Source organism: Pungitius pungitius, chromosome 4 (assembly GCF_949316345.1).
Source record: "Pungitius pungitius chromosome 4, fPunPun2.1, whole genome shotgun sequence".
Taxonomy (NCBI): domain Eukaryota; kingdom Metazoa; phylum Chordata; class Actinopteri; order Perciformes; family Gasterosteidae; genus Pungitius; species Pungitius pungitius.
In genome coordinates this window covers 30,803-319,160 of record NC_084903.1, presented here as the reverse complement: position 1 = coordinate 319,160, position 288,358 = coordinate 30,803, and the positions used below count along the sequence as shown (strand labels likewise).

At 44.4% G+C, this 288,358-nt stretch overlaps 11 protein-coding genes across 16 annotated transcripts; 7 read left to right on the top strand and 4 right to left on the bottom strand.

Annotated features, from left to right (window-relative positions):
• Positions 1-51,192: 51,192 nt before the first annotated feature.
• On the bottom strand, positions 51,193-124,152 carry LOC119224583 (A-kinase anchor protein 13). Of its 4 annotated transcripts, XM_037481767.2 has the most exons (39): positions 123,921-124,147; positions 113,070-113,113; positions 107,132-107,285; positions 105,036-105,199; positions 104,459-104,630; positions 100,948-101,131; positions 99,612-99,795; positions 97,475-99,326; positions 96,335-96,420; positions 88,712-88,766; positions 83,199-83,326; positions 80,873-81,213; positions 79,508-79,555; positions 75,908-76,085; positions 75,344-75,446; positions 72,533-72,575; positions 72,163-72,274; positions 69,922-70,081; positions 67,885-67,952; positions 67,715-67,781; positions 67,163-67,307; positions 66,303-66,415; positions 65,710-65,859; positions 65,065-65,321; positions 64,237-64,362; positions 63,723-63,840; positions 62,427-62,675; positions 62,268-62,344; positions 61,013-61,194; positions 60,196-60,278; positions 59,935-60,123; positions 58,766-58,912; positions 58,329-58,402; positions 57,643-57,687; positions 56,569-56,616; positions 56,205-56,477; positions 55,174-55,338; positions 54,133-54,448; positions 51,193-53,521 (listed from the first exon to the last, which is right to left on the bottom strand). In XM_037481767.2, exons 2-39 carry the CDS (start codon positions 113,100-113,102, stop codon positions 53,469-53,471), a joined length of 6,942 nt encoding a protein of 2,313 aa, XP_037337664.2. In that variant the 5' UTR covers positions 113,103-113,113; positions 123,921-124,147; the 3' UTR covers positions 51,193-53,468. The 4 variants fall into 4 exon arrangements, with proteins under 4 accessions (XP_037337664.2, XP_062418042.1, XP_062418041.1 ...); XM_062562058.1 differs by having other exon boundaries at positions 54,123-54,448; positions 55,174-55,342; positions 56,206-56,477; ... (1 more) ...; positions 59,935-60,278; positions 123,921-124,152; XM_062562057.1 differs by having other exon boundaries at positions 55,174-55,342; positions 56,206-56,477; positions 56,569-56,619; positions 59,935-60,278; positions 123,921-124,150.
• Positions 124,153-130,756: 6,604 nt separating this feature from the next.
• sv2ba (synaptic vesicle glycoprotein 2Ba) lies at positions 130,757-146,021 on the top strand. The gene is made up of 13 exons (XM_037456961.2): positions 130,757-130,887; positions 134,160-134,873; positions 139,507-139,687; positions 140,794-140,945; positions 141,229-141,362; positions 141,852-141,941; positions 142,401-142,514; positions 142,610-142,698; positions 142,928-143,092; positions 143,176-143,309; positions 143,511-143,711; positions 143,805-143,964; positions 144,666-146,021. The coding sequence occupies exons 2-13, from the start codon at positions 134,396-134,398 to the stop codon at positions 144,847-144,849; spliced, it is 2,082 nt and encodes a 693-aa protein (XP_037312858.1). The 5' UTR covers positions 130,757-130,887; positions 134,160-134,395; the 3' UTR covers positions 144,850-146,021.
• A 3,834-nt stretch (positions 146,022-149,855) lies between these two features.
• LOC119195454 (mesogenin-1-like) lies at positions 149,856-150,772 on the top strand. Its single transcript, XM_037450379.2, has 2 exons — positions 149,856-150,626; positions 150,728-150,772. Exons 1-2 carry the CDS (start codon positions 149,856-149,858, stop codon positions 150,770-150,772), a joined length of 816 nt encoding a protein of 271 aa, XP_037306276.2.
• A 3,926-nt stretch (positions 150,773-154,698) lies between these two features.
• LOC119197530 (mesoderm posterior protein 1-like) lies at positions 154,699-155,643 on the top strand. Its single transcript, XM_037453920.2, has 2 exons — positions 154,699-155,416; positions 155,531-155,643. The coding sequence occupies exons 1-2, from the start codon at positions 154,745-154,747 to the stop codon at positions 155,618-155,620; spliced, it is 762 nt and encodes a 253-aa protein (XP_037309817.1). The 5' UTR covers positions 154,699-154,744; the 3' UTR covers positions 155,621-155,643.
• A 711-nt stretch (positions 155,644-156,354) lies between these two features.
• On the bottom strand, positions 156,355-165,880 carry LOC119197525 (aminopeptidase N-like). The gene is made up of 20 exons (XM_037453906.2): positions 165,239-165,880; positions 164,162-164,304; positions 163,872-164,011; positions 163,081-163,207; positions 162,838-162,992; positions 162,612-162,725; positions 162,301-162,444; positions 162,071-162,136; positions 161,865-161,930; positions 161,025-161,197; positions 160,846-160,922; positions 160,623-160,756; positions 160,449-160,504; positions 160,206-160,353; positions 159,346-159,437; positions 158,216-158,326; positions 157,917-158,084; positions 157,655-157,795; positions 157,156-157,237; positions 156,355-156,929 (listed from the first exon to the last, which is right to left on the bottom strand). Exons 1-20 carry the CDS (start codon positions 165,847-165,849, stop codon positions 156,771-156,773), a joined length of 2,907 nt encoding a protein of 968 aa, XP_037309803.2. The 5' UTR covers positions 165,850-165,880; the 3' UTR covers positions 156,355-156,770.
• A 3,246-nt stretch (positions 165,881-169,126) lies between these two features.
• LOC119198410 (aminopeptidase N-like) lies at positions 169,127-180,981 on the bottom strand. 2 transcript variants are annotated; one of them, XM_062562056.1, is made up of 21 exons: positions 180,649-180,981; positions 176,876-177,554; positions 176,064-176,206; positions 175,667-175,806; positions 175,414-175,540; positions 174,753-174,907; positions 174,282-174,395; positions 174,033-174,176; positions 173,775-173,840; positions 173,566-173,631; positions 173,299-173,474; positions 172,828-172,904; positions 172,569-172,698; positions 172,325-172,384; positions 172,100-172,247; positions 171,456-171,547; positions 171,155-171,265; positions 170,752-170,919; positions 170,059-170,199; positions 169,472-169,553; positions 169,127-169,349 (listed from the first exon to the last, which is right to left on the bottom strand). In XM_062562056.1, the coding sequence occupies exons 2-21, from the start codon at positions 177,478-177,480 to the stop codon at positions 169,197-169,199; spliced, it is 2,898 nt and encodes a 965-aa protein (XP_062418040.1). In that variant the 5' UTR covers positions 177,481-177,554; positions 180,649-180,981; the 3' UTR covers positions 169,127-169,196. The 2 variants fall into 2 exon arrangements, with proteins under 2 accessions (XP_062418040.1, XP_062418039.1); XM_062562055.1 differs by having other exon boundaries at positions 176,876-177,588; positions 180,649-180,980.
• A 68-nt stretch (positions 180,982-181,049) lies between these two features.
• ap3s2 (adaptor related protein complex 3 subunit sigma 2) lies at positions 181,050-186,953 on the bottom strand. The gene is made up of 6 exons (XM_037455590.2): positions 186,695-186,953; positions 185,107-185,198; positions 184,573-184,684; positions 183,887-183,958; positions 182,444-182,551; positions 181,050-181,917 (listed from the first exon to the last, which is right to left on the bottom strand). The coding sequence occupies exons 1-6, from the start codon at positions 186,761-186,763 to the stop codon at positions 181,792-181,794; spliced, it is 579 nt and encodes a 192-aa protein (XP_037311487.1). The 5' UTR covers positions 186,764-186,953; the 3' UTR covers positions 181,050-181,791.
• Positions 186,954-189,061: 2,108 nt separating this feature from the next.
• igf1rb (insulin-like growth factor 1b receptor) lies at positions 189,062-224,740 on the top strand. Of its 2 annotated transcripts, none has more exons than XM_037455535.2 (21): positions 189,062-191,420; positions 196,113-196,679; positions 211,083-211,386; positions 211,727-211,863; positions 212,288-212,432; positions 213,525-213,733; positions 213,929-214,055; positions 214,652-214,887; positions 215,448-215,615; positions 215,704-215,911; positions 216,430-216,737; positions 216,859-216,992; positions 217,541-217,700; positions 217,812-217,911; positions 218,462-218,532; positions 218,615-218,844; positions 218,912-219,019; positions 219,116-219,278; positions 219,703-219,832; positions 219,947-220,081; positions 221,324-224,740. In XM_037455535.2, the coding sequence occupies exons 1-21, from the start codon at positions 191,330-191,332 to the stop codon at positions 221,802-221,804; spliced, it is 4,212 nt and encodes a 1,403-aa protein (XP_037311432.2). In that variant the 5' UTR covers positions 189,062-191,329; the 3' UTR covers positions 221,805-224,740. The 2 variants fall into 2 exon arrangements, with proteins under 2 accessions (XP_037311432.2, XP_037311422.2); XM_037455525.2 differs by lacking the exon at positions 189,062-191,420 and adding an exon at positions 193,342-194,231.
• A 1,320-nt stretch (positions 224,741-226,060) lies between these two features.
• On the top strand, positions 226,061-234,491 carry lrrc28 (leucine rich repeat containing 28). Its single transcript, XM_037481494.2, has 10 exons — positions 226,061-226,205; positions 226,679-226,886; positions 226,991-227,031; positions 228,581-228,618; positions 228,696-228,833; positions 229,734-229,940; positions 230,040-230,142; positions 230,292-230,476; positions 230,748-230,907; positions 231,013-234,491. The coding sequence occupies exons 2-10, from the start codon at positions 226,719-226,721 to the stop codon at positions 231,080-231,082; spliced, it is 1,110 nt and encodes a 369-aa protein (XP_037337391.1). The 5' UTR covers positions 226,061-226,205; positions 226,679-226,718; the 3' UTR covers positions 231,083-234,491.
• A 113-nt stretch (positions 234,492-234,604) lies between these two features.
• On the top strand, positions 234,605-265,269 carry LOC119224506 (synaptosomal-associated protein 25-A-like). Its single transcript, XM_037481516.2, has 8 exons — positions 234,605-234,746; positions 247,902-248,008; positions 249,288-249,329; positions 253,977-254,025; positions 258,932-259,049; positions 262,099-262,218; positions 263,049-263,193; positions 263,856-265,269. Exons 2-8 carry the CDS (start codon positions 247,937-247,939, stop codon positions 263,922-263,924), a joined length of 615 nt encoding a protein of 204 aa, XP_037337413.1. The 5' UTR covers positions 234,605-234,746; positions 247,902-247,936; the 3' UTR covers positions 263,925-265,269.
• Positions 265,270-266,975: 1,706 nt separating this feature from the next.
• On the top strand, positions 266,976-271,499 carry LOC119198478 (cytochrome c oxidase subunit 5A, mitochondrial-like). The gene is made up of 5 exons (XM_037455700.2): positions 266,976-267,136; positions 269,244-269,360; positions 270,469-270,590; positions 270,775-270,897; positions 271,364-271,499. The coding sequence occupies exons 1-4, from the start codon at positions 267,064-267,066 to the stop codon at positions 270,886-270,888; spliced, it is 426 nt and encodes a 141-aa protein (XP_037311597.1). The 5' UTR covers positions 266,976-267,063; the 3' UTR covers positions 270,889-270,897; positions 271,364-271,499.
• Positions 271,500-288,358: the final 16,859 nt, after the last annotated feature.

Below are 288,358 nucleotides of genomic sequence, written 5' to 3'. Positions count from 1 at the left end.
CACACAGAGCGAGCTTCTACTGGACCCTTGGCTGAACAAAGAGGTCTGATGTGGAGGGTTAGGATCTGAGGCTAAGCTGTAATTGAATACCAACAGGAGTGGTGTTTTTAGTCAGGCCTCTGAAGGAGGACCTGACCTTGAGACGCTGCCACTGATAGACAGGCAACACAAAGACCCAGCTGGCTAATTGGATTAAAAAACACGGATCCCAAGGGATGGAGATGTGACAAGCACATTGATTCACTGCATTGCCTCCATTTTCATCTCTCCCCTCTGCCCCCCCCCACATGCCGTCCTCTCACCACATGCCTCGTCTCATACACCTCACTGTGCTGTGCAGCTTGGCCTCTTCCCTTCTCAAAAAGCATAATGCCATTGCAGTATGTATGTCTGAATTATATATATATTGCATATGTCAAGTCCTCACTGGTCCTAACAACATTGGACGTTATTTTGGCTTTAGTTTATTACTTTTGTGAATCCATTTTTTACAATAGTAACAAGAGCTTCTCAGAATCTGGCTCTTGCTGAACTTTGACTGTTCACCTTCTATTATCGGAGCAGTGAGGTCAAAGGGTACTCCGGATGTTGCCAGTACACCACCCAAACCACACCTTACAGTGATGTCTGTCTTTGTAAAGACTAATAATAATGGTTTTGCAATGCCAATGGATTTCTATATTTTTAAGCACGCAATATTTGTATCAGTTTCAACAAATGCCAGAAATGAACCCTAATACCCGATGAATACCCCATCCTACCCTAAGCCCGTTGGTTGCTGCTGAAGACAAACACTACATCTCAATAAAAAACACAGCGGCTTTAAGCAAATGTCACACAATGAGGGGTAAAGAACGCATGTGTTGAAGACTACTTTGAGTTGTGCATTGATACACAGATGGTGTAGCATTTAGCAACAGGATGGTGGATTTGGAACCGTGACAAAATCAACCCATGATAATGGCAGCAGCTAGTTAGATAATGCACAATCGTCTCTGCTGCATGAGTCTAAAGAGTCTTTCCCTGCCGCCCGGCACAAACTGATGCTGTTGACACAAGGAGAGAATTCATTACTAAGCACCACCTCCTGTCTTTGATGTAGTGTAATAATGAAATCCTACAATCCAGCCTCGCTAGCCAGCTGGCTATAGCAGCCTTATTATCTAAAAAAATCAACAAAAAAAAGTGACATTATATAATAATGGGTCATCAGGGCAAATATCTTCAGCTGCATTTCATACTAATGAGTTGATTTTATCCATTTCCTTCGTTATTTCACAATGAATTGGTTCATTTCACACAATTGACTCATGAGTTCCTTCGTTGCTTGTTAACATGTTATTAAAAAAGGAAAATGAAAAAGAATTTGGAAGTTACAACGATGCTTCATTGTTTGATTCGCCCTTTATATGGGATATTATTCATGCAAAGAAAAAAATGTAGAATGCATTATCATAAAAGTAGTTTGCATCAGACACCCAAATAACACATCTAGTTCCTACAAAGTTGAAACCAGAAGGGAGCAGGGAAAGTTGAATAGACCCACGTACGTATGTAGAGGAGTAAAGTTTAGGCTCCAGTGCAGCCATGTTGGAAAGGGCAGAAGCATCAATTACAGATCCGGGTGGGGGGGATTATTCTTCATTGAAAACTGAGGGAGAGGTAGCTGAGAGGCATAATCCGCCCACTCCCTAATTCAGCCGTCTCTGCCTAACAAGGCTCTAGGCCCCCGCTCTCTTTGGAGTGATCGACTAAAAAGGACGCCATGCAAATGGCTGACAGCTAATCACTCGTTTGCATCGATCACAAACCCAACAAACTTGTCAAATGAAGCAAACGTGCTGCACATGCTTGCTCTCCAGGTTGCATTGAGATGCCACAAGAAGATTCATTTCAGAATTCTATGAAAACATTGACATATGAATATTTTAGTTCAGAAATAGCTACATGGAACAAAAACGTGTATATGTTTTCCACGAGGAGTAATTCATGACTAAACATTCCCATTCTTTGATCCAATTTAATAGAGTGAGAGGACTTTAATCCTCTCATCAGCTTAGTGCACGCAGCATTCCTATCCATACACAAGAGGAGACTTTCATCCGCCTGGTTAACAACTTCATTCATTGTCTCCTTTAATTACAAGATAGTCAATAGCTCCATTACTTCCCTTGCTATCTATGTTTCATCCCTGCGCTCTCTGAGGACTGTGATGGTGTAACCAAACAGAGGAGGCCTTAGTCTCATCTGCAGGCTGGAGGCTCTGCTCCCCTACTGGAATGTAATCAGCATTCAGAGGCAGACAAGGAATCGACTCGTCCAACCAGAACATGTATCCGTGGCTACTGATGGTAATTAAGGCTTCCTATGCCAATTGGGCCTGCTCTCTACCGGGGCGACCGCTGCTCTCCCTGAATTGGATTTGCTCTGCATCCAGCGTGCAAGTTAGCCAGCGGCCCCCCACTGAAACAAAGCAGTCAGTTGGTGAGTGAGTAGCTCACCCATCCAGTAAGTCAGCGAGAAGAGCATCCGCCCGACAGTCCTCCGCTACGCCCTGAACAAGTAGTTCAGGAACAAGTAGTTCAGGGAGTTAGTCAAGCAAATAATGCGAGTCAGTCGGACGGACAGATTTCCATCGAGGCATCCACATGTCAGTGAGTCGGTCCGCCGGTCAGATGGCGATTTGTCAAAGATGTATCAGTCAGTCACCTCCTTGCATTATGATACAATGGCTATACTCACGCTGGGATAGCCTCCACTAAAGCTGTGTGTGATTGATGATATGATGATATGATCTAGCTCAATCAGCGCGCCTTCAAAGCAGCACAATGAGAGCTACAGCTCATCATTAATGCCTGTAGCGTTTAACAACAGATAGAGAGGACAGAGATCATTTTGGTCATTTACCTTTGATTATCTCCCAGCAGAGGAGAATTTTGGACATTATTTTTTATCTAAATTGGGGCAGCTGTGGGATAGACGGGCTTATTATAAGAGGGTCCAAGGTTTGAAAAAGCAATACCAGATGAGTAGATTTGGGCGAGGAAAGTCAATGAGGAGCTCTCTCACATCATCCAATCAGAATAGCTTTCAGTAAGAGCCATAAGCCATGCAGTTATCTCCAAGGAGCTCATGTGGAAGACTGTCTCAACAAGATTCAGGCCCATGAATACCTGCAGTAACCAAACCGCTAACGTTGCAAATTCTCTCAAGGTACTATATATATATTACAATAACAGAGCGGACTGGAGGTCCTGGTTCTAGCCTTTTAACCCCTATTAAGTTCATCCTTGAATCCAGATGAATAATTGTGCAAAATTCCCAAGGTTGCGGCCATAGGAATTAAAAACTAGGGACAACTCTCCAACTAGATGGGCCTCAATCATGTGCACTTTGTACAACAGATCTGTGTGGATCAGACACTCATATGCTACTTATATAAGACCACACAAATAACATAAAATGTAGCAAGAAAGGTGCTCAGTCCAGAGTCTGATTCATAACCATTGATTAGGCACAAAACGGGGTTTCAAAGAGGCGTCTCTCATGGGTACAAACATTCTGAAGACAAAGGGAAAACGCCACCGTAGATGACGAGGTTCTGAATTGAAACCGAATCGTAGAAATGACACGTGAGAGACATGACTACGGGTGAGTATACAATACTTTGTCGTTATCATTAACTTTCAAACCAGCAGTGTTTTTTGTGATTGTTCCACTGAGCCATAAGAATAAGCCTTTCTCAATTGTTAAAGATATGAAGCAACTGAAACTTGAAACTACGCTGGAACAAAAGTTCTCAGAACAGCGTTCTAGAATGTAGGGAAACAGCATTTAGAGAAATTGGGAATATTGTTTGACATAATGTTTTTTCTTCAAGATTTTGATGTAAACTTTGTCCCAAAAATACTTTGAAATCAGCATTTGAATGTTTTTTAGAACAAAAGACTCGATAAAAACAAAGGTTCATGTTTATTAAGTAAACAGTGTTTTTAAATGACCTGAGGAAAAGAACAAATCCCTGGTTGTAGGTGCAGAAGTCATTTGTGACATTTGCTCATTTAACAATGTCTAATTAGATTTAGAATGCAAAGTGGAAAGGCTAAACCAAATTGGAAGATGACATCGCGATTCAAAGCCCTCTAGTGTGATACATTTAATGAACTCCGTGTGATAAGCAGATGAACAATGTTGTGCAACACTGAAACACTGCGTGTGTTTCAACTCATGGCAAGTAAACAACTTCTCCACAAACATGTTTCTTACTGGCAGTAATATGAGCTTTTGGAATAATTTAGGAAAAGGGTTCAAACTATTCATCATCTGAAAACCGTTTTAAGGGTGATTAAACACTCAAATTCTGTCAGAACTCTTTCACCCAGCATATTTTAGAACTGCAAGGGGAGCGAGGGAGCAACCGGCGTGTGAAACGGGGCCATGGGGCTGCAATGCGTGTGGAACGGAGGGGCAGGGGACCCGGGGCAGACCCACGGGATTTACAGGTGGTGGTCCAAACCCACCGGCCAAGAGAAGCTACTGTCGGACTCCCTGATGAACACGGGCTGTCTGGTGAGGCTGTGACCCTCACTAGAAGCCCTTGGAAAGCCCTTTTTTGTGCATGGTTAGCGTTGTGAAAGGGTTGCAGTTTGGCTTGAAACAGAGTCGGCTCGTTATGCAACTCACTGAATGCTGCTGACACGATAGCTGAGTCACTGTAATGTAGCATCACGTCCTGAGGTCATCAGTGACAAGCAGCTCAACTTTCACTTTCACACAGTTATTACAATTATAATTAAACACCTCCCGCCCGGACCGGACATTCTCACGCTTAATACTACTGCTCTGTTGCTTTGAGAGTTTAAAAATGAGGTGGATGGGTTAACATTGGGGTTCAAAGACTGGTTGACTTTATACATCTACTGGAAGCCGCTTCGTGGGTCCATTGAGCTGCTAAAGGCTCCTGTCCCACTGCCGGGAGTGAGACAAGCAGGTCTACCTTGGAGTTTGAATAAAATATCTAAATAATAAAAACTACAAGTGTGATATGATTTTTAAAATAATCCATCCATTGCCTCTTTGTTCCCTTCTTAATTCTTCCCACTAAGCGTTGAACAAAGTGAACTATTGAATCAGCAACTTCAGAAAGGGAAATAAACTGTAATGGGAAATGAAATGGGAACCTGAGAACCAACAGTTCTCTATTCCCTGTGTTAACATGGATTATGTGTCCCTTCGCTACCTGAGTTTTTGTGTGAGTCAGCTCTCTGGTCCCATTCTCAAGTTTTCTACGGCAGTGAGAGCACATCACATTTATTAATGAGCAGTGCTTTACATAGAGCAGGAAGCACATTATCTCAACCCCCCCCCCCCTGCCCGGATCAAACCCAAATACCTGAACCAACATTACACATCCTCCCGGCCCTATTTCTCATTGGCACGGATTCTATGTGCCCAATGAACCGAGCCTCAATTATCCACATTTCCTTGGGCTTGTGACACAGCTGGTCATTCATCCGTTAACGTCTGTTTTGGAGATTTGAAGGAAAGTATTTTGTTTCTAACCAAAAATAAAGTTGAAGTTTGCAACATGGTGACGGAATGGACAATATTCTGATGGAGAGAATAAAGGCGTATTTAATCTTTGGGGCTTATTTCAGATGAGCATCTGATTTTAATATAAAAGCTTCATGCAAACTGGCGCCAGCACTGGTGTCAGTGATTATTCATTGGAAATATCCCAGACAACTGGTTGTTAATGTGGTTCTGACATGGTGATGGAACCACGATGATGATGAAGTAGTTCCTGAATGGAGCATCTATGTGTTATGTCACAGCTTATAAGTATCCATAGTTGTTGATGTGTGCTATGTTATGTCATGCTACATTAGGTTATAATGTATTATGCAGATCCCAAAACATGCTGATCCGTTTCAACCACATCCGTTGTGGGGAGAGTGCACGTCGTCTCACAATGTCAATGTAGCTTGTGAAGATAGAATGTAATGTACAGTGGTGGTTTGCATTGATACTGGATCAGCATTATTTTCATTACAAACTACTGAACATTCCATGTGCATGTAGATCTAGAGCATATAGAGATGTAGAACACTTTCACCTGCTGTATTAACTAAGTCTATATCTATCATGGTCAAACAAACAAGTGCTTTATTAACATCCAAACATCATAATAAGGTAATTGTGTTCTCATCCGTCCCAAGGCGTAGAAGGCGTTCATCGCAAACAAAACTGATGGAGATTTGCGCTGCGGAGAAGGAAGGAGATCCTTGCATTGTCTGGCTAGGAACTTCCTACAGTATGAGATTATGATTTACAACCATCAAAAGTCTACTTTAGAAATCCGGACCTTTATTGGTGTTATTAAATGTTTGAACCTTTTGATTTATTAGAAAGTTTCATATGCCTTCCAGCATGGTGATTGCTAGCCTCTGTTTATCCAAAGTCAGTGTTTTCTTTTGTTTTACTTTCTTATTAAATGGATTAATAAGCCACTTTGCTCTACAAATCTATTCAGGGCGGCCAAACACTTCAGACATCACAATCTTACAGACATTTATGTTTGAGTGGCTGTTGGGGATCCAAGGCAATGGTTTCAAACTCGTTCACCTTGATGTCATCAAGTCATCTGAAAAGGCCATGAGGGTTTCAGTACAGCGTGCAGCCAGGTGCAGGAGAGACCAAACTGTACATCTGTTTTCATGTGTCAGTAAGGAGAGCTTTGATGAGCATCTAGTTTTCACATTCTTTATTTATTCATAAATCCACCTGCTTTGACGCATATTTAAATAAAGGAACATTTTTTAAAAGATCCTTGTTCCGGGTGAATGTCTCTCTACCTTCAGGTGATGTTTGAGCAGATGGCTCTGGACCACATGCTCTGGGAAGGAACGTTTGCCAACAGCCTCAGAGACATCAGTTTGTACGAGTCTAGTTTCACGTAGGGTTATTTTAGCCGAGTATTTAAGCAAGGGCAAATTAAAACCCGGAATGCATTTTTAATGGTGTAACTGAAGAAAACGACTGGTATGCTAGATAGGGATGGGACTACAAATAAAAGGTGCAGTGAATCAAGTCCAAATACGGATTGAGAGTTTACATATTTGGCTGAGAGAGTGCGGTGCAATAGGCCTCAATAATGTTATCACCAAGGACGAGTCAACATGCAGCAGGCTGTCTTTAGAGAGGAACAAGTCAACGCAAATGTTCCAGCTCCCGTGTTAAGCACTTGCATGACCTCATTATCCGTGGGGGACAAACAGCACATTAGATACGGACAAATATTTTGATTTCGGTCAAAATCGATTTCTCACTGCGTATAATAAGTCTTACTAAATAGTTTGTATATTCAGACAATGTAATATCATTTTCACTGGTTGGCCGCCATCCCGCTGGTGAAGCATGCTTTGTTCATCTTTGCACATTTGACATTCTCTATCTTAAGCCTGACATGTCATGTTTCTTTCATTTGAAATTAGGCTTTGATGAATATTGTATGAAAAAGAGCCGCCTTGCAAAGAGACTGACCTTCACAGCTGCTTTGCTGCTGCGTTTGAAGTGTTGTCAAGTCCTGCGGGTTTACGAAGGCACTCAGCCTAATAGAAGTCGAAAGACAGGGGCTGCAAAAATATTTAACTAACATCACCTTAATTTGAAAAGGCTAGCCTAGAAGCTCAACAGGCGGGGGGCCTAATCACCGAGATGGTGGTATTTGGAACGGCACTTTAAATGCCCTTTCCCCCGCGTCCTGTATTGGGGAGCTGTCCCAAGGTTTGCCCATTCAGCTGCATTGCCGTGATAAAGGTTAATCTGTGCATGTCAGATATCGCAGAGTGATGGCTGTGTTTGGATTAAAATAACAAACCCAGGTAACACACACACATTATTTAGATAAATATAGATATTTAGATAAGGACTTGACTTCATATTCTACCCTTTTACAGCCCAATGGTCTACTGCACTGCAACCATCGAAAGAGTTTGGAATAAATAACTAGTGACTTTTTAATCAAAGACGTGGAGGCTTATGGCTCCACCCTAACACGAACGCCTCAAACATCTGGGTGGCCAGCTGCTTCCTCCGCTAATCCTATCGACTCCTTAATGTTCGCAGAGAACACCTGGCAGTGCCTCAGCTCTTTGATTCATCCCATCTTACAGAACCTTGCTATATGGCCGATACCTTGCTGGGTAAAAAAAAAAACACACCTCCAAAAACGCTGGAAATGCTGGAATCCATCAACGGAAAATTGGAGACACCCACACATATCTACACACACGAAAATGAAAAATGGCCTCCGGTTATCAAATCTGTGAGGCGCTACTGTGTTTTCTCCCCGGGGTGTTTGTGCTTACACCCCAGCCTCGGGTGACTCCGATGGTTGGCCCATTTGCTCTTTTTAACGTCTGCCTGACAGTCCATAGCCTGGGTTATTGGTAGCGGCCGACCTGTTGATATCTGCAGCTCTAATGCACCGGCAGGAAGGCTGGGGGCTGCACAGCGCTCCCCTCCCTTCAGAGCAGAAAAATGACACAGCCGGGATTGTGGAAGGTGACCAGGATGATTGCCCCTGTAGATCTAAATCAAACGTCCGCACACGATTACCTCTCAAAAAAGGATGTATGAGGAACGTCTGGAACGTCTTGAGGAATAAATGATACTTCTGGAAAATGCTGCGCCACTATTAGTGAGGATATTACAACCAAAGAGGTAGGGGGGGGGGGTAATGTGATTACAAGCCATTGTCCTTCATCAATGTTGATTGCAGTATCATGACTGGTGACATTTGGAGTATCCAATAGTACTTTGTGTAATCCAATAAAGTATTCTATTTAGAGTGCAACTCCAAAACATCACAAGTTCAAAGGATACAGACTGAAGCTCTAGAGCCACAAAGTAAACAATAAATGTGCTAAATATCAGGACAGACGTCCATATGTGGAGAATTTTGTTCTCTACAGGGAAGCCCGCGCGGTGCCTGGCCCGCTTCCTGCTCACCAACCTGGGCTGCAGAGCGTCTGTCAGGGCAGCTGTCCAAACTACAGCCCAATCAGGCCCCGCGCCATGTATCCTGTGAACTCACCCCCAAGCTGTCAACCTCAAGAAAGCGCTGGCACACTCGTTGGCAACGGGAGGGGCCACCTACTGAGCACGGAAACGCCATCTACGTAAACCATACGACCCGCTCGATGCATGGGGCGGGCTGTCGGTCAGAGCAGCCTCTGACCATGATGGAGGTCGCAGCAGTTGCACGGCTCGGCCTGTGCATGTCCGCAGCGCTGCTCTCAAGCTCATCTCATCCTTGCTTCACTGCTGAATGCCGCTGGCCTAAATAAAGTCTGTCACAAATAGTGTGTCGTGCTCTCTGAATGCTTCTATTTTTGGAACGCGCATTGGATGAGGTGCTGGTTTCACCCTGGACCCTGTGGCTCCATCTCTGTACCCATAAATCTGTCAACCGCAATCATTTTACTCCCTTGAATGCAGGTTCTTGTGATCTCAACCTTGACTAATCCACACAGCCAGGCTCCATCCTTGTGGAGATAATATTATTGGATACTGTGTGATAAATCCTGATCGTTATCACCCTGCTCTGGAGAGGAAGGAGGGGTGGGAAGCCTTAATCAATAAAGCGAGTGGCCTGATCACCCCTAGGGGGCTGTACGATTGCTGTGTGGTGTCACTTTTCAATTCAATAAGCCCACACAGCCTATCGCTTCCCCCTGTAGAGCTCTTGTCTCTCTGTTTCTGTATCTGTTGTATAAAGGCACAAGTCCCTGTGTAACCAAACATCTGGCTCCTCCAGACAGTCAGAGACCACAATTACATCCTTTTATTAAATAGCTCTGTATCCATATCTGTCCAAAATGTCATCACTTTTCTTATTTTATCACATCAATTGAGTTATGGCCAAAATGTATTTTAAAAATCTTTGACCACCAAATTCTAGTGTGTTCAACCTTGAGTTCAGAGTTGATTTTTGTGCAAAACACAAAGAAGACTGAACAGAATTTTCACTTGAAGGGACCAGTAGGACAATGTGGCTGAATTTGAATTGTTTACCCTCGATACAAGGCATCATAATGTGGAGTTGGTACCAATGAACCTGGGTGTTGAAGCCCAAACACTCTTCATCGACACATTTAGGAAAAAAGTTAGAGCATTTACACTTGAGTCCCCACATCAAAAACCCCACAGAGCTCCTTTGGGATCCGGTGGAACAGGATGTTCAGCAGCATGAATGTACTGCTGGAAAAAGGGTTAAAACCCACAGCAACTGTGTCATACAAATGAGTCAAAACGGACATTCAGCCCATGCATTTACTCAACGCGTTGTGGCACGTCATGTTTTGCTTGGTACATAACCAACTCAGCTGTGCTCTGTTGTGGAATATTTCAATAAGCTCGGTAAAAGAGAATGATTTGTCTAATAAAACAGAGTCTTGATGAATGATCAAAGTTGCAGGAAGTCCATTTATTGCTTGCAAGCAGGAGGTCGACTACACAGGCACGTATCACGGAGCTCTGTGGAGCAGTGAAAACGCTGAGTTCTTATACACACATATGAAGGTCATTTCTAGTGGTAGGTGGCCACGAGAGGGACCGAAACCTGAAACTCTAAACCACCTGTGAGATAACAAATGAAAAGTTCTAAATCAAGCGGGAAACGGATCAAAGTAAAGATGGGAGTAACATGGTTCCTTTGTTCGAGCATTCGGGTGAAGGCCAGTTTGACTGTTCTCCTTCACAGCTGCAAAAGACAACTTTCCCTTTTCTTCTCACATTGCTTCAACACAGACAATAATCACTCTTTTAGCATAAGATTATGTTATAACATATTTTACCATTACAGCTCAACAGAAACAAAATTAGCCATGCATGAAAGGAGAGAGGAGGAATCAAAACGCATTGACACAACGACTGCACAAACTACTGTTGATTTCCCTGCTATGCTGTCTACCGTGTTGGATGGAATCAGAGTTTACACTATACAACCAGTGGCGCTCTATTCCTAAATCACAACAGTCCAAAAGATGTTCTATTGGACTTGAACGGCGACTTGATCAAATGGTGAGCAATACTCAAGAGCGGCTTGTCTTTAAAGGGAAAATAGCTGGACCACATTAAAAGTCAGCACACCTTGTGTTTGCCGGGGCCCCCTTAAATCAGGCAGCAGGTGGTTGGCAAGAAAGACTGGACAGCTTGTTCCACCACCCACTTCACCCACAGCACCCCTGCAAGAGAAGCACCGTCGGTTAGCCGTTAATAATCACTATTTAAGTTAACATCCCGACACACTCTGCATGCAACAAACAAAGCAAAGTAATAGAATGTCACTTTTGCCAGATACAATATATTTTGCAACAGTGGTGTAACCCTGATATTACTACAACTAAACAGCCAGTGTGATGTAATCCTGTGCAATAATCAGCTAATTTAATACAAGGACAATGCTGTTTTGCATGGATCCTTTAAATAACGAGGATGCTGATACCGTTAGATTCCAGGCAAAGTCATGCACAGACGCACTGGTTACGGAGAGAGCACATTTTTATTTTTTTTGTGCCATCTATACAGATGGATCTACACATATTTAGTATTTGGTTATGTAAAGATGGATACAAATTCTGAACACTAGTTGGCGCTGTTCGGCATCTGAAGGTAAGAGAGTAGGGTGGGGGGAGAAGAAGAGTAACGAGAACTTGAATATTACTGTTAGAACTTGACTAAAGTTATGAGAAAAACCCACGTAGTGAAGACAGTTATATTATTATATATCACCCATAAATACTCCACACTTGGATCTTAAACAGGTAGAGGGCTTCCGACACTTAACGTCTGTAAAGCAAAGCACTAATACTAAACATGTTGTCCATGTATGGGGAAAAACAAACATGGGAAACAGGCAGATGTGCCAATCTTTTCCTTTTTTCCTGCCAACTTTATATTCATCTTACAGCCGTAGATACTGTCAGAGGGCTATTTGGTGCCCCGGGTCACGCTCAATCTTTCATCTCATTGTAAAGAAACAAGAAATCCATCAGTGAACGTCAGCCCAAGCCACCTCCTGTGACATCTCAAACCGGGCCTGAACAGCTGCTGTATCTCTCGCAGATCACAGGTGATCTGTCTTAGCGGGCAGGTATTTGTATGCTGTTCAGGGTTCCCCCACAAGCGCAGCTGCTCCCTCTGCGTCCTCCCCATCGCCCGCACACGTAAGCAGGGCCGATGCTAGTCATTCTGTGTATCTCTTTGCACCCCGTGCCCTCTCCAGTCTCTTTATCTACACTTTGCCCAACAAAATCCATGTCAACACCGAGGCGACAGAGTTGTACGAAGCCGGCAAAGGAGCCGAGTTCAGCCTCTCGGCTCGCCAGCTTTGCTGTAAAGCCTCCTGAATGTGCAGGGAAAAACATCCCAGCGCCCGGATGAGCACGCTAACAATTAGTTGGAGTGGGGGACACAGTGAGAGAGAGAGAGGCGGTCACTAGGACTTAATAAACCACGCTCGACTCAACAATGAGCACTTTACAAGAAGTCGAAACCAGGCAAGGTCTCCCAACTGGGTGCGTCTCTTGGGTCGTCCAACCCCTCCAACGCGCTCCGCTGGTCTTTCTGGCACATGTGCATCTGAAGCGATACAGGAAGGCCCCCCCCCCGCCCAATCTCCTTCGCCAATGGACTGGATCAATGCCAGTGGAACTCACTGACATGGCGTGTCTTCCCTCTATCTGCAGCGGGCCTCAGATAAGGACCACAGCAGCCCAAATTCCTGCCGTGTCAGCCTGGAGGCCTCAGACCCACCAAGTCGTCACGGATGACTAAACAGGCTCAAACAGCCGCGCAGGTGGCAGCTCTTGATAATCGTGCACACTGCAGAGGCAGATAACATCAAAGACTTTGAACTTTGATACAAGATGGAATGTAGTTTAAATTAAGGCGAGACACCTCAGGCAAAAACAATTTTTCATGCACAGATCAATTTTGAGATTTCTGGTTATGGTCTTCTTTTAAACTAGTGGAACGAAAACATTCAAAAGATTTTTTGTGTTTATTTCACTACAAGGTCTATTTGAGTCTGAAGATTGCTCCTAAAATCACCAAAATGTAGAATTAGATCATTAGCATTCTTGAACAATACATTTCGGGAAAACTAAAAATAATGTGTCTTAATGTTTGATCAACCTGAAAGGTTTCATGCTGATAACGATTTAATAAATGATTTAACTCATTCACCCACATCTTCCCCCCTATGACTCCTAGCCCAGTTTTGGCCTCTGCTCCAAAGATCCCGTGATAAAAAGTGTAATATCAGACAAATAAAATCGTCTGATCCTATTGGATCTGACTAAAACCACGCGGAAAAGAGGGACAGCTTCCCATACTTAAAAGCCAAAATGGGTAATGTAAAATGATGCTTGAGAGTGACGATTGGCTTTGAAAGAAAAGAAAAAAAACATCCCCCTAAACCTGCGCCCAAGGCGCTGAAATTGCTTGTGAAGCTGCACATAACGGCCGTATCTCACTGAAAGAAAAGAAAGGATTTCATTTCAGGTTTTAAGCGTCAAAAGGGGCATTTATAATTCATGACGTTATTTCACCCTGGCTTCGGAAAGGTTTGTTTGAGAGAAATATCACTCGATTCAGCGCCGTGTGGGCCAGCATTCTGGTTCCTGTTTTTTGTTGTTAGCTTCTAGCTTCGATGAAAAAAGTGCACAACTGTGTGCACATATTCTGGACTAATTTTCCAACGAATAAGTGGAGATTGTAGCCCAAACTAAATGTTTCAAACGGTGTGAGGCCTTCATACATTTGTTCGTGATGAGGATGTTCCTGTTGGAAGTTGTCACTGGCTCGGTTTTGTGCCCTTAGCGGATAAATGGCTGTTTCATCAATTACATTTTTTCCGAACACTGGTAGCAAGAAATCTCTCCTTGATTAGTACAATGCAACCGACCTTCCAGTTCCATCTGTATGCTGATGTTTTCTGAAGAAGGGTTTGTTCATATATCATTCATAGAGTGATTTGTATCACATGGTCTACCCCAAAACATGGCAAAAAGTTTTCTTAAATGGGTACTGAGCGTATTTTCTGATTAACTTTTGGTTAAAACCTGTAATACAATGTTTAGAGTTCTGTCCTGGGAATGTGTGCAGATATGCAATGAAAAAAAATATTGTCTTAATGTAATGTAATCAACTTGGGACGCATGGATAAATGTTTTCCCTGTTCACCTGTCCCCTGATTTACCTTTCAAGGTTTGGGATATTTTGCTGGATTATAGGAAAAGGTAAGTATGAGCTGGTATGAAAACAGGGGGAGGCTCCTCCAGACAGGGACCTCACTAACTGAGCTCTGTGGCCAGGGTCCCAATTAGTTACATTGACGCACTCCTCTGTTCTGGAGCCCGATTTGCTTCATACCAGTTACCAATACCAACACCAACCAACACACAAGACATGGCAGAGGGCAAGTGAAAGTGAAGGGACCTAAATAGTGAGGGACTAATGAGGGAATGGGCTGCAGGTGAGAAGGCACGAGGACCAGGTGAAGGGAATCAGAGATGATCTGGTGTGGAGGACCTGATCTGGAATGACAGGAGAGTTAATTAAACAAACAGGCAGGAAGACAGAGAAGAAAGAAATGATGAATCTAGTTCAGCTCTTAAATTGCATGAAGGGAATTTTAATTGGGAAATCAACATGTTTCAAGAAGTTCTTGTCTTTCTGATGTTTTTTTTTGATAAATGCTTATCTGTCACGTAACGTTACAAGAAGAAATGTGACTTGACATTTAAAAGATCTCTTGGATTTCAATATGTTTGTATGCCAAATCTAATTTAATAAGCTAAACACATGATCAGATTACTTTGAAATACAAATATACCCTATTAAGGGTTTCTCTAATGCTGTAATAAAGCTTTGATTAATCTTCACTCGTATTAAGAAGCTAAAACTTGAGATGCTAAGAAAACTACTTCTCGGGCCCTTTAAAACAACATGAAAATCTGTAAGTGTGTGAAATTTAGACAGTGTGTGTTTTCACGAGGCTGATTCATCCTTCCTCCACTCCGTCCACATGTATTAAGGGCAGTAGTGACCCGTCTGTGTGCCGGCTAATATCTGCCTCCTTTTGCTATTCATTCAGCGCCATCATTGCAGTCCTGAAGGAGGGACACATCATTTCTCCCGGACTATATGTATTCAACAGCAGAAGAAAGCCTTCACTTGATATTCAAAAAACAGCCATGTTAGTCTGTCAGCGAACACCGTCCGATTCCCCGGGTCTTTGTAATACTCTGGTCCTCTCGCTCTCTCCTCTGGTCCTCTCCGGCACATTTCTTTTTACTTTGTTGAGGAAGAAGGTTTCATTATTCCAATACGTCCTCTACGTCGCTAATTAGTAGGAGAGTGAAACGCAGAGCGATGCCCTCGCCGACCCGAGGCGGCCGTTTTCTAATTATGGCGCCTAACTTTTTTGGGGGGGGTCACACCTGGTGTCACAGCGCCACACTCCAGCAATGTTAAGTGGTGCCTTTAATGGGTTTCCTGCCGGAGGTTCAAGTCGAAAAATAAAGACAAGAGTAGACCGTTCAGTATCAGGGATCAGAATTAACTGCAGAACCATTTAAGAAGGAAAGCGGTGAGATGAAAAGTGAAATTGGATTTATTCCTCTTTCCATCAAAAAATGTTATGTTATTGTAAAGTAATCTGCTGTGATTATTTTGTTGAAATGTTCACTAAAAACCTGAGAAGGATAAGGAATCCCTTTTCTTCTAGCCTAATTAGCTGTATGGCTCATGGAATGATCATCCCTCAAGGTGACAAAGACGGTTGGGGTACAACCTAAAATGTTGGGTATTGATTAATGTATTGGTATTATACACTGAGGTATTTAACATTCTGTCAGACCGGTCACATGAAGCCACTTCTTCTTCCTCCGGGTGATTTGCGGATTAATATACTTTTATTTGTCTAATTCCATGGATGTTTGATGTAAAGACTGTCAGAACAAAGAGGTTCAAAGCCCCATCCTGCAAACGAAAAGGTGAGTAAACTCAGTTTGGATGGTTTTATCCATTTCTATATCCCTTCTGCAAAGTGAATTTCATTCCAGCTCCCCTGACACTGAGGCTTTGCTTAACAGGAGTTGTTGAGACAGAAAGCCCAAGGCGCTATGAATGAAGGACTGTTAAATAATTTTCGTCAGAAGAGGTGTTAGACTTGGATTCTGGTAGACAAGGCTTCAGGCAAACACAATTGGATGGCACTGTGGGGGTAAGCGTGTGCCATGCTCAATCCCTTCACAACCCATTCTGATCAAGCTCCTTCACCACACACACCCGTATGGCTACGCTCACATTATTATTTTTTTATACGTTTAAACCCACGTTCCTAAAACATTCAACACACTTGACTTGTAGGCCTGTCGGCTTGTTGCTTCAAAACAACAACGACTACAGGGTAAAGACGACAGAGGACACTTGTGCTCCTTGTAGGCAAAGACCTGGGATCAACATCTCATGAAATGATCCTTCAATTGCTCTGTAAGTTATGGAACCAATGCACTGAGGAACTAGAGCTTCTATGCTTCTATAAGCAAGCCAAGCAGAAGATATCAGAGGAACAACAAGTGAAGTGGAGAAAGAATTTCTGATTAGTGCAAAAAGTGTAAGTTCATAACACTGTATAAACTTTGAAATCTAGTTAAAAGTTGCATTCACTCATTGAAAATGTAATCTCTATTGAACAGAGGAAATGCTGAATGTATAATATGTTGTATTAGGACATTGTTGAATGAGGAAGAATATTGCTTGCAGAGTGTAAACGGTTACATGTACAGTGTGTAATATATATATATATATATATATATATATATATATATCTGCTACGTGTGTGGAAAGCAAATGGATGTGTTTGAGTCTTGGCATTTTTCTGCTAATGGCCTTTACTTTGTATGCTGGTCACAACTCTGCTTCCTTGGCCAGGTCTCCCCGGAAAAGTGCTTTATTCTCAACAGGCTTACTCAAGTGTTAAACAAGGTTAAATAAAGTCAATATAAGATAAATATGAGGTCAAGTCAAATCATAAAGGCGGGGCAATACTATTTCTTCTGCAGTCACTGTTGATCTTTTTACGGCTTAGCAGGACAGATCACCGTGAGATTTAAGTTTTGAAATCAGAATTATAATGCTACTGTGCCTAATATTACCCTAAAAATATGACTCTTACTTCGTTCATTTACTTCATTTCTTTTGTACATGTTACGACTTCCATGAATATTGGTCCCGCTCGGTCAGGAGCTTTTTGCAGTGTAGCCCAGCGGCGTCCAACGAGGACACTCAACCACATTCTGCTTTCATGGTTGAATCTTGGGGACCAGATTTTTAGGGGCTCTGCAGCGTTCTGGTTTCAGCTGGTTAGTGGTCCGGTGCCGTCTCTCAACCCAAACCGCAGTCCTGCGTTCAACAGTCCGCTGGCCACAGAAGCTTTTTATTTGGGTTTAGCTGAAAGCAATGTTTGAGTTAATATTTATTTGTAAAGTCAAAAGAGGAAAATAAACACAAACAATGGTCTCTGAGGTGGGGGTCCTTTGTTATGGATTTTCCGTGTAAAACAAATAGCATTCATTCGGAAAGATTATAACAAAAGTGTTTTTGAATGACTTACGTCACCCTGTTCCTCTGTGTCGGACCCTTTGTGCAAACCAAGTCATCTTACTGAACCCTTTTATTGTGCACAGTGGACACAAACAGGCAGGTATAGGCGCATTAGAAAAAACATGTATATTTATATTGAATCGCTGAACACAATGCTAGAGGTATTGATTTTGTTTCATCCGTATGCATTTAGTTGCAGTGTTACGGGAGGAGAAAAACCATCTCAGCTGTGTTTTAACAGACGAGATACGTTTTAATCATGTGGAAAAAAGATGTTACGTTTGTTACGTCCTGTGTGGCTTCATCACACGCAAAACATAACGCCGATGCTGCTTCGCTGCAGATGATGCTGCGGTTCTGCCTCACAGTGTTGATCTAACTAGTCGTGTCGTTACCACATCATTAACGAGTCAACGAGGCAGAAAACTGCAGTAGCCTTGAACAGACTGAGGCATTGAGCCCAGCACGGAGCAGAAAATAAAAAAAGAGAAATATTTGTGCTTTTTTTTTCCTGCCCTGGCCCTTTTCTCTCCAAAAGAGGGTCTGACTTTCTCTTTTGGAGGCATTGCTACAGCGACCGCTCTGACACCTCTGTGATGCTTTCAAAGGGTCCGGTTTGTTTTTGCACCTTTGTTTTTTTTCACTAACCTTTAGCCACCAAAAGGTGATCCTCTGTTTTGGGGAAAAGGTCTCTTTCTACTGTCGGTACCTGAAACCTCAATTTCACTTGTGCAAATAGTAAAAGCCACATGGCCTGATGATGAGAGGCCTAATACGATACGTTTCTCTGTTCAAAATACACTCTGTCATTTAGTTTTCATATTATAAATACAGAACACATCATGCAAATGAAAACATCATTTTAAATGGATGTTTGGTATGTAGATTAATTCACATTAGTCTACTTAGTTTAATTTCCAATGTAAATGCAGTACTGTGTGTGTGTAATGGGAGTTTGTTTTAGGCCAAAACTCAGCAGGATCATAAAAAGCACATTCTGAGTCAAGACGTCAGCGCAGGAATCTCGAGCAGCGCGGCGGATTCCAAATGCCGCGGCGTCCCACTGACAATATCTGTTCAGAAAAGTGGCACGTTTTAAAAATGCTGTCATCGGGGAACCTTGGACTATACTAACCATGGGCCAATAGTAGAGTCCTAACTCAAACCTCATGCTCATCATCCTCGTCATCCTCAGAGCTGCAGATGGTTATTTTTACCTTTTACTGCCGATGCTGCTGTACGCATCACACTGCAGTTATGCTGGAATAAAGAGCCATTTACTGTTCTTGAAACTAATTTGGAGTATTTCCTGAAGCCTTTAATGAACTATGAAGCCAGAGAAGGTGTGAACTTGCCTGGTTAATTGTGGGAAGATTTTATGTTCAAGTCCATGTTCTAAGTGACCAGTTTAAGTCAAATGACTTAAACTGGTCACTTAGAACGTGGAACATGTGGAACAATGTGCCAAAACATCACAAAGCAAAATAAAATGGGCAGGCTTTGTAAAGCTAACTTAATGGTAAAGAACAGTCGTCATGGGGAACTATGAGACACCACTTGAAACTCATATGAGGGGAACCCTTCCTGATGGATGAGACGTTCTTCTCGTTTAAACCCACAATTTTAAAGCTTAATGCAGCTTCAAGCAGAACGGACATCATTTGGGAACTGCTGCTTTCGGGCTCCTCAACGACAGCAGCCCGTGCTGTGTGTTTAACCTCTGTGGTAAGTATGCAGCAATGTGCAGCATTGTGCCTGTGAGAGGGTGATCCATGAAGGGGAGAGCATAATAAAACCATCAGAAATGAAAAGAGGCTGCAGATAAGTCCCTAAACATGGCTGCTCCTCTCCTTCTATAATCGCCAAAAGAACCGGTGCATTACCGAGCGTCCAAACACGCCGCCATTTCACCTTGACTTAACAGCTAATTCCACCGACAGAGGACAAATATTAGCTGTGAGAGAATGCATAATCAGGATTTTTTTTGGGGGAGAAAACTGAACTGAACTTGAAATAAAACCACAAGCTGGCACCATTGTTTTTTATCAATTATGCACATATTTTGCACCCATTTCTAATTTGTACGCTTGTTTTGCTAATTTCAAGTGCTAGAATGGACTCTTCATCTTCAGATTTGTATAATGTCTTAGATTTCCATTTTCTCCTCCTCGCTAAGTTGAACTGCTGCTATTTTGTACACCAAAGTAATGGTGCAATCATTTCTCATCCATTTATATTCTGCATTAGACAGCTCATTTGAGCACTTGAGTAATTAGGGCATCTCTACAGAGTCTCAAAGGCCAGATGGAACGCTTTGCTTTAGAATTTAGACGGATGGTTGAGATGTCAAATGTAAACCATAACATTCAGTTTACTTATATACTTTCAGGACATATTGTGTTTTTCTTTCAATTGGATCATTTTCTGGTTCAACAACCCATGTTTCCTCTCTGATAGTATTCAAGATTCTTTCTATCCATTTGGAGTGCTGGCCAGATGCTCCCACAGCTTCATCACTGACACAAGCTCTCACCCTCTCAGCTCTATTCATGTGACCAAACTAACCACTAGTCATTCAAATGGATGCATTCAAACTTAAATGGTGATACAAATGCACTCTAACAAAGTTGTGCTTGTTAAACTGCTGTAAGCCAAGCATTGAGTAGAGTGTACCCTACAGTGTGATTATATATACTCGTTATCCTGTACGTTAATGGATACTGTGACGAGTACTAGTGACGGATTTGCATCTGGTTTGGTCTTCAGTACGTTTCTCATTTCTCACGCTGTCTTCCACAGTTTGAGGCTGCGTTAGCACTCAAGAGCACAGACTGACACCCGAGACAAGATTTAAGATGAAAAAACATGGCTCTTTTCTGCCCCCCAAAAGTAATGAACAAAAAGAACTCAAAGCGACTCCAACTGGGAGCGGGCAAAAATCAAGAGAAGGCAAAGTCATAAGTCATAAGAGAGCCATGAGAGACTCGCACAGGGGGAAGGACAATGACAATCTGACATCTGCAGCAGGGGACCCTGGGAGTACAAATACGAGTGGGGGGGTGAGGCTATTGGAGGCAGCTGGGGGGACGGGGCAGGTGAGTAGTGCAATCCATTGAGAAAGCTGTTGTATGTAAATATTATGTGGCCAATAGCCAGTTGGAAAATGAACAGACTATTAAAAAATAATTAAAATCAAAAGGAATTTGTGTATTTGGGCAATAAAAACTATTTGTATTAAAAACATAGCATGCAAATGTTCAAAAACCTGATATTTATTTAGATTAGATTCACTTTGATGAACAAGTCTCTGGAGGGAAGAGTTGTTTTAATGGTATAATTATATCTGCGTGAAGCTAGTAATACACATTTTTTCTCTTTAATTCATTCTATTTAACTATTTTAACTCCTTCAATTAACAGTATTTAATCCCATTCAAATAACACATTTCAAAGGGTTATGTTTGAATGAGTCAAAATCATGTTGTATTTACCTTCACCCAACATAATAAATATTTCATTGTTTGAGCAGGCGAGCAAAGGATAGTTGAGCCTTGCATTGGTATATTTAACCCTTAAAATAACCGGAGCATCAACACATTAATTAAAGGTTTTTAGATTGACGTCGGGCAGTACCACCCACCAAGACCAAAAACTCTAACATATTTTAAAGTGAACATCACTCTCGTATTTACTGACACCCTTTTCACTCCAACCGATTCAACTCAAGCCACCAAGAAGGAGTCATTCTTTAAACACCGGTTGCAGCAGTGCGACCACGTGAAGGGTTGGCTGTGATTGAGGCTGAAGGAGCTCTGATAACGCTGTTTGCTCGTCCCATTGGCTGTAATTGTGTGACTGAGCTGTGGGAGGCTGGCATTAAAGGGCAGCAGTCTGCGTGGCGCCGCCCGGGCAGCAGCAGTGTGGGCTGCAGACGAACAACAGATGTTGGCTGGCAGGCAGGACCATTTGTCATTTAACTGTCTAAGCAAAACAGGCTGGGGGGTGTCACCATAAGTCACTGTCACTGTCTTGGATGGCGAGGAAGGGATCCAAACATTTCGATGCCATTTAACCCCTCCCTGCTTTGTACCATCATGCCATCTTGGGTTTTTTGCAATCAGTGGAGGTGATTCTGTTTACGCCGTAGAGATGCTGTGTACTGCTGCGCTAGAGATAACTAACCCTACCTCGAGGTATTTTACTTTAAATGACTCATCATTTACTAAATAAACAGCACGCTGTCTTGGAAAAGACTTGAAATCATAGATTGAGACCAGGAAAATAGAGAAAAGTATGATTATTTTTTTCATAGACCTCTATAGATCTTTAGTCACTCCCCAAGGGCCATCAGAGAGAGGGCATCCACATCTGGATGGGGCCGTCTGTAGTGGACAGGTGACCTGCCAGTCCACCTACCTGTGCACTCTCTGCTCGTCACAGCCCGTTTTTGTTTCTTTACAAATCAGCATTAGCATTTTTTGGACTGCTTATTACTGTCTCTAATCATTATTTTTTATACACAGATTTTATTTTAACAAGTTTCCAAGAGATTGCTTTCACGACAGATTGACCTCGGCCGTGTGACTAGTTAAACTGTAAATTGTGATATTTTACTGGCGTGAAATGCATATGCACTTAAATGAAGCGCCTTTAATGAACGGCCGAAGGTAGTTCAGAGCAAAGGTAAAAGATGACTCCACAGTTAACTTGTCCATCACTTGTCTCGTGATGGACCGCGGGTCGCTCTTTCCACTGGCTTTTTTTTAAGAAAGGAGAACAACAAGATGGCTGTGAAATGCAACCTTTGAGCAGTTCATTTCTCCGGGCTCGGTGGCAGCGTTTCTTTTGATGCTCTCAGGAGAATGATCGCTTCTTTCATTACGAGACAACAGCACGACAACATTCCTCATCTTTGACAGGACTCCACATTCACCTCAGCGCTTTGGGACACTCGCTTCGCGCCATTTCTTCCAGAGCTTGGCTCAAGGTCACCGTCTCCTCTCGCACAAACACCTCCGCCCAGTTGTTGTTGTTTGTGCACATGAGCCAGATGCGCTTAACTACATTTGGGACATTTCCTTCCCTCCCTCCTCGCAGGGCGATTGCATGTTATTTCATGTCGCTGTCTTAAGAATAACTGCGACAAAATCCGCCCGGGGGGAAGCGATGAGAAAAAAAAAAAAAGCTACCAGACATCACGCCAAAGGAACCGTGATGCAAACAGATCCCTGCAAGACAGTCGGCCCTGCAGCCACGCGAGCCATCAGTCAAAGGCCTCCGACAGCTAGATGTAGGCTCGTATCCATACCCATGAAACCCAACCCTCGGTACAACAAAGGAACATTATCACAGCTCCTCACAGACAGCTGCCAACAGGATATTAATAGAATTCCATTGCAGAAGAGATTGGACACAGAGACCCCGTTGTGTGCGGCTCCGTCCAGAAGGCCGGCTCTGCTGCGCTGTTACAAAAGGGGGGGGGATGTACAGTAGAAACAGTGGGGAGAACAGCATGCACCTTTTGGGCATTGATGTGACACAGCGTGACCAAGGCTGGACTGGGACAAAAAAAGGGCCCTGGCATTTTTGCTCAGCCCACCACAATCGGTCGTACACTATCCTTGCGGTCCCTGTAGATCTGCATATCTACTGTTCCGTTCCCAAAAACCCACACAAAGCTGAGAACTACTGTAAGTGCCATGGACCAGTTTACAATTGGAAGTATAGGTTACTTTCTTTTAAAGAGATAGTTCACCCAAAAATGAAAATTGTGTCATCGTTTACTCACCATCACGTTGTTCCAAACCTGTATGATTTTTTTATTCTGCTAAGCACAAAGAAAGATATTTTAAAGAATGGCGGTAATTGACAGTTACCCCAGTGACTTCAATAGTAGGAAAACAAATACTATGGAAGTCAATGGGGTCCACGGGTTCACTTGCCGTAATATTGCATATTGATGATATTGGAAATTCAGCATAAATTTCCTTTCTGTAAAACGGTTTCAAATGTTTGAGGACCCATCTGGCACTCGACAGCAATACAAAAGAAAATCTACTGGTCATTTAGACTCCCTCTTAGGTAGAAATGTCTGTTGGGCTAAATTTTCCTTCCAAGGACACTTTGCAAGGTTTCAACCGGCTCCCTGTCACCACAGAACATGCAGAACATCTCCCCCAACGACCCTCTGATCCAACAACGGCTGATCGGTCCTCTGGCTAATCAAACGCACGGGGTTGGATTTAAATCCCTCTGGTGACTTCACTCCGCTACGGAATGCCAGGTCACCATTAAATATGTCACAGGTAACTCACTGGGATATTCATCCAGAGGCCCCTCTGCATCGACAAGGACACACACACACACACACACACACACACACACACTGTTGTGGTCAAAGGTTTACCATAATGTCATGGCTCCCTTGAGTTTCCCCTTACTTCGACAAGTCAGATTTTTCTCTGATTGGGTTATTATGGGTTAACAGGAAAAAGTGATCAAATCAGTTGGGTCAAAAATATACATACAGCAATGCTAATATTTGGCTACATGGCCCATTGCCATTTTCACTTCAATTAGGCGCTTTTGGTAGCCGTCCACAAGCTTCTCATTGAATCTTTGACCACTTCTCTTGACAGAATTGGTGCAATTCAGTTAAATGGACTCGTTTCTTCAGCAATGTCCACATGTTCTCAATGGGATTTAAATCAGGACATTGGGAAGGCCATTCTAAAACCCTAATTCAGCCATTCTATTACCACTTTTGATTAGGGTCGTTGTCCTGTTTGAACACCCAACTGTGCCCAAGACTCAACCTTTGGGCCGATGATTTTAAGTTATCTTGAAGAATTTGAAGGTAATCCTCCTCCTTCATGATCCAATTTACTCTGTAAAGCACCAGTTCAGCAAAACAGCCCAATACTACAACCACCTGCTTGACGGTAGGCACGGTGTTCTTCACCGTTTCTCCTCCAAACATATTGCTGGGTATTTCTGTTTCGTCCTACCACAGAACGTTCCTCCAGAAGATCTTATCTTTGTCCATTTGATCAGCAGCAAACTTCAGTCGAGCATTAAGGTGCCGCTTTTGGTCAATGATTCGCTTTTTCAGATCCATGCTGAGCTCTTTTGACTTTCCCATTGTAGCGTTTGTATCTAATGAGCCACATTTAAATGGCCTCAGGTCACCAGCTGTAGTCACTCATAATCACAAGAAGTTAGGAGGCCATGCCATGAAGCTCATTTCATTGACACAACTTTCTAAGTCATGTTGCTGTATGTATATTTTTGATCGAGCAGTTTTGATGTGCTATTTTAGGAAATAGGGAGACAAAATTCTAACTCCAACCAAAATAAAGGTTTGCTAGAGAGCTAGAGTTCTTTAGGAGACTGTGATCTATATGAGTGAACTGCAGCAGCAATCACCATGTGAATGAAACCAACACACACCTATCAAATCCTACAAACATCACAGATTGAAAACATCTGAGTGTGAGCACAAGGGACGTCTAACCTTGCAGTTAAATTAAACCGGGAATTTGTATCATCTTAGTTCTCAATTGTAAGCTTACCTCAGAGTTAATGGAGTAATTGCAGGCGGATGGCATTTCTGAGCGGGATATTTCTAGGCGTGCACAGGATAATGTGCATGGGGAGGATAAAAATACACATCTGTGAAATTGCTTCAACTCATTATAGTCATGATTTTTTATTTTTATAATTGTTATGTTATTAGATAGTCAAGTGAGTAACACAGTGCAGTATGACTCATCTTATGAACCTATTTGATCATTCTGGGTGTCACAAACCATTCAGGGCCAATGCCACCTCCAACTTGACTTATTGCTGCTAAATACTGTATCAGCATCGAATAATAAGGTCAATAAATTATATCATTTTGGACAAAAGTCCATATCTTTTTTAGTTTAAATATTTTGACAATACATAGAACAATGAAGAAGCGTGTATATGATCATTTATACTATAACACAAAGAGTATGATAATGAGGTACTTGTTATCTATCTACATGACTTTTTAATATCCAAGCAAACCAGTGGCTTGTTTATGTTGTTGCATAAACGCTTCCTTCCCACAATCAGCTGTGTGTACAACAAATCAGCCTCAAACAGACTAGCTCCTCCTATTTCCAAAGTCCCCCCCCCCCTCATCATTATGTATCACTTAGCTCAGCTGTGCATTGTGTTGAAGCAGATCGCCACCTTCCTTTACTCTGACAGCCCCATAGCTAGCTAGCGCCGAAGCTAAGCTAATGGTGGCACCTTCCAAATCAAAAGTGCCATTTCCAGACCAATGCTATATCAAACTCAATGTAATCTCATTATTGCATGTCACATGATGAGAATATATCAACATGTCCATTATTTAAGTCAGGGGAGATCTGCATTGTTACACATTGGCTCACAGTTGTGTGCATAATTTAATTTCACATTTCACTCTAGCAATGATAATAATGATTTAAAGATATCAAATAAAAATCAATTCTCCTGCAGCGGTCTGGGGGCAAGAACAGATGTTTTACCCTCCTGGCGGGAAAGTAATGAAAAATGTGATGTCTTACAGATGCTTCCATTATGTGAGACATCACATTTTTCGCCTCCATATCCCAGGTGTCAGTAAGAGGTTTTCAGGCGTATGGGAGCTCTCCTCCGCTCTCATTAGAAACCCTGTTGTGACCCCGTCTAAGACATGTCTTCTGGAGCCGTGCATTAGTTAAAGGACTCATTGATTGGCAGTAGAATCACTTGGCCTCTGACAGTCAGCCGGGCTGAGTCCGGAGGGCCGTGGACATGCGCCGACACCCCCCGCCTCCAGCTGTCCAATCCCTTCAGCATCAGCGCGCCGCTCAATGCGGCTCCCCATCGATAAGGACACTGAGGAGAGAAGAATTAGGTTTTCATCCGCTCAACTACCTACTTGTAATGGCACCGGTCAGCGTCTGCAAAAGATGAAGAAAAAAAAAATAGAAGTAACAGAGAAATAAACATCGACCCCCCCCCCCCCAAAAAAGAAAACAGACATCAGCCCATAAATTAGCTGGAGGTGTAATTACTCGCAGGCGATTGCCCGAGGGCGAGGATCGAATCTGCAATTGACCATCGGCGGTCGTGAGCAGACTCCCAGCGCAGGAGTGTCTCTCTTAACGAGATGAGCAACTGTTTACGTGACTCCAACTGACTGAACCAATTAGGGCCGAGACGTCTTCGCCTCCAGTCAACAATTAGCTCACCCCTTTTTGGAGGAATTCCAGAAAACATCTTGTTTTGCAGAGTCTCTCTCTCTCTCTCTCTCTCTCTCTCTCTCTCTCTCCCCCCCCCCCCCTTGCGAGCCGCTGTGGTTTGGAGGAGAAGCGCCGTGATTGCTGTGTTGTGCTTCACCTTACATTTGTCTTTGGTCTAAGGTGCATCAATTAAATTAAATAAAAAAACTTGGTGCACACACACACACACACAGTGCGACTGAGAATGCCACTGATGGAAAATGTGTAACTGCTGAGGGAAGAAAGCAGCAGATAGATTGGGAGGGATGAATATCCCATCAGCTCTGGGCAGGGGATTTCATTTTCCTCTATGAGTGTTTCTACCTTAGCTTGGGAAATTGTTCATTTATATTCCCACACCAGGTGGGAAAGTGAAAGGGCCCGCGTGCACACCGCGTCTGTGAGTGAGTGAGTGAGTGAGTGAGTGAGTGAGTGAGAGAGAGGCAGAGAACCTCAAGTGCAAAGTAACCCCACTGAGGTCGGTTGTTCCTCAGCTAAACGATTCAGCAGCAACGTGATGAACATAAATACAAAACAGGGGTCAGAGTCGTAGAAAAGAGCCGGCCCACGTGGCCGTTTAGCTCGGGGAGAAAAGGCCCATCACACTAACCACGGCTGTAGATTGATCGGCGCTGTCCCGGTGGACATCTGCACCTCGCGCTGCGCCCACTGTGCTGGGCTTCATGCGCCGTTTGCCCTGTTGGTGCAGCTTCTGCACACAAACCTCCTGGTCAGCTCGTCGCTCACCAACAGACGCCAGGTCTTGGTGGGCCGTGTCTGCGCAGTAGGAAGCAATCTCTTCAGCCCCGTGCGAGGTCGTTAAGATCACTTGGCGACACACAAACACCCCCCCGAGGCTGCACTGCTCCCATGTGGTACCTTTGAAAGCTTTAGTGCACAGCTGGAGGCAGAAGGGCCCAGCGTAGGTTTGAGAGAACCACTTTGTTAATACTACAGTTTTAATAATAAATAATACAAAATAAAGGAGGTGTGATTATACCTGTCCGTGCAACACGAATATTTGTTCTTATACAAGTCGAAGATCATCATTCTAAAAAATGAAGCATAGAGCAACGATTGGAATGGGGTTTGTATTACCTCAGCAGTCAATAAAAGGACACATACGGCTGGGCAATATATCAATATTACTGTAAATACAAATCAGGGCAGAACAGATTTTGAATATTCTAACAATGTTGTCTTTTCTTGGTATTGAATGTTGGATTAAAGTTATGCAATTTTGATGGTTCTAGCTGTTCTAGTATTTGCATCGACCCGTTTTGACATCATATCCTCATTACTGAAGATCATCAATAAGAAACAATATATTGTATAACTATTGGATATGAGTACCAGTTGTAAAACAAACAATATTGTTCCAATATCAAGATAATTAAATCTTCATATTCCTCATATCGCCGGTCCTACCAATACCAAGACTCTCCTTGATACTTGATGCACAATATAATAACACAATATCATAAGAAATAAGGTCCCTTTCCTCAGGGACCACATTAAAAGACTACTACCTGTATTGCTGTTTCTGTGTGACTAAATCTATGATAGATAACACAGCCATTTTGAAGAAACACACGTTTGATAAATTAGTTTAAAATATGGGTTCTTGAAAAAATGCACTTATATACAAAAAGTACCTTTATAAATGATAACTAATAAATAAACTTCGGCGGAGTTAACAGAATATACAGAAAAAGCAGAAGATATACTGGACTTTCATAAATGAACTGTTACAAACAGAAGCTTTAATGGCATGAAAACTCAAGTGAAGAACTATCAATGCAGGTTGAACATGTGGATATGATGTATGAAGATTACACCAATCATCACAAAAGTCATGGCTATAGTCCACGTGTTCTTATCTCATATTAATGGGGGATGGAAGGAAATGATCACATGAAATGTCTCTTTGAGCAGCCGTGTGTCAGAGTGGAGGAAGAAAAAAGAGGTTGTATGAACATCTCCCTTTTTCCAAGACGTGTAATTGGTCTCTGCATCCCCCGAATTCCGATTCAAGTGATGCCCTCGGCGGCGGCTCCCGACAGAGCGACCTCCGGGGAGTCGGCCTAATCACATCGCTTCATTCTAAATTAGACCTCCAGAGAAAAGAAAGGCCCAAACAAACGGAAACATGAAGTGTGTTTCTTCCAACCCCCCCCCCCCCCCCCCCCCCCCCGAAGTGCTGCCGCTGTTGGACGGCATCGTCTGCAGCTCCCCTCTCTCTTATCTCCTCCTGGTGCTGGTCCTTTCCGACCTTCTTAGAACTGGGCCCCTCCTCGGCGGCTCCGGGGGGCCCATCAGCTGTCTGTCACTCAGGGGCCGCCGGGTCCTTGAGAAGCCTTTCAACAACGCTGATATCCAGCCCTCCCCACTCATGAAAGGTGTAATCAACTGTTACAGATTGCAAGGTGCTGTTTCTAATTAAAGATGAATATTTGCCAAAAAAAGGAGGGGGGGTTACGTATTAAAGAGGGAAGTTGTATTTAGTTAGAAAATAATGCATTTATTAATGATGTCCAAAAGTGGCTCATCAGATTGTGTCTTTGTTAAATCACAAGGGATTTCCTGACAACATCTGAATGAGACGTAATAATTAGAGGGGGGGGGGGCCTGCACCAAGAAGCACATTCAAAGATGGATTCAAGTAACTAGAAAGCTCGGCATTATCTGATGTGGATAAATTATATATTGTCACGGTTTGGGTTCTTGTTTTATTTTGTAGTTTCATGTCTCTTGTGTTCCTGGGTAACTTCACTTCCTGCCTTGTCCTGTTTCCCCTGTGATTGTCTGCCTGATCGTTTCCACCTGGGTTCAATCACCTGCACCCCCACCCCCCCTGTGTATTTAAACCCTGTGAGTCTCTTGTCTTGTGGGGCGTCATTACATGTCGACTGTTCATGTGTCAAGTCAAGTCTGTGGTGTCAAGTCCCTGGTTTTTTGTCTGTTTTGTTTTCGCCTCCTTCCTCCCCTTTTTGGTTGGAGTGATTTTGAGTTTTTGACTATCAAAGTCCTTTTATTTTTTTATTTACTCCGCGTCTGAGTCCTCCCTCCTTGCCTTCGCACCCTGCGTTCTGACATATAACCTAATATATAGATATATGTCTATATTTAATGGTCTGTCAATCTTTATGTTTGTACAGAACTGCAGTCATTCCTCTGCAGGATTATCAAAGTACAGCATTGTGGTTCAAGCCCTTCATGAACTTCTTCATCAGCATTGTCATTTCATTTTATGGAACATTCGACCTTTATCCGCCGTGACTAACAGTCGAAGAGTGTAGTCACCAGGAGGTCACATGGGAAATGTTTGACTCGTACACATGCTCTCTCTGATGATGTGGCATCAGTGTCCAAACCTCTTTAAGGCCAAAGAGGCCAACGTGCTCCATGGATCTCATGGATTGAGAGATCTTTGAATGTAAAACACAGTCACCTGGAATGAGATACTTATTGAGTCTCTTCAATCACTTTGTCACTTGGAAAGGTTTTGTCTGCTTGGTCAGGGCAAAAAAAGGAGTCACACAAGTCTGACGCAGCAACACCTGATTAAATTCATGCCAAAAACCATGAAGCACATGTCCAATATTTACTCTCCTTTTGCATCTGATCCGGTCTCTGACCCCAATACAATCACATTTCACATATTGTTACATAGTGAATCCTGGCCTCCTAAATGATGTGGTAGTATGTGTACGGGATCAACTTCTTTCTGCCTCAATCATAGGTGCAGAATGAAAGCCGATCAAAGATGAAAAAGGGAGGGGGGGGGGCGCCTCCTGTATTGGTCTCTCTAACCGCTGGCCATCACTTCCTACAAATCTCCTCGGAGGTTACACGCTTAAATATCGGGGAAATTGGCCTTGCTACTCCCTGCATAATGTACATGATGACTGGGCCGAGGACAGATGTGGGGAAAAGATGAAAAGGTACAGAAGCGTCTCAAAGAAAGAGTCCCGTAATCTCAAAGATAACAGTGATGGTCAGAGACGGTTTGAGCACCTTGATCTTCATAATTCTCTCTCTCTCTCTCTCTCTCTCTTCCCCCCGAGTGTTTGAGGGAAACCAGGTTTGATGTGATAATTCTGCGGCTGAGCTCCCCACTCTGCCATATGCCTGACCTCTCTGTGGGGAGAGGAATGCAGCTGGCTCTTCTCACTATTAATCAGCCTGATGGGGGGGGGGGGGGGTGGCGTCGATGGGATGGGACAGGATGGAGAGGCCCTGGCTGGAGCAGGGTGCTGGCCAACATCGCATTACACACACACAACCGACTTTCTACATGCAAGAAGAAGGAAACCCCCCCCCCCACAAAAACAGCTGGCTCAGCATCGTTCCGTTCCCCTTCCTCGGTGCCTCTTCTGCCTGCTGCTCTCCTGCCGCCGCCTCCCCCCCTCTTCCTTTTAAAAGCCTCCAACATCCATCACCCCCCAGCCCAAATACACTCAGCAGGGAGAGCAGCGGTGAAGGCTCAGCAGGGCGAGTCCACAAAATGGACGAAATATGAGGATATCAGGTGCAGCTAGTGTCTCCATCAATCAGCCTGCTCAGGTGAATCCAGGTGAGAGCTCTGATCCCGGATTGATTCAGCTGCTGGAACCACGTCTGTCATGGCGGAGACATGGAGATGAAGGGACTAGACAGCCCGAAGAGAGCGGAATACGCCTTGAGGATATGGATTGATCAGAGATATGAGGCAATATATCTCCAAGAACCAAGAACAAAGGTGTTGTGCACAGTAGGAAATAATCACACAAAACAGAGTAACGTATTCATTGAATAAAAGACTCAAGGCTCATTTGAATATTGACTCATTTGTACAGGTTGGTGATTCCTAGTTCGACACTTCTTAAGGAAGCTGTACGATGAGGATTGTCAAAGAGTTCTGTAAACAGGTCGTACAGATGCTCAGGGGGCCGGTCCCAACAGATAACAGTAGATTGTACTGAAGAATACGAGATGACCAACTCAAACGGATATTATTTGGATTAAATAAGCTGATTCAAATGAGTTAAATATTAAGGTGTTTATTCATTGGTTTGTTTGATAAACATCAAATTAATTATTTAGGACACGAAAAGGGGTTGGACCATGCAGGTGTTTAGTTCTGCTTTGTCCTTTATGCGTTTAGTTTATTTGCTCTATATATTAATGGTTTATCTTTTGGTTATTCTCACTTAGGTCTCCATATCTCTAATTAGCGCTGTCATGGTTAAGCAGCGCAAAGTGGTACTAATTCATCCTAATTTTGGTGATATGTAAATAGGCTTTGTCACTAATAAGATATATTGTTGGCTCTTAAAACGAGAGAAATACAGTTTCAAAAAACAAATGGAATACTTGTTTGCGTTAGAAAGCAGAACACAGTGAGGCGATGCAGCACAGCAGGGTTTTCTCAGCTGACTCTGTGGTTGCTATGATACAGAATATGAGCATGTACACATTTCAGCATGAGGTAGTGAACTTAGTATTAGTCATTATAACCCATGCAAATTGTGTAGTGTATTAGTCAGCAAACAAATGTCTATATATGGGTAACTTCCACCTACACTACCTACTTTTCAACAGCAACAACTGCAGCCTGATAAAATAATACAATCTACCCAAAGATGATTAGTCTGTAGTACACCGTTTTGGGAGGGTGGTAATTATAACCCATGAAAATCGTTTCAATTTTACATAAAGTGTATTAGTCAGCAAACAAATGTATAATTATGGGTACCTTCAATACCTTTCATTGGGTGAAATCTACCCAAACAAACAGAGTGAAAATCCTTACCTCACATGAATGGAGTAGATTCTTGTTTTTCATAACCGGTGACCACGAGGAGGCCAACCACAGTCTGAGTAGAACGTCTTTAGCAGCGCGCAAGCAAATTGAGTTTTTCCTCCTCCATTGTGCCGTTGTGGTGTGAACGCAGTCATCCACTCAATGCGCCGCTGTCCACAGGTAAGCTGCTGGATCTCTTTCTGATGTCATTTCCAAGTTCAGGTCCATAAAAGCTGGTTTAACATCTCTCACGCGGCTCCTCTGAGCACCATCAGCTCCATCAGCGTTGCCATTTGCCACGAGCCAGTCATCTCGTTCGGTCTAAATATCTGCACAATGCACCAGAGGACGGCCTCGGATGGGCAGGACGGCTATGAAGCCGCTGCCAACGCCCCTCAATGGATGAAAGAGAAGTGCAGGACAGGCTGAGCAGCCCTGTTTCAAAATGGTGATTGAAATTTACATTTAGAGTCCCCCCCCCTTCTGTTTTCATTTAATCGAGCTCACGAGAGCCGGCGCTGCGTCGGACGCCATCAAAAAGTGATGGAGCTTCAGGACCACATCGCTGAGGAAGGGACGTGTCCCTCTGGGCTTTTTCAAAAGCTCCCCTGTGCTTCCGTTCTGGAAATATTTGCTTTGGACGGGGAGGACATCAGCCTGCGGGCACCATGACAAACAGGTGGTCTGCCGCCTTCCGTGTCCCTCTGGTCGCCGCAGATTGGTTCCAGATAGCAGCTGATGTCAGTCGGCTCCGGTTTACCGGGTTCGGTTTAAGCTCCGCACGCGTTTTTCACGCTGGGATTGTATTCGAACACCGATTTCCTCCAACCCTTTCGGTCATTTCACATCTCATCCGGCGCGTGGTCCTTCTGCCTCGGCTGTTTGTTTGCGTCACGCTCAATCAAAGCCAAATCGCCTTCCAGGAATGTCATCTTCTCCTCAAAAGGCGGCACGCGGCCTCGGAGGGACGCACGCGTCGCACAGGCGCCGCGGTTCGGATTCCTCTCAGGGAACGGACATGAAATATTAACCGCGCTGTTCCGTGCTAATTGGCCAAAGCTCGGGAGGAGGTGAGAGGTGAGGTTGAGAAAGCACTTTGAAGGCGGCGAGGAGGAAAATAGCCGGCGCCATTCCTCGTTAGCTCGGAGGCTTCCGCTAGCGGCAGGACGCTGTCGCCTGCCAATACCAGAGGTCACATTTAATGACGTTTTGTTGCGGGTGTTTTTTTTTCCCTTGCAGTTCCCGCTCTTTATGTATGAGGTCGCTGGCGATAGGTCAGCATCAGTACCTGCACACACGACACATACGCCGCGACGCGTAAGGACGCTCGGCGGTGGCTTTTTGTTCCGTTGAGATTCAGTGTTTGGAATCCTTTCTCAACTTTATGGGTGAATATTTATTCATAAAGCGCTTTCTACGTGCACACAAACCCACACGCGCACAAAGGTTGATGGTAAACACGCCGCCCACTCACACACAGTCCATTCATTGGATTCTTCAGCCTGCATCCAGATGCACTTTTTTGTACTCTTCTCTTTTGGTGCGTCATCTTCAGTTTGATTCCGCCCGTGTTTATCTGCTCCTCACGTGGAGGTTTTTTTTGTCTAACTGTGGAGTTTGAACACTTCTAAAGGGTTTCTTGTCATTTTGAAAATCAAGAGAAGAGAGAGAATAGCTGTCTTAATTCATATTTCACTTTAAATATAAAGATGCCCTGTTCAGAATGGCATGATTTTGCCACCCGGGCTTTAAGACACAGTTTAATTGACATCGATTTAAGAACTGTAGGTAAATAGGCTCAAACCGTGTAATTGAATCCCTCCTCCTTCACCTCGGCAGCACATCTTTTTTTTATTGTCCTTCACAGTTAATTATTACAGCGGGGAGGTGGCGAGGGGGGGGCATTAATTAAGAGCGGCATGTGAGATGTTTCAAAGCCAGCCATTTGTCTTGCAGAGGAAAGCATTTTCCCTCTGACTTGTGGCTTTGGTTAAGCCAGTGTGACCTCTGACCTTTTGGTTAACAAAAACTCTGTTACAGTGACCACAAAGCGAGCGCATCCTTGTGCTGGCGTTGAGCATTGATTCAGGTGAAATATAAACCCTTTTGAGTAGCAATATCTGCTGAAGATCCACTTGGAAAACCACTGACTTTTAAATAAGAAACACTGCCGGACTTTATTTCAACCAATTACAATATGGAAATGCAACATGTAATGATGAGAATTTTGATGTCAGATTGTCCTCCTCCAGAGCAGCATATTATTTTGAAATTACAATTGTTGTGGCTTTATGCGTTCACAGGAGAAGAGCGTCGTATCGAGTTAAGTAAATTCCTCTGTTTTCATATGTTTGACAGGAATGACTGGATTTTGAAATAGGAAGCAAACTCCTGTGTACAAACACCCTGAAATCCTGGGAAGTCCTTGAAGTTACATTTTTCAACCAGAAATTATTATGTTTTGTTCTTGAGTCCGTGTCTCCACGTTTGTGTGTTCATGAATAAACGCTCTGCTTTGCTGGAATGGGCTTTTCAGCCATGATTAGCGCCCAGGCAGCGCTACGGAGCCGGGACCGACCCCCGGCCTCTCACACAGCGCGATGTGTAGCACACAATGAGGCTGAGGAGCCTTGCCTCATGTGCTGGATATTCACGATTCCTGCCCAGGTGAGTGTACAGTACAATTTATTTTAACTCACACATCACAGATTCACTAATGCATGATCACCTGGCCCTCTATGTCCATGTCGGCCTCTACCTGGGTTCTTTTTGCGTCTCCCTCTGACTGGTTGCTGTATTGCCATCAGCACCAAGTTAGAAATGTTCCCGTTATTGATGCACACCAATGCACAGCCTCTGACAGGAGCAGACAGCATGAAAAGAGGAGCTGCTGAAATAAATACATATGTAATGAGGGGAAAAGGGGGCTGCCAAATGACTTGCCAATTTGTGTTTGTCAAAGGCTGAGCTGGGGTCGCATTGACTTACAGATCTATAATGGAGCCACTTCTTATGTCGTTTAGAGGGGTCTATACGGGGCGTCGCACGCTCCCCACCGCCGCAGTCTCTTCGGAGAGGTACTACATTAGAGGGGGGCCCAGTTTTCTTCATTATAGAAAATTGTTTTGTCCAAAGGAGACTTGAAGTCACTCCGGCTGTCTGCGTGGGGAGAAATTGCATGCCATCGCCGCCGGCTTTGCAAAGTAAACGACACGCGCAGGAGCTGCCATGTCGAGCATCTCAGCGGCAATTTATACTTTGCGAAAAAGTAGAGAAGCTGCATCACACCGAGCCATTAAAGTCTCCTGTGCCTTTCGAGTGCATTTGCAGTGCATTAAAGCCACAGATGTCCAGAAGTATTGGTCCATTGTACATTTATCCTGTGTACTATAGGGCCACAGTGGATCAGAAGATAGAGAAGATTCCACTCCTAACGTTAATGTGGCTGTCTGGCATGTCTACTGCCTGAGTGACTCAAATCAATGTGTGGTTCAAATCAAGTCATTTTACATTTATTTTGTTTAGGTGTAAACAAAGTGTTCTCTCCCATCGTTCTAATCATGAAGGACAATGCTATATTTCCCTGGTGTGGAGGTGACCAATATAGAGCTGGTCAAGTCAACCATCTCCTTCCATCATGGACAACAATGCTCTCTCTCTCTCTCTCTCTGAAGCTGATTCAGCACATTCAGCACAGATTGTGACACCTCAGACTGTATTAATCGAAGCCAAAGGAAGAACCCTTTGTGTAGGTTTGATGCATGATCTGTATGTGTTTTGCTTCTGCTCCATACTTGCAATTATTTTTAATAAATGTCCCGTTAATGATGTCATACCGGTGTCTAGTCAAATTTTTCAAACGTCTACCAAGCCCCAAACGCTGGGGGAAAACCACTTGCATGTTTTTAATTCTAATTGAAACAACATGTTTGGAGGTTCAGAGTTTGCTGGACGTCCCCCCCCCCCAACACGCTGAAGCACTCACCCCTCAAAACGCGCTGTAGTCGGGTACATTACCACGCAGGGAGATTCACACAGACAAGACGAGAAACATAATATGCTTTTTTGAAACATCAAAGCATGTGAACGTGTTAAGTCTTGAAATGAGGATGATGCGTCTCCTTTAATCAGAGATCAGTGGTGAGATGCAAGTGTTGTCCATCACAATGTGTCCATTTAAACCCAACTCGCTGCTGATGTTTGTGCCCTTGGGGTGTGAATGGGTAGGAATGGTTAGATAGGCCCGGTGGGCAGATGACACATTCCACAAAGCTTACGTCTCAGTGAAGATACAAGGAGCTGGAATCGTGATTAACGCCAAGCTGAACTCAGCTGTACACACTGATTCCACGTTATCATTGAGAGGTTGTCGCCCCCTTTCAAATCTTTATATTCCAGGCAAGTCTTACAAATCTTTAGATCTCAATGTGAGATATTAAGCCAAAATGTGGCCTTTGTAAAAAGACGATGTAAGTATGACAATTGCAACATCATCATCATCATCTTGTGTTGACGCCTACATTTATTAGAAAGGACATCGATAGACACGTTGAGCCTTGAAACTAGAGATTTCCCATTAACTTCCTCCACCAGAATAATCAACAGCATATTTCACAGTTGTTTCTTATTCCCTGAATTCATTCATTATCGCTGAGCCAAGACGAGTAAGCAAATTACCAACAGCGCCAGAGGAAAAGAACATAAAGCCGTAAATCGTCTAATTTCCCTTTGAAACTAAAATAAGAGTAAATGAAATGCAAAAATATATTTCTTTTATAATGATAAATTATCCAAAGAAAAACGCTTTTAGCATTTGTGCTATTGTTTTAGTCATATCACAACTGAAACAGATGTGGAACGAGAGCTTAAATTACCTGAAAGGTCCTGAAAGACTAAAAGTGTGTGTTTGTTGTTAGTCTGCTTGTAATACATTTGACAGCTAACATTAGCAGTCTAGCTAACTAGCTTCCAGTAAAGAAGTGAGTGTACTCATTAAGGGTCATTAAGTCTTTTGTGTAGTTTGATCCCATTGTGTGGAAGCTGCTCCTTGGATGCTACAATATCAGCGTTTAAACGTTTAAACGTGAGCAAATCTGTTTTGCTTTTCTTCTCTTCCAGGTGTTAACCAGGGACTAGTAGGACTATCCACCTTAAAAGCCCTTACTTGACGAACCATTTGAATAACACGATTGATCCAACCTGTGTTGCTTTTCAGTGAGTTATAATCAGACCTTTTAGTACAAGTGGTAACAAAGCAGACTGCTGTGACCTGCGAGGTAGCCTCATATTGGGCAGATGGGTTTGGAGGTATGTCACCCTTTGCCACACAGTCGTACGGCTAATTGCAAAGTTTATCTGCAGCAGCACTGCAAAGTGTCATCAAGTACTAAGTAAAGTAACTTTCCTGCGTTAAATCTGCGGGATTAACTGATGGCAGTGAGCTGTAACTGAGAAGCTGCTTTCCTTTGTCTGATATCACAGATCTACTGTAAAAGTTACTAAGGAAGTGGTAAATATGGCAGTAATGTTGACAGGCGTAGTGACAGTAACTCCTTCGCTGACTGAGCTGCGTCACTTTGGGTGAAACAGGCCCATATTTGGGCCTTCCTCCTGTGTCGTCAGGCTGGTATTTGCGTCAAGAAGGTTTTTTTTTTATTTATTTAGTGCAACTGTGACCTACTCATTCCCTCTCAAGGCCTATTTTTATTCAACCTGCCAATATTCACAGCTGATGGAAAGTGCCTCTCACGCACTCGCTACAAATGAGCCCGCGGCGGTGGAGTTGCCAGGGCAACAGGCACTATGATCCCCGATTGGCAACCCAAACATCAGGAAGTAGCTGTTGCCGCATGCACACGACAGCGAATCCACGCGCCCCCCCCTCATCTGCCCACGCTGCACATCCCCAGCGTCCAGATTACATGGTGTTTTTGGAGAGAATGGTAATTTCTCAGTAAAGTAAATACAGTGAGCGACGGTGGGTATTTTTAGCTCGGAGATAATCAGTCAGTCAGAGGCACATTACAGTTTTACACTGCAGCACAGTGCGTCTGGAGATTTGAATGTGCGTGGTTTACAAACAGCCTACACTTTGCTTCAGTGGAGAGCACATCGGATCCCTGTGGGCCGAGCGAAAGAAGAATCGCACACATCCAAGTTCCTATTTTAGATGGTACGAGTGTACCTGACATGATGGGGTTTTAGCTGTGAGGCAAGAAAAATAGAAAAAGCCCAGCAACATTTCCTGCTGATGGTATTACTCCCCCCCCCCCCAGTCTTTCTCTGTCTTTCTCCCTACAGCTGTCTGATTATCTCTCACTTTGTGCCTCAGTCTCCTGTGACATCATAGAAGCGATAATGTGAGCAGGACTGCATCTCACGCCCGTGCCCCCCCTACCGCTGCAAGAGACCTTGTCAACACACACACACACACACACATGAGGACACACAGTGCCTGACACGTGCACAACCCGTTCAATGGCGCCTTCCTTTGTACCTTAGCTTTGTCATGCTAACCAGATCTTGTACAGCAGCACATGGAGTGCAGCAGTCCCCGCTTTCCTCTTTGAATGTTTGCCTCCTCGTCTATCGCTGTCTTCCACATCTATTCCTCCCTCCGCGGCATCGCGGGATCATCGCCGTGACTCTGCCCTAAAGAACGGGAGGCAGCAGAGGCCTTTATCTGGCACGGGATGTCACACACACACACACACACACACACACGCATTAAGCCTCACCAATACACGCAAAGAGGAAGAGAGAAATAAATTGAAGTCTAAAGTAGCTTTGCAGAGAGACAAGAAGGGGAGGGTCTGTTTGTTTTTCTTTCCCTGTCTTGTTATGCAGCACCTTGGATATCAAACTATGTAGGGAAACATGCTTTGCAATACAATGGTCATATAGAGCAAAACAACAAAATAAGTTAATTGATCATGAGCAGAGACACAAGCCAGCGTCGGCGTGTACAACTCGCAGCAATGTGTCACGAGTTCCATTCAGATTTAGACATGCGGGGCTAAAATGATTGGCTCTTTAATTAATTGCATTATCATCAGCAAACACAGTGATTTTCTCCCAGCCGTGAAAGCTCCTGAGAGAAGGCAGATATAATGCAGCCCAGGCTGCTGCAGGAGGAAACCAACAGGCGCGGGGCTGCCACACAGTCACAGTGCCCCCTGCTGGCCCACCCTGGAAGAGCGTTTCCCTCGGCACGCCATCCAGCAGCAAGGCGCGGGGGGCATTTGTGCGTGGAGCCATGGGACACTCACAGCATCCTTTCACAAAGAGGATCTTCTGCCAAGTGTTCGGCCGCCCGTGCAGAGCTCATGCATACTCAATTTCAGGGTTGCATTTGATATAAAACAGCTTTGCATGATAGTGGGATGCGATGTATACCATTGAGATGGAAAATAGTCAGGCTGCCATGTAAAGCATTTGTGGGCTGCCAGGGGGGGGCTGAACCACGGAGGTTCAGGGGTTTGCAGGACACAGACAGGGATGGGCATTGTTCCAGTGTTGGGCAAGACTAATTCTACAGATTAGGGCTTTTCCCGGTATCTCAATTTGAACAATAGGATTTTTTTGCTTGCCAAGAACCAAATTATTATTATAAATCATAATAAAGCTTAAAGCTACTGCCAAACAAAACTAGGTTGGATGTCTTATAGAATTTCACCAGCTAAATGACATAAAACAAACTATTTAATAGATGTGGACAAAATAAACAATGAGATGGATATTACATTACAACTTGGGGGTTACTTTTGATTGCAGCATGAAATTTGACAAGCAGATCAGTAATGTTGTTTAAATGAGCTTTTAGCCAATCCTGGCTAAAGATAAGCCTTTCCTGAACAGGCCTGATCTAGAAAAGGCTCTTATCAGGTTGGATTACTGTAATGTCTTTACGTTGGTCTGAATCAGACCTCCATCTCACGTCTTCCACCGCGAGCTTTTTAACAAATACATCTAAACGTGCACATATTTGCCCCCTGTGCGTTTTAGAATAGATTTTAAGATTTTATTGTTTGTTTTTAAGGCCTGGCCCCGGAGTACTTGTCCGAGATCTTAACCCTGCGTGAGGGTCTCTGTGGTCTTCTTACCAACTGGTTTTGGTGCTAAGGTCGCTAAGGTCAAGGTATCTAAGGATCAGGCTTTTGCAGCTGCTGCCCCAAGACTCTGGAACAAGTCACCTCGTGATGCTCGTACTATCACAGATGAAGATCCTTTTAGGTCCAAACTTAAAACGGATCTGTCTCATCTATGGTCGCTCTTATTTATTGTACGACATGTGTTCTGATGATGGATACCTGCTGGTTTTGTAAAGTGCTATATGAATACATTTGATTGATTGATTGATTACATGGACTCAAGTCTAAAGGTGGGGCGTGGGTACAGGTAGATGACTGACTTGTGACCCTTATGTCTTCATGCCATGATCTCCAAAACAAATATAATGTCCGGGCGGGTCATGCTTAAACTGTTGTAAGCATGTAAATTAGGATTTAAAGTGAATTTTCCTTTGACCTCTGCCTCAAAGCCTGCGCTTCAGATTGGGGCGACTGTCCACATCAATGCTACTCGGACCAGACATGCCAGACACACTTGTTCTACAAAAACGAAGCCGTTTGGTCCGGAAACAGCAGCGGCACAACGGCCATATGGTCAAACTGGGCAGAGCATATGTGCGTAGTATTCATGCTCAGGTCTATGATGCCACAAACGCCACAGAGCCAGGCCAACAGAGCCGGGCGAAGGGTCTGCGCCTTGCTTCTTTCAAACATCTGTGCTCTCCGTGTGCGCTGTGAGAATAATACATCGCAGACACGCTACAATCACAAAGCTGAAACGCAACATTAACAATCATGACCACATTGTGGATAAAGTGCACGCAACGTTGCACACCACAATAGCTTCAGGGCTGTTTTACTCTGCTGACAATACCATCTGAATAATAACTCTCTCCGTATGGAATATATTTAGAGTTTCCGTTATGGATACGTTAAGCTCTACAGGCGAAGAGTCATTTCTGGAAAGTGTCCACTTATGAGGGATTGGCTCATTTCACCATCTGTTCTCTGCTGGCGACTAGAAGCATATGCAACAATATGAAGATAAAGTAGAAAGATGTGGCTGCACAATATATGCTACATAATACCTTTGTGATCATAGAAAGTTGTCTTGTGTTCATTTATTATGTCCTCACTACACTAAGCTTGAAGAAAAGACATGGACCTCGTCTCTCTGCACATACGTGACATACTCATTTAGAACGATGTAACCAGCTTGATCATTTAAATAAAAAAAATGAAAAGTTGATTAAATGAGGCACCATAGGAGGCTGTAGCTGCATGACTCAAAAACAAGTAATGATGTGCAAAAGCAGACGTATGACCAGCAGCCAGCATGCAATACCAGTTAAAGACGTTCTAAAACACACAGCCACTGTGAGAAGAGTCCAATCACTGTGAGGTGGCTTGACGCTGTACAGAATGAAGTGTAGAACACCTGGGTCCTTGCAGCAGTCTGAGTGTGCTGCTGTGCTTAACTCTCCAGAGGGGACTGTGCCATTAATGATGATTTATTGGCATTTCAGGGTTCAGTAAACATTGTGGAACATTCATTGTTTCATCAAGTTGCCTTATTTTGACAGGACAGATTGAAGTACAACTGATCTGTGTTGTGCGATGCTTGTGGATGTGGAGGGTAAATCAAAAGCTGTAACGGCTCTAGTTGGGAACCCTGAGGAACTCCCAAAGTCAAAGAGACCTTTGACAATGTCACGGTTTGGGTCTGCTTGTCTTATTTTGTAGCTTTCTTGTGTCTCGTGTCTCTGGGTGAGCATCACTTCCTGTCCTGTGATTGCCTGATTGTTTCCACCTGTGTCCAATCACCTGCACCTCCCTTGTGTATTTAAGCCCTGTGTGCCTGTTGTCCCTTGTCGCGTCATTGTCTATTGTTAGTTCCCGTTGGTGCACGTTCCGTTCCTAATAAAGAGCACTTCTGGAAGAATCCTGCACCTGAGTCCTCCCTTCCGCCTGCACCAGCATCCCATTCTGACAGACAAACTACAATTACAGAAGAATGTTGCAGTTCACCAGTTAAAATGGCACACTGTAGTAAATAGTACAATCATTGAAAATGGAGAATCTGGCGATCTGTTGTTCATTTGGTTGCTCTTCTGTGACGGTGTGATTGTTTTTCCAGTTTCAATCAGTTACATTTTTTTAAAAAGGTGGGGTTGAAATGTTGTAAAACACAGATATCCGTGTAGTTGAAAGGAAATATACAATATAATTCAAATCTGTATCTTTCTGCCGTGAAAGACCTTAAATTACAAAAAAACAGCTACTAATAAAGCGTTTTACTTTGTAAAGGTCAGCTCATTGGATGCCCCTCTGCTGACTTTAAAGTAGCTTCATGCAATACTGAAATAGAATTATTTTTAGACAATACATTATACAAAGGAGTTTGATTTCATTTTTTTGACATATGTTGTGCTAAAAAGTTCTCTCTAATCTCTAATTTATTGTTGATTTTTTTTCCTTTTCACTGTTTTATTTCAGTTTTTATTTGGATCATTTTTAGTTAGGAATTCTTTCACGTATATTATGCTGTGAAACCAAACCAAGCGGTGAGACCTTTGCTGTTTACTTAGTCATTGCTGTCATTGTCTATTCATCATACTTTACAATGAGGTTCAGGATGCCACGTCCTCATTGTGCTCTTTACACGTTTTCTGTGAAACCAACAAAGCGACTTCTCTGGACGTTTGTTCCAGTCAGCAGGTTCACATGGACACCTTCCAACTTCCCTGCAGGGGGGGGAACAGTAGCTCTGTGCAGCAGTCTGTTACCACTTCCCTTACAATCCAGCAATTAGCTTCACCCGGTGACACAACAAAAGATTTTTCTCAATATAATCTAATTAGGAAGTGATTTTTATTTAGTTAAAACAGACCCCCAAGGTGATCGAATTGATATGTAATTGAAGTTTAATGGGTCTCGGTGAAAATAAAGAGCAGCAGTGAATATTGATGTTTTAATAAGACAATAGCCATCTGTATGGGTTTAAAAGTGATGCTACAGTTTAACACAGAAAAAGTTTAAAAAAGGAAGAAGAAGAAAAGGCTTCCGCAAGCAGCAGTGTGATGACTGAGTGGGAGCAGAAGCACACGAGCTTTATTCAAACTCAGTGTCACAGTTCAGCCGAGCTCAATGCAAGAACAGATGGTGCACTTAGGAGAAGAGGCGACTGCAGCCACATCGTTATTACACCGAGAGTCAGCTGAGCTGCATTCTGTCTGTCAGCAGCGCCTCGCGTTAACGTTCATGCACCTGCAGACGTTTAGGTGCCAATGAACCACAACTGGGCTTTTACCGCCACTGACTGGAGAACGTTGTGATCAAGAGCCTTCAGAGGTGTTAAGTTCTCACAAATACCCACAGTTCCTTCTCCAATTTTGTGATTGCAGATTCCAAAACAGCTGGCTTTTACTCCACGGGATACTTCTAGAGTCCCTAATATTGTGTTGTTGTATAAAATTGAATGGTATAACCAGATATCTAACTAAAGGTAATGGATAAATGGTTTAAATCCAATTTATGCTATATAGTGACACTTAGTCTATTCAAATGATGACATTTTAAGAGTGTGGAGATGTGATGTTGAGCTAATCTGACCAAATGTTGGGGACCCAGTGCTCCAGCGGGCTTTATTCTGCCCAGCATGAACTACAAGCGAACCCAGGACCACTTGAATACTCAACTGTAGTTTCAAAGGGGCCTTTTTCACATTTTCCTGCCACCTTCTGCCTGGCAGCAGCACTCTTACATGCACTGAACTCAATTTACATGCCACTGACCCATTTCCCTGGCAATGAGCTCGGGGAAGTATCTGACAGACGCATGTCTGGATGTGCCGGGAGGATTGTGGCTTCAAGGAACCCAACAAGATCACAGCTCTGACGGAAGCCAAATCGCATGCAAATGTCTGACTACTGTCTGCGAGGAGCTCAAAGCGATGGAGAGAGGACGAAGTACAAGGTTCTATAATATACTAAAGTCAAAAGTACAGCCTAATCACTACTTAAATCAAAGACTCTGCACGCATACCGATTACCGAGACAATAACTTGCAGAACTTCTCCTTGCAGAGGAAAAATCGGGCTTCAAAGAGAATCTGTTAGCAGACGAAGTGGTAAAGACTTTACGCCGCGAGTCCATTAAAAGACATTTCCTTTCAAGAGGCGAAGAGAGGATGCTCACGGGTCTACAGAGTCCAGTTCAGCTCTTATCAGCGCCACGGTGGATAAACAAGAGCACGGAGCCACTGGCACATTCCTACGAGCATCACCAACCCTCCTTAACTATTCTAAGCTGACATCATTTTCTGTGCCGGCTTGATCCCAGCGGACCTTGTTAGTTCTATTTAACGATAGAAAACGAGCCAACTCCTAAGTCCTGCTTGGGCCCGGGGAGCTGGGAGAGCTGGCTGCACCATTTTGTTCCACAGTCAACGTAAAAAGATATCACACTAATTACTGAAGAGAGACACAGGTTTGGGTTTGGCTAAACATTTGTACGTTTGCTCGCACATGGAGCCGGTTTGTCTTGGCAGTCACAAAAAGATATTTCCATAAATATGCTGCGGCTGATGCATTAATGCAGGATGGGCATCCGATGCCGTTTGAACATTTCTGTGTGTGTTGCTAACATCACTTGTACGAGGTGGTCAAGGAGCTACTATAATATCCTATTCAAGGCTCTAATGAGACGATGGTGCTGGAACCAAATGCGTCCTTCACAAAAAGAAAAATACATAAATATATTTCCCAGGATTCGGTGGTTCTGGTCATCGTTGTGACCGTTGCTCCAGTAGAGCGGTGACATGAAGGCATCAAAGCGTCTCTCTGCACACTGCTGGTCCTACTGGACCATCACATCATTTAGTCATCATCTCTTTCTAGAGTTACATAATACAGCGAAAACAAGAGATTCTTCATAAATCTGCTACAGGTGCAAAACATTTCAAGGAATGTTTGGAGATTTGTGAAGACGACCAATTTCCTGGATCCTGTTGAGCCGAGCAGCGTTGTTGTACTGCTTAAGCCGTAAGCCGCCTTATTAATCACTAATCACGTAATATTGGTACTAGAATCTGTAAAGAAAAGCAGCAGTTAAAAATAATTATGCAAATCACTGCATGAAAAAAACCCTTTTCCATCTGTGTGTAAAAACCTATTTGGTCTGAAATTGTTCAGTAGACCTGGTCCTATAACTATAACTATGATGCACATTGTACACACCAGTAAATGTCTCTGCTTAGGTTTTTGTGTCTTTTGTCATATTTGTCATACTTGTTGTTTATTGTATGTCGATGTACGATGGAGAGCGACGTGGAACCGGAGACAAATTCCACGTATGTGTAAACATACGCGGCCAATAAAGCCAATAAAGCCAATAAAGCCAGTCCTTTTGGGTGGTGACCAGTCTATTGCCCTCACAGGGTGAAGGTGCACCACAACCCTCGGCTACCAAACATCTCATTCTTCTCCATGAGCCGGGCAGCGTGTGTGCAGAACCAGAAGGATTAACAGGTTGATATGCCAGAGGTCAAGTTCTTCAAGACCCTGAGTTCTATACAGCTGTTACTATCCTCCCCGGGTAGGTTGAGAATGAAGTGAACTCGTAGTTGCCTTTGCTTTGAGAGAGAGGTGGAGACCCCTTTAGCCAATAAGATCAGCAGAAATGCTCCTCTGGTTGGAGGCTTCTGGGCTTTAGTCTCCATTAGTTTGAAGGATGCAGAACCCGACCAGATGCTGCTTTCCTAAACGTGTTTGTGTTCACAAAGCAGGAGTTTGGACCAATCAGGGCCTCTAATAAGCGGATGGTCACTTCTGATTGAGATGGTCCACAGGAAGGTTTTTGTAAAACTCGACAGCTGATAAGGCCACAGAAGAACAACGATTATTATTAACAGAAACAACAGGTTTAACTGCCTGCATATTCATTGAAGAAGCCTCTCTTCTGACTATCTTTTGAGATCAAATTATGAAAGTTAATGAGTTTGATAGTCTTTCCTCAAGCCCGATGCTACGACCTCATGTGCAAGAATCGTTTGCACAAGACTACTTCTACTTGGGTACTTAAAGGGATTTATGATAATGGTGGGCTTTTTTTTTTTACTCCTTTCAGCCTCATCTGTAAAGAAACAGCAGAAAGATATGAGGCTACTTTGCAGCGAAGCCTTGATGACGCTATTTCCACTACAGCGTGGTCCTTAAGTACGGTGGTGGCTGCCTGAACACTGCGTGAGCCTGCTAGGCACTGGGAACAGTGTGTGTGTGTGTGTGTGTGTGTGCGCATTAAGGCAGGGTCATGGAGGAGTAATAGGATTGCTCAGGCCGGATCTCTCTCTCTCTCGACACCCGGCCAAAGACAGGCCTCCTAAATCATCCTCACATCTCTGAGCAAGATGGAGGACCTCGCATGTCCCCCCCCACCCCCCCCTTCCTCCCCCCGATCTCCACTGTTCCCCGACCAGGGCACAGAGACCGCTCACGGACGCGATTTCCCTCAAAACTCCAGAAGGACTAGAATTATATCTACTCAGCATTCTGTAAATATCCAGTGGGAGAAGGTCCTGGAGATCATGGCGCCGGTGCCACGGTTACTTTGTTCGGGCCTCATCTTCTGCTTCTGTGTTCGACAACTTTTCATCTCGTGACTCGCGGGGGGGGGGGCACTCGGCTGCTATTATACATTATTCGTGATCTGAACCCTTTTGTTCCTGTTCCTACGGTCCGCTGTCACTACTTTAGAAGTTAACCAAGGAGATCTCTGGGTGGAAGAAACACAGGTCTCTCTGTCTCTCACACACACACACACACACACACACACACACACACCCTTCAGCTCAGTGCAGCGTGAGACACTCATCATGGCGGAGAGAAGGAAAAGATCCAAAGCGCGGCTACATTTTACTCTCGCTGTCACAGATGCAATAAAAGCCTGACGAGGAGGGAAGGAAACGGCAGCAGAGCATCACAACACGTCAGCAACACAAATGTGTGACATTAAGAGTGGACTCAACAACCGAAGCTAATTCTTTAGCTGTCTCTGCATTCTCAATCTAGAAACGCATTATTTCCCAGTGAGATGGTTAGGGTTGTTTCTGGTTGTTTAATGAAGCCACGTTGATTCCTTTTCAATGAAAAGGAATCTAAGGATCGATGCGTAACAGCAGCGATGCACCCGCCCTCCTCGTTGCCATTCATGGGATGGAGGTCCTAGTGGACGTGTCATGATGGAGTGCACGTTTTGAACGCCTGGTTTCGGCCTCGTGGTTAACAGTTCAGATTTATGGTCTTGTCACACGTCATCGTGACCAGAATAGATGTCTCTCCACTGATTGAGCCTGACTGACTGCTGAGCACAGCAGGCAGAAACTGCACACCTGATTACATCAAACCGGGCCCAGAACTCGCCACAAGAAGTGGATCCGCTGAAAGGATGTGTCATTTTATCAATATTGACGTCCTTCTGCCAGAAACCAGTGCGTTCACTAGACTGCGGTCCGGTCTCTTGGCACCGTTGTTCATGCACACGTCATTGTGGCTCTTTACCAACCGGCTGATGGAAACCAAGCGGGCCGTTACTATGAAGGGAAAGCAGCACAAAGCAGGAACATGTTGGCATTCAAGTATTGCACCAATTCTTACTACAATATTTTAAAAATTATAGGATACATTTTCTACATGCAAAGGTCAGTCAGATCTAAAATCTTGCTGTAGAAGCATGCATCACATAAAGTTAATCAACCTCGCGATATCAGTTATCTATGTAAAGTAATATACAAGTCAGTTGTATTTGCTAAAATGGACACAAAGCCATTATATTGGGTCTGTCTTATGAGCATGTTACTGAATACAAGTGAAACAAAACAGTGACTTATCTCAATAGCAATTCAATTACTTTACTAATTACGGCAGCCAAAGACAAGAGAATAAATCAATACTCTTAGAGATATTCTAATTAAATTAAAATAGTTTTACAGTTTCCTTAGAACAATAAAAATAACACAATGGTACCCAAAGAGCCAATTTGATGTCTCTAATAAGTCTTCTCCAACCTTGCTGGGCTTCACTTCATTAGCATCAGTCCGGTACTGAGGGGAAATGTTTGCATTGCTTTGGCTGCAACCTCATCAATCCAAAGATATATTCACTCCAGAAGTGTTTGGAAGAAAGGAACTACTTTATGTGGGCTGTCCTTAATTTACTGTGACTCAGTAACATGTACACCTGCAGGAATCTCAAAGGGTCAAAAATAAACATAAAATAAGTACTACGTAGTAAGCAATAATACATTTCTCTAACAGTTATAGCATTATTTATTTTTTTAGAATTAGTCACATAACTAGTTGCCTTGCAAAGTAACAGAACGCATTATTTCCAAAACTGCTTAGGATTCATTTAGATTTTTTGTCAGAGCCAGCGATGTGCAGGTCGATGTCTGACAGGGGAAATAACATAGAAATACATGCAAATACATGAATACATAAACTCTTGCAGCTGCATTCATGAGATCATACAAAGAGGGTGAAGAGAATCTGAAGCATGTGGCAAAGAGAAAGGGAGGTTACAGCTTACTTGGCGTTTTATTATGTATTTTTTTATGGATTCAGAATTTCTGTTCAGTGTTCCCACTTGGGTTCACCTGCATTCTAGATAACATGTGCATGATTGCACAATTTCAAATGAATTAAATGTGTGCAAGAGAGACGTAATGAAGCTGTCGAAGCTCGCCGCACTTCACCCTTGTGTCGTTAATCTCGCAGTAACATGTGATATTTGACAACTCATAAATTATGCAGCTAAACCCACAACTATAGTGTTCACCCTAAAACTGATTTTCTCAGTTTAATATCCACAAAGGAAAAGCACAAACATTGTATGTGTCTTCATGGCTGTTATTATTCTACGATGGTGGGATGCATTTGATGGTTTTGTGTTTCTATTTCAGTGAATGACAAATGCAAAAGCAACAGATTAACATATATTTAACTTATCAGAATAACAGCGTGGAAGAAAAGGCTTCCGATGACCACTAAAGAAGGCACTCATTTGGTTACTCTAGTTACCTTAGAGATGTCGCATGCCGTAAAATGCGATGCATTCGCTTAAACTACCAAATCATATATGAAGTAGCAGCCCCACAAAAAAGCAATATATTAGGATTTAATAAGTAGGACCTTTGCACGAAGCAGCAGGAAGCAGCATGTAACAATGGGTACAATCCCTAATGTGAACGGGAGCATCCAGCAGCAGAGACATGAATGTCCCTGAAGAGTCGGTGGCGCCCAAAAGCGGAGCGTTAAAACACTAGGCTAAAGTTCTGCTAACACCACGCTGTTCTGTGTACAGCTTGTTTTTCGGCTGCCCCCAAGTGGCCATTTTCACTAAATGCAGCAGAAAGAACACATCAAAAGCAGCTCTTTGGTTGATTCTTCATTGTTGACTTCACTCGCTTCATGTCAGAGACCAAATGACTAAGCGTGGATAGGAAAGTGCTTTTAGGATTATGTTGCTCTACCCCTCCTCATCAATTCAAAGCTGCTTTAAAAGCTATAAATTAAACGGATTTAGTCATGATGTGAGAATAATTAGTTGAACATGTTGAATTATTCTTATCTATAAAAGATAATCAATATCAGAGTTTAAGAACTGATCGTCATTCAAGCTGCACGCACTTGTTTGCAAACGTTTTATTCTTCAAGGACATGATGGGATTTTTAATTCAGAAAATAATTGTGCAGTCCTGATTTTACTTTACCCTCCCTCTCTGTCTCCTAGTCTTACCATCTCATTTTTCAACAGCAAATCCCCGCCAGCCTCATCACCATGACAACCAGAAGCCGAGGAGACTATCTAGCTTTGTGCCATCGTAGCTTGCTTCTGAACAACTGATTGGGTGGGAATGATCTCCATGGAGATCCAAACCCAGCTGTAGTGACTCTGTTTGCTCTCATCAGCTGATGTTTTGTCTCAAGGGTTTATACACGTTGAACCAGCCGATGGAGAGTGATGGAGATAGCGGCTGAGAAGAGATCACAAGGTTCGATCGATCATTTGTAGCCCAGGGAGAAATGGGACGGGGTGGACTTGTGTATTTAAGAGTGGAAAAGAAGAAGAAGAAGTAGAGGGTTTGAAGAGGCAAAACGCTGTCTGCAGCACGGAGAGATAGAAGCAGCTGGAGCTTCATTTATCAGCCGCTGTGTGTCAATCCATCAAGACGGATGTCAGCTTTCTTGCGTGTCTTTTTTTTTGCTGCTGCAGCGCTGGAGGAAACAGGAAATCAAGCCATTACCAGGATTTACTGCACTGATCCAAATGTAAAAAACCTGATGCACTTTCAGTGTGTCGAGACAAATGATATAAAGCAATACTCAAAATGTCCATTATGATTTTTTTTCTTTATTGTGAGAGAAATGTGACTTGACATGAAACATAAATAAAACACTTACAAAATGCTGCAATAGATCGCAAAAGACTGATCATCCTTTTTTGTACATTTGATCTGTTTTATACATACATCATATTTACATGTTGTGTTTTGCCCTTTGTCTTTTCTTTTTTACATTGTTGGGAACAAAACAAATCCGCACCAATTTGACGGTGCAAAACTCTTCCTTCAAAGCTTCAAAGCAGAGTCCAAACGATGTCTCTCTCTCCTGAGGACGCTCAGCTCTACTTTAGTGCATTTATTGTCTAAGATTTAAGGCTACGCAGGGTGACCTGATGGACACACTCATCTCATGGACAGCCCCATCATCATCATCATCATCATCACCATGATTGTCTTTTACAGAGAGGGGTCTGTGGTTCTGCCCGGCCGCTTCCCCCCCCCACATTAAAGCTGCTGCTGACTGCTCTCTCCGAGTAACCAATTACAATCTCTGACAACTTATTTGTTTCGGCACTCAATTACAAATGCGGCAAGGAAAATGTCACAGAGCGAGAGAGCCCACTCTCATCACATTATCTCCGTACCCGCTGAGAAAAATATCTCAATGTCTCACGGCAGGCAGGATAGGTAAAAAAGTTTAAACGTTGTTGTGGTGTGAGTGGGAGGAAGGGGGGACTCATCTTGTCATAGGTGCAGTGCCCCCTAGTGGTCGAAACACACGAAGCCGGCCAGGAACAAAACAAGAGGCCCCATTCTTCTCCGTTTCTTTGACTGGATTACTCCAAAAAGCCATAAACAAAAGACATGAAGCAACTAATTGGCTGTCCCCGTAAGCCTCTTAGAAGACACACTATAATAAAACCAGGCAGGGAACACAAAGTCAAATCCTCAGCACAGCTAATAGACGAGCACTTAAACGCCAGACAAAAGAGGCGCTCTCAGAGCAGGTCGGTGCTGCTCCGTAAGTCAATGGGAAATAGAAGCTTTCTATTATTTATCTTTTAGAGCTTTTACTTCCTACCTGTCCAGCAGGTAACGTTTGTGTGTGGCTCACAAGCCGGGCTTAGTGGGGATAAAACACAGGTCACCGTGGAAACATTACTTTGGATCAGTGAGCATCGGTTAAAACAAAAAAACATTTTGAATTCCCCAGTTAGCAAAGATCTCCTCAGTCGGTATCTCACACAGGGAACACAAGCAAAGAAACCATGAACGTATTTGGACCAAAGTGCTTCCTGACAGCGTGGGTTCTTTAGAAGCCGAACAGAGCCTCATGCGGCGTGTTTCTATCCTCTAACCAGCTGCTTTGTCCCCAGATTAACAGCCTCCTTCACTGTGAAGGAACGCTGCGACACACCGGAGCCGATAGTTTGCTGCCTGCAGAGTTACGCACAATTAGAAAAGCAAAAATAAAGCAAAGGGAAGGTAAAGCTCCGCTGGAGAGATGAGGGCCGTGTAAAAAGATGGAGCTAATATCCATCCACGGCTCCAGAACACACTAAAGGATATGAATTGATCCATTAGACGCGGGAAGATATGTCTCGTCCTTTCATCACTGTTTCACTGGCAAATGGAGGAATCCATTATTCAAATAAATTAAAACCCGGCAGCAAGATAGATGGCATAAAGTCTTTATAGAAGATTACCGGAGGTGTTTGAATTTGAATTTAAGCACCAACAGAAGGCAGAATTAGTGGACCAGATATGCTTTTTTGAGTAGCAAATAAAGGAATGTTTTCTCTCAGTGTGAATCCTCTTTTGAGTGGGAGGGGTCATGCTGCCATGTCACTGCATGATGCAGATTTTCCTCTGTGGCTTTTTTGATGTTGTAAAGTAGTCAGGAGATACATCTCCAGTGTTGTCATTCACTTGTGTCTGTGGGTAGAAAAGGCTAAAACAGAATCCCCAAAACCTGGAAAGGCAATGGAGCGACCTGCTTTCCATTTGATGCTCCCAAATTCAGAATTCTTCCAATTAAAAAAATCTTCTTTGGAAAAGGGAACTGAATACTCTAAAAGTATGTATGTCTACTTGAAGAATTCCTAAAACATTTAACTGAAAGCAGTTCATTATATTATACAAAAAAATGTATTTCTCTCTTGCATGTAAAGTTAAAATGCCTGACTGCATAATGTGGAGATATTTTCAAGGATGATGTTAAAGGTGCAAAAAAGCCTGCATTATTACGTATGGAGATGCATTTATTACTACTTGGCAGTAACACATTCCCCATGAATAGCTGTGATGGATGCAGAACCTCGCCTTCAGCAGAAGAAGATCTCTCCATCCCGAGGAGTCTCCGGGAGGTGGGAGGGGTCTGAAAGGGAGGAGGGGAGAGTTCATGCTGCACACTGTCAGCACGCAGCACGTACATATGAGACGACGCGGCCTATTGTAGGGATGTAAACGTAGCTGGCGCTAGGACCCAGCGGAGGCGGGTGCACATGGTCAGATGAGGAAGGCTCTGCACGGTGAGATAAAGAGGAAGCCTGATGCAAGCTGACACTTAAAAGCTCAATTTCTCTAAAAAGGCATCACCAGAGTCTACAGCCATGACAGGCTGTGCTGCACGGTGCTTTTTATGGAATTGTTAAAGATGAGGGTCAGTTTCACCGGCTAACCAATGTCTATGTATCTCACACTCTAACTTAATCCAGAGGGTTTATTGATGATGTTTTCATGAGTTTTGTCAGTTATTCAGAACTATAACAATGGAGAATGTATAGTGCAGTGGGTGTCCTACGTCCTTTCTCCTATACAAGTAGACTTATTGAACATATGATCCACTGGTCTTCTGAACTTTTATCGGCGATGTTTAGAACGACGAATGTTTACATTTCTAGTTCCAGGAAAAAAGGCTTAAAAAAGGCACTTAATAATGAACCTGAATGTAAATCCATCCACTTCCTCATATTCACCATTCTCTACCTGCTTCTGGCGTGCTCCCCCCTTTGCTTTTCTTCTTCTTCTTCTTCTCCTTCTCCTTCTCTTCTTTGCTCTTGTTCTTGGCCAGCTGCAGCAGGCTCTTTGAGATCTGGTGGTTGGCTTCTCCTCCTCTGAGGTTGCTGGAGGACGAGGTGAAGGGATTCAGGCCTTTCCCTTTGGGCTTCGACCGCTGGGGCTGCAGCCTGAGCAGGGAGGAAGAGGAGGACGAGGAGGACGAGGAGAGCTTCGGCGGGTCCAGCTGCAGGGACTGGGGGCTGCTGGAGATCAGGGACTCCTCCGACGTCGTAGAGGTACTTCTCTGGGGGGGAAGGTACAGAAGGTGCATCAGGGTGTGCATGTGTGGGAAAGATACTCATTTCAGGCTTTAATAAAAGATGAGTGTGACTCTTTAGCAAATAGAGGTTTAATGGCAGCAAAAGGGCAACATTTCTAACCACATTAATGCATTATGAGACCTTTGAAGCATTTGAATTGGTTGTAATCACTCATCAATATTTGTAATGCTTTATGACCATAATGACGTGCGGTTAAATATCAATTATATCAAAAACTACTGGTGTGACTGACTTCTTTTATAGCGAGAATCATAATGTAGATACGTAAAGTATTAATTACTCTTTGAATGTTTTGAGTCTTCATTTTAACGTGATGATTTCACTGCACTCAAAGCACACAATGGCCACTTACAGTAACTTGTGAACATACATTGCACTGAATTATACAGTACATGGCTGTAAGCAGGTTTTTAGGCATAATGTGGGTTTGTAATGAATTATAGACATGGGCTTCAAAGAAAGTGATGCCAAAAAAACACTTAGGCATAAAAGCCTGGAAATATAGCTTCTGTTGTGACTTGTTTACCAGTCCTCCCCCTCCGAGAGCTGTTTTGCTGTTTGGAGTCAGGCTCAAGCCTCAAACGCGAGTAAAACACCCCCCAAAGAGTGTCTGAGCAAATCACAGCGTCCCACAAAGCAAACGGAGACATGGCCGTCACATTTAAAATGTAAATAAGAGTCCACTCACCTCCTCCATCTTGTCGAGCTCTCGCTGCACAGCCTCCCGGTCCCTCTCCAGCTTCCTCTGGGCGTCCCTCAGTCGCTCCAGGTCTCTCTGGTACTCCTCCTTCCTGCTCTGCAGGCCGTGCTTCTCCTCCTCCAGCTGACCCTGCATCTTCAGGACCTCCTCCTCCTGCAGTGGTTGGAGAGGCACGTTGATGGATTTATTGAAACGGCACCGTGGGATGTGAGAAACTGAAAAGGATGTCACTTCATCGTGGAGCACACCGATGTCTGGGGACTCCATCACCTGAGACTGTCCATGCACCTGTTCACTCAATCTAAAGGTTTTATCATAATGGCTACATTTACTCCGCTGATTAACATACTGATGCCACTTCACAATGAAATCCTTTCTTCACCCTGAGAAATGGAATCTTTTGCAATTGCTGAGTTTTCTTTTCTCTTTGCATTTGCTAAACGTGCCACATTGTGAGCATTGAATGAATCACAATGCGTTTCAATCATTCTCAAACTCTCTTTACCACCGTCAGATAGATGCAAACAGCAATGAGGATGTAGAGAGAGAGAGACTTCCTCACTGACTGATCTGTATTGGTTTTTTATACCAATCAAATTCAGAAGGTCTCCAAACTGGCTTTGCACACATCTGTATAAAGTCAACTGTGATCGGCATCGGTTCACTCTTTTCTGTAGTGTGAGAACAATACAAGGGGCTGAACCTTATTGTAACTCAGAGTGCTCCATCGAACCACAATTCACACTTCTGTAACTGTTAGTATTTGTATAAGTCATCAAAAGGGAAGAAAGTGCTTTTCTATCGAGTCACTTCCATTTACGTCCATAAATGTTGCAGCTTCTTCCTGCCGTTGTTGATTGACAGACCTAAAGCGAGTCATGTGACTAAGTCGGCAGAGCAGGCGAGCTTTGAGCTCATCTTAAACCACTGCGATGAAGCTGCAACGTTTAGTCACCAGAATGCAGCAAATATGGTTACATTTGGAATCCACCTTTAATGAATACATCAATGCGAGTTACCTGGGTGTGCACCTGCCCCTCCCTCTCCGTCAGCCGCTGCTCCCTCGTCTCCCACTCCTTTTCCCGCTTCCTCTTCTCCTCGGCGTGAGCCGCCTGCTGCCGCTGCAGGGACGCCAGCTCCTGCCGCTGCTTCTCCAGGCTGCGCTGCTTCTCCTGCTCGATCAGCGAGCTGGGCCGCGAGGACGCCCGCGACAGCGAGGTGAGGGAGGAGGAGCGCTCGCTCAGGGCCTGCCGCTGGTCCTCGATGAAGCTGTCCTGCTGTACCACCACCGCCTGGGACGGAGGGATCAGGGTCACAATGCACATCACGACCGCCGGGGGTCTGAGGCGCGGGTTGTGTAGGTTTTTACAGGAGGCTTCTTACCTGCAGGGTGCTGAGCAGGTAATGCAGATTGGAGACACTGTTGAGGAACTGCTGGGGGAGAAGAGAGATCACTGAGCACAACTGAAAACATCCCACTTATCCTTCCTAAGAAAAAAGCTCCAGTGGAGGATTTGGTAGAAGGGGGCTTCAGCAGGTGGACTCGGAGGCAAAGCCAGCATTAAACCCCAACTGATGTGAGCTTTTCTTCATTTAAAATGCACAACAAAGACACGACGGAGTCGAGTATGCAGAGTGTGTACTCAGACACCAACTTTATAAAGATCTGCTAAAAGTCTCGTGCATCAAATATAAATGCAGCGTCTGTGTGAGAAGTAGAGGGGGGGGGGGATGATAAGAGATCAAAATGTACAGGAACAGCATCCTATGATAGAAAAACATCTTTTTCTGTAGGAATAGTTGAACCTGTCTATAGCCTGTTAAGTATTAAACATATAGCAGCTTCTCAGGACCTTTTTATTAATGTACATTATCGTCTTTTCTAATTAGAAATCCTAATATTTAGAGAAATATCTTTACATCTTGCAGATGGATTGGATAGAGATCTCATGCTTGTATAACGTTGGCATACAGTGAGGTACACACATTCTCAAGAAGCTGATTTACAATAACTGATGACCAGGAAGCGCCGTCACTGGTAAAGTTTTACAAATGATTTGGGTTATGACTAATTAAAAGGATTTAATTCTAATAAACAAATGTTAGCATGAAAACACACACTAAACCGACCATAAAAAAGGTGAACTTTGTGCGTGCTAATCATGCAAAACTCAAAACAAGGCTTCACAGCAGCCTCACGGCTCTGTAGTTCTCCATTCGCATCAGAATTTCATTATAAATGTGTCTGCTAGCTCATAGAAACATTTACAGTTTACTTTGCCTGCCACAGGGTTGGTTGCTTAAAATTGTGCTTCACAGTAATACCACAAACACAAAGAGTACAACTCTACCACTTGCGCGGCTTCAGGTGATACATTCATGATGATGAAGTTTGGACGGCTCCCGTGGATTAGAGCAGCAGCTCTAATTAAGTTAGAAAGAGGAAGTCGGTGTTACCTCACTGTTCCTCTTTAGCAGCTGCAGCGTGTTGCCGTTTCCTCCCTGCAAGCAAAAACACGCCCTTAAGCACAGCCAGAACACACACACACACACACACACATCATGCAGTGTGTGCGGTGCATACTGTCCAGTGTGTAGGACTGAATGGAATTACAGTTGCACATGTGGCTGTACTGTATAAATCTGCGTAGAAGCAGTCTTTCACTTACTAGGATTTCATCAGGCAGAGCATTACCAGCTCGAAGAATTCATTTTACATTTACAAACTATGGAGAAAACAGCTTTTTTACTGCTGAACCTCCTCTGAACTTTGGCTCCGCGCCCGGGACAGAACGGAAATAAAAATCACGCTCTTTTCTGCGGCTCCACTAAAACATTTAAGACACAATCATGTGCAGTCCAGCTGCTGTGTCTCTGCAGGATAAACAACTACAGAGGCTAGCGGCAGCCCTAAAGGCCGTGCATTCGTTTTCCTCCATTATTGAATTTGCATGCAACTGATGGTCGCCATTAGCAACAGGCTCTTTGCAGGAGGAGTCAAGAGGCTAATTCACTGGTGGGAGAGAAGTGGCTAAATTCATCTCAATGGCGTTGTTAATGTGGGCGCATAAATGCACCCCCACACACGGCCTCTGGGTTCTCATTGAGGGGCTTTAAGGGCAATTGGCAGCTGAGATGCTGACCTTCTTCAAAACGCTGTCGGACTCCGTCCTGCGCAGATCAGCCGCTGTATCCTCGCTCTCGTCGACGTCTCCACCTGACAGGAAGGGAAACCACAGGAGATGGAGATGAACCCAGCGGCTCAGGTCCACTGATCCGCAAAGACAGCCACAACTACTATATGGAAAGTCTATGTACTAATGTATGTTTTTGAAAGCTGTTTGGATGCTCTGCAGGTGCTGCTACTGACATAATAGTCTAGGCCTTTTATGGCTCAATATCTGCCTCGGTGCCACTGGAGTCCCACTCACCAGTGGTGAGGCTCTGCTAACCATGTCCTGACCTAACACTGCACTGAACAGGGGCGTTGTGGGAAACTTGCAGTGAGCCCTTGCCGCTCTGGGTCACCGAGTCGATGCGGTTCAGTGTCTTCACACCGCTCTTCTGCACCGAGGCTTACTTTTGCTGCTGTGCATCTGATGGCTGTCGAAGCCTCCGAAGGTCTCGGCCCGACGGGGCAAACACACCGGCCCCGCTCCCCCTCCCTCCTGGACGCCGGCCATGGCCCCTCCCAGGCTGCCGTTCACCAGCCCCTGCAGGGTCTCCACTGTCACACACACAGAGAGAGAGGGGGGGGGGGGCAAAATCAATGTCAGTAAGTGAATTAGCGCGGCTAACAGCGTTACGGTTCAGCTCTGCGCTGAATCCTTCGAGGCACTTCTGCTTTCAACCAGCAATTGGCTTCTGTTGCTTAGCAACTATTCACCACCTGTTTGAAGCACAGAGCTATTTTGCTGAAAGCTAAAACATCCCGACCCCTATAAAAATGACACCAACTTGGGCTACACAGAGTATGACAATAAAAAAACAACATGTTGCTGGTTGAGGTGAAACAATGAGCTAAGACAACCTCAGCAGGGGACATGACATTACATATAGCTCAAGGATTATTATTGCCCCAGGTGATACGAGGGGGGCGGGGGGGGGTAGCTCACCTTTGCTGCTGGTTTCAAAAGTGGAGAAGATTACATTACATTACATCTTTTTAGAGCTGCAAACATCCTAAAGCTGAATGTTTACTTGTGATCAGATACTGCTGCTTTTTCACGGAGACACTTTGCCTGCAGCAGTACTTTATTCTTCATTAAGGACGAGCTGCATAGCGTTTGTACAACTTCAGTACATCTAATATAAAAATAAACAATGCTTTGTCATTGCACAATACCACAGCAAAACACAACAAATGTAACATATTTCTTTGTTAATTATGTTTTCCAACATTTCTGTTGTGACTAATTAAACATATTTAACAAGTATATACATATATAACAAGTCATGTTCTCAAGGATTTTGCTCCAGCTCCATTTTTCACTCATGCCAAACATCTCCAAAACCGGATTGTTTAAATTTACATCAACTTTATTCTCTCTGTCAAAATGTACTATCAAATAAACACTGCTTCCTCCTCCATAAACATTTGATGAACAGTGCGTAGGAACAAATGACTCTGAGACTAAATAAGATTGGAGATACTAAAATAAAGGAAGTGTCCAGCTACACGGATGGAAAGTGAGATGAGGTCTGTGTTATTGTTGGTAACCCATAAACAGCACAAACACAGCGTCTTACCCTCCTGCAGGGCGTTCAACATGATGGACGCCCCCCCGGGCGGCTCCAGGCTGCAGGCCGACCGGAAGAGAGGCTGGACCTGCCGGTAGACCTCCTCCCCTGGGTTCAGAGGCTCCCACATCCCCCTGAAGAGCTGCACCTTCTCCTCCAGCAGAGACATGATCTCTGTGTCCTTCTGCCTCAACAGATCTGACCGGCAGAGACGGACGGTGAGGAGAACAGTTTTGTGGCTTTGTGGCACTATAGAAGTGTTCCCCTCACCTCGCATCTCCTTGGCTTTAGTCTCCAGTTGTCTCTTGTCATCTTCCGTTTCACTGGGAATCCCTTCGTCCTCATCCTTCTCCCTGTCCAACCAAAATCTACATCACTTCCAATATCTATGTATACGTCTACAAGCTGAGATCAAACAATTCAAGTTGGAAATGAATGCCCAAAGATTTTGATGACTATTTTTTATTACATTTTATAGGCAGTTCTTTCTGAGGATTTTTTGCAAAACAATCATTCCCTTTAGTGTATATAACACTAACAGCTTTGAACAAGAACATGATGTTGTTGGAAAGAGAAATAAAGGAGCATCATTTGAAGACTTTTAGTCTACTTCTGCCAATATATTGATTGATGTATTTGAACAGAAGACTGACTGGAGAGGGAGATCTCTCTCCTTCCGCTGGCTGCAGTGGAATAATCCTCTGCTTATAGAGAGCTGCCCTTGAAGCCAATCCAGTATTAGACGGTCCCTGAGTGCGTCCCATCCCCAGGTAGAGCGGCGCTAATCCTCCTGACCGCAAAGTGCTTTGTCGCAGCTTCCCGTTTATTACTATCTGGAGAACTGGGCTGGGTCTAACTCTTGGGTTACAACACAGAAAAGCTGTGGATGAGCCATGAGCAGCCAATAGGGGATGTGAAGCATGTTTTGTCCAGTTGAGTTAATGAGCTTAAGTTAGAAGTAAAGGGAGCCAGTGTATTCTGTGTAAAACAATTGTTCTTGGATACAAAAGCATTTAGTGGTATTTGCAAAATCCCTTAACGCTCTTGTGATTCAAATCACCTAAACGCATAAATAAATCCTACTTACATGGACTGCATGGCCTCCTGGATGAGCTGCATCCAGGTGTTGCGCTCGTCCTTAGAGCTGGCCAGGACCTCCATCATCTCCGGCTTCTCGATGCCCGCCGTGATGAGGAAGAGGCCGCGCTCTTCGTTGGCCACCTCCCTCACGATCAGCTTCTGGAGGGAGATGACCGTGCAGCGCTGGTCCTGCAGGGAGGGAAGGGCGAGGGAAGAAGGGGAGGGGTTGAGGGAGGAGGAGAATGAACAGAAGAAGAAAAGATGAAGAGGAGGAGGGAAAACACATGTTGTTGGAGGTTGGCGAAGGCAGGAAGAAGGGTGGGTGGAAGCAGAGGTGAGTGAAAGGATGGCGAGGACGGGAATAGAGGACAGAGAGAGGTTAAAGACATGTGTGTGGGGGGGAAGGAGAAAGAAGGAGAGAATACATGTAGATTCTGGTTAATGTTGTTATCATCAACACAGGAGTCAGCTGATCAGCAGTCTTTGCATCCTCAAGGTTGAAAAAAAAAAAAGGCACAGTTAAATAAACTAACACCACAAACCGCTGTTTCATTTCTTCTCGATTCAGTGAAACTCAGTCGCAGAAAACCACATCCCAAAGTTTTTTTAGCAATCTCATCTGAGGTTTAAGGAAAGGTTCCTTTTAAAGTAACTGCTGTGGAATAATGGGAATACAATCCACCGCTGGTGCATTTATGGGTTCAATCAAGTGAAATCAAGTGTGCATTTTTGGTCTTTAGCTTTGTCTTTTTTTTAAGCTTCAACTGCACCTCAACAAAGGAAACAAGTCTAAAAATACTAACAATCTCTGGATGAAACCACCTTGTGCAGCTAACATTGTATTTTCCGCCCAGGTGATTGAGGCTTGTTCACATTCAAAGCCACATGTTTGTCCTCCAATGGCAATTTTTATGCCATAGGCCCGCTTTGGTTTTCATTCTGCCCAGTGTGTGTGTGTGTGTGTGTGTGTGTGTGTGTGTGTGTGTGTGAGTGAGGCCAGTAAACATGGAAAAAGACGTCAACAATGATATACTTCATTCATTATAACACTTCATCACAGTTGGTTTGGATGCCGAGAGCGGCTTCATCAGCTCCTACGTACAGGCAAAGGGGGGCGGGTAAAGCTAACAGCTAACAGTATGATAGGAAAATATGAGAGCAACGTTTCTGGCGGTGATCTTGATTCCCGGAGAGATGGGTAAAAAAAGTGCTTGTGAACAGTGGAGGAAGGAGAGCAGGAAGGCTTAAAGCGGGGATCCTACCAGCATGGCGAAGGCATATTTCTGGTCTTTCTCTTGGAGGAAGACGAAGACGTCCGACAGCAGCAGAGCGTGGACGTCTGGAGAAGAGCCGGAGGAAAGGGGTTGGGTAAGTACAAGGTGGGAACACACGTTTTAAGGGAGAGTTTGCGGCCTCCTCACCCTTCGGCCGCCCCTGGCAGTTCTTGAGCTGCAACACTCCATCGTGGATCAGCCTCCGCCTCAGCAGGTCCTCCTTGGCGAAGATCTGGCCGCTCTTCGTCATCATGATGGACTTGCTGTCCATGCGGCCGTGAAAGTCTTTGAGGCGGCGCCTCTTCTCGTGCTCGTTCACCTTGTTGTCGACTGCGGCGATCACCTCCTTCACCAGCCGGACGGCGTGCGTCAGGTCCTCGTGGTCCTCCTCGCTCTCTGCGCCGACATGTGACCAGAGAGAGACGGAGGTGAGGCAGGCGAGCGCTCCGGCATTGATACCTGTCTCTGGATAGACTACCCGTGAACCAATACCTAAGCCCGCTCTTTTTTTATCCGAGGAAGTATGATTTTAAGAAATCTTGTATTTTGTTGAGACACAAAATGTAGGCAAAATTATGGCTGATCAGGTCCATTTGGTAATTTGAACTTTGGCCATGAAATATGCACCGTGATTAAGCCCAAGAGTCCTTATGTCTCTGAGACACAGGCCTGGTTTATAGTGGGCACTTGAGTTCCATCAGTAAGTAACAGTTTCCCCCCAAAGTTGAATATTTTCCTCCTATGGTTGTGAGTACCTGAGTGCTCCCAAGTACCATAATCCTATCTGTAAATGTGAGCGTGCCATGTTATTCTCACACAGTAAATATCAGCATTGGCAGGAGAGAGTCCTTTTAAAGCACCTTGGGGATTAAGGTAGAGCCCCCCCCCCGCCCCACATAGAACTATAAACAGCCTTTAAGAGGGATTAGATTAAATGTACACAGTGGGAGGCCAAACCATGAGATGCAAATAACGTGTGAAATATTTGACGTGCACAGTGTATTTATCCTAAATGTGTGATACACACACACACACACACACACACACACACAAAATCATTAATTCAGTTAACCCCAAGTGATTCAAGCTTCTACAATGCTTTTTGATAGCTCAACGTTTACACTTTTCTAAGATTTCAGAAACACATTCTAGGCTGTGCAAAGATATGCTTCACAAAAGGTCTGTAAACTTCACTAAATGAAAATGTTGTATTGCATATTTTATGCAAAGTGATGACAGGTTAGATGAGGATGATTAAAGACTTCAATGTCTCCAGCGAACAATACGAAGCTATTTACGGAACCAAAGAAACAATTGAACAAGTAAAATCTCTATTTTTGTCATCTCATTATCTATCTGTAGTCGCCACTATAGTCCTAAATAAAACCCACTTTCCCCAATCCATAGGGTCAAGTCCACCGTAGAGGCCGGCAGGAAGCTAACCTTTAGTGTGCTGCAGAATTCTCTGAATTAGCACTGGGTACTTTGTTATTCTCTGGGTCACCAGCAAGATGCATTCTGGGATACCAAGCCTCCGCACAATGCTGCTACTCATCTTTTTCTGGGAAAAAAACAACAACAAGTGCTTTAGTGAAACATGTCAACGTAGCAGGTGGCTCTAAACGATAAACGGAAATCACACTCTCTGTAGAACAATACAGTCATATTACTTAAGATGTGTTTGCTGTGATTATGAATACAACAACAATAAAAGACAATGGAAGAACTAACACATTTCAAATGAAGCAAACAGCCTCAAGGGTTTTATGGCCTACATGCACTGACAGAACGAGAACAAGCCTTTCTGACTAACACAATGAGTGGCACAGAACCCAGTGTGTCTGACACATCTATTCAGCAACGGCTACTGGAAGACCAGACATCTCTCTTCAGCGAAAAGAATCACTCATGCGGGATACATTTGTGACTGAAATAGGACTGGCTGAAAGATGCTTACTTTGATAAAGGCCTTGAAGCGTTTGTCTTTGGTCAGGAGGTCTTTGTAGAAGTTCACGGCCTCGTTGTGGCGGCTGCAGAATCTTCCGTAAACCCTCTTCATGCTTTCGCCGTTGCACCCTGAGAACTGCAGCACAATTTCACAGACGTGTTACACAAAACAAATATCGCTACAGACCACAAAAGAATAAAAATAAAAAAAGCTAAGCCAGGAGGCTAAGGTTGTAGGAGAACGTCTACTGGGAGCTAGGACTCAGTGTTTTAGTTTCAGATCTCGAAAGTTAAGCCGGGAGAACCATATTTAAAGAACCAACTCCTACGGCACACTAAAACAGAGCTAAGGACTGCTATCTGTTTCTGAAACATGGAAACAGGAGACTATAGCCAGGTTGTGTGCTTAGAGCTCATTGCCCAGAAGGATCACGCTGATGTTGAGCAGCTGTGTTGTTCCACATCTCTTACTAGAACTAAACACATCTCAGCTGAGGCTGATGGGAATGTTGTTCCCTTCCAAGGTATTCTGTAATAAACTATAATGAAATGTCAAACGGAAGGAAAAGTTATGGAATCTAGAGCATTGATCCTGTGGGGACCATCCTTGTCTGTACAAATGTCATGGCAATCATTCCACTAATAGTTTGATCATTTAAAAAAAACTCATAATTATGTTTAAGTCTGGTCCAAAGTAGTGAACTAACCTACCAGCCTGACATTGAATAGTTTATGGGAGTTGTGGTTTAAATCCTCTTTCTACATTACATAGTGGATATTTGCAGCAAACAATTTGGGGACCTGAATCTACGTCGCACCAGCCCCTCCCTCCTCTAACCTGGCTGACCAGGATGTCCCCTATCCTGTTGATGATGAAGCCTCCATCCGTGCTCCCCCCATGCAGCTGGCTCTCCTTCTTCCTCTCCAGGAGGCGGAGGAGGTGCTGCGTGTGGAGCTCCAGCAGCTCGTCGATGGCGGGGAACAGCTTCTCCAACATCTGCAGCTCCAGCTGCACCTCCTTCTGGAGGCCTTTGCTATAGACCTCGGACATGATGCGCAACGTCCGGATGTGGTGCATCTCCGTCTGCATCAGCTCTGAAGGGGACGCAGGGAGGAAACGCCTGGTCAAAACATGACATCAGCGGCACTTTGTACCCGACCGACCGTCGGGTCTCTGCATAATTCTACCTCCGAGGTCGCCAGGCAGCGTGTGTCACTGAATACCTTTGTGTAAGCATAGGAAATATGATATTTGAGGAGCCTCAAATAGATTGTAACCAAAGGCTTGAGACGTCTCGACGCAGTAACTCAATGAATATATCTATCTTAACAGACTTCACCATATACAGTAGTTTCTACTGAAAAAACAGCTACAATGGAGACTACTTTGCAATAACACTTAACTGTGCTTCTTAAGTTGCTTAACATTGTCCTGTATTTCCAATGAACTTGTTAAAAGCGTGTTCAGGGTAATGAAATGCACCATATATGACGTCCTGCTTCTTGGCGAGCTCTTTGTCCAGCTGCTGCAGGTACTGCTGCTGCTCCGCACATAAACTCCAAGAGTCTGCTTCCAGCTCCTTGGCCTCGGCCTCGAACTCCCCCATCAGCTGGCCGTCCATCATCTCCGTCCCTGCGCCGACGACACAACTTGTACTTCCAATTTCAAGCTAAAAGTTACATTTTATGATTTTTTATAATAAATCATCATTTTGATTAGGTCTTTTGAAAGAATCGTGCAAGTAAAGCTACTTCACCATTTGCTATATCCCGTTCCTTTATGGACTGGAATCATTATTTTGTTTCACTCAATGCTGACGTTGCAGTGTTGTGATTACATTGCATGTCATTTACATGGTTTAATTCCTTCACATTAGAAATATTCTAATGAGTGTTAGGAAGAACACAGAACACACATTTGTTATCTTAAATATCATATTTTGTTTAAACTTTGAGTTATTCATTCAGTCTATGGTGTGTGTGTGTGTGTGTGTGTGTGTGTGTGTGTGTGTGTGTGTGTGTGTGTGTGTGTGTGTGTGTGTGTGTGTGTGTGTGTGTGTGTGTGTGTGTGTTAACCTTCATCAGTGAGTGATTCCATGGACTCTGTGACCTGGTTGGTTCTGTTGAGGGAGTCGGTAGACTGCGAGAGATACCGCAGGCCTTTAATGGGCATGTCATCAAACACCGGACTGGAGATAACAATAAAAAACACTAAATTAAAACCACAACCTGCCAATAAGATGAATAAACACACAAGGTGAAAATAAGATGCAGTCAAATAGAATGTCAACAAATAAAAGAAGGCAAAAGAAGCAGAAATACATTGAATTTAAATAGAAATGTTATTATCCAAGTGTCCTTACATCCATCCCTATGTAACGGAGTCAGAAATACAAGTTATCATTTTCAATGTATCATCTCTTATTTTTGGTTATTAGTCAACAATCCTGTTGAGTGTGAATTTTATTTTGACGAGTTAAATCTGTTATAAGCGGATATTGCGTCTCATCTTTTCTGCGCCTCCTAGGCTTCCGTAGTTTTTCCTTCACAGAAGGGTTACGCTGTTGAAGGTATGTTGTGTTTTTTAAAAATGTAATTGTTTGTATCAGCGACCATTATCGTGAGTAACATTATTATCACGGCATCCAGCTGATGAAGTGTCATCATTTTAGAAGGTAAAATATACGTTTGGTGGTCGCTGAATTTGGCGATATTTGTCTTAGCATTAACAGTATTAACATCCGCTTGCCCTGACTTATATCTTCCCCTTTATAGGGAGCTGATGTGCAGATAGAGACCAGAAGGCACTATTTGTGTCTTATTGTCTTCTGCAGGACCAAATAAATTCTGGAAAGATCAGTATCTGAGTCGACTTCTTCTATTCACAAAACGCATCCGTTACACATGCACCGAGGAACACACACATAGCAGCTCACCCTGCGATGTTGCTTATAGAGAGACTCTTGGAGAGGTTGTTGCCATGGAAAGTCATGATGCTGGTGTGTCTCCTTGATGAGATTAAGGAAGGATGATCTTCGGGGCACAAGATGGCAGACCAGGGTCGCTCCCTTGTTCCACCAGCTGGACCAGAGACGGGTACATTACAGGAAATGCATATTGTGTCATCACTGTGCACTACACAGGCAACAAGTTAAGTCTAGCACCAATGTCCTTAAACCTGCATTCTTTCTAAAGTCATTTAACTGATCTAAAACATTGCGACACATACTACATGCAGTAATACTGCTGGGGTTACATGATGTTTCTCTAAGCAGGAAGTGCATGAAGAATGTCCGTAGCTGCTAGCACTGCACTCTTAAGATTTGAGTGAGTGGTTTTCAGTGATTCCCTCTACAGCCCATAACCGTGCTGTGAGCAAACACAGAGTAGGAGTAGAGTGCAGATGCTTGGTTTATTGAAGCTATCTTTAGTCCAAATGGCTGGAGAGCTGGAAATGACAATTTGTGCCAGTTTTGTTTTACACTCACCTTTGTTCCTCATGGTGACCGTAGGAAACGGGCTTGAATCTGGTACTGAAAACTGTTGTTTGGGCAGCTGGCCAGAAACGCAGAGAACAGAAGCATTAATGAGGAGTTGGCTGCAGGAGACAAAGAGCCGTCTGGAATCAGTGGTGCTGTTACTCTCGGGGAACTTTTACCTTCATCTTCACCTTGGCACAAACAGGCAGGCTGTCCCTGCAGCTCTTGTGGACAGAGGCGTTACAGTCTGGAAAGAAAAGCATCAGAGCGCTCAGTGAATGCTGTGAGCGCGGCGGTGGGGGCGTCCAGGGTGTGTGGAAAAGGTGGGGGCAAGAAATTCTGACTCTGACTTTTTTCATAGCCGGCCAGGAAACTCCACCAACCCGCTAATGAAAGCCAGACTGGAGCAGAGCATGTGATGCAATGAAGGCGTAATACTGCTCATGCCCGAGAGGAAAAAGAAGAAAAGAATGACTTTTGGCTGTCAGAGGCACACACACACACACACACACACACACGCACACGCACACACACACACACAGTACATGGGAAAATGTCAATTATATAAACATTTCCAAAGCCCCATTCTTAAAGTCATCATTTCGATTGCTAAAATAAGATCATCCTGTAAAGTCAATGGGAGAATTCCATACAAACCAGTTCCTACTTTGTAACAGACGGAGGATCTACCGCTTCTGGTTGTGTCAAAATAAGTAACCACATGGACGTGGTTTAACCTTCATCCTACCGACATTCTGAGCACGAGAGGTCACCCGCTGAACCACTGAATGAGAGCAACCAGCAGAGCAAAATATAAACATCCCATCATTTGGAGTGTCAAATTGCTATTTAAGAAATGTCCAGAATTCTACATGTGGGGACTCAGTTAGTGGGATGAGGGTGACAGAGTGAAACCCTACAGACACGCTGACACAGCTCGTCACAGATGCAACTGGCCAACAACATTTCCGCTCTTTAGGAGGACATCCATGCACTCTCTTGGTCAGGGGGGGGAGATATAGTCTTGTGTGAGCAGCATGTGGTGAGGCAGATATGTCACTTTACCGCGTGTTTTACATGCTAACGTCTAGTTAACCACATTTTCTCCACTGGAACGACACCCCACAGTGCACAGCATCACGTTTTCCCCACTAGAAGGGCCCACTCTAGGGCATTTGATCTCATTTTCTCCATTACCAATGGTGGCTAAAGCAGCTTGAATTCTTGCCCATTTATTCTCCACTTAAATGCTTTTACAGAGCATTTTAATGCTTTTTGTGGACGTTTCAACCGATTCCAGCTAATCTCAGACAAAGGGCAACTGTCTGTTGGCCCGACATCTGCAGCAACAAACCTCCCGAAAACACCCCCGCAACAATCTGTGGCTCCAGAAATCCCATCCGGAGCGGTTCCTGCCGGTTTGAGGCACATTGTGACCATTGACAGAACCGTCTGATCCATCAGAGCTGGTCTCTCCTTATTAGGCGGTTTCTGGCTTGCACAGAAGACTTGTGCAATAAACTAGATCCTCTTTATTGCTGCTGCTGTTTCAGAAACAATTCAAGAAAAGCTTCACTACTTCAAACAAGTCATGGAGCTGGTTGGTATTATTTGAGTTTCAGACACTTTTAAGAAAAGTAGAAAAAGTGGATGAAGTAAATAAACTGGCTCCTTTTCCATTGTGCTTCACTGAAATTCTTTTAACTCAAACATGAAACAGGATCCGTCTACACGTGATCCATTCATTATGCTGTCATCATCATCTGCAAACACCATTGAGATTGTAGATTTTGGTTTGGTTTTATGGTTTTGTTTGTTGTCTGACTTGTCTTTTACCAGAGGTGTTATCTAATGTGTGTAGATGATGTCTTTTCTAAAGTGTTCTGTATGTTTCCGTTTCTCCTTTGGGGAGTAATACAAATCCTTTTATCGGATTTCCACAGTATTTTTCCCAAACTAAACTCTTAAACTATATATGTATATATATATACGTGTATACCTCCTATGATTCTTGACAGAGCTTTGACTGTAGGTTGATGCCACATAGCATTAAGGCTTGAATATTGCCACTTCCTTTTTCCTTACAGTATACTCAGTGTTGTGTGCATTAGCATGGCTCCTTATTCAACCAGATAAATGATTCTAATAATGATAAAGACCTTAAGCAGCAGGGGTTCTGACCTGGGGAGGGAGAACACAGGGACAGCAGGACTTACATGTGCACTGGAACGCCTCCTTGCTGTTAAAAGCCTTGTTGCACTGGAAGCACTGGAGGGCCTGGCACGGGCTCACTGGTGTGAAAAGATGGCTGTTGATTGTCTTCTTGTCCTTTTCCTTGACCTCCTTGTCTTTCTCCCTTTTATCGCGGTCCTTTTCCTTCACAGGGGGAAGCGTCATAGTTTAGAAGACAAGCCAACCAAGACAGGGCAGTAATTACTTTACCTTTAAATACAGCCTATTACAAGAAAAACAACAAAACACAATGCTGGGTCACTTTTGGCCAGTCGCTTGAGTTAAATTACAATCTCGATCCAGCAGAGCAGCATTAAACCTCAATGTAGTACGCAGCAGGGGGCTTTGCATATTAAGGGTTGCATTATTTATGCTGACCTCATTAGGAGACTATTTGAAAGCAGTGTTTCCTTGTCTGAGGGAAGCTTTGACTTAAAAAATAATGTTAAAAGCTGGAATTTGATGTATTTTTAACAGGATTACTAGACGGTTTAAAATAAGGAACAGTTCCCCACTACGGTCACCCTATTGATATAATAATGTCTCTTCTCAGCTACTGCCGTGCTCCTTTTGTAAGGAGGCTGCTGACGGAGACTCGCTGTCTAGGAATCGGATCTCCGACCTTTGCACAACAGGTCGTCCTCAGCTGATGGTCATCTCCATACACCAATCCCCATAAAGCGGTGGAGAGAAGAACAGGGCTCTTATTCTCGTGTTGCATCACGGAGCCTCCACCCTAACCCAGAGGAAACGGGTGGGGGGGGGGAGGAGGGGGCGGGAAATTGAGTTTCCAGCTCGTTTTAATAGGCGGCCCCTGGGCCTCTCGGTCTGAGGGCACCACAAAGCTGCACACACTGCAGCGCTCTCTTCTTCTCTCTTTCTCTTCAAGACGGCGACTGGATGGAACATCACGCATTCATTGTCACTTCCTGCAACAGCTGTCTAACCAAACTCCACATGAGCATTCTGCACCCCAGGGACTTTTCTAAGAATTGCTTTCTTTTTTGACACTCAATGATATTTTATTTTTTTCCTTTTTTTTAACACTAAAACTTTATGGGGAAAAAAGCCAATTCAAAGATTTAAACATAGTTCTGGTTGCTGAAGTGATTCATTATGATAAAAAGTGGTAATGACTGAATCAGGTAATGACTTGACTGGAAAGAGACATCAGCCCCAGGAGGGAACACAGCGATCCATTCTCACATGATACCCTACAGTTTCAAATGGAAATCAAAAGGTAAATAAAAAAGAGCAGTCCTTTCGCCTACCTCCAGCCAACCTTTCCATCTGGTTGAGAAGTGTCTCCCCGTGAAGCGCCTGCATAACATCACTGGCTGTGGCTGAGGCTACTGGCAGCACTGAGGCTGCAACGAGGAAGTGACTGGCTCGCCACGGGAGGATACGGATGCTATTTCAAAATGTGCCTCACTACCTCCTCTCTGAACAGGACATGCAACTGTGTGAAGCCTAACACAAAACTAAATCCCTTAAAACCAAAGTTATTAACAGACAACCTATTAAAATGCCTGGTTGAATTCAATGAAGACTAAAGGTTGTAGTGTTGGTCCTTGACCACAAACACGGATTCAATTCAACAACCAGGCGCCTCCTTGAACAACAAAGCTTTGTTAATAGTTTGCTAAAAAACAAAAACATGGTCAATAAGGTTTGGCCTGTTCCTTTAAAAGCAAAGTAGGGACTGAGGTCAGATGAGATCATAAAACCACCTTCATCTTCGTCTTCCTGTTTTACTTCCTGTTCACACTTCTGTGTGTCTCTCTTAGACGACTGCGCAATAACGGATTGCAAACAAAAGTTGAAGTTGCTCCAAATAGTACTTCTTTCCCCAAATTAGCGTAATTACTGGATATCAAAGTACAGTGCGTCACTCTTGCGGTTTTGTGCTTTCATTTAGTATTCATTCATCATGCTGAGAAGGGGAGTGTTTCTCCCACAAAAGGAATTTGAACTATTGCTTATAATGTAATAAGAAGATATTTTCACTTGAAAAAGACTTTTGGCCGTTAAATAACTTTCTTTTAATCTAGAGATTCATGTCTGTGACAAAGAAAATGTCGTAAGACAAAATGCTCTGTGGGCAAATCTGAGACACCAAGTTGTCCTGAAGAGAAGCCCAGGGACAAAAAGACGATGACTGGAGCTGTTCAGAAGCAGAAGGATCCCAGCGTGGCTCAAAGGAAGAAATATCCACGTTCCCTCACCCTGGTCTTTTTGTACATCTTGTTCTTGAGGTAGCTGAAAGTCCGGCTGACTTTCGTCACGCTCTTGCCCTCGGTGTCGCTCCGCAGAGGGCCCGGTTCCTCCTCAGATATACTGTTACACACACACACACACACACACACACACACACACACACACACACACACACACACACACATTTTATCTTCAAGGAGCTGCATTCCCAAGGCTTACCTGTTTGCACATTCCAAACATTGTTTTTAACAGCACTGTAAAGCTGTAAAGCTTCAGGAACTATTTTCCGTTAAGGTGTGTGCATTCGTGTGTGTGTGTGTGTGTGTGTGTGTGTGTGTGTGTGTGTGTGTGTGTGTGTGCGTGCAGAGTTTAACTGACCTGTACGCTAGGGAGCCGGAGGCGCTGGAAAACGACCTCATACCTAGAAAAACAGGAACACAAGAGAAGGACAAAGAGAGTCAGGAGTTTATTTTTTAATTGTTGTATTTCTCTAAGGTGGAAATTCTCCTCACTATCTCAATTTAAAAATGGTGAAAAAATCAGTTTTTTTGACAAAGCTAACCACCAGCAAATGAGCTGACTGAGCTTAATCCGCGCCTATAAACACACACACACACACACACACGCACACACACGAATGCACGCGCACAAACAAAAGGGCAACATTTTGATCCAGTGCCATTAATGACTGCTCAAATATGGCTCCAAATTAAATTAAATCCCTGAACTCTCAGAGTCTTGTTCTATATTCACAAGAAATGATGGATAAAATTCAACTTGATCAGATATTAAATAAAAGGCGATGGTGGCGCACGGAGTCATGTGATGCGCTGGAAGCCGCAAGGTTGGCAGTTTGAATCCCGGCTGCCCCATGTGGAAGTGTCCCTGAGCAAGACACCTGACCCCTAACTGCTCCCCAGGCAGAATGTAACGCATGGGTTATGATGCAATGTAAGTGGCTTTGGATAAAAGCGACAGCTAAAAGACATGTGATGTAATATTGGTCACACAAAGTCCCTCTTTAATTGCTACCTAACGGCATGCATAATTACCCCCTGATGGACGTGGGCCTCCGTCAACCACCACAAGTTGCAGTTTACAGTTGTGTGAAATTATCCTTATTAGCATATTAATGAATGGCCAGTCATTTTATTTGAAAAGGTCGCAGCGACCTTCGACCAACAAATCCAGTTCACCTTTGAGTGAAGGTGGACAGATTTGAAACTGAGCGATTGAAGCTATCGCCGAACCGGAGGCATAAATAAAAACAATTAAACAATGCCATTAAAGCATATTCAGCACACGCAGCCTTAGTTAAATCATCACCAGAGAATCTGCTACCCTCGAGGGATCATTTCTCCTTAAATATTCTCTAGCGCAAGTATGCAAAGCATTGCTCCCAAAGCAGGTCAATGAGGACAAAGCTCACTGATCAGGAAAGGGAAGGCTCGATTGTCTCTGACTAAAGTTGACACACATTTATCTGAGAAGGCCATTTTCCAGCAGTGTTTGTGATGATAACATGTTGTCTTTCTTCGGTGATTGCATGTAAAAAAAAGGGACGTATCTAATGGTAGGTCAGCTGAATCCTAGACCCTGAACCGGACAATGCTTTTCCAATTGTTGTCAACAGGTTATTATTATTTGTATTCTAACTGCCATCCCAAGGGTTAGGGGTAAGTACTGGTTTCCTTCAAAGTGTTTGTTGCAGCTGACCTTCGGGTTCAAAAGGGTGAACAACTGCAGGGAGCGCTGCAAAAAGTGAGAGGTGGCAGCTGTTTAGGCTATATGTTTATGAAACGTTAATCGGGATATTCAACTTAACATATTTTTGGGTTTAAATACTAGGAGTTATTTTTGTTGTGTGCTCAGACATGGCCTACAGTAATTGAATGCTAGTTTCTAGTTTATGTGTATTTCAGGTCCCACTTTGGCGACAATCCGGGTACTTTGCTAACTGCTAGTTCTCAAAGATTGTTCACGTGTACCTTGATCAAAGCACAACATATTTTCTTTTGTAAAGCTCATCTCAATGAAAAGTGACAGAATGTTTGACTGTGGGTTGGTTTTTGAGGGAGAGCCAGGGCTCTAACAGCAACAACTACCGGTCTGGGTCCAACGTCACAGCTACTTGCTACTGCAGCAGTTCATAGGGCTTTACTTACTCCAGTTATCATCATCATCATCATCATCGCTAGATGAGGAGTCCCCGAAAACAAACTGAGACTTAGATTTGGTGAGGATGGGGGAAAGGCTGAAAGAGAAGGAAATTCGCCTCTTACGTCTTAGGTGTCCCACTGCTGGGGAGGAAGGCAGGAAGGAAAGAGCCACAGCAAGAACTTATTAAGATGGAATGAATTAAAACAGAAACTTCAACAGGCTGCTGCAGGAACGAGTCCTAAAACCCAGATGGCATCTATGTGCGTCATTATTATCGTCTATAAGTCCATCAGACTTTTAGTTAGCTGCCAGAAATAGGGTCTGTGGTTCAGACAGATAAAAAAGAGATTATAATGTTCCATAACATAAAATACACGTTCTTAAGTGTCAATGTGTGTAATGAAAATACCAAAGTAATCCCAGGGGGTTTTCTGTCGCTAACTGTGCTAACTTTTGAGTTGACCAACAGAAAAACGCCATCCCTGCAGCACTGACTTCCCACGTGGTGTGATTTATTAGACCGGGGCTCGGTTTGAAGGGAGGAGCTGTGCTACAACTGCACCGCTGCATTTACAAAACCACTGAGCGGGACAGAGGGGAGATCTTTGGGTGTAACAGGCGTTTAAATACTTTGCACAGTGGCTTTTTAGTTGTATTTATTAAAGCTCCTGAACGTTCTTGCCTCGCCTCACTAGATCATTTCCCTCTCCACAGCTGAAACCTTTTTCAGTCTTCGATTAAAGAATGTAACCAGGATAAAGTTCTAAACTTCATTACATTTCTCATTTCGACATAAAGCATCGGAGGTTCACTTAGAAATTCACCACTTTATTGACTGATCTAGCATGGCCCACTTTTAATATATAAGACATAGATACCCAAGATATCTTTTAAATCTTTTATTAAAGTACACATGGTTAAAGAAGTATGATGAAAAGCGGATTTGTTAAATAATATAATGGTGAAATCTGTAAACCTGTGATGGCTAAGGGTGAAAAACAGATAAACAGCCTCATGATTGATACTCACCATCAGTGTCTCTCTGGCTGATGGCGAGCATGGATACAGACTTGGTGAGGGGGAGGGTCATGGGAGGACAACTGTTTCGCAGAGGCCGATACCGCCTTGATTTCTGGGGGGGGGGGGATACAAGCTTGAGTGAAACACAATGCATTATGAGGCAACAAATATAGGAAGAAAGGACACGAAACCCAGCGGAGATAATGTGGAACAAACCATTACCAGTCACTGAACTGGAAACAGGAACCATGAACTCATGGGGGGAACTACACAAAAGGTTAGCGATGTTGTGCTCGAATGTTGCTTTAAATCCAGCAATGAGAGCGGTGAGACGGCCCCAGAGGAAAGCAATGTTCATTCATTCTTGCTAATCCCCAAACTGACAAAGTTCCCCTGACTGTTTACGTGGAAGCATTTTGCAAATCCATTTCCCTCTCATGTGTATTAGGCTGAGGATGTTTGTGAGCATCCCTTTGGGGGCCGACTGTGCAACAGTGTGAAGATATGACATCTAAAAGGAGTAATGTTATTATGTGTGTGTGAGGGGGGAAGGGGGGGGGTGGGTAAGCTAACCAGGTCATGCAGTTGGCCATGCTGCCCCAGCTCCTCCTGCTCCTCTGTCAAAGACACCAGGGAGCCCCTGTCGTCGCCATCACGTCGGGGCATCCTGGAAGCCTCCAGGATCCGGGGCCTTTGAGTGGTGGGGCCCCTGACCTCGTCCTGGACTGCACTGAGCCCCTCCAGGCTGTAGCTGTGAGGACAGACAGAGAGCAGAGGTGACCTCAGAGAAGGAGGGGGTGACTTTCTCCACTAGTCTGCCGCTGTAGTCACACTCGAGCACGCCAGCAACAAGCATTCGGGGACGTGCACACATGCACTTGTTGGCAGACACACAGAGCTGGTCCTGCACAGTGTTGAGCCTGCAAAGTTATCGCAGAGCCCTGGAATAGATTTGCAGCCAAAGTGTCAGGAAAATGTCTTCTGACATGAGCATTGGCATAGAGACAAACCCAATTACATCGATCTATGACTGGAAATAAGGAGGCCTTCAAAAAACAAAACAATGACTGTGGAGTAGAAAACGACAGCCACATTTCAAGCTGAGCTGAAATGTCCGCTGCTCTATTCGCTTTGGGACGGACTCTGTAAATCTCTCCTATCTCGGCCGCTGGGTTTTGTGAGGCACTCCATTATCCGGCAAATCATCGGTCCGGGCACATTCCGATACCTCCAACCTATATCAAAATAATCACAACGTAAAGCACTATATTGTCCATATTAAGGCCTCCTTCTTGCCTGCATCGTTGCACAGGTCCTCGGTAATGGAACCATGAATAACAGCAGCAGCGTCCATAAAAAACGGCATATGCAAATGGGGCAGTAGGTCAAACACATCCTATTCAAAGAGGGAGAATGTGAGCATACATTTGAGCAAAATAAAACGACACAAAAAGATAACTCACGCACACAAACACACCTGAGGGAACTAACTACTTCCAACTTCCCCACCGCCGCTGTGGGGAGCATCAAGAGGGCAGCAGCTAAGGTGTGAGTGGGGGCTGGAGGGGTTACTTAAGAGAATCAAGGTGGTGGTGGGACGCTAGTGTGTCAGATAATTTTATGGGGTGGATGTGAGCTGCTGCTCCAATCATTCCTTTATAAAAATATGTATGCATATATAAAACTGAAAACTGAACCTCTGAATCCCATTTCATCTCTGCAAACATCTCCAAACTCCGTCCCATTCTCTCCTTCTCAGATGCTGAGAAGCTCGCCCATGCCTTGGTCTCCTACAGACTGGACTATTGCAATGCACTTCTCAGAGGGATCCTTAGAAAAAGCCTGCAGAGGGTCCAACTGATCCAAAACGCTGCAGCTAGGATCCTGATGAGAGTGCGCAAATATGAGCACATCACCCCCATCCTCCACTTACTTCACTGGCTTCCTGTCTCCATCAGGATTGAGTACAGGGTTTCCCTCTTTACACACCAATGCCTCTATGGAAATGCCCCCACGCTACCTCTAAGAACTCCTCCATCTACAAAAAACCCTGAAGAGAGAATGCATGGCATTTAAGTTCCAGAGTAGGCAAGAAGTGTCTCATGTGAAGGCGGTGGCTTTAGGGGCACTGGTTTCCAGTGCTTTCAGACCAATCGAGTGTCGAGTTACCAGTTGTGGTATCAAAGCCTGACTTCAGCTCAACTTTCAAAAGGACACGTGTCTTTGGTTGGAATTAACGAGGGTGCATTTGATTCATCTGTTCTAGGGTCTGCTTTGCCGCTTTCTAAAGGAAACGAATACTTGCACTCTTGTACTTGTATTTTTCATGTTCCTGTACATACATTTGTGTTCCATTCCAGTGGTTTGAGGGAGATGTTAAAATGGGAGTGCTCCTGCTTTGCCCATAGACGGTGTCACCGTATTTCTGGGAAATGATGTGGCACGAGCACGTGTTTGGGGAAGTAGCCCGGTACATCCAGCGGTGGTCCCAGCAACGGCCCAGATGAGAATGAAAAGGTTTCCTGAAGTGGTCACGGCCTGCGCTGTGACGCACACCATGAAGCGGGCCTCTGATGATGCAGATTGTGAGACATCAGAGTCATTTCTAATGACTTTGTCTAACACTCCCACAGTGAATTGGCTCGTGAGCAAAGAGCCGATGTAACGCTGAAGGAGCTGTGTCGCTCTATTCTGCGGGTGGATGAGGTGAAAGTTTGGGCAGATAGTTACTTTGTACAAAATGAGGTACTGGTTCGGAAGTGGGACCAACATTGTGAGGGTTTAGTTGGAGATCCTGTGTATCAGATTGTTGTTTTGTGATTTGGTTTTGCGTGTTGCCCATGATGAGTCATGATGAGTCATGATGAGACGGCACATGGGGGTAAAACGTGTGATCGTGTCCTCACACATTTGTCCGCAGGTTAAGAAAAGTGTTGCGAGCTACATCAACACCACATTTGAACAGCTGATTATTGATAGTGTAGGCCCTGTGCCTTGTATTTGTTAACGGTTATGTGCAGTAGCACCACATACCCAGCAGCATATCACGCACGCTAACAGCTAAATCAGTGGTGCGTGCTCTAGGTCAGTTCATATCCATCTTCGGCATACCTAGAGCCATTCACAGTGATCAAGGGTCACATTTCTCCTCTCACTTGTTCATGCAGGTATTGAAACTATTGCATGTGCAGCACAACCAGTCTTCTGCGTACCATGTGCAAAGCCAAGGAGCGTTTCCACCAGACTTTAAAGCCAAGGATAAGGGCGTACTGTGTGCAGACGAATGCTGATTGGGAGGACGTGTTACTGTGGTTACTGCTGTCTTCTTCAAGAGTGATGCTTTTCAATTTGAGAGCATTTAGATTTTTAATGGGACTTGAATTGGGATGGGGTTACAGCCCAAATAGATCCATGTGTAAAGTAGTTATCTAAGTGCAGACGTTTCAGCAGCACACCGGGGCAGATTGAGCGTAAGTGAAGGGCTGAAGTTGGAGGACTGGTTGTCTTTTCTGTACATGCAACAATATATCCAGCACACAGCTTGAAAGGAAGCAGCACAAATCCAAGCGCCGGAAAGTGCTATTTTACAAAATGTAAATGTCATGCTGTCATGCCATTAAATTGAAAGGCCTAACTCCTGAAAATTGACAGGAGAAGAATAAGTCCCATTCAAGTAATCTGCATTACACCCGTGACTGCTATCCTCAACCCTGAACAGGACATGCCCTAAAAAGAAGTACACGTGATGATGAAATGTGTGATTCTTTACATCCGACTCCCCCCCCTCAAAGGCAACACTATTCTGTCTCCTTTACGCTCCCTGCAGGAAGTTATTACACACATCCAAAAAATATCTCTGTTCTCAATCTCTAACCAGTGCAGTCCTCTGAGCCTCCAGATTTAAAGTTTCTCTGGAACTGCTTGTTACTAACACTGCAGACACCACTGTCTCCACCACCAACAGTATTTCTTGCACATTCCGACGAGTGAAAAGAAAGCAACATTTTTCAGTCTACTTTCCTGCAGCGATGGAGCACAATGCAGCAGTAGTTCAGCAAGCATACATAAAAAAAGTGATCCACAAAAAGCTGCACCTACATGAATGTGTCAAACCCGCCAAGCAACAAGTCAATCTTGACATCAGATGAGCTAATGAACGGGATATATTAGTACCTTCTCCTGTGAAAGGTCGGCTTCCCCTCACCAGGGCCACGGATGGAGCTGGAGGTGATGGATGAGAAGGAGATACGGGGAATGGTGCATGGTGGGTGAGGTGGTGGAACGGCAAGTCAAAAAGAACATAATGAATGGATGAATAAAAGGTACTTGCTGATAGAACCATCATCTCCACCATTTAGTGGGTTGGATATCTATGGCCACTGTGTGTGTGTGTGTGTGTGTGTGTGTGTGTGTGTGTGTGTGTGTGTGTGTGTGTGTGTGTGTGTGTGTGTGTGTGTGTGTGCGTGTGTGTGAATAAAGCTCTGAGGAACACAGCGTGGGAGGAATAATGTCAATGGAATTTTGTCAGAATAAATAAAGGGAATGATAAGTATATCTGTACATGATATATGAGGCTAGCTGGTTAGCTTAGCTTAGCACAAAAACTGGAACACTGTCTGGTGTTCCTCGACCTGGAGCATTGAGCAAAACTCAAGGACCTTACTGCCTCTGGTCAATAAACGAGGCCCCAATAAAACTATTATGAGATACAAGGTATTACCTACTTTCTAGTGAGCAACTGGAGTGCTGATATTTCAATGTCTTATCTCTGCATAACCCAGCTACATGTGTCCCTGTGTGTCCTTTCATTATGCCAAACATAAGTCGTTTCCTGTAGCTTCACACTCATCATACAGACACCATCAGCAAGTATTCTTTCAAAATGTCAAACTATTCCAGTCTAATGCCAGTAAAACAGTGAAAATTGAGCTGGAAGTGGATATAACATTTGTTACTTTAACTTTTCGCTAAAGTACTGCAGTCATTTGTTCTCTCACTATTCTGAGAGCCACAAAAATGTCACTACAGAACTTGACGCAGCATGTGGGTTTAGGAGGACCAAGAGCTTTCCTCTGTGCTTCCCTGTTGATCTACAAAGGGCATTATTCTTTCTGTCATTAGTGACAAAGTAAAGAAAGACGACAGAACACGTGTCGGCGCAGGCTGCTCACACCCGGCCCGGCTTTAATAAAAAAGTCTCAAGCAGTTGTTTTTGCCGTTTTCCAGGCCTTTCATAGCCTGTAGACGGGCTGGGACAAGCTGCCGTTCTAGCTCACAAGACAAAAGGTCACCATGTTCATAAATTCTCGATACGTGTTGTTTGAGTGGGAAGCAGCATGTGTTTACGCGCACACACACGTCGCTGTGAGTGTGTGTCTTTGTGTGTACGCATCTCGCGTGCCTACAACCCTACACAATTGCAACACAGCTGCTGGCCGCAGGAGGAGAAAATGCTCAACACAGCACAGTGGGAGAGACGTGGACTGCACGCTGCAGGTCCACTGACCTCTGCTGGTTAGCACCTAGCTAACAGCTCACCTCCTCTGGTTCATCTCAGAGTCTGCTCCGTTGTTCTTTCCAGGACCCCAGCTGTGGCGGCGAAGAGGCGACAGGGAGCGGAGGCTGTTGCGGAGGATGCTGGAGCGTCGCGGCACCTCCGTCACTCTGTCCTTGGCTTCTTCTTCAGCTTCAGCTGCTGCTCCACCACCACCACCTGCAGCGATCGGAGCCCCGGCCTCCTCTGGGCTCCAGCTGCATTCCAGGCCCTGGCTGCCCTCGGGGCTGGAGCTGGACGGGCCGACGCTGGCGGTGTCGTCCGTGGAGGAGCAGGAAACGGAGACCTCGCTGGCACTGTCTCCTCCCGTCACTGGTTCATTGCTCTGCACACATTCAAGACATATAAATATACATATTATTGTCACTGAAAAGGGAGGACCTGCCAAAGAAAAGGAGCATCACCTGAGCCAGAAGAATGGCTGCATCAAATTAGAACATTTGAGAACTCAATGTTAATTGACTTATGATTTGAGGAAGCAAACATGTTAAAAATAGCTGCTTTCACTTCCACATCGGAGAGCCCAATGATCAGCAGCGATCAGAGCCACACAGGAAGTGGAACCACCAACCTTTAACTGACCAACCTGAAGTGAATTGAATAATACACAACACAAGTGAAGAAAATAGAACTCAATAGGATACAATAAAACAGAACAAAAACAGGAAAACAAAAAAGGATCTGAACAGAATGGAATGAAGATTAGAATAAAGCAGAATACAATAGAATGTAGAAATATAGCATAACACAACAGAGTGGAAAAAATAGAAGAACAGAACAGCTGTCCTTATTATTGCAATTAGCTAGCATATCACATGGCATCTCTATCAGTATTTCTTCACTGAAGCATGCAATGCACTTAGAACAGGCAGGAGAGCTATTTACTACAGTTATATATATAATGAGGACCAAATACCGAAGCTTAGGGATAACGAGCATGAGCCGCTTTATAGCAACACTGACGTTAAAACAAATGCCAATAAAGGACCACCTTGTGAAAACAGGCCTTGCAGAGGGAAATATATATACTGTATATATATAAAAGTATTGTTCTGTCCTTAGATTATAGCCTAATATGTAATACAATTTGACTACTTTAATGAAGCAATGAAAACAAGGGAAATGTTCTTCGGGCTGGGAAAGCGCTCCTGGGTGTGCGTGCACACACACACACACAGGTATGGTCCATTTAAGAGCTCATTTGTAGGTGTGACCTTTAACTGGGGCTATTGTGCTGCCAGCTGCAGCGAGCGAGCCGAGCATAGAGCCGCCTCTGTTGGAGAGCTTGGAATGAAAGATCCGCTTCATACTGCGGACAAAACTTCCTGTGGGAGCGAGAGGACGTGTTTGTGTGTGTGTGTGTGTGTGTGTGTGTGTGTGTGTGTGCGCATTCAGTGTCATGTTACTGCAGCGTATATTTGTGAGTCACATAACTTCAGCTTTAGTGTTTTGGAAAGCATTTAGATGGGTCCATGTAGGCTTGTAGATGAAGTTCAAAACCTTACAATTAGTAAGCAGAAAGAGGAAACACTGTCTTGCTTAAACGCACATGGACGTGACTGATGTTGGGCTGACCCTTTAGAGAGATCAAAAGAGTCCCTTAGAGTCATGAAACGGTGTGTTTCCCCATCAGAGTGCATCGAGGACATTAATCCTTGCTTTACTGATTAAGGTCCTAACCGTCAGCACCACATGTTTTCTGCCGTCTACAGCCAACCGGACCCAACCGGAAGCATGTTTCAGAATAAGAGACAATTATTTGAACCGCATGGCTTCAAACAGCCATCCAGCGACAGCAGGGACCACAGCTCACACTTCTGTAGAGCTGCCGGATCAAAAATAAATAAATAAATAAATAAATAAATAAATAAGCAAGATGCCTAGTAGATGTTTGGCATCCCAGCCTGAGGGCGCTGATAGATGAAAAGCCAAGCACAGGCCGACAGCATGGCTCCATGCAATCCCCAAACGGCCAGTTGCAGGGGCGAACATGCTGTCTGGATCACAGGCGCTGGAGGATCTGATGAAAGGCGTTGAACCCGGGTTCATCATTTATTAACCATTTAAGGATCGTTTTGCAGGTCCGGTAAGCCGGGTAACACTCGCATGGAACCACAAAGAACAGACATGTTTTTTTCTGCACTGTAAATATAGGATTTCATTGTTTTGGGCAAAGTCAACGTGGCTTTTCAATAAGTGGAATGGGAAGCAGAAAACCCTCCAGTTGTGGGTCCGGTTTGTCCGTGCCAAGCAACCCTTTCCTACCGACACCCCCCCCGACATACATTAAGAAGGAACTGCGAGCCTGACCTTTGTGAAGACGCTGTCATACTCCGGCTCGGCGATCAGGAGGCTTTCTACGTCACTGCCACAGTCTCTGTGAGCCGAGGAGACACACTGGGAGAGACTGGGAACCCTGGGGAGGGAATGTGAGGAACCTGCAAGACGTTAACAGAGAAAAACAGCAATCATAACTCTGAAAACGGTTTCACTAATGGAAACACGAAGCATTGTATGAAAAAAAAAAAAATACAAAAAAAGCTGCTAGGATGTGATTGAAGTGAGATTCCATCAGCTGGATATTTTCTCAACGAGAGCGTTTCTGCAGAGAAATAATGTGTTTTCATTCCCTCCTCTGAGACATAAGCAGGTCTGTTAGACATCAATGAAAAGACTTCTGGGAACCTGAGAAGGTGTGAAAAGGTCTGGCGGATCAATGGCCGACTGTCCCGACTCCAGCGGCTGTTCTATGCATTTAAAAGGTCTGGGAGCAGAGCTGAAGTTAGAATGGCATGGACCAATGTATTGATTCGCCTGCCCAACTGGACACTGATGCTTACTTCTGTAGCCTTAAAGTTTGTCTCTTCAGTTCCCAGCTGTTTGATCATAGATCAGCGCGTAGACAGATTCCAGCCCACTGTGTGCAAACATCCTCCCCAAACTGATGTGTGTGTGTGATGGAGTGAGTTCCCACTGCACCTGAATCAAACACATTCAATATCTTCCACAAAAACAGCCCACTGCACTCACTGTAAGATTCCTGTACTACTCTTCAAGTCTTAGCACTCCTTAACCAGAATGTATCCCACAGCAACCCACCACGAGCCTTTTGGGGGTTTGAACACACAAAATGCCTCTTTTTTCTTTCTTTTTTAAATTCTTTGAATAACAAGCAATCCACCCAGAAGTCTGCACAATATTTTCTGAGGGGTCAGAAGTGGATTTATTGGACATGTAAGGACATGCAGTGATAAGGTCCCGGGCAAAGCTTAAATAGTACCATTACCAAGGCATCGCTTGCTTTAGCCAGACGCCAAAATCAACTGGATGAAATCATTCGGCGTGTTTGTTATTTTGTGCGTCACTCGGGTCTATTTTCAGCCAGGGACAAAGGGGAAGTTATTCTTTGTCCCACAGGAACATTTTCCCTCTGCTCATATGAGAATATGAGAAAGAGGAAGTTCCTAGTGGGTACTGCAAGAACCCTGAGGATGAGAAGCCGCCTGCTCAGGGGGCTGCTGGGGGGGGGGGGGGGGGGGATGTGACACTTCATTTTAACATAATAAACCAGCAATAAGGGCAGTGGGGTGGGGGGGCTTTACAGCCACTGGGCTGGCTACTAAAGACACGTGCAAATGCATGTAAACCTAGGTGGGCTGAGGGGGGGTCAAACCCTCCTCTAAATAAGAAGCCCACACACTGAATCTAGGACAGTTGAGCCCAAAGAGGAGGGATGGAGGTGATACCAGCTGCTACAGCAGCCTGACTTCTGCATCATTTCCACCCGTTTGCTCAGGTGTTGACAGTTGATTTTCCTCATTAACACAATCTGAACCTGAACCTAGTGAACTAAACAGCAATCCTTTGTTTACTAATGAAAGTTTGCTTCTCAGTGTTTTCACAGATCAGAGAACTGGTGCCATAAATTAACCATTGTTTAGAACTACGGGGGAACTGAGTATTAATCAAGTCTGAATTCATCCATCAGAGGTGTCAGCGGTCTAAAGCCTATCTAGGAAATTAATGTCTCTTAATGTTTACATGAGACACCTTCAAACTGTTTGAATCAGAGAGACTTAAAAATAAAAAGCTCCTGTGGTTGATTTCTGGAAGGAGAGCTGCACTCGTCACTGCTCCCAGAGCGAATGCCTGAGCAGGGTGACGCCACACATACGGCCGCTTTACAGCATCATCAAAGGCAGCTTAGTTTAAAACAAAGTGCAATCCAAATGACCAAAATACACACTGACCTTTGACCCCTGTGACGTGGCAGAGCCCAGCGTCAGTAGATGCGGGTTTTTTGAAAGTTGATGTAAATCATTCTACTCCATGTTCTTCAGGATTCTAACTCCCCGTGCCCACCATGAAGTGGAGGAGATGTCAATGCCACAGTGTGTGTGTGTGTGTGTGTGTTTTGTGGGAGGGATCTGTGGCTGTGACAGAAGTGGGTGATGGGTGTTTTTTTCTGAGACTCCACACCCGTCGCACCTGTGCACAAGAACTAGCAGGGGCCTGTGAGCTCTGACAGCTGTCTGCCTCCTTCTGTCACAAACACACACACATAACAGGTGTAAGGACCTGTGAGGAGCTGGTGGCTGCTTGAGTTTGGATAGAACTTTTGCTCACCCCCCCCCTGTGGATTACTCTGACTAATATGCAACAAATATTCATTCCAACAACAACTCTCATTCTTATTAGCTGCTGTTTTTCAGGGTTTTTAATCCGCTGAAATAAATCAACGACAAGAAAAAAGGAAACCCAAGCTAACCTTGGGAGAAGAAAAGGTTTGTTGTCTGAAGAAAGAAAGCTCAGAGGGAGATATGATCCAAACAAATCATCCAGCCCAAAGAAATAACCAACAAGATGGAGCATCCATCGGGCCTCCGTGCCACAAAAACACCTCTCTACACACTTGGTACTATCAGTAGAGATAAGTCGCCCAGAGGCTTCAAAAGATTTCATCAGCCCTACAGATAAAAGCTTATTTTTCTTCATTCTCCTATAGCTCGTAGTGCGGTATTTTCTAAGCCGATGACTCGTGTGTACATTCTTTTTACAGCTCTTCGTTAGTCGGGGCCAGGTGGGTGTACTTTGAGGGGAGACCAGTGTTGAAGCCACCAGTAGAAGTAGAGCACCACTGGTCTAGTTTGAGCAACACACAATCAAACAACTACTCCTTAAAAAATGATGTCATTAGATCTGCCCTCTGTCTCCTCCAGTGTAAATGCAGGATTGCTGAGTCGAGTTGAGCGAAGCAGGTCGCGGCGGCGCCCCTTGATGAATGTAACATCCCGGCGCCTTACCAACAGCACTTTAAAACAGCAGCAGGGTGGGCTGCAGAACCGCAGGCGGCCGGGCTCACTACTGAACTGTGGCCTTCCCAAAGCACATTAGCCGGCTACATCATTGGCTGCAGCTGCAGGGCCATCATCCACCACGAGCAGCACACAGCAGGCTCAGAGGCTGAGGCTGTGCATCAAGTGCTCATGGGTCCCCTCCATGTGGCCCCTGCTGCTGTGTCGAAACTTTGGGAACTTTGTACGATATATCACTTAATGTGCTAAAACACATTTTATATTAACGTGCCAGACGGAGCTGACCACCCAGCGTGGTTAGACACAGCGGGATGTCACTTGCAGTCTCTACCCTGACCGTGACCTGGCTAGCCGTGTAACTTCAATTATTCTGGGTCAACCCATATGACCTTTGACCCTGACAAAAAGAAAGGGCAAGTCCCCCCCCGGCAAACGTTCTACCCAACTCCAGTGGTTACCTGACAGGAATAACACCCACGCGAGTAGCTCCCTGATAAGGGAATCAGCTCTATTTTAAAATCACTGCAAAATATTCAAGGAAATCAATCAGTTGTTGATGGATGAACGTTGTGGACTTATTTGAATTATACATTTGAATTGTATACGTAGACACACTTAGGCTTCTGGCCTGACCAACTAAACCAGAGACTGAAGGAGTTGGATCCGTTTAGTGAAGGAGAGATGATTTCACCAAAAGGAAGTGATGTCAACTTCTACTGCAGAGGAAATCCCACGTCACCCCCCCCCTCTATATCATCTCAGTTTGACCCTGCGGTTTTTTCTCTTTCACTTTCCATATTTGGCTTTGTCTTTCTTCACTTTGTTTGTCCCCTAGCTGACAGAATGGAGTTCTTTGCTCTGCAGGTTACAGACATGGATCTGATGCTCGTGTCCTATGGAGGTCTCAGTCCCGCTGTGGCTTATAGCCAGTCATACGTACACATCAACCTCTCATTTATTCACATTTCTTTTGGTCACTCCCCATGAACTGACTGATCAATATTCACAGCTGAGCTAATGCTGTTTATAGCCATAGTTGATTTGATATTATTTGGGGATATAAGAGGACAACGGATGCCCAACAACATACCCAGAGGTAATTATAATATAATATAATTATAAAAATATATCATGGACATAAGATGCATGTTAACATTTTCATTGTAAACATGTTAGCAATTAGCACCACTTCACAAACTTTTTAAAGGATGTTACATATCGGGGGCAAACAACCAATCAACAATAAAAGGTAAAGATACTTACAAATATTTTGTATCAAAACTATTTGTTCCAAATGTGTGACTTTTTTTAAATAAAAGGTAAGAGTAATAATTAAGTCCCTATTTGGATTGTAAAGTCTCAGCATTGTTGAGCACTAAAAAAACGAGAAAAACAAATGACAATAAACTGAAACTTAAATGAAACTGGAGTGAAGACAGACTGCTTGTGAATCCTACTTAACAAAGACAAAGACCTGCTGTTACTCTGCTTCCTGAGCTAACGTCACTACTCTGAACAGCAGGCTGCTGCTACTGTCCTTCCTGCTGTTCTGACACACCTCTGCCACTGATACAAATCAGCTGTGTCACACCCACAGGGTCCCTGCCAACGACGCCATGAGGTCAAATGGAAAAACAATGAGGGTCAACGGGAATGACTGTTACCACCCTGCGAAGTTGGCACATCATCTCGTTTGAGCGTGAGATAAAGAACCAAGTGCTCTGCTCGTCCAGTAAGGAAGCCCGCAGAGGACATTTTAGTCATTGTCTGCCCTTGTCTTAAAAGTACCTTCTTTCATCTATTTAAAGAGTTTCCATCATAATAATGGAACCCGGACTGCGCAGTCACACATTTATCTGCAGATTTACAACCCAACCCACAACTCTGGACCCCATGTTGGTCAATAAAAAGGCCTCCAAATTATACAGGAAGAACGAGAATCACTTAACATTAGTTCGCACTCGCATCACGTCCAGTGTGTGTCTGTGTTGTCAAGCGTGGCTTAAGAAACGCTCCTCTGGGATAAAACCAATACATTTAATGCTGGGAAAAATATTGGACATTCAAAATACTTTGGCATAAAACTGGCCAAACAATAACAGATATTAAATATAGACACAAAAATGCCATCGGAGTCAGAGTTCACAAAAATACCAGTCTGTTACTTCAAATTGCTCAGTCCTGTCGTTTCAGACCAACTTCTCACGGTCTCAGTTTCTCAGTTTCCTCTTTTGAGGTGAAAGAAGTATGGCAGACTTTACTTTACTTAAATCCAAGAGAAAACAAATCAGTTGCCAAACGCTGAGGCTCAACATAGAGTCTTTGGAAACTGGACCGTTTTGGCAAGACAAACTTCACAGGCCAGCTTAAAGGCAGGAAGACATAAATGACCCATATTGTCACTGCTGCAGTGTGGCTTCCAGCGCTGCACAAAACCTGTTGAATCCTCCTCCCCCTAATTAAAAAAAAGTCTGGAAACAGTGGGAAAAGTCAAGCATGAACTCTTACCTGAGTGCTGAGTGTTGCAGGGCTGATGGAACGACGCCTCTCTGTCTCGGTGGATCTACAGAGGAACAGGAAGACACTGAATAAGCCTCAGCACCATGTGACCGTCCCCCCACAGAGAGAGAGTGATGCACAGCAGCGTGGCCGTTAGGAAGTGCTGCTCAGCGCTCAGGACGGGAGGCCATCTTTGAGTATTCAACCGGACTCTAGAAGGTGAGCCTGAATGAATCCGGTCTGTTCTCTTGCCCTCTGGAAGCCACACTTACACTGACAGGAACTCAAAAACACACACGCAAGCAGACACACACTCATGTCACAGATAGGCTCTTGACAGACAGGGAGGGGGATCCGCTTCCTCTGTGGTCTGAGTGTCTATACAACAGCTGTGTGTGTGTGTGTGTGTGTGTGTGTGTGTGTGTGAGAGAGAGAGAGAGAGAGAGAGAGAGGGAGAACTAGTTTTTTTTTTTTAAACCCATGGGCAACGACCCACAACCCCCCCCCTGCTCGTCGACAAGCATCACAAAAGCTTTGACAGTTGGGCCGGTGCTGTACAGATGTGACGGGCAGCGAGCAGAGGCCCAGAGGAAGCTCGCTGTGCCATAAGAACCCAGACAACCACCCCAAGATTGAGTTGGACGAGCTTTGATTTTGGAATGTGTCTGACGTGGCTGATGAGAGGGGCATCCGCGAGCCCAGAAACAAGCAGAGCAGTGGAAGAGCGAGACGGGATCGGCAGGAGACAAACTCTACAGCTGAGACCCTGGAAACGAGTCGCCGATTAAAAGGGTCAATGAGATTAAACGGATGTTCATGTCCTCCTTCAATGGGTTTGTTCCTTCTGTTCCATCCTACGGTAGCTTGTTTCCTCCCCTGCTTAATTCTTCCCTGTTAACTCCCAACCCCAGTTAACCCAGGTTAAGCCTGGCTCACATCAACGGCCCCTAGCAGGGCCCTTTAAACATGGCTGCAGTAGAGGAGCCTGCAGGTGCCCAATTCAGTCTGAGGGAGACAAGAAGAGATGCTTTCTGTTTCACCACCACTCGGATGATAGATGCTCTCCTTGAAGCCATTGTACGGATCCTGAAGCTTTTACTGGATCGGTTATAGTGAAAAGTCCTTTGGGTCCTGGTTCCGGTGGGGGAGTCAGACTAAGAAATGGATCTATATTCAGTGTTTATAGCAAAGACTGGGAGACAGCGAGCCTCGCTCTGTTTCTGCTAGTCCGCATGTCCACGTTTCTAGAACACAAAACAGTGCAGCTCGGATGGCTTGAACTAGATCTTTGGCATGTTGCATCTTTAATGGTGCAGTATACTGGTTTCAGGGCCTCAATATAGCAGCAGGCAACTGTCATGTGTAAAGATACTGGACTGATCTTCCTGGGCAGGGCTTTTCCCTGCTTTATGCACTTTGTTAATTGATCTTCTTGTTTTTTACAAAGCCGTGCCGGCCCTCATGGTTTTGAAGACGCGTAGCGACCACCTTCCATTACAGAACGGGAGCTCATACACTGCGGTCATTGGGTGCAATGGGAAACGGACGCATAACATAACAAGGCTAAAAAACAAATTAAGAATCTTGACAGAGAAGGATGAGAGAGTCCAACCAGCAAGCAAGGTCATCCCTCCCAGAAAGCTCAGGGACAGGGAGGGGGACGGAGCTCAATTTCTAAACAACTAACCCTCAACTGTCCCAGAGCACATTGAGAAGCCTGCTGGGACCAAGAGGAACACTGAGCTCTGTTGTCCAGGCCTGGGAGTGGCATGAGAGAGTGTGTGTGTGTGTGTGTGTGTGTCACCCACTGTGAGCATTACGCTTTGGCATTCCTACCAACACAGACAGGCACTTACATACCAGCTGGCATTGTCGACTTGCACCTCCATCAGCCAACAGGGGTGCATGCATGGACACTTATTGCAAACGCTTTTGTTTCATTCCTTAAATTTAACAGACCACGTGCGCACACACACACACACACACTCACAGCTGTGTTCAAATATCAAACAGAGCCCGCTGGGAGTGAACAAACCCGCTGACGAGGAAAGATTAGTTGGTCACAGAGGGCGCGCACACACACACACACACACATGAACGTGCGCAGAGGTTCCGCTCAGATGTGAAATGATTGCCAGTGATTGTAACAAATTACAAAGGGCTACATGGCTTGACCTCCTAGCAGAGCGGTGGCAGCACAACTTTAAAACAATTAGAAGGGTCTGGATTAAAAAACAGGGGTTAAAGCCAAAGTAAAAGGAAACGGCAGCTTTGAGTGTTTTACTAGACAGTGAAGCGCAGTGAGCCAGGCCTCAGTGGGTTTGGCACTGATCACAGAAAGAACTGAACGATTAGGAAACAATGCAGTGTGAAGCACATGCATCTCAGAGAGCGTGCTTATGGCCTCAGGGAAAATGGCATAGTTAATATACATGCATTTCCTTTATTCTGGAGACCTGAAAAAGAAAAAGGATTGTCCAAATTCAATCATGGGATCTTTTTTTCTGTGCCTCCGTGCTCTCTTCAATGCACACGCCGGAGAGGCTCTTCTCTGTGCCACCTTGGAACTTCAAAAGGAGAAGATGAGCTAATTCTCACCATCTGTCTGATGATAAACGCAGCTGTGACACGGGATTAGTGTCGAGGGTTTATTTAATATTCTAGGACCAATTGAAATCCTACCGTCTAACCTCCCTTCACAGAGAGGTCAGAGGTCAGGTCGGGGACAGTACCTCGAACAAGTGGAGCCGAGGGTTTTTCAAAGCATCCCCAATATTACAAGCCGACGGGTCACGAGTCGGGAACGTAGCCCTTTGACGACAGCGCATCATAACGTCATGTGGAATGCTGCGTGTACCACGCTGCTCAGTATAAACGGCCCATTGACAGCGAGTGCACCGACGATGTGTTCGGTGACTCCGGGCCAGCGGAGATGCTAAGATGGGAAACGCTGGCCCGTATGAGGTCATTTGGCCAGATGCCTGTTTCCATCTGAGGCCAGAGGAAAGGGTTAGCCTGCCGCCGGCTGCTTTCCCACCATCGTATCGCCCGCTCCCTTTCACACGCACACACACACATGCACACACACGCACACACACGCACACACACGCACACGCACACACACGCGCACACACACACACACGCCGGTGAAGAGAAGCTGACATCAGGTACAAGTTTAGAAAGTGACAACGGACTAAACACGGGTGTTGCACACACCAGAGCAATCCCATCACAGACATTTTCCCTTGTGGTTCAGGGTCATAATGTAGTTCATGCATTGGACTTCAGGCAGTGGCTGTTGGTTTAACACTCATCAAGCAACAGGAAATAGCTTTGCTTTGAGTTGTCAGCTTCCTGTGAATTGGACTAAAAAGGGAAGGAGCCCGATAAGGACAAACTCACTTTGGATTGAATGTGGATGTGGGTTAAAGTCAAGCAGCTTCAGTGGGAGAGGTACCGGTAAACACCAACGGGCCTGAACCTTAACCAATCGTTTCAGTTTAGACCAGTTACACAGGGCTGGTCTCCATTAAGGTTTCATAACAACTCTTATTTGACTAAATTCATTGCAGTTTAGTTTCCTCACAGTCCAGATATCAAATGGCCATTTCCACCTGTATCTATCGACTAATAAGGGAGAGGACGGGGATGGGATGAACAGGAGAGCGGACCAACACCGCCAGATAACAACATCAGACAAAAAGGGATGAAATCAGATATGTAACCTCTACCCCACTGTTTGGATTACAGGAGCAGGGCCAAATGCTTCACATGTGGAGACCATACCAACCACACAGTTGTGTCACACACACCTAATACTCACAATACGCCCAGTACACACTCTGGTTCCTGGTGGAAAAAAACAGCTAATTTTACTGGTATAAACGTCAGTTAGAGGTTCCAACTACAAAAGGTCCTTATGATGTCCAGATAAAAAGCTTGTTTTATGTTCCTATTCTCACTCGTTATACCCTGGAACCACAAACTAAAGGCCCCAAAGTGCCACAGCTCTCACTCATCTCTACATTAGACCTGTTACTTTCAGATTCAGATTCACCAAAGGAGAAAAAAACGTTAAAACAAAAGTAATGCTGCTCTTTCACTCTTCAGTTCAAGTCATTTGAACAAAGTCAATTAAATAACAATAACAATAGTTCTACTGTTCAGTCAGTAGTTCTACTACTAACAGTTAAAAGTTGTCAGGCAGGACAGTGTTGGCTTGGACACCCAAAGTCCCTAAATCCAGCCCATAAAACTCAGATGCAGGACAAGAGTCCACTAAGTGGTACTCTGCTGACTCGCAAAATAATCTCTTCATTTTCCAAACATCATACGTGTAATTCATGCCACAACTCAAACATGAGTCGCTAACCACCCAACATAAATGTTTTTTTCTCAAATCACTTCCTGTGGGGAAACAGCAAAGGGGAGGGACTGTGCTTCTGCCTTAAGGTCACTTTGTATGATGAAAACCACAAACTCGTTTACCAACAGCCAATGGGAGCGGCCGCTGTCTGACCTCATGTGGGGCGCCTGGTGGGGAAAACGTCCTGAAGGGTTCTATGCGCCTTTAAGTAACACCTCAGGGTGCCCTAGAGATCCTGTTTACAAAGATTTCAAAGTAGATCCAGCTCTACTGGATTGACAGCTGACCTTTGTAGTACAGGAGCAGCACCTTAGGGGCTATAGACGTCCCCGCTGTGGACTTTCTGTTCTGCATTTGGGGGTTTACAGTTGTTCCAGCACCGGACTGACCCACAACCCCAAGCGGAAGGAGAGACCTTAAACAGTCCGAGGCTCATCACGCTTCACGCGGTCATTTGTCAGACAGAGCGACACATCTGCATTCAGAAGAACCGCACTCCGCCCGAGATAATCAGCACTGTGTGTCTGCAGGGCCGTGTAATCATCAGACCAACATACCGTCAGAACATCTCTGGTCGGACGAGTACAGGTTCGGAAAAAACTAAAAAAAACAAATGTTGGGGCCCTCCCCCCCAGGCAGCATTTAAGAATAAGTGAGATCAGGCCTTCAAAATGCAAACCGTGGATCTAATTATCACTGACCCTTTTTTATGAGCTACTTTTATGATTTCAGTCCTGCTTTTATTGGTTCACCATTAGCAGTAATTATCTTTTTCCAGCACTCAACAAATGGTCCGTTATTACTCACGCAGTCAGAGAGCAACTTTTTCCAGAGTGTGGACGGGTGGCCTACCTTGATCAGAACCACGTCCACGGCTCGCTCCCCTTTGGTCCGGAGGCTGTACCTCCGCTTGTGGCGCTCGTACATTTCCCTTAATATGGATCCAGAGCAGACTGAGGAGAAAGGACTAAACATCCAGCAGGAGCTGTGTGTCGAGGAGAGACGAAGCCGTCTGCTGTGGAGCTTCACATCTGGCCACAGCCCTCCACCTCCAGCTCAACTCCACTCCCCCCTTCTCCTCTTCCCTCCCTCTTCTCTCTCTCTCTCTCTCTCCCCCCACAGCCAAAGCAGTACATTGTTAAGAGTGCGACAGACAACAATGGGGCATTATTACTTATCACTTAATGCGATGGAGACATTGGATTTCACGCTGCTGAGATTCAAACCCTCCCTCCCCCCACCGTGTTGGGGGTGGATTAGAAGGAGGCCAGCCCCCCGTGAGGCGCCCCTCTGGGTGTGATTTGCACCTCTCTCAGATGATAGATATGCTTCCCGCATGTACCCACCACGGGCCGAGCCCGAATGGGCCAGTGACTCAACAGCGCCGATTGCACTAAGGCTGATGTATTCAAACACGGACACAGCAAGTTGGGGAATTAAGGTTGCTTTTAACCTTTGTTTTAGTGCGTACATTCATCAAAATGTGATTATTATGATTCATGATTCAAGACTGGACTGGCATATAATATATAGTCTAAAAGGAATAATAAGCCTGGAGGATATGGACTGAGACGTTAACAGCGTGCCGTGTTCCCCACAGCAGCACAGAAGGAGTGAATCCTGTGACTCTGTCTCGCCCTCCAGGAGCACCGGGTCACTTGAGGACTAAACGGACCACAGCACGGACAATATCAACGTTGGTTATAAACAGCACACAACACGTTAAGTCTTCCCCTGGGGAGCAACATTTCTGTATATAAAATAATTATACTGCTAATAGTAAGCTCTAGAAAACTCCTGACCAGGACTGTCCTGAAAGGTTTCGCCATTAATCCGACATGTTTGCATCTTATCCATTTTCGCTGGGAGGTGCAAAGGAACTGAAGGTAGGAAGTACAGGGAAGCAAGCACACAAATCTTTAAAACATTAGCATGTGACTCACAACAGATTTGTCAGAATTAGGGAGGTGCCTTTGTATTGTGATCTGTTGCTTTTGTCTGCTACAGTAGGTGCTGCTATGACATCACTGAGCTGATGCAGGCCATGCTGTGAGAGCACCGGGAACAGGGATTAGGTGCTTATGCGGGATCACTAACAACAGGTGGTGTTTCTAAAGCACACATGCTGCATTAAATCACCTGAGATACAACCAGCTCACATGTGATCAAAAAGCTCAACACGCCTCTTTGCGGGTTTAAAATCAAGTCGTCATTTACATTCTGTTATTCAGTCTGCCTTTTGCTCTGCTGTTGCCTGTAGTGGAACCCTTTCTCTCTCTATTTACTCTGCGTCTCAAGTGAGTGAGCCGGCCACTTATTAACTGCAGTTTGTTCAACACCCGCCAGACTCCAAAGTGCCTGCTCATCACAGAAGCAAGACTTTTCAACAGGAATCAAATGGCAGGTCGTTAACTTGTCTCTCTGGCCAAAGCCATTGAGGCTACATCGCCCTCTGCTGGCGACCCCCGCGTCCTGCACAGCGGGTGTCGCAGTAAAAACATCTGGCACTCAAAACGAGCTCGCCAACCCAAACCGCGACCCAGGAATAAGCGGAGCCCATCCAGTCTATGGCTGCCGAGGAATCCGTCAGTCAGCAACATTTCAGAGTAAAGCCTCGTGGAGAGAACGCAGCGTTCGGGTCCTCAGCGGATGGAGGGACACAAAGTGAGCTGCGGAACATGGCTGAATGAGGTCCGGTTGGACCGCCTTTATATCCACTCTGACATGTGATGTATTTCTGGACGAGTGACAGGACGAACCAAACAAAACACAAAACAACGTGTTCACCCTCTATCAAATGGTACTTCTGGAGAGGTTTTCGCGGTTCTGGCTATTCTTGCCAAATATTTAGTGGTTGTAATGTTAATTCTAACTAAGCAGGAAAACAATGACCTGAGCGTACTGTTGAGAATGATGCATTGATACTCCTTTCTGTCGTCATACAATTCTGAAGCTGAAAGGTGCAGGTTGGACTTAAACCGTCTGTTAAATCACAAAGGCATGGCTTTTACAGACTGGAGAGTTATCCATTACATCTATATAGACAAACACACACACACTTATGTAGAGACATACATACACGCACGCACAAGTAATGTGTTACGTAAAAAGTGTTGCCACTTCAATGTTGTGAATAAACTGGCAACAAAGCTCCGTTCCAAAGGTTGCTTAGGGTGTTTCAAAAAGTTATGCAAATAATGACTCGTCCTGATCAAACCAACCCAGAGGCAGAGCAAAGATATCAGAGCACAACAATGGAGACTTACCATGGAGACGTCCGTTTCCTCTGGGGGGGCATTTTCGTCCTCCGGGACGCCTATTACTGTTCCTCCAGACATGATGGCTTCCAACTCTGGTAAAACGCACACAACGACCAAATGCAGGGATCAATAAACGAGCAGAGAGTGAAAGGAAGTGAGACATCCTCACTGAGGAGTCTTTCTATGTTCTATGCATTATTTAAAAAATATATTTATTTTGCAAAATAGCCTTTTCACCTTTTTCCTGTATATTATCAGGTGTGTGGAAGGGAATATGTGCTTGTTTTTTTAAATTAATCATTCTTTGATTATAAAAGCATAAGCCAAAAACCCTATTGATGGAACTGTTTATCTTTGAAGGCTTGTGGAAGTGAACACAACTCTTTTCACAACACCTTTCTTGTGGTTTTGAGTATTGAATATTCCCTTGTTTTTGTCATAACTACGATGCCGCCGTTGTTCTGTAAACCTATAACCCCCCCATCGTAATGACACCCCCAGTTCCTGTGTGCACCACCAACCTTGCCCCTGACCTCTCTCTATTGGACTTTACTCCAGGACCAATTATGCCTGCTGAGAGAGAATCGCCGACAGAGTGGTGCTGGAAGCTCACTTCCTGCTTTTTGAAAAGAGAAGCCGGCCTCCTGAGTGCGTCTGAGCCTCGGCTCACGTGCCTCAGCAATGTGACTGAGTTTACTGACATACGGTGTGTCTGTGTGCACGAGACAGCTAACGGGGAACATATGAATATGAAAAGGGAAATGTCGTGGCCCGAGGTATCAAAGATATAAACCAGCTTCCTGTCACGTGACATCTCGTCATTCGCCCCGACCGTTTTCTGCTTTTGCAACAACATTTTTTCTTTAATTAAAAAACTGAAACCCGTGAGTATTACCCAGCTTAATCCCCATTAGAAATACAATTAGTGCTCAAACTGTAGAAAAGCCTCAGCAAAGCATGTGTTCACGGCAGCAATGTATCGCAACAGGATGTCGGACAAAAAGCTGCATTCAGCCATCGCCATTAATCATCGGATCAGGACTGGGTTTGATTAAGTATATTTGTTTAAGAATACGACTTTGACAAACATATTGTGATGAATGCGAGAGGGTGCGACTAGAACAAACCGGAACTGCGTTAGCTCACCTTGAACAGCACCGGCCCGGCCTTGCAATGCTCCGTCCACGGCGTCGGGAGTCTCCCGGCCGTCCTTCTCCTCGCCCTCAGAGCGAGGACTCAGCGCTTCGCCTTCCGAGGCGGTCCGATCGTCACAGCGTGACCTCTCGTCCGCTTTCATCTCAGAATCGCGCTGCCCGGGTCGCTGGTCGACACTCTCTTCAGCCGAGCCCACTGCTGATTGATCACAGGTTTCTGTTGACTGACGGCCTTCTTCAACTTCACTTCCTGCCCCGTCTGGTGAACCGGGTTCCGGTAAAATCCCGGCGGGGACCTCTGGTGCCGAGCCCTCTGTCTCCGTGTCCCAGCTCTCAGGAGACAGATGCCCTTCGGGAGGTTCTGGGTATAGTTCCTCCCCGGTGCCCTCTGGATTCAAAGCCTCCGTGGTGTCCTGGCTAGGCGGGGGCTGGGATACGGGCTCTGACTCCGTCACTGTGGGTGCAGTGGCGGCGGGGTGGCTTTCGCCGCTCTCCCTACGCGGTGAATCAATGGGTTCCTCGGCAGGTAACCCCGTCGAGGACAGATCTGCTGTCGCGGTTCGAGGCATGTTCTGATCTTTCGTACTACAGTCGTCCAGAGTTGGGTGAAACAAATCCGCCGTGGAACTTCCGCCTGAGCGGAAACTGCCATTGTTGTCGCTGGAGAGGCTGTGGGTCATCGCTGGATCGGGATCAGCGGAGCAGTGCGCCAGTCCCGGTGCCGGATCCCCCGTGGAGGAGCCGGCAGTCGGGCTGTCGGCCGCGGCGTCGGGTTCCTCCATGGGCAAAGCAGCGCTTTGGATGCAGTGTGTGGATCCGGGTTCAGGTTCAGGATCAGGTTGGGCAGCGTCTCCAGCGTCTAGCTCCTTGACGCTCGCTGGTCCCGGGCTGCTCTCTGCAGCGTAATCCCCGCCAGCTGTTTCCTGGTTTTGTTCCAGGCTGTTTATGTCTGGCGGAGGTTCCCTCTCGTGGGGGCGGTCTACCAGGAGACGTGGAACAGCAGAATCGGGCTCCGTGGTTACATCACGGCAGTCAATCGGAGGCGAGTCAGGGAGGCCCCGCGGGTCTGTGACAGGCTCTGTTAACCCCTCCCTCTCGGCCTCCCCCTCTTGGAAAGAGAACCCCTCACACTGTGCTTGACTAAGTCCCCCACGAGTTCCTCCTTCCTGGGGGCACTCCTTCATTTCACAATCTGAGGTGTCTGATGACGGCGACTGGCCCATGGTCGACGCCTTTGTGTCCCCACAGAGCTTTATTGGATCGGTTGAGTCAGAGCTAGTCGTCTCCTCCCTCCTTGTAGCTGTGCTGTCCTCCTCTGCTTCCTGCTCTGCTGCGTCCTCTCCTTCAGCGGCCTCCTGTCCTTCCCGGATCACCGCCTCTCTATCGCTTTCCTCTGCGCGCTTATCAGCGCCTGACGGCGGCGGGATCCCGACGGCGGGGCGGGCCCCTTCCTCCCCGCTCTGCGCTCCCTCAGCCTCGTCACACGGACTCACAGCGGGCTGCTCCCTTCTCTCCGGCTCCGTCTGGAAGCAATCTCTCCCAGTGTTTGTGCCGGGGAACTCACAGTCCGCTGGGGGGCCGAGGCCATGCTCCCGGAGCCGCACTTCTGACCCCGGAGCGCTCACAGACAAACTCCAGTCCCTCGTCGCCCCCGCAGTCCCACCATGTCCACAGTCCACGGAGCAGTTCTCCACCCAGCTCCCCCCTCTCGTTGTATCCAAGCAGTCTGAGGCCGTGGCAGGCAGCTGTGGCCGCTCCAGACGCGTTATCTCCGTTTCTGCCCCATCACAGCATTCAGCCGCTGTGTGCAGAGACTCAAACTTCAGCTCCAGTGCAGAAACCCCCTGCAGAAAATACAGGAGGAAGAGAAGGTCGATCAACGTGAGCTTCTTTTCCCCAAGAGAGAAAACCAACAGAGCTGCTCTGTGGTTTCTTATCAATGGCCAACTCTGTGATTGCACAAGGTGTTCCATCGGTTATACAAACTAAGCTTCAAGGTTAGTAAAAAAAAAAAAAAGGAGGGCAGTGAAAAGACAAACAATCCAGCAATGTTTAGTGGTTGAGCAGAGCTCCGGGACAGAGCCAACGCCAGTGAAGCCAGTTAAAAGGGGCTACGTGGCGTGACTCACCTTGGCATGGAGGTGGCAGATCAGGTGCAGCAGCTGCTCCACGCTCTCCCGCAGGGTCGGGGGGTCGTGGCCCGGCCGGTTGCTCAGCGTCAGGGTGTGCGTGTTCAGCGCCGGGAGGTGGCAGACGAGCCGGGCGTCCGTGGACACCAGCTGGGCGGGCTCGGCCCCTTTGTCCGTCTCGGCCCTGCACCAAACAAACACTCAGATGACCCAGAGCGGTATCGACCTTTGGGACAGCCCCCCGCTCGGTGTCACTCTAGCGAGCAATGGACCTACGAGCTGAAGACGCTGCGTGCTTTGAGTCCAGTCAAAGGAAAACTGTTACTTTCCTTCCTGGTAGTGAAATACGCCCTGCACTGCCCAACGTGAGGACCACCCCTACTCCACGAGCTTTCCGAGAACAAAAAAACAAAACACTCCCCTTGCTGCATTAGCTCCGAGGGTTCGATGGTTAGAGTATGTGCAGTGTGTGTGTGTGTGTGTGTGTTTTTCTCCATAAAGGCCATGTTGTAAAAGGGAGACACCTCCCAGTCGGGCAGATCTGTTTGCGTAATCCTAGGTGGGTTGCATGAGCTGAGGTCACCAGCCGGGCTGTCAGTGACTTCACTTCTCAGGAGGAAAGTATTTACTGAAACATTGAAAGAGGGAGCTGGGCGCCGTGAAGCACCTTAAAGGCACGGCCGCGCCCGCTTGGTGGTGGTCGCCTTTCAGCTTGTGACGTCTTCATTTTGACTTAAGTGAAAACTATTTTGCAGCAGATAAGTGCTTTAAGGAGGTGGGGGGGGGGGGGGATCCATTTCCACTTTAAGCTGCGTCTCAGTCCATTTACTAAGAAGTTGTATGTTCTTCTCTCTCCCTCAGCCCGCGGTTTAATGTGTCACTAGAAAGGGATGAGATCTGACCTCGCAAGTCACTCCGAAAAACGCGATACACCGCGGCTTGAAGTAACATTACAAGGAGCAGCTACCATCAGCGCTCAGTAGGTTCACTGAGATCCTTTTTCTTTAAGCCGTGCTTCCGTGTGGAGAAACAGATCTGTCGATTAATGAACAACTCATCCGTCAGTTTGTCCTCAGCTTGGTGGCTGCAGCTGAGAGGGCTGGGCAAGGCTGGGTTGCAACAAACATGGTTCCTCTTAGAGGGTCTGGAGGAACATCTGCCGTGTGATTTATATTGACATAGACATGAGTTTGGGAGGCACAGATTAAGGATCACAACATTGTCTTTTATTCATTCTGCGCCTTGTTGCTCTTATTGCTTTAGAATGCTGAAACTGGAAAGCTCTTTTTTAAACGTTGCTTCCACCTGTCATAAAGAAACAAACAACAGTCCTTACTGGGCGAGGAGCTCGTGCAGGCGCTCGTGTCCTCGCAGGGTTGCGATGGTGGAGGGGGTGTGGCCTTGTCTGTTGGCCAATCGCAGTGCTTCCCCTGCTCCGGCCTGCTGCAGTAAGAAGCGCGTCACCCGAAGGAGACCTCGACGCGCTGAAAAGTGCAGCAGAGTCTCCTGAGGATTCAGGTCTGGGGAGGAGAAGGAGGTCAGAGATGAGCACATGAATAGAAACGTTCAGAGGCACAGTAAATCAAAACACGCAAACAAAAGAGGAGGAAACCGCAGAGTCCACCAGCAACCTTTACTCATTTACAGACTGATGAAACCACAGCTCGTCCTTTCTGTCGAAAACAGTTGATCGACGCCCATATTTGGGTTTTAAAGCCAACGCGCTGATTGATCTCTGATCTTTTGTGCTTCAGTAATAAAGCACGTGTATTACAGCCGGGGTTGGAGAAGGTCAATAAAAAGGACCACAGCCTTCCAGATGAGGTGAGCAACACTAACTGCGTCCCACTCCTGTTTTTAATCCAAGTCGATTACTGGACCCAATCATCAATTGAACTCCCACAATCAAACACCCTGTATGTCACCTCCCCAATGAATAATGGATGCACACACACACACACACACACCTTTCTACAAATACAACAGGAAATCAGGTTCCCTTGGGCATTAAAGCCAGGGGAAGTGGTTTTTAGTTATTCCAGAGAACTATCTCAAATTGAATCTGTGTAATTAAAACTCTGTGTTACTGGGAGATATTGAGTCCGGAGCCCGAATCTACTGTCAAATTAAAAGGGCATCCTGAGATAAGAGAGTAAGCTTGTTTAAAGAGTCCTGTTCAATAGCATGCAACACACAAATAAAAAACGTAGCATGTTCGAGGGATGCCAACTGACAGCGTCACTGGGGATGCTAAGCACAAATGTTTGTATCATATTTCCAGTCAAATTATTATTTATTTTTTTGTTGACAATCCATAATCCATAAAAAAAAGTCAACAAACCCAATTAGAGGGATAGTTCATGACCTTATGGTACACAGCAAAGAGTTGACTGGTAATAAAAGGGTCAGTGGGTCTCAAAGAGACGTTTTTGAGATGTATTTGCTTTTTGGGTGCTTTGAGCTCCTCAACCAGAGGACCATGAAGTCCCATTATACGGTAGAGAAGTAAATCTTCTTCTACATCTCTACGCAAATCACCAGGTCGTCTCCTCTCATGGCATTGATTGACAAACCAAAGGCGACAGATCATTTGATGCTACATGTTGCCAGCAAAATCCAGTGATCTTGAACGTGCGGCTGCGGGGAGATCATTGAGTGTCCACAGTGCGCAGCACCACAGAGATAAACCAACACCCCCCTCCACCTGCAGTCCGCCGCAATCCATCACCTGACAGGTCGGATTAATGGAGAGCAGAGTGAGCTCCTCTTAGCGCAACAGTTCAACGCGGCCGGGCGGTGACACGTTGGGAAGCGCAGCCCATTAGAGCACACATCACTCACGCAGCAGGCAGCCGCCTTCCACATCAACAACATGACAGCTGACTTCAATGCAAAGAAGCCACATCGTGTGTGTGTCCACACACAAAGCTGTGAGGCTGCTCACAACAGTAATAAACAGATCTAACCCAATCGGAAGCCCTACTGAAGATTTGTTTTCAGGACTTTTCTGGTTTAGGCCCAAAACTAACAAGGAGTAAATTGTTTTGATCCAGGGGAGCTTCAATCTCTTACTGAATAGACATTATTTTTTCAGAAATCCGTCTGGTTCTGCTGGTATCGATCTGACATCCAGGCCGAGGTTTAAGCCCCAAGCTGTCGTCTTTACTGCATCGAGCTTTCCCAAAAGTCGTTTATGTGGCTTCACAGAGAGCCATTACCTCGCAGTGTATCATCCTCATCAGCTCCACTTGCAACCGACTGAAGTCTTCAGAGTCAATGGCTGGAGAAAATTGCCACTTTAATTTTAATACAAAATGTACGTTTGTTCTCAGCGACAGTGCGCTTTGGGCTCCGTTTGATCACACTAACACTGGCGCCAGATGACAGCCACGTGTTTCGTGTTCATGTCTGTCAGTTAATAGGAGCTGCCAGCTGAAAGCGGTGCTTCAAAAAACATTACAAGAGAATATTTGTCACTCATTTATCAGGTGAAAAAAGACTCTGGTTTCAGCTTTACAGACCACATGGTGTGATCCGAGAGGCTTGCTTTCTGGCTACTATCACAACAGTACTTTTATAACCGGAGTAACATTACATACAGGTAGCTTTCACATCCCAGATAAAGTTACCACTAGAGTGCAATCACCTCAATCTGTTAAGGCCTTGGGGAGGGGTGGGGGGCATAACAAATACAATTTCAAAGAAGTTGAAAAGAAAGGGCACTGTATCATATGGATGCACCTAAGAAGTAGAAAGAAATCGAGCCAACATGACCTGCACAGTCTTCCAACCACAACCCAGAGACTGTGGTCAACTCAGCAGACACTCGGTCTTTAGTGAACCTATACGCTGGCAATTATGGAAAACGCATCCAAACGACCCCCATCAGCAAGCACACAAAGATTAATGTATATAAACGTTAGCTGAATTTCGTGAGTTACAGTAGCAAGGAAGTACAACTTGAATGTGGCATGAGAACACAATTAACTAAACCTACATCATGTTCCTGTATCATCATAAGGGGCCTCGATGGAAAAAAAGTTTGCTATGGTTTTAAAAAGCACCAAAGCCAACATTACTGCACTTGGAAACCTTTGCCTCCAACTCATAATTACCAAAAATAATGTGTGTAAAACATTCATGGTAAATGGCCTCCTTCCGTGGTTGAACATATAGTCATCAAATGTCATTTAAAGAAAAGATTATGATCAAGGAAATGTAAAGAACATAATTATAGTCCAGTCCAAGAAAATGGCGAGACGTCATTTCCTGATTGTCATCAGCTGCAAACTCAAAAGCAAGCAGCAAAAATGTAAACACCCCCACTTCAACAAATCCTCATGTGTTCATTTGAAGCAACAACCAAACAGAACTAACATGAACCGAGCAATGTGTGCACGAGGGCCCGCTGCAGAGCCACTCTGAGCGCATCGTGTGCTACCTGGTGCTCTGTGAGCTGTCAAAGGATGTTTTGTTCAGGTAAAAAACCCAGGAAGGTTTAAGAATTGAAATTATAATTCCTTAATGGTTTCATTCAATGAGTTTTCTCCACACTTTCACTTCCGCATCTGTGGAGGCCAGACAGAAAACACGTTCAGCTCCACTTGGTTGAGAGTGTGTCACATACATCAGCTGCCAGATTATCTACATCAAAGAGTAGAAGCTAAACAGGAGGCACTTCTGAAGATTAGCAATGGAACACACACACACACACACACACACACACACAAAAACAAAGCAGAGGAGCCGTGTGTGCCATTATGTGTAAAGCTATAATGTGTCATCATGTTTGTGCAGCGCTGCACACACGCTCTGAAATGACATGTTTGAGACCCATTGGGCCTCACCAGTGCCGTTGGTCAGCTGGTTCCCCAGTAAGCTCCATCCCGGAGGCAGCGTCAGGTGGTGGAGGGCCAGCGCCAGCTTCTCGTCCAGGCGCTCGCACTCCTGCGAGGGAATCCGACACTCGTCCAGCAGCAAGGCCCCTTCCAGGCCGTCGACTCGGCCCGCGGTGCTCACCTGCGTGGTGGGGGCGATTATGGAGATGGGTTAAGATTGTTAAAGAGCTTAGTCGCTTTAAGGCGCTTGCCTAAGAGCATAAACCCGATGCCCAAAAATGCAACATGTAAATTCAGGAAGACGCAACTCTTAGTGCCAAGCTCAATTTGGGGCAGAGCTGTGCCAAAAACAGTTAAGACAGTTAAGACAGTTAAATTGTGATAAATTGTGCAGAAAAGAATTCATTAATTGAATGGCGAGGTCTGGGGGACATCAATATCTGTCGGTGAAGAATAACTTCTGTCTTACTGTCACTTTGCCCACACAGCTGCAGCACTCGTTGCCAGCGGATACCACTCTGCTCTCAACTCCGCAGCAAGCCTTTAGTCTGTGTGGTTATGTTAGGGCTCACTTGGAAATGCTCACCAGGAACTGGGCCAGGTCAAAAGCCAAATCCTGGACAAAGCCGAATGGATGCTCGGCCAATGGAGCCACGCGACCCAGACAGGGCGTTAGGTCCTCGGGGGACTCGGGTACGCCTCGGCTGGCTGAACACAAGGTGACCCGCACCACCTCGCAACAGTCATGAGCTACAGCAAGGAAGGCAGAAGGTAGGGTGAGAGGGCAGGAGAAACAGCAGGAGTTAGTTTAATAATATCTAATGATCAAAATCAATGTTTTTCTTCTATAAGGTCATTAGCATGTCTATATATGTCGAAGCCCCATGTGTGTGTTTAAAACTTGCCTTTTACAATCATTCTATTGACTATGTTTTGACTTTGTAATGTTGCTATGAAAAAGGCATGCTGATTAATGCAATTTCAAAAAGGGGAAGCTGGTGGAGTATTATGTTTAAAAGCCATATTTGGATCGTCTACAGGAAACTGTAGACAACAAGAAAAGTGTCCAACTCGACATTAACCATCAATTAAAACTAGATTGCATGTAGAAAGTTGTGTGAAAATCACTTTAAAAATATTAGAAATAAAAAGATGTTCTGTTTGGTTCACAGGCCGTGCTGAGCAGCAACAATGCCGTACAATTAGCAACAACATCATTGACATCGTAAAAATGGTATATTGATTACCTGTCATTAACAATAATACAGTGCACATTTGCTTCACTGGCCTCATTCATACAGTAACTAACTGCAAGAAATATGATTGTTTGCCTAATGCAATGTGCTTCAATAATCACGCTCATTCCCCTTCGGCAGTCGCAAATCAAACTGGAACTACCAACAGACTGATGACATGACATGTTATCAGCTAAATGAAAATGTGCCCACACAGGAAATAAAGGCTCTGATTGACGCCTTACCTGCAGTGCTAACATCCCACCCTCTAATTGAAACTGCACATGGATAATCTGCATCAAATCATTCCTTCCCAAAATGCCAATCACCTCAATCCGTTCTCTGCATCTAGATCTACCGGCTGAGACCCACCTAGCCCGTCATAGTGCAGTATGAGAACTTAGACCATACACAGTCTCAGCACACTGGAGGACCTCCTGCTTGGTCACAGGACGTGTTTCCTTATGGACGGAGCAGTGGAGCGGCACTAATCTGTTAGTAGAGAGCAACACCTCCTCCTGCCCCCCCTTGGACGGCTCCAATTCTTCCGAAGCTCTTAATGAGATAATGCAGTTTAACGTGTGCCGCCTTCTTGTTCTTTCCTGTCGGGAGCGCGGACACTTGAGGAAAACAACAAGTTCCAACATATCATAATTATTTGTCCCTTGGGCTTATGTTTGATGTATTTCCCTACATTTCGTCGCCACCCACGTACCCGTTTTATGTGCACGGTGACCCTTGACCTTGACCCGTGATTTACGTTCATCATTGCTCTTCCGGCCTCACAGGAAGTTTTCACTGACTTCAGTTTTGCTAAATGTGTTTAATTTTGCAAGGGGAATAAACGGAATGTGCTCTGGGAGCAGTGATGAATGTCTCCGGTCTCTAGAAAAAGTCAAACGAGGTGATTTCTCCCCCTCGAACATAGTGCAGTAGTTTAAAAACAACATGGATGAATGATCCTCTATTACGTGGAGTATCTTAAACTGCTCTAATAAAACCCTTACTGTGTGTGATGTGAGGGAACAATAGTAGCATCCCCTTCTTAAAGATCATTTTTTGTTATCAAAGATTTTGCAGCGCTTTATTTTCTCCTTGGCTACAGCACATAATGGCCACACAGACCCATTTGGGAGACAGAGTTTTACTTATGTTGATCTTATGTTTAGTTATGATCATACATTTGATTATATTTCCATTCTCTTGGAGGGCTTTGACTGTATGTTAGTGGCCTGAAAACACTGGATTACCCCTGATGTGACTTTCACATAAGCTACAGGTCAATTTGTTGTTATTTAGCAACATCATTTAAAAGATATCTGCGACAAGGCCCTATGTCATCAATTGACACAGAAAATAGATTTAACATGTATCAAGATCCTTTAGGTGGAGCTGCCTCCCCCCATGGGACCATTAGAGGATGTCATGTGGGGGCGGGGGGGCTTACCGGGACACAGCGCCTGCAAGGTGTCATGACTGCTCCTCAGGGTGCTGGTCAGGTGCCTCTGTGTGCTGCCAGAAAACAGCAGGAAGTAGTCAAGGCTCTCGTCGTCTGCAGCCAGCTCTCCATCAGCGAGCTGCACCGTGATCACACACAGCCCCTGCACAGAGGAAGAGACAAAAATAAAAATCTGCATGAATTATAAAATCATTTTTAGTTCACAGGTTTTCATCACTTCATTTCAGATTATGTGACACTTTTTGAGAATTGAACATCTGTGTGATGCGTGCGAGAAGAACGCCGATCCTTCGCCACACGGGTAAAGAGCGCATGTGTGGATGCCAAAAACAGAACAGGGCCGTGGTGTAAAAACTCTTTCTAAGCAGCACCCAACTACACAAATGCCTCAAAAAGTGAATATGATAATGACTTATTGATCTAACGCCGTGCTCCTCACATCATTCAAGAAACTGGAAGGCGGCTGGAACGACTCGCCTAGCGAGCACCGTCAGGTTCTGACTATGCAGGAGGAGGATGAGGAGGAGGAGGAGGATGAGACCGCTTTACAAACGGAGGAGGCCACATGATTAACAGCTTCTGTATTAGCGCTGTTTATCAACTCGCTCAGCTCTCACCCTTGTGCACCTTTGGCACATAAAACAAGGTCAACACTCTTTTCGACGTGTTCACTGGCAACTCAACAGCTGTTATTGCGTTTGCACGTTGACTTTCCACAGCTGTGTGTTGCAGCGTGGCACAAAAGGCCCAAACCAGCGACCTGAATGCGGCTCGGGGAGGAGCCACATATATATTGGATGTGATTGTTTGGGGTTTTATCAAAACACACAAAATAAAAACAGAAAAGAAATGGATTTAGAGCCTGCCTTAGTCATGTGATATCTCATGAAAACAAAAGAAGAGGGTTGACACAAAAGACACAGAGGGCTGCAGTGTGTGTGTGTGTGTGTGTGTCTCTCTCGCTTTGTGTGTCACACACACACCCCTCTGAAACCACTGGATTAAGAAGTGCCTTTAGTCTTTCTTAAGTAACACCAGCATTCAGTTGGATCCCGTTTGTAGGATGAGAGGACGTTGTGCGATCGACCAGAGGGTGTCAGCCCTAGAGAATAAAATGTGTCTTTTCACTGCTTTGCAGACATCAAATGTATATTTGGGATCCCTTTTAAAACAAAACGTATAACACAAAAATGTCTGCCACAGTTTCCATGTCATCCAGTATAATAAATACAAAAATTAATAGCGCATGAAAGACCAAGAGCAAGAGTGGTAAATGTGGAAATTGTCTTGGCGGTTGGTGCATGACGGAAGACAGAACAATAATAACAACATAGTGCAGCAATAAGATAAAAATAAAAGTATAATAAAATATACGATATGGGTTAGTGCGCTAAAGCTAAAGCTATGGGTTAGTAAGTAAGAGGAGATAAGATAAAAATAGAAATAAAAATAAAGATAAAGTGCACCAGCTAAACAAAGTGACAAGTGAAAGTGACAAAGTGAATGAACATGGGAGTGAGAGTCAGTCAGGGGGGGGGGACCCGGCTCTGTTGATGAGCCCGACTGCCGAAGGGAAGAAACTGTTGATGTGGATGGAGGAGGCTGGATGGAAGGGGGCACAAACAGTTCATGTCCAGGGTCAGAGGGGTCGGCTTCAATCTTTCTGGCTGCTTCAAAGTCCTGGAAGCGAACAAGTCCTGGAGAGACGGCAGATTGCAGCCAATCACCCTCTCTGCAGAGTGGATGACACGCTGCAACCTGTCCTTGTCCTTGGCTGTGGCTGCAGCGTACCACACGGTGATGGAGGAGCAGAGGATGGACTCCATGATGGCCGTGTAGAAGTCATCATCGTCTGAGGCAGGTTGAGTTTCTGATGGAGCCGATGTTCAGCTCCCATTTGAGGTCCTGGGTGATGATGGAGCCCAGGAAACAGAAGGAGTCCACAGTGGTGACGGGGGAGTCACACAAGGTGCGTTCTTCCTGAAGTCCACGACCATCTCCACTGTCTTCAGGGCGTTGAGCTCCATGTTGTTCTGGCTGCACCACGTAGGCGGACTCGTCCCCACCAGAGATCAGTCCAATGAGTCACAATGGAGGGCGTGGGGTTTTGCAAAAAAAGTCCCAAAATACAACCTCATCTCAGCTGTATTGGGTCTACTATATATTGTGTCTCCTCGATAATATGATGTGACCAGTGGAGACAGCCACAACAGGCCACTTGTCCACAGAGACAGTTGGCCTGTTGTGGCTGCATCATTATGGGCCGATGTCATCTGAGGACTGACTGAGGAGGAGGAGGACGTGGAGGACTACGAGGAGAAGAAGCAGCAAAGAAATAGGGATATTGTTCCAAAACGGTGCTGTTTTCTTTCCACTGGGGGACTGCAGCTTGGAGACAGGGCAGGCGGGGCGGGGAGGGAGGAACAATGGGACAGTTCATCCCACTTGACCAGAGCAGTTTTCTTATTTTCACCGGGCTCCTTCTTTCTCTAATGAAGAGGTGGCCTCGGGCCTTAGTTCCACTGAGGGGAGGGGTAGCCAGCAGATGGGAATTGGCAAATTTAGGTTTGGTAAGCCATTGCTGCTGCTGGGCAATAAGAGAGGGGGGGTGCAGCCACGTAGCACAGGAAGAGAAACAGCCTGCAGGGACCTTTAGGGAGCGGGACTAAATACATGGACTTTCAGTGGGGATGCGCAGTGTAGGGGCTGCATGAAATAAATTGAGTTGTAGATGCGCGGTGAAGCCGGCAGGTATGAGACGCTCTCCATTAAAATCTCATTTGCTATCGGATCGCACGGAGAGGAGCAGCAGCTCGTGGGATTTTGCACCTTTGCGCTCCACATGCTCATAAATATGTTCACGTTCCAGTCGTTTCTTTCAGTCCACGTGGTTGAGCATGTTAGCCAGTACATCTACGAGGGCGCCACAGCGACTCATCCAGTCTAAACTGGTCCGTCCGCTGCTGATGTTTTACATCCAGAGTCGTGAAGTCTTTGTGATTCATACACAATCCTTTCACTCTGGGCCTGCCTGTGCTAAATCTACCAACCTGAGAGTCAGAACGGAGATTTGAAACATCTGCCTTAGTCTGCAGGAAGCACAACTGCACACAGAAAAAACTAAAAACACACTCACATACAAGACACACAAGCAAAAATTAAAACTACCGCCAATAAGTCTCACAATAACATCATTAGAATGCAAAAACAATAATCCTTGAGTGTCTGCTTTTAGCCGTGTGACTGTGCTCTCCGCTGGAAAGCAGCACTTAAAGTGACCTGCTGGGGCATCGACCTGCTAATCGAAGCCCCCCTGCCAACGCCTCTCAAAGATGCCCATGTGAGTCCTGCAACTGGCATCAGCTCTGCAGGTCAAAAGCAGCGTTGGAATTTGAGTGCTCACTGAAGCTGATTTTAAGGTTTCATAAAAAAAATACGTTTTTATTCCGTCCAAATGAATGTTTATCCTTCTGGCCAGCTTTCTGACTCAACATGGTGTCTCTCCACTTCAGCACTTAATGTTGAAGACGTCCCTTTGAGGTTTTCCTCTTAGCGTTAATCATTGTAGACCTTTGGAGCTTTTAGTCAACTTTCTGCAACGTTTCTGCACGGTTTACCAGGAGAAGTCGCTGCTGCTGGACTATCAGAGATAATTAACAGAAATCTCAGCGAATACCAGGTCCATTTCACACGTAACAAAAACTCCAGAGCGTTTAATGATCGAGGCACAGCTAGCAGGGAGGACACAGGTAACATCAGCACTGCGGCGCGTTGCGTTCAGGGACCCGACTTGCTCGTAAAAGCCGCTGTGGAAATGCTGCCTGCGAGTCGTCCTCGGCTGCCTCACTTCCAGCACCTCATCATTAAAAGTATTGGTTTGGTCAAAGTAATGTTGCAAGAGACTAGAAAGATCGAGATGTACGGACCGGGCCGTGGTTTTCCCTCGCTGCAGAGTGGTGTTTTTGAAGAGCGACAATTACAGTGCGACTACTTAACTCTTAGGAGCTTTCTCACTGTCAGCGGCAGGTGTGGACGACCCGAGGTCTAATGAGGCCTAACTGAACGCCCGGTTCCACCCAGCGGTCTGGCTGTAAATCACAGATACGGTTGTCTGGGCGGTTAATGTGTGTGTGTTTTCTGTGATAGACCTGGCCCTGCATGGAAATATCAAACATGACTGGTACTGTAACTTTTTATCTATGTCATTTTTATTGTATATCGATGTAGTAGATTTCACACTGAGGGACATTTAAGCATGGAAGGTAACTTGTAGGAGTAAACTTTTGCCTCCTGTTGTCCGGCTCTCGGCTGTGTTTGTAATAAATTATTATTTTCACACTCATTAATGATGCATTAACTCACACAGCCGCAACCCATTCCCCATTAATCAGGTGGATCAATTGGACCCCCAACCCACCTGATCTTACTAATAAACACTCCTAATGAGAATAATGACTGTTGCACCCTATATTGTTAGAATGTCCTGCCAATGCAATGACGTTAGCACCAACAATATTGAAAATGTAAAACCAAATAATGACCGACAACGTGATATTTTATGACTATGTCTTTAGATATGTCACTGGGAGTGATTAAAAACATTAGTCTGTGCAAACTCACTGCTGCAAAACGTGGATTGAAAATCCATTAAATGTCCTTTTTCATAAGCATAACAATTAACCTCATCCTTTAACAAACACTCGAGGAACCTGAGGAAGCACATGACAATATCGGTCAACTTATTAAATTATTGGATCAGGTTAGGTGAAAATTTGATTGCATTTTTTTAAGGACATTATTACATCAAAAAGAAAGAAAAAAGAAATTGCCCGAGGCCTTGCTTTATTCCTGGAAGAAGAAAAAAGGAGGATATTCTGTCCTGCTGAATAGGAAATCAGGCATCTGGAGCTTTATTCACAACTTAGTGGGGAGAGGAGCCCTCGCCTGTAGTAACAAGACCACTGAGACAAGCTTTCATCCAGGTAGGGGTCACAACATGGAAAGACTGATACACGCTTGATGGGACCGCCCCCAGAAAACTCCACATGACCGGATACTACAAAAAGTTTTTTTAAACACACAAGCACTCTGCATTTAACATGTCCGGGTAAACTAGGCCTCACCTTTTTTAGAGTAATAATCTAAGAGGGCCACTACCATTGCTGTTTTATCCCAAATCGGATAATCAGTTTTTTGTCACTTCCCAATACATTTTCTCGTTTTATTTTGTAATCTCGACGGTCCACCGAGTGGTTCCCATGTCGTTCAACTGATAACGTGTGAAAGACAATGACCCATGACCCTGTACAGGATAATAAACTGTTAGGAAAGTTTGCCAATCAGTAAGATATTAAACAGCCAGTTGATATGCGTGCAGTCGGACGTTGTGTTCTCCGTTACCCTGCACACGCACACACAATGACCTTTTCTGTCATTCCACATAATTACACCTGTTCTAAGGCTGGCGGTGAAATTTCATGGAATTAGGTGAGGTCATCACACTGCGTAACAAAGCACTAATAAGGAAGATAAAGGCGTGCCGCGTACCGCCCCAACAGGTGCAACAAAGGAACCTTGAGGAACACGCCTACAGGTAGAAACAGCTGTGTGGGTGGACGAACAAACTACGGTCCTCCGCAAAATAGCTTCTATGACAAGTGTGAATGCTTCCAAAATAAGCCATGGGGGTGAAACATTAAAACATTAAAGCAGTTAGAACTGACCTAGTAATAACAGGGATCTACTGCACTGAAGATAAACAGCTAATGCTAACAGGTCACAAGGCTATCATGATGTTTTCAAATGTGATCCTATAAAAGCTTCAAACATTTTGATGGAATGGCAATATAAAGTCGATACAAGAGGGAATTACACAATGTTAAACAACAAGAAAAATATACCATTATAGATGAAAAGAAAAACTTACATAGAGTGGAGCTTGCTGTGGGTTGAGTTTCATGTCCGTGGACACTGTGAAGACAAGAAGACATCAGGAGGTTAGAGGTCAAAATGCTGAGGTGACGTGTTGAGGTTCACAGATACAGAACTGAATAAAGCAGATGCTCATATAGCAGAAGACACGGAGCTACATTCAGTTGCTTGCTGATAAGTGTCTCTCTCTCTCTTTTTTGGGGGGGCAGGGGCTCCCCGTTCCTAATAAGGACACACTCTGTATGACACGTGGGAAAGAAAACACACACACATCATCCAACCAAATCTGCCAAGGCTCCATTTGTGCTTGTTTAGTCAAAGGCAGGCTGCGTCAACAAGGACCAACTGTTTGTGCGTGTTCTTCAGAAGGTTTGAGGATGACGCTCACCCCGCTTTGCCTCCTCTACATGGGATCATTGCAGAAGGATCATTGCAGAAGGACCAGCGAGCACGATATCCATTTTTGGGGCGTAAAAGGTCAAAGGCAATTACATCCCCAAACAAGCACCATATTACAGCTATTGACTTGAGAACAAAACGCTTCAGAAAAATCCCTCTTTCTGTTCAGGCCCCGGTTTTTAAAAGAGAAATCGAGGCCTGGTCGCATTCATCAACGGGTCAGGGTGGGGGAGGTGGTGGGGGGGGGGGGGGGACCGGTCGGGGACAATTTGCGTTTGTCCACCGTTCCCTGGCACTAAAACAAGTCATCACTGCCGGCCTCAGTGGTAAGCGGCAGTGCATTAATCACATGAACGGCGCGGGTGAGGGGGGGGGGGGCTGACAAAAGGCCAGGACCTAATGAGTTCAGCAGAAAAAAGAAAAAGAAAACAGAGAGAGGAGCTGCGCAGAGCGACCTCCCCCCCGATCCAAACCGTTTTTCTTGCTTTCTGCTAAATAAAGGGCTCGGGTAGGAATTAGGCGCATCAGGTAAGGGGATAATCAGCTCTAATAATACTCTGGAGTCTAATCCTCTTGCCTTAAGTGCAATGGGCCAGGGACTAGCTTACTCACCACATGCATGACTTTGACTGATAAGACTCCACCATCAGGTCCCCATCGGGCTCACCGGCTCAATTACATTTGCATATTTTCGGATCTATCAGGGCTCCGTTTTTTCTCCTCTGTCTTCACTCAAAAAGGTGCTTTGAATCCTGTCTGACATTTTACGTGACATCTTATTGACCGGCGGAACGTATTCTCTAGTCAGTGGGTGTGCTGCTAAAGTCCCACCGCTGAGGACAGGGATGATAGCTTCTATTGATCCCCTGTGACCCTGTTCAGCTCAGACACTTCTTCACAGTGGGCGTTTTGATCACGTTTATATTGCAGCTTCAAAGAAAACAAGACAACTACTTTAACGTTTCCTGCTACTGTTCTTTTTGAGATATATAGTTAGCTTTAAGTATTTAATATATCTAAAAACCTTGAAAAGCTAGCTTGCTCATGGATTGTCTGCACCTGATGTTTAACCGTCGTTTAACTTTGACTTTGTAATTAAGCTTCCCTAGATTATCAAGTTTAGCTTCCAACTCTGTTACTTCTACATTTCAACTAGACAGGTTTTCAGCAGTGCAGTTTAATGCTTTGGGGTTTTATCTGGTTGTTTCCCATTTCCGTATTTTCAGATATTTCAGTTTCATTTCAGCTTTTGGCATCCTAGTGCATTTTCTAGTTCCCTTGTGTTCCTCACTACAAGAGACTTCACAGGATGAGGAGTCACTTGATACACCGATGACATCAGAAATATCCCTCAGTGCAGGTTGGATATTTGTTCCCCCGGCCACATTGAATCGGTTTCTGTCGTTGACCCCACCATCGTACACTTTGGTGGGTGTAATCCAGACTCTCTCTTTGACAGCAGCAGTCTTTCACAAAAGGACACGCCGGGGGATTTCTAAATTAAAGGTCATTTTAGACAGCAAATCCTACAAAGCACAGAAAAGTCACTGGTTTTTGGATCATTAAAAAGGTGCAGTATTTTCTCAACGGGACACGAGTTTCAAGCAAGTAGTGGAAAAAGGTGCTTTGATGCTGCGTGTGGAAAATACCTGGCCTTAAAGAGGAACTTAATGCAGTTTTTAAAAATGAAAAAATCCTTTTAGTTTTACTAAACTATAACTTTGATTATCCTCAGCCAATAATTTGGTCAACATCTGCACCAAAAATATATCCTTCGTATCTGCAATCTGTTTAATTAAAAGTATAAACATAAACCTGCTTGACGGCCATGTAAGTCAGCAAAAAGAACACAAACACAAAAAAACTGGTAACATAAGAACCTTGAGAAATGACATCCCCCTAAGCTCAGCCTACAGCCACCCGACACCTGCTTATAGAGATTACACAACCCATTAACTCCAGCTACAACACTGGGGGCCGCTCTCAGCACAGCTCCGTAACAGTCTCCATTATGGACCAAATTGCCTTGGAACGGCCGCTGGAACCGAATTTTCTTCTTTTACGGAAGGAAGGCCACGAGACAGGCATCCGCCTTCAAGTGCGCAGGCGTCAGGAGTGAACCGATTCATCAAGAGAAAAGCCCCCCCGGGGCCGGGATGGGGGCGCTGACGCTCCGAGTCGGGCTTTTTTAAAGCCCCACATTATGGCTTCCACGGGGGCCCGTAATAGCCATGTGACTTGAGCTTGACAACTCATTAATCGCACTACGCTCTCCGCAATCAACAGCTGACGATCACCCCCCCACACCACTCCCACCACAATGCAAGGGGCAGACCACCAAGGCAGTGTATGACCGGACGGTCAGCGCTGCAGTGACAAGGAACCCTTCCTGGATGGAAGGTGCATCCGGTGTTGAAGTCAAACTAAAGTTGTGTTGACATTCAGTGTCACTCTACAACGGCCATATGTTGTTTCTTGAAGGCTGAAAACCAATTGCTGGTAGATTAAAATGTTGTAGCTCGGATGGAGCATTGTTTGCATTCCTAACCCTGCAGTCATCCTCATTCCTGTCTTTGCTGGCAGATTGGTGTATATTTCTGCGTGTTATTGCCAAATGTGGATCAGTGGGAAAATGTCAAACCATTGGTGGAAATATGTGTAGCATCAAAAGCAAAAACAAACAGGGACCTACTCAAATAAAAATGTCAAGTCGATACCTCCCCAGGGAAACTTCAGGATGGGGATTTTCAGCTTTGAAAATTGGAATTACATTAGAGTTTATATTTTTCAAGTTTAACACACACACACGCTTAGAATTTTAAAAAAAAAATCTGCATTCCGGTTGTACTACGTGCTCCCAATCCCCTTCGTCATTGTCCTGTAAAGACATGTAATCTTCTTGTACTTTTTCCAAATCCTTCAGATCAAAGACAATCTACAAGAGATGCCATTAAAACATGGCAGCGAGCTCATTCATTGACGGTACAAACGGTAAACAGCGGGGAGGTCAGAGGTGACCGGGGCCCGTGACGCCATCAACATAATCTTTTTCTTGTCTCCTCTATGAGCCCCCTGTCCAAAGGACAGTCTCTATGATCCAGTAAAACAAGAGCAGGTCAGTGTTCCTCTGTTGCCAGGAGACCACTTAGTGTTAGAAAACCCAAACACTTCAGGATGCATAAGCCACGTGGTTTCATGCATAATTCAGGTGCTGCCCTTTCAACACCATCCCCATGCCCCCATGCAGCATAGCGTTATCCTTTGAGTCATTTAGGAATGATTATCACACCTGTGGCTTATCAAGGACTAATGCAACTCATTGTACTCATTTGAAACTAACATTGTGTGAATAACAGACATTCTCAAACAACCCAGCTAGTAATTCAGAGAAAGAGACAAACCTCTTAATGATATTCATGTTTTTCTAAAACTGGCATTAAGCCATGCGCATTAAGTGATTTTATAAAATACACTGCTCAACTTAAATCTCGACATTTTACAAAAAAAAAAAAAAAAAAAGCACAGGAAGTGGAATCTAGTAGCTCACAATCCTGAGCAACTACTTGTAATATAAACAGGTGACATTGATCAGTTTGACACAGTTGAATCAGAGCTGCACCTAAACCTGCAGTCTTTTGGGGTCAAAAACCTCCCATTGGCCATTAATTAACTTGGAGAATACCAATACAGATTAGGGATACTATATCATTCATTTTCCCTTTCTGACCGACAGCGGACCCTCATTAGCCGATCATTGACTGCCATCCGAACCAGGTTCAGGGGTCCGAGGAGCCACTTGGCCAGCATGCTCAGAATGTGAGGTACAGTAAGCAGCTTTGGATAGAAAAGCCTCTGCTAAATGGCAGATGAAGAGGGTCGGGGTGAGCTTCCAAGCCGATTTAAGCCTGGGGAGAGTTCATGGTTAACTCCTCTTAACTTCCCCTTATTCTCGTACTATCAACATTCAGTTGATCTGGTGTTCATTTCTATAGAGTACACTTTGTATTCGATCTGGAAGGGCTGGGGTTTGTGATGGATATCAAACAGAGCCCCTAGTACTGGGGTAAAGACTGGCTTGTTTTCCCTCTACCAGGATAAAAGTCTCATGGTAAACATGAGCCAGCGTCTGACTCACAGCAACGAGACACTGAGCGACCAAACCCCTGAAGTGACAAATTCTTGGTTACATTTTTGCCAAACACTAGCAGTGTGTCATGCTGAGGGTGAATAGCAGGCTCTAAACTCGAGTTCAATGTTTAACTCGTTTGTTTAACCTCCCCCGGGTTAACCACTAGGTGTTGGCTGATCACTGCAACACCGACCGCACGAAACATCGGAGAGGGAGCAAAGTGCATCCGTATCCCTTGGTACTTTTCTCTCTTTTTAAGTATACCATCAGCCCCCTGCTCCTCTGGGGCCCAGCTAAATTAGTCCAGCCTACGTCACTCACCTCCACAACAAGCAGAGCACCAGGACGCACGATGTTGACTGCCGCTTAGATAGTCACGGCTGTTTGATTTAATCAAACCTCGCTACCGTCCCCGCGATAGATATGAGGCATTCGAGACCCCCCCTGCACACAAAAGCTACCTTTGTGCGTGGGACTGCACACAAATGCTGGCCAACAACCCGAGGACGGGGGATGAAAGGTCTCCTTAGTGTTTGGTGACAGTTATTACCCTCTCCACTGAAACCAAATACCTGTGGGCCCCGATAGCATTATCTTATTGGGAGGCGCACCGAGGCCGGCCTGTAATCAGGGCCCGGCCTTGATCAGTGCTCCTTCCAAGGCTTGACACCCCCGCGCCCCTTTCAATCAAGAGCTCAGGAGACTTCTTTAAAAAAAGGTGTTGGACTAATACCTCTGTCACATCTGAATGGTAAGTATGATGCCAGCTAGCAATAGCTCTGTTAATTGTTGGAAGAGTAAAAAACCATCTATAGTTGCATGGGGGATTATTTGCCAAAGGACTTCCTGGCCAGGACCAGTTGCCAAGCAACCAGAGCATCCAGGACGTTAATCTGTTACATTAACCCCCTTACAAAAAACAAAGTTAATGTTCCCATGTTGTAAAGACATTAAAACATGAGATAGAAAGGTTAACCGTTTCCTGCTTCTTGTCTTTATGCTAAGCTAGCAAGGTATCAATCTTCATGTCAAAGAGAGCAACGTACGTTTTAGGAGTGACAACCTATTTGGAAAGAACAAGCTCGGGCTAACGTTTATTGGAAGGTCTAAAGGCTGTTCTGACGAAATGTTTGCACCGGTAAATCCAGGACCTGACACCTAGGGATGGATAAATATGTTGAAAACATTGCCCAATCAACAGGGCAATTCCTGCTACTTGAACTCAGCTGCACTTGGCAATCCAATTTCTCACACAATACTGACGGGCAATAGCCGGGTGAGCCTTGTGGAGTTAAACACATTTACAGGAGCAGAAAAAATCTCTCAAAATGATCAATATGACATTTCACCGGCAAATTACTTAGCTTACTCATTCCAACCGCGGCGAGTGGAAAAACAAACTGCCTGTGAAAAGAAGAGCAGACAGGGCGGGAAAGAAAACACACACGGAAAGACGAAGAGAAAGGAAAGGAGATGTAGGTCTCCTGTGAGCGCTAAGAGGTTTAGGAGGAGAATCCGGATCTATGCAAACCTTACAGTCTCACAGCAGGCCTGATCAGATTAACTTTACCCCACTGCAGCAGTAGTGAATATGTAGTTTCAATGAAACAACCAGCCAACGCGTGCTATTAGAGTATGAACGACACTTTGCCTTATGACGTCATGTCTTTCGTTGGTTCTATTTTCTCCATCTGATTCTTAGCTCCAAGTTTGGTCAATCACAAACTCCAAATTGCCCACAAATATGTATGTGTGTGTGTGTGTGTGTGTGTGTGTGTGTGTGTGTGTGTGTGTGTGCGTGCGCGCGTCCACTTTTCCGGGGTCTTTCCAACAGACGGCACATTTGTGATCTTATGAGTCGCTCTTCCTTGAGAAACTGTTCATAAACAGCGAGATGATGAGTGTGAAACTAAAAGCGGTGGTTTGGGAAAGTGGATGGAACGCGAGGAGGCACACTTCCCCCTCTGGCGCCGCAACAGACTATTTCAGAAGGCCCGGTTTCTGGACTTCTAACTTTTCATTTATCGTTTAAAGACATCAACATACGTAAAAGTAAAAGGTCCTGTATTATAACTTAGGCACTACAGACATGTGCTTAACTTAATCTTAAAAAAAGGGGGCACTACACTTATTTCACCAGTGTAGATTGGTTTACTCGTCATTTTACATTTGTACACAGTTTGACAACATTTAAAAAGCCCAAATTCTGTTCCTGAATTCAGGTTAATTTACTATGCAGAAGTCAAACCTGTTGTATGTGAACAACCAGTCTTTGAATGCCCCATGTGACCAGAAAATAAATTAGGGTGTAGAAGCAAACTAAGGAAAAAGGCTCAATACTTCAGAGAAAGATTTATTGACAGAATTGAGGTTATCTTTTGTCAGAATGGACTTATTTGCACCTGATGTGAGTTTACACGTAGCAGAACTACGAGGAAATGTGTGCCCATGAATAAAACATGTAATTTCCCTTAAGCAGAGGCCCAATCCTGCATGTCCTTATCAAGAGCACTTAGCGTTACCTCAGACCTTTCTAAGTCCTGAGGGTGAATCACAGTCAAACTTTGCCCTGCATGGGGAACAAAAATCACTTGGTTACTTCCTACATTCGGACGCTTTTGATAAGTTGACCACTTACGATATTACATGCACACCTGCTTAAATTTCCACTGTGACCTCAAACTGCAGAGCTGATTAAATTCATATTTTTAGCGTGACACAAAGGGCACTGACGGAGGCCTTACCCCGAGTCGGCTTGGTGGAAATGGATGCGCGCTGACTCCTTCAGGTGCACATTAAAGTCAATTGAAGTCCACCAGGGAGAGCAGGTGTGTTTACACTACGCAGGCATCGCTGAGCAGCGGACATGCGAGCTCTGGCCGCGCTGATTACACTGAGCTAAATATGGCTTTGTGCGAACACAGGCAGCAGGCTGATCAAAGCGTTGATGTCAGAGCGGAGAGGCGGAGCCTGCAGGTCAGGTGTCTGCAGCCACCCCGCCCTGTGCGCTCCACGCGTTAGTGTTCTTGTTCTCTCTCATCTCTTCAGCAATGAACCCACTCAAAACAATGGTGTGATGAGAGCGAGGAGAACACACAGAGAGGGGGGGGGGGTCCTGGATGGTTTAGTGTCAATAAAAAATGTGTTTTTGTTCATAGAAAGATGTGGGTCTCACAGAATGAATGTCATTATTTGTTTTGAAATATGGACTGTACCCAGTAATATTTGTAAAATACAATATCTACACAAAATAGGGGCAATGGAGAAGGCAGATCTAACAAGCACTTTAGCCAATTGCTAATTAAATAAAAAACCCAATCAGCATCCTTAAATAGACACAGCCTGGGGCAACATTGGTTTTGTCCCAAGCAAGTTGTAAAGACGACTGACATATAGAGATATATATATATATTATGCTAAATTGTCTGTGAGGTTAACAAAAACCCTTTTTAAGGAGTGAGCCAATGTGAGGGTTTCAGGACAGAGGATGTTGCATGTGAACAGACTCTAAAGCACTCTGAGGCAAATTGGTAATTTGTGGTTTGGGGCTACACAAAATAAAAATGAAATTAATTGTTGTTTACTGCTTCTTTTCATGTTGGAATAAAAAGTAAAATTTGTGTTATTTTTTCTATGCCTTAAATATTTGGCATTGAATCAACTCGGGATGTTTTCTGACATTGATTCGACGGCCCCAAGTAGAACATTTTCCACCAGCCGCCTCCAGTAACAATTAACAGCAGCGTCTTCCTGGGACCAATAAGCCCCAGGAAGAGGGAGGGAGACTGCTGTGGGAACAGAGAGTGCCGATTGGCGTGCTGAGAGGAATCCTGCAATCACGGTCGTCACAAAACAAAAAATAAGTCAAAGTGAGTCAAGGCCTCATTGTGGATATCAGCTGGGATTTTTCAGAAGTGTTCCTCCCAGCCGTACACAAACACATACCGTGTCGCCAACTGGTACCGGTAAGGGTTTCATGCTGTAGTAAATACGCTGTAATTACAAGGCTGACACCGTGCGCATCCTCCGTCATCATTGAATTAGGGGGTTTGTGAGGACGAGAAATTTGGCCGGGTTCAGCTCGGAGCCGGCACAATCCTCCTGGTAATTTACGGTGCTCTCGATGGGAAGGCAGGCTCCTCCTCCGGGTGTCTGACTGGAGCCGAATCCTGGGAACAGCCTCGCGGTGATCGAGGATACAGTCATTTGCGTTGCTGTTCTGTGGAACCTCTGTGTCGTCTTTTGCTGATGCTCATTGAACTGTAGCCTCGTCTGCTGCTGCTACATCGTGAGGCTTTTTAATCTTTAAGATTGTGTTGAAATCTAAAAAAAAGTTGACATTCTTTCTTTTGGATACGAGGATTGTCACTACAGTTTTATATCTACACTGATTACCTACATGACAACACGGTGGCTAAGTTATTCCAGACATTTCACACTATTTGGATTGTTTTAAAGAATACAGAACTTTTGCAGAACATATTTGCCATTTTATAACTATACTGAAAAGCTGAGAAACCTGTGCGTTGGAAATGGTAAACGCCATAACACCCCAGATTATGGGCGTACACATATGTACGTCACTACGTTGTCAAAAGTGATAGACGGAAGGTTTATGATATCCAAGTACTAAGTGGACGTTCTTCCCTTTACAACGTGCTAATGAGCAAGGCACAAAAAAGCAAAGAATCCCGGCAGTGGAACCACGCGTGGGACACTGCACTAATGCCCAACATTACTGTAAAGCTACAGCTTATTCCCTTGAAACAGGTGGAAAAAATAAAATAGAAATTAGCAAGGTACCACAAGGGATGCTGCAAGTTGGACACAACTTCTAGAGTCGAAGAGAAAGAACGACGGTGGTGAACTTCAAATAAAGGAATACACTCAGATTTGCGGGCCAGCCCCAAAATAAAAGCCTCCAGATGGAGAGAGACCCAAGAAAGGCGGATGACTCGCCCGCCCACCTGACTACAGAGAGATGAAATGCATCAACGCCAACTGTGGCAGCCAGTGGAACACAAGCTCTGAACGGTGTTCCTAATTCATCCTCTCAGGCAGGGAGTGAGAACACATTTGAGTGAAGTAATAAAACCGGTTTTAGATGAAATCCTTTCAGCTCCTCCTCTCCGTTCTGTTAGTCCTCCTCAGGCTACTAAACTGATGGCAACTTAAGACAAGTTCAGTATTGCTGGTTGCTAAGACAGCGCAAAGGAGAGTAATCACTTGATACATCCGTTTAAATTTCTGAGCTGTTTTTGAAGAACTTTGTTTTGGACGTTTACATCAAGAACTTGTTTTCCCTACTTGCACTTCTGTTTTTTTCCATGACTATCTTCACGATTCAGATGCTCGAGAGGGATCAGAAGGCCCGAGTGCATCCAGGAAGTGTAGAAGATGTGTTTGACCCTGTGTGTGCACTACAACATGGCAGACCAGGGGGCGGCCATGTTTGCACATTAAGTGGGTGAGGTCAAGCGAGTGTAAATTAATTAGTAGGCTACTTTTTTGTTTTTTCCGTTTACGTGGGTGCAGTCCTTCCCAATAGCATTCGGACACTACTTCCTTGATGGGTATAATAGTCCCAGATGAGGAGAGTCTGTGGTGTCACACTTTATGATGGTTTTATTGTGATGGTGGAATTGTTTATTGCAGATATGATCATTACAATGTGGGCAGTTAAAGCTGGGTTTTTATCAGCATATATCATTTATCCAATCATATAATAGGGTTTTTTCATGTCATTCAGGAGTCGTGGCTGTGGATTTTTAAATGAATCAAGCAAATCACTTGATTGAGTCTAATTTCTCACAGTTACGCTTCCGGTTTGCCAACACACAGACGGACTGGTTACTTCCCCTACTGTGTACTGTAGAGAAATATCAATGTGCTTCCAATGTATTCACACTACTGGTTTTATCATATCTTATTCCATCATGCCAAGTGCTTTCTTAAATGCCCCTTAATGGCCGTGCCGTCTTTGGTGCTAACGGGGGTCCAACTGAACGCTAGTAACACGGGTTCCGTTATAACTGCAGCACTTTGAATATTCCTTCATGTCCTACTTCGCTCTTTGGCCGCTTTACTTCCCGTCGTGGAGCGTTTCTGTGGGACAGCCGGGGCTCGTCTTCCCGAGTTCACACAACCGTGAGCGGGGGGGGGGGCACTCAACGAGGATGTCGTGGCTGCCAAGCAACAAGTCAAAGAGCCCAGCGGCCATTGAATAACGTTACTTGAGCCAAAGATAGCTACCGGGCGACTCCATTCCTGTCAGTCAAACAGTTACCGACGGGCTCCTTGGTGAACGAGTCTTCTTACCTGGAGCAGATGAGGCTCAGCGTGAAGGAGGAGGAGAAGCGGCGGCTTTCGGACGCATAATACTCCTCCGGAAGGACAAAAACACTGTCTACTGTAAGTCCTCGTCCACAAAACGGGAGGCTCGAGTGCACTTTCTTCCAGTTGTTAGTGTTTCCCAGGACAACTCGGTGGGAGGAGTCAGCGCGCGGGGCTGCGCGAGCCCTGCTCTCAGTCTGCAGGGGGCACGTGTTCAGCTCTCATTCTGCAGGGTCACGTGTCCAGTCGCGAGGAAAGCAGAGCGGTGGAGAGTCATTCAAAAAGAGATGCACAGACAACTGTGGTGTCATTAGCGTGACTGTGCTTGATAAGTCTCGTGGTTGACCCTCCTTGGCAGGGAAAAGCTAGCAAAGTTGTGTTATCGCGTCGTCCGTAGGCTTTTCACAATAAAAGAGATTTTACTTTTACATTGCTTTAATAAATTATTTTAAAAAAGTTTTCTCCTTCTTCGCTCTGACTTGTGGACTTTTTTATTTTCCAGAACTTAACGTTTGTTTTGGAGTATGTTTGCTTGCTTGTCTTTTTGTGTGTGTGTGTGAGGGAGTATGCTGAAAACGACATATTACACAAGCAGGTCCAGAGTAGTCTAGCTAGCGAACTAGCACTCCCACTATCTCTAGCTAAACGTCGTTTATTTTATTTTGAAGGGAAGCCTACAAGCCCAAAATAATCGAGCCATCAGCTACCGAAGGATTGACTGAGACCACTGTTTCTAATGATGAATGAATAAGAACGACAGCACCATGGCTACACTGTTTATCCCCAATATATTTGGATTGTATTTTTAATGAACAATGATCATAAGACACGGCTCTTGGATCACTTTGATGATGTGATAGAACAGTTTCCATCAGCTCTGTTTTCTCAACCACTGTAACTACCATGTACTACTCAGAAAGAGCAACTACATCCTTACATCATATTCTGTCAAAGATACAGTAAGACAAAGATTAAAATGCAATCACTTGCAAAGTCAAATTCAGTAGAGATACTGTGTCTGACAATCACATACAAATGCCTTAGAGATCACTGCCTTGCATTCTTCCTTTATTCATTTTAATGTGGTCAAACTGTAACCAAAAGTGGGAACCACACATACTTGGATGTCTTACGGTGCAAACATTAGGTGTTTACATGGGGTCTGTCAAGGTGAGTGCATAACCTTTGAGGCAGACCTCTTGTGGTTAGAAGTGCCCTCTGCTGGTTCAGAAGGCCTTCTGCAATGATCTCTGACAACAAGGACACACGGCGTGCCGATCCGGGGATGTGGTTTGCGGTAAAGAGAAGCCCGCTCCTCTGGATGTTTGCCTTTTTAGAAAAACTATTGTGTGCACTTTTATGGTTTCCTTACATCCAGAGCAGATTTCCTGCCTGCTAAATTAAGCATTCAAACTCATCACTAGACAAAGTGAGCTTATTGTTCACAAACCTAGAATAATATTTATATCAGGATCCAGCACATAATTGTACACATAGAACCTCACAAAATCTGACTGCCATCTCAATTGATTGACATGAATTGAACAGATATTGTATTGTTTTTCATGAAAAACGCTGAGCTTGTAGCTGGCCATGTGAGTTTACACTGAAATCATTGTTTGCAAAGTCAGAATGGCCCCTGAAGCAGAGGGAGTCCTGATGACTGCACTTCCCGAACGGCTATGATTGCCATATTTCGATATTATACTGAGTCGACGTTGAAGGCGGTTGTTTTCAGGAAAGAATACACAAAAGAACACGCAATAAATGTCCTTTTTTCTCCTTTATACAACGAAAAGTAGATTTCTTTCCACATTCATGCAAAATATTTCTTAATATATGTTGCTTACACAAACCTGGACAAATATTTAAAGCCAAACTCCAGGTGAGTTTTTGGTGAGTGATAAGATGGCTTGAAAGTTGCATTGCCGTGCTGTGGCTGCTCGAGCTACAAAGACAGACAAACTGCATATCTTTGTGAACCTCAACTTTTCTGCCTTCTCTGTTTCAAGCACCTCATCAAACACGGCACGCAGCTTCCATCCCCCCTGTGAAATTCAACCTCAGGTAGGCTGCTTCAGGCGCCCGAGGCCTTCTGTCCGAGCTCATAGCTCCGGGCCTTCTCCTCCACCTGCCGAGGCTGCCGAGGGTTAGATAAATGGCAGGTGGTATTGAAAAGAGTCCCCATTCAGCAGCGTGCTGAGCTGCACTTAGAGACATTACTGCGGGTCCGGGAGGAGGAGCGCAGGGACGTGGGGGGAATGTGGAAGCAGAACACAAGCGAGACGGGCAAAACAAGCGTGACACAAAGAAGTACATAGCTGCCTTTGTGAGCCGGTAAAAAGGAGTTTTTTGTAAGTTGGAGGACTCGGATGAAAGAGATAGTGCTGAAAAAGAAGAAATACCCCGGCCAGAGTAAACACTTGGAAGGACAGACAAAAACCCCTCTAGTTGCCAGAGGAAGGGAGGAGGGGGAAGGAGCGAGAGGCATATCGTCTGGCTGAAGTGCCTGCAGAGCACTATTCACGCTTCTTACACTCGGAAGCACTGGCCACATTTCCTTTCCAGGCCATGAGGATTTTGTTGTTACTCCCAAGCTTAAGTGCATTGGCAGCGTATTGTGTGCATTGTGACGTTTGTATCCAGACAGCGAGCATGCAACAGGTTTCACATCATAATCGATGATTGTCAGTTCAGAAGTCTTCTAAACCACTGCTAATAATAATACTAATGGTGTCCAGAATCAGTGTGCATCTGGTGACTAATGTTATTTCAACTTCTCAAACATGTTGGCTTTAAAGAAGAAGTTCACTGTGTTGTTTTTTGACCTTCGTTGAGTAAAATCATCCCAAAAACGCTTTTAATCATATCGCGTGGGTTCATCGGATCTCTAAAGAATTCCCTTTGAGAGTGAAGAACCGAAGCGATAAACAGAGAAACACTGCATGTTGAATCTCGCTTTGTACGAGAAGGAAGTCATCGTCAAACAGCAGCAGGTGTCCATTTATTTTCAATCCATCGTGACACGGTGAAAATAATGGATTATCTTTAGTCTTATCATCATTTTGGGCTATTTTGAAGGCAAACCAGAACGTCTACAGGTCCTTTTCTGCAGCTGCCTTTTCCTCATACCTGTTCAGATGGAGAGAGAAGTGTTATTTTACCCGTAGCAGCTTGTTTTATGGAACAACTCTCTATTGAGCTAAAGGGAAATTGAAAAGTTGGGTGTTATTTAAGCCCATTGATCCACTGTGCACATAAAAATGACTATATGAGAAATGTATGGGTGTAAATGTTTGAGTTGTATCTAAAATAAATAAATAACAGATAACAGCACAAGATAACCGGACTGTATCGCTTTAAAAGATTCTCATCATCATCATTTTGGCGAAGTTGACACGGTGTAAAAAGTTCTGACAGCACAAAAACCAAACAGATGTGTGAGAAGCTTCCTCTGGGTTAAAGCAGCATGTTGTCATGGCAACGCAGTTCACTCAACTGACACCCGGCGTTGTTTTAGCGGGCCTTTCTACATGCTTACCCGAGACGAGGAAACAATTCTCAGGGCATTTCACACGAATCCTCTCTAACTGTCAGATTTAAATCAACTCTGGACGTGTGGTTTTCCAGAAGCGCCTCACTTTATTTTCCTCTGCAGCTCAGCTTGTGAGAACAGACCATCAAAAGCCACCTCAGAATGATACTGATGGTGCGCGGTGTAATTGCACAGATAACAGCGTAGCCGTCATGCTGCTGTCATCTCTTCCATCGAGTCATTTCCAACATCTCACAGCCACCGTGTGTTCTCCTGTAAAAGGGGATCAAATAGTCCATGTGCTCACCACCGCTTCCATATGTGGTTTATTCCTCTCTGTTCTCAGATGAAATAACATGATTAATTAAACACATGAAATGTTATCGTGAACTTCTTGCGCTTGTTGCAGCGATTGACAGTTTACGGGTTGAAAATAACAATATTGAAAGCAAAATGTGATTTATCAAATTTTCACATTTTGTTATTTAATTAGTTATTTTAGGAATTAAACATTAACATTTTCCTGTGGTAGGGCTGGGCAATAAAACAAAAATCCTCTCTCCTAACGTAGGTCGTTCCATATCCCGTTGATGAAATGTTTCCTATTATCTGCAATTGAAAACCAATTCTAGTGGAAAGCAATAAACTAATCGTCTTAAATGATCTCCCAGCCCCACTCTGAAGACCCCCATTAGAGAGACTTTGGAATTACTGCCTGTTTATTTTCAACCAAACCTTCTCACGAGGGCTAGTGTGTGTCCCAGGTAACACACAAACAAATGCAGCTCGCTGTGATTACGGACCTGGCTGAGCATGAGAATCACACTGTGATAGAAAAACACTGTAGTTGGAGCTAATGTATGTATGAAGGTCAGGATTTAAGCTTTTATCATCTAGTCCACAAGATGTCAGTGTGTATGAGGGCTGCTGGTCAGTAAATCCAACTGATCCCATCAGCTGGGATTTAGTGTTGTTGTGCAGTCTAAACACCACACACTAAAAGTCACTGTCGCAAAAACTGTGCATGTGTGTGTGTGTGTGTGTGTGTGTGTGTGTGTGTGTGTGTGTGTGTGTGATAGGGTTAGGTGCCTTAATTCAAGCCTGGCGTGTCCGACCTAGTGGGATCCACGCTGCCCTCCCGCCCACCTCCACCCCAAGACTGGCCCAGACCCGCGATCCTCCAGCAGCTCTTTTAGAGATGTTTGAAACATCTCTATTAAGGCCCAGTCAGCGGAGGGAAAACTCTGTCGCAGTAATTGCAGCAGCAGGGTTTTGTTTTCTGCGTCTCTCCTCTGCCTTGTTATCTTAAATTGATTGGGCGCCCACGCACTGAGGACGAGGCACTTAAAAACAGAGCTGAAGCATAAGTAGGTGGCACAGAAACCCTGAGGGGCTTTGAAACAATATCTTCAGGATGTCTGACAGAAAACAACCAACATCTGCGTTCCAGTGATCGTGTAAGAAGAGACACTAAATCTTTGTATTGTACTGTAATAAAATGCAGCGGTGTAGAAGCGCTATTGAGCAACATAATGAAGTAGCAGTGGTTTTAAACTTCGAGCAGCCATAAGTGACACAGTGATCAGGCCTCATCACCACTCTCCAGAATTCATTTCCAGCACGTTTGCATGAGACGCCTCTGCAATCCTGCTCGCTCGCCATGGCAGGGCTTGTGTGGGCGAGGCCCCTCCTCTCAAAGGCCGCCGTCCGCCATAATCCCGCCGCGTCCCACAGAGGGCGAAGCTCTGCAGACGAATGGCACCAGGCATGGCGGGCGGGGCGGGGCGGGGGGCATTAGCGTGCCGGTGGCTCTCTCACCTGTCACGGTGACTGTGTGGTCGCGCCGCGTTGTGGGTTTGCCCCTTTAGCACGAAGACAAACGTGATTCGGGGCCTGGGTGATGGATCATTCAGATGGAGAAACGGTGTCACTCTGACCCGCGGCGTGGGATTGGTGGAGCGGGCGTCTGGGCGGGTGGGGGGAGTGGAGTAGAGGGCGCGGCTTGGAGGAGGGGTTTAAATGGAGGCCCAGAGTACGGGGGCTAAATTTAGCCAATGGCTCTGCTGGGGTGGAGCTAATCCTCTTTGCACTCGAATTATCTGGCCTTGGGATTAGAGGCTTTGCCTCTATGCAAGACATCCACTCTCTATAATGATGTCCCATAGCGGGACGTACCATCTACACTGCTGGGGCAGTACTGCAATATACAAATGTTGCAGTACTTTTATGTGTGTCACCCCATACGACTAAAGTTTATGTAAATTCAAGGTTGACGCTTTAAATTGAAGTAACCTCACTTATTACAAAACAATAAGAAACTACCTGTGCCTTCAGTGTCAAAAGTAAAAGTATGAATTAGGACAACTATGCATCAGAACAACCCTTACCCGGGAAATATAGTGCAATGCATCATATATTATTTTTATAATATATTTAACTATACATTTTCCGGCTTTTCTTTGTGTCATGACAGTAAACTGAATATCTGAGGGGCTTTTGTATGTTTATCAGACAAAAAACCCCAATAAAAATACAAAACTGTAGGAAATTGACAGTATTTGAATAAATGCACATGATTGCATGTCATGTCCACAACACACAGGCGCTTTGGGGAGCCAAACCCATTTGGATGCAACGAGCCTTTCACATTACAGGAGGACAGTGTAAACACAAACTATATATTTTGACAGAATGCAATTTTTCAAAAGATTTTTATGTCATGTAATATCGTCTCTCATCTACAGCCAATAAAACCTCAACGCTGGCTCCCAGGGACGAGCTGTACTTCAGCCTTTTTTATTCTGTGCTTTTTGGGGATGGAGAAGCAGCTGCAGAGAAGCGACACACTGACATGCAGCCAGTGCAGGGACGTGACCTCATGAGAAAAGGAGTCGTCCTCAGTATTAAAACAGTCCACTCCGGCGATGACACTACACCTGGGGGGGCGTTTAAATGGGACCTGAAAGGAGCACTCTGGGAGATCACTTGACAGTGAATGCAAGCCGCTGGAGGTCCAGGGCTGCTTGTTCTGCCAGATGACAGTGACCTCTGACCTTTACGCGGAGGAGTGACTGCAGGGATCAAGAGTATCTTTAAAAGCCGTATGGCGAGTATCCAGAATTTACTGTCTCTATCTTTAGAGCCTGTTGCATTTACACTTGAAGGACTGTACCACTGAGCCCTAGAGGTGGGGGGGAAGTTCCTGTAGGGATGAGCCCTGGTGAGGGAGGGGTTGGCCCTGGAGGGGGATCGTGAGGCTGGATCCTAATCCCTCAGCCTTGGCTGTAGCTCGGCCTTAGGATAAACCGACATGTAGGCTTTGGACATTTGTAAAATGCTACTTGGACGTTTGCACATTTGTATTTATGTTTGTTTTGTTGGAAAGTCATTTTTACATCACGGAAATAACCAACTCTGGTAAGACAACAGCTTTATTTTTCTTCAATGCTGCTCTTCAGATGCATTGTGCTATCTAATTTGACAGTTTGCTGAAGTGAGGAATATTGTAGGTTGCAAAGGTACTTGCGCTGTTCATCATTTATATTTATGTGTTGCAATGACATCAAAATGAAACAGCTGCACTTCAGCCATCAATGTGTGGGTTTTTTATTTTATTACAAATGTTCTATCTCATGAATAAATTGTTATTTTGCCCATCTGTCACCTTGATAAACCTAAGAAAGGCTAAATCATCTTTGTTTGAAGCTTATGTGTAGAGATTTATAGAAAAGAATAAAGTGAATGTAGGAACGTACTGTCTCTATCTTTCCCCCGTAGAAAAGGTATTGAAAGAAAATATCAGTGACATGGTTAGTTAGGCCCAAAATGGCAACTCTTGCCCCTGAACTGACCTGATGACATTATGTGAATCAGAAACATGTGGTTATTAAACATAACCTGACAGGTTGGTGGACAGGTGGTCCCCACAAATGGAGAAGGATCTTACTTTTGACCTCTGGAGGTCACACCGGAGCCGGGATTAAAAAATGAACTCAGGGCTTTGACAGTTGAGTTCTACTTTCGACAGACAGAAAACAAGCAGTCGATAGATTATAGATCTTTACTTTGGTTGTTTTTAAAGAAACAGCTCATGTGGGTGTAATATATCTGACCCAAAGGCATTGACCCCCCCACCTCGTTGTTTAGTGGAACCCTGATGGTGCAAACTGAAAGAAAAGTCTCAGACATTTCTGGTACCGGGACAAAATCGACTTGCTTACAATATACAATATATATACAATTTATGCAATTTACACACACATTTAAATAGCCAATAACATCCACTCTTAATGATGCATTACATTATTGTATAAGCAGTGGGATATTTTGTATTTTAAATTAGTAAAGATAAAAAGAAGGCAATGGAAGCAGTTCGAAGAGAAACAACTAATGCATACTGTGCATGTGTGATGCTGATTAAAACATCTCATGCAAAGAAAATATAAAAGAAAGACAGAAAAAAAGGATGGAGATGACAAAATGCAAAGTGCATACATGACAAGCAACATAACGAGGATTTAAAATCGCATTACAACCCAGACCATGACAGACAACCCTGGATGGGCAAGTATGGGTGAAGGAAGGGAATAAATAAGCACTTCCCCTGATGTGTGTAACCCCTGATGGGAAAACGCATGGCCAGAAACAGCAGGGAAAAAACAGCTTTACCTACTGCCTGTTGATACATCTATCCTTACAACGTCTGTTACTGTAGCCTTAATGTGCTACTTGGCCTAAATGTAGGGCTCCGGTGTTCTCTAGTGAATAAAACACTGAATAAACAATGGCAAATAAGTTTGGCTTAGGGAAACTAATAAATGATGTCAACTGTAGGAGGTCACTTGTGAAAATGACACAGTGACGTATCTGCTTCCTGTGGAAGCTCAGATTCACATTGATTGTCATCATTCAAAGGAGCTCTTTGACGTTTCCTCCCTATTCAGTCGGCTGGTTGAAAGATGCTGATTTGACATCTGAATGAATGTGCACGAGTTGAGTGAGGGCGGTCGACTCGACCCGTTCATAAACTCCAACACAGATCGATGGGGTAAAAGAGAAGGGTGAGGGAGGGAGACAGAGAGGGTGGGGGGGGCACAGGCAGCTGTACTGTGTTATGTAAGTGACAGCTGTGAGAGTGAAGGCGCTGCAGCAGCAGGATGATGAAAGCAACACCGCTTCCCCCTCGACCAGAGTGAGCATCCCCCCCCCTCTCACTTTCTCCCCCGGACCGTTCATGTATTATTCACACGACCAGAGGAAACAACAAACAAACAAACAAACAAACAAACAATGGCATTACGCGCTCAGGTGAACAACAAGGCTCATTGCTCCCATTGACAGCGTCATCAAAAATGATCAGTGCATGAAAGGCAGACTTCTCACTAACTACAGAGCCAACAGAAGCAGATAGATGTCAGTGCGTCAAACCAGACCCCATAATCCACCTCTTTGACTTTGGCAATGAAACAATGATGTCAGGCAACGGGCGCAAAATGAAAAAAAAAAATAAATCTGCCGACTTAATCTGGATTACATCTCAGCGTTGGTCATGGTGGCCCCAAACCAGGACAGAAAAACACACCGGCCATCCGCCAAGACCTCAATTGTTTTATACAGCAAGTTATAACCATTGAATAAGTGATGCAATGCTACAAGTGTAACCCAACAAGTAGCAACCCTGTGATGAGTAAGGATAAAGCCATGAAGCAAGTAAAACTTATTACTTAAAACTTATTCATACCCATAAAACCAATATAGTAGCACCAATATAACAAGGTATACAAATATAACACAGTAAACATAGTGTAGAGGTCACAGAGGTTAAGATATAGATGTGTAACAGGCCTTGGTGAGTTGCCTCTTCCCTTGTTGTGCTTATGTTGCTATTACTATGTTCTAGCATTTCTTATTTTTAGCAATACGTTATTTTTCAGTTCTAGTATAACTTCCACCGTAAAAAAAAGTATTGTACGTGCAAGGAACGGTTGTGTAACTTCATAAGTTAACAAAATGACTTTATTACTTATCGATTGTGTGCTAAAAACCCAAACCTAAAAGTACAGAGAACCAGCATCAGGCGACAGATGTCCTGAGTGTGCAAGTCACTTAATCGTGACAATAAATAATGTGACAGCCAACTTTCCTAAATTGATAAATAATGTGCGTTGCTGTCATCCTATTGGTGCCCCCGGCATCTGTCACTATGGAAATCCAGACGGATCTGAACGTGCCATCGGTGCAGCAGCGCTACGTGATGGATCAAAATGGCGTCAAAGCATCTGAGGGTAGAGGGACAATGAGATTATCTGGTTGTGGGGAAGGACAAGCAGCCTGCAGGGGAGACAGGGAGTGACTCTTTATATTTCTGAGTAGACCAAGAGTCCGTATTAAACGGATTGTTGTCTTTTACAAGAATAAAACACGTAACATGGATTAGATTTACAAAATAGGGAAGTGACAAAAACCTGAACCAAACAGCATTCGCTTTGTGAGTGAAATGTCTCCTATGATTGATGACATATAGAAAGTCAAAGCTCACTGTACAATGTTGATGTTGTTTGTGTAAGTCGACGTGGCGGGTCCCAAGCCCTCCCAGAGGGGGCTGCTGCATGGAAATGTCTCTCCCCCCAAAATACATTCTCTGCTTTGCCGTCCCACAGTTCATCTGCATGGTGTGCATTGTGTTTTAGGTCCAGCATGCGGCCCTGTGCACGTCAAGGAAGGTAAAAGACAAGCCAGCAATTTAGGCCTTAGGTTTGAGGAAGGAAACTCTGGAGAAGATCGCACAGAGCTCCTGATCTAACGCCCAGAGCAACTCCCAACTCCTGGGGAGGGTTATGCCATCAGAGCCGACCACTTGAGCCTCCTCAGAGTACGACGGCGACAAGGCAAAGTCTCTCCTGCTCCGCTCGCACCAGCAGGAATCATGGATGACCCCTATCGCAACAACGTGAGCCAGCAGGGCACAGAAGGCGGGGAATACACCTACACCCAGGATGGCGGGGGCCAAGACGGCTACCCCTACCAGGCCGACTACCCTGCACAGGACGAGGACGCTCGCAGCGACGCCACCGAAGGCGCGGACGAGGACGAGCAGATGTACGAGGGGGAGTACCAGGGCGTCCCCCACCCCGACGAGATCAAGGAGGCGCGGCGGGCGGCTCGGATGGAGGCCCGGAGGAAAGCTCGTCAGGCTGCGCAGCAGGAGGACGAGGAGGAGAACCTGCCAGAGCAGTACGAGACCATCATGGAGGACTGCGGCCACGGGCGCTTCCAGTGGATGCTGTTCTTCGTGCTGGGCCTGGCGCTGATGGCCGACGGAGTGGACGGCTTCGTGGTGGGCTTCGTCCTGCCCAGTGCGGAGAAGGACATGTGCATATCCAACTCCGACAAAGGGCTGCTGGGTAAGTGGCCGCCAGAAACTTGGCCTCAGATTTTCCTTTAAAATTAAAATAACCATCTTTGAAAAAAATGTGGTTAAATGATTTCATTTGGTTTCAATTTGACTTCTTTGGACGGATAGAAAGCTTTGAGTTTGGTGTTCAATGAGCACGCTGTCATGTTAACGATGAACATTGCTAACATGCTGATGTTTAGCAGGTGCAATGTTTACTGTATTCAGCATGTTAATATTTGCTGGACTTAACAAAAAGCACACCTCAAATGGATGGGAATGTCATTAATTATGTGGGTATTTTGTCATAAACCCAAATATTGGAGCAATTACACTGTGTGCGTAGTGATCTTTGAGATTATAGTTCAGGCAATACATTTCAACTCTCTGATTGCGTAACAGGAAGTGCCATAAATGACTGTTCACAGATTCACAGCACATAACTGAGTCTGGACCAATAGGGGGAACTGAGTATTTAGCCATGCAGCTAGCTAGCTTGGCTAAATACCAATTTAGCAAAGGCATTTTCTCCAAACCAGCTAATTACACATCTTGCTAATGATAACGATCTGCTGAAGGGTCCCAAAATGTACCGAGGAGGAGGAACCCCATCAGTGAAATGATCTGCTGTTGTGCTTGGCTGCAGATGTTGGCTCTTGATGGCACATGGACCACAGACAGAAATGTCCCCCTTGCGCTCGCAGTGATTATGGAAGAATAAAAAGGCTTTAAGCTGATTCAGAAATACAGGAATGAAGCAACATGATCGATCCTTATAGATATGTATGAACATATAGAGTGTCAGACTGAGTCATCGGATGACCCTTCTGAAAGTAGACTTCAGCTTGACCTCAGATACCGGACCGTGTACTGAGAATAGTTCCCTTTGTTTCAGTAGCCTGCCCGCCTCATTTGTTCCCAAATATTGTTGCCCTACAGCATACATGCCAAATATAATCACACAGACATTTGTATGCAGCACAGACCCGACTTACTGGGAAATGTACCTTGAAAGCGTCTGTTCCTCACTTTCTGTGCAGACATCCAAACCGCAAATTAAAGCCCCTCACCCTGTTTCCCAGGCCCCGCGTGCATCCAGCCAATGTGGCAGATTGCTCATAGCTCATTTCGCCTTAACAACAGGCTCCTGGGATGAGAGATTGATGAGGAACCCGGAGGTGATTGTATTCAGTGTGTGTTCCCAGGCTAACATGGAGCATGTTGCAGCACTCAGAGAACCTGGCGGCCTGCAGCGCACCGTGCAGAGCTGTCAGATACGCTCCTGGCCTCTGACAGGCTGCTGGTTGCAGGAGGAGGGCCGCGGCGAAAATGAAATCGCAGCGTCTGTTTGGGCAGAGTGGGGGGGGGGGCGATCATCAGCTGAGAATAAGAAGTGGACCCGCAGGATGATTCTATTCTCTTCAGCAGGCTCACTGGAGCAGAAATGCACTTCATCTTAAGCGTAATCTTGAATAGCAGATAAGACTCCGAACCTTTAGCTGACGAGAGGAATGTCGATGGAGCACTCGCCCGGAATGCTGGTTTTATTGTTTAATCCATAGTGTAAACACAGGAGGCTAATAGCGGGAGACCAGATAAGGGAAAGTTTTTAAACTCTGACTTGTTGTGTTTGCAGATATTTAACCAGGAAATTGTCAAACTTGCAATGCAGCTATTGCGTATATGAAATAGAAGTGACACTGCAATTTAATTGATCTTTAATGATGCTTCCCAGGTGTAATTCAAAGGATAATGTGGAATTGGGTGATTTGCATTAATTTATTTATTTACATCTGAAACAAACATGATGTCAATTTGTTGAGATTGCGAGTAGAAATGCTTCTTTAGTTCTTTGTTTCAACCAGCAAACTTAAAAGGGATTATTTCACTGGGTTGTACAATTGACATCTAAAGAAAGTGTGAATAATTTGCTATAAAATCTTGTTTGCTCACCAGGAAGAACTTAATAATCCTGAGATGTAACTTAACACACAAACAGGTAGAGCTCAGTTATCATTTATGTCATTTAGAGTGAGTGGGTAATATTATGTTAACATAACCAACGTTATTTGAGATGTATTGTTAGCAGCATGCAATTTTTTATATAGATTAAATTGAAATACTAAAATACTTTTGATTAATTGGGTTATCAACCAAACTCAGCAAGTTATTTAGTTTACATTATCAAGCTGGCGCGGTGTAGTGCAAACACTATCGTAGACTGTATATAAGAAGTTTGTTTGAACTGAAGACAAACTATGAAAGGATCAAACGTGTTACGCAGAGAGTAGAAGTCCACAAAGTGCAGCTGGGCCAGCAAAGCAAATCCACAAAGGTCGTCACTAGAAATAAACTTAACGCTCACAAAGGGAAAAAACTGCAGCTGAAGCACTACGGTGGAGAGACAATGAAGCAGAAAAAAACAAGGAGAGCAGAATTGCAAAGGCGGTAAAAACATACACATGAAGTCAAACCAGACATGACACAAAAGGTGAATATATCAAAAGAAAGCACAAAATCCCCATGAGAGACGGTGAATATTTCCACTAACAACACTCAAGATGAGAAGACCTGGTATCGGCTAAATCTGAATTTGCAAACAGATCATTCCAGAAATGTTAACTTCTATTCACTGCATACAAATTCTATAAATTGTGTTACTACTTAATCTGAGAAAAGCAGAAGGGAAAATTTTAGATAAAGTGCAGCAGATTATCACTGTGGTTTTCCCTGCTGGGTTAGGGTTCCTAAAACTCATGGTTGCTTCCCACAATACGCTGTGGGTAGAGCCGTTATTCCTTCATTTAAAGCATGAAAGGTTCATTCTCTGGTTCTGCGTGTCTAAGTGTCCTTGAGTACACGTATGGTATGGTGAAAATAAACTTTTTAATGTTAGAAATGGAGCGCATGCTGCAACATCAGTAATTGCATACTAAAAATCCACATCTGTAGAATTATGTTGACAGGGTTTTCGTCGCTTTAGTCGGAACATATTGTACTCTCGGAAAATGCCTGCCGCGCAGCTGTCTGCTGCTGTTGTTGTTTTTCTTTCAGAGTAAAGGTTAATAGTTTCTTCATCTAGATGTGCAAAGGTTCTTTTTATACTCCAGGAAAAAGGGGAAATTGTTCTTTGCCCTCCAGCGATTCGGTGTCTCCGCTGTGCTCAAGGACACTTAAACGGATAGAAAGAAGTTTGTTGCTTCCCGGGTCGATTGTGGGCCTCCACCTGAAGAACGAACGTCTAATGACAAGGCCGCCACTGCCACCTGGTCCAGGTGCGCACGAGGTGACATAAGCAACAACTTGACCAAGATATAGGGAGACGCTTTAGCCATGACTCTCCGTCTCACGGAACCCTCAGCCAGGGCAGATTCAAATGGTCAAATTTGCTTATTGAGTTTCCCCAGTGAACTATTTAAATAGTTGTGAATCATTAGGCCATTGACTACAAATGATGATCATGACCAAGAAACGTAAGTAAGTGAGTAAACGTTAGCATAACTAATTCATGCTGGAACCTTGTTAATAAAGTAACACTTTGAACCTGGTCGATTTTGTCATTTGCACGTCTCAGTACTGAAAAAACACAAGATGGCATCTAAGATGCTTCTTTGTAGTCCGTCTTGAGAGAAATTGTAGTTTCCCGCGCTCCAGACTGACGTCACCAACGTGCGCCTCCCGTCGCATCGTAGCTACGTGGCTTAAGCTAGTTAGTGAAAGTGGAGTCCGTTCCCCTAAACACGGCGGTTTTCTTTCCTTAAATCCTCCTAACCATCTCCCCTGACCCTATGACGTTTTCCTCAGAGGTCAATAGTGGTCGGGAATAGACGTTGGGGGTCGTTTCTTTGACAATTCACTCAACTGGAAACTCAATTCCCGAGTTTCCAGTTGAAAGGCTGCAGGGAGGCGCGGTGCCGCCCGCAGACGCGTCTACGCGGAAGGAGCACACTACGGCTCTATTTTCCGTTAAGCTGCTTAGTCCCACTGTAATTAGGGCTGTGCGTAGTAAAAACACGCAGCAGCTCTGGGTCTGCAGGGTTAAACAGCGCGGCTACAGAATAATACCAGAAATAAAGGAAGCAATCATCTGTACCTCTAATGGGCGCCGAAGTCGGTAACTGCTGGGAGAAATGGAAGACCTCCTGCCTGGTGCATGCTGGGATGTGGTCCAGGTCACTTTGACCAAGAAGTGAAATGAAATAAAATGCCACCGTATGAATTTTGCGTTAAAGCGTGCCATCAGTGGAAAATAAAATGTCAGACTTTAAAATGGGGAAAAGAAACGTTATCTGAAAGGTGAATATTGTAGAAGTGATGCACTCAAAAATCATTATGACCTTTATTACTCAGTCAAAATCTTTGGAAGGTCATTATCAGTCTAGGTGCGTTTTCTGTGCTCTTCGGTGCGTGCGTGCGTGCGTGAGGAGGCTTCGTCCTGCATCATGGTGCAAAGTGGGGATTTCTCTCTGCTCTGTTCATACGAGGATGAAGAGAGCCCCCTTGTGGAGATGATCGTAATGTAACATCTACCACAGTTATTCCTCCCGGTGATGCTGCTGAGTTTACACATGTATGTGAGTACATAAAGTAACAATGCAGAGCCAGCTGTGTGTGTTTCAATGACATCGAGTGTGTGTTCGCAGGTCTGCTGGTGTACGTGGCCATGATGGTGGGGGCTCTGGTGTGGGGGGGTCTCTCTGACAAGATGGGGCGGAGGAAGTGTCTGATCTACGTCCTGACCATCGACCTGGTCTTCTCCTTCCTGTCCTGCTTTGCGCAGAGCTACGGCTTCTTCCTCTTCTTCCGGTTCTGCTCCGGCTTTGGGTGAGAAACATTTACTTCTGTGTGGAAAGACCAATGTAGATGACAATGTCGTCCAATAATCTTCATTTTTAGTCAGCAAATGCCCAGGTTTCTATATGATGATGCTGTGTAATGGACTGTCAAATCAGACACCTGAGATTTAAGGGAGACGAGAGATGGTAAATTCCATCAAACCAGACCTTTGAGAACAGCTTGAGTTGGAGAGAGGACATAAATCAGGAACACCAGTTGATATATCCATCTGTTTATTCTCTTTATTAATAAGACACATTTACACTGCACACAGGGATATGTCAGTTAATTTATTTTACACCAATTATATGGTATATTATAATATTTTTATGCAAGCACCATGGGGTGCAGCTTCTTTCCTTTTTTATTGACACATTTTTATTGATAACGACTGCAGCTGTGTTCTCTAGACCTGTAATATTCATTTTTAAACTGTCTGCAAAGCTAATGTCCCCAAAAAGGTGACAATGAGCCCCGTGTTAGTTGAGCCACGAGGAGTAGGCAGACTCAACAGAAGCTGATGGTTGATTTGATGTTTTGTAACAGCGTTGAGTCCTTTATCTCTTTTCTCTACTGAATGTATTTTAAGTCACAGCATAGTAACTCTTCAGAATTCATTCATATTAAAATGATTCTTTGATTGCGTAACATTAAATGTGTATTAACCTGACAAAAAAGCAAACAACATTCGCATCATACATTGTTTTTATGAACATTTAATCTCAAGTTATAAAGCTTAACCATTGGTTATTTGGTTTGCAGACATAGAATCTGTTGACCCAATTAGTAGGAAGCACCTTTCCAGCAGAAAGTCGTCTTAAAGGAAACTTCTTCCACATTCCTGTTTCGTCTTTCAAATGTAATATTTATCATAATCATTTACATTTTAATTCACTTAATTTAATACAATATGTGTGGGATTGGAGACAAATGTCAAAAAATTGGACAAAGCAAGAACAAAAGTAGTGATAACTGTGTTTTGTGTCATTTGAGTAATCCGCCCTTAGTTATTTGCTGTAAGGTCATTAGAACACATTAGCTCTCAATCACTAACACAAATGACAGAAACTACAGACGTCGATTCCTCCCCCCAGAATCGGCGGCTCCATCCCGATAGTGTACACCTACTACACCGAGTTCCTGCAGATGGATAAACGCGGGGAGCATCTGAGCTGGCTCTGCATGTTCTGGATGCTGGGAGGCCTGTACGCCTCCTTCACCGCCTGGGGAATCATCCCCCACTATGGTAACACACATACACACACACACACACACACACACACACACACGCACACACACACCTATGAGAATCACGTTCACAGGGAGCTTCTTCTTGTCAGTCTCCAACAAAAAGAATAAACACAAATAACTCATGTTAAAGGAACTCAAACTTGTTGCTATCATTGTGAAATTAAAATAGTTCTACCAGACATTTTTTAAATCCATTCAATGTATCAAATGCAAACAACTTTCAATGCAAAGGAAGGCTGTGTGGAACACTACACGCCCTTCACTGCCTTGTTTTCCAGGCTGGGGCTTTGCCATCGGCTCTGAGCTTCAGATCCACAGCTGGAGGTTGTTCATCCTGGTGTGCCTCTTCCCCGCGCTGGCTGCACTTGTCGGAGTCGTCTTCATGCCCGAGAGCCCCCGTTTCCTCCTGGAGGTCAGATCCGACACAAGTTTTACAATATCGCTTGTCTGCAAAACACAAGTCCACATATTGTATCTGCACTCCTAATAGGGGATGGATTAAGATTATTCATTGTAGTCATTATGTCAGGGTCCAGAATTAAACATAAAGTTGCGATCGGCTAAGAATGTCATCACCAGGCACCGGTGCAACATCCCACTGCTGTGCAAAGGTAGCGCGAGGCTGCTAAGGCGCCACCAGAACACCCCCCTCCCTCTTGCTTTCTCACCCGGCTTCATTGTCAGCCTTCTAGCCACATGTGGTATTGTATTTGTATGTTACAGCGGAGCCGCTCCAACATATCACACACCCGCCAAATTATCATGCACCTCGGCACCCGCCTGTCTGATAAGAAGCCTCTGGGGAATAAACGTGCCTTAAGCCCTGAGGGGTGTCTAAGTAACGCAGTCCAGATGTGGACATTCGTTGATGCGTGTGTGTGTGTGTGTGTCTTTTCCCCAGAGTGCCCGACACGATGAGGCGTGGATGATCCTTCGACGAGTTCACGACACTAACTGGAAGGCCAAGGGGGAGCCGGAGAGAGTGTTCACTGTGAGCGCCGTTTTTCCCCATCTCTGAGCATTCAGTAATCGAACCGAGTCGTTCGTATATGAATGTCTTGTGTTAGAGAAAGATGATTCTTTACAAGCTGATCCTATAAGGAGTCAACCCACGGTGAAAGCAGTATTAAAAATGAATAAGTGCTGAATCCCACCACTTATTCATTTTTATATTTACCTCTGGATTAAGGGACAGACAGTGTGAATTGTGTACAGACACACACACACATTCTACATTGCAATGCGCTCCGGCCTATTACAAGGTGGCCTACACATGGCCACAGTCATGACATTTAAATGATTCAAGAAAATCCAATGAGTTTACTTTCCTGTTAGTATATAAGTATATTTTTTGTAGGTTTTTGTCAAATCCTCGTTTCAAAATCTTTAATTGAAATGATCTAAAATGTTATTGTGTTTGACATTTCCAAACTCCTCTCTCTTCTCAAAGGCAACCAACATCAAGACACCCCAAACCGAGGAGGACGAGTTCATAGAGATCCAGAGCGACACCGGGACGGCCTTCCAGCGCTGGACCGTCAGACACATGACCATGCTGCAACAGGTCTGCAGACCATGGCGACAACAACTAAACAAAAAATGGTGTTGTTTGTTGTCCAACCTCACCGCGCATATCTCACTGATCTGTCCCTCTTTCAGGTGATGGCGAACATCATGTCGCTATCAGCCCCGGAGTTCAGACTGCAAGGCCTCTTCCTGGTTATTGTCTGGTTCTGCTTGGCCTTCAGGTAGCGACACTTCTATTTAGCCACTGTTAAGATTATGGGATCAAGCGCTGTAGCACAATATTTCATATGTTGGATTTGCATCAAAATCATGCCTTTTTATGAATATTTGGATGTCCATAAACTTCTTCAAGCCAGAGCTATCTTAATAAAGAAGAAATGTTTATTTAACGGTGTTGATAATATATAGAGAGTGTTTATGCGGTACCGTTTGTATGTTTCTGTGAATCAGCTACCATGGGCTGGGAGTGTGGTTTCCGGACATGATCAAATACATGCAGTATGAGGAGTACGAGTCCAAGGTCAGAGTGTTCCACCGAGAACGGGTCGAACGCTTCCACTTCAACTTCTCCCTGGTCAACCAGATCCACCGCGAGGGAGAGTACATCCATGACAAGTGGGTTTCTTTGACTCCAGCCCCAGACACACTGTGTGTGTATACGTATTTCTGTTTAATGAGATACTTGTCCTTTCATTCAGGTTCGCTAACATTGAGATAAAGTCTGTCAAGTTCGAGGATTCTCTGTTTGAAAACTGCTACTTTGAGGACGTCAGGTCAACCAACACCTTCTTTGAGAATTGCACCATCAAAAACACTGTCTTCTATAACACAGGTATCATACAAAAATGACTAGGTTTAATGCATGATTATAAAAAAACAATTGAAATAACTTTCACTTGAAGGGCTCAATAAGCTTAACTAACTAGTGGTGTAAAGTATTAAACGATGAATGTCATCACGGTCAAAGCGTTACCAATTGGCACCGAGAGGAGGGAACCTTCACATCCTGATGCAGTCCTTCTGTTCACTGCAGACCTCTGGCAGGAAAAGTTCAAAGACTGTCGAATGGAAAACACCACCTTCCTCCACCCGAAAAAGGGCTGCCATTTGAACTTCCAGGAGGAGAACGACATCGTCATCTACATGGTCAGCTTCCTGGGCAGTTTGGCTGTGTTGCCTGGCAACATCCTCTCTGCACTGTTCATGGACAAGATCGGAAGAATCCGAATCATAGGTGAGCGCAGAGCGTAACAGAACCGGGACGTGGTGTCCGGATGGTTCTGAGCCACCCTGATCCGTCGTCACCTTTGCTTCCTCTTCTTTCTAGGTGGTTCCATGCTGGCTTCGTCTGCCTGCACCTTCCTGCTGCTGCTGAGTTTTAGTCAAGGAGCAGTAATATGTTGGCAGTGTCTCTTCTATGGCACCAGCGTCGCCGCCTGGAATGGATTAGAGGTCATTTCTGTGGAACTCTACCCATCCTCTAAAAGGTACAGTCCACCTATCAAACCACTTTTCATCGCTGCCCTTTTTCTCTAAAGTTTGTCCCTCACCCACAGAAGCAAATAGGAGTAAAAAGGACATGGAACTCCTTTCCATGGTCGTATATTATCTAGCATTCTGTTATGGTGACCACACTCATCCGTGGAACCGTAAAGTGTTCCTCCCCAGGAGGAGATGGGTCTGATGGCCTGTCTTGTTTGCTGGGTGAATCTTTGGAGTACGACCCGCTCACTTTTTGTAGCCATTGAAACACTAAAGTGTGGCGGAATTATGTTGCAAATACCACTATGCTTTAACACCAGTGTTGTACGAACTAAACTTGTTTTCTAAAGAATTGGCTATCAACACAAAAAAATGTATTTCCATTCAACACGACAAATCTGAATGTCACCTTGTTCGTATTATAATAAGCAAACAGGACTATGTTAAAATATGTCAAAACAAAAAGGTCAGATGGAGGTGACTTTCATCCAGAACTAATAAGGAAATACGTGCCGATTGAACTGCTGCCCTAAAAGTATAATCCAACAAAGCATCCAAAGGATCAGGATGACCCAGCCTCCCCGGCTGGACCCTCATATTTCAGATAGCAATTCATTCACCAAAACAGAAAAGGTTCTTACACTGCCAACACGATTCGGTTTCACCAGCGGTCACGTGACCTTCGTGTCTCTTTGTCACTCTGCAGAGGGACAGCGTTTGGTATCCTGAATGGCATCTGTAAGCTTGCTGCCATACTCGCCAGCTCCATTTTTGCAGCCTTCATCGGCATCACTAAAATCGTCCCCATCTTCCTGGCCTTCATCGCCCTCGTCTGCGGAGGTCTGGTAGCCCTCAAGCTGCCCGAAACCCGGGAGAAGATCCTCTCCTGAACAGCCAAACTCCTGCAGACCTCCGGACCTCCATCACTGTGTAGCTGTGTTGGAAGCTGAGTATCAGCTTCATCTTAAATGGAAAGACAAGGAAGAGCGTCCATGCTGCGCAAACTCTGTTCCTAAGTTGTTATTAAAATGTTGTGAAAAGCGGTCTGGTTGCCTCTGTGAACCTGTGGTTGCTTTCTATCCCCTCTGAGCTCCTCAGACTGCCCACCACTTCAGTCACTTCATATACAACTAGTGTATGTCATTTTGTTTCTGTCATTTACTGAACCACACACACACACACACACACACACTGTATATCATTGTTTGTGTTATTTGAGGTTTGTGTAAAAGAAAAATGAATATGTAATGAAAATCTATCTGTTATTGAAAGGGGATGTAGTTCATGTTACCATGTTTGTGGTGCTTTGATTTCATTCCCCTCTGCAGAAAAGAGAGAGAGGACTTGTAGTCATGACTTGAAATGGATTTGAGTCCCGGTGTGTTGATGCAGAGGCTCAGCAGCATTATTACTGCTGCTGCTGTTGGGAGAAATCACCTATTTCATTCACCTAGTCTTTATTTATTCTGCACATCGCCGCTGTGTATCGTCTTCTTTAGTGCACATGTAGTTGCTTGGTTTAATCTCTCTAGACATAAACCTGAAATGGCATTAATTATGTAGTATTTTTTAATTGTTGAATCCAAACCAACCAGCCGAGCGGGTTCTCCTCCTGTTTGCCGTCCTGTCTGAGGCGTTGTGTCTGTTCTTAAGTGTAGCGCTGTGTTCTGTAGCTGGTGATAATACGTAGAATCAGAAACTTGATCTGTTGCATCTTGCCATGACAACGTGTACGGAACTACGGAACAACTTTCTGTTCGTTTGTTGACCTCTTTTTTCGTTGTTTTTCTTAAAACTGAGAATGATACAAAACTGAGTTTTGAAATATGCTCTCATTTCCATGTTCTGATGAAGAACAGTTTTGCTGCATTTCTGACAACATGTGTCAACATTTCTAAAGAGCTTGGATGACTGTGCTGTGTGTGTGTGTGTGTGTGTGGTTGTTATCCACATGTCTGTGAATTAACACACTAGTCAGATTATAATATGTTTGTTGTTGTACATACTGTAGGCCTGTGTATATTTGTTGTAAAATAGTAGCTCTATAACGACTTGAATAAAGCTGGGGGCTTATGTTTGAGTTTTCTGCTTAATAATTGAAACACGTGACACACATTGAAGTTGTTGAGCTTTGAGTTCCTTCAGAGACGCAACGAGTCCGTCCTCCACGCTGTGAGGCTGCTGCTAGCTAGCAAGCTAATTCTGTCATGGAGACGTGTTGTCTTCTGTCCAAAGACTACACATTCTCGCTCCTGTCTCATCAAATAACAACGCCGACTCTTTGGGAAATAGCAGTGACATTAAATGAGTAGCATCTGTTCAGAATACACTTGCAGCACGTTAGCTTCAGGCAACACAACCACTGTGTCGTGTTTAGAAAAAGCCTGGCGGACCAACGCCTCACGTGGCGGCGAGCAAGTCTCATTCAAAATGTCAACGGTTACTTTTCATTTTGCACAGAGCATAAACCGTTTCCTGTCTTTGTTTGAACAATTCACCGACCCACAAACTAACTGGGACAACTGGGTGGTGTTAAAGGCACATTGTGTTGCTTACAGATGCCAAAAATAAAAATGTGTTCATCTTGAGATATAAAATATCAAACAGAGAATACTCTGTTTCTGATCAGAGAAAGGTAGGTTTTTTTCTGAAATATAGTTGTTTTTATTAGTTAGACACAAGGAAAACATTACTGTTCCCATGTCGGCAGCAGCTGTGTGTGGCTGGGGGGGGGGGGGGGGGGGGGCAAGGAGAATTTGTAAAAACATGGCAGCACAGAAGTGTGAGCAAGTGCCGGTAGTCGGAGGATGTGTTTACTCTGCTGAGGTGTGAAGGACACGCTGCTGATCTGTCCTCCAGCTCTACATGGATGTCAAAATAGAAGAACGTGTACAGAAGGAACAGCTTAAATGTGCTTAATGACTTCCAGCTAATATTATGAGATGGGAAAGATTCGACTGATACTATATCTTATATTTGTTAGCATTCAAAGTGGTCTGGATGTAAGTCCTTAACTTCCTGCTCCCTGTAAGCTTTCTGTTTTACTAATTTAGTTTATTTTAGAACATTATCTTAAGTTGTTTCGAATTTTTAAACGTTCTGCCAATGTCACTCTCTGACGATTAGAGGAAATTTACTGTCCACCTCTGGCTGACCCCTCTATCTCCAGCTATGTTTCACACCTAGGGTGCAAAATGTATCCCCCTCACCTGCCACCTCAATCACTCAACCACACACACACACACACACACACACACACACACAATGAACATTTCAACAAACCAAATATGACCACACCAGTATAAGATGAAACTTAATTTACTTTAATTTGTGTGAAATGTGATGCAGTCCCCATACATTCACAATTATATTCACTGTCTTGATTATATTCATTCATTTTTATCATTCTTATTAGGCACGAAAAAGATTCACTTGTGTGATTTCTTTGGAATATTTATGTCCATGATGCCAAATCCTTGTTCAATGTGGCAGAAATATACTCCCTCATCTTTGGGTTGAGATGGAAGCATTAGATTCAGAACGACCCATCCAGTACATTACATTACATGTCATTTAGCAGTAAGCTAATGTATCATTTATGGAAGCATTTGCATTCATTCATTTTAATTTCAAGTCACCTCATTATTGAATCTGGACCCCTCCTGCAGACAGCGACAGCTTGTTCCTCTGTGTTGCGGGTGTGTTCTGGTTGTCTCTGCCGTCCCGCTGTTTGCCGTGGCGCCGACTCGATGCTCCAGGAATCATCCAAATCATGTTTCATTTGACTTTATTCCAAGCCGAGCCAGCGCACTGGAGGTCGTGTTGGGGTAGACTCAGGAGGCCCAGACAGGTGGCAGCCAGCCCAGCCTCAGAGCCTACTGTGGGTGTGCGTCCACCCAAAGGTGCCAAACTTCCAGCCAGGCTCCCACAGCCTCGCCTCGGGTCAGGGGAAGGGAGCGGGGGGGGGAGGGGGGGTGGCAGGGTCGCAGCGTGGGTTCATCAGTGGTTCACGGTGCGCTGAGTCCAACCGAGCTTTCGTACAACCACCAACGATTTTCTCTGGATGGGAGACGATTTCTCTTGAGTCATATCGCACACCTCACATTGCACCGGTTCAACCTAATTTCCACATTTTGCACAGCTTTGCACAGCTTTCTCCAGATTTTTGTATTACAGATATTTTTCATGTTAGTCGTTGCATTGCCGCTAACGACAGCACCTTCACACCGGGCCAACCACACGAGGCCGGTTGGGTCCTCAAAACTGAAACAAGACTTTTTTAATAAGCAGCATAGCTTCAACACATTCAGTGCCGTCCATGCCAAAGAATCAAATGTGCTTTTTACCTAGTTCTTAATAAAAAAATGCACCCCTCTCCCCAAATTGATCCGATTCTAAGACCAAAACCTACACTGGGAACCACAGGGAAGTATTAGCAGTATTTCCCAGCATTCTCAGTTCTCACAGCCGAGGTGTGAAGCGACGCCTCCAGACTCATCAGTTCTCAACGGTGTGAAAACATCACACCTCCTCTTTAACTGCATTATACAGGTCATTATGATTCATTAGATGTATTCACATTGGACATTTTAGCCATGTAGGACATAGATGTTTAATGATAAACACATACAACCCGGAGCAGCAGCAGAGGACGCTGCGTCTAACAAACCAAGATGAGGAAAATAAGGGGCGCAGATCACAGCTCCACTCGCTGTGGCTATAAAACAATCCCGACGGTGCAAAGTAATGGGATGTAAAGCAAAGGACGGATCACACACATGCCACGTTCAAGGTCGTGGCCAGGTGAGAAGGACGATTGGGAGAGAAAAGAGTTTCACCCTCCAAGGAGGACGCGACCTCTGCTCTGCAAACAATGAGAACTTTCCCAACTTCTGACACATATATATATGATATAATGATTCACATTTCAACCCCAGAGAGCCATCCACACCGCTCTACATCACATCACCACAGGTCACCTGCAACCCCCTATTATGCACTTCCTCGCAAATTATCACTGACAAAGTAGTCTTATAAAGTAAAAGTAGCAATACCACAAAGTTAGAGTGCTCTTTTACAAGTAAACGTACTGTGTACAAACTATTTTTAAAGAGTACTTGAATATTAAAAGTATTCCATGTTTTAGCTCCATTTTGAACTAAACTTACATTGTAATTAAATCTTTAACAAGATAGTAGTTTGTGTTCTAATATCATTTTGGTCTTTGTGAATATAAAATTTGAGTGTAGATAAATCTATAAATGCTTTCATTGTAAAAGTCTGTTCACCATTTAGAACCTGATTTTGTATTTACTTTTAAATCCTTATTGTTTTTCCATCACAGGATTTAACTGGAGAAACGTGTGCAGAATAATACTAAATCATCTTGTTATTAGGATGAAGTGACTATGAACAGAATGTGATAGCAGGTGCTATACGTTGAAAAGTACAAGTTGAAAAGTGAATGCAGGACCGATCCAAACATTCAAAACAAGCCCCGTCCCTTCAACATGTGCAGAATGAATCTGGGTTGGTACAAAAAAAGCCCAAAAAGCCAAAACTGTTTATTGTTTTGAGAAGGAGTTAAAATTCACACTTCAACTCCTGTAGCTGGATTTTCCCAGACATGGAGGAGAGGGAGAGAGACAAGGTCCCACAGAGGGAGAGGCTGTGTGTGTGTGTGTGTGTGTGTGTGTGTGTGTGTGTGTGTGTGTGTGTGTGTTTTCAGGGGCAGTGGCCTCCGTTGCAGAGACAGTGATGGTTTGTGAGAATCTGCAGAGGTGTCACTTCACACCTCCGTGGCCCGGCCTGGACTTATAAACCAGTGCAACAGAGCTGAGCGGCACTCACTCTCCCAGTCCCTCCAGTCTGACCACAGAGTCCCGCTCCACACAACATGGATACCTGCTCGGCCGCTCTGCTCAACTACAGCCTGCAGTACCAGTGGCTCTCCGACTCGGACCTCTCTAGCATCTCCTCCTCAGAGACCCTCTCGCCTGGCCTCTCCATGGACTCCAGCCTCTCTCCCTCCTCTTACCAGCAGCTGCATCAGTCCACTCCTAAGGGGGCCCAGAGCGGCTACGCCCATACCCTCAAGTGCTCGCCCTGCTCGCAGTCCGGACGCGGCAGGAAGTCGGGCCGAGGCAGCCGGATGCGCAGCAAGCAGAGGGAGAGCGCCAGCGAGAAGGAGAAGCTGAGGATGCGGGATCTGACCAAGGCTCTGCATCACCTCCGGTCCTACCTCCCGCCATCAGTGGCCCCCGCAGGACAGACCCTGACCAAGATAGACACCCTCCGGCTCACCATAAGCTACATCTCCTACCTGTCGGCCCAGCTGGGCCTCAGCGAGGAGGCGCTTTTCCAGAGGAGGGAACAAGGCGACACCTCGACCAGCGAGGCGTCCTCGCCAGACATCCTCGGCTACTTCCAGCACGGCGCCGTTGGGGGACAGGAGGCCCTGAACCAGAGCCTGAACCAGAGCCTGAACCAGAGCCTGAACCAGAGCCCGTACCAGGCCCAGTGCCACAGCCAGGGCACCGTGCTGCATTCTGGGAGCTGTGGTTTTGGGGCAGATCGGTACGACATGCAGTACTTTGAGGGTCCAATGGGAGACACGAGCCTGGGGGGCATCCTGCAGTCCTCTCCGGAAACACAGTCCTGCTGTCAGGTATGTGGACGTTTATCATGATTTTTAATCTATATATATGTACAAAATCATACTTTGAATGACAGTACAAGATGCTGATCAAACTTCCTGTCCTTTTTCAGATGGGTGACTGCACGCCGTTGGTTCCCAGAGAGTATTGGGGTTGAACACTCATCGCCGTCATCTAACAACAGACAAAACCTTCTCTGTCTTTACTGCCTCAATGTGAAACAAGTAATTTATTTGAAATATATATATGCTTTTCAAAAACTTTATTTATTTTGTCATATGGAATAATACGTGTAAATATTAATGTATTCATGTCTAACAACTATTTTTATATTTAATTTTGCCACTATTTATAATAAATACAATATTAACATGTCACGTGTGCAACATTTGCAAGCCTTCCCATGATGCCTTTCACTTCAACCTTTAAATGTAAGGCAGAGCGCCCTCTGTTGGTCCTGAAAGCACATCAGCACCTGAATGATGAAAATACTCAAATGTCCTAAAATCACCAGCGTCCCACCAATTTTAGTTAATTGTGTTGTTGTCACCACTGAAAAGTCTATATAAATATGGTTTTAATATGTCTTAAAAAAAAAATCAGCTGTGATTTATATTTCTTGCATGCTTTAAATGAAAACATGGTGAAAGAGGTTGTTCACCACAACTTTGCAGTGCGTTTTACCTCATAGTGGACAGATTGATGGACGTAGTGGAGTTTTTGGCCAAAACTTTCACAAAATAAAAGAACAAGCCCTGAATAGAGAGATAATATTGGACATTCATGAGGGAAATGACTCAAAAGTATGCTGATACAAGTAAATAGCTATAACAGCTTAAAAGACTTTTCAGTGTTGATATTTTATAGTTGCTTAATATATAACAATACAAGTTACCACTATTGACTATATCTGCATTTTAATGGAGATGAAACCGCTCATAGCTCTCATTGAAAAGAAAAAGACAAAACAACTCAGTCACAAACAGTGTTTGCTCGCTGTATTCCTGTCATGTTCATGCTGGTTATTAAAAGATCTTTTTTTCCAAACTCTTGTGTTTTTGTTAAAGATCTTGGAGGGGATTTCTTACCAAAGAGATGTCAGAACAGGAGGAATGTTTATGTTGAGCTGAACACATTTGATTATGAGCACCTTAAAAACTGTCCTTCCTTGAAATGAGTGACTTAATTGAATCCCACATGTCAAATGACAGATATTGGAGAGGCGTCCTTCTGGCCTGAAGGTGGGGATCCATACAGTGACCATCAATATGAGACAATGAGGTGGATCCCCATACGACCCCCCGTCAGCATCTTTGCTGTAAACAACCTAGTACAACACCGTTTGAGTAAAAAATAAAACATAAATTAAATACTAGTGAAATAAGGCCTGGGCATTGTTGAGTATCTTTCCCCAGTGCAGGGGGGTCTTTTCCCTGTGGAGGGGAAACGTCCACAACGTTCACGGTGGCTCCGGAATGAAAATCAGACGTCATCATAACGAGGTGTGTCTTCTGAAGGGGGAAGGCTTGAGAAGAACTTGAAATGAAACATTTCCAAAGCCATAAAGCCAACAAATACACTTTGGAAAAATAAATTGTAAAAGACCCCACAATGCAGCAGGAGGTTAACAGACTTGTGTTGACTACCAGATCATATTTAGATATATTGTCTGTTAAATGTTTGTCTTCATAATATCAATAACACGCTTTCATATCCAGGAAGAAAAACTAATTTGACAGCAGATCATGCAACTAACTAATCAAGCTACACGTATGTGACGACTACATCACATGTCATTTAACTGACGCTTTTATCCAAAGCGACTTGCATTGCATTACAACCCATGCGTTATATTTTGCCTGGGGAGAAATTGGGGTTGGGTGTCTTGCTCAGGGACAACATACACATTACCAGGGAATCCCTTCCAGCAGCATCACAGTAGATCCCTCTGGTGGTGTAATGCATCGCAGCAGACCCGTGCTATCTCGTTTATTTGGCGTGCCTTTGTTAATGAAGCTGGGCAAACACAGAGAGGTCATTGGCACCGCTAAGTCTAGACTAAAGATACCAGGTCCTCCCTGCTCCCCCCACGTCCTCAACTCTCTCTCTCTCTCACCTACAGCCCTAATTACCTGCTTGAGCCTACAGACAGGGCTTTAATATTCATGGAGAAGCTTCGTGGCAGGCAGGAGAATTAGGCCCGAGTGTTTGGTTTGCCACATACGTGCAGCTCATCTGATATGCGCCACAAACCCAACACAAAGCCTAATGTGCCCAATCGGGCCTTTCATCAGAGAAGAGCTAATAAACTCTGCGGCCCTGGGTCCTGGGATGAAAGGGTTAGCACGGCCGTGCTGATTATTCGCTCATTACATGTGAGTAAACACTGTCAGGGCTTAATGTGGATTAAGAGAAGGCCGATCCTCTCTATCATCGGCCGGGGGGGCAAGCTGACAGCCGGGGAAACCCCGACCAAGGGAATCACATTCAGTTTAGTGTTCATCGCTTGGAACAAATAGAGCCAAAGACGTTCGGCCCACAAAATACACACTGTAATTATTGGTAACAAGTGTCATCTAGATGTCTGTGGGGAGTCACCTAACACACACTCCAATACTAGACGAAAAAAACACACAAACTAAACCGGCGTGAGCAAAATCAGTAGAGAAATGTTGATTTCCAAACCTTTTGACATTGGCTATTTCTCCTTACATCAGAGACCTGTTTTTCTTGCATAACCAAGGTGGCCGGAGAGCTGTGCGAGACCGGTTCACACGTCCTCGGCCCGCGTGTTTCACCCCTGCTGCACAACAGGAGTCAAATGTGACGCCGTGGTTTGTGGGAACGCTGCTCGTGATCTGGATCCACAGCTTACACCTGACAATCAGAGAGGAAAACCACTACTCTGCTCAATCATATCAATGCGTGACGGACTGGTGAAGTTATGCACCACAGAGGCAGTGAAACAAAAAAACACGAAGACAAAATAACAAATGCATAACAATGATGAACAAATGTGAAAGGAAATTCACAGGCAGAAAATTATTTTTGATTATACATATGCAGCATAATTTTAACTGATTCAAATACGATGCATGGTAATGACATTGAAAAAACAACAAATAAAATGAAAAAAGGGAAACACATTAAAAGAAAACTTTTTAGAGCAAAGGCCTGTGATGAATATGAAGTGTTCAAAACTAACTAAATAAACACGACAATGATGAATGGTGTCTTCCCCTCTGCCTTTGCCAACCAAGATCCAAAGCAGCTCCTTACTCAGGCCCAATAGGTCTCCTACTCAGGCCCAATAGGTCTCCTACTCAGGCCCAATAGGTCTCCTACTCAGGCCCAATAGGTCTCCTATTCAGGCCCAATAGGTCTCCTACTCAGGCACCATAGGTCTCGTCTGCAGAGGAGAGACAGCCAGCTGAAGTCAATCAAAGCCACACTCCTGGCCCTCCTTCCTGTGCACATCAGAGTTCCCAGTGAGCAGGACTGCTGTCCAAACAGGTCCAGGTGTAAAGTCCTCACACTTCACAGCTGCCCACCGGCACACTTTTGCGGTGTGACCTTGTGTGTGTGTGTGTGTGTGTGTGTGTGTGTGTGTGTGTGTGGTGGGGAGGGAGCACAAGGGCGAAAAGGAAAGAATGAAAAAAACACATTTAACTTCTTTTACTGTGCTTCTCTGAACCTGAGACCTTGCAGCTCCACATGGTCTAAATCTCTCATCCAGCCGTGGCTCATTGGATATTTTTGCAAACAGATCTTCAGCAACCTCAACTTCAAAGATGTCCTCGGGGTTCAGGGACAGAAGCCAGACCCAGGTACAAACCTTTGTCGTGTTCCCAGGCTGCAGCAGCGTTTCATGTGAACCTGTCTTCTTCCGGTCGCACCTTCTCCCGGAACTGGCATGTTTCCCATGGCAACCCCCCCCCAACCACCGGTGGAGGTGTTGGCGCTGCTCCCAGAGTTTCTCAGGGGCCGGAGGTGGCTGCCGGAGGTGCAACCTCGCACCTCCCACCACATATATGGAGCTGCCTCACTGGTCCTCGTCACTGTCCTCTCTGCTTGCCTCACCAGCAACACACTGACTTCTCAGGGGAAGACTACAAGCACCACGGCAACCATGGATGTTTCCTACTGCTCTCCTCTCCAGCTCCAGGACAACTCTTTCCTGTTTGAGTCCCTGCTGGACAAGCCTTACGATCCCCTGGCCTACGATCCATCCTTGGACCCGGGTTACTTTAGCGCATGCAGCAGCAGCCTGTCTCCCACCTCCTCTGTGGACTCCTTCTGCTTCTCTCCCACCTCCCTCCAGGTCGCCGGAAGCGATCCCAACGCCTTGGATCGCTTCGTCTTCAAAAGCCCGGCGGCACCTGGCCTCACCCAGGGTACGCAGCCTCCGCCTTGCTCCCGATTGTCCACCACGAGGAAATCCAGGTCCAGGTACCCGGGGAAGAAGCGGCAGACGGCCAGCGAGAGAGAGAAGCTGAGGATGAGGGACCTGACCAAGGCCCTGCAGCACCTCAGGACATACCTGCCTCCCTCGGCGGCCCCAGCAGGTCAGAACCTGACCAAGATTGAGACGCTGCGCCTCACCATCCGCTACATCTCCTACCTGTCGGCGCAGCTTGGCCTCACCGAGGAGGCCCTGCAGCAGAGAGCCTCTGGGTTTTCGGAGAAGCCCCAAAACCTCATTGAGTTCTTGGGTCAGCCAGGAGCCGGCTACTGCCGCCAAGAACCAGACTGCTGCCCCACGAGCTCAGCACATCTGTCCTCTCTGCAGCCCTCACAGCAGGTACGTTTCCCACCGATGTCTCGTACATCTCAAGATTTCAAACCGTTTGAATTTTGCTCCACGGGGTTCTAGTGTTGAATGAGTTGATAACCAGGATTTGTTTTGCCTTGGCAGGTATCAAACGACGTTTTCTTCAGCAGCGAGCAGTTCTGGATGCCACAGCAGCAGCAACTCCAAAACGCTGCCTTCTCTGGACAGAGCTGAGAGACCCGGCCATCAATACATCAATACACTATTTTCATTGCAACAATGACCTCTAAAGAACTCTCTGGACAAAACCTCTTAATTTTGTTATTTTGAACAAAATATATTTCTGTCCTTTTTCGTCTTTTCTTTTTATTGTATAGAACTGTATATTTATTTAGCTTTCACAACTTGAACAAAATAAAGTTAATTTATCAAAATAACCCCTTGAGTTTATTGCATTCATCCAAATGTTTTCTTTCTGTGATACATGTAGATATTTATAGCTGTTTTTTACATACCAAACAAATGAAATCCTGCAGACTCCTTACACGAGGACTGCAGCTGTCAGCGTGACAATGAGGTGCTAAACAGGGAGCACATCCTCGCTAAAGTCCTTAAGGAAAGACCCCCACTGTGAGAAGAGGCAGCTGAACTGGGACCAGTTAATTGGCACCTTTTTGAGCTTGTGTAAACATTCTGGTTGGTTGAGACAGACATGAGGTCAATAAATGTCTCCGGATGCGTCTCAGAGGCTCCAAAGCCAATCTTCTGTTTCACTCATAGTAATAATAGTCACTTATGTTTGGAAAGTGTTTCTCTGGAGTATCCATATGGGACCCATATCGTTAATATTACATTAATAACATAATAATGTCTTAGCTATTGAAGATGGACGGCCTACTTGGTCAGTTGATGTTTGACACTGTTGCCATGTCAACACAGTAATCTGTGAGGATGCACAGATGCCTGAAGAAGCTACACTCAGCAAGTTACATTTTTGTGCATTTATTATTTCAGATATTTTACATTTAAATAGACTTGGTTCACACCGCAGAGCTCGCAGACCTGAAACACAATCTGGGCTCATCGTTTTGAGGTAAGAAATGTCACAATCTAATATTTTGCATTTATGAAAAACACTGGCATCAAAAGAAAATGCAAAACATATAAGGGAATGCAGTGAATAGCACACTCTTTAATTGGATGATTTTCTATTTTATAAGGATGTATAGTATAAAAACATGTTTTCATTTAGTATCAAATATCCTTAAAAATGCATAACAAAAACTTTACATCATTTTTTTTTAATGGATCATATACAGGATATTTATAAAAACACATTTAGTTCCGGCCGATGTAGAAGCCAGTAGGACCATCTGCCCTTGTGTTAAACTGCTGGCTTGCTCTCGGTGACGAACCAGTCGAGCACCTGCTTCTTATTCATGGCCACCCAGTTCATGTTGGCCTTGGTGCTCTCCAGCGCCTGCTCCAGAGCCGTGGTGGCCGAGCCAAGCTGCCCGCCGTTGTCTTTTTTGAACTGCAGCAGCTGGAGAGTAAGGGGCAGGGGGGGTTACTGGGATTCAACGCTGAATGTCCCCATGTAGGATATATGCACATATTCACCTCACTTGTGTAATGACACATTTGCTAATGCACAGCACCTTGCAAACAAGAGTCTAGTTATTTGTATTAATTCACTCACAAATTGCTTTTGTGGAATAAAATATTGGCTCGCTGGGTCTGAGAAAAAAAATGCACTGGAGAAGCTATACCTGCTGATACTCAAACTCAGTGGAGAATCTTCTGGTCAGTCCACTAATGAGTCCTCCAAAAGAAAACGATCCACCGCCATAGCTGAGAAAAAGGCACAAACAAGACAGATTGTGGCCATTTTGCAAATAACTACAGGCCGCATGGTTTGGTTGGACATTGTGAAAACCAGACTTAAAGTCAGTGGTCATGTCAGACGCACACACTTTAGGCTGAATGCTAAATGTCAGCATTCTAACACGCTAACAATTACAATACACAAAATGTCCAGTTGTTATATTGTGTTAGCACTCAGGACCGGAGGTTGAAGGGAATAGAGTTTATTTTGCTCAAATTTACTAAACCAAAATCGTTGTTGCAGTCAGTATTCTGTGTACTGTAGATATCTGCACAAAACCTCAGGGCAAACCATCCAGTTGCCTATTGGCTCCATAACATTACGTTTGACCGTGATCTCTAACAGCGTTAACTCTTCTATTGAAGGCATGAGAGAAGACTCACTCATTGAAAATGTGGTCCCATTTGGCCCTGACAAAGTCCCATGCCAGAGGTTGACCTATGGAGTTGCTAGCAATGGAAATGATGGTGGAGGTGGCGTCCTGCTTCCGTATCTTCTGTGGGTCCAGACAATACTCCAGATACCTGAAACACACTCACGGTGAGGAAACAACATCCTATTTGCTGCAGCAAAGGTGTTTGATGTGGGACCATCTAAAGCCTGCCGAAGTGACCAGGAGAAGAGCGCACCGTCAGTTTCACCAACCTGTTGAGCAGCCAGGGCTGTTTGGTGCAGGACAGGGCAGCCATGAGTTTATCCGCCTCCGTAGCGATGGTGGTGTTCTTGAACATGGACCAAGCAAAGTCCCACTCCGTCACCCCTCCCGCTGCGATCGCACTGCAGTACACTGTGTACTTCAAGTTGGGACTAATCCTGCAAACATTGATGGAGACGGCGGAGAGTTAAAGGCAATTGGCTTGGCAAAAAGAAATACTTGAATTAAAGTAGTAAAGTAAAGTTTAGGAGAAATCTAAAGTGGTCCAGGGTCCAGGGTGGGAGCATACTTGTTGTTAGTGGGATCGTTCATCCACTCTCTGAACCAGCCGGTTGTCAGCTCCTTACAGCCTTCCACTCCTGTGCTGCAGGCCATGGAGATTGCATTGACCTGGTTGTACCTGGACAGGCGAAAGAAATGACACATGACATGAGACCAGTCCAACAGCTGACCTTGAATCCCCCTCAGGTCCGGGGAATGAGCCGGTTCAATATAAGTGGCTTATAATTTATTTATTTTTTTAAGTTTATTTCAGATGTGTCACGGTTTGGGTTCTTGTTTTATTTTGTAGTTTAATGTCTCTTGTGTCCCTGGGTAACTTCACTTCCTGCCTTGTCCTGTTTCCCCTGTGATTGTCTGCCGTGCCTGATTGTTTCCACCTGTGTTCAATCACCTGCACCCTGTGTATTGAAGCCCTGTGAGTCTCTTGTCTTGTGGGGCGTCATTACATGTCAACGTTCTGTGTCAAGTCAAGTCTGTGTTTTCAAGTCCAGGTCCCTGGTTTTTTGTCTGTTTTGTTTTTGCCTCCTTCCTCCCCTTTTTGGTTGGAGAGATTTTGAGTTTGTGTTTTTTGACTATTAAAGTCCTTTTATTTTTTCATTAACTCCGCATCTGAGTCCTCCCTCCTTGCCTTCGCACCCGCGTCCTGACAAGATGAACCATCAAATTTCTGGCAAATCCTACATTGGCTGTCATACATTGGGGGTTCCCTACACGTAGTTGGACCATTTGAACGCTTTCATTGATGAGTCCATCTGTACTGCAGTGAATCCCACCACACTTAAAAAATGCTGCTTAAAAGTAAAAAGTGAAAAAAACATATAGAATATATTTCTCTCAAGACAAGAGTAAATTAGAGTATAGAATATAGAAGGTGTTTGTAAAGAGGAGTAGATTCTATTGAAGTTAATTCAAGTTTATTCTAATCTAGGAACCCACAGGGGCATGGTTTACTGCTACCCGAAATTGTCAATCAAATAATGTGAATCATCATAGTTCCCCCTTGAGAAAGCCCAACGATGGTATCATCCTGTAAACACAGCATTTTGCATCATTGAGTCAAAGGTTACTTTAGCACATGTATTAATAAGAGTGAAACCGAGATGGTTTAAAACACAGGGAGCGGGTTTACATCCTTACTGGTCAGTGTGTTTTTCTGGGATCTTTGTCCAGTTGTCAGTGAGCTTTTGGAAGTGGATGAACAGAGGGGTGACCTGTTTCTTCAGGTAATCCTGAGGAGGCAATGAATGGAGTGTTTAAAAAAATGCAGTAAATACTTGGTGCAGTAAAAACAATGTTCGTTGCATATGATTTCAAGGAATGTTTCCCTTCAAAAATATGCTTGCAGAAATCTGCATTCGTTGATGCAGGGGCGGATGGTGTATGGGGGCGATTTGGGCCACGCCTCCCACCAACTGGGAGAAAGAGGGGGGGGTTCAACTAATTCTATCACAGCAAAAGTAGTTTTCAGTGTTCTAGACATATTATCTGTCATTGTCCAATCAGATTCGTCAGATTCAGGTCACGTATTCTCCCGTTGACTCTCATGTTAAAATGAGAGAAAAAAATCAATGCATTTTCAATGAGGATTTGGGGCTCGTACTTACGCGCTTACGTTGTACGTAACTGAGCAAAGAGAGCGAGGGGGGGGGGAATATTACCAACAACACAACAGATTGACCGTAACACACTCACCCATTTTAGAATTCTGTTACCTTGTTAGAATGTTAACTTGTGAATAATTCCCAATTTCTATTGATGTATTTGCACTTAATCTTACTAAATTCTACACGGCAAATAAATTAAGTTAAAACTTTCTCCTTTGCCCCATTTGCCTTTGTAAGAAAATGTTCTATTTTGTCTTTAGTATTTTGTCAGAATGCACCAGAAAGCTTAATTTGTATGTGAAAAAAAAATCTTTATTTAGCCCCCCCTACAATAAAATTCACCAGCCGCCACTGCGTTCATGTACAAGTAAAAGTTTACTGTTCATCACAAACCTGCATGGGCCCATAGACTTCGCTGCGGTCAAACATTAGGAAGAAGTAGTTCAAGCTGCGCTCGGCTGTCTCCCAGGGCATGTATTCAACCTCCTTGTTCAGGTACTTGGTCGTCCTGAGAGCCAGAGTCGTGTTCACCATCCTGGCCCTGAAGAAAGCACGTACATGCACGTACATGAGGTTGCTCAACTGTCTCTTTTAACGGCAGACGCTTGGTTAAAAAACAAAAAGTAGTGGGCTCACCTCGCGAGGTTAAAAGCATCATCGATGAGTTGAGCTCGGTTAATCTCTGGAATGTCCTGAAAAAGCAAGCAGAGGAATTGAGCTTTGAATTTTGATGGGGAGGGGGGGCGGGGGGGGTTGTAGTAACCATTTAGAAACACTGAGGAGCGAACATCCAAAACGACCATCACGCACCAGGTGTCCAGTGCTCAGCTTTGTGAGGAGACGCTCCCAGTTGTCGAGGTCGTAGTTGACTCGGTAGAAGCCCTTCATTTTTATGTTGGCCACCAGCCAATCATCAGGACCACAAGTCACGATTGGGTTTGTAGCTTTTGGGATGGAGAAAATAATGCATCTTTTTCTTTTGTGTTCATCATCTTTGCAACACCCTGTAAGACGCATCCAAAACAACTCTTACCCTCTCTGTCAAGCAGCCAGTACTGCTGCTCGGGGCCTCCAGTCTTAATCCACGTGAGAGGGACAAACCACTCATAACTACACACATGTGAACACAGAGCCGGTGAGTTCCTCATGCCGAATGTCACCACATTCCGTATATTCAGCATATTCACAAGAGAAATTAGGAACGTTTCCTACTTGAACATTGAGGGCCTGTTAACTACAGACTCTGGGTCCAACAAGAAGTGTTTCTGGGTAATTATTCCATTCTTGGTGTTGATGGTGACCACTGGGAAGCCCATCTGCAGGATCCACCGGTTCATGATAACCTCCACGGAGTGGGGCAGCGTTATGTTACTTCTATCCACTGCCTTGATAGAGGAATATCAAGATATGAGTTACATTGTGACCATTCATTGCTCCCTGCTTCAGTAGTATTTTACTTTTTATTTATTTCAATATTTCTTATTTAACACAATCCCTTATTTGTTCTGCAGCTGACCATTGGTCATGTGTCACAGTGAATAACAGGCAGATATATTTTACAATTTGTAAAGAGGCTACATACATCCGAGTATAAAGTGCAGAAAAGTCACCAAAACGACTCACCATGTCAGTTACACAACAACACCTAAAGTTAGCATTAGCCACTTTAAGCTCCCTGTCGTGTGAGAACAATGCACAACGTGGACTGATCATCCAAAGGCTACGTAATAACCATCTACTAAGAGAAATGTGAACTCCCTTCAGACCGATGTTACCTGCTCAGCGCCAAGCAACAACCAAAACGAGTCAGCAGCTAACAATGTGAACATAGCCGAGAGTTAAGCAGCTAAAGAGCAAGATATTCTCCTCTCGAAAACAGAGCTAATAGGAGGGTGAATCCTGGAATTTGGAGTTTTGGAACTTAGGTTTTTCTGTTGCTGGATGTTGAAATAGGTAACTGTATTTTAACAGGTTAGCATTATCAACTAAAGAAGGTTATCAGTTGTGTGTAAGCTTTTTATAAGTGACCTTTTGTGGATGGTTCAGTCTTACCATTTGCAGGTGCTTCCAAAGGTCTGTGTAGACTGTGTTTTTATACTTGAACGCCTCCAAGTATGTCTGCAGACAAATAAAAACAATATGTGTCATGGCTGACTTGTGCTTTTGTGGGAAACAAAGTTAGATGTAACAAAAAAAAATGGTGGTATCACAAACAACGTTAACAAAACGGCAAACGAAATTGGCCCAGCTGTACTCACACTGAGTCCTTTGGAGAATACTTCTTCAGTGATAAACTCTGAGAGCATCCTGAGCACCGCAGCTCCCTGTAACCAAACAGAAGGGTATCAGAAGACACAATTACAGCTTTCACTTAACGAGGATCAGTGATTGATTTGAGTCATTTTATTTTTTTATTTAGCGGAGGTTGACATTTTGTTGCACATTGAGGTAATGAAATGAAGACGCGTGCACATTGAATGTACTGCACCTTGCTGTATGTGATGGAGTCAAACAGTTCGCTGATCTGGTCTGGCGTCAGGACGTCCTCCTCCTTGGATGAGAGTGGGTGGGAGGAGGCCAAGGCATCCACCGACATCACACCAACGATCTGATTCAGCACTATTAAATCTTTCTGGAAAATACACAGAGGAAATCTTTGAATCGTGCACTGTGGCGTTAAAGGACACATTTTACACATATTTTAAACACATAAAATGGATCCATCCACTCAGGGATGAGATGAAACAACATAAAGAGAGGGCCATTCAGTATATTGTATATTGTATATACTAAACTGACCATATTCCACTTTGGCTCAGCGAAGTTTGCTCCAAGGTAAGAGACGTAGGTGGCGAACCCCTCATTGAGCCACAGGTCATTCCACCACCGTGTGGTTACCAAGTTCCCAAACCACTGTGAGGACAGAGCTTCATATTATCGGCAGGTTTTAAGAGGCAAACACAATGACCGTCATCATTTGGTTTCGAGAGGCCAGAACACCATTGAATGTCCTTTAGATTGATACCATGTGAGCGAGTTCATGGGAGATGACGGTTGCCACCCACTCCTTGTCTCCATTAGAGGACACCCCAGGGTTATACAAGAGGGCGGTTTCTCTGTAGGTGATCAGGCCCCAGTTCTCCATGGCTCCAGCGCTGAAGTCGGGAAGGGCAATCTGGTCTAAAAAAAGATCATGAAGTAACATCGGTTTGCAGAAGCCTGAAGCAATTTGCTGTCCCTTTTGTTGGTCAGTGCTTGTGGTTCCTACCTGACTTGCTCAGGGGGTAGGAAGAGTTGTAGTAGTTCTCAAAGAATGACAATATGGGCCCAGTCTTCTCCAGGGCATAGTCCCCCTGGCCCTCCTCTATAGCCTTCTTTCGGGCCCAGATCCTGACCTGTTCGCAAATGGTGCTTTGTTAAATAGGGAAACAATAGTCGACCATCAGCCTGAGTTGAGCCTGGAGTCCAGCAGATGGCAGCGCATTCCCACTGCAACCCAAAGGGCACAGGGGCAAAGGACTGGCCGACATCTGCTTTGTGTCACAGTACCTCTAACAGCGCCTTTACTGAGTAGTAGTTGATAAAGATGGTTGAATTAAAGCCAACTTCCACAAACTGTTAAAGCAGAAGCATAGATTCACAAGGACTGAATGAATCCACTGTATGGTACAGTCGTGTTGGATACACGGCTGTAATGCCCGGGCTCGTGTCCTTGTTTTAAGACGGATGCAACTCCTATTAAACTGCTGTCATAGTTTCCCTCAAGGTGCTATGGTGTTTCACACTGTGCCGTTACATCAGCTGAAATTATTGAGCCTAATTAAAGCCTTAGCAGAAGCAATAGTTCATTGTAGCAATAATATATAGATAGTAGCCATGCTTTTTTTTATTGCAGCATCAGTAAGGGCAGTTAAAGCAATATTGAGGTGTGTTTTTTATTGCTAATGTCAAAGTTCATGGTTTATCCTAAAGGACATCTTGTTCTGCGTTCCAGGAAGGTCAAATGAGGGCAAAATGGTTATGACAGTAATACACACATTTCACTTTGTAAATAATTACCAAAACGGATGCATTCGGTTCAGACGAAATGAACGTGAAATCAGACACAACGAAAGCCAGCAAGTAGGTCGACATAATCTCTGTGGGCATGAAGCTCGTCTGGAGGAAATCGTGACCATCCATAGTGATGTTACTAGGGTCTGTGTAGGGTGAAAAGACAGCAGCTGATTCATTACCAATGAGGGAAAATGAGCGCATTAAATCAATATACAGTGTAACTTAGTTGCACATTTGATTGAGGCGGCTGTTGAGGATTAAACATGGACGTGTCGCTTTAGGGTCACTAGTACCGTAGTTCATGGAGTTGGACAGAGCCACGGTCTCCTGAGGGTGAATGAGGGTGATGTGGAAGACTGCCTTCATGGCGGGCTCATCGAAGCAGGGGAAGGCTTTCCTGGCATCCGTCGGCTGCATTTGAGTCGTGGCCACGATTCTGTCAATAGCGGATATGAAGAGATGGAATAATTAACACCCACATCAAATACTTGATGTACTCTCCCACCTAAATGTAATCCAAGTTCAATTTCTTTCTAGTTGTTTTGAAAGGAGGTGGTTTATACTTTTTCTGGTGTAACCACTCTCCCTAAATCTGTCTTTTTCACTCCCACATGGTGAAGGAAATCTCTTTCCCAGGGTTTACATCTCAACACCCGGTTGTTTTGTGCATCAGTAGAGAATATAATTATCTGACAAGATGGGACAAGCAAGCTAAAGGACTGAAATCTGTATACCTCGCTGCATGGAAATCACTGGAATTCATATTTTATTTTCATGCGAGAAATGGGATTTTGGTGTGTAATGTATATAATAAATACAGTTGTACTAAATTCTTATGTCATATCCCAGGAGATGTTTATTTAACTAAAGGCGTGAGAAACATCACCAGCAGCCGTAGCTAAGAATGAATTACTGTGCTAGCACATTTTCTTCTTTACTCTTTAATTATTTTGATTAATGTATTCAGTAAAACATGCTTTTGTGAATTTGATATAAAATGACTAATTTTGTCAATTGAACTGCTCAAGAAAGAAAAGGTTCATAGTTATTATTAACCCATCATATAGATGTTTAAAGCATAATGTGAACAGATTCAAATATACTGGACAGTGCTTCTATAATTGATTAATCTTAATTCTTATCAATATGTGACATTTTGGAAAATGCAAACATTTGGTTTCAGGTCTACAAACTGAGCTAAGCCAACTGAAAGTGTATACATTCCCCAAATGTCTTACAGTGAATGTCAGCTTTAAAATGCATATGTTAAATCATGTATAATACGCACACATTGCTTAAAAACACACAAATTCTCACAATCAACTGAAATATTGAAAAATAATAAAATAATCAAATTAGTAGAGTCCTACTTTTTCACCCCATCCACCGTGTATTCACTTCTGTAGAATCCTCCCAGGTCGTCGGCCAGCTCCCCGACGAAGTCGGTGTAGAGCTCGTACTTCTTGCCGGCCTGCAGCGGAGCGCTGAGCCGCACCACCAGGTACTCCGTGGGAGCCTCCAGCCAGGTTTCCTTCAGGCCGGGCGCAGTTGTTCCGCCGAGGCCGGTCAGCTTGGCAAGGTGCCCCTCGATGGTGGTGAGGTTCAGCATGTTGGAGTGGATGAGGATGAGGTCGGTCTCCTTCACACATGTGAACACCACCGCCGAGTGTCCGCTGAAGATGTACAGGCCGGCTTGGTTGGGCTCCAGCCGGGGCCACAGGGTCACGTTGTAGGAGACGGGAGCGAGGGAGTCTGGCAGTCTGTAGCGCTGCCAGGGCTCCTTCGGGGTGGAGGGCGTGGTGGGGCTGGTGCTGGGGCTGGTGCTGGTGCTGGGGCTGGTGGTGGATGAAAGCGCCACTTCGTTCTTTGACTTCTCTTGAGCGTAAACCACAGACAGGGCAATGATGGTGGCCACAGCGCCGATGGCTGCGACCACGCAGGCCACGGCCACTGCTTTGCTGATGAACAGGCCTTTCCCCATGACTTTACCACGGAAAGAGAAGACAGGTGAACAGACGGGATCGCTATTTATGCCCTGCCTGGTAGGATTCAGCCCACAGTTAATAGTTGATTTCCTGTTTGTGGAAAAGAGCTGAATGTCCAAAACATTGAGTTGTAAAAAGTCTTTAAGATAAGAGAGAACGCTCTGCCTAATCTGTGAACTTTACGCCTGCATAATGGCTCTGAATAAAGGCCCTCTTTAGGGGAGGATTTTTGTTCATACACTACTTTTGTGAAATACAGTAAAACCGTGTGTGTGTGTGTGTGTGTGTGTGTGTGTGTGTGTGTGTGTGTGTGTGTGTGTGTGTGTGTGTGTTCAATTTACAAATGTCAACTGTATTCAGTCCTGCTGAGTTGCATAAGGAAATTGGATTAAGAAGGGTTACAAAACTTTTCTTTAGCCTCAAAGAAATTGCTTTGGTTGAATCAAACAGTTGTGGCTTTAATGAGTGGAGAAAATCCAACGTTTTAATTGGAACAACATGTTTTGCTCGAGAACGCCAAATGTCAACACAGCTGCCACAGAAATGTCTTCACAGCATATGATATTTAGTCTGTGTTCTGCAAATGTACATACCAGTCATTTGGCATATATGTGAAGTAAAACAGAAGTGTCAGCATTCAGGGATAAAGATGATGAATCAGACACATTCGGATTCCAACAAGCCAGATACTGTCATCTGGTCCAAACAGGGTGTAGCTGCATCCGCTTCAGTCATCGGTCAGGGCTTAGTCAGGATGCACTAAGGCACAATGGTGCTGTGTGGTCTGTGTGGGATTTCTTATTCTTTGGGTAGGTCTAAATAGTAATGTTATTGTCAGCTACTATTGTCCATATTCCATGTTGTCAGAGAATGGGAATATCCAAGAAGCCCTAACACCTCACAAGCTGGCAAGTCACGTAAGTTAAAAATGTATCTGGCAAAGGCATTTTTTGACATTACATTACATTAGATGTCATTTAGCTGACGCTGATAATGTGTAAATTCAGGCATGCTTAGTGTAGTTGTAAAATAGGTCTTACAGTGTTAGACATGTAAGTGTTGAAATTCTCTCAAATTGCCCCTCTGATACCCAAGACCCCCCCCCCACACAAACACACACACACACACACTTTTTAACGGATGGCTTACACTCACCATTGAAAACATTGTATATTCTAATGCAATGACATGGAACCATTTCATTAGTAATTGGTCTTACCTTGTATTCAGAGAACACACTTTTCCCCTTGATTTTCGAGTTAAATTGAAGGCTGCACTCCAAAAAACGCTCAGATTCCCTTTTGCAAAGAGCCAGGTCAAGCAAAATCCCAAACTTCCCGAGCAGATGGATTTGCCTTTATAAACGGTGCAGCAACTATTGCACAATCCTTGAACAGAATGAACAGTCACTACCTCCTGTGACCGCTCTTAAACTTGTTGAGTCCTGTCTGAAGATAAATCTAGCCAGGTGGATTGGTGGATTTCTTGTAACTGTATCCAATAATATAACACAATGTACAGTAGAATATTGAGATTTGATACTAAGAACCAAAAATGGTGTTTGAAATACCAAGACTTCTCTATTTGCTTATTATTAGACGCTCAAGTGCGATATTAAGACCTCCAAATGAACACAGGACTTTCAACCAGGAAATCAGCATTTGTCCCAAATGTAGGTTAATGACATATTTTCGGTTTTGGCATACTTTTTTATTTTTATTTTTAAAACCTTGTGTTTATTGGAAAGTGCGCTGGGTTCCTCTGCATTAGACGGCTGGAGGTGTGACAGAGCATTACACCGTTATTTCCAAGTGATTTTTCTTTGCACTTATTTTAGCAGCACCATGTTTCTCTAGAATTCTTGGTGCACAGCTGGAACAATAGACCAACTCTTCCTTACTGGGAAATCAAAGTAATTACCCTGTAGCTTTGGGAACTGCTGTTTCAGTGAAATGACACTGGAGACACAAACTGCTCAATAGCTGTTCTAACATGTGGCTCTAGCCTGAGCATGATGTCACCTTCTAAAAAGCCAGGAAGGCTATAACTTTTTTTCAGAGGATTTGCAGCACATTACATACGTTTTCTCCCTGTAAACTTACCGCAGGATTCTATTTCCTGTATTTGATCTATTACAGGCAGGGACAATGCCCAAAGGAGTGGAGTAATACAATGTAGGAAAACTGGTTAATGTGGAGCCTTTGGTTTTTATCACAGTATTAAACACAAACTGGAAACAGCGACCATCAGAGAACAGGGAATCCTTTTAAAGGAAGAAAAATGGTCTTTCTGAGTGATTTTGATTTATTTCTCATTTGAGTTTTAGCGAGCAACTTGGCAAAATCATGTTGTGCAACGATTCTTTGGTGATGATGAGTCCACCAACATGTTGGAGATTGCCTGACTGGTGACGTGTTGCAATCGAAACAACTCATCGCTCTGAAGATAGTGGAGATGGTCGTGGACTTCAGGAAGAACGCAGCCCCACCTTCCCCCCTCACCTTGTGTGACTCCTCCGTCACCACTGTGGACTCCTTCTGTTTTCTGGGCTGCATCATCACCAGGACCTCAAGTGGGAGCTGAACATCTGCTCCATCACCAAGAAGGCCCAGCAGAGGCTGTTCTTCCCGAGGGAGCTGAACGAAGTCCGTGTCCCCCATTGACCCAAATACTTCCTCCCCGGAAACTTTGCACAGTGGTTTCTCTCAGCATGGAAACATATGGACATACCGGTTTTAACATACTTATCTGTTTATATTAATTCTTGCTTGTATATATTTATCTTACTTTATCTTATTTTGTTCTTAGATTTTATTCTTATTATATTGCACAAATGCACTAAGTCAAATTTCTGTGTAACATGTGTTGAAATAAGTGGCTTCTGATTCTGATGTAAATCAGGAATGTGAAATTAAATCAGGCTCTTCATCTCTGACCAATGAACAGTAAATAGTTTTTTCAATGCAAAGATATATCGGCTTTTAACAACTTTAACATTGAAAATGACTTTTTGTTAATCACTTTACAACAAACTGCTGCAAAGGTTCATTTACAAGTTAACATCCCATTATGAGTTTGTTCCATGCAGTCCATTGCATGTATGTGCATTTTTGTGTAGATAAATGTATTGTAAGTATCATTCGTTTCAATGGTTTTATCCCAGCGATCAGACACGTGGCCCCTGCACAGCACGTATTGGACACTTTCCACTCAAGAAGATGACCCACAAGTGTCAGTTGACTTTGTGCAATGGATTCAAGGAAGAAGATGATGAAAGTGTTTGTCATTTATTTCACATCCCTGACGGCACAACTAAAAAGACATTTTGAGCGTCCTGGTGTTCTCATTTGGACTCCTCGTTAAACCAGTTCATCACATGGGCTTTATTCTCTGCCACCCATTTGATGTTGGCCTTGGTCTTTTCTATAGCTTGCTCCAGGGCCATGGTGGCTGAGCCAAAACCAACATGGAGGTTGTCTTCTTTGAATTTATTCAGCTGTGGAAAGTAAAGAAAGACAAACTGAAAATCGGTATTTGTTGCCTTTTCTTTTACTCTAAACATCCTCGAGGAACTATTGGGTTTATTTCAGTGTGGTTGTGGCTGCGTGGGCTTCGTACCTCCTGCAACTCAAACTCTGTAGAGAATCTCGTTGTAATTCCGTGGATGAGACCAAAGAAAGAAAATGATCCTCGTCCATACCTAATAGAGAGAAGAAAGCTGCTGTTACGGGATATACACATAGAGGCCAGCGAAGGGACAGCGTGAAATACCCTGTTGTTGACCTAAGTGAACATCTGTCTGACACCAAATAAATGTCCCTGTCAACAAAGAAGACTGAAGACTTTCTCACTGGATTCATTGACGTATGACTGCTGATATCTTGTTCTGGGTGTCTGTACAAACCTCCTGCACTTATACTGTAATGTGCTTTATGGCAAATGAGGCGGTGCGATTTCTTCTGTGTCGGGGGGAGATTTGGGGGAAGGAATTAAAGTGTGTGTGGGGGGGGGATGTAAAATGTGTAAAAGTTTAATGTATAACTACACTCTGCCTTTGATAATAAACATAAAAAAACAATAAAGACTGCAAGGTATGATGGTGGGAACATGCTTGAAGGCTCAAAATCTGTTCAAAACATCAGCAGCATTTAATACTGTATGTGGTAAGTAATGCTTGCATGTATGTAATGTAATGTAATGCTTACTGTTCAAAAAGGTAGCTCCATCTTGCTCTGACAAAGTTCCAGGTCAGCGGCATCCCCACAGTATTTTGGGCAATGTACTGGATGGTAGATGTGGCGTCTTGCTTTCGGATTCTCGTCGGGTCCAGGGTGTACTCCAGGTACCTGACTCGGGCCAAAACAAAGCCTTACCAGAACACTATTTTATAACAGAAGAATCCAAATTGAGTCTCAGCAATTACCCTTAGCTACTTGAAATCAATTTCACTTTATGGGAGTTTTCAGACTGAATTCTCAGCAAATATTCACTCTCAGTGGCAGAAACTAAGGTGAAGATTGGACTCACCCATCAGAAAAGACCTTTGACTGAGTAATAGCAAATTCACCATCTCACAAATTAAAAGACTATCAAAACAAAAGTTCTCAGCAACAATAAACTTTTTTTGCCATAAGAAAAAGACTTTGTTGGTCTAATATGAGCTTGTCTTATGGTGACTAACGTTAGCCAAGGCTGTTGCTGTGAGACATAAAGAGTCAGTGTGCTGATGGACTGTTTTCCTTCCTGTGGCATTTAAGGATGTTATTCTGGTTTTAATGGGTCATTGTCCGGTCTTGTGGTCAAAGTGGAGTCATTGGCACAGCACATGTTTAGATGGGTGTCTCATTCACAAACTGCTTAAAGATGGAAGCTCCCACAAATTTGCATGTTGCACATACCTGTTCAACAGCCACGGTGCTTTGGTGCAGGCTAAGGCCGCCCTGAGCCTGGAGGCTTCGGATGCAAGAGTGGCGTTTTTGAACATTCTCCAAGCAAAGTCCCACTCCTCCACACCGCCGAAGGCTATGGCCGTGCAGTAAACGGTGCTTTTCAAGTTGGGATGGATCCTGGTCAACATCAAGGTACACACAGAGTAGAAAATCATAGCCAAACACAGAGACTCTCTCCCCGACATGCAGCCGGTGCGTAACACAACACTGGTACCGAGCTCCAGCTCTGGTACAGTAGCCAGCCGTCTTTTTGGCCTCGTGGCAAATTTACAAAGCCTACATAACCAGTCGAATGTCGGGAATAGGATATCTTGAAACAGAAAACATCAGCCTTTAATTGCTGTGTACTCACGGGTTTTGATGTGGATTTTCCATCCACTGGCTGAACCAGCTTTTGATCAGCTCCCTGCAACCCTGCACACCCATATTGCATGCTATTCGAATAGCATTGATTTGATTATACCTGAGAAGGGGGATGTTTGAGAAAATGCAAGAAAACGTCATGATGGCATGACAACACCAAAAACATGTGACAGCTGTGGAAAAGGTAGTAGTCTAAATTAAAGATCGCATTCATCTGAATCAAGTTACCAAATGGTAAGTTACCTAATTTTCAATATAAAGAATACATCTTCTAGTATACAGATTCTTACTGATCATTGTGTCCTGAAGGTACTTTGGTCCAGTTCTCTGTTATTGTCCGGAAGTGCTCAAAAAGTGGTTGAATTTGTTTCTTGAGGTATGTCTAAAGTGAAAGAAGACGTGTTTTTAAGTTGTTTTACACTTTCCCTTTATCCATTTGTCCTGTTGAGCTATGTTCACACAACGAGTGAGACAGCACAAGGCAACGAGGCCATTTCAATGAAGCTAGTGATATGTAGCTACAAACTGATGCCAAACACACACATGATTTACTTCAAAGTTAAACTTTCAAAATCATGGTTTTCCAAAATGTCCACAATTCATTATTTTATTACATACATAATGGTCTGTGTGAAATTGCAATAACTACCATATGAATTCCTGTGTCATTAACCATTGACATTCTAATCAGTTCATCCTTGAGTCTAATTGAATGCTTATACTAAATATGTATGAACTGCCTTCAGGTAGAGAATGTATGGGCAGTAAAACCCTAAAACATGAATTCCTCACCAGTGTGACGCTCTGAGAAATCAGCTTTAAAACTACACAACTCAATTCACACCGTCTCACCGACTCTGTGGCCCCGCTGGGCTGTTGTGTTGATATTGTCGCTCTGAGTGTGTATTTGTATTCACAGTAAAGCGGCATCAACCTGTAACGCCCCGTAGACCTCGGTGCGGTCGAACATGAGGATGAAGTAGTTGAGGTTTCTCAGAGCTGACTCCCAGGGGATGTAGTCTCTTTCCTTGGACAGGTATTTGGTTGTCTTCAGGGCCAATGTTATATTGACTATTTTGGCTCTAGAGGATGAAGACAATTCTTTGCAGATATGCAACGTGTAAAAGAAGTAATACTTAACATAATTGTTTGTCTGTACCTTGCTAGGTTGAAAGCATCATCTATGATCTGTGCTCTGTTGATTATTGACAAGGCCTGAAAGAAAGGACAGACAAACAAGTACATTCAAATTCACATGGACACAGACCACCAAGCCCAAATGAAACCTCGACAAAAGGTCATGGCCTCTCTCTTGTTGTATTCATCTGATGGTGGCCATACAGCACAAACAAACTCGTCATGCATAGGATGAAAAAAGGTGAATGGACGTGTGACTCCCCTGATGGTTAGTGTTGAGCAGGGAGAGGAGGCGATTCCAGTTGTCAAGATCATAGTTGACTCTAAAGTACCCGGTTACATTGGTGTTGGCCAGTACCCAGTCCTCTCCTGAAACTCTCATCTGAGAATGGACGTCTAGTGGGACATATGAAGGAAAGTTGTGCAAAATAATCAGTTGATCAGGGATTGATGGAGTCCGCTTTTCTGGTAGGAAATCTTTTCAGAGCTAATTTAGAAAAGCAATGCGTGTTACTGTGAGAGCACCTGTCTCTTGAAGGAGCCAGTACTGGTGCTGCTCCACACCTGTCTTCTTCCATTTGATCGGGACAAACCATGTGTAACTAGATGAACACAGATTAAAAAAAAGAATGAGTAACAAAGTGAAATAATGAAGGTTCCCGGAAAACAGGATTCCTGATGAGGTCAGATTGTAAAGCCCTGTGAGGAAAATTTGTGATATTCATGGCCTAAAGAGAAATAAGGCAATCCCCTAACTTTTTTCATTATTCACCACCATGTGGTTCACATTTTTGTATTTGGATAGAATATGTCAAAAAGTATTTTTTGGATTGTGTGTCCCCCTCATGAAGTATTGTGATCCTTTGGTGGTACATTTTGTTAACCTTTCATGAAAAATGCAATATTTGCAATACTTTACTTAACCAAATACATGGCTTCCTCTGTACCTTTTGTTAAGTACATGGACCTTGGAGGATATGGTCAACTGATTCATACTTGAACTTAGAGGGCCGGTTCACGACGGAGTCTGGATCCAACAGGAAGTGTTTCTGTGTGATGCTTCCTGTCCGGGTGTCAATAGTGACCACTGGGAAGCCCATCTGCAGAATCCAGCGGTTCATGATGTCGTGGACGGTGTGAGGAATATGCATACCTGGAGTATTTTCAACTGCCTGACAACAAACAAAGAGTTGCAGATGAAGTTAAAAACACGCTCAAGGACCTCATTGCCAGGTGACAGTTTCAGTGTTTACCTGTACCGACCTGCTGGAGGTGGTCCCACAAGTCTCTGTACACCGTGTTGCCGAAGGCGAATGTGTTCAAATAAGACTGAGAAGAGACAGTGAATAATATTTAAAGTGAACTCACACACACACACACCAGAATGGTTGAAAATAAATGTGGTTTGGTCCTGTGCCCACACACATAGTGATGAAGTGATGATGAGGCCCTTTATAAGCCTCAATACTCACACTGAGTCCTTTGGCAAACACAGGCTCAGTGAGAAACTCTGACAGCATCCTGAGCACCGCCGCTCCCTGACACCACAAAACACAGAAATTCCTTGGATGTTTCTATTATGAGGCTACTTGTTCAGGAAACAATAAGATTCATGGGAAAACAAGACTCCCTACTACTCAACACCAATAAATGACCATTTTGAGAAATGTGTGAAAGGGTGAGTGGCTCGTTTCTAAGATTAGGTGTGGGATGTCGTTAGAGAAGCAGACCTTGCTGTAGGAGATTGTGTTGAACATCTCGCTGATCTGAGCAGGGGTGTTGACCTCCTCTTCTTGACGGGACAGCGGGTGTGAGGTGGCCAGGGCATCCATCGCAAACACCTTGTGCACGTCAGACAGTATGATCTGGTCTTTCTGCGGCCAAGCAGACGGATGAATGAGGAAACGTTGCTTTTGGGACGTCATTGATCAGCACAATACAATTGAAAAGGCCCGCCATCTTTTAAAGGTAAATCGTACCATGCTCCAGGTGGGCTCAGCGTAGTCGGCTCCGAGGTACTCCACGTATGACGCGAAGCCCTCGTTCAACCACAAGTCATTCCACCACTTCATAGTCACCAGGTTGCCAAACCACTACAAACAAAAACACAATGATGAAGAGTTCCACCACAGTAACCAGTTCACCTCAGCTTCAAGGATCTAACGTTTCCATGGAGACTGCTGCCGTAAGACAGTGAGAAACCATTTTAGCCAACACTGAAACTTAAGGTCAACTCATGAAATATCCAACCAGAGAGACGTGTCTGGTCTCGGGCTGTCAATAGATCTCAAACGGGAGCAGGGCTTGTTTGTCCCTAGTGACTCGTCTTTGTAAAGGAAGTACATGGGCTTATGTGTATGTCCCATTCGAGGGTCCTACACATACTTCCATCACTTAAATTGGATCAGATGCAATGGTGGCCATTTGTCCGAAGTATTACGGCCGACTACCATGTGTGCGAGTTCGTGGGAGATGACAGTTGTAATTCTCTCTTTGTTTCCAGTTGAGGACATGATGGGGTCAAAGAGCAGGGCCGTTTCCCTGTAGGTGACCAGACCCCAGTTCTCCATTGCTCCTGCATTGAAGTCAGGCAGAGCAATCTGATCTGGGGAAGAAAAGAAATGCATCAAAAATCAGAGAATTCTTCAGCATTTTAACATTACCTTGCAATTCCGACATCATCATGACGTCTAAGAAGATTGTGCTGGTAAATTTGGAATTGAATTGATCTGATCCCATGATCAGTACTTGATCCAGTAGAATTTTACTGCTGTCGGCAATCGGTTAGAAAAACAGAAGAAAAGTGAGGTTGAAATGCTGCTGATTAATTATTTTCTTAGATTAAATATTAACCTATTAACCTACGTATCGTGTAATTATATGTCTGCTGACAATCTGGCTTTTGAAATGAGCTTGAGCAGACAAGAGAGCATATCAATATTTATTATGTGCATGGCCAGGGATGGCAATGTCATATAAACTTGTAAGGACAAAGGATGAATCCTAATGTGCTTTGGATGCCATGAAACTAGTTTTCACTTTTAGCTAAGTGGGATAGAGGAAATGACATGCATTTTTCTATCCTCACACGGCATATGGATAGTGACTTACCTGACTTAGAGAGCGGATATGTAGCGTTGTAGTAGTGCTCATAGAACTGAAGGATCTTCCCTGTAACGCTGAGAGCATAGTCGCCCTGTTGGGATTCTATGGCTTTCCTTCGAGCCCAAATTCGGATCTGTAAAGAACGAGTCAGCCTTCAGTCAGTGAAAACAGAAAAGTATCCTTTCTTTTATTTATTCTGGGGTCACAGGAATGTCATCACGACTGGTAATGTAAAAGCCACAGGGAAAAAACACCTTACCAACAAATTGTTGTTCATGGTTGAATTAATGCTATGAAAGTCGCTGACGATAAACGCCAGCAGATACGTGGACATCTTCTTTGTGGGCTCAAACGTGGTCTGTCTGACCGGCACACCGTCAATGACCGAGTCCTCACTGCCTGTTCGGGGAAGACTAGAGTTGTAATATGTCTTGGGTATTGATTATTCACTGTCTCACACAAGACACTCTGACCTGAAAGTAACACGAGTCATTTATCTTATTCCGAGCACTATTTCAGTGCGTGATTGTGTTTGAAAAAGTTTTTCCTATTTTTCTGTAACTTTCCAACAGTTTTGCTTTCGAACTGGCCGAGATTCTGTAGAGATTAGTGATGTGACAAAAATTAAGTTAGAAAGTCATGCTTCTGACACCAACCAATTAGCATGCCGTTGGACAGAGCGATGGTGTCTTGGTCGTGGATGATGGTGACGTTGAAGACAGCCTTCATGGCGGGCTCGTCGAAGCAGGGGAAGGTTTTCCTCGCATACGTAGCTTGCATCTGTGAGGTAGCAACAACTCTGCAAAATGTTCCAATGAAGCTTTACCACAAAATAGAAAGCAACGAGGCAGAAGACTTGACCAAGAGGAACATTGGAGCCATGGCAATTATGTCTTTCCATTAAAGTACAGTTTAACCCTATTTCAAATATTCTCATTTTCCACTGTATTCATCAATCTGGATTGGTTCAGTGTGAATGGGCTAGTTTCGTGGATATTGGCTGTGGAGACAAAAAAAACATTTGAAAAAATCAACAGCAATGTCTAAAGAATCAGTTAGTCAAGTTGGTCAACATTATTGTTGTTGGCAGCACTTTCCTGCAGGGTTCTGCACCCGTATCAGCACAGACGTGACATCCAGAGGTACAAGCACCACCAAGTCTTTACATCTCGTGCTTTCACAACCCTCTCAACAATGAGTAGAAGCACCTTCCTTCTGTGTCGTAATATGGCTGCATCGGGAAAAATAGGTCTTTTGCGATTAGGAATCAATGCCCCACCCTGAGAATGCCAATACCCCCACGGGGGGGGGGGGGGAAGGGGGGGGGGGCGTGTACGTCTACAACACAAAGGCAATTCACACCAAAACCACCGTGATTGATTGAAAACAGGGAAAACAAAACTCTGTGGGTCGCTGGTTCCCTTCAGATCACCATGATGGTGCTCCTCTATGCCATGCCATTGCTTACTTCCTCACACCGCCCTCGGTGTATTCACTCCTGTAGAAGCCTTCCAGGTCATCCGCCAGCTCCCCCCGAAATTCGGTGTCAAGCACATATGACGCTCCAACGGCTAGCCTGCCGCGCAGCTGGATCACCAGATACTCCGTCTCCACGACAAGCCAAGACCTCCAGATGGCGGGCGCGACGGCCTCCCCCAGGCCGGTCAGCGCAGCGTGGTGCCCGTGGAGGCCGGTGAGGTTCAGCTTGTTGGAGTGGATGATGATGAGGTCGGTCTCCTTCACACATCTGATGACCACCGCCGACCGGCCGGTGAAGACGTACAAGCCGTCGGCGCCGGGCTTCAGTCGGGGCCACAGGCTGACGTTGTAGGTGACGGGCACCAGGGAGTCCGGGAGCCTGTAGTGGTCCCAGGGCTCCTTCGGGGCGGAGGGGGTGGGGAGGGCCACGGGCACGCTGGTGCCGCCTGTCGCTGCGTCTCCGGGCGCGCCCCGATTCCTGGCTCGCTCCTTGTCGTAGGCGATGGACAGAGCTATGATGGTAACCAGAGCAGTGACCGCCAGCACGAGCATCCCGAGGCCAACATTTTTACTGACGTAGTAGACTTTCCCCATGTCCGACTCGGAGGGGTCTCACTCTGTGTTGGTCCAGCACAGCAGGTCTTTTTCCTTCCCAGTTAATGGGTGAGCTATTGACGTGGAAAAAAAAAGCCAATTCAGAACCTGAGGAGGGATTGAAAAAGGGCCGTGGTCATTTAGTCGGCTGGTCAGCAAATTTTAGAAAAGTGCAAAATGTGCCCTTTTTTTTAAACTGTTGTTGAAGTGTAAAAGTGTAATTTAATCAGATTTTCACAAATCATCTTCAGTTATTCGATTAACACACATTCACAGCATCCTCAACTCAAATTTAAACAGAGTTTTCTGCCACCAGAAGATCTACCAAATATATATTTACCACTCTTTTTGGTTACTTTTTTCTTACATGGCCCTCCAGAGAAGACGCAGAGATCATGTCAGAACATACACAGCGTGTCTATCTGCTGCAGCACAGCTCATGGAAAAGAAGCAGAGGAGTGGATCGGTTGCCTTTGGGTTAAAAAAAATGTGTTTGTCTGCCGGTTTACACCCCAGTCATCTCAATTATGGGTTTTTGCATTATGTAACACTTGCAAGTGTTTTGGGGAAAGTGGTTTGTTCTTTTAACCTGTGCAGAGGATGAGTATTGAACACAATCTCTAAACTGTAATTCTGGTTCCTGCTAAGAAGTCTTATGTGTAAACATGAATATTAGACCCTCTTATGACCCTCTTGTTGCTGTGCACATCCTTGATTGCTGTCTATGACTATGTGTATAATGTGACATATCCCCCCTCGTTGGGTTTTTTGGTGAAAGCGATAACCAGCAGGGTGGAAATAGTAAAGACAGTAGGTCAGGTCGCCCGTGATAGAAACCGACCGTTTCACTTCTGTAGAACCAAGATCATTAGGACCCAGATATCGGCGTTAGATCATAAAACATACCGTCTTAGTGATAAACTACATTTACAGCTGGTGACAAACCATGACATTAGCACAATTCTAATGAACTGTAGACCATAAAAGGTCCCTCTTTCCTTCCTTTCTGATTGTATGTGCACAAAGGTGTTTCCTCTACACCAACATATGTGTTATTATGGTACATGTGGGAGAACATGAGAAACTGTCAGTGAGCACAGCGATACCAGCATCCTTCAACAATGAAATGCATTGCATACATCTATATCTTTTCAATCTTTAACTCAAGCCAGTTCATTCTTGTCTTTGGACTTTGACTCCGTTGCACCCACTTCACATGACAAAAACTGAGCTTTTTTCAAAACAAATGGCTTGCTTAATGTGTAATTTGTGTACAACAGACAGGTTACGAGCCTTTAAACTGATAGTTGATCATTGTGTGTGTGTGGTAACTATAGGCCCATTGTCTCATTAAGGCACATCACTAATTCAGCTCGTGTTTTCTCACCTCACAGGTTTCCATGGATCATGGTTCTATCTGGTCCTGACTCCTGCTGACACCTACCGCTTACAACACCATTATTATTCCCATTACTATTACTGTCAACATTAACAGACATCATTAACTTGGTTTCATGGTTCTATCTGGACCTTGTTCCTGCCTCGTGTCATGCTGCTATCACTATCCATATTAATATTCATCACATTACTATTACCGTCATCATAAACCAACATTACGGACTTTACTTCTTTCCCGAAGTCTTTGTGCCTCCCCCCCCCCCCACAGGTTGAGGGTGTTTGTCCCTGCAGTGGTGTGTTGCACAGCTGACTTATTACACTCAATAATTGAGTCATTTCTGCCGTATTGAATGAACATATTTGACCTTTTTACGTTTGTATTTTAATTGCTGTCCATTTGGCAAACATGACATCCATTGCATTCTGTTATTCTTCTTAAAGTTTTACATTTTTAGGCTTTATTTGCTGAACAATATTTGTCCATTGGATTATTACAAAAGCAACATTTAAAAAAAAAACGTTTTTTATGATTGAATTCCTATCAATTCTACCCTGTCCGGTATATAACAGTTTATTACGACCCGGTAGCAATAAACGGGAGGATAAGATAACTAAGATTATCTGGATGTACTTTATCAGGGCTATCTAGAGATCAATAAACTGAAAGTCATCATCCAAGAGACAGAGCTCTAGAATTAGTGAACTAGTAAGAGCACACACATAGACCTGTAATCTCTGCAGCGTCTGAAACATGAAAACATCGCCAGTCTAAAGGCAGAATTCTTAAAACTAATGTCCACCCCACGATTATCAATATGTATACTGATATATCAATAATCAATATCATTAATGAAATGGCAATTTTGTGCCTAGGGGCTTCACCACATCGTATGAGATCAAAGCTGAAATGGTAGTTAGCTGGACGGAGATCTGCTAGTTAGCCGTAGCTTTAGTCAGAAACTTGTTTGAACCTATTTGACCTTTTTACGTTTGTTTTTTTTGCTGTCCATTTGGCACACATGACATCCATTGCATTCTGTTATCCTTCTTAAAGTCTCTACATTTTTAGGCTTTGTTCATCTGTTAGTTAGCTTCAGCTTTAGTCAGAAGCTTGTTTTCCAAGGTGCCATCAGTCCGTGTTGCCGATTAACAAGCAGATAGAGAGCGGTTATTTTATTTTACTGTTAATCTGTGTTATGTGGAGAAGTACATGTCCAGCATGACTCAGGGTGGTTGTGTTTGCATGCTTCATCCACACTGTCCCAGACGTTGCCTTTGTAGAACAGGTCCTCTTATCTCAAGAATTTGACTGTAAAAAAAGGTTTAGTGGCCATGCACGCTTTGACGTCAGCGCTCTACCTGCCCATGAACCTGTGGGCCACACTATCGGCTCTTTGCTGGAAACGCTCCACATTGCACAGTGCAGAGTTTGTACTACACATGCTGGATGTTGACAACCAATAAATCCACTGCAAAGCCAACAGGTCAAGCGGTTTGCATACTACTAAAAAAGGGCTTACCAGGGGTTTGTTAAATGTTGCATTTAAACTGAAGGCCAGCGTTTACAAGTGGATGCAGTCTACTCACTGCACTGTGAATCTTTATGTTGCAGATAAATTCTGATAAAACTCTTCAGCGCGACACTGCACCCGATGCCAAAGGCTGGAAAGCTAATGCACAGGCTGGTAGTATCAGGCACAGCTTGCAGTATAAGGAGTAAACTCAGCATGCAGCATGTTTTAAATGTTAACGTGGGAGAGCAGTACATACCAAAGCTTGTGTAGCTGAACGTCCACCCCGTGCTCTGGTTTAAGTCAGCAGGAGACGAGGAAGTTGCGCTGGAATGTTCCCGGGACAGATGTGAAACACTCACAGCCTGCATCTGTGAGTGTGGATGTGGGATGTGGCGAGATCTCACCACAGGTTTTTCCAGGGGATGTTGGGCGGGAACAGCTCCCTCAATCCCACCAACCCCAGCTCCCCCAAAAAAGTGCAGGGGTGGGGGCCACTGAAAGAATGCGGCTGTATCAACATGACAATGCAATTGAGCGGAAAGAACTCTGATTCAGAGTGTGCTGAGCAGGTATGATGGTTCCCCACAGCCCGGCGACTCAGCATACCTGCTCACCGAGATATCGTTTTCAAAAGCTGTTGAATGAGCAAAGCACAGCCTTGGGGGAGGGGTTTATTTTTTTTAAACTTAATTTACAACGTCGATAAAAGTCTTAAGCACAGACAGGTTTGACGGGACGTAACAGTAAAACTGAGGAGGTTTGGCTTGAAAAAACTTAATCACCAAAAACAAACCATGGAATAAGGACACAAACACGACTCTGCCTCTCCGAGACAGATGTTACTATTGCAGCACTTTAGAGCCTGGCTAGAACTACACAGCATCCACACCCAGGAGAGCCATGAGCAAATTATGAGGATGTCGAGGAGACAATATATAACGAAAGGAAAACAAGATGTGCCGGGGGCCAAGTGGAGGAGTCTAACCCCAAATCGCACACACACACACACACACACAGATTTGGACAAGTTGAAGTTGAGCAGGGAAATGGGCACTGGGCCAGCACAGTCCTTCTTTTGGAGGGAGTAAGAAATCAATAAGGATAGGAGGAAAATACACCTATATTAATTCCTCTTGATATTTTAAAGATTCAAACTTTACATTATTGTGCAAATCCTTCAACGGGCCTCAATATGCAACTTGTGTACAACAGAACTCAAATAAAGTCCACTGCTTGTCGCCAGTTGATGTGAGAAGATTGGAAATGGTGGGGAGGATGAGCTGCTGTGGTCCCATGGTCCACAGGTGAAGCTGGTTTGGTTTCTCTGTAGTAACGACAGAACCGGGCGGAGCGGAGCAGCATCAGTAGGACGTCGGCCCTGCGGAGCTCAGCAGGCTGTTCAGAACGGGGAGAGGCTCGGCACTTTGATATTGATGTCGCCAATGTTGATGTTGCGAGGAATCTCGGGCAGGTTCATGTTCTTCACAGCAGAGACGGCGCGAGCAGGTGCCCCTGAAAGACCTCCCTGCCGAAACAAGGGGGGGAAAACACCTTCTGAGGCTGCATGTGATTACAGCTTAATGAAAACTCTTTACCTGCTGTGATACTTGTAAATGATTGAGGAAGTTCAAGTAGTACCACTGAACAGATATCTGCTGGCTATTCCACCAGGTCTTAATGCTAAGCAGCTAACTGTGTTTTGGGTGTTTCCTTATATTTTTCAGAAAGAAATGACAAAATAATTGTACTACCCAAAACATGACACTATGGACTTCATTTGACTCAGAAGCTGCAGTAGCCATCACCAGCAGCATTTCACACACTAAATGTGTGAGAAAGGTTAAGGAGTACTCCTTTAACCACTTGTTTTTCTTTGAGCTGAATCAGTCTCATCAATGCTTGCCTCTATTGTTTATGAATTTAGCCAGCTAGCACTGGGAAGATGATGTCCACAATCCTAGCTGCTCTGATTGGTCAGTTGTTTCAACAACACCGCGTCATCATGAGACCTGTTTGACTCCCAGGAGCGTCACCGCGGCTGACGGACTGACCTCGGACTTCTCCAAGCGGTTCTGCACTTCCACCTGGGCCACGATCTCATTCATGTTGGTCTCCAGCACCATGCCTCCCATCACCACCTCCTGCAAGATGTAATGGACCTGCGGAGGGACGACACACAGCAGTTAGCACACAGCCATTCAGTCACTGGAATGGGTGTCTTGGGGTTAAATGCAGCTGAACACTTGGATGTCAGAGAGAAAATGTAAGAATAGAAACCGCAGCCAGCTGCAACGGTTTAGAGGGGGCGGGACTTTCGGCATCACAGCATCCCGCATCTGAACATTCCTCAGCTCATTTGTGTTTCTTTATACCAAATGCTACAAAGCAGGACGAGAGAGGAAAAAAGCCAATGTTGGAGGATTCAGTCGTCTCTGGAACGCCGCTCCCATGGCTCACCCGCGGTCTAAACTCTCCCTCTTACATCGAGGGTCGTAAATTCCTGTGGGCAGAAAGTATAGCGGCGGAACATGACACCGTCTAATGATGCAGCACTGCCTTCAGGTTAAGGATGAAAGTAGAGCGATCACTGCAGCTCCTTTGAAATGAGTAATGTGTAGTATTTAGTAGATTCCTACTTTTCTCCTTACAAAAGCAATATAGAAAAGTCTCTAGTAAAGATATTTCCTAATTCCTTCTTGGGAACATTCCTCAGGCCAAACTCCTACTGCACCACATGACACCAATTTCCTGCAGAGGAAATCAAGATGGACGTATAGATGTACACGATTAGCCTCTGGCATCACTCCGGGGTCAGCTCCAGGTGGAGAAGAGAAGGCCCACGCTGTGCAACGCGGGGGGGGGGGGGGTCCTTCTACGAGTCGCCACCGCACAAGTCACATGCAATCATTTAAAAAACACATCGTCTGCAAGGAGAAACCTTTGTGCCAAACCAAACAAACAAAGCTCTCACAACAGGAAACTCACAAGCAAAAGAGGCTTTCCAGAGATCTTTCAACATTGACAGTATGATCTCAAGAGCCCAGTTTTATTTATTATAAGAAAAAAAGAAGTTCTTGGCCCATATAGCAGAAGGACCTGGATCGATTGCAGCAGCGCAGCTGGCCGCATAGCGAGGTCCAAGAAACACACGCAACTACACCACGCTCACCCCAACCGACCCGTTGAATATAAAAACACTCTTGGCACATATAATGTAATCATAATGGAGCGAACGTGAAGAAAACATTTCCATGTTCTCACTGATGCGGTTTCAGGGCGTACTGTGCCGATGTACTTTTAATATACGTATGGCCTCACCAATAAACTGGCCCCCGTAAAGTGTGATGATGAAATGATTTGCCAATGTGGACGTTGACCCAGCAGCCTTCACTGACCTTCTTTACTTGTAGTTACTGAGTCTCCTCTGCAAAATGCCTTTCTTTTCAATCATTTTCTTATTGCTGAGTCGGCTTCCGAGCACGAGCCCAACTCACCTTGTCCATGTGGAATATGAGGTCCAGCTCGCAGACGTTTTCAAAGCATTTATCCAGCGTCTCCACAAACACCTACGAGAAGAAGAACATGTGGACAGTCAGGCGTCATGTTGTTGTCTGGTTCTTATTAATCTGCTAAATGGGTGAAGTACAGATGGCCCCGGTCCAAACTTGGAGGAAGCCAGGGATTATGTCTCATACCGAAACAAATATCAATACCATTACTAAAAGGTTATTAATTGAATCTATTCCTGCTTTAGGGTGGTAATGTAGTGGTCCACTCTCTGGTTGTTGCTTGTTTTGCATGTCTTTTGTTTCCACTTGCTGAAATTTACAATTATTGAGAACAACGCTGACTCACCGCTGATAAATATCTGATGTCAGCAATCAGTGGGAGGACTGAACGAGTCTGTGGCATTGCTTCACTTTTTAGGGCGCTAATTGCCATCCCATATGCAATAAATACATCTGTGTTTTCTTCATGATGGTTTAACATCTCCTCCAGGGGGGTTTCCATGAAGACCGGCAGCAGAGTTAAGTTTCATTTCTCAGATCCCCAGTGTTAAAAGGTGAGGAGGCAACAGATGAATCAGATGCAGCGTTATATAATAAAAAGGAGCTTGTTAAGCAGCTTGAGGGCCAAGGAAAACCCTACACATAGGTGTGAAAACAGGGTATCCGCTCACCTGGATCAGGTCCAGGATGCCAAGCTCACTCTCAGACGAGTCCACACAGAAGACAAAGTAGAGGGTGGCGTAGTGCCGGTAGATGAGCTTGTAGTCGGAGCCACCGATGAGACTGAAACAAAAAGACAACGCTAGAAGATTCCAGCTCTGTGCTGTGAGCAATTGTGACAGCGGGGTATTAAACAAATAAGAATGTGCTATGAAACTGCCATTTAGGGTCTGGTGTGTAAATGAGTGGATTAGAGAAATGAAAATTTTGTGAGTTCTGCTTCCATCTTATGGATAAAGTGATGCTACTGCAGTCATCCGCTGCTCATCTTCACTGCCAAATGAAGTCGAGCCAGACTGAGAAACATGCTGAAGGCGCAGGGTTTATAGTTTATAGTACATCAAAGCCCAACATTAAAATTGTAATTTGGGAATCCATCACCAACAGACACCAAGTCTTTTTAGATAAGAATATGTGCTTGGTTATTCCCTTTTCAAAGTGTGATTTTCTGACCTAATGGTAGCTGGTTAAACAGCAATTCTCACCTTCCACCTTCCAAAAAGTTGCAGACATTGTCGTCTCTCTTAGATACCAAATGGAAAGTCTCCCGAATGATCTGCTGCTGCATGTCCTCCGCCTGCAAGAAAAGGTGAGCCTGTTAAGTGGAAACCATTCGTTTGGTTATCACTCTGAAGGCCTTCACTTGGGTGATAAAGGAGCATTGTGTTGTGTCAAAATAAACTCAGTTCAGTCCGGTAATAGGCACCAACATACAGTGCATTTTTTCCTTCAAAATTCTACACACAATACCCCATAATGACAGTGAAAAAAAAGTAAAAGCTTAAAAATGTACGAAAAATAAAATGTACATATTTATTCACAGCCGTTGCTCAATATTTTAGTTGAAGCACCTTTGGCAGCAATTACAGCCTCACATCTTGTTGAGTTTGATGCTACAAGCTTGGCACACCTATTTGTGGGCACTTTCTCACATTGTTCTTCGCAGAACCTCTCAGCCTCCCATCAGGTTGGATGGGGAGCGTCGAACTCTCCACAGATGTTCAATCCGATTTAAGTCATGGCTCTGGCTGGGCCACTCAGGGACATTCACAGAGTTGTACCCAACCCACTTCTCTGTTGTCTTGGCTGTGTTCTTCGGGTTGTTGTCCTGTTAAAAAATGAACCGTCGCCCCAGTCTGAGGTCCAGAGCGCTCTGGAGCAGGTTGTCATCCAGGATGTCTCTGCACTCTGCATTAATCTTTCCCTCAATCTTGACTAGTGTCCCAGTTCCTCCCGCTGAAAAACACCCCCACAGTGACACTGCCACCGTGCACCACTGTAGGGATGGTACTGGCCAGGTTGTGAGCAGTGCCTGGTTTCCTCCAGACAGTTGTTCGGTCTATTGACAAACCCCTGGCGGGCTGTCATGTGCCTTTTACCCGAGGAGTGGCTTCTGCATTTCACATATTCAGGCCTGATTTGCTGCAGTAGATGGCCAGTGGAAACAGGGTGCAGCTCAATTTTGAGTGTCGTGGCAAAGGCTGTGAATACTTAAACATAGAAACATACATGAAAATAAAACATGTACATGTTGTATATTCGTTCTTTATTTTTAATAGATTTGCAAAAATCATCCCCAAAACATTTCCCCCCTCGTCATTATGGGATGTTGTGTGGAGGAGAAACTGGCGACGGGTTAATCATAACCAATGAAGTTAAAAGCCTAAAAAAACAGGTCATGTCAAAGTTAGTGAATTACCAAGTAGTGACGTATGTGATGTATTTGTAGAGAGTATACAAGCAACCTGTGTTTAATCTTAAGGACAAATTCCAACCGCTTAATAGTGCAGGTAAAAGTATACAAATGTTACAAAGAGTATATGTGTATGTGTATGCCTGAATAAGAGGAAGTGACACTAAACAAAGTGTCTAGATTAGCTAAGCGGTTTGGTCGCAGCGATCATTGTTATCAAGCTGTAAAGTTAACGACAAACAGTGTAAACACAGACAAACACACCTATAACGAAATATTGACAAGACGTGTGTCCAGCTGACACAAGTTAATGAGTGAACATAGCATAGCAACAGAGAGATGCTAACGTTTTGAACAGCGACACTTCCACAAATACTTACGAAATACTGATAGAATCGGATCAGCCGCGGCTTTCCGTGGTTGTTGAATATCAGGATGGCTTTGATCATGGCTCTTCTTTTTTGCTGTCAAGCGACAATGTGGATTTATGGTTAAAATGTTAAAATCTTGACGGTTACGATGAACGCTAGCTAGGGTGCTCAAAGCCTTTCAGCTGCCGGATGAGCAGCGCATCGGCAACATCCGGTTGTGTCACCACATTCAGCAGCCGACCTCCGACGAACGCCTCACACTATTTGTTCCGGGCAGGAGAAGGACTGAGATGGCGAGAAATGAGGACGCGGCTACACTCAAATGACCAGTAAAAGTATTTTTAGAATTGTGTAAACAGGGATCTGAGTCAGATATTTGTCTCAGTAAATGTGAAGATGAATATATTCACAGTGCACTTAGTGGTACTAATTCACTCTAAATGCACTTTTTTGTGTACCTGATTCTGATCTCAGTAGAATATTTCTTTTGTGTCCAAATAATACAATACAATATTTACTGCAACAACTAACATTTACAATATTACAATACCTAAAGGAGATATATTTAGATTCTTTAGAGCTCTGTGATATAGCAATTTATTGGTGCTTATTTTATTTCCCATTCAGGATACATTGTTAAAGATGCCCCTATTTCTCTGTTTCCCATGTGTCATTAGGAGCTCTGAGAATCTTTACCGCCACATTACATAATCTTTGCAGTCTTTGTGACTAATGCACCAGCAACTGAGGCATCACGCTATTTACTGGACTCTTTGTATCTTTGTCTCCACGCTGCCTTGAAATCTCAAAGCAGTGACATCACACTAGCTGTGCCTTCCTGTGTCGTGACTAGCAGCCGTCAGGAGAATTTGTTTGAAAGAAACACATGAATAAAAGGACAATGGCAGTAAGTTCTTAGACATTAATCTTGATTGAGTTTCTTCATAAATGCATTATAAAGGAAAAGCAGTCGTAGAACGATGGCTGATTGCAATGTATCTGGTTCATGTTGTCCCAATGGGACACTTTAGTGGAACACAACCATTGTTAAGGTAATCAGTAACACGCATGCTCGTCTTATTACAATGTTGTTCAACATTACAAGTCTTATTTGCTGATTTTCAGGAATTTAAAGCTGTTAGCTTGCAACACCCCAGCTCGATGCAGACAGGTGGTTGTTTCTTGGTCTCATTTTTTTCTAAAGGCTACCAATCAGCTACTTGGTTTTTCTTACGTTAAGCAGTGGATTGTTCTCCAAGCACCACTCTACAAGGTCATCTGCAAACTTCACCACATAGTTCTCATGCTTGGGGTAACAGTCATGGACGTACGGTGTGAACAGGAGGGGGCTGAGCACACAGCCCTGGGGGCCACCAGTTTAAAACCCTAGAAAAGAGAAGGTGTAGCTGCCAATCGAAACGGGTCTCTTTGTGAAGAAATCTAACAACCAGTTGAAGAATTAGGGTTTTCTTCTACCTTGAACAAGACTGTGGGCCTATTCCGTGGTATTCTCACATCATTTGGGTGTATTTCATGGCATGTGTACTGTTCAGGGCGCAAGGAAACGCAATATTTAGTGGGACATTGTTTATATGAGTGGCCTCACGATTCTGAACAGATCAACAGACGCTTTCAACAGACAGGAAATTATAAAACTTCTGGTTGTGGCTGTGTCATGAGCGTAGGATCTACAGTTTATGGATCTGAAAATCTAATACCCTACCTCACATATCAATTGCGGGTTCCTGAAGCTTTGGGTCTATCGTCAGCCCATCAGCGGGATTCTTGAGTCACAACTACCCCACTGCCTCCAAACCAGGCCACCTGACACTCAGCATTTCTGCATGATCAGAACCCAGCGAACATCAAACAGTGAGACCACATTTCCTGTTCTGATTTCATTTCCATTAATTCTCTGTTGTACTCCATCATTAGCGCAGCAAAGCCACCCGGGCTGTTGTCTGCATATCATCTATTATTTCCCCTTTAAATTCCCTTCCTCCTGTATGAGCACATTGGAAAACAAACAGACGCTCATTAGCATGTGTGACCCGTTGGTGGTAAACAGGCTTATTTCCACATGAGTGCAGTGCGAGAATGGATTCAACCGGGACAGTCGAGGTAGGTGGGCCCGCCGGCTGCCTTCATGGGGACTTAACAAATGCAAGTGGACAGGCACAGCATTCTCTGGCACAGGGAGGTCATGTTGGTACAGTGGGCACTTGTTAGAGGGTGACTCACTGTATGCTGGACTCTTGGGTGGCCGCTGATATTCACTTCAGCTTTAATGTGCATTTCCTTTTGTCTTCTTCTCTGCAGTGCTAATTGTTGGGGTGTGACGGATGCCGGGTACTGTGTGCCAGAGCTGAGGTAATGTGCGGCGTTCAAATAATCTGTGCTCCTGTTCTGTGAAATGATGAAAGCGGCCTGTATTTACTTGGATAATCAAAATGGTCAGGCGGTTTTCCTCTGTGCGTTTTTTGTTTACCGTCTGCTCCTTTCACAGCATCGTAAGCTACTCGTACACAGAGGAGGATTACGCTATGACATAATTTAGCCTCTCCGTCTAGTGGGTGTGTTTGGCGCTCAATAGGCCATGCAAGGCCAAGGTGAACCGTTGGAAATCCTGTCTGTGGCTCATGGCCAAGCATCAACACTGTCATGGGCTTTGGATCTATGGCCACTGTGGCCACGCATAACAACAACATATGCAAATGAAAACATGTCTCAGAAGGGAATAAATGGAGATTTTCTTTAATTCAGCAAATGAGAGCTTTTATCCCCTCCTCTTGAGATGTACAGTGTATGACAGTAGATTTGAAGCTTGCAGTTGGTTCCCTTTCCCTCAAGATGGCAGCATTTCGGTGTCTCCAAGGGAAACCCTGAGCCAAATGTTGTTGCATGAGTTGCTGCTACCAAGCAATTATGCTCTAAGAGACTTGACTAGGAGATGCATTTTGTGATAGAATATTCCAAGGCACTGGGGTGATCAATGTGGTTATTTGTTTTCATTCTCAAAAACGGCATTGTATTATGTATAACAATAAGACAGACATAACTCAGGCCCTCAAAAGCAATATGTGAGTACGATGGCTGAAAGGGTATTTTCACCTGTAGACTATGAATCACAGGCTTGAAACAGCATCGACATAAAGACCCAGCTGTGACTGCGTGCACGCAATAGTGCATTTACAGGTGGTGCAGACAGACACGATCTTTGTATAGGCTGCTGCGTGTTTGTTAGCAGCAAAACAACCCCGATCCTGGATCAGCGTCCCGGATTTACTTCGCACCGCGTCGTAAACGGAGTCGCTACGGCGGCGAGCAGAGAGGAGAAGGTACCATCTGAAGTCTCACTCCGTCTACAGTTTAGATCCGTGACGGTGTCTGGACTTTGAAGAAAAAGCGCTAATAGTAACGCATTCGGCGAATTAGAAAGTATGGTTGTTGCTGGACTAGTCGTAGATTAGCAACGAATGACCCGATTGTCTGATGTCAATGTACATTCAAAGCTGGCGTAGCAAAGTGGTCCTTGTGGAATCCTGTGGAATGTTAATGGGGAGTAAAGGGAAGCGGGGCCCTGTTGTTGACATCTATATTTCATTGTTATTAAAGGACACAAGGCTAAAACTGACTCATTGGGAGTACCAGACCAGTCACCATGGTAACCAGCGCTTCTACAGTCGCCAAACTGCAGCTGGAGTGACGCCCACTTTCACGGACTGGAAGGCGGGGCAGAAGTGCGGAGTGATTCTTCTTGGCAAACGGAGACGATCTGTGCGCAGCGCGCCGTGTTTACAGCGAGCACGGCGGACTGCAGACGGATCGCAGGAGACTGTACGTACCTGTACGCCTGATCTGTCTGACGGCGCCGCCCGGCTCAGCCAACGTCAGCCATCGACGCAGCGCTTGAAATAACCCCAAGTAGTCGGCCAGAGCCAGAGCAATACGGTCAAACAATCAATATTTCCGCTGATATGAAGGTGAATTGCGCCCACAACAACAACGCGGAGCGCGTGTGCACGATGAGCGGCTGAGGAGGAGGAGGAGGAGGAGGAGGAGGCTGTGGTCTGAAACTACATTTCCATCCTGGATATTTTGAAAGAAACGTCGTGTCGTTCGCACGAGGAGGCTGGCGCATTAATTTAACATGTTATTGTACGCCACAGACGGTCTCTTTTCATCCCGTTTTTAGTTGCGCGTGTGTTAGTGAGGGGGGGTTGGCTCGTTTTCTGTCTCCCGAGGAATTCTCCAGCAGCGGGGACGTTGGACGTTCCCCCCACCAGATATGGAGTGTGAAGATGCGGATTACAGAGGACTCCCCGCCGCCAGTTTAACCGCGTTGGTTTCATTAGACACAGCAGTGCGGCGTCGTTGAGGGCGGGAATAAACCCGAACTATGAATACGCATGTTGCAGTCAGGGGGATAAACCAGTGATTCTGGACCCTGCGCGAGCAGGCTATCCCGCTAGCCCGTCTGTGGTAGCTATTAGCTCCATTAGCCGGCTAACTGCTAAAAAAGGGACTGGCTGGAAATTTCACATAAGGGAAGGATCTGTTGAATAATTTCGAGGACGTTTGGGCCACTGTTCCTTCCCCTCGACATTTTTATTTGCAGGATTTGGCGGATTTACTGATACAGGAATGGGGTCCCACACGGAAAGGAGCCGCTTGACCTTGTTTTGGGGTCTGATGCTGGGTCTGTCGTCCTGCCTCCGGCCCGCCACCGCAGAGAGTAAGTAATGCCACCGCGCGCGCGCTCACACGCACGCACACGCGCGCGCGCATGGGGAAACTCTTTCCAAGCTCCGCTGATGCTTTTGTTTTAACTTAAGTCTACTGCTGGAAAATGTTTTGTTCGTATAATTATATCCAAATAAAATAACGAAGAACAAAATAACTGTTGTTTAACCGTATAAAGTCTGGTTGTAATAGTATAACCCGATTTTTCAAATCTCACCCACAGTAAATTCGTTTAAGTGTGCTTGTTTATTCATTACCATGACTCAGCTACCTGTGTGTGTGTGTGTGTGTGTGTGTGTGTGTGCGAGAATAAAGCTCAACAGGGTGAGTTAGAATAAACAATTTCAATAGGATTTGAGAAATAAAGAGGTTAACTTCTGCCACTCGTCACAAGAACCCAGACAAATTCGTCTGCGTATAAGCCTGATTAGATGTCCCTACTCAAAATAATCACGCATACGCAGACAATATTTGAGTCTGGATTGTTGTCGGTAACCGGAAGCGTTTATCCGGGAGTGTGTGGGGGGGGGAAGATGGTTTACAGCATGATCCAGTCGGCACGGTTTACACAAAGTAGGTAAAGGGTCAGTTGAATCAGGTTCATACATTTTTTTTTCCCATTTTCGGTCACATTTAGTTAACTTTCCAAGATTTTCTGATGAGACAAAGCATGCCTACCCAGAGAGAACACAGGCCCTTTAGCGTTATGTTGTTGTTTCCAAAAGGGCTTCTAAATGAACACTAATAACCCTCTGCCCTTTAGTCTAATTTAAATACTTGTAGACACCCTTTCCTTGCAAATGATTTCATAAAGACACAGCGTCTGCAACATCCTCCCATCAGCCCATCCATGGTTACCACCAGGCCGAGGGCTGAGCGATGACCCGTTTAAGCAAACCTTCAGTACTTCTTTGACAGCAACTTTGAGCTGGGATTGTAGCTCACAACTTCTTCCCAGCGCATAAACCCTCAACTCCAACAAATTGAAAGCTTCTTCGAAAAGCTATCACACCCCCACCCCATGTTTCCAGGTAGACGGTAAACTAGGCGTACCTGATTCATACCATTCATCGGGACATGTCGGGGAGGGGGTGAACGTTAAGTAGTGGGGGGAGAAGGGGTGGAACCAGGGTCTGGGTTTTAAAATAGAACAAGCCAAGGCGCACTTGCATGCAAAACAGACCAAGTTCTGTTGATTGGAAAGAGTGAGGTGCTTGTGAACTGGGTGTCATGGGGTTTACTGTTCCCCCACCACCCCACCCCACCCCCCAGCGGTGGTTACAGGACAAACCTGGGAGAAACAGACCGGTACTCCACTCTACCGGTGTGCGTGTGTCTGTGTCTAAAGGTTCCTTGTGTGGTCAAACTCTCAAGCCTTCCTGCTGGTGTGCTGTATCCGCCGGGCCTCCAGGGACCAGAAGCTTCTGCTAAACGGGGGCCCGCTATTTTGCTGCAGACGCAGCCTTTTTCCCACAGCAACCAAACAAGTTTTATCCGTCCACAGTGATCCTTGTCTTCTCACCTTGCCTCTCATGTGGGAAAGTGTTTATGAATTAGTCCCCCCCGCCCCCTCCTCCTGCCCTTCTCTGGAGCTTCACACGCTAGTGGCGTGTGAAGCTCCAGAGGGGCGAATTGCTTCCTATTTCTCACCCTTATTGTTCTGGGTTTTCCTCTGATCGTCAGTTGCCAGTTGGGGGAAAAAAACAAAGGTTATCAAAAAGCAAATATGTGATCTGGAAGCTCATCAAAGCTGCACAGATAGACCTGTGTACTCCGTTGTGTAGAAATGTGTCAGTGTGAGAGGAAAGGGGGGGGGGGGGTTATTAAGCCGCTACACCTGCCAGTGCTTTTCTTATTCAGTGGAGTGCAAGGTGTAAACTTTTGATCAGATGCTGTTGTTTGGGGGTGTCACGAGCCCGGTCTCTAAGTTATGATAGACGGGGGTTGGGGGGGTCCAAGCCGGCAAGGGCCACCGGGGGCAAAAGTGCCGCGGCGTTGCCTGACGGGCCCGGCTGTCTGGAATTGTATTAACAGGTATGCAACTCGCTGAAGGCTGATGACAGTGTGCTGTGACAAGTATATTAGAGGGACACACCAGAGGCATTTCATGACGGCTCCCCATAGGCCCCCGCCGGACTCTGAAATGCCCACCGCCTCTCCGTCCTCATGTGAGACCCAAGCTGTCCCTGATTTCTAAAAGGCCAAATGCAAAGGCAAGCGATGATGCTTCGGTACAAGCCACCACTCCAGCGGGCTTTGAAACCCATGTCATCTAGCTTTGTCCACTTGTTTATAATGTCATAAAACCCGGTAGTGAGTTATAATTTCTACACTTTCAGTTCTCTCATCTCGTATATATTTTGAACGTCAGGTTGACACAAGCTTACACGATTTTGTGTTCTATGATACAAAGTGTGTTGGTAAATGCACCTGTGAGTTTTGAGTGACTTGAAAAGTCAAATTGCTGAGAGTACAGAATGTTCTGATGAGCGTGCCTTAACCACCTATTTCTGTGGCCACCTGCTGATTTAACCATGGTGTTGCTTGTTTACCGGCTAATGACTTTCATAATCGTAAAAGTGGTGCATAGATGATTAACAAAATGTTTTAAATTATTCCAACCTTTGCAGTCGGCCTACAACAATGTCTCTGCCTTCCAGGGTTCCCTGCATCCGTGCTACTTGTTTTCTTAGATTTCAGAATGATGCCGAAGCCCCGCTGTGCGACATCTATTGTGGGAACACATTTGTCGGCTCATTACTCTGGCTGTTCCCTTCAGGAAAATCCCCTAAATCCAAAAAAGGTATTCATTTCCCCAGATTAAACCTGCAATACCAGCCCGAAAGTGTATTCATTAAAAGAATAATTGTCACCTTGTCATGCATTGTCTCTCCCAAACCTCTGCGCGTCACCTCCATACAGGACAGTCATTGCAGCAGCATGGTGAGCTGCTCGATGTGACTCACTTCCCACCAGCCTTTGATGTCTGGAGCCTCACAGTGATGTATGATAATGGCCTGTGTGTTTCTGTGGCTGCTGTTGGGGCTGCAGGCCAAGTATTGTTTAGAGCACAGCACATAAGTGGAAGCACAAGTCGGAAAAGGGCACTCTTCCCCACCCCCCCACCCCCCCGTCATCACCGGCCAATGTGCCCTACCAAACTTTTCCCCGTGCAGGTTTGGATTCAGAGCAGAGCTTTTTATTTTTTCAACCTCTCATTGAGCGGATTTCTCCTTCTAAATGGAACCCGAGTCTACCGTCCGTCTTCGTAGATAACAAAGAACCTGAACATGTGGCGAAAAACAATTTTACCCTGAACATGAATTTGCGTAAATGCATGTTTTTACAATTAGTTCACATGAAAGGCCAAACGGCTGTCTTAGATTGACCGTGCTTTGATCAAAATCCCAGACAAATTCACTATCCGTCAGCGTATGCCAAGACTGCTACAGGCAGCGGGGGGGGGGCACTTACAACTGCTGTTTGTGTCCATGTTAGCAGCGTTCTTCTGTCTGTTGTGATGGCGTCTGTTTGTTGGTCCACAACTTTATTCCAGACTGATATATCAAAACAATGCCTTTAAAGACCTCCATCTTACAAAGACGCCCCCAGAGGATGAACCCTTTTGCCTGACTCCTCAGGGACAACCACAGGGTTGGCGTCTGCGTGAAATGGATTTTTTAAACTATGGGATAGGTTGTCATGAAATTGAGCACAAATTAAAGTCTACGGATGTGTGTAAATAACCTGTGATTCTGAAAACTAAACTTCATTCTTTCCCATGGCCGTCAGGTGAAGACTCCTAAGGTTGCAAAATGTAGTCTGACTCTACTTCTTACTTGACCTCAGTGACCTCCAGTAAAAAAAATAGCTTAACCATAACCCTTTCATTTGCACTTTTAAGTATGCTAACAAGCCAAAAAGCCTGTGAGCATGGTTCATATAACAGCAGCATGTTAGCGAGGGTGAAGCACCACAGAGTCGTTACCCAAAGTGTGGACTTTGTTTCTACTAACCACGGTGACGGACTTTTAGAACTCCTGTGATTCCTGCGATCGGTCTGTCACGTACATATGATCAAACTCGAGTGTGTACAGTTCTAAAATGATGTCTTTGACAGTGGAACAGTTTCTATGCCTTTGATGGCGTTGTGGTGTGAGAGCCTGGTTGGAAGTGGACACGTGAGAGTCGGCATTGTAGACCTGAGCTTGAATAGAACCCGCTCATGCGTTCACGTCGTCGTGCCGTGTTGAGAAGCCTTTGAGAATGGGAACTGCCAGGCAAACGCCTCGTGTCAACAACCGCACAGCTCAAGTGTACCGCCAATGTTTAGAGAAAGCACAAACAAGCATTGCTTTAGAAATACGAGAATACTGTATTGTTAATTGCTGTGTGTGTGTGTGTGTGGGGGGGGGGGGGGGGTGGGGGGGCATTTGATGACACTCTGCAGGGTGAGTTAGAATAAACGAAATTATGATCATTTGCAAAAAAAATCTTGTGTAAAGCAGTTTTTATTTTGAGACTTATTTTTTCATGACAAAATTGTCTGCATCTCTGTGGAGAATCTCAAATGAGAGCAAAGAAATGACTCGTAATTGAGCAAATGAGGTTTACGTTGCGGTTGAATTTGATGAACTACGCATTTACCCCCTCTGATTTTTGCCCCCCCCCCCCCTCACTGCAGTCTGTGGGCCCAGCATCGACATCGGGAACGACATCATCGAATTCAGGCGCCTGGAAAACTGCACGGTGGTGGAGGGCTACCTGCAGATCCTCCTCATCGGCGACAAGAACAACAAAAACGTCCACCAGGACGACTTCAGCTCGCTCAGCTTCCCCAAGCTGACCATGATCACCGACTACCTGCTGCTGTTCCGCGTGTCCGGCCTGGACAGCCTGAGCACGCTCTTCCCCAACCTCGCTGTCATACGTGGGCGAAACCTCTTCTACAACTACGCGCTGGTGATCTTCGAGATGACCAGCCTGAAGGACATCGGCCTGTACAACCTGAAGAACATCACCCGCGGCGCCATCCGCATCGAGAAGAACCCCGAGCTCTGCTACCTGGACTCCATCGACTGGTCGCTCATCCTGGACGCCGAGTTCAACAACTACATCGCCGGCAACAAGCAGTCCAAGGAGTGCAGCGACGTGTGCCCGGGCATCATGGAGAACAGCCCCCAGTGCAGGAAGACCATGTTCAACAACAACTACAACTACCGCTGCTGGAATTCCAACTACTGCCAGAAAGGTAACGCCGGCTGACACACACACACACACACACACACACACACACAAATGATTGCTTCCTAGGGATTTGAATGCTAAATTGATCGCACAGTCGTTGGCCTGGTTTGGTTGTAATGAACGTCCATGTGCTTCAGCTGGGCCTGATACCTGTCACTTTAACTGGTCCGCTTGGTGTGTTTTGGCTGCTGGGAAGCAGGAAAGTGTTTGGAGGAGGGCTGGAGGGGTTGCTATGCATGATCGGCTTGTCTTGCAGATCTTTGCTGTAATATATCACCGGTGTTTATTCAGGTTGCAGCAGAGATGGGGAAAAGAAGAAAAGTCGCCCATGTCGCCATTGAGCGAGCATCTACTGGGCTGACAAATGACACCCTCTGTTTATTATGCTCAATAGCAGCAATAGTTAATGTATTCCAATGTCTTGTGTCGGTTCCATGCAAATTCAATGCAGATCCGCCCCCGTGGAGCCTAATGGTTCCACTCCAGGCGCGATGGGTTTGAAACCAACCCTTTTAATTTTCTGTTCATAACTGCAGCGTTTAAGATGACTCCTTTCAGACAACATGTTTTGGCTGACTGTGTGGGTGTCTGCGCGTGTGTCTGGCCCAGTTGTTTCCCTGGTGACTGGCGCCTCGCTGCAGACTCAGCATGTTGATGTTTTTGGTCGCGTGACTGGTCCCAGAGCGCATGCATGCGCGTGCACGTACAGACGCACGCTGCCCCCGTCGTCCGACACAAATCGCTGGGTTATTCTGGAGCGCCGTCATGCTGGGAGAAAAACTACGGGGCGGAAGACGTGTTGGGGGGATGGAGCAGAGCAAGAAAACACTATAATGAGAGACATTAAGAGAGAGCGAGGACACAATAAACTAAAGTTCTCTCCTCTTCTGCTTTAAAGTAGCAAATACCGCCGTGGAAGTAAATGTCTTACATTCGCAAACCTACTTGAGTAAAAGTACTAAGTAAGTCATCAAAATATACTAAAAGGTAGAATTACTGATTATGCAGGATTGCCCATTTCAATAATTAACTCAAGCTGGTTGACAAATATTAAGTATAATAATAATAATAATAACTTTTTAGAACATTGTAGAAGTATAAAGTTAAGACGTGTACAAAGAGTAGATGCACTTGATTGCATTCCATTGAAGGTTGTGTCTTCACATGCGACGAGGCCATCAGACTGTCCTCTTTATGCCAACGACTCAACAGCATCCGGGCAGCTGCGGTGCCTTGACAACACCATTTCAAGTTGTCATTCTTGTGAACGTTGGTATCCCCCCCGAGTTGACGTCTCTCACTGTTTCGTCCATTTTGTCTACGTAAACAAGTCTTTGGGGAGGAGGCCATCGTTCTGTCTCCACTCTCCAAACATTCTTTTTTTTCCCACAGGCAGCCTTGGCTGTGAAGGACAGGAAATAGATTTGGATTTTTTTTTTTTTAATAGCCCACAACTAAAGGCCTTGGCTGGTAGTAAAAGGTCTATTACCAGTCCTGGTTCGACAGCTGCTGCTTCTACCGTTTCTCGTACTACCGCCTCAACGCCATCTGCTGCTGCTGCCGTTATTATTAGTGCGTCTACGTCTCCTCGGGAGATTACCACGGTTCAGCCCAAACACACTCCAAGCAATACGTTCAATTTAGTTGCTGCAAAGTCCTATTTCAATTTAATAGAACACTTGACCAACTACCTGTGAAGTCTCAACGCACAACACTCGACAACTATCAACGATATCAAAATAGTCAGTAAATGACCTCTGACCAATTTTGATGCTTTTACGCGTTTCCAACCAACAACACGTGTCAACAAAGCGGCTAAATGAGACTAAAACAACGAGGTGGATGATTTCACTACACCTTCAAAGCCTCATGGTTAGGCATAGCTGTGTGTGTGTTTGTGTTGGAATCTTCCTACGTTTGTGGTCAGTCGATGTAAGCAGAGATGAATTAAGAGGCGACCTTGGGGGAGGCGGGGACTCCTCAGGGAGAGCGGCGGCTCAAACGGGCGATCATCTGCTGTCTCCGCCTCCTTTAATTCATCATTGACCCGAAGCAACAGGACACCACTGCTCTCGCTGCAGAGGCTGCGTTGTCACGCTATTTATTGAGCGTTTTATTGGAGAGGTCCAGTGGTGCTGGAAACCAGCCGGCTGACCGCGCTCGATTCCCCAGCCCCGCCCTCCGCTGTGTGCTCTCCGATCCCGCGTGGTAGAGCCCACGCCGCAGGAGCCATGTGCGTTTGTCCCAGTGTCAGCAAACACCACAGAGGAGTAATGACACCTAGGTTTGCGCTGATAACGGCCTCCATCAGTAATCCTCTGTGGGTTCTGTGGTCTGAGCCGGGCTCACAGCCCCCTTCTGATGCTGCTTTGGATCCGGAGGCATTTTGTTTCCAGACCCCCGGTCTTTCACCGAATCAATAAATGACGGAAGGGGAAAGTGTTTTCATTGAGTTACTATAAAAGACCTTCTTTCAGCCGGATCTCATTCATAAAAATGTTACAAGGGAAAGTGGGTTCAACGCCTGTTTTCCTTCCCTGGGAAAGTGCAGTGTTTTTTTTTTTTTTTGGTAGTCCCGGCAGTGGGGGCTACATTCTCCCATGTTTACTTCCCTCATTTGTTTTTTGGGAAAATCTGGTTAGGGTGTTATTCTCGTTCATAACTCATGGGCTTCTTCCAAAGAAGAGCCATGTCCGTGCATGCGGGGAAACACACACACACACACTCTCTCACTGAACAGCATGGGGGATGTTTTTCCGGTACTTTGTTTGGTCTGAGGGGATGAAAGCACATCATTAAAGTACAAAGTGGGTCTTCAGGGATTTACTGGAAGGATTTTTTGGTCTTTTGTTAACCCCTGGCTGAAGGGTTTAGACATTAAACTGTACAGATTATCTCAGAGGTTGAAGCAAGATTGAAAAATCTTTTATTTTCAAGGTATTTAGTCCGTTTATAATCTCATTTACACTCAAGATTCAAATCAAGTAGGCCATCCCATTTCTAAAGTTTATGCTTTTTGTGTAGAGTTTTGAACTGAAAGAGACACAGCAGTGAATCTGGTGTTAAAGTTACGCCTGTTACGTTCTGTCATGTGATGTTGTTTTGGAAACCAACAAGGTTGGCATAAAATCCACACGATTTACTATAAATCACAACAGCAACGAGCTGCTTAATCACTTCTAGTCAGCAGACATGAAACTAATGAAAACCTGACCTGGGTTGCCATTAGTTCATAGCATACATCTGAATGATGCAAACATTGTCTGATAAGTATGGTTTGAGCTACTGTCACCAATACATAGAATTGAATTATTGTGCTCATTTGCAGGTTTGGGCGTGTACTGTGTTACCACTACAACATTTTCACGCTTCAACGCCGACACCCTGCCCTGAAAATATCTGCATTCACCCATCTGTGTACCAACAGAATTGCGTTGCTAGGCGACAGCGTGGGTCACCCAACTGGAAGTGAACTGGGTCACATTTGGATCCTTTAAAACTTTGAGATATACTAGGGGAGGTTTCTGAAAACACGTATTTCTCTGTGGATCGAGCGCGCCGATGATTTCAGTGTTTATGTGTAACAGAAAAGAAATTAATCCAGTCCCAGAATAAGACTTTATTAAAGTTGCTTATTCTCCGATGCTAAAGATTTGAGGAAGGCCTCCGTATCACTCCCGTTGGTGTGACTAATGGTGTATAAAACAGCTCATGTTCACCGTATCCTTTGAATATGCCTCCACCTCAGGTGTGTGCTGATTGGGTAAATAGGGAAAGGAAGTCTTTCAGCAGATCTGATTACAATTTCTTTGCAGAAACCAGTATCATTTCTTGTTAAATTAAATTGCTGACACTGTTGCCATAAGTGAAACAGTGCATTAGCTGACATGCAGGCGACACGCCATCAGGTGTGTGAAAGGAGACGAGTGAGTTGATTATTCAGCTGAGGGTCTGATATCAGCCGTAGGTGTCGTGTGAGCACATATTAGTGCAAAGATTAGTGCAACCAAAGATGGTTGTGTGTAACAATAGTCAAAATACATATCAAACTGAGTTGCAGTTACTGTTCAAAATGAGTTGTTGAGAGAATGATTACCTAAACAGGAATGAAAGGATGACTTTAGTAATGTCTCAATATCGCTGTGAAAGGTATGGAGGAAAGAGTGACAACAGGGAGTGAGGCACGTGAAGGACAGCGAGGGTCAGGTTTGACGGGAACAGTGGCGTTTGTGATTGGAGTAAATCGCAGCAAGTGAAGCTCAGCTCAGGCAGTGACGTCACGTCGTGTTATCCAGACATCGAACTTAAGTGACCAAGTGCTTAGCGCTTAAGGAAGCCTAGTGACCAGTAGTTTCCGCTGGTGTCTGTCTAATCTGCGCTGTGATTAGCCCCATCCCACCATGTGCAGAGTACAGACTCATTCAGTCAATCTGCACACGCTTGTCATTTTAGGGATTGAAGCAGCCAGCATGGAGCACGTGACAGAAACCTTATCCATGTTGACGTATTGCTTTACTGGGTTTTGTCTGTGATGCCATGCTAAAGGAGCTCATTTTAACTTCAACATCATTTAATAGTTGCTCTGTAATTTCTTCTCTTCTCCCAGAGTGCTCTTGTTTGAAAAAGAATTGTCTTGATAATGATTTTCAATCACTTTAGTCAAACCAATAATTAAAAGTGTTAATGCGGTAGAGGGGATTCGACAGTCCGACCACAACAAGCCGAATTGAAAGTAAATGCGACCCAACAATCTGTACTGTTCTCGTAAAACTTCTCACCTCTCAAGCCAGAAATATTTTGACATCAGTGGCGTAGATGCATCAATTCCTATTTTTAGATACTCGTAAAATAGGTACCTCAGACGTGGTTGTGGTGGCCAAATGTGGTTTTCTGCAACGTAAAGTGTGTTTAGGAAAATCAATCTGCACCCAGCCTAATTTGTATAATAGATTATTATACATTTGCTCGCTTAAAAAAAATCCCAGGCTGCCTGTTGCCACCCAAATGTTGTCACTCCTCTAACCCCTTTTGTCTGGTTATTGTAAGCGATCCGGAAACTGTTATAGCACTGGATGGCATCTGTAAAGATTTTGCGTCTTTTGGGAGTTGTTCCCACCCACAGCGGACAATCCATAAGCAGTTATTGGTCATCAAAAAAAAAAAGAATTACTTAATGGGTGCACGACTGGTAATGCGCCCCTGACCCAGAAGCCAGAGGCTGTCAGGCCTGGTAATTACAGGGACTGCTTTGTAAAGCAGGCACATCCATGCCTACTTTTAGGGAAGAGTCACACCCATCTGTGGAATCCCTGGAAGAGAACATTACTGGTTTGGCCGTGCTGAAGTGCCTTCTGTAATTATGTGGCCTTTAATTGTGCTCTGTTAACACCGTTAGATCAGCATGAGCCGTGACCAGGGAGCGAGAGGAGTCTCTTGTTTGTGGGTTTTGAGGCCGGTTGCAGTAGCTCATATGTTTTGATATGAAGGCTTGTTTCCCATCATTTCACTTGGGTTAAAGAATTCTGGTGAGTTGGACAGTTTATGTGGAATTGAGGTACCATTGCTCTGTTTTGTCTGACAAGAACTCTAACAAAACCATCAACTGTTGATGCATTGAATTTTGTACACTGGTGATGATGTTCTTTTTGTTGTGATTACTCATGGAATACCGGTGTGGGCCAGGAGGCTGTACTGCCGCTTTACACACACGCACGCACACACGCACACACACACACACACACACACACACACACCTGCGAACCTGCCGCCTTCCTCAAAAGCCCCAAAGATGCTAATAACGTTAATGTTAGCTTAACATAATGAACAAAGACGGTTAACTTAACTATTAATTTACAGTATTCGCAGTATGGCTGAAGCTCACGGTATAAAAGCCAGATGTTGTATATTTGTAATAGGTAATCAAAGCTACAGGGAGTCATCATTACTGTCAGTAAGTGTGAACTTAGCTTTAAGAATACACAAATGTGTTCCCTTTAGGGTTGTTCAGATACCAAAATTCTGACTTCGATACTAGGCAAAATATTTCGATACTCGATCCTTTTCGATACAATACCACAAATAAGATACTGGAATATTTATCTATGATAGTAATAAATAAAACATCTGTAAGCTTCCCTTTTTAGCAGCTTGTTCCTGCCCAGCTTTTTGCACACTTAACAAATGTCATTCATATTAATGAGCCCATATCATAGCATTGATTATACTCAGCTATGTAGGCCTATTGTCCGTATCTATATAACTACATCGTTATTCCATAAGTATGAATTACATCATTTAAGGTGAATTTGAGGTGGAAAAAAAACTAAAGCTATGTGGGTTGGACATTAAAGATGGACACATAATTAAAGGGCAATTTCACCCCTTTATTGAAAAACAACAAGGAAAATTGCATCAAGTGCGCACTATTTGGTACAATGTTGTGTGCATTCTGACCTCATGATCACATAGACCCACATGAGTGAAACTGTAGGTCATTTTGCATGTTTATATTTCTGCTGACTATTCAGTAACTTATTTGCTGTCTTTGTCTTGTGTTGCACTTGCTTGATGATTGACTGAAAGTTGTTGTCAAACCAACAAACACAACTACAGGCTGCTTTTCACACGCACTCACGCCACATGTGGAATTTATTACACAAAAAAACAATCCGCGCTGGTTCATCTCCAACCACGCCGACGGTAAACGGCGCATCTGTGACGCTGCACGTTGACTTGCTGGTTTGTCATAAACAAAGTTACTGGATTTCAACAGTTTCACTGAGTTTAGCCGCTAGCAAAAGTCTCGTTAGCGTTGTTAGCAGCTGGTTATAACACGCTTGGACATTGATGCTACTATTAAGTGCTCTCACGTCGGCTTCTTTGAACGCTACGTCGCGTGAGACGCAAAAGCGTGTGCGTCACTCGGGGAAACAGAGAGGCAGCCCTGCAGCTGTGTTAGCTTAACAACTTTCCTAACAGTCAAACATCAGCAAATGCAACACAAGACCAAGCAGACATGCTCTTTTACCTGGACATTTCTTCTTTTTGAGACCAAAAAGATAATAAATACTTCGTATCTAAAGTATTTCCACATCTCACTTCTGGCATCTTTTCTTTCAACAAGCCGAGGACGGTCGGCAGCAGCTGCTGCACGAGATGACTCTGTGAGTGCCCACCCAGCCATGCGTACAGGTAGCCCCGCCCACCCACCCAATGCGTGCAGGTAGCCCCGCCCACCCACCCAATGCGTGCAGGTAGCCCCGCCCACCCACCCAATGCGTGCAGGTAGCCCCGCCCACCCAGCCATGCGTGCAGGTAGCCCCGCCCACCCACCCAATGCGTGCAGGTAGCCCCGCCCACCCACCCAATGCGTGCAGGTAGCCCTGCCCACCCACCCAATGCGTGCAGGTAGCCCCGCCCACCCAGCCATGCGTGCAGGGAGCGGAACACGGAGTGCGCTTTTTTAATAAAGTACCGGCACTAAAAATAGTCAGAACCATACCGTTTTAAAACGTAAGGGTACCGCGGTACCTTTCTAGTACCGGTACACCGCCCAACCCTAGTCCCCTTACTCTGCTGTTTTTTTGTCAAATTGAAATGTTAATGTGGCTGTGGACGCATTTCCTTCCATCCATATATGCCTGGTGTGGAAATGTTACAGGCCTAGCAACAGTTACTAAGCGTGGAGGGGCTTAGTGAGGGGTCACTCGCAGGTCAAATGGTGTCAGCAGTCTTCAGGCGGTTTTTCCCTTGAATTCGGACAATTTTTCTGAAAAGTTGTGAAGCTCCAGACAGAACGTGTAAGAATTCAGCACAATCAGCCAGGCCGAGCTTCTTCGGGGTGGATGGGAATCTTAAATTGTGACTCCTTCGTCCTCTCCCTCAAATTCCAGACATTTCTGCCAAGTAAAGACACAAAGACAGAGGAATGTGACCAACTCCTTTTTGTGTGTGTAAGTCTATGGTCAACAAAATTAGGAATTTTTGAATATCCCAAAAAACTGAAATATGCACCCACTTCAAAACACAGTATTTGAATCAAAGTGGACTGAGAGTTAACCGACCTTTCTCAAATATGATTAATTTTCGGTGGGGACGGTTATTTTCCAACCACAGAGGAGCTGTCAGAAAAATAGTCTTTGGGCCCAATGACTGACAGCAACGTGTGATACCAACGTCACTAAGAACACATTAGCTTGGTGTTGTTATTGTAGGAACTTTGCCTACAATGTGAATAATGTCATTGCATCAGCTTGCGTTTTATTTTTCTAAATCAAGATGCCTCAAATTACGTGCAAAAACAAACATGAAGACACATGCACTTCACACAAATGCAGTGAGTTGTCTGTGTGTAACATTGTGTTTGCACACTAGGGTGTTTTGGGTGATAATTTACTATTAAAATAATACTAATAATGCACTCTATGTTGGCCGCTTGTTCAGGGAACGGCTCACACTATAGCTCATTGTGAACTGCACCCACCCTGCTATTGTCTGACCTCTGGGGACCAGGGTATTTGATCCGTGTTGTGTTCCTCAGGTCAATCAGCTCGGGGTGGAGCGGATTTCTTTTTGTCTGTGGTTCTTTCTTCTAGTCTGAGTTGTTCGGACAGGCGCGTCTCCCAAACAAGTTCCTCAAGGCCAATTGCTGGCTGAGTTGTGACTATTTTTCTAATGTATTACATGCTTTGACTGATGGTGGACCCTGGATGAAGAGATAAAAATTGAAAAGGGAAGCCTGTAAGGGATTTTGGGCAAACTATTTTTTACATTTTTTTTAAAGTATTTTCTATATTTTTAAATATGTGTCTGTCTATGCCTGCCCCAGCAGAATCCCCACAGGTGAGCTGTGTCACATGACCCGGCAAGCCTATCAATGAGATCCAGTCCACAGTCTCAGGAGCCGCGGCCTGTCTCTGTGTTGCGTTACAAGCAGACAGGCAGCGGTGTCACCACAGCTCGGTTTGAACAGACGCTAATAACCAACAGGAAGCGTCTCCAATGGGAAGTGTCCTCACGCTTGTTGATGGAAGGAAATCCAACACGCGTTTGAATACGTCAGCAACGCTGTGCCAAGAGCAGCTCTTTACCTGCGCTGGACTGCAGGCGTCTGATTCCACTTATGAGTGGCGCAAAAGTCTTTCCGTTATTGGGGGGGAATCCTCTTGTTCATGATTCATTTATTAATTTAATAAAAAATTAGGGCGAGACCCGGTGAGGCTGTCTGAGTCGTCAAATAAGGAGTCCTTTGCGCCAGCTGATGGAAACTAAGCCTCCTCTTCCCAACCATTGTTTCCACCCAAATGATGCACGTTAAAAGCAAATCATTTGGATATTTTTGGGTAAGTGAGACGCGGCCGTTCAAGTTGATGGCGTGCTCTTTGTCATCCTGTCTCATGCATCAGGCCGGTTCAACCGACCAACTGGTATTTGCCGATGTCGGTGTCATCTGCTGCGAGGGTCCAGAGGTGAACAGGACAGTGCTGGCCAGCCATGGAGGGACCGTAATAATGTCGATCTTTGTTATGCTGACGCATATTGGCCTGTTGATGAAACACAATACGGACTGAGTAACTGACTGGGTTTCTGAATGAATGACTGAACCTACACACTCGCACTGTAACAGAACCCGCTTTGTTCTGCTTACAGAACACTGCCACATTGTCTTCTCCCCGTCATCAGCTTATTGTTCAGTCTGAGCAGACTGTACCAGTCCCGTTTAACTTTCCGTATTTCCATATGGCGGAGGTGCTTACTACGGAAATGATTCCAATACCCCCACCCCTTCCCTCCCTATTGAGTAGTAGGGGAAACACAGTAGTGTTTTATGGGAAGAAAAGGAACGTATCTTAATTGTATCTGTCCCAATGAAGCCTGAAGGAATTAAAGAGAAATTACAGCTGAATGTTCTGTAGACCCATTTGAGTCAAACAGCTGGAGTGCACATGCAGTGAATGAGACTGAATGTTAATGAATGAAACTGTGCCAATCAATATTCCTATGAGCGCTGCGATCAGTAGTCATATTAATGTGTTGCGGCTGTTTATTTGGTGCTGGGGAGTCGTTGTGCATTCATTTAAATGATTGGAGTAGAACCCTGGACTTTTCTTTCATATTGTTATTTTATACATCTCGCCCAGTTCTTGCAGCGACAGCACAGTCCCACGCGATGGTCTATACGTGTGGTTCCATTACGGAGTTTTTGAATTGAGTAATTCTGCATTCCCAAATCCAACAATAATAGAGTTTGTATCTTTGTTTTGATGCGATGCAAAAAGGGTTTGTTGAATATCATTTGTGAAAACCAATAAGCCGGATAACTACGGTTGCTGCTAGTCAAAAAATCGCCTCGTTATTTTAGACCCTGTCGTGTCGTTTAGGGTAATTACAGAACCAAATCGTACAGGACGTGAAGGGAGCCCCAGGGGCCTGTTAGTCCTTGTCACCATGGCAACACAATTAATTCAATTAAAAAACCATCACAATCCTATTATTGACTTGAGCCATTTCTATCAAACATCCTGATCAAATCAAGTTATTTATAAAGTCCAATTTGAACTTAATGGATTTTTTTTTTTTTTTTATTGTTTCATCAAAAGAGTCCTTTGGAATTTCTCCTCTCTGCTTTTAACCATAAGAAGTTTGATGCATTTAAATTGTAATGGTAATGTTCAGGACAATGCGAATCCCAATAAAAGCATCTGTTTCGACCAACTTGTCCAAATACAGTCACCGTGGATCCTTTCTGTCGGGCTATAACATGACAACTGAGGTTATTAATCAGATGGAGTAGATGCCAAATTTACACTTCTGATTTACAATCGATAAATCTCCCGTCTGCGCTGGCACAATGGAAACCAATAGATCTCTATCTGTGTTTTTGAATCAACTCTGCTGCCATCAGTCTAGACATCTGTTACTGTTGTGCTGAGTAGTACGCCCTGCTAACGCCTGCAGCGCCGTGTGTCTGCATCCGCATGCAAGACAGGCCGTTCCGGGGATGGGGGCTGGGAATAAGGATTCATCTTTTATTTCTTAGTTGATCAAGCAGGGTTGAGACAGATGAAAATACAATCCACCTGCTACTTTTGTTGTTGAACCAGCCAGCGAAATATTTATAATGATGAATGAATGTTATTGAGGCTAATATGTAGAATTAGTCCGATGTGCAAACGTTTCCATGGGCCCAATGCGGCAGCATGCGTAGTGACACGATGCAACAAAAAGTGAATTGTTTTAGCTACTGTAACTTTCCACAGTCAACCCTTTCATTAGAATATCTCTAACGCAGGAGGAAACAAACTATGTCGCTGGCTTAATTACTCAAAGGGAATATGCCAAAGTGGAAACAAATGTAGCAAAGAAACGAGAACCAGGGTGTATCCCAACTTTTTAAATGCTTGCATTATTAAAGTTCTATAGGAAATGTCCAATACATTTTCCGCTCGCTGTAGTTGTTTTTTCCGGAGTTAACAAGTGGCTTTGTCAAACGCATTTGGATAAATTGTGACGTGGCGAACCTTTAACTTGCGTGTCCGATCAGCTGTTTCTGCAGCCGCCTTCAACTGGAACATTCCATGTGAATGCTTGTGGTCGTCCAAGAGCTTTTCTTTGTTTATCTGTTGTGGATGATGATACGGTGACTTGTTCAGGCTGCTCAACCTTCTACTTTCTACTTTACAGGCACAATGACTCCATTTGTAGCCTGCAGCTTCTGACCAGTCCAACACTGTAGCCCAGTTCGTTTCCTCAGGAACCAGCTAAAGCTCCTCTCTCCCTCGCTTGACACTTTAATGGAAGCTACACGACTCCGTGGTGTGTGTGTGTGTGTGTGTGTGTGTGTGTGTGTGTGTGTGTGTGTGTGTGTGTGTGTGTGTGTGTGTGTGTGTGTGTGTGTGTGTGTGTGTGTGTGTGTGTGTGTGTGTGTGTGTGTGTGTGTGTGTGTGTGTGTGTGTGTGTGTGTGTGTGTGTGTGTGAGAGACATGATGGTGTTTTTTTAGTTCCTTCTTTCTCCTCCTCATTCCCCTCTTCCACTTCTCCCCTTCCTGCAGTTCATTTTTGTCTTTCCTCCTCACCCCACTACACTCCCACAGCCCCACCTCCTCTCCTTGCGCTGCAACTCCGCATTAACCTGTCCCCAAAAGTGCAGTAGGGAGGGGGGGGTGTAAAAGCTGGGATTGGTTACGTTGCACATGTCCTGTGGAATGTTGATGTACACTGTTCATCCCACTGTGTGCGTGTCAGCCCGTGAGTTGTGTTCAGGAGACTTAGCAGCTTCAGCCCAAACGGTCTGCTTTCCGTCCCACATTTCCCTCCGTCTGAACGTCGAAAAATGACACCTTTCAAACACACACACACACACTATCTCGGAGGTTAGAGGGCGGCGGGGAGCCGAGTGGCGAGGCGGGGGCTCGGAGCAGGGAAAGAACATTGTGTGCCAGAGAAGTGTCAGCGTTGGTTCCCTCCTCCGGGAAAGGTTGGTTGGACCACACGGAGGCATCTTGATCCGTGGGATTCAGGGGTCGGCCTGGACGCCATGAACTCTGCTGTGCGCCACATGGATGGAGGGGTCGGAGTGGGGATTTCCTGAGCAGGTGTGCAATTAGGTGTGTATTGGTTTGAGGAATCATGTCCATCTGGATTAGGTTGGTTATCAATATCATGTATTTGGTCAGAGTGGCATGGACAAACCCAGTGTTTCAGTGTGACGATGAAACATCACGAAGCTGGAAAGGGCTACTTCTCGCCCCCTGTTCGCCTGTAATGTCAAAACTCATATTTGAGATGCAGCTAGTCGGTCCAAAAATATACGTAAGTTATTTTGTCGATCGGTAAAAATGATTTTAAAGCATGATGTGTGAATACAAACGTAAATATTGACCACTCTTATAAGATATCCACTGACGTTTCAGTATGCACGGCTATCTATTAGAATAGATCCTCAGGACAAAGAAATAACCTCCTACTAAGTTCAACTGTGCGTCTCATGGCAGCCATCTTTCCCGTAAACACACTTTAGCACTAAGCTCCAAGTCGAAGAGGGACAAGATGGGCAGATCATTGGAACCTCTCCCTTGTGTTTCCCATTTTGAGCACACAGTTGCAAAGTCCAAGCTGCCGATACCTCCCTCCAACATTGGTTCTGTACTAATGGAGGCTTCTCTGAAACGTAAACGGGAGGAGCATCTCCTCCCTGCTGGAGTCGTCCGAGGCGACTTGTTGCTACGTGCGTCTGCATTCTACCACTCAACATCCCATAAACATCTTTGCTCACTTAGGTTAGCCAAGGCTGTGTTTAAACCAAGTGGATGACATCATCATAATTACAGTTCTTTCAGTGAGGGGGGGGGGTCATCTAATTGTTGCTGCTTTCGATATCCTTCTTTTTGTTTATGCCTTTTAGGATAAATACAGAAATCACATGAGGCATTCTTGTTTTAGCTAAGAAGTCTCTGCTTGACTCAAATCAGTCCAGCGTTTTTTCCTTCTGGAGCGTCTTAATCAGTTTTCCCGTCATCCGTGTTTTTTTTACAACATCCTTTCTTACTTAAAACCCGGAGCGGAGGGGCTTTTGTCCCTCTGGATCTGGGTTCAACCCCACTGGAGCAGCCGCTAACACAACTGCATCTGTAATTACATCTATATTTTTAAGAGACTAAAAGTGCATTTGGTTGAACGTGGGGCACACCTGGGTTCAGAGAGATGATGCTGTCGGACGCTCCACTAAATGCAAATGATCGGTTTGGGACTGTAGCCCATCGAGCCAGAGAGGGAACCCAGGCTCACGTGCTGACTTTTCCTAAGACAGGGAAATGCCCCTTTATTGTGGGTGTGCTGGATTTAGTTTGGGAGACACATGAGAAGAGACGTTCTGGCATTTAAATGTCTTTGTGTGGCAACCCCACTTTCTACAAGAACACACCATTGTATCACAGTATAAAGCTGCATCCTGATGCTGGACCATTTGCGGCTGTACCACAAAATACTAATGGGTGAATCCATGCAAAAAAAAGGATACGGTCCCCAAAAAACTATATATTATATATATATATACAATTTTTTTTCTTGTTCAGTCGACTGGGTTGTGCGGCGTATTACTTGGCTGAACAGGGTAGTCACTGTGGTGCTCTCTGCCCCGCTGCTGAGGGCACCACACAGAGCCACTTATTAATGTCAGTGTGGAACTGCCATGCATGGAAAAATTACAGCATGGAATATATTTAACGTGGAGCCATTCAAATGCTTTTCTAAAGGTGCACGGCGCAGCTTGTAATATGTAAATACGAATATCAGAGTTGGACTGAATCATATTTGCTGTGAATAATGTGATTAAATGATTAGACGGATGTCCTAATGGGTCATAAATTTCATTCTGGATGTATTTAATTCTCTCTCTCTCTCTCATTAGAGTGCCCAGAGAAGTGTGCACGGCTAGCGTGCACGGCGGACGGAGAGTGCTGCCACCCTCAGTGTCTGGGCAGCTGCACGGCTCCTAATAGCGACACGGCGTGCGCAGCGTGTGCGCATTACTACCACCAGGGGCGCTGCGTGGCCGACTGCCCTCGCGACACCTACAAGTTTGAGGGCTGGCGGTGCATCAGCAAAGAGCTCTGCTCCAAGGTCCACCTTCCCGACTTCAACAGCTTCGTCATCCACGGCGGAGAGTGCATGTCCGAGTGCCCACACGGGTACATGCAGGCCACACCCAACAGGTGAGCCACCAGGTGGAGGTACTCTCATTCGTTGGCCTGGCACCAGAGCCCGCCATTCGTGTCCGTTCAAAGATGTTCTCAAGGCGAAAAATGAATAGAGCAGCTACAATAAAGGGCGGTTACTGTAGAAACGGCCATCCATTATAAACCTGTTTAGTAGAATAATAGGGTTTGCTAGTTAAAACTTTCTCCTAGACATCAAATGGCTGGTGCTGTCAATCATTGCTGTAAAATCTTTCACACTGAGTTAGAGACTAAAATAAAGGTCAGGAGAGTTACAAGAGTTCAGGGAACAAATGAACGTTGGTAAAATGGCCGTCTCTCCTCTCTCCCGCTGCAGTATGTTCTGTAAAGCCTGCGATGGTCTGTGTGATAAAGTGTGCGAGGAGAAGGTCATCGACTCCGTGGATGCCGCTCAGTCCCTCAAAGGCTGCACTGTGATCAAAGGCAACCTGCACATCAACATCCGCCGAGGCCGTAAGTACCGCCCTGTTCTACAGCAGAAGCTGCTGCCTGCAGTGTGTCTCAGCTGCTGTGTTGACATAATGACAGGTGACACCTCTGGATTTTTGTTTTCAAAACACCAAAGCAGTTTTGTGTTTTTCTGACAACACAATTGGGTGTACAAAGCAGCGATGACAAAGTTGGTCTAGAACAGAGCTTTTAAAGAGCTTTTCCATATGTGGATGAGGAAAGCTCAAAAGGAAGGGGCGTGGATAGGGATTAAGATTAATGCAAATTAAATCTCAATAATTGAAATTCAGGTATATTTAGATTTTTCATTTTAGGGCAAACATTGAGCAAATGATATACTATATTATTGTATCAAAATGTACATATTCCAGTCAAGAAGCATGAATGTATTCATAGGATAATAAAACCATTGTCTGTGTGTGTTTAGACAACATGGTGGCAGAGCTGGAGAGTTTCACAGGCTTGATCCAGAGGGTGACCGGTAATGTGCGGATCCGACACTCCCACACTCTGAGTTCGCTGGCATTCCTTCGCAACCTTCGACACATCGATGGAGACAACCTTCTGGAGGAGTAGGGACAAACGCACAAAGCTTTAAGCACAGACACACAAACACCAGTCGCAGCCCCAACAGCCAGTAGTTGATCTCTGGAACCCTAACCCTCACTCAGTCGGGATCGGCAGTCCGAGCCGCTTGCACACACTTTCCCACACATTCACCCAACTCCACAGTTGCGTGAAGGGGTGAGAATGCCTTGGAATGCCTTCAGGCTGCACCTTGCGTTGTAGCCTCTAGTTAAGTAGCCAGCTAGTTAGTTTGCTAATTACACCATTAGGCTTTGATGTTACACTGATCAAACAAAGTTTTCACCCATCTAGTGACACCAATTTAGTTTTTCCTATACGCTGTGAGAGGATACATTTAGCTGCTAATATTTACCAATTTACACTGTATGCTATGTAATGTTACTACTTACTTACTTACTTGTGTGGCTGGGGAGACCAGGAACGAGATGTTTTCATTGTGCAGACAGGAAAGCGATTTCTGTGGGACGGACAAACTTGTTTTGAGTTGGTAGTTGTGATACTATTACTGAAATGAACACTTCAGTCTAGTCATTTCTATCTTTATGGAAAAATGTATAAATGTTGTGACTAAAAGCCAACTGCAGATGCCCCAACATTTTTTCCGTAAGACCTTGAATGCAGCACAACTTAAAAACAAGCCACAGAGAGGTTCTCCCAGGGTCACGGGGAGGCCTTCACTCCCACCTCTGTCTGTTTATCCTCGACTTCACAGGAATCTCTCTGTCCCAAGGCCCACATTATAGTCATTCCTGACTGAGTGTTTTCCAATGACGCGTAAAAACCTCTCCTCTTCTCGTCAGCATATAAAAGCAGTCTCTGGCTAAGTGAATTACCTCGTTTTTTGTTTTTTTAATCTTTTTGTGTCGCCCTGGTTATTAAACCACCAGCCCCAAATCTGGAGGTCTGCTGAGAAGAGTCGAGCTCTGCAGCTACCCTATTGCAATATGCATAGAGGGTTGGCTTTCAGCTTGGGAAGAATCACAATAAACCACCACAGAAACATTATGGAATGAATCTAGACTTGAGAAGCATGTTTATCAGCCTTTATTCATTCATCCTCTCTTCCCTCCCTGCAGCATGTATGCCTTCTTGGCAGTGGACAACCAGCAGCTGCAGTACCTTTGGGATTGGAAGCAGCACAACCTCACCATCAAGGCAGGAAAGCTGTCCTTCAGGGCCAACCCAAAGCTCTGCATGTCCGAGATCCGCAAGATGTGGGAGAAGACGGGCATTCAGGGCAACTTTGATGAGAGCGATTTCCGAAACAACGGCGACAGAGCCAGCTGTAAGGGTCACCCTGGCTTCGGTCTGACAAACCACTGAGATGCTGTGTGTGCTGCATGTGCACTGCAACGGTTTGCTGAACAGCCTTCCTGAGCCTGATGCTGCTCTGCACCCCCCTCTGCTCTGTCATTTAGACCGATTGTTGTCCATACCAAGGGACGCCATTGAAACTCACTCCCTTTTCCCGTCTTCTTAGGTGAAAGCACAATCCTGACATTCAAGTCCAACACCACCAGCAGTACGAGGATAAAACTGACCTGGCAACGCTACCGCCCCCCTGACTACAGAGACCTCATCAGCTTTATCGTCTACTACAAGGAGGCGTGAGTTTTGGAGAACCCCCCCCCCCTCCAAACCGTGGCTGGTTCCTTTTTTTCTCTTAATTGTAGCAATTAACTGAGCTAGAAATCTGACATTCACCATTAGGTTATATTTATATAGAGGTTATATTGAAAACATACAATTCGAATGAATCTCTTACCTTTCACCCTCTGAGCCCCACGTCGTTTCAGGGGATCTTTTTTCACATTTGTATCCCTGTGGCTTTTTTTGTAACTGTATTTACGTGCTGCACCTTTATGTAAATTACACAATCATGGTTAAAACTAGATACTAGATACTAGAAACTTCATTATACAGTGCAAAAAGATATTATTAATGTCAATCTTATAGTTTTAGTAAAAAATGTGGACTCTGATTGAATAAGAAAATGTGTCCAAACTTTTGACTGTACTGAATAGACTAAAATATAAGTGCAAATTAAACACATTTCAGAATTTTCTAACGCTATTTAGGGTTTGTTTATGTCCCTGAAATGCAAGAATAGAAAACGGATACAAGACAACCGCACAAAAATGACATTTTTCTCTGTCAATTGACAAGTTGATAGTTGATCTATTTTAAACCGTTTTCCCTTCAGGCCTTTCCAGAACATCACAGAGTTCGAGGGCCAGGACGGCTGCGGGTCCAACAGCTGGAATATGGTGGACGTGGAGCTGAGGCCGGACAAGGACTCGGACCCCGGAGTTCTGCTGTCCAACCTGAAGCCCTGGACGCAGTACGCCGTGTTCGTCAAGGCCATCACGCTCATGGTGGAGGATAAACATTTGCCAAGTGCTAAGAGCAAGGTGGTCTACATCCGCACCAGCCCTTCTGGTAAATTTAACACAGAACGTGTAGGTTATAAGAAGCCCACTGTTAACTGCATGGTCAAAGGTCGCCATAGGCTGTATTACAAGGGATTGCAAATAAGAGCGAGGTGCTCAATGCGTTGCTCATAATTGCCAGCAACTATGGCGTTGCTGCCCCCCTCCTTACTTACTGTGCAGGGGGGACCAGTCGGACCCCTAAATGTTTCTGCCCCCAGCGCTGCTTGTTTCTCAAACACATGGCAGACTGGTCCATGGCTGCAGTGCACTCATGTGCTCCAGACGTAGTGTGTGAGGAGCAAGGAGAGGAAAGCAGTTTTAGTAAACACAGCTGCAACTCAAAGAGATGAGGGGAAAATCTCATTTGCAAAATATGATTATATGAAACGGAAGATTGCTTTAAATAAATCCAGCTCTGCCGCAAAGGCTAAGCAAAGACCTGATGCGATGTTATGAGAGTCGCATCTGCTGTGGCAGACCGTGGAGGAATGAGCAAAAGGAAACCAAAACCATTACTGTACGGAGCGCACAGATCAGCGGGGATCAAGTTTCACGTCTCTCTTGCAGCGCCGTCCATGCCTCAGGACGTGCGAGCGTACTCAAACTCCACCACGCAGCTGGTGGTGCGTTGGTCGCCGCCCATCTCGCCCAACGGGAACCAGACTTACTACCTGGTGAGGTGGCAGCAACAAGCCGAAGACCGTGAGCTGTATCAGCACAATTACTGCTCTAAGGGTACAAAACACAAACGTCTACACAGACACTAGTGCTTTGATCAGAGAGAACTCCCGCAATAACACATCTTCTGCCTCCTCCTCTCCAGAGCTTAAGATCCCCATTCGGATCGCCGCCATAGGTGTGGGGGACCAGGAAGAGGAAACCAAGCCCACCAAGCCGGACCACGACGGGACGGATAAGGGCCCCTGCTGCCCCTGCCCTAAATCAGTCGAGGACCTGGAGGCCGAAGCTGCCGACGCCTCCTACAGGAAAGTCTTTGAGAACTTCCTGCACAACTCCATTTTCACACCGAGGTGAGCGGCTCATTGTCATCGCCTCATTGGGGGGGGGCATTATGCTGCCATCATACTGCTCAGTAGAAAAACGTTTCAATAATGTACAGCCTCTGGATTCAGCTGTCTTTCCCTTCAGACATCTGCATCACATTATCTATCTTTGCATCTACACACACACACACAAATATACAGACTTCAGTCCAGCTGAGGTTAATTACTTCTCAGTATGTCTCGCAGACAAAGGGAAAAAAAAGGATAAATGTACTAAAAATGGACGAGAGGTGGGAAGGTTTCATGTTTTCTGTGTGGCTGACGTCATCCCTGGACAGTGTGTCAACCAACACCCCCCCTTTGTTAACTCTGGGATCTGTGCTCATGCGACCGCTACATACCAGAGATGTCCCGACATGTGGGGGGACTCACAGAAACGTTTGGCGAAGGAAAACGTTACTTGTTTGCTCTAAAAAGAGAAATGTAGTTAAAGATAAAATGGCACCCACTGGAACTCTCTAACGTGTCCTTTCTCTCGCCTCCAGGCCGCCGGATCGACGCCGCCGGGACCTCTTCGCCGCAGCCAACTCCACCCAACCCCGCCGCATCCGCTTGCACGGCAACAGCAGCACCGCCTCCCCTCAACAAGCCGCCGGCAACGGCAGCGCGGCGGCGGACGTGGGGCCGGCCGACGTGGAGTTTGACTTTGTGGAGCAGGCGGTGGAGGAGCGCGAGCTGCAGATCTCCGGACTGCAGCCGTTCACGGTGTACCGCATCGACATCCACGCGTGCAATCGGCAGGTCCAGCGCTGCAGCGCCGCAGAGTTTGTCTTCTCCAGGACGAGGCCCGCAGGTCAGAGGATTTTACACACATTACAACCTGGCAACGTAGTGCTTCCTCTGAAACACTAAGGGAAGCTGGCCAATGTTGAATGGAGAAGTTGTAACCTATTCTCCCCCCCGCGGCTCCCCAGAAAAGGCTGACGACATACTGGGCCCAGTGACCTGGGACGGCCAAGAGGACTGGGTGTTTCTGCGCTGGTCCGAGCCGCCTCACCCCAACGGACTCATCCTCATGTATGAGATCAAGTTTAAACTGGCTGCGGAGGTAAGACAGCATCTGGGGAATGCTGTAGAGAGCCAGGAAATAAATGTAAAAGTCTGATGTTTATCCAGAAAGTTTATTGATTTGTGCTGTCCATATTCAAGGTGATTAGTCCACGATTTAGAGTTAAATCAATAATCTCTACACACAGCTTTCCTCACTGCTTCATAGACTCGTTAGTTGTAATAATTTAGATTCAACTGGTAATAAACAAAACCTTTATTTGTTTTTCTTAGTTTTTGTTTCACGTAATCAAAATCCCATACTCTAAATTATTACATAGTACATAATGATGTTTGTGTTAAGTCAACATCTTGGGTCATGTACTCTTAATGAGAAGACAATTCACAAAGCGGTGTGCAGATGTACCTACTAAACAGGAGTGGCGTCTAAGAAACACAACCACAACAACTGGTCCTGACCAGATGTGGTGAACTATCATTCATTATACGTTTAAGCAACAAAAGATTGCATGGTTTGGATGAAAAGTTTTGTGGATTTTGCATCTCTAAAATTCAGTCCGTAGTAAGCATTCTTTTTGTGTGTCTCAGACCGAGAAGCATGAGTGTGTCTCTGGTCAGATGTATCGGGTCCAGGGGGGCGTTCGGCTGTCCAACCTTGGTCCAGGGAACTACTCGGTCAGAGTGAGAGCCACGTCCCTGGCTGGCAACGGCTCGTGGACCCGCCCTCTGGACCTCTACGTGGCCGAGCGTAAGACTAACACACACACACACACACACACACACACACACACACACTCTGTAACAGGTATCTGTTCTCAAATCAGCTCAGAAATGATGATGCAACTGTTTTACTCGACAGGATACGAAAACATGCTGTACGCCATGATCTTTGTCCCTGTCCTCATCATCTTCCTCGTCTGCCTTTTGGTCCCATTGCTGGTGGTCCTCAGCAGGAAAAGGTGTGTGTGTGTGTGTGTGTGTGTGTGTGTGTGTGTGTGTGTGTGTGTGTGTGTGTGTGTGTGTGTGTGTGTGTGTGTGTGTGTGTGTGTGTGTGTGTGTGTGTGTGTGTGTGTGTGTGTGTGTGTGTGTGTGTGTGTTATCTGAAATGAAAGAGGAAACACAGCCATCAGTTCATCTTCAATCAATGGAAACTGCTTTACGGTTTTTCACTCTCTGAGAATCAATGTTTCACTAGTAGGTTATTGTTGACGTGGTCACATTACGATCCATATTCGTAAAACACTCACAAATTGTAGCCAGAGCAGGCACTGCGTTTGGTTAGGTAGGGTTTAGGTGTTCTTAAGAATGAATAGATCCTGCATATCTATGCTGTGATGTATGTAACAGTAACAATGCCTTTAAATCTTTCCCTTTGCATTGTTCCTTTTTTACAACATTTTAAAGCGATGTTTTGAATTCCTCCATTCCCAGGGAGCATGTTAGAAATGTTTTGCCAATATTCTTTGTGATATCTGTATTATAAGCAAAGCTGTTTGTGTTTCCGGTCAGGAGCAGCGATCGGCTTGGAAATGGAGTCCTTTACGCCTCGGTCAACCCAGAGTACTTCAGTGCTGCAGAAAGTGAGTGAGGAGTAAATGGCTGAAATGTAGCGCACCCCTCTGCTGCGTCTTTATTAACGCACGCTTCTTTTCCCCCATGCAGTGTACGTGCCAGACGAGTGGGAGGTGGCACGGGAGAAGATCACCCTGAACCGCGAGCTTGGCCAGGGCTCCTTCGGCATGGTGTACGAGGGCCTCGCGAAGGGCGTGGTCAAGGACGAAGCAGAGACCCGCGTGGCCGTCAAGACCGTCAACGAGTCGGCCAGCATGAGGGAGAGGATCGAGTTTCTCAACGAAGCCTCTGTCATGAAGGAGTTCAACTGTCACCACGTGGTACGTACGCGCTCACCAATGGACGGCGGCGTCCTCCGGTTGTCTTGACGGGCTGTGTGTCGTGCAGGTTCGTCTCCTCGGAGTGGTTTCTCAGGGCCAGCCCACCCTGGTCATCATGGAGCTGATGACGCGAGGGGACCTGAAGAGTTACCTGCGCTCCCTCCGACCTAAAGAGGTACCGAAAGTAATGTCTTAAACTGAAACGGAATATTTACAATGTTCCTCGTCTCAAACGAACATATCTGAAAATCCTCCCACCGTCTGTCTGCAGCAACAGTGGTCCAGCCTCTCTCTGCCTCCGCTGAAGAAGATGCTGCAGATGGCCGGGCAGATCGCTGACGGCATGGCTTACCTCAACGCCAACAAGTTTGTCCACAGAGACCTGGCAGCCAGGAACTGCATGGTGGCCGAGGACTTCACCGTTAAGATAGGAGGTAAAGAACCATGAGGAGGTCAGAGGTCAATGTCTGAGCATCAGGGCGGCTTTAAGGCCAGTGAAGGGAACTCTAGTTCTGTTAGAAAAAGGTCCTACGCAGCTTCTGACCATTCCAGTGGAAATGTGATGCAAGTAAACGTTTTCCAGATTTGTTTCCTATGACCGAGTAGGATATAAAAGCCCGATCCATCGTCACCACCACTGTGGTTACAATGATTGCTTGGATTTTTAAAGGTTTATAATGGCGGTATAGAGTAATCTCTAAGGGGATTGTGGTTACTGTAGTAAAATGCTTTTGGCCTATAACCGCGGCAAAGAGCGCCCCCCTGTGGAATACAGGCACACAGCTGGAGCAGTTTTACTTAAGTTACTAAGAAGAATGGATAGACATCGTCAATTCTTCACTTCTTGTATTTGCGCAGACTTCGGCATGACCAGAGACATCTACGAGACTGATTACTATCGCAAAGGGGGTAAGGGTTTGCTTCCTGTCCGCTGGATGTCCCCCGAGTCTCTGAAGGACGGGGTCTTCACCACCACCTCTGATGTCTGGTGAGCAAACAGACAACACATGGGGGCTTCCTTTCTAAGAATGATGATCGTGGAAGAGGCAGTGATGTAACCCCCTCCCTCTCGCTCCCGCCCCCCTCCCCTTCCTCCGTGCAGGTCATTCGGGGTAGTGCTGTGGGAAATTGCCACCCTGTCAGAACAGCCCTACCAGGGTCTGTCCAACGAGCAGGTGCTGCGCTTTGTCATGGAGGGAGGGCTGCTGGAGAAACCTCAGAACTGTCCCGACATGCTGTAAGACCCTCGAGCTGCGTGCCCCCCCCTCTACCAACAGCCCACTGCTGCCGTGATGTCCCTCCACTCCACTGTTTAAGCCAAGAGCAACCAACATTTTGTTGTTGTTCACTCAACCCGTGAAGTGGTGCGGGTTAGGGTTGACCCCCCCCCCTCAGCCCGCCTACACTGGGCTTTTAACACCGCAGGGCCGATTGGATTCATGGCCAACCATGTGTTCCCCCATGATGTCTTTGTTCCTAATGTGGAACAGACAGAGTAGGAATTCACATCAAAATAGTTGTGAGCGTGCCAGACAAATTTGGCCACCGACGGCAATAAAGAGCGAGGAAGCAGCATATGGTGAAGTCACGAGGAGAACGAGGGGGGAGGCACAGGGTGTGCTGGGAGAGTAAAGACGGGCCTTAAGCGAGTTTCTTCTGATGACTTCTCTAACCATAACCCTTATAACAGAACAAGTTCATAAACTCCTATATTAATGATTTAGTTTCATCAATATTAAGAGTGTTTTTGGACAATTCTTTTGAATGTCAAAGAATAATTTGTAGCCTTGCATTCGATTTTCACAAAGCCGTTTACCTCACCTGCCGTAGTGTATTAGCTGAGACAGCTAGCTCAGATCTGTCGAAACATATGATGTTTTATATATATATATATAAATATATATATATGAAATGCAAAACCGTTTGCCCACCATTGCTCTAAACTGCTAACGGACTCACAGTAGACACAGTTAGCAGACAAACATTTGAGTGGCATCCTTCTTTTCACCGAACTCTTGGAAGGCAACAAACAACAAAAAATGTCAAATGGCTTCCCCAACATGAGCCGCAGGGGCTGACATAGGTGTAGATATGGAGGTCTTAAATCAAAGTTAGTTATGAATATTTCACTCCATTCCTGCTAATCGATCCCCCAAGATGCTACACAGCAGCCCTTTGAATCCTCTTACTATAAGCTTGGTGCTAGGAACCAACAGCATAACGTCACTGCATCCCATTAGAGGAGAAGGGGTTTGCATCAAAAGGCGGTATTTGCTTGACGGGATGTAACGAGGGAGGCTGTGTCAGCAAAATCAGCTCTGTACTGCATTAACTAGTTGGGGGGGGGGGGGGGGGGTCACGTTCCAGCAGAAACTGAACATTTGGCAAAAGTCTGCTATCTGCTCTTAGTTTGTCCAGCTCCTCTGGACAATGATTCCTGTGGGAGGACACGTCGATGCAGACTTGTGTGTTTTTGCAGGTTCGAGCTGATGCGAATGTGTTGGCAGTACAACCCCAAGATGCGTCCGGCCTTCGTGGAGATCATCAGCAGCCTGAAGGACGAGCTGGACCCGTCTTTCAGAGAGTCGAGTTTCTTCTACAGCGCCGACAACAAGCCGCCCGAGGCCGCTCAGCCCCCCGCGGAGCAGGTGGACAACGTGGACACCGTTCCTCTGGACCCTGCGTCTCCCAAACGGCAAACGCAGCCAACACCAGTCCCCCAACAGACCCCGCCCTCCCCGGGCTCAGAGGCGCCGCCCGCCCCTTCGTTAGCCCCCGCCTCGCCCTCCTCGCCCTGCTCGTCGAGCGCCGCCGCAGACCAGCAGCCCCCTGGCCTGCCGGCGGCCAACGGGCTGTCTGCGGCGCCACCTTCACTGGACGAGCTGCCGCCGTACACCCACATGAACGGGGGCCGTAAGAACGAGCGGGCCGTGCCGCTCCCGCAGTCCTCTGCCTGCTGATTGGACAAAGACACCGACCTGTCTCTTTCGCTCTCTCTCTGTGTTTTCTTTCTTTTTAATCACAGCAGAACCATGTCCACGTGATGCAGAGGAGCAAAGACTCGGCACATCTTCACTTCCTGTAGTTTTGGTGTCGTACCATCTGTGGAAACACCGACAAATGCGAAAGTAGAAAATGAAGAACATGATTGGGGGAGTGGAAGGGGGTCACCTCCCTCTTTCTTTCCGACTGAACTTATTTTTATAAATATATATATATATTTTTCCCATCGATTTTCAGCTGCAAAAACCGGTTGCGTGGGCCTTCGCAAGCGGCCGCTTCGTGGTCGCTGTGGTTAACGGTTAAGCATATCTAATGGAGACCGGGTCAACAGACAGCTCCTGAGGGGAGAATCTGCCAAATTTGTTGCCAAAATAGTTACATTTTTTCTTCTTTTTTGAGGTCTTTATTCTCAGTGTATCGATAAAGAAATGCACTTTTTTCTGCTTCATTATTGTTAAAGATTATTTTCCTCTTTCCGCAGTCTGACATCACTACATCGATGAAGAAAGGCGGGTAAATCTATGACCTTTCTCAACTGCGAGTTGGTCGACTGGAGGCGTACTGTCTATCGGTTTTTAGACTTTAGTTTTCAAAATTGACTTGGCTGAGCTTTGATGTACGCACCAGTTGTTTTTGTCATTTTTCTAACTTTTCTACGGTTGGAGACATTTGTCATGTTTAAAATAAAGCTGCTATTCCTATTTCCCTCGTGGTTGTAATATAGTTGATAGGAAAACGACTCCTTCTGGTCGGCTATAAGTACGTTTCCACCAACGTCCCCTTTTTGATAAATATGCTTGTAATAGTGTTGACGTTTATCTGAGCTGGTGTGTGTGTGTGTGTGTGTGTGTGTGTGTGTGTGTGTGTGTGTGTGTGTGTGTGTGTGTGTGTGTGTGTGTGTGTGTGTGTGTGTGTGTGTGTGTGTGTGTGTGTGTGTGTGTGTGTGTGTGTGTGTGTGTGTGTGTGTGTGTGTGTGTGTGTGTGTGTGGCGTTACATACAATAGTGTAAAAGGGTGTTCGGAGCCCCAACTGACAAAATAATAAAACTTTATAGCCCTATTAATAATAATGTTAGTTAATTATGGATGGAGTTGCATTATGCTCTTTCATTTCTTCAAGTTTGTTAAGAAAAAATATTTTAGATAAATGAAAAGTAATTGATGGTAAAAAATAAACCCAACCAAAAGCTTTATTTAAAATGTCATTCTGTTTAGATTATTTACCAACAAAGTTATTTATTGTTGTGTTACATAATATTTAATGATGCCTTTACCACATTTTGTCAGTTTCAGGGCTCCATACGGCTCCAACTCCAGTTCAAAGTACAAATTATTGCAAAATAGTATTTATTTAATGTAGCCTTAACGCCTTATTTTATTTAGGGACTGCAAAAGAAAAAGTCTCACTCATCAACCTTTCTGAGTTCCAGTGTTTTCTGACTCATCCGCGCAATTTGTCTTGTCTTTTCGTTTTTTCTCCCTCATACACCCATAGACCAACTTAGATTGGTTTGTGGAATCCGTGTAATTATTTTACAGCCCTGACCTGATTCTTTTTTTGGCCACAAGGTTCAACGGGTCTTTAGTTTGGATTTCCAACCCAGATGTTATTTATGTTTCTTCTTTCTTAAATGTAAATCACTGTATAACCCTCCACCCCAACCTCCTCCTAAATATTCTTGCTATTTGGGGGGGAATGTTTTGTTTAGTATTTCAACCATCCATCTACCTCACTTTTTCCCTTTTTTTCAGATCTATTGTCACGTAGAGAAAAGCCTGACCTCTGTGACCACTGATTTCTTAATACGGTCAAAGCGTGTTACTGAGCCCCAGTTTGTGCCTCGTGTTGCTCTGCAACCTCGTACAAAGAAATCCTTCAGAACCCACCGGGTCATTTGATCACTCCTGCTGCTGTTCTGAATGTATTTAATGAATCCACAAAGACTTCCTACAGATGGTAAAGAAACAAATTCTCTGTCGCACAATAGAAAAGATTTTCTCCAAATTGAAACTGTATTTTCTCATCCAAGCTGGTAGAAATCTTTTGTTTTACATTTAAAAAAAATATGTTTTTTTTAACAATTAACACAATGAAGACAAATGTAACTGAAAGTAAAACAATTTATTTGAATAGAAATATTTTAAAGAATCTTTTAGGATTCTGGAAAAACAAACCAACCGTTTTAGGTGTGGTCACGGAGGGGAGAACAGAAGACAGAACACTACAATCTGTGACAAAGTGATGATTGAGGCACAAGCTGGGACCCCCCCCCCCCCCCCCCCCACATGTGAATCCAGTTCGATCGTTAGAAGGGAAAATGCAATGTTTGGAAGCAGCGAGTGAGTCACAAAATAATTATTCTCTGCTTGGAGCTAAAACACGCACACGCCTACTACATCTCTAATGACACGTGGGGCTTCAAGTTGACAGCTTTTCCGATTGATGACTTCATGTTGACTCAAACACTTCCCTGACTTCCTGTGGGATTGTGTCCAAGTGACCATTAAGCTGGTGATCGTTCAACACAACAATCTGCATCCCACGTTCAACTTTTTTAACGTTCAATCGGATGCTGTTTGTTTCTAATAATACAATCTAATCGTTCATGAGAGGAGTTAATGATTACTTCCTCTTTGTGTTTTCGCCCAATTCTTACCAAAATGTTGTTGTGCATAAGTTATTCACAGCCATCCAGCTCCTGCGTGTTTCTATTGAAATGATCTGTTTGGATTGAAGTTTAATATTGGGATTTGTACATGCTGTAATACGGTTGTTTTTCCTATTTTTCCTGTCATCGATATATTGTGAGTAACGGTGGGAAACAATTGGCTGAAAGAGAGGATTGTTTTTTCTACACAAGATTTACGATGAATAAAAATGTATGCAAACTGTTTCACTGCTTGTCCTTTTTTTTGAAAGCATTGATTAGTTTGTGCTCCTGCTGCCACATTGAACGAAAAAACCATCGATATGTTGTTCCCATGTATCTGGAAAAGGGCTGCATAGATCCACTTTACACCAAGCGGTTAATCTGCTCATGACACAAGAAAGACACAAGGCTAAGACCAGGCATCGCTTTATTACCTTGTAGGCACAGAAGTCCTACACGAAGATCAAATAATACTTTTATCTTTCTTTTAACTTCTGGTTTTGGGAAACACATGTTGCATGAATGGAACGGGTTAACATCTAACTCAAGGAGCCATAATACTGGATAGGTAAATGCATAACAATGCATCATAAGTTACCTGTTTTATTTTGTGAGTCAAATCTGAATTGCAGCCAAAGCAACATGTAGAGCTTCAATGTCTTGAGGTACATAGTAAGAAGTGTGCTAAAAGCAATCTTATTTTAGTGTATTATAAGTTACAAAATCAAATTTATGTAGCTGTTTGAGACACTTTTAGTTGCGGGTACAAGTAGTGTGAACGGGTTGGTAGTGGCTACTAAAAAGTAGTAGTACAGTGGTACATGTAGTCCAAAAAGAGAAATGCCCTTAATACAATCTATGCAGTTACAAATGACTACTTTGCAGAATAAAGTTATTTTACATGGCATATATTATAAAATTCAGTTTGAAGAATTAAATGCTTAATCTCTGCCTGCAAAGGAACTGCAACTCTAGCTGTCATGTAATTAATGTCAAGTTGTTTCTCTCTGAAGTGTAATGTAGCTCAGACATAAAGTAGAGTGCAAATACCACAAAACTACCTTCAGCACTTCAGTCCTTGAGTAAATATTAACACCAATACTTGAGGGACGTATCATTAGCGATGCAAACGGTGAAGCAGCAGGCGGCAGCAGCAACACGAATTTTGAAAGCAAAGACGAGCGGGACCTTTGGTATGACGTCATGCGTTGTTTACGTCTTGAGGTCGCGTTGTTTACGTCCTGACGTCCCTCTGCATTTACGTCCTGACGTCTCGCTGCATTTACGTCCTGACGTCGCGCTGTTTTTACGTCCTGACGTCGCGCTGCATTTACGTCCTGACGTCGCGCTGCATTTACGTCCTGACGTTGCGCTGTATTTACGTCCTGACGTCTCGCTGCATTTACGTCCTGACGTCGCGCTGTATTTACGTCCTGACGTCGCGCTGTATTTACGTCCTGACGTCGCGCTGCATTTACGTCCTGACGTCGCGCTGTTTTTACGTCCTGACGTCGCGCTGCATTTACGTCCTGACGTCTCTCTGCATTTACGTCCTGACGTCGCGCTGCATTTACGTCCTGACGGAGCGCTGTTGTTGCTGTCCAGCAGCCCTTTTCTTAGCCAGCTCACAAACATACATGCAGCATCAGTGGTGTCATGTTCATATGTGTAAACTTAAGTAGGATAGAAAAAGTCCTGCACAATTAAGGTAAACAACTGCTGTCTGTTCGGCGTATTGTTGTCAACAGTATTGTGTGGGTAGCAGCTACTGAGCTATCAGGCTAATGTATATACGGATACAACGTTACACATTGGTGGGCTCATTGAAAGTTGGCCCACATTAACACAGGCAGAAATACCCGTTTGTTGCGCTTGTTACAGCAGCTTCTCCGAGCTGTCGCGGGATAAACGTGGTGTTACTGGCGGTAATTTGTGTGCCGTTTAGCCGTCACTGCCTCAAACAGTGTGTCAGATCATCATCTTCTCTGCTCAACTCTGTGTGCACTATTCACTAAGAGTCACACATGCTGCAAAGGCATATACCTTACGATCAATATTTGGTTACAATATGCTTTAATTCTACACTTTAATGCTGAATCATACTGGTGTTATTGTTCTCAGCTGCAGCTGTCATAAATGCTGCTGTCTCTAGATGCCTCTGTTTGTGTGCTTTTCACTCAGGAACCAGAGATGCTTTAGAGAAAGGACGGTTCCATCAGAAATGGCAACCGAACTCCATGAAGCTATTTTCATGGCCAAACAGGAGCGCCACAAAAACTTGTTCCTGAACTACAGAAACCTGAATCATTTCCCCGTAGAGCTGCTGAAGGATGAAGGCCTGCAGTTTCTGGAGCGACTGTACATGAAGAGGAACTCGCTCAGGACGCTGGTGCCGTACACAATGACTTTGCATGACTGTTTGCCAGATGTTTAGAAGCATTAATACAGGATCCTGTGGCACTAGCTAATTATTTCCTCTTCCTCTCTTATCAGCCTGACAATCTTGCTCAGAAGCTCCCAAATCTAATTGAACTGTGAGTATTTAGTAAAGCTGCGTTTTCTTTTAGTAATAATAATCACAAGGTTTGCTATTAGATAGAAAAGGGTACATGAAACGACACGTTATGTGATATAATATTGGCTGGTGTAATAGTAAAGGTGGAAAATGTTTTGTAATCTTTGTAAATTGCAAAGAATGAGGCTACATTGCTAAACTCTACCTCTGATGGACTATTACACTTACATACACTCACCGGCCACTTTATTAGGTACCCCCTGCTAGTAACGGGTTGGACCCCCTTTTGCCTTCAGAACTGCCTCAATTCTTCGTGGCATAGATTCAACAAGGTGCTGGAAGCATTCCTCAGGGAGTTTGGTCCATATTGACATGATGGCATCACACAGTTGCCGCAGATTTGTCGGCTGCACATCCATGATGCGAATCTCCCGTTCCACCACATCCCAAAGATGCTCTATTGGATTGAGATCTGGTGATTGTGGAGGCCATTTGAGTACAGCGAACTCATTGTCATGTTCAAGAAACCAGTCTGAGATGATTCCAGCTTTATGACATGGCGCATTATCCTGCTGAAAGTAGCCATCAGAAGTTGGGTACATTGTGGTCATAAAGGGATGGACATGGTCAGCAACAATACTCAGGTAGGCTGTGGCGTTGCAACGATGCTCAATTGGTACCAAGGGGCCCAAAGAGTGCCAAGAAAATATTCCCCACACCATGACACCACCACCACCAGCCTGAACCGTTGATACAAGGCAGGATGGATCCATGCTTTCATGTTGTAGACGCCAAATTCTGACCCTACCATCCGAATGTCGCAGCAGAAATCGAGACTCATCAGACCAGGCAACGTTTTTCCAATCTTCTATTGTCCAATTTCGATGAGCTTGTGCAAATTGTAGCCTCAGTTTCCTGTTCTTAGCTGAAAGGAGTGGCACCCGGTGTGGTCTTCTGCTGCTGTAGCCCATCTGCCTCAAAGTTCGACGTACTGTGCGTTCAGAGATGCTCTTATGCCCACCTTGGTTGTAACGGGTGGTTATTTGAGTCACTGTTGCCCTTCTATCAGCTCGAACCAGTCTGGCCATTCTCCTCTGACCTCTGGCATCAACAAGGCATTTCCGCCCACAGAACTGCCGCTCACTGGATGTTTTTTCTTTTTCGGACCATTCTCTGTAAACCCTAGAGATGGTTGTGCGTGAAAATCCCAGTAGATTAGCAGTTTCTGAAATACTCAGACCAGCCCTTCTGGCACCAACAATCATGCCACGTTCAAAGTCACTCAAATCACCTTTCTTCCCCATACTGATGCTCGGTTTGAACTGCAGGAGATTGTCTTGACAATGTCTACATGCCTAAATGCACTGAGTTGCCGCCATGTGATTGGCTGCTTAGAAATTAAGTGTTAACGAGCAGTTGGACAGGTGTACCTAATAAAGTGGCCGGTGAGTGTATATGACATTTTTGAGGTAAAAGGAAAGGCCTCACGCTGTTAGGAACATCACATGAGTCATTTAATAGTTGTCTATTCAAGTTTTTTTTTTCAGTATTTTTATTTTTTATTTTAGGTATTTGCACTCAAACAACATAATGATCATTCCTGAAGGTAAGTCCTTTGTTATTGAATATTTACCAGCGTCTACACTGATTCATTTGTCACTTGGCTTCATATTTGATCCCCAGCTATTGGAAACCTGGCCAGACTGCAGTCATTGGACCTGAGCAATAACGCCCTCCAGTTCCTCTGTCCAGAGATTGGCCGCCTGAGGTCTCTACGGCACCTCAGACTGTCCAGTAATCATCTAAAATGCCTTCCTCCAGGTGAAAAACAGCAGCTTTGTTCCTCGTTCTTTGACTGCGAGGTCAGGTGTACTTTGTCAATTGAAATTAATGAGGTTTTTATTTTTGAGGCCACATTATTTAAAAAAAAAACATCAGATCAAACTTGCAGGTAATCAAACATAAAATACATTGGTAATCTCAATTCTATATGTATAACCATTTTTCTTGTCTTTGTTTGTGTCCCAGACACAGAAATAACCACACGTTTATACTTCATTCACAATATAAAGTCAACACATGTTACTTATAACCTTTCCTACCAAGAGGATATTTACTTATATAAGGAACATGATGTTTTTCATTTTGATTTAATTTGCCAGCAGAGGGCAACAGAACTTCTCAACCAAAAGGAAATGGAAAGCATCATTGTTGTCCTCATCGACACAGTGACAACATGGACATCGTTTCTTTAATGCAAATGTTTGTCCAGATACTTCATTTATGTTTAGATTTGATTCCGGAGGATGAACAAAAACAATGGATGTTCCACTTGATGTTTAAATGTCACAAGTCAGCACATTTTATGACTGATTCAGAAACGTTTGTAACATTTCAGCCGCCCAGTATGAGCACCGTGAACACACACTGAAGATCGTTCTATTCAAACTTTCCCTTTGTTACCGAATCTTCTCACCTACTGCTGATCCGTAAAAATACAGCAGCGGGAGAAGAGAAATATAGTATTTAGACAAATAGATAAAAGATCAAATATCCAGCGTTTCCAAGTTATTTTTAAGACCACAGAAAAAGCAATGCTGTCGTCTGCCCTTATTTTAACAATGGAGGTTAAGTGAAGTTCAAAATAATCCACTTTCATGTTGCATGGTTCCGTAGGCTGTTGATTACATTTTTTCCTCGTTAATCATGTCCCGCCTTCAGAGATCGGTGATCTGCAGGACCTGGAGACCGTGGACGTGTCGATGAACCAGCTGATAGGCCTCCCAGAGCGACTGCACCGCTGCACTTCGCTGCAGAATCTGACAGCCGACCACAACCTGCTGGCCCATGTTCCCCGGCAGCTCTGCTGGCTGCACCGCCTCAACCAGCTCTCCATGGCCGCCAACCGGCTGACCTTTCTACCGCTTGGTCAGTGGGCACCCAATCCCCCCCCTTATCTGGGTGTTGTCATGGTATAGTAGAGACTGCGAGCGAGGCAGCGTTAATGTGTGTGTGTGTGTCTCTCAGATCTGGGCCGATCGCGAGAGCTGCAGTTTGTGTTTGTGGACAACAACGTGCACCTCAGAGGCCTCCCCTCCTACTTGTACAACAAGGTCATCGGCTGCAGCGGGTAACACGGTCATCAAAGATTGTTGTTTTGTTTAGCTCTACATTATTTAGGTTTTGGAATACAATTGTTGACGGGCAAAGGAACCCCGGCGGCAACGCCAGTGAAGGAGTGCATCGACACAATGAGATTACAACGTTGCTCCCACGCAGGTGCAGCGTGTCAGCCCCCGGGTCGGACAGCGACGGTGGCGTGGCGCCGGGCGATGCGCTGAGCGAGGCTCTGGTCGGGCTGCCAGCCGAAGTGAAGGTGGTGGGCTCGGAGGCGGATGGCGTGGTCCCCCTGGAGGAGATCGCCATGAGAGCCCTGCACCGCCTCTACCACCACCGGCCGAAAGGTGAGCAGCAACCAACGCCGCGAGGCCAGCCGTCCCTGGACCCCCCCTTAGCCTCAACTTCTTGGTGCGGATGGTTATTTGTTCACACTGAGCAGCTGCTCATGTTAATGTTACACATCAGATCATGTTAATGATCATGTTAATGTTACACATCAGATTAGATCCGGCAAACCCCTCACTGCTGATGTCAGGCTTTGGTTCATCAGTTAATTTGCCGACTGCCTAAAGTTCTAAAAGCCTCCAGGTGCTAATGTATTTTTCTTTTTTTTAGACCTAAATTTACTGCCTCCCATCGCCCTCCCCAAGAGCCTGCTGGACCTGCTGCAGTTCCCCCTGGGACACTGCCACCGCTGCAGTCAAACCATGTTCACCATCATCTACCCCAAACTCTTCCCCCTCCGTGACACAGCACTGGCAGGCGTGCACCGCAGGTGAGAACAAACGCACCCTCCTTTCCCTTTGATGTTGCCCCCCCCCTTGTTTTCTCTATGAGTGGAGTCTTTCTCACGGTTTCTTCACCTCTCTCCTTTGGGAAGGACAACGGTGAGTTTTGTGGCCTACTGCTGCTCCAGTCGCTGCCTCCGGACCTTTGACCTCCAGGGATGACGCGGTTTCCTTTCCTCAGCCCACTTTTGCCGGGGGGCTGCATGAGCGGTTTCCAGAAAGCAGCTGGTGAGTGGCGGCTTGTGATCGGGACGGGGAGCGCCGCACTTCGCCCGCGGCACGAGGAAGCAGCTCGGAGAAGACGTGCGGTCGGAGACTGACGGTCAGGGACCTGTTCAAGTTGGAGACTTTAACCTACGTGACGTTCCTTAATCCTGTCGTGTGTGTGTGTGTGTGTGTGTGTGTGTGTGTGTGTTTGTGTGTCAGTAAACTCACTGCTAACTACACGTCTCTTTGTAAGAACAATGTGGTTCCATTTTGACAAATGCCGTCTTTTATCAAACAAAGGTCTGTTGCAGCAGATGTTGACAATGATTGTGAAGTCATATTTGATGTATTTTAATGGAGAAAGTGCATCTACTTCACTTGTGCCATTTCCAGCAGCAGGGGACTTAGGAAATGATTATTCATTTGTTCACAGTAAAAGGAGCCATGGTTCCGTCTCATTGGAAAGGCGTCCATTGTTAACGTGACTGCCTTTGGAACAAGAATTGCTTCATTATTACCAAGCTAAACATGTATTTAAATGAGTTGTTTTTTCTCTTTTACATAAACCTAAACGTGTCAAAAAGAACACACACCCAAAGCAGTACAACGAGTTTAACATCTGCAGGTCCGTTGAGCTCGAGGTGCTTCTCACGTTGAACTGATCCTTGTGTTCTACAACTCTAATTTATCCTTTGTTTCTGGTTGTGTTCCGTTTGGCAGTAAACGTTGACGGATTTCAACAACCTTCTGTGAATATTCATCCTTTACCTGTGTGACATGTTGACATTTGCATGTCTTTAACTGCTGTGCACGTCTTTGGAAAATTCACAATCACAATTCACATTTCTGTCTCTTTTGTCCTCGGCGATGGACGAAGCGTGCGATGGTACGTGGGTTTGGCGCGTCGACACCCCTGTAAGTGACTCCCTGGGACTCGTGGTGGTTGCTGTGCGTTGGTGGGGGCGAGCGAGCCCTTTGGCGCTGCGATACAGCCAGAAAAACCCGCCCTGACGACAGGAAGCCTGTCCCGCTTTGCTTCTGTGTTCTTCTACATCACGCGCTCTACCAGGCGGCCCAGCGCCAGCGTTACCGGGATCGATGGGCGTGTTTAGATGCTCTGGCTCTCTGCCCCCCCCCCCCCTGCGAATCACTACATTGGGCCAAAAAAGCTTAGCCTATTAAACTAAATAATCAAAAACTGTTCTCCACTGACACCAAAGCAGCTAACGGGGTGTAGCTCTGGACCCTGTATTTTTTTTTGGGGGGGGGGGGTGGTGGACCTGGGAAACGTCACAGACACAGAATGGTCTTCACTGTCTTCATTAGTTACCATGGCAGCAGGCATCACCCCTCCCGGAGAAAAAAGACAATATTAAATGTCAACACGTGTTTTTACCTTAATTGTTATCCATTAAATTCGTCAGGGATGTTTGTGGAAATCGCTCCGCCTAAAACACCTTCCACCAGCCACCTCTGTTAGCAGCATCCTTCGGTGGCCTGTTGTCCGCAGAAGACAAACAAGCTTGGGATTGTGCTCCGTGTTCACGTCTCTGGGTGAGCACCATCAAGGGCTTACAAAGGAAAACCCTTCCAGGGCTCTCAAATGAACGTGGCCCTCACCGGATGGACTGTGCTGTGAATACATTCGCACTCGAGAGTAATTTTGAAAGCACAACAACAGAGGGGAGAATCAGCCGCGCTTCAATCAATCGATGGCGATACAGTGAGTGAGCGAGTGTCATTGAACTATTGGATCATTAATGTGGGAGGCAGCTCTGTAATGGCTTCTTTGACGGCTGGTAATGATCTGTGGAGCCCGCGGTCGATCCATCTCCAGCTCCTCTGTTGATTTGATGTTTCTTACACGACCCGATGCTCATGCTGTTAAAAAGAGAAGTCGGTGGGATGCTGATTTTTTAAGGGGGGGTCATGGTGAGCATTTGGCGGTCAAAGGTCAGCGTACATCTGTCCCAGCTTTCCACGTCTCTGACACTACCTCTCTGACATCATCCTCTCAGAGTCTCAGTATTAATGAAGGCCATGGCCAAGAATCCTATTTCTACTCACTCTGCAGGATTAAAGGTCATGCAGGACACATGGTTAACCATCTGGCTAAAATATCACCAATAACAACCAAAATAAAAGCTAGCTGGCTGAGAAAACCTATTTAAGACGTAACTGCAGCGTTTCAGGCCCAGAAGGCTGTTTTGCAATCCTTTCCCCCAGTGGTTTAAATCTATAATTCATCCCATTCGGCTCACTCACGAGAGCACTTCATCCTTCTTTAGTTTGGCTCCTGACGTGTCATTAGACCAAGGTGTGTTTCATTATGTAAAGTCAAGGACTTTAGAGGCAAACCGTGAGGATTATCTACATAACTGTGCACACTTGTCACTACCGGGATGACTATTACAGCTAATATTATCATGCTTTATATTGCCATGCCATGTTTATGCTGCAGGCTGAGTGTTACGTGGGATCAGGTGGTGCTTTTAAGGTCACAGGTCTGAAATCATCACTGCTGAATCCGTGGTTACCCAACGTTAAATTAAGCGGTTTTAGAAATGACTTGAATTGAAAGAGAAGACATAGTAGTATTTTAATACCAGTCATCGGTGGGCGGTGCCTCCGTGCTGGAAATGACACCTACAAAGTGAGGGTGTGTGTGTGTGTGTTAGTACGTGCAGGTGCAGACATGAGGTGGTGCAGGTGGTACCTGCAGAACTCGTGCCATTGAAGAGTCCCAGCGGGTTAGTTTCTTCAGAAATGGAAAGAAGGTCCGATGTGAAGAAGATGGACTGGAGAAAAGAAATCCTGCTTTACATTTTTATTTGTCTATTAATCATTCTCCCCGACTGTCTGTCTGTTATTGAGGTCGTTTATATTTTTTCATCAGGGTTTGTGACAGTCTCAGATGTAGTGGACAAACAAATGGTTTTACAGATGCGTGTAACATCTTGTATCTTCTATCCGCTGCGTGTGACATCAGAGGGCGCGGCCATTTTGTGAGCAGCATCCAAGTTAACGCAATGAGGCCGGAAGTTGGGTGATTTAACCACCAAAGTAAAAGCCGCCTACCTGTCCAACAGACAAACGTGAATGAATAACTGTTTCCAAGCTGATTCAAATACTTTGATTGAATTGTAGTCATTCATTTGATTTAATTCAATCATCAGTAATACGAATGATAAAGATAACAATAACATTATATAATACATTTATTTGCATATACATTATATATATATAATTTATATTAATTATGTTTTTTATTTGTTATTTCGTTTGATATTGTTTGAATATAATGCCTTTTCTAATCAGTTGAATTAAATTGATTTGATAAGCAGCACGGCACTGTTTTCGTTTTGGGAGGGGAGTAGGAGACAGTGGTGAAGAAGATTTTTATGGCAGTTTAAGCACCTTGACTCACATTATTTTGTAAAATGTGAACAGGAAGTGTTTGATTTGTCGGTGGGGAGGGTGGAGGGGGGCGGAGCGCCTCCACCGGGGACAGTCCCGTTAAGAAGAGCGCCAGCACGGACGGACATTTTCATCCTGGGTCGAAACAAATACAGAAAAATAAAAAGAAGACGAAGAAGAGGAGCAGAATAAAATTGACCAGGTAGGATTGACTAGATTGGCTTTCAGTCTATTTAGTCGAGAACACGTCCACTAATTTAAATTATTCAGAAAATACGCCCCTGTATAGTTTCACAGGGATGTGTCTTGTCTTATTAACGTTTTCCTCCTGCGACATGGTCTCCTGTTTGTCTAGTCAAAGAAGCTGACATCTTATTTCTAAGCCCATGCATTCATATCTGAAGGCCAAACCAGTGTAAACGTCCCCGTGGTGTTGCTGCATCGATTAATGCGCTTAACGCGGTGCACTTTGCTGCCGTTTCCGTGTCCGTGTTTGCAGGTGAGCTTCCGTCTTAAATATATTACAGGCTTAAAGTCGTTGTTTGTTGTAAGGATTAAATGCACAGATAAAGCAGCCGGTGGGAAGCACGTTTCCCGTGTTTCTAAAAGGCTGCGCTGAGGCTGTGTGGTGCTTCAGCACCACGGACAGCTCCGCGAGGAAAACACGCGAGCTCCCGCAACAAATCACAGCTCTGCCTGTGGAAATGTACAATATTCCCTTAAACAAGTGCGTATGTGTGTACGTGTCGATGTGCGTGCGCGTATGTGTGTGCGTGTGCGTGTGTTTGCGCAGCTCTGCGATTGTCGGTGCTGCGTTGAAGTTTTATTGGATGCGTTCATCTTCGTTCATCCGTTTTTGAAAAACAAAATGATCGAATTCCTTCATACGTTGTCAATATTTGGGTAGATCAGGTTCAGATAGACGTTGTTTTGCATTGTTCTTTTAAGGACCAATCCATATCTATGCATCCATCCATATCTATCTATCCAAATATATCTATCTATATTCATATCTATCTATATCTATATCTATCTATCCAAATATATCTATTTCTATCCATTATATCTATCTATTTACCTACATATCCATATATCTATATTCATGTCTATCTATTCATATCTATCTATCTATATTCATATCTTTATATCTATATATCTTGATGTCTATCCACATGTATCCTTCCATATTTATCCATATCTATCTATATTCATACCTATCTATCCAAATATATCAATTTCTATCCATTATATTTACCTACCTATCCATATATATATATATATCTATTCATATCCATCTATCAATATATTCCTATCTATCTATGTCTGTCTTTCCGTTTGTGGTGTACGTTGCGGTGAAACACACTCTGCCAAATCACTGTAGTTGTCTGCGCACCAACAGCTTGGCTGCAGTTCTGTCCCTGTGTCTCGATGTGGGGAACACAGGAACATATAGTTATTCCTCTCTGGATCAGTGAAATGGTATTTGTAGAAAGATCATTTATGTGTGATTATACTAGATTGCTACTAGAAACAAGTTGTTTTTATTTTTAAAGGAAGGACATTCAAATAATGCTTTGTTTTAGAAAAGGGAAAGACGAGCGGCATACAGAATTTTGTCCCTCCCTCGTTCCGTCCCACCCTGTATCTGTCAGCAGGACAAAGAGCTCACGTCCACTCTTAAGCGGAGTGACTCGTGTGTGTTGTCGTTGTTAGGCCCTGTGATTTGTTTTCCCCGGAGTAAACGCATATCCCATTAGGACAGGAAATGACACCTGAGCCCTCAGCGCGCGCCGATACCTCAACTTAAATGCACCCAGCCGCATACGAGCGTTCTGACATTTATTTGCCAATACATTTCTTGGATTTTTTTGCTTCAGTTCAACAGAAGAAATTGAAGAAATTAGAGCACAACTTCGCATAACTCACGTGGCCTTCTCCATTGAGCCGGTAAACCATCAGCACATTGACTCCCACACAACGTTTTAAATACGCACTTGTTTGCGAACGACAACCCGGCTGTGTAAATCAAACTCATCAAAACTAAAAGCCTGTGTGTCATTGAAATTGAAAACTCAATAAGCAATCGAATGCGACCAGAAAGCGCCAGTGAAAACACCAGTAACCAATGATATCCCTCAGAAACAGAGCTTCAACCCCATAAATATGACTCTCTTCATTGTGTGCAGGACAGAACTGCACTTCGTCTGCCGTACTACAGTCATTATATTCACTGTATATTCTGTTATGAGAAGCGACAGTAAACACGTTGCATCTACGTTCTTTAATTCAAGTCTGCTACAAAGGAAAATGTGCTTTGTTAGTAGAGGGGAACACATTGATGTGCAATAAAGCACTGAACTATCAGGTCTTGCTGCAGTTATTTTTCTTTGTCAGCACTTTGATGGACAACAGTTTGGTCCTCACCATCTATCTGGCTGATAAGGTGTTAAAAAAGGCCTCCGAGTGTCACAAAACCCTAAAAAAATAGGTCGCTTGGAATTTCTCGTTCGTCATAAACAGGTGGGGTTTTTTCCTCCACAAATGAACATGAAGTCGAGGCGCATGAATAATCTGTTTCAAGCTGAGAAAATGAGTCCCGCCTCGACTGTCACAACCCCCCCCCCCAGTCCTCAGCACCCACCACGCACCCATCCATCACCCTGCCCACGGAAGAATGGCGAGAAATTGCCACCAGCCTCCTGCCACATCTCTTGGAAAAACAACGCGCAGGCATCCGCACACCAACGGCTACACACTCTCCCTCTTGTCCCTTTTCACAGTCACAGTTGAATTAATTCCCCTCGTTATATATGCGTCTCGTTCTTTTTGCTCTCTCCTTATTGAATTTCAATGGTGATCTGCGACGAGAGTGCCGGATGGTAGAAAAAGAAAAGAACAGTAACATCCGAGAACACGCTGTGATCTCGATCTTGTCTCTCGGTGCTTGTTGCTACTCTTCAGGTTCCAGCAGGTAAAATCAAGCTGGCAGATCGGGTCTGCAGTCCGTTCTTGGCAATTTCTAACCATGTGGGATTTTTTATATAAAGATTTGTTTTGGGCATGCCCTCTTAAAACTTATCAATGGCGGACCAATCATCCGAATATTTTTTCTTCTTCAGCTGTGATTCCATCTTTCATGGAATCCATCATCATGTATTGGCTTTTCTTTTTTTCAAGGCCCACCGAGTGTGTACGTGCAGGTAAACTGTTTGTGCTACTTACACAGGGGTCGACTTGAGTCACATGACTCCTTCTGCCTTCAACACACAATGACTCGAGACTTTTCACTTGGATTGCTCAGTAACCTCCCCAAGCATGAAGATTAAAAGTGATACTAAGAAAATATAAAGGTGAATCAATTTCCGTTTTTTCCATCATGTTCCAGGACGTGACACGGCACTGCCACGTGGCCTTTTTTGGTGAGGTGCTAAACTCTCTCTTCCTCTGGCGTTGTGCACGGCGGCAATGAGCTCAGAGAGGCACACGATGCGTTTTGGCATTTCTTGTTTGTTTACAGGATAAACTCCACGGGGAACCTTGGAACGATGTCAGCCTAAAAAGCATGCGAACCATCACTGGGAGGGATGTGACTGCAGTGTCTTGAATTTTAGTTTCGCCATGACGTGGCAGATCTGTAGCAACCCGATTCCTCTGATCCTCGATGCTCCCTTTGTCTTTACAACAGTTCATTTATTAAGGTTTTTCAAACGCAGAGCATTCTTCAAGATGGAAAACAAACTACTTCTAATATTTCTATGCTTGATATTTGTGTCTGTGTGGTGCCAAAAATATACCACGTGCTGTCTTTCTGCATATATCATCACACAGAGCGCAATGTGTTCTTTTTTTAACATTCATTGTATGGGGATTTGCATGTATACCTTGATGCTTTTCAAATATCTGGCTGGCTGGTAATATTTTTGTGTATATATATATATATATATATATATATATATATGTGTGTGTGTGTGTGTGTGTGTGTGTGTGTGTGTGTGTGTGTGTGTGCGCATGTGTGTGTGTCAGCACTAGGTATGCGTGAGTGTACAAATAAAGAGCATGTAAAGAGCAGCGTGTTGACAGTTGTCCATTCGAATACATGAAGTCAGAGGAGAAGAAGCGGTGGGAAGGCAGGGCTGGAGAGAGAGAGAGAGATAGATAGAGGGTAAATGTGTGTGTGTGTGTGTGTGTGTGCGTCACAGATGGACTGTAGGTCTTGTTAGGTGGGGCAGAAAGTGGAGAGAGACGATGTGAATGTGCAAAAAAAGGGAAAGCATGTATGAGGGAGGTAAAGTAGAAGAGAGTGGCCCATCCATGTGTTATGTAAGTGTTGTGAGGCATCTCTCCCCCCTCACGTGTGTGTGTGTGTGTCCTGTAGGCCTACAGATTAATCTGGTGGGTTTCATCCTCAGTGAATGGGACAGCGGGGCTTTGCAGTGATTATCCCTGCAGGCCACAGGATGATTGCTTTGAATCCCCCGTACGTCCCACACCGCCACGATGTGTCTGCACATCATTCAAACCTAATTTATGGCCAACACGTTGACGGATTCTACCGTCTGAAGGCGGCGCCCGCGGGTGGCTGCGGGCGCTGGAAGACCCTGGGATGCGGTTCGAAGTTGTTTCTGGAACATTTTCGACGTGTAGTTTAGGATGCGGTGTTTTCCTGATGGAGCGCTCCACCTCTGCACCCGTCTGTGCATTTCTCTGCTGCCTGTCTCGATGCCAGCACGCCCTGCTCCACGCCGCAGCCCGCTGTCCGTCCTCCTTCGGATTATGTAACGAAGTGGCAGAAACGCAATCTGCGCCTTCATCCCTGCTCAGCTGAGACAAAAACCGCTGAATGCTGAGACATTTGGTTCTCATCATCACCAAGGTGTTAAAAAATCAGCATCATCATCATGGATGCTGCATTTTTCAGGTTGTGACCTTGTACCTCTTGCTCAGCTGTTGTGCTGCGTAACCTTTTAGCCAGAAAATTAGCCCTTCATGTTCTGAGATTAAGCAGATTTGGGCATATTAATATCCAAGGTGTCCGTTTTGGTCAAATTTCATTGTATTTTAGCATAAAAATAACTCTTGTGCGTTTATCCTCTTGACTCTATGTGTAATTTTCCACAGGAGATTTCCCCCCTGCGCGTCCTTCCTGTTTCTCCGTAGGGAAGGTTTTAATTCAGCGACGCCATATTGGCACAACAGGCGTTGCCGTGGGCATGAAAACCGCCGCCTTATGAGCTGTTCCATCTCGTTCTATTCACATTTAACCTTTGTGATTTAGGGAAGCACGATTATGAAGCTGCTCTCCCCAAACACGCTGAATCTGAAGCGGTCTTACTGAATAGAATAAGATGTGGATAATGAAATACCTCAAAGCCTTGGCTCGAGTGCATTTTGTTCCCCTCATCAATATGTTTCGAGGGTGATATAAATATAATATATTACACATATTATACATTAGAATGCTGCATCTACAATACTTTCTTTTTTAAAACACTGATTGCATCTCGAGTAATTCAGGCCACTATGTTGATATTCTCATTTCACAGTCAGCTTTTGATGATAAATGTTATAGAGAATGTGGGCAAATTTTGTTTTTCTTTCCCTCCAGAGTTGTTATTTATACATCTAAGACGAGATCTGTCCGACTGAACCGACTGTGGGCCCAGCTTTCTTTTAACTGGCACTATTTGATTTTCTATCCAATAATAGAACTAGTCTGATAAAGCATCTTGGAGGACAGCGTAAGCGTGGCTGTTACATGTATAGTACATTAGCAGTCAGGCATGAAGTGGTGGGGGTTCTGTCTGAATAGCTTAGCCCTCAGGCTCCCATCATGCTCTCTGGTCCGGTCACATCTTGTTTACTGCTTATAGGTCGACACGGACTGCAATGAAAAAATATATCTTTTGTCTGCTTGTAATGAAGGAAACCTGTATGACTGAATCTATCTATGAATATAGTTTTGCCAACAAACATGTCTGTTAAACCAGGTAGACCCCAGGTGGTTCCCCATAGTGGGGTTTCACAGCATTAAATTAGAAAAACCTGTGAAAATATATAATGAGATCTGGCTTGTTCACTGAGACCGCCTGCTGCAACAATAATAGAGAGCTGGATGGGTTTAGAAAAAAAGCAAAAGCAAAGCAAATACATTAATGTGCTGTATGCGCGCACAAAGTGCTGTTGCATTAATAATGTTGACCTGCCTCTATCCGGTGAATAATGAAACATGGTTCTGCTTTGATGCGGTGAGTTGTTGGACCCTCCGACGCCCCGAGTGCTAACCAAAACGGACTACACACACATGCACGCGCACATGCATGCCCACACACACACGCAGAGGCGTTTTCAATGCGACACAGTGAGTCTGCAGTCTCCTTCACTTCGCGTTTGAACAGGCAGAGGAGAGACGGCTGTGAAATGCTCCTGAGGGGAAATTCTGCCCTGTTGTTATTCAAGATCATTAATCATCATTAATATTTCAATTAACGTCCCCTCTCTTACCGTCAGTGTGAGACACTGCTGAGGTAAGAGACGTGCAAGAGTAAGAGCGAAGAGATGCAACTGTGTTGAAACCATCACTGTTTCTTCGTGCTCCTCCGAGTGGTAAATCGCCGCCTCTGCTTCGCCCGAGCTTCAGTCTTGTGTCGTACAATTGCTGTACATACAACCACATCTACTCTCTATTATACAAGGGACCAGGGAGCACTGCAGAAATAGCTCTGCTAATTTCCAGTCACGCTGTGCCCACCGTCTCATCTGTGCGCCGCCTCTCCACATAATCCTCAAAAAAAAAAGACCCAAAAAGAAATGCCTAACGGAGAGAGAAGACTGAGAATTATCCCTAGATTTCGAGTCGGTGGCTTCCGTAAAGCCGTGAGAACAACACAACGACAAGCTGACCTGGTTTCCACTGACTGTGGGGGATTCTGTGCAGCCACAGTGCGCGTCCCCCCTCGCCCTAATGTGCAAAAGCTGTGCTCGATTGATAGAGCTCCTTTCGGTTAGGAGTCGGGGCGGCCTGCATTCTCTGCTAGTGGAGACGGTTGCTTAACGAGCCTGGCTGCTGGGTCTCTCCTCTCCTGTACTACGTGTGTCCACCGAGGCGCCACAGATGAGCGCTGCCTCTGTCAGGTTAAATACAACTCAGCAAATGCTGGAGGATACAATTAAAGGGTGAATAGATAACTAATGTTGGTGTTTTCACTAACAGGTGAAATAGCTTCAAAGTATCTTCCCAACAAGGCGGCTTTTATACTGACATTCTCCCATACAAGTCTGCAACCAGGTGTTTTCAGGTTTTTTCCCATTTTACATACCATGAGAGGACTCAAAATAGCTTTTTGCTGTAGTCCGCCGTGGGTGTGGCTGCGGGTGAATCACGCCGGCGTATGGCGGCGCTAATCCAGTTCTTCTTCTGGAACTTTGTGCCAAAACTCTTTGCCGCTCACCTATTTCCAAAAGATCCCTGCCGCATTGGCCTGTGATGGCTCTGTGGGAAGGAAGGAGACAAAGTGGTAGAGAAAAGGAGACAAATGGTAACGAATTCAGGGCTTTCTTTGCCAAACAAAAGAATATTGGAGCAAATATTGTCAACTGGACTTTTTCCCTCCTCATTGAGGCAGCTTTTGTCTCTTTGAAACCAAACAATAAAAAAACTCAGGCTGCCGTGTTGAGCAGGCTCTTACCTGCTATGCTCTTCAAGGTCATGCCCTTACTCCGAACCTTGTGTCTCTGCGTCTCCCTTTCACAGCTTTTAGAATAAATGCTATTCATATGTTGATCAATAATTCATTGGTGCCATTTTAATGTCTCCCTCTAAGCCAGTGTTCTCCCATCAAGCTATTTCTGTCTGTATGGTGCTTTCGCTCGATAACCTCGAGACATCCCTCGTCAATTATTGTTACGTTTTTGTCCTTAACCCGGTTGGTAGAATGAATGAATGAGTTTCTGTAGGTGATGAGAGTCTCAAGCTACTCACGCCCTTTCAAGCAAACTGTATCACTTCCTGAGGATTCCTCATGACAGAACGACCTGGCACCGGCTGTTTAGTACAGGTCAGTTTCGGGTTGGTGGCACGTAGGGGTTTTCCGTCTCGCCGTGGTTACTGGATGTATGTTCAGGGATGGAGAGCGTGCAGAAAGCACCCGGTGAAACAAAGAAAGCACGACGGAGAAAGAAGAGAGAAAACACTGGAGAGTAAATTCTCTTTATGACTTTAATCTCTCTGAGCCCGGCGGTTGGGGCCCTATGGCGGCCGTCTGTCGTGGAGGGCGGCAGCGCGTGGGGGAGGCGGGCGGCCGGAAGTGGTGTTACGACAGCTTTGACTGTATCGCATTGAGGAGGAAGTGACTTTCAGAGTGGGACGGATGGACGGTGGCAGAGGGGAGGAAAGGAAATCCATTTGGGATAAAAATGAGTTGATCCTTAGATTTCTCTCACAATTTGGGACTGTAGTGACTTAGCAAACTTGCATTTTCTACTGTAAGTCACTGCTAATTGGATGTTTGTTGTGTGCAAATAGAACTGCAGACCTTTGTCTGATCACTAGTCCTTTCCGAACGTTTGTGATTGATTTCCTCTCTTCACGTCCAATATTGTTACCAATGTGGTTTTAGATTTAGGACATAGTGTAGATTTGGAACCAAGCTCATGTGTTGTTATCAAACCCATGAATCCGATTTGTTTTAAAATAAAAATATCCAAAAAAGTGTCCTGATGTGATGTCCATAGGGGGTAATCGATGGGGCAGCCACAGGTAAAAGGCTCTCTTTATGACATTCGGCGAATAAACAGAGCTGCTATTTGAAATGTATGTAAAGATTAAGTAGAGTAAAGGCTAGCCGGGCAGAGACTGAAGTCTCAGGTAAACACCTTAAGCCCTGTCAGCACTGTTGCCAATTTACCTCCAATTTGTCACCTCAGTCGCGTCAAGGTGAAACCAGCATGGAGAAAATCCTGTTACTCCCATTTAGCAAATTTGGCTGTGATTGTGAGCTTTATATGTTTTACATATTAAATACCATAACCAACAACGCTAAATGACATATAATCGCTGTGTGCGGATGGAGAGAAATTGGCTAAAAGATGATTCTGAGGTTTGATCATAAGGTTGATAAACAGAGAGCTGAGCGACACACACGTAAACAATGTAAGAGGAAATGAACTGCAGTGCGTGTTGACAGCCACTCCCCTGCAAAGAGATAAGGAATGAGCGCCGGATCAATAACACGGCAGAAGATCAACGTAGTGAGAGGCCTGGACAATGAGGGATACAGGATTTAGATTCAGTTAGCGTTGCTTTGTAAATGTACCGTCAACACCACTGCCACATCATAACCACGACAACGCTGTCAACACGTCACAGCAAAGGACACAATCGCTCTTGGTTTGATGCCATGTAAAAACTCCATTCCCTCAGGTGGAGAAGAGAGGTTAATGTTAGATCATTTAAAAAGAGAAGGAGCGAACAAACGCATCAGAGGCACGTGTTCAAAAATTGGAAGCCTGGATGGGGACGTCTGGAAGAATTCAGCCAAACAACTTCTCTCGTTTCTGGTAGATTTATTTGTCAGATCACAGGTCAAGTATAAGCGCTCCGTTTGCAAAGGCAGGAGCAAGAACACACTATCTAACATCAGCAAGAACATCATGTTTTATAACCCGAAAAGACAGAGAAGGAAAGATTTCTATTGGCCCTAAGCTGCCGTAGGGGAGGATCTTCCTCCCCCCGCATCTAAAGATCCGGTCACATTCAATGTCCAGAACCCTTGACTTAAGTAAACAATGAACTTGTGTGGATGTTGGATCGTGTGGTGTGAATTTCCAACCCCTCTTATCTGGCACATCTGCTGGTTGCTGGTTTCCCTTGCTTCCTCAGTCAGGACATAAATCGTTCCCATATATATGTAACCAAAGAAGCTTCTGTTTGTCCGACTGTTTCCTAACTCTCAATCGACACCAGACAGCGAACCCCCATCCTGCCAGACTGTCTCGGCCTTGCTCGGCACATCCTGCTTGCCCCTTCAGCTAACTACCGTCAATCCTCAAATAGTGGCCGGGGCTTTTATTTACACAGGCTGCACAGCGCACCGGCCTGTATTTGGGGCAGGCTTGTATTAGTAGCAGGCCTATATATCTTACTTACCGGTATCTTCTGTTATAGAATTGTATTATTTAAATAAAATAATGGGCATAATTACAGTAGGCTAATATCATTCATTGCATATGCGTGCAGCACTTCCTGCAACCATTTACCAATATGCTACTGGTAGAATGAAACCGGTAGACCTACAGCTAATCAACTTTCTGGAGACTAACCATTTAGAAATGAATCATTAATAAACCATAGTGTCAGTCTTAAGATACATCGTTAATTGCAGATATTTTCCAATGTTCTCAATTACAATCAAGCAAGTCAAAAATTTCATTCGGCAAAAAAAAAGTTTTTCGTGTATAGCGCTTTATTTGCAGTGTCAATGTAACAATAAATATCTGGACCTGTCAAAGGACAGCAATCACAGAACAGGAGACAACCAAAATGAAACCAAATGGCCAAGACCAGCAAACAAACTCCGAACTAAATGGACCTTGCAAAATAGGTCTACATCTAAACATAATACTTAGGTTACATGTTACATCCGAAGCTCACCGGTAATGAGGCAACATTTGGACAGCTATTCGGCGTCCCCCTCAACATCCTCATCATCGAGAACAACAAGTTCATTATTCAGCAGCTCCTCCTCGTCGTTCTCCTCATCCTGGACTACTTGCGTGCGGTTCTCCTCCCCCCCCCCGCTGCCGGAGCTGCGCCAGCGCATCCCTACCAACAGTATTGCCAACACTCTATGAAATTAGCCAATAACATTAAACATAAGGATAACATGTATTTATGAAATATTACTTTTACTTTTTACTTTGTTTGTCCGTATCGACCCCTCCCCCGACTACTAACTGAAGCCCGGCCACTAATTGAATCCCGGTCTTTATTTGAGGATTTACGGTAAGCACATGAAAAAGAACTTTTGATTATCATTACATATGTTCAAATAATGAAGAAAAACCAGACGGACGGGAGACATCTTGGAAGGAACAGTTAAAATCAAAAGTAGTCAATAAATGAAAGGGGGCATTTTATCTATAGTTAATTTATGAACCTGGTCGTCAATTTATTTTTTTATATCCTACAGATACTTAAATAAATAGAAATAAATCTGTGTCCAGACAGTGTGGCCAACAGACGTAACAGAAGATCTCCTTCAGCTTAAAAAAGTCCCTTTTGGCTGTAAAATCAACGCAGCGACTGTTTCTTGTCCTGCTAACACCTCGGTGGACTTGGGTTCAGCTCACCCACAGTTTTGCGGAGTCTTTCTCTTTTTTTATTCCCTTGAAATTCAGCTGATACATGTTACTGGACCTCATTCTGCAATTCCACCCATTGTAAATAACTCTGGATTGCAGTGTCAGTAGAACGGCTGGAATGTAAAATGGCGGCATAAATGTTTTAAAGTTGTATGGCAGACAAAACACACACACACACAGAACGAGAAGAGAGAGAGAGAGACAAAGAGAAAAAATGACAGAAAGGGAGAAGCACTTTGAGAAGGCTGTCCTCTCCATCTCTTTTCCCGGCACACGTTCAATTATTAACCGCCCTGACGACTCCGCCGGGATGGAGGCAGAGACAGACAGACGCAAGGCGGGAAGGAGCAGGGAGATACTTTTTAATTTCATCAAGCGTCTAGCTGTGACTCAAAGTGACCTTGTGTCTATTGGCCTCAGAGACCGTGTGACAGTGACTTACTGACGTTAGCTGGAAGTGGTACATCCACAGAAATACAAGCTGTTTCTGCCTTTCTGCGTCACACAAGGGCTAAAAGAGACACACAAGACCCCATGCAGCAATATCACAACTTTTTATCCATCGTAACCCAGACGTTATTTCAAAGCCTGGGCAAATGCATCCAAATGAGTTTCGTCCTGCACATGATTGAGGCCAAAAGTCGTCCGTCCCTTGGTCCCATTGCCGCGCTGTGTATTGCAATAGATTAAATTACATGAAGCTTTAATGATCCCCAAGCTAAAAAGGCTGCTGGGTGGTTAAATTCATATCAAGCCACATTAGCGCTCAAAACTCTGCAGTATGATTTGTGTGATGGAAACAGGAACGCATTAGATGCACAAACGAGATCTGTTTGGATGGGGTTGTTAGCCTCATTAAAAGCCCAGCCGTTCAGAGGAGGGAGGTGGAGAAGGCGTGATGGGAGCAGTTTCTTTCTTCTCCTCGGTCCCGACCAGCAGCAGCAGCATTTCGCTCTGTCAGCCCGCAGAGTTACAGCAACGTGCATTTTTCATGGACCGTTCCTCTGGCACCACTCTGTGTGGCTACACAAAACACTGTCTGGCAGCGCGTCACAGGAGAAAAAACAGACCCGTGTCTCTGTCCTGAGACGTTGTCCTCACGCAGTGATGGAGTTTGTTCATCTCCATTCACCGACGATCCCAGAGGAGGAAAACTCAGCAAGGTGAAGGTTACCATGCGTCTGCGCCGCGTGGTTCGTTTCGTGCGTGACTAGAGGCTGTACACAAAAGCACAGCATGTTTACTCACAGTATTTCAGACATTAAATTATGCATCACTTGTGCTTACGAGGTAAGGTTTTTTGCCCTTTGCCTCGGCTCAGTCAGCAACACCTGTACCCTTTCGTATCTGAAAACCTAATAACCGCCGCTCGCTGTGTTGATGGTCGTATTTGTGAGCACAACTGAAGGTATTCAACTTCGGCTTTGACTTTGTCCTGGGGACTGTCCCTGCACTGAGTTGTAATCCCTGCCTCCTATAAAGTAGCTACGGTTCCTGTGAAGAGGTGCTTTTGTTAACGGAGTTGAGGTGCGCTTTAAAGCGCTCTTCGCTGTTTTGCTGAAGGACACTTTGACAATAGCTGCTAAATGGAGTGATATAACAGAACTACTTGTCCGACCTTGAGATGCATTCGAGCGCAGATCAGGACAGAAATGATCATTGAGGTTTCATTCTTTTGTTTGAAGTGGGAACTTGGCGCTGGAGTCATCTCACAGGACCAGAGCTGTCTCTGCCTCTCCAAATGCAACAATCTGCTACTCAAGCTGGACTCCCCGGATCGTATCCCCCGTCCCACTGGTCCCAAAGGCAACAAACAGCCCCCAGCACAGCTGTTTGTTGCCTTTTGATGCGTTTAATGCGGGGTTAAATGCCAGCTGATCGTTCTTACAACCTGGGGTCACATGCTGCACCAAGTAACCGTTGTCCGACCTCTTGATTCAGTAGTGTCCTCGCTATGCTAACCTCTCTCTCTCTCTTTCTCTTTCTTTCTCCCTTCCAGTCGTTCTTGTTTGAGGTCAAAGTTCAACAGTCACCATGGCAGACGAATCAGACATGCGCAATGAGCTGGCTGATCTGCAGACCCGTGCAGACCAAGTGGCCGATGAGGTACAGTACAACACACACACACACACACAGAACACACAAACATCTGCTCTATTGCTGAAAATAAATGTAATGCCTTACATTCTATTTGTTTTATCATAAAATAAGATGTGGTTGGTACAGTCCAATTTGATTGTATATGATCCTGAACCTTCTCAGATATTGCTTGATGTTTCACACAGTATTTAATTATTAATCTTTGTTGCATTTCTGGTATGCATCCTGGCCAGTTATATAACTGTGTGTTATATAATTTCTATAGTACAGACGACTAGTCTTTATAAAGTCTGTACTTTCTTTAGAAATGATCTGTATTTACTTTGTATTACATACAAAACAATACATACAAGAATTATGATTTGGAAACCCAGCTTTTATTTTGGAAATCCAAAAATCCAGAACTTTAAATGGAAATTTGTACATGAAACCATCACAGCTAAAGATATGCATTTTAAAGTACAAACAGAAAGGAGAATATAGAGAAATTGGGGAAACATAAATCATTACAATATAAAACTTGGTCTACACTGCAGCCTATTCTCCTCTTCATGAGGACAGAAATGTCCCTCCAAAGCCTGCAGGCTGACAAGACACAGCTACTGTAACCCTCCCTTGTTCTAACAATTTGTCCTCAAAGTCTTTCATTAAGACTATACCTTTTTTGTGAAGAAGAAGAGGAAAAAGAACAAGAATGGAAGAACTTTGCCCTTTTTAATGAGTCGAGAAGAGCTCAGGAAGAACAGATAATTCTGTCCTGCAGAATAATTGAGCAGCTCCAATGGCCTTATTTAACATTCATGAGGAGATAATGTAAGGCCAAGAGGCTCTGTGGTTATGGCAGGAGGGGAGGAGAAGGAGTAATACGGATGTCTGGGATGGTAGGATAGATGGAGATAACACAGGGGAAAGAGCCAGACGAGGATTAGGAATGAAATGATGTTTGTTTTAAGAAACGGATGAGAGTGGAAAAGAGTCCTGCAGAGGGCAGAAAGTCACAAAACAAAAGGTAGAAATCACATAATTAATCCTGGGATCAGAGGAAAGAAGGTGAGAGGACAAATTAGGCCCAACTATTTGACTCGGGATCAGTGATGTGTACACACTTTTAAATATTCTCTCTTTACCTCTTCATGTCGCACACGTATGTTTAACAGCTTTTAATACTCCTCCCCAACACGCTGCCACCTCTTTACAATTTATGTTCCATGTTAGTGCATCTGTGTGTTCGCTCTCTTGTGGGCTCCCAGCTAATCACTTGCCTTCTCTCTCTCTGCCCCTGCAGTCTCTGGAGAGCACTCGGCGTATGCTGGCTCTGGTCGAGGAGGTGAGTTGGCCACTTATTGTGAAGACACAAACACCGGGTTTGCTCGGTACAAGCACCTGCCTCATGCTAAATAATCCAGATTTAGCTTCACAGGATATGTAGGGCCAGCTGTACTTTGTCTTTATGCTGGAGGTAGGGGAAGTGCATAAACAACCAAGGATTCACCAAGTGAGTCAATGGGGCAGTTCTTGTGTCACTCAGTCAATGAGTCTTCATCTCTATCTACATATATATACATTTATATATTCCTCTCTATTTATATAAGTGATTTTGAGAAATTCTTGGAAATTAAAACAAATAAGTGAATTTATTGGTATACACGACCACACAATTCTTTTAATGTTGGGGTGAACATCCAGGTGGACTGCGTTTGAAAAGGATTAAAATATATATATTTCAAAGCCATTCACTTTAACATGGGATTTTCTGCATGTGAGAAGAACTCAGCAGAGTAATAACGAATAATAAACAGTACTTATTGCATGACAGCAACTCCTTCATAACGTTTTCCTTTCAAATCAGTGTTTGGAATATGTTTTTCCAAGCAGATTTTGCCGTTTTTTACGGGCATTAAATTTGCATGAGCTTGTGCCGGACCTCTGGTTCCTGGTGCCTCAGAGACACATCCGCCGCGCTTTAAGGAAACAACGCCGTGGGGGACAGAGGAGAACCAAACGCTGGCCCCCTCAACAGACTCAGACTCACTGGCGGTAGCTGAATATTTGCCCTTTTTAAGATAATGCCAAGGGAACGCCATTTGTTCGTATCGACTGTTCGGCCCTGTTCAGAAGATGTGCAGCGGTTTGTTGGTAAAGAGCGTGTTTTCCCACATGGTACTTGGGCTGAGACAATCAGCGGCTGTGTCATGTTCTGGCTTCTCGCTGACAGCATTCTCTTCATCCCTCTGGTTTCGCATCCCCCGCCCCAGAGGAAAGGGCTCAATATAGACTGCAATGTGGCAATAAAGCTGCATGGATTATGGATGAGGCTCAACATATAGTATATACAATCGATTTTACAGAACTACGTTTACGTTTGAGTTTACTGTTTGGCTTTTCCCTTAAATGTTCAAAAGATTAAATAATTTCTGAGAATATTCATACCATTCATAAAAATAATCATTTTTGAATCACAAAAACCAAACAAAGGGTAAGTAAAATATGTGGGAAACGACTTTTTTTGATTAAATCCAAATCCTTCTTTCAGGATTCTCACATGATCCTCCTCACAGGACCTACAACACCTACACTGTCCTGCGCTGCAGCTTTGACTCTTCCTCCCTTTTTTATTTTCTACTTTTCATCACAGTAATGTCCACTACCATAAAGTCTGTATAACAATGTCAATAACACTAACAGTGAGTGATGTAATGTGTCCTTGTCTCGTGCAGATGTGACCCGTAATTCACTCTGCAGACGAGTGTGCAACGTGACCTTCATTTTGTAGCTGCAGCCAGCAGATAGCTGCTACCTTAGCATAGCACAAACTGACTGGAGATGAGGAGATAGCCTCTCTCCAGTAATCCATTGCAGCAGCTCCAGCATTTACTGATTAACATATTATACCTTGTTGAATCTGACTACAAAACAACATTACATGAGATTACCAGAGATGCGGGTAGGTTACGTCCCAGATCCAGTCCATCCCTGGAATGGAGCAAACACTGCAAGAGAGTGAATACGCTTTTACCCACTTGTCCTAGTTTAGAATTCCCCACATTTAACTGTATTTATTCTTATTCTTAAACTAGCTTTGTTTCCTTGCTAGCTGATCAGGTTTGAAATATTGAGTATTAAAACATGTTACTGATGACTATTAACATTAAAAACAGCAACACAATTCAGTCATACATGCATAATCTACGGATTAGCAGCACAAATAAAATGTACCGCATTTTAAATGTATCGGCACAACGTGGTGTAATGAATGACCATTGTTGTGCAATTCATTATTTATCAAGAAGATATTGAGGTTCTTATGAAAACGGTTATCTTCCCACCGGGCAGAGAGCAGAAACGAGAATCTACTTGGTGGGTCAGAATGATATGAGGAAAAAGTGGGCAAGGGAAGGAAATGAGAGGAGGAGAGTGATGAACAGAGTGTTAGAGGGGACATCGAGTCCTAATGCAATGCCTCCTTGGAGCAGAGAAACAGGAGATCGGATTTGACGGGCAGTGTGAAGCCTGAAGTCAGAAAATACATTACACAAGATGGATGTGATATAACAGTCATTCAGGCTGTTATATGACTACATTGCCTTGATGAGAAAAAAATGCATTAAAAAAGACATTTAAACCCCTTGTTAAGTCTTAAAATCGTGTTTTTCAATGAATATAGAAAGTTTAATACAGAACTGTTTATTTGCAGTTATTTTTTAGCTTTTTATAGTGAAAAGGGATTTATAGACTAGAGAATGTCTCATTATAAATTCTTGGTAGTCGTAGTTGGATGCTCTTTGCCAAATGGGGTGAATGGGATTATCGGGGAGGGGGTCGCTAGAGGCTTCAAAGCAAAAGCGGCATTTTAGGCACATTCATGTCTGTGCAGTAAATCCACGCCAGCAGGTTATTAGCTTAGCTTAGCATAAAGAATTTGTACGACTTTAAACTGTTCAATCAATCAACCCATCATATGATTATTTTTATCCATATTATAAAGCACAAGTAGTTTTGTGTTTATCACTTAATACCTCAGGTGGATGTTTGATCAACAGCAGGGCGGTGGCACCGAATCCTCAGTGAGTGAATTAAAATAGATTCCTGGAGACGGCAGAGTGGACGTCTAAAGAAAAATCAATACCAGGATTCAGCCTCAATGTCAACCGACCACTTGCCCTTTTTCTTTGGAATGCTCTTATTTCATTATTATGAATGTATTTTTAACCCGTGCATTCATTTTTCTTACTATCTTTAATGCAGCGCAAAGTGATACTAATTATGTTAACTTTAAGGACTGTAACTAATACGGACATCACCTTGAATATTTTGGAAACACCTTAAATTCACTTCCCCACACATGGCGTAACACTGCTAAGCATAGACACATACAACAAAGAAAGAGATGGGTTTAAAGTTTCACCCTTAATCTCTTAAGAAAAAACACCTGCCATCTTCATATCCAGGGCAGAAAACTATTTCGGAAAAAAACACAAGTCAAAACAAAAAATCAACAGCCTGTCTTACTTGTTAATACTCAAAGGAACGCTCTGCGGTGTCTGAGTGTGTGTGTGTGCGCGCGCGCGCTTGTGTGTAGTGAGCCATACAGAAAGATGTGATGTCATCTTATCAGACCACGCCAGTTGGCGTGTTGCAATGTCCTGCAGTTCAGGCGCCTCGTCTGCACGTCACTTGTTGTTTCCCATGATTCCTAGCAAGTAGACGTGCAGTTTTTCTGTGGACAGAATAGTATAATCCATCAGTCCAGGAAGCTCAGGTAAACACAACCCGCTTCCCTCCTGCTCACTGGGATGTTTCAGAAGAAACCCACTGTCCCTCAAACCGATATATAATATCAGTGCCACGTCTGACTGGTCTCTATCTATCTGCCCCAAGAAGGTCAGTGCGCACTTTGATCCAAAATAGCTGATGCGTGAACCAAACGGCCTTTGGTTTTTCATATCTGCCAGAGGAGGCCTCGGCCTCAGGGGGAGCACAAAGCTGTTGTTTTGTCGGATGCACCGTGGTTAATGCAGTTATTGTTGTGCTTACTGGAGTGTGTGGGACTGTGCACCAATGTTCATGTTGTTTTTTTCGCGTCTGCATGTGTGTTTGAGCGCCCACTCTGTGAGCCAAATCAGAATGTTACGTTACTTCCGTGTTGTCATCAAATCTCTGGTACCGGCCGAGTGAACATGACAAATATAGCACACGCCATTTGGTGGGCAAATATATTTTGGGGAAAAACTGTACAAGGACTCACGCATGAATAAATAGCTCTGGCTTTTGGAGATTTTCTCTAGAGGCTTTTCTTATCTTCTCTACTTCTTTTTTTTTTTTTTTTGCGAGGTTTAGCTTTAATGCTTTATAGTCAGCAATGTGTCTGTCCCTGGATGAAGCATGCTTCTAAAACCAACCTGCAAACATGAAGCTGACAGGAAGACCCACCTCTCATGTACCACTCACACAGTGCAGTGCTTCTTTAACCAGCACATTGCACTTAAATGTTACTTTAAGGCACACAAGGAACACTGTGCTGCATGTTTAAATCTCCTAGCTTAGACACATACTACGATGCTAACAACCAGCAGTCTCTTTTCTCTGTAGTGGTTTATTTCCATGACAAATGTAATGAATTACATCCTTACATTTCTTTTTTTTTTACTAATGGCTGTTGACTGAGATAATGGAAAATACACGTATTTGCCGAGAATATTGTTACCATCCTTTGTGTCTTTTGGAAAGAAAACAAATAGGCCTAAATCCCCAATATGTTCAAAAATGTCCCTTATAAAATCAAGCTGTCCCAGTTGTGTCGGAAAAATCCGGAACCACGCTAAAGATAAAAGGAATTTCCAGCCGTAATCCGACCCACCGCTGCTGTCCTGATAGCTCCACTCTGTTAACCTCCTCTGATCGGTCACATTTTATTCTCTGTTTCCAAACTTCTCCTCTTCTCTCCCTTTTTTCTCCCTTCCTTCCCGTCGGTCAGAGTAAAGATGCCGGCATCAGGACTCTGGTCATGTTGGACGAGCAGGGAGGTAAGTTGATGGGGAGACAGATCACTGGACACAGTGTCTCTAACATCTGTCTGCTCTACGATGATTCTCTCTATGCTGTATAATGGGCAAGTCGCCATCACCAGTACGTCCAGTATAACGCGCTAGAGTCCCAATTAAAATGACTGCACATATGCGGATGACCTTCATGTTTCTATAATTACAAAAGTAGAAGAGCAGTTTGTTTCTTTGTGAACTTTGAAATGACCCTCCGCTGCAGCCTGAGCTAATGTGGCTGAAATGATTATACTGGATGTGACTGTTGAGCTAGCCTTCTGCTTCGCCTCCCTATGACAGTTCTGCTCTTTCATTCGTCATGCATGTATAGTCAGTTAATCTCACTGGTTATACTGTAATAGCATTAGAGCACAGCTTTAAACTGTAGGTATACTTTACTGCTATGTTTCTCTGAAGAGGAAACAGTGATCAGTTTGACAGTAATGTCAAACAAACTATCTTTCTCATATTTTTCCACATCCTCTCCAGTTCTGCCCAAATTTTAGCTTGATTCACCTTTAAAGAGCCAGTGTGAAGCATCTCAAGGGATCTACTGGCAGAACACATTGACACACATATGTTGTCTTTCATGTGCAATTACCAGTTATCATGTTTTCGTTAGCTTTGAATGAGTCGTTTATGGATCTACTTCTAACCAAACACCGGTCCAGGTTACCTTAGTTCATCTGCACGCTTGGCCCACCCTAGAAGTTAGTTACAATCAGCAACTTTACTGCTAGATGCCAACAAATCCTGCACACCGTTGCTTCGAGGATTAATAGAGCAGTCTGCCAATACAGGTACTCAGGCAGAACGCGGGCGCCTACAGACTGATGTTGCTCTGGAGGAACATTTAGAAGTCACTCAAGTGATGGTGGGGCTCTAATCAAAGACACGTCTCCTTTGCACAATGAGAAATGCAGGAACCAGAGTTCTGCCTATGGGAGTAAGAAGAACTCCCTGGTCACTGAGTAATAAAATCACTAATATTGTTCATGAGCACAGTATCACGTTGCTATAATATTCTTATTCTCTGAGATGTCTGAGATCTGTCTGCCAGTCACAGGTGCTGCTGCAGCACGAAACACCCACATCCGTACACCCTCAAGGTGTTTCTGGTCTCGACTGCACTACAACGATCCACACAGTATTCTCTTCTCCACCAACGTGAATGCAAGCCTGAAGTGTGTGTTGTATCTAGTAACTTCATTTCGCTAGAAAGAAATATGTATTCTCAAGCACCGGCAGTCAGCATCAGTTCCATCTTATCCTTTACTGTGAGATTCGATACTGACCCAACAACACAAAACGTGTCCGTGCATCAGTCTCTTGTCCCTGAGAGAAACACTGCCATCTGGCGCTAATTCAAAATGCATTCTACAACTTATATAACTGACTCATTCATGTCAGACTAAAATAATTATAACATTTCTTTAAATATCTAAAACACTGCTAGGTCTCCTGAAGCAGTGAAGCAAAGGCAAGGAAATGTCGGAGCACCAACAGAAATAAAGCCCATTGCACAATATTCAGTCTTTTTTTAAACCTCTTCTATGTTTTCCTTTTTTAACAGAATACAGCAGTAAGTGTCTTAAATCAGTCAAATTAAATTCATGGTAAGGAAATAAAAAAGCGTGCAATCCGATGGGCTCTTTCTGTGGCCCCGCAGTGAGTGGGGGCCCTTGGCTGTGGCTCTACCCCACTCCTCAAAATCCCGCTACTGGTTTGTGCTAAAGCTCCATGCGTGAACGAGCAGCCTAATTGGCCTGTCCAAGGAACAGATAGCAGCGCCCCCCCCCCCCCCCCCCCCTCCTCTCTGGCCCCTCCTGTCTTCTCTCCTCCTTCGGCTCGCTGCCGTTAGCTCAGGACAGCAATCAATTCACAGATTTAAATTACCTCTGCCTCTCAGCAAATGTCCTCTTAACCCGATCCCCCATCTGTCCCTCTTTCTTTCTCTCTGTTGCCCGTCTTCCTCTGTTTCTCTGCCCCAGCTTCCCTCTCCCCTTTCACACCTGCTCTTATTCCTTTGCTTTTCTCTCCTGACCTCTATGCGTTCTTGCTCTCCAGCTCCTTCGCCTGGAGATCACTTTGATTACGACAATGATGAAGCTCTTTGTGGTCTGTGGTCCGCCTCTTTCCTCAGACCCTCCCCCCCTGTTAACAACCCCCGCCAAACTAAACGTGCCTCGACAATCGGATGCTCTGACTTATTTGCTTCGGTATTTACATGAAGAATTTCCTCGGAAATCTCCATGAAGGAAAGCTGTAAACTGGAAACTAATCCGTCTGCCCTTTTACATGTGCAGGAGATACTATTTCTCCCACTGATGTGTTACTTGTGGTGGACGTCTCTCTGCAGCTAATGAGTCCCTCCCTGCTCAGCCGTTACATGCATGTTGACCCGAATAAAGCCTCGTTCATGGCTGCTCCAATGCCGCTCGGCCTCGGTGAGCAACACGCAACGCTTTAGCTCGGAGCACAAACTGTCAGTTGGATTTGCGTCTCCCGCTGGTTGGAAAAGTGCAAACACAATAGATCCTGGGCTTAATGTGTTTGAAATGATAAAGATTATTTGACCCAAACCAATAACTGGAGATCGCTTAATGACATGGCGGTAGACAAATAGTCACAAAACGTTGATGTGTGTAGTGGTGTGTTTGTTTTGTAACAGTGCGTTGAGTTGTTCCAATCGACACAAAAAATAAAACCCCGAAAACCACAGAATTGCATTCTGTAACTATTTCATGAAGTGCTGTGTTTTGTTGAATCGGCCATCCTGGATATTTTCCAAGCGCGGAGTTGCACACAGCAGTCTCTCCTGACATTGAGCAGAGTGGATTTAAGGGGTGGAGGGTTGAGTGGAGGAGTTATATTTCAAATCCCTGGACAGTCAGACAAGTCTTTACTTAAAGCAGCGAAAAGATGCAAAAGAAGTGTTTTCTCCTGCTCCCGATTTCAAGTAATCAAGTAGTGCCAGTCCTTCCTCTCACCATGGCAAAGACTCAACTTCTACAATGATCCTTGGCTGCTGTTGCTGTGGAGATGAAGTGGATTATAGCTCTAACAATTTTTTTAAAATTGTAGGTGCAGTTCAGAATATAGCTTAAAAAAAAGGTAATTTAAGTTATATGTCGGATTTTCTCCCCAGCTTTCACGCACAGCCAGATCACTCGCATTATTGAATACCGCATTTGACCTATATAAAAGCAGAAAATGTAAGGTAATGTTGTACGCATCAATTCAAATCATACAACATTCTCGTTGGGAGACAGTCCCCGTATGGAAATCGAACCTGTGACTCCCCTCTCGAGGCATTTTTAAAAACCAGTGAGTGTTTATGGGAGAGGAGGGAAGGGGGAGGCTCTCACCCGATAATCCTCAGACGTAATAGGCGGAGGCAGGTTGGCCCAGTTGTCTGAAGCTAAGGAGATAAACAACGACTCTCTCACCTTCCTTCCTTTCTCAATCCCTCACTTACACTGCCCTGGATTACTGCTGGAGGCCATTTAGTTACTCTCTATCTATGTCCAGTCTGCAGCAAATTCATCTTAATACTTTTTTCCTCTCCTGAAAATTCCGCTTCATCTTTTTAGCGCTATGTGTAACCGTCTCTAGACAACAAACAGTCGCCTTGGTTCGTCAGATGTGACAATCTGTATTAAATGGAATGACCGAAGGGATTGTGAACCTTCCCAGGTCAAATTTTGCCCACATGATTAGGAAAACTTACCCTGGCGGCAATGATCTACAAAGCTGACGCAAAGGTCAAACCAAGGTCATTATTTACTATCACACGTGGAGACTGGATTCCGGTAACAACCTGCTTCACTACAACGCTGTGCATCGGCAGCACTTGTTCTAATAGATCTTGAGCCGATGTTTTATGACCAACTGTGTCGTCTGGCTAATCAAACCTTGAGAGTTTGTCCCCGCCGGAAGACAAATGCCCCTTTCCACTGGGGTAGATTACGGGTATCCTTTCCTACAACCATTAACCAGCCAGAGACAGAGAGAGAGACAAGAGAGAGAGAGACCTTGAATCAGAGCTTATTTTAGCTCTGTGCCCCGTTGACCATCTGAGTGAGGAAACATCGGCGACTCTGCGTGCCTGAATGCGGCTTTTCGTCACACTTGTTTCATAATTTGGTCATCGATTTTGTCGCTAATTTATTCTATTGCTTCTAAGCGCTGCGCCTATCACAGACTCTCCCGCCGCTACTATTGACGTGCATTAGTGCTCAGAATTAACATCCAGCGCCACATGGAGTGTGCAGCGGCCCGCTCAGATGAAATACTTGCTCACTTTGTCACGTTGGAAGGAGCTAGGAGGCAAAAGCTTTCGGAACCCCTGTAGATCTCCAAAGGATTAAATCCATCCGTAGCTCGCTTGGCCTTCTGCATCTATAGCCACAACCAATATTTGCCTCTTACACCGTAGCGTAGTGCGCCAGACCTGGAAAAACAACCGGTCAAATTTATTTCACTGCTCTCATGCCTTTTATCCTCACCAGAGCAACTTGATCGCATGGAAGAGGGCATGAACAAGGTGAACGCAGACCTGAAGGATGCCGAGAAAGATTTAAAAGATATAGGAGTATGCTGTGGTCTCATATGCCCATGTATTAAAAAGTAGGTACCGGCCAGGAGCCACGAGCTTCTGCCTGTCCAGTGCTGGTGGTGGTGGTGGTGATGTCTAATGTCTCTCTTGTCACAGTCAATGTCTTTTTTTGTCTCTTCTCCTTTGTTTACCCTTTCTACTCCCCCCCCCCCCCCCCCTCCCTTGCCCCTCCAACCCTCCTCCACCCGGAACTTCTTCCACCTCTCTTCTTTTTTCATGTGCTTTCGTTCTTTTGATGGGAATAAAAAAAAATGACAATGTGTTGGTAATCAGAACAACTGGAGCGCATCGAGGAGGGGATGGACCAAATCAATAAGGACATGAAGGATGCAGAAAAGAATTTGAACAATCTAGGACAGTTCTGTGGTCTATGTTCATGTCCCTGTAACAAGTAGGTGCTTCCCGTGTCGCCTGACTGCATGTGTTTCAGTGCCTGCCTTCCTGCCTCTCTGTCCGCTCGCCTGCTTCTGGTGTGTTAGAGCATGGTGACCTGTGGTGTGAGCGGTCGGGCCCTAGCCACAACAACAACAACAACATCAACCGCGACAAGCCCCCTGAACAGGCACCAGTGCTGCATGCATGCATGCATGTGTGTGTGTGCGTGTGTGTGTATGCATGAACGAAACACACACATCTGCACGACAGGTTCTGATGCAATTTCTTTGTTTTTGTGTCATTGCGCAAAAAAGCCCTTCATTCCACTTTGGATTAGAGATTCTCTTCCAACAGGTAGCAGCGTCAGCAGGGATCTGAGCCACGGCACCCACCCACTACCACACCCCTCTGAACCCCACCCAAGCCCAGCAGCATGATGCACTCACGCTGTGAAAAATGTCCAACCAAAGAATAAATCAACTAGTTCCCTACTCTGCAAAATAACTCACTTTAAATTAATTCATGTGTACTTAAAAAGAACAAAACAAATTGTTGGGTTTCATATGTTTTTATATGAATGAATTGATTACGTGCGGCTTTTATATTACAGATATAGTAAAAGAAAATGATTGTCCTTCCTGCCGAGAGTTGATGATAAGACTGCTCTCCAGTCGGTATAATTCACTTGTAGCTTTGCTTAGCTTAGCACAAATCCTCCTACCAGCACCACTTTAGCTAAAGAATTAACACGTTGTATCTTGATTGTTGAATATGGACAAAAAACAAAGTGTAAACACGTTGTACTTTTATCTATGTCAGACTACTCAATTGGCTAACATTTGATTTGTTTTATTCATTAAACAAACAAGATATATAGTGAGTTGTCCGCTGGTTGTAGTTTCACCAGTTTTCAAATTCTACATCTCTCCCCCTGCAGCAAAACCAAATGTGCACATTTCCAAATAACAGTTCCAACAAGATATTTCTGGGGTCGAAGTTCTTAGATGTTGTGGATCTTTATTTTATCCTTGATTGTATGCTATTTTCTATACAGTATTCAGAGATAGGGCAATGATTTGGTTATGTTGCATTAGGCCTTAACATAAGAGGGAGGTTTTACACATCTAAAAGGTGACTCCATCACTTTATCAAACGCAGACATTAAAAGAAATACTAAAATGTCTAACTTATGCTTTAACAAACCAACTTTGGAAAATGACCCCAAGATAAAGGGCCTCAGTTGACCTCTGCCTGTCTTCCCTCAGGACCACACTCAGCCTTGGGTGTTACCATTTTAATTTGAAAGCTATTCAACCACGTATTTGTATTGTGAAAGCTTGGATACTAAGGTGGTTTCGATAATGCCCGTTTTTTCAACCTCCTTTGTGACCTAGTCCCAGGCCCTCCTGAACAGCCGACCTATGGCCACTGAGTCATGCCTGAGCCTACAATACACGTACTGTATACAGTTGTCCATCTCAGAGCTATAGAAAACACAAGTGGCTGACAAAATAAGAAATAAATGGATGTATTTGCGATATTATGGTTGGGTTTTGCAGCCGGATGCTTTGCACACATTCATCTAGGAGTGAATTAAGAGATGCCTTGATGATTTACCAAATTGCAATAGTGTAGAAAGGTTTTTTTTGGAAAGGTTTTTGGATGATCTCGAGGAAACAAATACCAAACATGATCTTCTGTCTTAAATCTGCCTTGAAATGGTGTTCACTGTGTACTCCCACTCTTTTTACGTCCACTGGAGATTCAGTGGACATCTTAACTACAGACGATTCTTTTCTCCAAAACAGGGCTGAGCAGCATTCTTGACAGTAGCACCCGACACCAATCTGCTTTATTTTGCATCACAGACGTCTTTTTGTAGCAGTTGGTATTTGTTTATTCGTCACCACCTGATTTTGACTTGAATTTCTTGTTTATTTTTTGTTCTTGTTATGAAGGTATATTAGCAGTTCTGCTGCCTCCACTTGGTCTATTTTTGGTCCTTCTTGCATACGTGGTTGTTTTGGGGTTCAGATCTTGTCTATTCTATAGCTCTTTGGTCCTCCCTCTAATGAACCACTTGTTATGTGATCCTGTGGTCACCGTCATGTGTTTCATTTTCCGTACACTTCTTTATATGCCAGGGTCAAATAGCATGTGAAAAATAATTCTTACTTGTTGTTATAAACCGGAGCACCCTTCACAATGTGGCAACAGTGTCGAACACGGTGGTCGCCTTTCGTTGAATTTGGGATTTAATTGTGCTGACCTCAGTGGTAACTTCCGCTCATCAGATGCTCCGAGCCTAACAAAACAACGGCTAAGAATTAGATTTGCCTATTTGACTGTATACAGTGTATCAACCTACATCCAGATGAAATGAAGGGCTCATCACAACTACTGTGTTACTTAGTCTTGCATCATAAAATGATCACCGTTCATTCACTGTTTTTCTTAACGCACATTTCTTTTGGTGGGTTGGTTTTCCACAAGGTCTTACTGCTCCAGTTTCTGTCAAAAGATACAGCGTGTGTCTGATCCTTTCCTCCTCCCCGTGTCAACATTGTGTACCATGTCTTCCGCCTTGCATATTTTCTAAACTCTGCACTTGTGTTTTTGTGTCTTCTCCGTCCGGAGTGTGGTCATTAGGTGTTCTGTGTTTGTGCTTTTCTGCATGTGCTCATGGTGGGAGATGGTTTTACCTTTTGAGGAGAACTTTTCAAACACAGCTTGTTGTGCTCAGATTCAATTGATCTGCATGTCAGATCGATTATTCACTGATTGCAAACACGCGTATGTAGGTATATCATACGTGGCCAGCTAGCTGTTTCGAGCAGGCTAATTAATTGTCATTCACGCAATGCATTCTGACCACACAGTACGTCAATTTTCAACATGTGAATTGCTAGAAAACATGCACTCACGTAGACATGCAGGTACGCAGCATGACTACTCTTGGCAACGTTCACAAACACACATTATATACATTTACAAAGACAAGTTTCTCTACACAAGCACTGAATGCAGGCATTGGACCAGCACTGACTGCAATGTGTGTGTGGTAGGATTAAGGGCGGTGGCCAGGCCTGGGGAGCAAACCAGGATGGAGTGGTGAACAGCCAGCCGGGGGCTCGAGTGATGGACGAACGTGAACAGATGGCCATCAGCGGGGGCTTCATCCGCAGGTAAGTACAATGTGTGTGTAGGTGTGTGTGTGTTTGTGTGGGGAAGTGTCCCTCTGAGTGTGTGTCTGTGTGTAGCTGGCAGCCCTGTCAGTTTATGTGTGTTTGCATGCTGGTTTGTGTGATACTGTTTTTGTGAAATTATATGAAACTCGTTCTGTAATAGGTTGGCCCATTTGGACTCATTATCATCATGGATAATATGTCGCTGACCTGTGTGGTCATACTATTTCTAAGTGGAATCCAATGGAATTTATAATCTGTAATGTTTCGAGGCTACAGATACGAGACAGAAAAGCCAGAACATATTCTGCACCAGTAAGCCCTCGATACAGCAATTAACTAATTTCATGTTTAGAAATAAATGAATGAAAACCACATATTTGGACACTGATGTGATGAATATGTTTTGCTTGTGTCAGATGTATTGTCAGAAATCTAGCAGGTGGAATAAATGTTCAAAGCTAGTAAGTAAAATTATCCTCATAGAACAATGATTTTTAAAATATTTGTAGCAGATCGGTGCTTCAATCATAACACATGATCTAATTCCCTGGACTAAACTCTCAAGGGTTGATGTAGAGTGCTGTCAATGGTTCTGAATCTCCAGACGGTAAGATCATGTGCAGTGGGTTAATATAATCCCTTTGAATTTCAAAAACATGGTGATTTACTATTTCTTGACTCATTTATTTGTTTTATATGCTGTACTTTTTGTGTACACTGCTTCGTACCGCGTTGAAAGGTATTTAGCATGACTCATGGTCTCCATTAAAAACGTAATACATCCCAACACAATTTTCTGCTTGCTACCTTTCCCCTGTGCACTCCAGGGTAACAGACGACGCCCGGGAGAACGAGATGGATGAGAACCTGGAGCAAGTGGGCGGAATCATTGGCAATCTGCGCCACATGGCCCTGGACATGGGCCAAGAGATCGACACCCAGAACCGCCAAGTGGACAGGATCATGGAGAAGGTACTGGAGAATATCGCCTTTAAGTTGGTGGGAAAGGGTGCGTTATTACTAGAAATTTGCAGGACTTTAATGTATTTACCTTGTTGGCTTTGTAAAACCATACCTAATGCTGGAAACAAGTTATATTTGAGTTGTTACCAGGCAACAAGCTGTCCTGCTTGGTGGGGCAGAACACACAATACACACAATACATAGCCAAAACACTGGCACATCCCAAGTGCATTTTTATACAACAAACCTTGATTCCTAAATGGTTATCTATAGGCCTTTCTTGGTGGTTAAAAGTAGCTAATTTATGGAGTGTTTAGCTGATATTTTCAGCCCAATAGGCGATGTGGTCCAGCAAATCAGAGGCACGTGGCACTGGACAAATATTGGGTGTAAATCTGAATCTCATCCAAATGTTCCACTTTCTCAATATAGTCAGTCTGATTATTTACAGTATAGAATAACTGCAGTTTATTTCTAGCATTTTTTACAAATGTGAGTATGCTGTGCTGGGGGGCTATGTCATCAGATAAATTAACAAAATGTAAAGAGGCATAATGTTTGTTGGCTAAATTATGCTACATATTTTTTAAACTTTTAAATGTAATTAAAGTAACTCCTCCCCCACACCGCCGCTGCCTTCCGGCTGAACTGTGCTTGTGTGTCTCTTTCAGGCCGATTCCAACAAGACCAGGATCGACGAGGCCAACCAGCGCGCTACAAAGATGTTGGGCAGTGGCTAAACTTCAGCCGGAGAAACAAAAAGTGCTTTCTTCCCTGTTCAACCCCAATCATCCAAGAAAACTACACCAACTAAACTACCCTCCCCCACCTCCCCCAACACCCATTCCCCAAACACCGACGCCCACTTCCAATGCTCGACAGCAGGCGCTGCTGCTCATGCTTTTATTGTGATAGAGGTTTGCACACATGCACATATCATTCTTTCCTCTGCCTGCCCCCCCCCCTCCCCCCTTCCGCCCCTCGGTTACGCCCATCACTTCCCTCTCCTTGTTGTAAATGTCGTTCTGTGTTGTCGCTCTTATGACATTTTGTTAACAAAAGATAGTTCTGTTACACATCATCCACTCAAAGAGTCTCCACGCTGTACATAGCGCTTCCTAAATGGCTTCATCAACTTAAAGCACATGTTTCATTCATTTCTCTTTTCTTTTTTAAGTCAGTGTGTAATATAAACTGTTTGTGCACCTTGTTCTAACATGTTCGTCCCCCATCATGTCAGTGTCCAATGTAAGACGCGTTGTGTGTTCATCAGTTAGGATGTTGTGATGCTACATGATAAGGCCATAGTGAATATAGTGAACATGCAGCCCTTACAGTTCGTAGCCAAGGCCACTGTTTGAATAAGTCATTTAATGTTGACGTGCAGTCGTTCTGGTGAAGGCGTTGCTTTTATTTTCCGTTCCTGACCATCAATGAACCAACTCTTAGATGGAGCAGTATTACCGCAATTCGATGCCATTGATTGTTTAGTATTAAACGTTTTCCTCAGGGAGCGAAATCTCACCATTCTCAAGCGAGGGTTGATTATTGAACTGATTTGTTGTAATCCATAAAATCTCTATCATAAGCGAATATTTTGCATTCAGTTTTGGTCTAAACAGCACAGTCAATGGGACTCTCGTTACACCTTTAGAAAAAACATTCGGGCATTAACCATAATAGTTAACATTGTGATCGATGATAAGAACAGGTGGAGCTTTGCTGAAGGTCACATGTTCAACAGCAAGGCAATTCAACTGCAAAGTTTACATGGGAGGTCCCAACCTCTCTGCATCCCAGGACGGACTACTTTACCCATGACTCGACCCCCAGCAGTATCAAGCAGTGCATTTAGTGTGTTATGCATGTCCATCCGCTGCGACAAGACATTTAACTATTCATTTATTCAGACTGAAATATCTTGACATGGCAACCGCATGCTACACGGAAGAGAGGCTCATATTTATCTGCAGTAGTGTCACTCTTTGTTTCATGTCTCTTGAACTTTTTCTGAACTGTGACCATCATTGAAAAAAATAATACCTTGGAAAATGCAAATAAAATTATCATAACTGTAGAACCAAACTGAGCTTCCAGGCTCTTTTTTTCCATGTACAGTTTGAGTTTGTGCTCCTGGTAAAACAACCTGAGGGTCAACACTTTAGTTTGCACGACAAATGTGCTTCAAATCCTTAAAAACACAAGCTGCGATGCATGAATGCAAGAGTTGGGACAGAACCGGCCCGTACAGTGTGCAAGCTACTCCTCAGACACAGCGCTACCTGTATATGAGACAAGAAATAAAACCTGTAGCGATCAGAACGGGGGCGTCTCAGTTGAAAAGAAGACAAAGACCTCCTTGAAACACAAAGCAGTGCTTTTTAAATTATTTTTTTATTATGTGCATAAAATAACCCCTGTCAAATCCATAACTCATATCACACTCGTTCCTCTTATGTCATGTTGAGAATTTTTTTTGAGAGGGATAGATCTCCCTGCGGTGTCCGCAAACTCATTTCCTCCACTGACACATCCGGGTGAGGGGACTTCAATCTCTACCTTCCCCGCATGTCACATGACCCAGCTTTATATAAGGATAAAAAAATAGATCGCAGTAGAATGACTCACTCGATGAAGACTTATTGTGTGTGCTATTGCGGAGTCATTTTACAACCCACAATGTAAAACACATGTAACATAACCTACATTGTTGCTACAAGTTCACCATATCAAAATGCGTTGAAGCTTTAACTTAAGCCCTTCTACCCACAGGTGAGAGGTCAGAGAGCTGTATCCTAATTAGTCGCAAGATGCTCTAGAACTGGATCTAAAAGGCTCATATAGGCATCTAGAGCCATCTAAAGAACATGGAAAAATATAATAAAAGACTGGAGAGAAGGGGGAAGACTGGGAGAAGTAGAGGAGGAACGATGTGCTGCAGCACATTACACTAATGGACATCCACTGTGGTGCCCTGGGCTTAGAGCGGATTACAGTTCACGTCACTACCAACACCAACACGAACCCACTCACACACATAGACTTGAATCTACAGCAGATTCACCACGGGATAATCTGCTTTACATTGGTGACATGCGCAACATCACCCCTGTGTGCATGTGATGTGTGTGCATTCAAACAAAAACAAATAAAATGGAGGAATGTCTTCATCCGGGTTGTCAACATGAAAACAATTCTCTATGGTGATTTGTGGTTCATTAAATGCAACATATGTTTAGGCCTTAAATTATTAGCAAATATTTTGCTATGGAATCTTTCAGCTCTTAAACTCTTCACTTTATTAAAGTTATTTGCTGCTGGACCAAAAAATAGAACCAACATGCTTTGCACGCACAAAGGGCTCCAGAGTGTATTTTTAAACCAAGAGCTCCCTCTGCTGGTTGTGAGTGTTATACATTGCAGTGACGTTAAAGGTCAGGGAAATTAAGTTTGGTTATCGCTGATTCTCTCTAAGCTCATTTCACTAAAATTGGTTGGAGTAAAATTGGATGTGTTGAATTTGAAAGATGTAATCAAGTTGCATTCAACACATTGTACCAGGCAGCGATGGCAATATAATATTAAGTAATTTTTGGAGCCCTCATAAACAATCACATCTGAAAATCATCCCGATGTGTCCTGAAACCGAATACATCAAAATATGTGTGTAATTTGCACTAAAATGCCAGAGTCAAAGTTTGACTAACTCCCACACAGGGAGCAGTACGCCGTGCAGTATATGGCAGCGTGATACGAGGCAGACCGATCAGCGTTCGGCTATCTCCGTCAGTCACGTGACCCGCGTCGCCCTCCTCGTGTTTGTCCGTCCCCGAGTCCGCCTCTTAGACACAGAGGACGGTTAGCTACCACTGCTGTGCCATGTTCCGAGCCGTGTTCCGACTGTCAGCCACAGGGGCCCGGAGTCTGGCTCGGTCACGAGCCTGCTACACGGGTAAGTCCGCCAACTGTCCGCTTTTACACGGGACCGAGAACGCCTCTGCCCAGGACCCTACTACAATGAGCGTTCCCGGCTAGCCACCTAGCTTAGCCACCGCTGTGGGGTAAAAGCTTCGAGTGACATTGAATTATTTAGTTTATATTATATAGTTTACTAACATTGTGGTCCGATCCCGAATCATTTCCAGTACCCACTCCTCATATAGCGTATTTCAAATTAAGAGCCGGGAAATTTACGTTATAAAAAATGTCACGACCTTGTGATGACCCTCCTCAGTGAGTTCAGGGGCGTCAGTGGCCGCAGTTTATACGCAGCTGTTATGTTGATTAAAAGAAAAATATATTTTTAGCAGTTTTATAGAAGGCGTATACGTTCTTAACGTTTTCTATATTTTTATTTTAAGAACGATTCAAATAAAGAGCTGTTTAGTTTGATTTGTACTGTCAATATGATTTGTTGAGAACATTAGATAGAAATGATCTTGACTCTGGACAACAGTAATCGTGGAGTATGAAGTATGTCAGTCCCAAATTGTATGCTGGCATATTGTGGTATTACATAACTGCAAAATCAATTCTAAATGAACTAATGTGTAGGTCTAATACTCACATACGTGCATCTCTATATTTCGAATGGTTGTTGAACTTGGATGTATTCCAGAAGTCACATGACTTCAACCAGCTTTAGTAAGGCACGTTTATAGACCTGTATCCTATTCAAGTTCAAAGTTGGCGTCCTGGGCCAACAGCGTCAAACTTTGTTCAACCTGATTTCATTCAAGTTCATTAAAACTTAGTTTATGCTTTAGCTTTCAAACAACTGTACAGGGTTCACTATTTTTTTTTTTAAGTGTGACGCTGTAAACCTACATAGGGGTTAAGATAAGAACAGTTGTTAGATAGCTTACAAAAAGGACCGTTTTACTCTTAAATCAAGTAAGTGAGAGTCTTCAAGACATTTGTATAAGAACATCTTGCACAAATTGACTAGATGAATGTTCTTTTTTGGCCACTTGTGTTTAATTTTATTTGGACTAATTTGAAAAAAATAAAAACATTAAGTGACATCCCAAAAAGGACCAGTGTTTAAGGGTGGCAGAAGGCGCCTTGGCCAATTCGTAATCTTGTTAATTTGTTTGATTAAAAATTTAGTCATTCTGAATTGATATGACTCATTCTAGCCATGAAGACTCCTTGCGTTGCAGCTTGTGTTTGGTATTCTTCAAAAAGCATTAGTGGTCAAGTGGCATTTGTGTAATACGTTACAAATACCAGTGTTGTGCCTGAACGAGTTCATGAACTCGTTCATATTTGGGGCGAACGTGAACTGAACGTACTGTATTAATGCCCGATGAACGTCACTGTGAACTCGTTCATTCTGGTGTCTGTGAACGGCGCGTTCTTTCAGGTTAACATCGGGTGCCGATTTCTATAGAAAACACACCATAAACGCGCTTTAATAAGTGTAGCAAAGAGGCGGCGTATAATAATTTAAAAGAGTTTTATGAAGTTACTGACAAGGTCGGTAAGGATGGGAGGAATCTGACCTTTCTTTGCAAACATTTGCACCTTAATGATAACTGTCGTGTTTTTATTCCTTATTTAAAAAAGACCATTCAAGCAGCATGTGTTTGAGAATGTACTGTAGGGGTGAACGCTGCAGCTGCTGCTGGTGTGGAGTGAATGGACAGCAACATTAAAGCAACAAAGGGGAAATGCTGTCCCCTCAATGATAATGGATTCGAAATTGGATGTGAAGATGAAATCTGATGCATAGCTTCAGTGTTAAAACTGATCAAATAATTGCTGTCTGTGGTTCTGGGCTGTGGCAATAATTTTGAAAAAGAATAGCTTGCAGCAACATGTGGAAAAAAAGAACTGAACTAGTTGGAACTGTGAACTTAGTTAAAATATTTTGAAGTTTGAACTGTGAACTGAACTAGGTCATTTTAAAATTTGTGAACTGAACTTTGAACTAGTTAATGTAGAAAGTGAACTTTCCCAACACTGACAAATACTTTTTGCAAGTTCTTGAAAGTTTTGTGTTGTCGCCTATATTATATTTAAGAAGTAATTTCTGTGTTCTTCATCATGTATTCCAGCTCCGTTGGCTTCCAGATGTTACTCCCATGGTAAGGTGGAGTCAGACGAGGAGTTTGATGCCCGTTGGGTCACTTACTTCAGCAAACCCGACATAGATGCCTGGGAACTGAAGAAAGGTGACTTTGTTGACACTTTGTACCACGGATGGGTATAGTTTGGGTTTTTTCAAATACCGGCGCCTAAACAGATACTTTTGTTTTAAAAGAAGCACAAAACAATGATTGAAACAAAAACAACGTTTGGAACAATACTGTTTAAACAGTACTGTAAATATAAATAAATGAACATTTTAACTTCAAACTATGAACAATATATTAAATGTTTACAGTTTAGTAACTTGGTGTTTCCCCTTGAAGTGTATATATTATTTAATTGGAATTTGGGGAATATTAATCCCATCATTTTAGATTCCTGCTCATTGTGCAAGAACTAAAGATATTTAACACTTTGAAAAGCATTAATGTTGGATTGACATCATGAATCCAGCACGTGAAACACAGAAGAGCTGCATTAAGCACGAGAGCATATTGTTTATCTACCGTGCGATAGAATTATAAATAGTTTATTATTATTTCTATATTTAGTTAACGCTTCGCTGCGTAAAATAAACAGAAAGTATAAAACGATCTGCCATCATTCGCATGAGGAAATGGAGTCAATGCGCCTTAATGACAAACAACACCGAAGGAACGCCGCTACACCCTCAGTTTAATACTTCGGGGGGGCGGGAAACAAGCGGACGCACGCTCTGTGTCTGCTGGTGAGCGCGCGCTCTCATGTGTACGTGCACGTGTCTGTGTGCGCGCAATAGTCTGCCTCTGTCAGTCGGGGCGATAGTGCCGCGCTGTGTAAGAACTGCAGACTTTAATAATGGAGGGAAACACTGATTTAAATTAATAGAAGTAGAAATCGATGGCTAGCTAGCTGCTATAGCTACACAACCGCTAGGCTATCGTTAGCTGCTGCGAGAACGGTGTCATCAAAATGTGTAAATAAAGTTTTTCAATCGGCTCAGGAACCGAAATCTCAGTACGGTAGGTACCGTTTGTATAGGAACCGGTGCTACATTGGTACCTAACCCTACTTTGTACGACTATTACCTCCTATAGCAAAATTGGAACATTGTATGGGTTAGTGCTTCATCAGATTTAACTTGTTTGTTCTTTTTTTTGTATTTATTGGTGATTCTTCATAGTGATGTAGTTCTTTTTTCCCAAATTAAAGGCATGAACACTTTGATTGGGTATGACCTGGTACCAGAGGCCAAGATCCTGGATTCTGCACTTAGAGCTTGCCGGAGACTCAATGACCTGGCCAGTGCCATCCGCATCCTCGAGGCCGTTAAGGTGAGTGACCGACCTCAATCTTTTTGTTGAATAATGCTTCAGAGGTGAAGTGACAGACAAAACAGCTTTAATGACGATTGCCTTAACAGGAGTTGGGATGCATTTCGCTTTTATTTGTTGAAACTAGTCATTGCACCTTGATGTTGGCAGTGACAGAATGCTGTACTTTTTTTTCGTTTTGTAGGACAAAGCAGGCCCCCACAAAGATATCTATCCTTACCTGATCCAAGAGCTGAAGCCAACCCTGTCAGAACTTGGCATCTCAACACCAGAAGAGCTTGGCATTGACAAGTTATAGACCATCAAGGTGAGACTACGATACTACTACTATGTAACTTGTGAAATCTTTGGCTCAATCCCAGTGTCGCCCACTAAACCCTGAACCCTCAGGGACAAAAAGAACATCAGCTGCTAAGTGTAAGAGTCTGTGAGAGCTTTCAAGACTCTTTCCTGAGGTCATGAGATGAGGTCATTTTAAATAAGGTTTACATCCCATGGTGACTTACAGAAAGGGTTCATTAAGGGCTCAAAATGTCTGCCATAGAACCCTCAAACGCGTAACAGTGTGACAGTGGGAAAGAACACAAACACTCATGGAGTTAGCGAGAGCGCCTGAAAGTCAGTGAGTGCGTTAAGGTGGAGACTGATTGGGCCTAAGAGTATTGTTGCTGTCCAACACTCACTCGAACCCTGTGTTGCTGGCCGACACTATGAATATACACAGCAGATTATAAATGATGTTATTTATGGACATTGTGTTTTCTTCTCCTCAGGTCTTTTGATGTACAAAGAGAAGAGCACCCTCTGATTCTCTCCTGTCAAATATGTCTATATATTGTTGATTAAATCCATGCTGTCCTATTGTGTACAAAATGGTGGACCTAATAAAGAAAACCAATAATTTAAGAATGTGTTTTTTTTCCAGGTAAATATTTTTTATTTAATGGTCCTTTTCATATTAAATATCTCATTACTAGGAAAGTTGTACACTGTTTTAATTGCTTTAATATGATTGTTTCAAAACTGAGCAGATGGAATTAAACCTCCTCTGGAAATGTATCCAAAAGACGAAGCCTAATTTTAAACCCTTATCCACAATGCAAGGATAAGTTTTACAACCATATACACAAATCTCTATGCTGTGTCCAATTCTAAATATCTTTCTACAATTAATGTTCACAAACATGACTGGATAGCAAAGATCCTGGCAACAAGTCAAGATAAAATATAAAACCATTTTGCATGCTGGTAAGTGCCTTAACAGAGGATGTTGAACGTGTACAGACTGTAAAGCCCTCAGAGGCACATTTGCAATCTTGTGGAAATCCTCTTTGATGTAACACATTCTTCTGTGGCCAGGGAAGGTCATGAAGATGTGTGCCAAGGACTTCAGGGCCAAACACACACTTCGGACGGTACGGCAAATAGTGCCTTTATTTACAGTTTCGGCATCTCCCACGGCATATAAAACATGCCGCTTGCAAAAAAGCGCAGTGCCACACAGTCCATCTGTGGGATAGTGAAAGCATGCAGGTACTCGTCGGGAAACATCTAAAGGGGTCTGATCTGTCCCAAAGCACGTCTTGGTGGACATCATGGTGCAGGAAGAAACACATGTGAATGGACTTATATCGCCCTCATCACGTTTACAATTGTTCACTCCCCACTGTGCAGTTACCCCCACCAGCCAACAAAAAATGAAAATTAACTAAGAATGAGGCAGCCCTCCACCTCGTGAGCCACCACCTATAGACCTATGATGAGCCCACCTGTCATTGATGGGACCCCGGAATAGGACTCTAACAGTGGAATTACAAATAGAAAAACAATCCATAATCAAAATACTAAATCAAACAAGAGAACCGCAAGTCCACAAAATATATTTGAAAAAAAGGGCAAAAAAAACAGCAGTGGCTAGAGCTTGGCTGGAGCACCCGAACCGGACATCAACGGTTTCTGGGAATTTTGCATTATACAGACACCAATCCACACATGGCGCGTCCTCTACATCTGCAGTAGGAGCTCTGTAGCAAGTCCCCCTCTACCTCTACTGGAGCAAAACCTATATTTAAAGAGCACCTGGAAGTGATCCGGCCTCACCTGTTGTAAATCACCAATTAGGGTGGTGTGGCCAAACAGGTAAGAGGGAGGTGGGGCGCTTTGTTCTTCTTTTTGTTGTTTTACGGCGGTTGGCATCCATCTTATAGGTGCATTACCGCCACCTTCTGCTCCGGAATATGGATCAGACAAAACCCAACCCTTCTTTAGCCCACAATAAAACAAAACAAACAAAACCATAAAATAATTGATGCTCTTTTGAATGTGATTGTAATGTCTCCCTTTTCCCTTCTCTATTCAGATTATCAGATGTTCTCCTGTTAATTCCTATTCCTTTATCTGCTACTGCCACCCCAAACCCTGTCACTGCTGTTTCAGGTTTCTTAGCACCATCCGTATATACCTGTGTGTAATCCCTATATACTTCCCTCACATGGCACTCAAACGCAGCTACCAAATTCACCTTATTTTTTCCCTTTCTTTTGACATCTAATAAATGCCAGTCTATATCCGGCCACGCAAGTGTCCACGGGGCCACCATCGGGTAAACCACAGAGGGGCTTAAACTCAAACTAAACACTTTCAGTTCCCTAGCAATGTCATTGCCCACCCGACAAAAGTACCCTTTCTGGCTCCCCCCACTCTCCCAGACCACCTGCAGCACTCCTTTTGCTGGATGAGAATCATCGTGCCCCTGTAAGTTTGCCCAGTAGTTTGCCATTAATTGCTTTCTTCGTAAATCCAGCGGCATTTCTCCCATTTCTACCTGCAATGCAGGTATTGGAGATGTCTTCAAAGCTCCACTACATACTCTTAATGCTTGTGCCTGAACCACATCTAATTTACAGATTAGAGACTTGGCTGCCCGTACGCTATACTGCCGTAATCCAACACTGATCTAATCAAAGCCACATACATAGTTTTTAATGACAAACAACTGGCTCCCCGTTCCCTCCCAGTCACACATCTCATCACATAAATTACTTTTTTACATTTTTCGTCGACTCTCCTGATTTGGTCTGCCCATGTCAACCGTGCATCAAAAAGAACACCCAGAAATTTGAATGTGCCAACCCTTACTAAATCTTTCCCATACATTGTTAGCTTCATGCTATCCTTGATTATTTTCCTTCTGAAAAATACTGTGTTTTCTCCACTGAGAACCTAAACTAACTCACACCCCCACTCTACCATCTCATCAATTGCGTCTTGTACCTTTCTAACTGCATGCTCCATGTTCCTTCCCCTTTTCCATAATGCCCCATCATCAGCAAACAGACACATACCGATATCTACTGGTACCTTTGTGAACACGTCATTCATCATAATGATAAAGATAAGTGGGCTAATCACACTTTCTTGAGGTGTACCATTATCCACTATGTATTGGTTTGTCAAGTCTGACCCAATCCGTACTTGAATTTTCCTTTCAAACAAAAAATCTTTTATCCAGTTATATATTCTCCCACCAATTACCATTTGATGCATCTTAATTAGCAGACCGTCCTTCCACATCCTGTCATAAGCTTTTTCTTTGTCAAAAAACACTGCAATGACTGCCTCTTTATTTGCCTGGGCCTTTCTTATTTCCTCCTTATCACTGGGTCCATAGTGTTCCTTCCCTTCCTAAAACCACTACTTTCTTTTCAAGCGTTTATGATAGTCTTTCTTTTATCATCCTTTCCATTATCTTACACATAATAGATGTTAGAGCTATTGGTCTGTAGCTGGTGGGTTTAGATTGATCTTTGCCAGGTTTTCTTATCGGAATCACTACTGCCTCCTTCCAAGTGCTCGGTAACTTCCTCCCACACCCTGTTATAAAGACACAGCAACTTCATGAGTGCCCCTTTTCCCATGTGCCTTAGCATGACGTAGCATACCTGATCGTTCCCTGGAAACGAAGGCCATGATCCATTTATCGCTCTCACCATTTCTGCTAACGTAAAAGGATCATCTATATCCTCCTGAGTGTCCTCCCAGCTCTCTAGCGCATCTGGGTGCTGACTCATTTTTCTTTCCCTCCTCCTCCTTTCTTCTTTAGAGTTTATTTGAGCCATGAATCTTCACAAATGCTTTCACCATTATCTCTGTTTTTCCCCTATTAGAAATGTTAGCCGTTTCCTTACCAGAAATCCAAACAGGGTGGTCCCACTCCCTTCGATCTCCTGCCATCCTCTTTATCATTCCCCATACATCTCCCACAGGAGTAGCTCTTCCCATTTTATTGCAAAAACTCCTCCAACTGTCTCTCTTAGCATGTCTTACTGTTCTTCTCACTATGGCTTGTGCTTTCTTATATTGTATCAGATTCTGCATGTTATGGGAGCGTTTGACTTGTTTGAATGCTTTGTTTCTGTTTTTAACAGCCTGGCAACACTCTTTTTGTAGTGTATCCAGCTCCCACCGTTTGCATGGGTTGTAGTAATTGATGATAATCACCGATTAGATTTGACTGATTAGTGAGGTTCTCCCTCACTTCTTTCCATGTCAGCCCCACTAATCCTAAGTGGTTCACTGCTGCTTTTACAATCAGCTGGATTTTATCATTTTTTTACTCCTGCAATGAATGCTACTAAATCTTTTTTGTCCACATATATCCTGTCATTTACTTTTTGTTTCTCTTCATCACCCTTTATTACTCGACTCCTGGTAACTTCATTCCTTACTTTTGCTACTCTTACCGCTTCTGCATAAGTGATCTTTCTTTCCACCCTTAGTTTTTGGATTTCATTTTCTCGCCTCATCACTTCATACCCTCCATACGCCACACTGTGGGCTCCTCCTCCGCACATTGAGCGCATCTCCTCTTCTCTTTGCAGTTATTGGCTATGAACCTCTGGCAATTAAAGCACCTCAGTGGCTTTGGCACATATTCTCTCACTGGGTGACTCAGAAAACCAAGGAATACCTTCTTTGGCACATTCCTTTCTACAATCTCAATAAGTACTGACTCGCTGTCCATTTTAACTCCATCTCTTGTCATTTTCATTCTTTGAGCATTCACTACTTTTCCTCCCTTAACCCTCTTCTTTAGCTCCTCCATACCAACGCTCACTGGCACCCCTGTGATAACTCCTTTACTTCCACCATTTTGTGCTCCCACCCTCCCTATATTCGACACCTTCATTTTTCCTATTTCTTTTAGATTGAGTGCTTTCTCAAGTTGTTCCTCATTAGCACACCTCACCAGTAGGTTGCCATCATTTAGGATCTTTGCATAGCTTATCTCCCCCAATTTGTTTGACAGAGCTATTGTCAGCACAAATGGACATATTTTCTTTATATTCTCTTGAGCTTTTTCATGGAACCTTACTACACAGCAAATTGAGCGGAGTCAAATTAACACTATTGGAGTTAAATTTAACACTTTAAAAGTGTCCCATGGGGTCCACACTCGACAGTGTCAATCTAACACTTTTTAAAGTGTAGCCATTTTTACTCTGTTATAGAGTTAATTTTAACTCTTATATAGTTGAAATTGAACAATACTCAAGTGTTAGTTTCTTAACACCAGTGTGTAGTGTTAGAAATTAATACTCAAAGGAGTAATGAATTAACTCTTATAGTGTGATTTGCATACTATAAAAGGAGTTTCCTCATTAACTCTATAAAGTGTTGTTGCTACTCCCCACCCCCCCTCATTAATTTAAATGTCAATTATAAATCTGTCAATAAAAAAAATCCAAATGACAAGTTGAGTACTTTAACAATTTTATTTTTTCAAATGCATAAACATTGCCAAAGCTTTCATTGCTGTCAATTTATCTAAATGTAACAATAAGGCACTATGTACGCTCTTTGACTATTCTCATTAGAGCACTGCTTGTCAAATGGTCTAAAATAAGTCAGTGCCTTCACAGATATGACAGAAAACGGATCCATTTAGTCTTCTATACAGTATGCACTAAAGTGTTCATCATAGTACATTGTTTGTACATTACAGGATATTATGAAAGCATTCTGATCATGTATTAAGATATCACAGATCTTTTTGAACACAGGGAGATCATCGGTACATTCGGTGCATATGTACAACCCAACCTGGTATTCGGTACCGTTATATTTGACCCATCTTGTACTTGTAACATTTTAACAGGCTTCCAAATGTAATGTCTCACTAATTTCCTCCCCACCTTGCAAGTTGCAGATGTTTTTGGAGGATGTAGGACCAAATTCAAACCTTCTAAAGCAATAATTTTCATAGTTAAATGCCAATTGACGCTGATGTTGTTTTATTAATGATTTGGTGAGATTCTTAAAATTTTTGCGACATCTTTTGAAAAAATTATGTTTAGCTTCAAATCGCATGCACCACATATGGATAAGAGGGCCAATTTTTTTAATGCATCTAGGATAGTGTACCATCAAGTGGTGCTTGGGAATCAACCTCTTGTCAGGAAACAATGCTTTGAACTGAGTATGGTGATCACAGATCAGATGTTTCAAGTAACATATCATTCCATCAGTTATGGCATAGGAAAACACTATATTGACAATCTGGATCAAAAGCAGCAGAAAGTTCCAGTGACTGTTATTCTTTTCAATGACATCACCAAATATTAGAGGAGCGTTACGCAGGAGACACCATGACTGGATGGCATTCAAACCTAGATCTTTGCTCTTATCATCCATTTTTATCCCACTTGGTTTGTTTTTACGGTCTGTGTAACCATAATTAAAGCTCTGTATCCTTTCCGACAATGTGTTCAAAGAGATATAGCCCTGTTTAAGAAGGTACTCAAAATTTAGCTTAAGTTCGTACTGTACCACACCCTCCAGCAGATCATGCATTATATCAACAGCATAGTTATCAGTGCAATGGAAATACTGCAAGGAGTTGAGCACACATGACTTTTTAACACCATATATTGACCGCAGTTCAGGATTTTCATTTAGTGCCTTACAATGTTCAGTATGAAGCTCTTTGTAACGGAAAATTAACCCAGGATGATCTTCAGTAAATACAGATTGAATTTCTTGCTTACTGATAAAACAAAATCTACAGAAATGGGTTGCACTGAATGATTCTACAAAGCCCAACAAGCCATTTAAAGCCAAATTATCTCCCGTTACTTGAATAACTGAGCCAAACAATGGTTGTTCAAAACAAGGAAGCTTTAAGCCTTTGGTTTCTAAAAATTTCAGGTCATCAATAAGAGGCTTTAGTATTACATCAAAACCATATTTCTTCAGGTCTTCAGAATGAAAAAGAGCGGCCAGATGTACATTCATCAGTATGGAGTTACACTTGGGTGGAAGATTTTTTAAAGTAAAGTAGACATACCTAGTTTGTGGATCCCCTTTTTGGAACCAAGAGGGTTAGCGGTTTCAAAGTCATCGTAATGAAGTAGAATCTGTAGTGCATGTTTTTGCTGTGAGAAGAGGGCATGGTTTTGGCAATATGACCCACCATTGATGTCTTTGTAAATGCCATTTTCACTCTGTTTGTCCTGTAGAAAGCTTTCTCTTACTTGGTCATTTTTGAATATGGATTTAAGTGTACTTAGAATGGGTACATAGGTAAACTTGTCCGTTACAGGAACCTCACTGTATAGCCTTGTTATTCTATCTCTGCGCAAATCCAGCCTCACACCAAGGACACATTCTTTAGGTTCAACTATTTCCCATTTTTCATTATAATATTTGTGCCTTTTTGACTCTGTGTTTAATGCTGTAAACCTGTTACCTAATTGATCAAAACAATCATCTATTCTGGATCCTGGAGTGTCTGAACTTATATTTTCAGAAGATAACGTTTTAAGAACTGCATTTTTTGCCTGACTTTTAACATCATTGACAACTTCTTCCATTGAACAAACAATTGTTTGGACAGCACTTTCAGAGAGACCTGATGCTTGCAAATGCACAACAATTGATCCACACATTGACGATAGTTGAGTCGTATCAACAGAGCTTTCTGGGTTTTGCAAAGTGGCAACAACATTTGGGGAATAACTTGAACATTCCGCCTCACATTCTCGCTGAGTTGAAACATCATGAACAATATCAACCTCTTGATCAACCTGACTATGCACCTTGCTGAGGTGCTTTCGGAAGCCACTATAAGTACAAAATGATAATGGGCAATGGAGCTCCACATTTTAAACGCAACTTTTTGCCAGGATATAAACCATGTTAGAATTTTAAATGTTGACAAAGAACCACACATGTTTTGTGGTGTGTTTTACATACAAAACATGTGAACATCTTCAAGGCTGTTTATCGGTTACAGCACCTCGCTGCAGCAGTCGTGCTCGAAGTTCTTTAACACGCGGGGTCTCCTTTGTTCTTCCGACATCGATGTTGTAAATAGTGGTTTGGATGAATGTGTAAAAATTACAAAGCGCTTCGTCATATGAGAGACTGAAGACGTAGTGGGCTTTGAACAGTTCATCAAAAGCTGCCACTGATGTGTGTGCCTTGCACGGAATTGGTTTTTGGTCGATAATGATGTAGAACAGGGATGGGCAAAACTAGACTAAACTTCCCTTTCACTAGAAGAATAAAAAGTATAAGTTAGTACGAAGCAATAACAATATAAATTAGGCTAGAGATTTCTTTCATGTTTGGACAAAACCAATTTGGTCATTAATATGCTTATAACACTAGTACTTTAGACCTCTTTATTCAGATCATTTTTAACATTGCATGTTAAACTACAGTGAGAACAGCAATACATGCAAAATACATAGCCATTAACTACAAACCTTCTTGAAGGAACTTATCAAATTGAAAAAATCCATCAGTCTCTGGAATTCTCACGTATTTTAGGACCCCTCCTATCTCCACTTTAGCCAACATTTCCTGTTAAATGATATAGAATACCATGTTATTCAAGACAGATTTATTCCAAATAGAATCCAGTCATGCCTCTCTAAAACAATGGTTTTTGACACACAAAAACATGAATTAGCACAGAAATGTCAATTATCAAAGCCGATTGAATTTTTCAATTGTCCAGCAGCTCTTGGCTGAGTCAGTCGGTAGAAAATAAATACCCATTTTGCTACTTTAACATGTAAATTAGGAATTCTGGTGTACTCCCTGAAGAAAATAAGACAATATTTTCTTTAAAAAATGTCACATTTATAAACCTATAAACTGGTCAGTTAAATACAAGATTTTTGCCAGATTAGCTGCTACTAGATTTACCCGCAAAACTTGCATCTGTGTATCCCAATAATTGTCCAGAAGAATCGCTAACGAGAGAGCACTCCACCCCAAGAGGGACCGCGTGTTTTACCCGCCGCTCCGCAACTCTGCCTTCGTCTGCAGTGGCCTCCAACACCAGATGAAATAGCTGCCAAGAGCCGTATTAACAGTTATTAAACGGGGGGGGGGGGGGGGCGCGGATTCACTCCCGCGCACAAACACGTCAGACGTCAGGCAGCCACCCGTCACTGGGCCAACAATTATCCGCATACCCCCAGTCGTCATCTTAAAACCCGATACCGCCGGACACCCCCCCCCCCCCAAAAAAAAGAAATTACACGATTCACGTAAATGACCTATTTTGAGTGAAAACGGCGAATTTCGCTGAAAGGTGACTAGTTTGCAGGTATGCATTGAGCGTGACAGTTACTCCAGTATTTCCCCTACCATAATGACAGCGCCCCCTAACCCGAAATTATCTCCCGCCCCCCTAAAAAAGTATTTTTCCCCCACGCACGGCGATTCCCGCTAGCTTGCGCACGTTAGCTTGCCAACGTTAGCTTGCCAGTTACCATCCAGTAGGCGAAGACGTTAGTTTGGCTTAGGTTACGGTTGCTAGCTAGCTTGCATTAGGCCTGGCTGAGTAAAGACGGCAGTTAGCCTACATTATAGCAGGTATAAATATCATTCCAATGACTAAATATATGTCCATCTGTATATTATAGTAGCATTCATTATGTCATCTAATAAACTGCTACTTACCGAGACACGTTTTCTTCAACTTAGAACATACTCTCTTCGAAAACGTGCTGTGCGTTGCGTTCCAGTTAAGTTGTGCAGCGACTGAAGTAAATTACTTGAATCCCGCCAAATTGTTGCTCTCACGAGATTCTTGTTCCCACGAGACTAGAGGGCAGTCACTCCATACACCCTAGCTGTGAGAATGACGACTCTCAGAGTTGGTTTCACAATAACACTCCATTTTGACACCAACTCTTTTGTGGTGCAGTGTAAAATCAAACAGATTTAACAACATACAGATTTAGATCAACTCCATATAGAGTTTGATTGACTCCAGCTTTATCAACACCAGAAATTTGACTCCGCTCAATTTGCTGTGTATGACCATACATTCACCAGGTCTTTCTCGTTGCCCTCGTTCGTCTCCTTCTCTCTCACTTTCGGAGCTCTCGTTATTGTTAAGTCTTGTTCGTTTGTTTGATCACGTTGATTTTTACTTCTCTGCCCCTCTATCTGCCCCAATCCTTTCTCTTCTTCACTCCCCTGACAACACTCCATTTCTGCCCAACTGCCTATGTCTGATCAATTCACGGAGCAGTCGTGCTCAACCGCCTCCAAAGAAGTTGCTCCTTCTCGATATAAATGCCGCATATTTTGCCGATTTGCAATTCCCTGGCCGCCTCCTGCGGATGCCGCCGCCATCTCCCGACTCGTCCCCAAGACTCGTTTCCGTTTCTTAAGGCTGTTCGTTTATCGAATGTATTTGTCAAAAACTCTCCTAACAGCTAGTTTCGCAGCTCCAATCCAATTCACCGGTCTCTATCTCTCTCTCTCCGCCGTCCGAGCATCGCAACTGGGTACCGAGGGGGCGCTTTACCCTTCACACATGTTAATAAAAATACATCAGAATGCATTCAGAAAACAACGGAATATTAAACACGTTTTTTTCGGGTCAAAGCGGCAAGTGATTTAACACATGAGACTACAGGATTCATCTTAGCCTGGCTCTTAGCCTGGTCTGGAGCAGGCTAGCTTCAAACAATAAATCGCCATGGTTACTTGGTCGGATTTAATTCAACCTGCTTTCGTGCAACCAAGTCGGAGCTAAATTCCTCCGGGATAACCTGGATAGCCTGACTTAATCCCTTATCCGGGTTTCGTGCAATAGCCCTCTGACCTGAGCTGGGTTGTCAGTAAACTATGACAATACCTAGCAGAGGCAAAGCAACAACAAAACACACACTAAGGTACTTAAAGGGTACTATGGATCAAGGTCTCCTCACCAAAAATGTTAGAAAAGCCTACTACAGCCAGAGGCATACAGTGATGCTGACTGGGCAGCCGATAAAAATTGTTGTTGTGTTATTGTTGTGTTTCAGATTAACTGTGAATGGTCCAGTTATATCGTGGAAGAGTAGGAAACGGCCAATAGTGGCATTACCCACCTGCGAAGCGGAGTATATGGCTCTAGCAGCCACTACTCAAGAGAGCATGTATCTTAATGAAATAGACAGTAGTAAGCAGCATGTACCAGTAAAGATCTATGAAGACAATAAACAAAGTGAAGGAAATAGGGTATTTATTTTACTGGTCTTTTTGGTTGCTAATTCAGAGAAAAAGGCCCTATCAGTGGGGGAGATTTGGCATAATTCGACACATCCTTATCAGCCATCATCGTTTCAGCTGCGAGCCTCGTCTTCGTCTTCTTTTCAAAGAATTTTTTGAGAAAGTATTTCCAGATTGATTGTTTCTCACAACTTGTGCATTAACGGTTCAATTCGGGTTGTGCTACTTGTTGTGGCAGCTTCACGTGAGAAACAACTGCATGGAAGAAGAAGGCATATTTTCGGGCAACCCTCTCAGGTAAATTCGATTAAAGCCACTGGTGATGATTGTGTCAAGTGCTTCTCTTTGAGTTGTTTTAGTGGTTACAGTCAGATAAAACATGTCACATTTTGATCATTCACGTGGGTCACTTTCTAATGCTCCTGTATTGTTATTGATGTTGCTGTGGTTTTTAGACATTTCTAATCACAATGTAAATACTACAAAAATTGAGAAAGGAATTAACAGCATTAGTGACTTGCGATTGTAAAACCAACATCAAATTGAATTGCATATGGTTGCTGTGGAAATTGCCAGTGAGATAAATGCTAATATTTATTTAGAATTTCAGATTATTTACACAATTACCCGTTTCTGAAGTAACCTGACATAGTCACTCACGGTGTTTGTGCCCAAGCTGACGCTCAATGGGAAGTCCAGAGGTGACAAAGGGCGGCCGAAAAACAACTCCTCCAGAACCAGCACAACTTGATACGCCTTCCACGACACATCAAACCATCCCGACTCCGTGACTGGACTCAAATGCATCCTGTAGGGTTTCCAGCAAGTACTGCAGCATTCCGTCAAGGGCAGAGAGCAGCCCCTTACCTTCCCGGGTGGTTTTGAAGGGCACAATGACTGCATGCTTTGCCAGGAGGGAGTGAAGGGCCTCCAAGTTGAAATGACGGTCAGGGGCGACCGTCAACGGAATGTCGCCGTCGAAGCGCACAACCTGCTCAATGCCGCAGCCCAGCTGACACACGAGACATCGCCGGAGGTCTCTCATGTGGCTCAGGTACGCATGAGTCCTGGCGAAGAGTGCAGCGTTGCAGTTGGTGTGAGACAGCCCACATGTTACAATCCCACCGCTTACAGGGTGCTTAACAGGAGTCTTGAGGTGGACATGTGGAGAGTCCCTGTACAGTTGGAGAAAGGTCAGCGTTCCTCCCCAATGTACATCCCCTTTCCTTGCATGTTGCACTGGAAGTTCGCGGCCTCGTGAAAGCAGAGGGTGGAGAACAGTGTCCCCCGGTGTCCCACGAGCTGCTGCAATCCATATCTGGAAATCACCGACCGCTCCTTACACACACGCCAACATTAATCAGCAATACACACGTTCTTAAAACATTGACCAACAGCAAATAGTTAAACAGCAGATAAAGGGAGCCCAAGTAGTTCAGGACAGACAAGGACAAATTGGAAGAAGTCAGTTAACAGTGAAAGACATTTTAACAGACCCATACACAGCCTGCATGACAAGCATTACATAAATACCTGGATGAAGATCCCAAGCCTCGCCCATCTGCTCCCCAAGATCCATAAGCCTTTTTTGACCTGGATGGTTCTGTCATTTGAGGTCGACCACCCATAATCAGCAATTGGTTCCTACAAGATTCCAGAATACATTGACATTGTATTAATCTACTGTCGAAATTACATTCCACGTACACAGTATAACTCCCATTTGTCATATTGTGCAACAAAATCACTTTCAGTGAAGATGAAATAGTTCGTTAAGGCAGTCTTAATTTCTGTCCAGAGAAATTTGTATTTACAGTGCATTTTCACAGGGTACACACCAACGGGTGTGGGCAAAGTGATTTCGCTCAGAGTCACGACTGGCTGCACCAAAAAAAGGTACGGTTTATTTTGCACTTATTGTACGTCGCTTTGGATAAAAGCGTCAGCTAAATGACATGTAATGTAATTTTAATGTACAAACAAAAGAAAAAAGGGCAAAAACAGGTTCTTCCCCCTTTGAGGGATCAGGTGTGTAGGAGCCATTTGTGATGAAGGTACTTTAATGACACCTGCTGGCGAATCGTGACCCTGCGGCTTTGGACCAGAGTTAAAGTTGCACACCTGTGCCAATTAGTAGGTCAGAAGGTCAGAAGAAGACAAAAGAGGAATCCTTGAGAGAGTTTGGAAGTTTTTGGAATTGAATGTTGGAAATACGTGGACGCCAGCAGGCATGTGGTTTTTCAATTTAGCTTGTTTATTTGTTTGTTGGTTTATTTATAAGTTTACAGTTTATTTTGTGTTATTATACATGGAAGTTATTTATCCAGAGACTTGAATGACATACTGGAATAAACAGAACAGCATATTGAAACCCCTGAGGCGTCCCAAGTGACTAACTTGGAAGGTCGGCCTTCGGTCTCCTCACTGCAAAAAACACAGAAAAACCCCTGGGATTAACACACGTCTCCCAGAAAAATCTCCCAGAAAATGCCCCCAGTATGCCGCCAGCTCCTACTCACGTCTAGTTCGCCTTGCTGTTGGAATGGTTGGTCCTTTATAGTGTAGCCAACCTTCATCAGACTCATGAACAGAGCTACCCTCCTGTAGCATTCAAACTAATTGAATGCTACAGGAGACTAGGCTACGGTGGGGGACAGGGCCCGCTGTGGCTTTGATGCTCCACACATGCACAAATACAAATCAAAATATGGAATATACTGAAGAAATATGCAAGAAAAAGACCAAACTACTGAGAATGTGAGGTGCAGGGGAGAGGCCCTGGTTTGACCCCTGACCCATGCTCCACGACTGTAGGAACCAGGGGTCAGAAATTTTCTCGGCTGAGACATTGGTACCCAAAACACCTGAGGAAGAGAAGAGCTTTTTTTTAAACATACCTGTCCTGACCAGAGTTGATTTTTAATTTTTCCTAGAAATACCCCTTTTAAAACAATTGAATAATGTACTCACCTTAACAGTGATACAAATCCTAAACCCAACCCCTAACCCCTTTTATACCTTTTGTTAGGGTAGGAATCCTAAAGTTAACTTCTGACCTATCAAAGGAAGAAAAGGGGAAAAAGATGAATCCACCTAATCGGAATAAAAGGAAGAGTCATAGTATCTCCCACTTAGCTTTGTTTTTAACACGTTGACCAAAACCCTTTCACTTACCTGAAAACCTGAAAAAGAAAAGGAAGTGAATACAAAGAGATCTGGACACTTGGATAAAGATGGGCATTTTATTGTATTATGGGTATTTGTATGGTGTTTTATTAAAGTTTTTAATTAAGGTTAAACTTAATGGAGTACCTTTTTTAATTAACAACTTTTTATTTACAGAAAGACCTCCTGTTGATTTACTCCAGTTTTATGAATATTATCACATCTCATGAAAAAAAGAACAAGACCGTAAGAGCCTTTGGATGTGCCCGTGCCCGTGCCTCCGGGATTTCCGAAATGTCTAGGCATTTCATTCCCCCAAACCTAACCTGCCAGCGCCATCGAGGCCTGGTCTCCATTCCTATGGGATAATCACATTATTATTTGGGATAACCTTTATTAAAGGGCCTATTATTTAAAAAGATATTTATTCATTTTATTGGTTTTTCTGGGAAGGTCTTTTTTGTACTTTTTAATTTGGGGATCAACCTCCGTGACTTTACCGGTCGTTGGAGACAATTGAAAACACATGTGTGTAAAGGTCAGGTGGGGCAATTAAGATTAACCAATCAGGATGCTGTTTTTAAGCTCCTCCCCCTGACCACTTCCCCTACTTTACCTGTCTGTTTGTCATTCCACTTCACGTTTCCTCTGAAGAAGGTCAAAAGGACTGAAACATTAGTTTTTATTTTGTTTTGAAGAGCTACAGCCTCGCTGCTTTTAATTTATAGTTTTAACTTAGGTCTTTTTATTTCAATCAATTTCTCTGAGAGCCCAATTTTATTACTATTTCTTTAACATCTGTTCTTGAGTATTGATTTTACTCCATATTTTAACAGGATTTGGGGGTTCTAAGCAAAGAGCCACCTGTGGGGTGGCCCTTTATCCAGCGCAATTATTAGTTTAAGAGTATGTATGTTTTGGTGTGGTTTTTATAAAAAAAACAAAAATACCATTCAAAATGGCCAGTGCTTTTATCTATACTTCTTCCTAACATGGAGGTTTTTTTATCAGTGTACTCAATACATTATAGTATCTAGGGCCCTCCACATATGCAAAAAGATTTTATACATCTGGATCCTTTTGTTTTTAAGAGAAATTGATTTTAATCACTTACCTTAAGATTTGTTGCTTAAGGGCCATATCTTTTTTATTTATTCAGCTGACTTTTTAAACCACTTTGCCATCCTGCTTTCCTTTTTACTATTTTATGAATATTATCACACCCATGTCTAAAATGGAATAAGGCCCTTTGGGTGAGCCTGTGCACCTGGGAGCTCCCCTTTTCATATATATTCTACTCTATCGCCTCACCTAACCCCACATCAGGAGAACAGTTATGTTACGTCGTTGCACCAGCTGACGTTAAAAGCGAAGCGGATTCCTCCACCCACCTGCTTGCCGTAGAGCTGCGTTTCGCGGTCTAATCTAAGCAGCGGGAGCGCGGAGTCTAGTATCGATCCACAGAGCCCGGTCTCCGTGAAGAACGGAAGACGTAGAAAAGTGTCTCTCTCGTCCCCAGCAGATGGAAGTTGGTCAAGTTGTTGCTCAGTGGGCGCACGTTGGAGAGAAAGATGTCCGAAAGCTGTGTGGGAGAACCACGCCATGGAGCCGCTCCATCTTAACACCTAGTCACATTAAAGTCATCCTACAGGTTGTTTTAAAATCCCCGAAGAGCTCTTCATAGTTGGAGAAGCTCGTAATATCTTCAATCAGGGTTCGAAATGAGGGAGGTCTGGGGGGGTTCCGGACCCCCTATAAGAATTTATTTTTAGATAACCCTCCCCGACAAATATTTAACATTAAAAATGATAGGTCTTTAGTGACATTTTATTTTTATGACATTTTATTTTTATAACAATTTATTTCCTAACCCGAATGGGCAGCTAATAGCATCACAGTTGTTGTGCTCTATGACGCAGACACGTAGGTTACTTTGGAACGCGGCAAAAACTAAGCCTCACAAAGAGTGAAATCCTTCATGAAAATCCTGTAAGTGCTTCGATTATGTTTATATCTCCATAATAATTGCATATTATAGTAGAATATTTGGAGTTGGTGTTCCTATATCAAAAGTTGCAATAACTAAGATACCCAGTGTAACGTAATGATTAGAAGAGTGCGTTTGTCAACGTTTCTTGCAGTATGTGTATGAAGCCAAAACAACCTGCCAGCTAACAGCAGGCAGTTGGCTAGACTAGTTATTCAAAGCTAGCAAACTAATTGTCCAGTCAGTGATTACAAAAGATAGCGAGGACTTAATTCAAGTCTCAGTTTTAAATGGGAAAATGTCATCCACGTGAATCGTGTAGATCCGAAGTTTTTTTTTTGGGGGGGGGGGGGGGGGTCCAAGACCCGGTGCTAATACGGTACAGGTGTCTTAACGGCTGTTATCTACCAGACCGAATAGCAACTCTGATTTCGGTGCCTTATTTAGATGCCACTTAAATGCCTCCCGCTTCTCCCTGATGCTCTGAAAACTGACGTTAGCGGGAAGTGAAACGGCGCCGCACGGGACATTAGCCTACCGTTAGCTAGCAGCTGATGTGTGTGTGTAATTTTAAATATGTCAATGGAGCAACCACGGTTAAAATACTGACCGCTAAACGGTGTAAAAGTGTCTGTTTCACTGAACAGTCTGTAGCTGCCGTTGTCTGAAAAACACAGATGTTGCGTTCACGTGAAATTCGCCTTGCCAGCCTTGTGCTGCATTCAAAGTTGTACAAGTACCCTTTTCCCATTGTTTTAATTATAAGTTATTATTACTAATTCATTTAATTTTGAGCTGACTATCGTTTCTTTTTATACTGACTATATAGTATATATATTATATAAAAATTTTGTGTTAGCACCCGGAAAACGTTGTGTTCCTCTTTTTTTTCTTTTGGGGGGGGTGGTTGTGATGGGCGTTTGTCAAGGGTAAATTGTGCCTTTGTTATACCATGGCTGTTGTTGGGTGAAATTGTAGATGTATTGCGGTATTGGTCACTAACCTGATGAAGTTGTTAACAAATAAATAAAATATGTGCCTGGTCACTTAACATGTTGTTTTCGAATAATGTGGTTACTATTGGATTATTGTCATA

Coding starts and splice junctions, on each gene's coding strand:
- LOC119224506 (XM_037481516.2), top strand. CDS start 247,937: ATGGCAGACGAATCAGACATGCGCAATGAGCTGGCTGATCTGCAGACC. Junction 254,026..258,931: donor CATGTTGGACGAGCAGGGAG/GTAAGTTGATGG, acceptor GTTGGTAATCAG/AACAACTGGAGCGCATCGAG. Junction 262,219..263,048: donor AGCGGGGGCTTCATCCGCAG/GTAAGTACAATG, acceptor TGTGCACTCCAG/GGTAACAGACGACGCCCGGG.
- LOC119195454 (XM_037450379.2), top strand. CDS start 149,856: ATGGATACCTGCTCGGCCGCTCTGCTCAACTACAGCCTGCAGTACCAG. Junction 150,627..150,727: donor AAACACAGTCCTGCTGTCAG/GTATGTGGACGT, acceptor GTCCTTTTTCAG/ATGGGTGACTGCACGCCGTT.
- LOC119198410 (XM_062562056.1), bottom strand. CDS start 177,480: ATGGGGAAAGTCTACTACGTCAGTAAAAATGTTGGCCTCGGGATGCTC. Junction 174,908..175,413: donor ATATCCGCTCTCTAAGTCAG/GTAAGTCACTAT, acceptor TTTCTTCCCCAG/ATCAGATTGCTCTGCCTGAC. Junction 172,699..172,827: donor CTGGCTCCTTCAAGAGACAG/GTGCTCTCACAG, acceptor ATGTCCCACTAG/ACGTCCATTCTCAGATGAGA.
- lrrc28 (XM_037481494.2), top strand. CDS start 226,719: ATGGCAACCGAACTCCATGAAGCTATTTTCATGGCCAAACAGGAGCGC. Junction 226,887..226,990: donor GGAACTCGCTCAGGACGCTG/GTGCCGTACACA, acceptor CTCTCTTATCAG/CCTGACAATCTTGCTCAGAA. Junction 228,619..228,695: donor CATAATGATCATTCCTGAAG/GTAAGTCCTTTG, acceptor TTTGATCCCCAG/CTATTGGAAACCTGGCCAGA.
- sv2ba (XM_037456961.2), top strand. CDS start 134,396: ATGGATGACCCCTATCGCAACAACGTGAGCCAGCAGGGCACAGAAGGC. Junction 139,688..140,793: donor CGGTTCTGCTCCGGCTTTGG/GTGAGAAACATT, acceptor TCCTCCCCCCAG/AATCGGCGGCTCCATCCCGA. Junction 142,699..142,927: donor TGGTTCTGCTTGGCCTTCAG/GTAGCGACACTT, acceptor TCTGTGAATCAG/CTACCATGGGCTGGGAGTGT.
- LOC119197530 (XM_037453920.2), top strand. CDS start 154,745: ATGGATGTTTCCTACTGCTCTCCTCTCCAGCTCCAGGACAACTCTTTC. Junction 155,417..155,530: donor CTCTGCAGCCCTCACAGCAG/GTACGTTTCCCA, acceptor TTGCCTTGGCAG/GTATCAAACGACGTTTTCTT.
- LOC119197525 (XM_037453906.2), bottom strand. CDS start 165,849: ATGGGGAAAGGCCTGTTCATCAGCAAAGCAGTGGCCGTGGCCTGCGTG. Junction 161,931..162,070: donor TATTCTCCAAAGGACTCAGT/GTGAGTACAGCT, acceptor ATTTGTCTGCAG/ACATACTTGGAGGCGTTCAA. Junction 160,923..161,024: donor AACAGGCCCTCAATGTTCAA/GTAGGAAACGTT, acceptor ACATGTGTGTAG/TTATGAGTGGTTTGTCCCTC.
- igf1rb (XM_037455525.2), top strand. CDS start 194,072: ATGTCTCTGCCTTCCAGGGTTCCCTGCATCCGTGCTACTTGTTTTCTT. Junction 211,864..212,287: donor CATCAACATCCGCCGAGGCC/GTAAGTACCGCC, acceptor GTGTGTGTTTAG/ACAACATGGTGGCAGAGCTG. Junction 219,020..219,115: donor GCTCCCTCCGACCTAAAGAG/GTACCGAAAGTA, acceptor GTCTGTCTGCAG/CAACAGTGGTCCAGCCTCTC.
- LOC119198478 (XM_037455700.2), top strand. CDS start 267,064: ATGTTCCGAGCCGTGTTCCGACTGTCAGCCACAGGGGCCCGGAGTCTG. Junction 269,361..270,468: donor TGCCTGGGAACTGAAGAAAG/GTGACTTTGTTG, acceptor CCCAAATTAAAG/GCATGAACACTTTGATTGGG. Junction 270,591..270,774: donor GCATCCTCGAGGCCGTTAAG/GTGAGTGACCGA, acceptor TTCGTTTTGTAG/GACAAAGCAGGCCCCCACAA.
- LOC119224583 (XM_062562057.1), bottom strand. CDS start 113,102: ATGAAACTCAACCCACAGCAAGCTCCACTCTAT. Junction 72,576..75,343: donor CAGCCAGAGAGACACTGATG/GTGAGTATCAAT, acceptor CTGTTTTTCTAG/GTATGAGGTCGTTTTCCAGC. Junction 67,308..67,714: donor GGTCACCATGAGGAACAAAG/GTGAGTGTAAAA, acceptor TCTCTGGTCCAG/CTGGTGGAACAAGGGAGCGA.
- ap3s2 (XM_037455590.2), bottom strand. CDS start 186,763: ATGATCAAAGCCATCCTGATATTCAACAACCACGGAAAGCCGCGGCTG. Junction 185,199..186,694: donor TCCGATTCTATCAGTATTTC/GTAAGTATTTGT, acceptor CTTTTCTTGCAG/GCGGAGGACATGCAGCAGCA. Junction 181,918..182,443: donor ACCGCTTGGAGAAGTCCGAG/GTCAGTCCGTCA, acceptor TTGTTTCGGCAG/GGAGGTCTTTCAGGGGCACC.